Here is a 258,022-nt window from a genome sequence, read left to right on the forward strand (position 1 = left end):
TGCGTTAAATTTTATTGCTATTTTTGTGCCTTTATGAGCCCCCGTAGCGGCTGCTTCGAAAGTGACTTGCCAAAAGTATATTTTCGTATTTCATTTTTCTTTTTGGGTTTTGTTTTGGGCGCTTTCCTTGTGGTGGTGCGCCCCAAAAGAAGAATTAAAATTGATTTTATACGCTTGAATGGTTTTTGGTATTTGGAATTTTTCACTTTGCCAAAAAGTATGTGTTTGAAACTATCTTTTACTTGGCCTAAGGGTCGTCATCCATTCGGAATTTGAGCTGCTGTGAAACGATAGAGGCTGAGTGACTAGCAGCATGCGAATTACGTGCAAAAATCCACTATATAAAGGCAGTTCTTAAAGGGTTATACACCGATAGAAAAAAGCCCTGAAATTTTAATTTTTTCACTTAGATTTTAATATTTATGCCATTGATTTTCATCCAAGAGTGGTTGTATTAAAATTGAATATTTTTCACTTCAATTTTTATATTAATATGGAAATATTTAAATTTAACCAATTAGTTTAAAAATGAAATATTTAGTATATATAAATATATATTAATATGAAACATATAAGATTTAAATATTAAATATATTCAATTTAATGAGCATACAAAGAACAAAAAAAAAATAAATTTAAATATGAAACATATTAAACTACAAATTTAATATATTATATTTATTTTAAAGTGATTTGTATTAAGATTAAATATGACCGTATTAAAAAAGGCATTTTAATACAATTATATTTGAATCAAAGTGAATTATATTTAATTTTACTACGTTTGTATTCAATGCCTTTTTACTATGCCTTTTTTCTATCAGTGTACAAGGTTATATGTGTATAGAAAGCTGCATTTATTTTCGATATTTTTTGAGCCTTACTAACATAAATTATGTTTCTTCTTTCTGCGTTTAACTGCTCTTTAAATCCTTGAATTTTTCTTCAACTTTTAAAGCATAATTCTTGCATCTTTAAGGCACAAATTGCTTATCATTTTTGTGGGTACACAACTTTCCCCATTTCGCATCAGTTGTTTGGTTTCAGCATTTCGGCCATCAACTTTAAGCAGACACAAGTGCCACAAGATAAGCAAAAATCTGCAGTGCATACATTTGCCAAAAATAAAAAGGAGAGAGAAGAAATATATATGAGCGAGAGAGAATGGAAAATTGGGATGGCTGAATAATAAAGGAACAGAATGAAAAGGAACTTTTTTGGCAGGAGTTGCCACGCCGCAGACACACACAAGTCATGGAGCAGAAATTTCTATTTAATAACGGCCAAAAGAGAAATTACACTGCAGCATTTCCAGTGCCTGGCGAAAGAGCCATGTGAGTGCGAGTGGAGTGGAGTACTCGTATCTATGAGGCTCTTTCCCTTTGAGTGTTTGTGTGTGTGTGTCTCACTCTCTGTGAGTGTCTGTACGTGTATTGTATTACGACTGCATTAATTTATGTACGAAATGCCATGGCAATGGCAATGGCATCACACACAACGATGCACAGCACGTACCGCATAGAACGAAACGATCTCAGCGGAGCTCGGCTGCTGAATGCTTACCCCGTGGATCCTGTGGCCAAAAGTCAGACAGGCATAAAGCAGAACCGCCACCGAAACACACACACACGGAAAGATGCAAATCCAGTTGGAGCAGCTGACGATTGCAGGGCAAGGACATGGCAATTGTGGCCGGCTCCGAAATGCTGATTGCAGGCTCATTATCTGTGCAATCCCTCGCCATATATAGGGTTTTACTTATCCCTCTGTGGCTCTGTTACCGTATCTGCGAGTGGGTATCCTTAACATCCTTAAAGTTTCTAGCCTTGCCCCGTAATGTATGCAAAGTTTTATGCTGTTTTCTGCTGTGCTAATATGGGTTAAAGTGTCGCCGGCCATGTCCTGAACAAACAGTTGGACCGGACCCTAGGCAAACAGAGCAAGTCTTCTGCTCTCCCTCTGCCCATCTATATCTTTGTTTTGCTTGCTGCTTATTTCCTTTTATTTCCTGCTCTGTAGCTCTCGCGTTTTTCAAGTTTGTAATTTACATCCAAATGGCAGGGCTGGGCGTTGAAGCGGCTGCTCTTTAAGCACACATGACCATGGGCTAAAGGGCTGCAGCAGCAGCGGAGCAAAGCAGAATATCCACACTGATGACTTTCCTAATGTTCAGTTTCCTTTTTGTCTGTCTCTCAAAATTTATGCGAAAGGGAAAAGAAACTCTTGAAGATAATATATAACTTGTGAAGGATTTAAGACAGTTTTTAGCCACTTACTTACAGTGCGTTTCATTGCCATGAGGATGTCTAAGCAGTACAAATTTTGTTTTATATATATATAGCAAAGGAAATACTCTGCAATTGCCCGAAATTACTGAGTTCTTTAATTTTTATATCTGCATTCAGTTCGTTTCTTTTGAGTTGGATATCAGGCAAATTTAATCTGCTTTAACTGTGGCTTATCGGAGCATTTATTATGCTACCAGCTACCAATTTACTATTGACACTCCAATTATTGACCGAAATTATTGTTGTTAATTATTGCAGAGCACCCAAGTACCAAAGCCTCTTCGTCTTCATCTAATCTTGTGCAAGGGTCAGGCCATGTGCCTGCTGCTGCAGCTGACATTTCCATTTGTCCTTTGCTGGCATTACAATTCTGTGTGTCTGTGTGTGTGTGAAATTTGCATTTGAATGACTTGATTCCACCTGCAAACCCACAACCCCCACAAACCCACAGCCACAGGTTCATGCAAGTTATGCAACTCAATTTGAATGTGGCAAGAGAGTGAGGTGCGGGGGGTCACATACTGGCTTACAGTTAACTGTTTATAATGCACTGGCAGGCCCCAAAGTGTTGCAGGCTAATTACCTATGCGTAGGCAACAAACTGAACGAGAATACATAATTGAAAAATAAAATATGTTAATGGAAAGTGCAACATCAGCAGCAGCAGCAGCAGCAGCTTGACAACAAATTTAAATGACAATCCTCCCCCAAATGGGAGGGGGGAAGAGATTCATAAACTTTTTCAATTGTTTGGATGGAATTTATTTCCTTTTGTGGCACGAAATTGGATAACTTTGCCATAACAATTTGTTTATTTTGCCACAGAGACAGACACAAACAGATTGGTGCTATCTTCGCTTTCGGTTCGTTTTCAAACCGATTAAATCTCTCTCCCACACTCACACTATCTCTCTCGTTGAACAATGGAAACCAATTAAGTTTTGTCACATAATTTTAATGAAATTAAAATAAAATCAGTGCAAATAAATACGCGCATGATAAATGGTTAAACAACACAACCTCTGGCATGCCCCGTGGTGGTGGTGGGTGGGGGTGGTTCTGTATATGTAAGGGCTATCACACAACTGGCTTTGTCTCAAGGTTCATGAATGCTATTTGAAAATTCAGAGCATGCCTGACGGCGTCTGACACACTGACTGACGGACTACTGACTGACAGACGGTGTATATGAAGAAGGTGCTGGCTGTTTGCTGGCGGCTGCTGTGCAGCATGAATCCTTAAGTGACTACACCAGACCGACAACCACAACCAAAAAAACGAGAAGGAACGTGTGAGTCGCTTCTGTGGACGCGACTCTACTTTTATACCCGTACTCAGTCAGTATATAAATTTGTGAGCTTATCATTTATGTAGAACTGGCAGACCCGCACACTTCGCTGCTCACTTAATCCGTTTTATGTTTAGGAATTCATCAAAATTAAACAATGATAAGCAAAAGCAGCAAATATGCAATTGCAATTTGTTCAGAAAACAATATTTGATACAAAAAGGTATAAAAACAAAATGTATCATACAATTTTCTGTTCTACAGAATGACACAAAATTAAATGAAATAGGCGGACCTTCTCTGAGTTGCACATATCCACTTTTACCACAAATACAATATACCCCTTTACACCCCTTTATACGGATATAAATACACACAATACAAACGAATTCTGCTGATGGTACTGCGACTATGGGGATACCTCCACTGTACAGGGCTTTAAGTAGTACCTGAAACTCCAATGCAAAGCTTTGTAGTTACGATAACGCTGAAGCATAGAGAATATTTCTATCTAGAAGAATACCAAGGAACAATGAAAAAAAAAGTAGTTCAAGGACACTTTATAGTTGGCTTTTTGAACATATCGATATCGAAATATATAGAAAGCAATGTGGTTCCCTAGAGCATACCGCCATTCCTTACCGTGTTTACAGGGTATGCAAAAAGTGAACAATGGGTATAAGAAATGGCTAAAAGAAACGGAAACAGAGCAAAACTAGACAAAACGCTTAGACGACTACTCAGCAGAAGAGCAGCGGCATATACGAGAACTCGTATGTGAGGCGTGGAGTAGAGTGTAGATGGTGGCCAAAAAAAACGCCCCTTTCTTGCTTGCATTTTCCACTGACCCGTGTGTAGGTGTTGCTGTGTGTGTGTGAAGGTCGTGGGCGTGGCGCCAAAGTCGCGACGTGGGTCTAAAAATATTGCCAGCTAAGTGTTGAGCATAATAATGAGACCAACTCACAGATGGCATACATATATATGGATGGGTAAACACATACACACAAACACACACACACACAGATGCATATGGCACACCCCCCACTGGGCGTTTGCTGCGTGTGACTTTTGTTGGCTTTATCCTTGTGCAACTTTTACTTTTCTTTTGCCTATTTCTGTTTGCTTTAAATAAATTATGCTCGGCTACGGGTTTTGTTTTATTTCATAGCTGCAATTACACTATAGGTTTTTCACCGACACTTTTAGCGCATTCGAGCCAGTAAATTTACTTGGCTTGAAAAGGTTTCGTGTAAATTCTGCTTAAATGAACTACCAGTCAGCTCTCTCTTTTCTATCTCTATCTAGCTGCTGTCTAAGCCTATCTCTTGCACATGGCACACACTGAGAGCGGAGCGCACTGCATACTTAAGTGCGTTAACCAAAATGCAAATTCATTTGGCCTGGCCAAATCGCCCAAGCAATTAGTTGGCCACTTGCATGGCAATTGGCTGAATTACTAGGAGCTGGATTAAATGTTTACCAGTGTATCTATCTGTGTTTTGTGTGTGTGTGTGTGTGTGTGCATGTGGCACGTGCCTGTGGCAACGAAGTCTCGTTTACAGGAAGTCATTCTCATTGTCATTTTGTGGAGTTTTTTTTTTATTTGTGGTTGACTGCCGGCTGCATGGGAGTCAAGTGAATTAGCATAAATTATTGGCCCTTGCAGCTGGCGGGAATTGGCAATGCTGTGGCATAGGCAGCCGGCTAAAACAGTTGGCCCAATGGATCTTTAATCTTTAAGCGATGGAGATTTGTGAGCACTTTAAAATTAAATTCGGAGTTAAATAAATGAGGTTACATTATTAAATGCTTTTTTTCGAGCAGAGAACTCAACGTTCCTGCGCTCAGCTTCATTTTTTTGTATAGTTTAGCCATAAGAATATTTATAGAAAAATAAATAAATAATAATAACTGAAGGATTTTGTATGTAAAAATTAATATTAATATTTTTTTATAATATATTTGCTAATAGTTTAATTAATTAGCTAATTAAAAAAATGTTTGCTGTACACTGTTCCCATAAAATAAACCATTTTCCATTTTTAAACAGATACTATAATTTTGTAAGTACAATTTTCCCTTTAAACTGTCAACTACCCTCTGGGTAATGCCAATCAAGTTTCACTTTCAGTGTTTGTGCCATAAAACTTGCTCAATTTATTGTCTTCCCAGAGCTTCCGGGCTATCTATAGAGCTCTGTGATTATCTACGATCTGCGATAATTTCCCGGCAATAATCGCAGCAATTAAATTTACGACCTTCTTAGCAGCAGCTTCACAAAATGCTTGAGTGAGCTTCCACATTTTTATGACCGTCTTGGCTTTGAGGCAATAAAAACTGGGCGTGGCATAAGCATAAATCAAATCTTACACATAAACTATATACAAGGGGATAGATGGGTGCTTGGTGCGTGGCAAGGGTGTGGGGGGGGGGGACGACATCCGCACAGCTGCTATTAAATATTACACATACGCAATGTTAACACTTTATAAACGCATTAGGCTGCCAGCCCCAAACCCCAAGAGGAGACTAGAAAAGGGGCAAATACCCATATCAAAATACAATTTGCAAGCCAAAAACAAATATGCGAAAAAATATATATAGAAAATATGTATAAAAAAAATAAAAACAAATTTTGTGTAGATAAAATATTTATGAGCAAAGAGGAAAATGTGTTCCCTGACCAATGTCGCACATAAATCATGCGATTATTGGAGGGACAAAAAAAGCACGTGGCCATATACAGCCAAAGTACAGTGCGTTTCATAGCTCATACAGTTGAAATTATGTACTGTAGAATATATATCCTTTTTATTTCTAAAATTTAAACTTATTTAATGCCTTTATTTGATCAAATGTTATTTCAATTTATATTCCGCTAACCTTATAGTTTTATGACGCACTGTACGCACACACCAGTCCATAAAAGAAACAAATGAAGCTCCACAAATGGCTGGGGACACGCCCAGAAGGCACAGGACATTAAACTCAATGAGTTGAAATTATTTCCAGCCGAAGGTCAACTAAATGCGGACTGTAAGGATGTTGGGGTGTTAGGGTTTTCAGGGGGTGGGTGAAGTGCTTTGAGGCGTGGCTGCTGGGCGCGCACCATTAAAGACAGCTTCCGCAAACAATAAATTTTGCTTACCAAACAAGAAGCCAGAAGCTGCGCTCCCACAACGGAACCAAAACTCGTCAGGCTACCAAAGGAACTTAAGCGATGTTTTTCATATAAAAAAATATATAAAGGAAAAACTGTTTGTAGTTTGGAAGGAATACGAATAGCAAATACTTCAATTAAAAGAAATTTATTTTAAAAAAATAAAAAATTAATTAAAAAATAAAAGAAGAAGAAGAGGAAAAAGTTCTGGCACTTCCTCGTAAATCTACTCTTATTTACTCCTTGACGGATCCTGCTGATTTTCGCTAGACCAGGACCAGGACCAATAGCTATAAGCACGAATAATGTTAAGTCCAAGTCTCTTCTATGTACAAAATTGTAGATACCACAGATCCATCAATCTAAAGGGTATAATAAATGTTGTTTTGCACCTTTTTTGTTGTGCCTTATTTTGTGCTGCTTCTGGCATTTTAAGCGTTGGCTGTCGATTAAACTGCTATACGTTCTACGTGTTAAGAGGTTTCGCGGCTGTCGTGTTCGGGTTCAGTTTTTCGCTTGAGCTTCAGTTTTTCACTTGAGTTTTGCTGCTTTTGGTTGGCTGCGTTAATTTGTATGGATTATTTATGATCCCAAGTGTGCCGCTCTTCGAGAGGATGGTCGGTCCATGGCCGGATGAGCTGAAAGTTTTGCCCACAACAGTCTCTGCGGAGGCATCAGCACAAGTGCAAACTGAAATTTATGGCCACAGAATTCTTAGGTTGTTGCAGCTGCATACATTTTATTTCTTTTGGGGCGAAACAAATCAATTTCAGGGAAAACTGCAGCCATAGAACAGGCATTGAGCAGCCATCATCAACCTCATATCAGTTTTGCTTCAACTCTGGACCGATGATGTTGCTGTTTCTGCCACTGCTGGGACTGCTTGGCCTGGCCTCCAACCAGAGCTACAGCGAGAGTCAGAAAAGTTTCACCGAATGCGCCAGCAAGCTACACAAGACGGATGCAAATTACGCGGAAATTATTGAGTGCCTGGCGCACTCCACCAATCTGACGGCTCTCTGGGAGGAAACGCTGTGGCGCATGGAGCTGCTTGAACGTCTGCTGGATAAGCTGCATGCTGAACAGCCCCCCGATAAATACCATCATACGCCCTACGAGAACATCGACGATGTGATGGCCATCAAGGGCAACATGTCTGAGCTGGACTGCCAGCGGAAACGTCACGTGATGCAGGCGGTGCGCCGCAAGCTGTTCTGGCATAGCCAGATGAGTGGCACGCCAAGCACTCTCTTTGCCTGGCCCTGGCCAACCAAACATTTGAGACCAGCGAGGGACCCGATGGATCCGCCAGAGAATGACATTAGTCCGGAGTCACTGGATCCCGTGCGCTGTGCGCTCTTGGATGCCATTCAAAAGCCTCGACCACACGCATAGTTGCAGACACACCACACACCGCCACGAGTGTGTGTGTGTGTGTGTGCTACGGAATATCCCCAATTGTTTAAACATTTAACCTTTTGTTGGCCCAATTGATTGCCCCAATTAAAACGACACAAAGGCGGCGACAGGTGGACAGGTGGGAAGCTTGACTGTGGCCTGCTTCTGCATTTAAATTGTAAATAAATATGTGAGAGCATCTCTGGACAATGGCCCCCAATCAGGAGAGCAACTCCATCAACGCCGTCACAGAGGGGGGCCGTCGGGTCTGCCTGCCAGCCTGCCAGTTTGTGGCATGTCCTGCTGGCACAGAAAAGTTGTGGCACGGTGAGGGGTGCTCCCCTTTCATGTTTTTAAATTGAAATCTCAGCAACAAACGTGAAGCATTACCCAGAGGACCCATATATATAGAGAGGGAGAGAGAGTGAGAGAGGTAGTGTTTCTATCCCTTTCTCGCTCTCTCTCTTTCTCTCTGTGACTCTACGAGCGCTTTAAATAATTGCTTAGTGCCCGAGGCACACACTAATAACAATAATAACAACAGTGCTGAAGCAGCCAGGTCCAGCCATGATAATAATAGCAGATAGACGCTGCCACAGCAGAGTCCTGCCCACACTCGGTTGGCCTTTGACCCTGCACAGCAAATGCATTTCCACGTGAATATACAAGTATCTGTTGGTGTGTTTTTGTGTGTGTTTGTGTATGTGCTTTTAATGTGCCATATAAAATAATTTAATGACCAGCCAGGGAAAGTGCTTCTGTGGTTCAGCACTGCGTTGAGTGTGAGGGCTGAGGGCATCTCCGGGCAATGAGCAAAACGTTTGGGGGGCCATAAAGCGGGTGACTGTAAATGATAATAGTTGCACATATTACCGGGAGGGGCAGATAGCCAGCCCATGACAAAGTGTTGGCCCAGGTCCGGTCCTGCTTTAATTGGTAGTGGAAGGGCAAGGTATCAGGACGATAGAGCAATTAGACATATCTCATATGCACCCACATAATGAGACATATGAGAGATACACCCACATAATGAGAAAGCGAGAGAGAGTGCAGAGAGCACACAAATTAAAAGTCCAAGCCGCAGCTAAGGTATTGTAGGAGGTACTTAAAGTATATTCGGGAATATTAGTATAGACATAATGAATCTCTCTCACAGTTCCCGTGGCCCTGCAACGTAAACAGCAGAGAAATTTACACATTATAACGAGAACAAATATAGCATTCCGATATTAATACTCTTACCCCTAATGTGAACCAAACAGAACTGAATAGTAGATATTATAAAGTGAAAATAAATCGCACACCGCTTTCATCATCACCTCCTCCCACAATCAAAATTCATTCTCTTAGTTTTTACTTATCCCTCCACGAAAGACTGTTCCTACCTTGCGGCTGCATCCATTTACACAATTCGATATTGAAGGAAACTGCCCAATGTAAGTACGAGTATAATTAACCAAATTCCCCCATTAAAAAAAACCTGATTAAGCAGAGAGATCATTTGGGGGTAAAACTTGCAGCTTAAGCTGCTTAAATTCCCATTCGTATCCTCCCTCCATTTAGAGCTATTCCTGGTCCCCCACACATAAACAACCCCACGCCACAAGACCATTTGGAAAACCTCTTAAGAAAAGAAACCAAATTAAAATCCAGTATTCTCATTTCCCTGGGATTTTCTCAAGTTTTTGGTTTGTTTCGTTCATTTTTTCCCTCTCTTACTCCTTGCCAGCTTTTACTGGCCCATTCCAGTGTGCTGGCTGGCTGGCTGGCTGTCTGTCTTGGCCATTTCTGCAAAATAGTTGCGCGCTTTATTTTCAGGCAACTCTGCCATTCATCTCCCTCCCTCGATTCGGTCCCCTAGAAATGTCAATAAAAATTCAATTACGTTTTCCGCCAAAGAAAAGTTGTGTCTGAAATTATTTTCCTTATGGCGATGGCCATCTCCATTTAAAATGGCCCTGGGATTCTGGTTGTCAAGAGTGAAATTTGTTTATCATCTTCTTTGATTTGTTGTTGGGTGGTGGGGGAGGGCTGAATGGCTGAATGGATATCTAAGGCGTAGGCACTTTACTTGTACATTTAATGGCCTAATTATGTGACCATTTCACCCACACACACACACACCCACAAAACGAGCTGTGTGGCTTAATAATCATAATCATCATCGTTGTGAGCTATGAGGCGGCGCAGAGTATCCATAAAGTTCTGTGCTCCAATGACAGCTCCAATAAAAGGAAATTGGCGGAACTGATTTGCGGTTTTTCCTTCTTGGGCCATAACACATATGTTTTTGGTAGTTGGGCCAAGTTTATGCTGATGAAAGAAGGAGCATCAAGGTCGCAGCGCTGCCATCCATTAACGCAGTTTTATTTCGCCTATCGGCAGGTAATCTCGAACTCAACCCTCTACCTGCTCACATACCATCTCGCTCTCTCCCGTTCTCTCTTGTTCATTCTCTCACCGCACGCACTAAGCCAAGCGCTCTATGCCTTACGCTCTGTTATACACAGCCAAAGTGTTATATAGCCGAGCTTACAAGCCCGAAGCTCGCTCGGGCTGTTGCTGTTCTGCATTTTCCATCAACGCCTAAATGTATCTCACACAAATTTCGGACGCGGACAAGACAACAACAGAGTTAGTGTCGAATTTTGCGCCGAGTTCTGCCAACAGTGCTGTCGTCGCGTAAGGTTTTTTAGACCCCCACTCTAAACAGAAAAACCGCAAATTTATTTTGAGCCTTTCCATATTAATCAACTAACGGCTTGGTGCCTTCGTATCCTGCATTTGTATTTGTGTGCGGTGTGTGTGTTTAGGCTGGGAGCTTACCCTCCACCCGCCCCCACAGTTTGGTGTCGTTGTGCCGGCTTCATTAGCAGCTTCCGCTTCCGGTCTTTCTCACTCTCTATCTCTCTCTCTGTCTATCTCTTTCTGTAGATTAATGAGGCAAAAGTGTTTTATCGTGCCGTGCGTTAAATATTTAATACAATATCAAATAAATGTTGCATAAGCCGGCTGTCATTTAGCATCTTGCGTGTGGCTACCATTTGAGTGTCTGTGTTTTTACTCTGTGTGTTTACTCTGGAATATTCCTAAACAAGCCTAGACAAGGATTCTCCATAGAGCTTACACGCAACTCTACACAAGAACCGATCAGGTAAGTGACCAAGTAATTTTTTGAATTTTTATGCAGCGATCAAACAACATTAAACATTTCAAGCCATTTGAATATGTAAATGTTTCTGATTTCCGTGCTCATTCCTCAACGACGATATCTTGTCACATTTCAAACATTTTTTATGGTCCATTTCTGGCTGTCTTTATGGCATCTCCAAGGGTAAAGGTAGATCATTTTCTTTTTTGATTTGATTTGATATTTGGGCGTTTTTTTTAATGGCCTACTTTCGCTGTTATTGTATAAATTCTTGTGTATATTGTCTTACAGGGAATTTCCATTTAATTTTATCTTTAATTTTGCTCTGATCTGTACAGGGATGCAAAATAAAACCCCATTAACCCCCAACCCATTAGGGGGTGCCGGTACCGAGAGGTAACCACCCTCCACCCCCATCAGCATTTTCCTTACCCACTAATTCATTCATTCATAGCCATCCACAGAGTACACAATTAATTGGAAGCAAACGTTTTGCTGCCTGCCACAAAAACTTAGTTTCAAGCTAGCTCATTTGCCACGCCCCTAGTCCTAGCCCCATCCCTATTCCCCCATTAAAGCACACAGATACACACACACACACACACTGGCAGAGACACGTGCACACGTAGATGGGGGGCATGTGGCATGTGGCAGCATCCCAACGTAAGTAAATAATGCGTAAAACAAGTCAAGCGTTTTACGAACACTCCCATTTCTCATCAGCTTCGTTCCCCTCCTGAGCTCCCTCCTTCCACACCTTTGGGTGGGTATTTCTCTCTGCCGCCACCCCGCCCCGCCCCTTTGGGGCAGAAACAGTCAATTGTAAAATTGTAGCAGCCAACAAAGCGTGGCAGAGGAAGCTAAGCGGACGATGAGCCGCCGCCTCCTGATGATGAGGGAAAATGGAGCTGGGAGCCAGGATTGCAGCAGTTGGGAGCCAGGAGCCAGGCGCCATGTCCCTACACACCCCCCTCCCATCATTACGATGCTTGCTAACTAAGGGAGAGGGTGGAGCGGGGAGATGGTGGATGGTGGCACACATACAAAAAATATTTACACACATGTGGCTAAAGTTTCCATTGCTTTCGGCTCCGGCTTCTACCTCACTTTTGCTGTTATTCTTGTTAACGCAAAAATTGTCTGTCACTTTGAGACTTCCGTCATCATCCTCCTGCCCCCGAAAGATGGGATGGGATAAATGATGAGATGGGGCAATAGCAGTTGCAAGAAGCTGAGAGCGACGGTAGCAAGTAGGGGAATAAGTGTAGGGGTGGGCCAGTAAGGGGAGTGCAAGTCAGGCGACTAAGTGAGGATAGCAAGTGGGGCAGAAGGAACATGAGTCTGCTGGGTTGGTCCGCACTTGAGGCACTTCGTGGCATGGCAACATTTGTGTGTTGTTTGCCAACTCCTCGGGCTCATCAGCAACAAAAATATCCCTTAGAAATTATAGCACTTCAGCCCTGATCTACCCACTCGAACGTAACCGCTTTGCCTTTTCCCTTTGGCCCGCTTTGAGCACTTTTAATCAGTCAATCAACGGCTGGTTTATTTGCTAACTTTAAGCTGCAAATAAATATTTGCCAACAGCTGCAGATAAACTCTTTGCTTTGCAGGTATTTATATCCTTATATGGGTCGATAGGTTACACAGATTGATGCCCTGACGCAGTTAATTCCATTAAAACCGAATCGATTGTTGGATTACAGTTGGTTCCAAAACAATGGCATGGCATTAACTGTAATGATAATTCTCATTTACATTGATATTCCACCGATATTTCCACCCGCAAGAATACAGATACTCATATTTTCTTGCTCTTTCGGCACCAATGAGATTTTTGTTCTCTTTTCTCATTTCTAATACGAAACTTTGATACCTTCTACTTAAACATAATATTCTGATGGTATTTCTGTGAGTACGAGTATCAGGGTTAACTTGCGCTTTTGACCAGTGAATCTATAACATTAGTTCAGTTTTTGTAACGTATTTTCTGCACTCTTTTGGTCACTCCTCGGAGAAGAGCAAATACAACCGTGAATTGTCAACCAGCAAAAAGAAATGACAATTAAACAGCCAAGCGAATGCATTCACCTGCGTTATTCATGGCCCAAAATAAAACTGTCAAAGTAAAAGAAGAAAAATTGTGAAAATGTAAGGCAAAAAACTAGGGAAAAGCCATGGTAGCAGCCAATACAATCAACCACCTGAAACACCAGCCACCCACAACCGCCCCGGGAACCACTGAATCCCATACCCAAATGAGCAACAACAATAGGACAATGAACAAATGGCATTCCAAAGAAAAGTTTTGCTCGTTCTCTTTATTTTTGACCCTGCGAAAAGTTTGGTTTCGTTTTTTATTTTATTTTTTTTTTAGCATTTTCTTCTTTTTGACAACGAGCTTTTGAAAAATTGTGCGCCATAAATCAAGGCGGGCGTGGTGTACGTGATGCACACAATCGCACACAAAAGTATGTGTACTATATACCCACATAATCGCATGTATAGGATGTGAAAAACTTGCACAAATAATTTCACATAAACAGCAATTACTTAGAAAATTCCCCCGAATGTGGGGAAAATAGGCGAAAAACTTTATGGTAAACTATTTTTCAACAGCTCCACTTGCAGTTATTTACATACTCGGACTAGTACATTTCTGATGGTTTTTTTTTTTTTTTTGGTTTAAGAATATGCTTTGTCGCTTTCCCTGACTGCTTTTTGGGGGGTGCAGCATATTTTCGCACATGACTTGTAAAATATATTTCGGACAATACACTCGTACAACATGATGGGATGTGCTGTGATGTGTGCTGTGTGATTGCTCACAGAACCATTTGTACAAAAGTTGAATGGCAAAATTTCCATAAACAAGAAAACTGAATATTTTATGTGCACCAAAAAAGCAATGAAATGTTGCTGAGATTTTGTTGTAAACTCAAAAAAGGAGATGGGATGTTGAACATTAAATGGCTGTAATATTGTGAATTTATGTAGCATGCAAAATTGTTTCCTTGAGTATTTCTATTTTTATCTCAGATTTGTGAATATTTTTTAACTCCTTTTGGAAACATTTTCATTTTTAATTTGAACCATTAAAAAGAAACGAAAATCCCTCATTATATTAAATCATTTTTTCTCCTCCAAAAGATCATCAACCCAAAAAATGATGAACTGAAAGGACATCGAAAATGTTTATTTATTGTTATTTTTTTCGGGGCCAGCCACAAGCTGATGTTGAATTCATTAAAAATTCCTAGAATTTCGAAGTAGCCTTTGGAGAACCCTTTTCACAACATTTTTTTCTTTTTTGGATCCTTTCTGTGCCCGCTCATAATATTCCATGTTATGGCCCAGCCTCTTGGCATTTTTCTGCATCATCCATCTTAATCTCATTGACTTCTTTGACTGGCTGCCTACCCATTTTCGTTTGACTTCTAATAATGCTAATGGCATTTCCCTAAGCCCCAGGAATATACGTACATATATAATTTATTTCACATAAAGTTGATTAAATGCTTTTGTCGTTTTTTCATGGTGCAGAAGAACCGGGAATGGAGAAGCATTTTCTACTTAAATTCCTTGTGCCATGAACAATAAAAAAAAAGCAGCTCAATTTTTCCGCACACGCAGACCACATGGCAAAAACAAAACAAAACAAGAGGAAGTCCTTTGTTTCGGTTTGCTGGAAATCCGCTTAAATGTTTTTGTTTTTTCTCGGGGTATATACTCGTACGTACATATTTTCGCCGTGGCAACCTGCTGACAGCATTTCTACTGCTCCGGATGCTGCTCTTGCCACAGACAACAATCCATCAAACACTTCAGTGCCAGCGAATTCAATCAGACGAATCATCAATCATGTTCAGCATATTTCCAGTGCGGCCAAAACACATCGTAAATGTCGCATAAATGGCTTGCCACATGAACACACACACACAGAAGAATGCTGAAATTTGGAATCGATTGTATGCAAATGATTTGTGCACGAGTGGGAAATTTTATTTGAATGTGCTGGCTTATAGTCAGGGTCTGGCTGTGTACTCTCTCAACTGAAAGTAGTTTCCCTGTTAAGTTATTTCAATGAAGAATATGATAGTAGTGCCTGAATTTGGTTCCCTTTTAGCTGGATTTTTTGGATTACATTTTTCTATACTGCAAGATCTGCCCTTTTATTTGCCAAAGTAACCATATTCCCAGGATTCCCAGGGTTAACAAACTCATTAGACGTTTTACCACCCCATCTACTACCACACACACGCACACTCTACTAGCCAGCCATGCACGTGCACATTGAGTATACGCCGCGTGGGACCAACTTCCGCGTATCAATGCCGTCAATGACGTGGTGGCCGTGCCACGCTCGGCTGCTGCTGCTGCTGCGGCTTCTGCTGCTCCATTTAGCGTAAAAGCATTTAAGCCAAACAAAAGCTGAGGCCAACACACACACACACACACACAGGCAAATCATTTTTTTCCCAGCTGCTCTCGGGATAAAAAAAAAGGAAAAAGAGTGCCGCTGCGGTAATGGTGAAGGTCAGGCCGCTGTTACGTTTTTTGGCCTAAACTTTTGGTCTTTGTGCCCCTGCTGCTGCTGCTACTGCTGCTGTTGTCGCTTCAGGCTGCCAGTGCATCCGCCCTGTCCGACCTCTCTCTCTCTTAATCCCACCTCTGGCTTTCTCTTTGGTCATGCGCTCTGGCCCAAATGGTAGCACAGTTGCTGTGATGCTGTCTTGGATTTGCTGGCCTTATAACAGTTTAATAAATGCAGACTTTTGGGCGCTGCTGCTGCTACTGCTGCTGCCACGGCTCTGTATCTGTATCTGTGTGCGTGTCTGATATTTTCATAACTTTTGTGGCCACAAACAGTAGCAGGCAGTCAGGAAACAGCAGAAAATAAACCTTTGTTATACCTCAAGCACCCTTTCTTTTGCGAGTGGGTATTATAGATTTCTACAGAAGGTTGGCACAAAGTGAAGAAAGGAAGCTCCGACCCAATAACTCCGGCATGTGCCTCCGCCATTTTCTATTTCTACTACTATCATTTATTTACCCAAATACTAAGCTCTGAGATCCACCAGCAAAATAAACTAATTCTGTAAGGGCATCTCAACCTTCGGCGTCTTAAGGTACCCCCTACTCCTGACATTTTTGTTTATTTTAGTTATTTGCACATCAAATTGCCACTGGCGCCAAATGGTTAAACAACAAAAAAACACAAAAGAAGTATACATGTGAGTTATGTTAGCTGGTTCAACATGCAGCTGCATGGGATTAGCTGGCACTGGGGGGGGGCAAAAAAAAAAACAAAAGCAACATCTATGAATCTGTAAAAAAAATAGGGAATGAACCAACGGTAAGACCTACAACAAAAAAAATTACCTTATAAATAACGTGGAAAATTAATGCAAAAAAAAGATTTAAAGCCGAACAAGACTGGGAAAAGTTTAAGAATTCCATGATATGGTTATGGTACGAGGGCTGTTCATTTTCTTTTTCTGTGACTAGTGCATAAAAAATAGGCTTTACTTGTAGCACTAGGAAAAAAATCAAAATAAAAATACAAATAAAAAAAAATGGTCTTTCTTTAGCTCTATATACTTTTTTGAGCATTTCTCCAATTTATGTATAACTTCCAAAATATAGGATTCAACATTAGACTTAAATATCGGTCCGCCAAGCCATTTCTTCAGGTTTGAAAACAAGAAATGGTCACTAAGGATTAAGTCCAGGTCTCGTAGCTAAGAATTGGAATTCTTACTTTTAGCTATTTATTACCACTGAGATATTCAACTTAAAGCATAGTAAAATTATGCTTATACACTTTCCAGGGTATCAACTTGTTGATAATTAAAACTTTTCCTGCTAGAGTTGTTTCCAAATGAATTCACCACGTATGCATATCTATTTGCAGTTCAGGTTCAGCTGGAAGCCAGCAAAATAACTCAAATAATTGTATACTAATTGCAGAGTTTTTTCTAAAAAAAGTTTCGCATAGACACGTACAATTAATTCCAATAAAAAGTTTTAAGTGAGAGCATTTTTTGCAAGCAATGTGCAACATTTGTGTGCATTTGCATATTTAACTTTTGTACGCTTAAAATTTCACCCAAAACTCGCTTCTTTTTATTGGATAATTGGGGTACTAGTATTTTGCCCTGAGTTGCCTCGCCCATTTCTAGCTGCCCAATTATGAGCATTCTTTCGTTACAGTGAATGCTCCTTAACCAGCAAATCGCTTCAAGTTTCAGCCGCTTGCATATTTTTTGGACTCTCTTCAGTTAAGTGCTGAAGTAAAATACGTAAAATGATTGCCTTTTTTTGCTGGCACTTGAGACAGCGATAGATAGTGGGTTGGGGGAGTGGTGTGGAGTGCTGGTGGTGGGTGTTGCCAACTAAATCCTCAGTTAGATAGATGGGCATAAGCTTTAATAACTGACTGACAGGCGCTGAAGATGGTCTGGTCTGGTCTGGCTTGGTCTCTCTCACGTTGCCCCCACCATCCGTGATCCTGTGTCACTTTAATGTCATTTTCATAATATGCCCAGGCACCTTAACATTTTTATTATCTGCAGAGTGCCGAGCGGGTGGTGCGCCGGCTCAAGTAAGCCTCTCTAACCCCCAAGGACTGCTTGGCAAAAACTTTTATGGAGCGCTTTTCGTTTTGGTTTCAGGAACAAAGGCCCAAGATGGGGCTCTATGGCTGTAGCGGAAGCTAAAGTGGATGAGGATGTGCCAGTGGAGGCTAAAGTGAAAGCTGACAGAGCAAATGCGTATTTAATTCCACTTCTATAGCTTTGCCACGCCCCCTTCCTACTCCCCCTTTACGCGCTCGAAACGATTGTTGTTGATGCGTTAACATTAATAAACGTCAGGGTATACAATTGCAGTGCAGCCAGAGGGAGATGGGTATTGTTTCTCACTCACTCTCTCTCTGTCGCTCTGCTTCACTAAGTTTTACATATTGCACATACATTTTAGCAGTCACAAAGAGACTGAGCGAGAGAGTGAGAGCATTAAAGCTACAGTGAGAGACCAAACAGGACGCTGATTGTCAGGGCTTTTTTAATTAATTAGTCTCATTTTTTGTCTCTTTCAATCTCTGGTTTCTGTCTCCGTTTGATAAGTTGCTGACAAGCAGATTTTCGACATGGGCCATTTCTCTTTGGGCCCAAAAGCAGCACAAAGTCTGCAGGCCATGCTTATGCGGAGGCCTTTGCTTCGGTCTGTTCCATAATCGGCTTATGCCCAGGACGGTGCTAATTGATAAATTTTAATACGAACAGAGGGGAATCTTACACCGAAAGAAAGGCAGGGACAGAGATCCCATAGAGTAAATGGAAGCGTAAGGATCAGTTTCCTATATAATGGGAATTTAATATGAGAAGAATAAACTTCATCTGAAGATCCAGAAAGATGAAGTGTGACAGCGGTGCTGCGTTCCCTTTGCGGCATAAGACTTACCCCTTACTGCGCTAAGCTACTCTGTAAAAGAGCATTTTCTTGTTAAATTCTGTTATTCAGTGCACAGAGGAAATACATTCGTTTATTTTTGGCAGAGCAAAGTGAAATGCGCCCCGCCCCAGCTTTCAATCAATCAATCAACTAAATGATGATTTTCAATTAAGTTTGATGCTCAATTAGAAAACCTGGATGAATGCAGACTGTGGAGCTGCAGGGCTGCTGGGCTGACTTTCTGATTGCTCTTTCTAGAGCAGGAAAACATCATTCGAACGTTAAAGGAAATCAAACACATGCCAATGCATCCAATTCAGCCTCGGCACCACTCCCCACACCCCCCACCATTGCCCGGCAGCTAAGCTGCAGCTTACTTTGGCGAACACACACACACACATACAGTACTGTACAGAACACATGTATAGGTATGTGTTAGCCTGGTTTTTGCCTTGGCTTCTGCCAGCCAATTTCCTTCATTTTCCTATTTTCTTTTTTTTTTTTGTGTGGACCTTTTGCAAATTTGTTCGAGGGAGAAGAGCTTAAACTTTTCAATCTGAACTCGTTTCTCGTATCTGGAGCAAAATCGGATTCGTACACATATTTGCCTTCAATTTAAATGATGAGAACATTTCCGCTCTCCAGATAACTCAATTATTTATATATTTACATGGAATGCTCGTCCGAGCATCCAAGAAATGGCGGTGGGGGGGAAGGAAAACTGCAACTAAGCGGAAAAAATAATGGCGGAAAAGCTTAGCAAACTTTTGGCTAAACAGCTCAGCGAAAGGGAAGAAGCCTTTGGCCATACAGTTTTGTTTGGTTATTTTATTTGGCAATTAGTTTCAATTGCTGACGGATACTCTGAAGCTGGAAATATAAATTGGCATTAAAACCAAACCATTTTCCCATTTGCATAAATATACACATTTTCTGGTCAACTAATTGCATGGAAATTTATTTGAAATGCCATTAATTTACGTACATTTCTAATGAATGCTAAAAGTTAAATTAATATGCAGTTTATTTATTGATTTTGTATCGATAAACAAAGTGGAAAAGTTGCAAAAATACTGCACCAAATGTCAATTGCAGTTCACAAAATGGTCAAAATTCTATCAATTATGAAGTGCACAAAAAGTATGGCAGCCAAATGTCAGGGTAAATGTCGCATTCACATGCCAAGAACTGCAACCAAATTGGTAGATTCCACAACAAATAAATAAATAAAACCAAAATAAAATTCGGGTCAACCGAACCGTCAGAGCTCGCCACTTTTATTCGCACTACCCGTATCAATAATAAAAAAAAAATACCTTCACATCCAATAGAACACAAATCAATGCAAAGTTTGCAATACGTATCCGTTGTTCAGTATTCAAATGGCACTCTGGCAGGGCTTGTAGTTCTGTCCTTCAACGAATTTGAGGTCCTCTAGCGGATTCACTCTCATTGATATACGAATGCGTTGGCAAGGAAAAGTTGGAACTTAAAACACTCCAACTGTGTGTTATCCAGCCCAGGCACTAGAGAACGAGTCAGAGACTGCAGATGGAATACGAGTGTGGTGCGCGCTCGAAAGCGGATAAGCTCTGGCTATGCAAAAAAGAGTAAAAATAGAGAAAGCCCTCCGGGGGGCGCCCCTCGTTTGGGCTTCCCCGGGGGGGGGCCCCCCTGAAAAAAAGAATTAGAAATGAAACCAAGTTGAGGAAATCAATATTATGCAGACAGCGCAGACAACTAGCCATCATCCTGCCTCTCATTGTGATGAGTGGGACTGACTGCCAGCTCAACTGTTGCACAGTAGAGAACAAAACCCACCCAACCAAGGCTCGTCGACGACTGACTGAAATTGCCACTTGACAAATTTCCACAGGCAGCCGATCCCCCCCTCTCTCTCTCTCTCTCTGCTGTCTTTGGCCAAAAGTTTTCTGTGTGTGTGTGTGCCCCATCCATATGGGGCGTGGTGCTAGAAAAGTTTTTGCTTCGAAAGTCCAACAACTTGACCAAGAACCATTTCAAATGGCTAATCGTCAAATGTTCTGGCAATGGCTTACCAGGGACATGCCATCTCGATATCTCGACATGTCGCTTCTCATTAAAAAGTAAAATAAACAAGCAAGGGGGCGAAAAACTTTTGCCCACCCCCACCCTTCCCAAAAAGGAAAGCAGTACTGGAAAATCCACTTGAGAACGCAGCAAAAGTTTTTCATTTATAACGAGCTCAGGTTCCCTCAAGTGGTGCATAGAGACAGACAGAGCGAACGAGGGCTAGAGGGCACAGTGTATGACTGACTCTGCTGTACAAATAGCAATAGAATCCCCCTCAATGCCGTGGGTTATGTGTAGAGTATCTGTACGTATGTATGTACATATGTATGTTTGTGTGTATCTGCCAAAACTTTAAATGCGCGGTAATGAAATGGTTGGCAGCAACACAGCATCCACACATAGAGAGCGAGAGAGAGACACACTCAGAGACAGTCATCATCAACACCATTTTATGGCAGGGTTCCGTTCGTTCCGGCTGAGAGCGGCTTCCCGCAGCTTTTGCCGGTAAGCCAAAAAGTTGCCCCAAAAATGTTTTGCAGGGTGTGCAGGGAGGGGGTTAGGCCCCTATACCCGTATAGTCTCAAGGATAGCAACAGCCACTACTATAGCTGTAAAGTGTGCTAAGTTTTTGGGTGCTATGCACAGCGAGAAGGAGAGAAAGAGAGAGCATATTTCGTTTGAGCTTCTAGTTTGGTTTATGGCCATTTGAAGAGCTTAACATCTGAATGAATTACGAGTATATTCAATGAAGTCAAAAGTTTTTGGCTGGATTTCTTGGCTCCCACATTTAGGGTGCCTAATGTGCATGTTATTCGGATCAGGCAGTCCAACACTTTGTGGTAGATTTAAAAAAACATTTAAGCAGCCCTTGGATCGAACACACAATAATTTACAAGTGCTCTTAGGGGGCAAATAGACATTTGTGTCTATTTTTATTTCGATTATTTGAAAAGTTTTGGAGCACCAACTAAGCAGTTACATTTTTGTACTTTTAAGAAACTTTTCAAGTTAAAGAAACACATTCCAAAAGAACTTCAAAGATTAAGCCAAGGCATATTTTTGTATGGCCTGTTGTTCGGTTGAAAATCATTTAAATAAATTACAGAGAAAGTGCTTGGGTAATTTCGAGGAGTTAAAACATTAAAGATTACAGACAGAGGAAAGAGACGTTTTGTTTAGCTTGCAACTCCCAGCAAGGACTCAAATGTGCTTTGGGAATTACTCGTACTTAAAGTTAGCCAAGAATTCTGAGCTCACTTGTAGAAACTTTCTTTGAATCTGATCTCCCAACTATTCAGAATTCCTCCGAAAGTTGGCTCGTAATATGTACAATTTTCCCAACAAATATTTACCTTTAGGCAGCCGCTCTACAAAAGCTTTACTTTATTGTTTAACCCAATAAACTACCGATTGAATAATTCAATAAAATTAAAACACATACAAAAAACATTGCTGTGTGCGTGCGTATACTTTCGAAGCGCATTGATGTGTCCATCATTATTTGTGCATGTTAATTGCCCGTTTTATGGACTATTTGTTTGGACTAATTACGGCAATAGAGTGGAAAGTGTTACACTTCAACGATATAATGGCCATCGATTGCAATGGAACTCCTATTTAATCAGGTAGCCAGCTGGAATGATGATGCCAATCTGCTTGAACTTCAATCATTCAGTTAATTACCACTGCTGGGCATTCGCATAAATTAGGCAGCTGCAAATACTCTGATCGAGTCGAATCGAATTATTCCATAATTGTGTCATAATTTAGCAAGCAGCTGTCACCGTTTGGCTTATTGAAACAATTTTGAATGGTAGCTGGAGGGCCACACCAGGTGTTAGTGACCTGCAGAAAGTCCTTCTAGATTCCGATATATAGCTAATGGCATTTAAGTATGGTGTTTAGCCACTGAGCCTTCTTCAGTAGCGTAGTTTGCGAGGTTATTAAAGCGACGATGATGGTTAATTTAATATACATAAATTTATTGAAGCGTATTATAGATAACGTATAGCAGCAGAAAAATAGCGAAAGGTGTGCGGATGTCATAGCGAGAGTTCACGGTGAGTCGATTGATCGATTCCAGACGGAGTCGATTGAAGACACGAACTAGGTACAAGACTGTGCTAGAGAAATGAGTGCTAGATCAAGACTAAGTTCAAGGGCAGGCGGGCCGAATTGCCCGTGCCCCAATGCGAGCGAGACAGCGACAGATCAAAAGAGGAGAGTAATAGCGAAGGCTGCATAGGCTGCTGCCATACGGGAGCGCATCCAAATACATACGAGTATGTAGACTACAATGTGGGATTACAGTGGGCAGTGCCAATGGCAAGCAATGCTAGGGATTTACTAGGGATATACTCTACATACTCTACGTACTCCACTGCTAGTATCGGGGCTGCGTTGCCCAACGTGTGTATGGTTCCAGATGTAAATAAAATGGCCATCTGTTCTGTCACAAACTCAAAATAATTGTACCTTTTCCATGTGCAAACAAAGCAGGCGTTGCACATATATCAGTCAGTCATTTAACAGATATCGACTATAATGTTTCGTTAGTCTTGTTCTACTCCCTGCTCGTTTGTTACGTGTTTTGTTATTTTCAAAAAAATTTGTGGAAAAATTTCTAGTGTATTTTAAAATTGTTCGTAGTTTTTTATTGTTTTTGTCTTACGTTTAAGTGTAGAAAGTTCTTAGTTGGCTTGCGACCCTTTTGGCTTTGTCAGTTCGCAAACTCTTGCAACGATTCTCAGCGATGAACCGCTTGCGTAGGACGTTCCTGAAGTCGGTCATCCGGCTGCGCAGCCCGGTGGTGTCGATCATTCGGCAGGCGTGCGGCGAGCCGCCTGGCTTCAAGGGTCTCGTGGTGGGACTGTACCAGAAGGAGGGCGACAAGGACCCCAAGCTGACGCCCAGCGGCGAGAAGCTGGACGATCGCCTGCACGGCAAACTGTCGGAGCTAATCTGCCAGACGAAAATCGACGGACGGCTGGGCCGGGGCAAAGTGTTCAACAGCATCGATCCGGATTATCGGGCCATTGCCGTGGTCGGGCTGGGGCTCGAGGGCATCGGCTTCAACGAGCTGGAGATGATCGACGAGGGCATGGAGAATGTGCGCATGGCCGCCGGCATTGGTGCCCGCTCCCTGCAGGAGGTTGGCTGCCACGAGGTGTGGGTCGATGGCATGGACTATGCCGAGCAGGCGGCCGAGGGCGCTGGCCTGGCCACCTGGCGCTTCACCCAATGCCTGTCCAAGCGCAACACCCCGATGATACCCAAGCTGGAGCTATACGATTCCCCCGATACGGACAACTGGACGCGCGGCGTCTTCAAGGCGGATGCCCAGAACCTGGCGAGGCGGCTCAGCGATGCCTCGGCCAACTGCATGACCCCCACCACCTTCGCCCAGAACGCCGTGGATGCCCTCTGTCCGTGCGGCATCACCGTGGAGGTGCGCACCATGGACTGGATCGAGAACCAGAAGCTGCACTCCTTCCTAATGATCGCCAAGGGCAGCTGCGAGCCCCCCGTGCTGATGGAGCTGAGCTACTGCGGCACTTCGCCGGAGGACAAGCCCATCCTGTTCGTGGGCAAGGGCCTCACCTTCAATTCGGGCGGCATCAATCTGCGTCCGTGCAGGGGCATGGACGAGTACCGCGCCTCCATGTCCGGGGCCGCCGCCTGCGTGGCCATGCTGCGCTGCTGCGCCGCTCTCTCGCTGCCCATCAACATTGTGTGCATCCTGCCCCTGTGCGAGAACATGCCGTCGGGAATGTCGTGCAAGCCCGGAGATGTCGTCACCCTGCTCAATGCCAAGTCCATGGCTGTGCGGGATCTGGACAAGGCCGGTGTGGTGATGATGGCCGATCCGATGATCTACGGCCAGAATGCGTACAAGCCGCGCCTCGTCATCGATGTGGCAACTATGGGCATGGGCGTACAGAAGGCTATCGGTGGCGGCGCCACCGGCATCTTCTCCAATTCGCATTACATTTGGAAGCAGTTCCAAGCGGCCGGCGCCCTCACTGGCGATCGTGTGTGGCGGCTGCCCCTGTGGAATTACTACAGGAAGCAGGTCACCGACGAACTTGGCTACGATCTGAGCAACGATGGTCGTGGCCGTGCCTCCTCCTGCCTGGCGGCCGCTATTCTACACGAGCTGGTGCCCTGCTCCGATTGGGCACATCTCGATACGCGCGGCACCGGGATGCTCACCAAATACGGCATCATACCCTATCTGACGCAGGGCCGCATGACCGGGCGACCCGTGCGGACCATGGTGCAGTTGGTCTATCAATTGGCCTGCCCGGCTCAAAATTAATCGTCTAAACAACCCTGGATTTGATTTTTAACCAATAAATATCCGACCAAATGTCATTTTATTGCAACAAGAGTTTTGTACGAACTAGTTCCACTTATACTGAACTGGCTCTAAAAAAAAAGTCAAGAATTAAAAAGAATTTCGACCAAAGTTCTTTCACTTAATGCAATTTCCACTGATTATATTTTAATTTCAAATATTTCACCGACTTGACAAGGTTTTATTTCGAAACTAGATCATTTTACCTCGGAACTAGTTCACTTTGGTTCGTTTTGCAGCGCGAACTAGTTCTAGATTTTGGATTTTAACTGAGTAACCGTTTAAATTTTGCTCATTTTTATGTTTTCTGTCAACTTAAATCTGAAATTTAAAATTGATTACCTCCATGAACCACTTTCAGCTGTAGTTGCAGCTCTACCTATGAGCCAGAACATGAGCCAGTTGCTACCTTTTCGTTGGCCCCGTCCCTCTCCAATTAGGCAAACAAATTGTGGGCCATTTTCACACATTTGACACGTTTTAGCCATTTTCAGGCCCATCCACGAGGATGCCCCAATGGGCACGACCAAGTCCTTGCGCGGGTAAAAGGATATTTGCATTTACATACATATAAGCTAAACCGCCACCCACCCACCGTTATCTGGGGCCGCCTTGAGTCGTGTCGTTGCTGATGAAATTGCTGCAGGATATTACTTTGAATTATCATAAATAACAGAGCAATACAGGGATGTGTGTGGGGGGAAATAGGATCAGGTGCCCTTTATGTTCCACCCTTATGATGAGGCTATGCTTTGGGTGTGTGTGTTTGTGGTTCTCCAATATTGTTGTCTCAATATGTTAATCAGGCCATCCTGTTGGTATCCATTCATTTCGCCACAATACAAACTTCAATAAGCTGCCATGTAAAACCCTTTAAAATTCAGTCCCTGCCAGCTCAATGGATTTCTGGCGTTTGCTTAATGCTCGTAATGCCAAGTGAAGTGCAAATGGATTGCCACTTGAAAAAAAAAAAAACAAAAGAGAAATGCGGTAGTTCCGGCCGAGCCTTTTACTCAGATTTTCCACTGATTGGTATTTAAAATTTCATTAAAATTCTTTTCCGTTTTACACAATACAACGACAAGGACACTCTGCAGATGGAAACGAAAATGTTGCTTCGGTTTTTCTCTCACTCTTCGGTTCGGATATTAAACATTTTCATCATTATCCCCTGCTGCTGTACAGCACAGCTCCTGCTGTTGCTCTTACACGTGCCTGATGCCATTTATCTATAGGGGGGGATAAACCTATATATTAAGTACTATGTATATGTACGAGTATATGTAGAGGGAAACAGTTTCACAGTTGGTCTTTGGTCCCTGACACGTACTGACCGACCGTGCGACATTTTCAATTTACGATGTATTTCATTTTTCATTACATATATTGGACTGTAGGAATTAAATTATGCTTTTACCCCCAGACCAAAAGTGCTGCAAAAACATTGCAAAATGAACATAATTCTGTTGAAGCTTTCACTCAGCATCTTTAGTGTGGAGGGGCCGCCCGCCTGGTTAAGTCAACAATAATTTGTTTGTTAACAAAGCCAAAATTCAATTACAGTTGAGAGCACGGGGCCACAAAAGGCAGCAGGAAGGCAAGGCGGGCACAATGTACTTAGGATATACTCGTAGGGGGAGGGAAAGCCTTCAGCCTATACAATATTACAACAAAAGAAGGGTTATGCTGGGGCTAGACGTTGGGAGTATGTGGAGTGTGTGTGTGTGTGTGTGGGGAGACTTTTACTTCATAGAACTTTTTCAATTTGTTTTTCTTGCTCTTGTTGCAACACTTTTCCACAGGTTTTACGGAGGGAACAACCGTTCAATCTGTTACCAAAATAGAATAAAATAAAATATATACAAAGACTACTAAAAATTTATATATTCAATTGGCAAAAACAAAACTGCCATTACACAAAGCCGTGGCTGAAGCTGCGCTGATTATCCAATTACCAACTGGAATTAATATTTGTCTTACACGTTGAAAATATTCATTCAATTGAACTAAAATCTGCTTTTAAAAAAGTTATTGTTGATTTTGCTGCAAGACAAAAGTTATAAAAAGTTATAAATATGCTGCCAATCAATATATATCTTACATTTGCAGCGGCCTGGTGGTCATCGTTTGATTCTTCAGCTGCCTTGTGGTCATCCTTTGATTCCTCTGGGCCGACTTCTGGCCGGTACATCTTGAGGGTTTCGTGCGTGTTTCGGGTGGCATCTCCGCGAACCATCACCAGTTTGGTCGAGTTCCAAACTCGATTCACCACTATCGGCAGCATGGCCAGCACAATGCGATACATTCTCAAAATGTTATACTAGAACAGAAAATTTGACTAAAAACAAGAAAACCTAAAAAAAAAAAAGACTACAAAATTTTTGAAGCCTTAAAGTCAACGAGGGGGGAGGGTGCGATAAAATTTGAATGTGAAAATGTGAATGGAAATTGTTTGACATTTCAGTTTGAGTTCCGCTTTCCACAGCCCACTGTGTCCACACCCCGCCACACCCTGCACCGAGGGCACTATTCAAATGAATGATTCTCTGTGTGTGTGTGTGTGTGTGTGTCCAGTCCGGTTGACTGCCTCGGAAGCTGGCGCCCCAAACTAAGTTTGCTGCCAATAAATCAAATTCCCAATCACATCAGAGCATCAAACCAATTTTCAGTCCTCTTTCTCCACTTTGCCCATTAATCAATCAGAAAAGTGTGAGTGAGCTGGAGGGGGGGTATGTATACCGGGTCGAAACGAGAATGAGGCCAAACGGAAGTTGTCAGAGGGTCTTTGGGTTCGGTTCATCCATGCCATGCATATGACAGAGAGTTTTAAAGCTTTGGGTTAATATTTGACTCAATTAAAGTGGGGCTCTTAATTAAGCTGCCAACGGAGAGAGAGAGAGTCCAACTAGAGGATGGCAGGACAGCATCGCATCTGTCTCAAAAGCTGTCAGATCTTGCCCAGCATAGATGTGGAGACGACACTGACGACAGCAGCGAGGACGCGGAGGACACATTGCCAAAGGCAATAATCGCAATTTAATATTCATGGCGTTCTCACAGTCAATGTATTTTGAAAATGTTGCAGCTGCAGACGAGGCAAACTAAAGTACTCGCTCGATACGAGCAGTTTTTTTTTCCTTGCAATTTTCTCTTCATGTTTGACTGTCAGGCGGCGAGAGTTTTGTTCAGACTTGGGCATCGACTTGGAAATGCGATATTTCGCTGGTACATGCAAGTCAGATCTAGTTTAGTTTAGTTGGATCGAAGTGTGTTGGAGCTACTCCGCGAAGTGTGGAGTCTTGCAGTGTTTTGTCGCCTGTACAGCTGTTTTCCTTGGGGGTTTCCCCGCATCGTTGTCATACATTCAATAAGCCAGGAACCCCAGGCAGTCAGAGGCAAAGGCAAAGGCAGAGGCAGCCGCTCCGCAGACTACACACAGTGCCACACAAAGCTGGCGACACCATTTGCTCATCAGTTATTTATCATATTGTGAACTACCAACCCTCCACCACTCTCGATTCCCCTCCTTCCTCCTACTATGCTTCTCCATTTTTCTAGTTTCTTTAACTTCCTTTCAGTCCATTGTGTGTGTGTGTGTGTTTGTGTTTGTGCATTCCTTTAGGGCTCTACATATTTTTTTCCGAGCACTTCCGCTGGATTTCTTGGCTAGTTTTGCCTGACTCGGCGGCCAACTAGTTTTCCCAAAGCTGATTTACTTTCAGCGATAAGTGAGGGGAGGGCGCACTCTGTATGGGAAGGGAGGGGACAGAGTTTTTCCGCCTCTAAGCTTTTTTTGTGTGTGTGTTTTTTTTCTTTGCTTCTGCCCAAATTTATGACTACTGAATGGGCAGACGTCTGTGAATTAATTCTCCCTCTCCCACGCTCCTACGCTCCTATTTTGGTTTCTCTTCCATGGAGCATTATCATCACATCAGCTGCTTATGCTGATTGGGGGTATTAATAACAGGGCTGGCTGGCTGGCTGCAGGGCGCTGTCTGGCCCAAAACTGATTTCACAGCCATATGCCCCCAAGGAGAAATGTTCTGCAATGGATGGAATTGGCATGGCATGGAAAATAGTTGGGCACGTGCTCAATGGCCATTGTTGGTGGATAGAACGTTCGCTTATCAATTTGTTGGCCAACAATTTTTGTATCATTTTCTTATACCAAAAATCTCTTGCGGGTTTCCATTGTTTTTCCTACCCGTACATTTAAATGATTAATGATTGTTTAAAAAGCCTTGGGTGCCCGCTGTGTGTTCATTGCTGACTCCATTTGTGCCTCAATTTTTAGGCTTATAAACCATTTGGCTTATTGACATAATTGCCTCTGGAAATATATACGCCATAAACTAGTCAGTGGCTGTGTTCTATGCTATCCCCCCATAATGAGCAAACATCTGGCCTAGAATCAACATTTGACTTGCCCATGAATAATTGCATAATTTATAATGAAAATTAAATGTAAATTTGCCCAAGAAGATGCCACTCCCCAGCCCCCATCCAACCTAGTATCTGCTGTCGCTCTGGCAAATCTCTTTGCATAATTGAAAGACCCGGCCAGGATGTTCCGTTTTATGGATGTCGCATTCGCATCCGACCGGATGCAGAAATTCTTTTTGGTCAGGACACCAGCCAGGAGACAGTGGACAGTAGACAGTAGTCGGCAGACAGCAGACAGGAGACGGGAGTGGAAGCCAATGCAGAAGAAACTTTCAAGTCATCACCCAGACAGCATGCTAAATTTGACTGGAAAAAGTTACGCTCTCTCGGCGACCAAATTGAAGTTGAAGTTTAGTCATTTGAGTCGACTGCAGAGTGGGGGCCCGGCCCCGGGCCGAAGGATGCGATGTGCAGAAGGACTTTCCTGTCCAAATTTAAGCTCAATTTGCATGGCTTAAATTCTGGGCCTTAAATTTCTTAAATATTTAAAGCTCTTTAATAAATGATTCATGTGCGTAGATCTTGCAGAGAATTTCTAAATAATTTTCTTTCTTTCACTTCGTACATCGAAGTTTTCGCCACATTTTATTTCGCTTTTCTTAGAGCATTCCCACATCGTTTTCGTCCAACCATTTCTCTGCATCTTTCTTTGGTTTCATAGAAAATTGCAGCTTGACTCGCTTTTCTTGAGTTTTCCATTGGCTTTCCTTTTGGCGGGAGGTGCCACTGGTGACGCACACACCGAAAGCTTTTGTTCATCTTTTTCACAACATTTTTCCCGCCGCATTGCCGTGGTATTTTGTGTTGTGGAAATTAGCCGCATCTCTCGCTGTGTCTCTCTCTCTCTGTCTGTCTCTGTGAAAACAGAAAACGTGAATTGCCAGAGGGAGCTTTTGCTTGACGCAGTTTTTCCCCATTGCCGTTGGATGTTGCCGTTGCTTCTGTGCCATTTATGACACTTGAAAGTGTTTCCCTTCCCTTCCCTTCGCCATCGCAGAGTCATTGTTCGAAAAGTCGTTAGCCTGATGTTCTGCCTCATTATGGGGCTAGAGATAAAAAGCGCAGGAGACGACATACACCCTGTACACCGCGGCTCGTTGCCTTTTGTTCCCTTTGATCCAATTAAAATTTCAGCGCTTGCGGCGCGCCAACAACATTGTCCAAAAATTCTGTTACTAAATAATGTTGATTCTATCAAAACTCTTGTTTATATACCCGGTACATGTACAGCAGATTAGGGGTATGTCCTTTGCCAATTAACACCAAAAGATATCGCATACCAGAAGAGATATGTTACCCACTTCACGTCAATTATGATGCGTCTCAAAAATAAAGAAAAAGCTATTAGTATGAATATTTAAATAAATAAATATTAAAATATAAATAATTTTGTAAATTATAAGTTATACAAAATTATACAAAATGAGAAAAAGAAGTTTCTCCAGCGGTACTTTTTGCTCTCTGTGTTTATCTCTCTATCTCCACTCCCAGAGTGATTTTCGATACATCTTTTTCACCGCCTACAGAGCATCCTATTGCCGTAGCACTCAGAATGCCATTGGTCTCTCGTCCCTCTGTAGGTTTACTCTGTGAATTGTCAGAAATATGAAACCAAATCTCTGCCACACAAAACAATAATTTGAATTTGTCTTTCTGCTCCCTGCTGCCCTACTTATCCACTCCTTCAAGGGACGGGACGGGAGGGGATATGCAAATATTTGTTTAGAAACAAGAATGATATTGAAATAACGAAAAGTGGTTTTGGTTTCGTTTTTGTTTTTGGTTTACATTTCTAGGCAATTTTATTATCAACAAGAATTTGCATAAGATTCCTGGCCAAACAGTCCTTGGACGAAGAATGGAATTGTTCAACATTTGGGAGGGGGGGAGGTGCCAATTAATTAAGGTATTTCTAACAATTAAATACCATTTGATAGCAGTTTTATATTTATGGCTGTTAAAGTGTAATTACAAGTATTATTTACACATCGATTAAGAAATAGCTGTCTTAATAATGAATGCTTTGGCCTTTTGCTGACCACAGAATTTCTGGCACAAGCCCCTTTGTCATATTTCATCATTTATTATGCATCATTCTGGCATTAATTAATTCAATTAAATCTGAAAAGTCAGGAACCATCGACCATTTTCCGAGTCTCCTTTTAATTTCCGCTTGAGTTGGGTGCCAGAGTGCAGCAAAAAGTAAAAAGAAAGCGAAATATTTATGGCATATCCACTTAATCCAACTAAAAGCCGTTTTCGCCCTTAGAGTGTTCTTCTCTTTCTCCCTCTCTCTCTCTCTCTCTCTTTCTGTAGTCATCATTCGGTCTTTGTCGCTCTAATGATGGAATGCCGCAGCTGCAGGCTGCAGTTCAATTAAAATGGAAATTCGAGTGAATTTTCCATTAATTACGCGTTGCGGTTTCGCATTTCCCTCCATCGATCGATTACCGTTTTAGGTTTTAGAGTTTGTTGACTTTGCAAATTTTCCACGAATCGTAGGAAAATCTAAACAACAAAAGGAAAATAGCAGCAGCAGCAGCAAGGGGAAATGCAAATTTTAAATTCAAATACGTCCAGGCAGCATCAGATATGTATGTGTAGAGATCTATGTATGCATGTATGTACATATGTAAATATATAGTTATACGGGTGTATATGGGCTGTACATACATATGTGTGTATGTATTTTCAAAAGTTGCTTGTTATTCCCACTCATGTCTGGCAAATTGTCGTCACTTACTCGTATGTGCCCGCGCCTCCGCACCCGTTTTTGCTGGTTTATGTAAATGGATATTTGCATATTTTTAAGGCCAACACTATTGTCCTTGTGTATGCAAAATAAAAGCCTTGTATGACATCCTCCCATGTTTCCCATGCCCTTACTGGGCTCTACCTAAAATGTTGCCCAAAAAGCCGCTTGGACATTTTCAAGAAGTTTTTTACACAAAACTCTGACATGTGTTGGGTCCTCCTGGCACAGGGATGTCCTTGTTGTGTCTATGGTTAAAGATGTTTTTTTTTTATGTGTCTACCTTTTTGTGCCTTGTGGTGTTTTTCGTGTGCCTAGTGAAATATGACAATTTATGGTTTATTTTGGAAAGTTTCGTTTACATTAAATATAAATTTTATGACACATGTTTGAAATAGCTGAAAATTTAGACAGAATGTAATATTTATTTTATGCGATGAATGCTGGTATTTATTAGGGAATTTAATTATAAATAATTATGAATATTAATTATTAATAACTATAAATAATAATTCTAAATAATAATAATTAATTAATTAATTATAGAAAGTCTTAATTTCTGATTACACATAGCAAAAATAAAACTGTTTTGGATGGATAGCATCCAAAAATAAGTTGGAAAATCGAAACCCGTAAGAAATACCACACAAAAATCATAATTTTTGCATTTCAATGCTTTATATTTCCCAGATGGTAAGCTGAAATCGCAAAGTGTTTGGGCTTAACTTCTAGCTGTTTTAATTATCTTTTCCAAACAGCAAAGTTCTTTACAACTAGACGTAAGTTACTAGAGTTATGTGAAAAATAGAAGCGCTACTTCTGAAAAAAGCTTTACAAAAAAATACTAGGCTTCGAAAATTCTTCAAAAAAAAGTTCTGCTATAGAAAAAAACCAAAATTCTTTAAAAAAAATTTAAAGTCCCATATCTATCAGAAAAAGTTCGACTTTGTCGAGTAGTGTAATCAATGTTATCCGTATACGCTCAATACTATCGCAATGAGAACATTCCCTCAACCGAACCCCTCAAAGACGCACAAAAGTATGCAAGCAAAACAGTCCTTTGCAGACAGTCCTCCATTGTTCCGTAGTACATAAATCTCTATCCGAAGGGTGTCCAATGCAACAATCTCTGAAACAGAGACTAATTGCTTAAGCCCCAACCAGCTACCCTGCTGCCCACCAATGCAGAACGGAACTGCAGTCCTCAATCTCCATCAGAAAGCAAAAACTGCAGACAGTTGAATGGATTGCAAGGTGAATGGTGCGAGGAGGGGGGAGCAGAGTGTCCGCAGTTAATTGTTTCAATGTCAGGCAGCAGAGCTGAGCAATTAATTGAAGGTCAAGCAATTGCCACAGCAGCAATGGGGGAGCCAGGATCCAACGATTTATGCGCCAAGCGATAAAAAATTTCTGAAGCAGCAAAACAAAAACAAAAACAACACCAAAACACACAAGAAGAAGTGCAACAAATGAAACTGAGAAAACAAGTACAAGTAATCCGTACAGTTGCAGGGTATATTGGGTTCAATGAGATGGTAAAAGGCACTCGCAACCATAGAGACAATATCAAGCTGTAACTCTGTTATTATTTATTGTTCTTAATATATCTAGTTCCTGTAGTAGTAGAGGGTATCATCTAGCCCGTCACTCCACTGACTGTGGTCCCGTTTTATGTTTCAATCCTGCGCAGCAATTTGTAAATGTAAACAAACGGCCAACGGCAGAGAGAGCGCCAAGCCAAAGAGAGAGAGAGTGACAGCCAAAGAGAGTGGAGTGCTAGTGAGTACTAAGAGCGGCAGCTCCCTTCCTCTCTCCACTGCACGAGAGCGTCAAACTGTTATACGCGCTTAGCTTTAGACGCAGGCCTGCCTTGGGCTGGGGCTCAGAACGCCATCAAACGTTCACGGGTTTGTGTCCACGGTGTGAGTAGTAGAGGCCAGCTGCTGACCCCCCCCACTCTCAATTATACGTAAAAGACAAACCGGAAACCGGAAGCGAAACTCTTCGCCGCGGCCTGCCAGCGCGTTTAATTTGATGCGCAAACAAATGTTTTTTAATGGAAGGAAGGATTCTCCACGCGTTGTGCTACTCTCGAACTTGAGTAAATATTTGCTACTAAATTAGGATACGAAATATTGCCAGCCAGGTGCGAAGTTTTTTTTGCCTTAATTTAAATTGCTTTAGTTTGTTTTGTTTTCCATTTGCCAACCCGAAATTAAAATTTCCCTCAAGGATAATCTAAGTTAGTTTATTTTCTGTGCAATCGTTTGCTGTTCGATTTTCCCCGTTTGGGGGCCGGGCCCGGAACTATAAACAACAGAAAATCAGAAAAACAAACCTCGCACAGAACCAATCAGCCAGCGGATTCCCATGGGTAATTCCCAACCCCCCACCACCCTCTAATCAAGTCGGAAAATTCCAAGTCAAGCCAAGCCAAGCCACCACAATGAGCTCTGGCAAAAAGCACAGCGAGGCAATCCTGCAGCATCAGCTGCTGCGTTCAAATAAAAGATTCATTTCGTTTATAGCCAAAAGTGCGGATGGATATGTGAAGAGCACAGGGAAAAATTTGTCAACACTTTTAAATGGGAATCATTTTTGGGTTTTGGGGAGGAAACATTTATGGCATTTTACATATTGATTGAAATATGTAAAGGGGGGTGGGGGAAGGAAAACGAGAAACATGCGAAGAATGAATAGTTGGCACGGATATCGAAAAGACAATTCAAGCCGCTATTTCTCGAAATTGAAAGCAGAAAGTTGCAGAGCAGGAGAGTTGTGCAGAAACGGAGATCTATTCAGGTTTAAGGCAGACCAAAAAGACCTTTTTTGGAGTCCCCTCCCACCCACATAATTTCCCAATTTAAATGTTAATTTCCCAAGGCAACGTTTAGCAACTGCTTAAGCGGCCTTTGGTGTACCTTTTCTTCCTTCAAATCTCTTCAATATTGGTTCTCAAATCACACACAAAAGCCTCTGTGGCATTCCACAAAAAGCTGTCGAAAGTTATCATTTTTCGCTGCAATGTGAAGAGCTAAGCAAACTTTTTAAGCGATCGTAACAGCAGCAACAATAGCAAAGAGCAAACAATGTTCAACAATTTCGCAGCTTCAGTAGCCACGAGGCAAAATTGTCATAAAGTGTGGGCATAAAGTGTGGGCTGGGGAGGAAATCTCCCTTCAATTGCTTCATGGGGGGGTTGACTACGGTTAGCTGACAGCTGCACAGCGGGGTAAAGACATCCGACACCACCCCCCAAGGCCGCATGCTCCTTCTCCAGCTCTCCCACTTTCTTTTTGGTTTAGTCAATTTTGCTGTGTAATTTACGAGCACCGCAGTTGCCATATTAAAAGACATAAAACAAACCAAGCCGCAAAACAAAACAAAACAAAAACAAAATATAGCAAAAATGAAGAGAAAAATGAATACAAAACATGTGAGAGTGCTGGAAACGAGTAATAAACGACTGAAAGATATCATTGTTTGCACAGCTCATAATTAGAAAGGTGCAGGAGTCGTTTGCACGTCTGTCTCTACCTTTAGATAAGTTTTAAATGCCCCGAAATTACGGCTTAAGGCTATATCTACCCTTCTCTTGTTTCTGCAGCTAGAAACACATCCTTTTGCCACTCTACTGGAAGCTACACCCATCATATACACCCTTGTGCCCCAAAAGTCTAGGGTATAGCCACAAACTTGTTGCCAAAAAATGCCTTTGTTGATAGATAAACATGCCAGTATATGTATGAATATGTACAAGTTGATTTTCGTTTTTTAAGTCACGTTGCATGCAACGAGTGGATGGAGTAAAATTCGCAGAAAAAAAAAAACAAGCAGAAATTGTGAAAATATTTTACGCGTGACAGCGGAACGTTTTGTTGCCTCCGTTGATGCGTTGTCGTTGCCTTTGGGGGAATTTCCCGGCAAAACAAACAGCACAAAAACAGTTAGAGAGCAAAGAACAGAGCAGAGAAAACAAACAACAAACAACAAGCAAACAGAGAACAGAAAACATAAAACTTTTACGCTGCCAACAGCCAGACGACCAGAGGCAGGCAGTTCCCAGTCGAAAAGTTCATCATAAAGGCACAAAAATTGTACTTGCCACTTGGCCACCAAAGGCGAAATCCTTCAAAAAGTTTCCACATTTCATTTGCTGCTTGCAATTCAATGCAATTCGGTGCCATTTAAGGCTTCATCCAATCCACAAATGTCCTTTAAAGGAAGCCAGGAACTAAACGGATTTTAGCAAGGAAAATGGCTAAAAGAAGGTGCGTGACAATAACCACAGGGAAAACTTTTGGGGGTTAACTTCTTTCGCTGTAGATTTCTATCAAAATAATTATTTTAAAAAAAAAAGCACTCAATCTGTGAAAGTTCCTTCGAAGATATTCCTGCAAAGTTTTCCTATTAAATAATGGAATCTAAGATAAGCAGCGATAGGAATAGGATGGGAAGTAGCAATCAATGGAAGGCATCAAATATTTGAGCATAGAAAACTACAGCAAACAATGGCCAAGTATTCCTAATGGTGCCCAAGTAGCTAATAGTACACCTGTGTACATTCCCTGGGTAACAATTTCACTTGAAACTACTTTTTTCTGCGATCCCTGCACTTTTGACTGCAAGGCCCTCGAAGGCAAGCGATAAGCAAACCGTAACTGTAAAACACCATCCGCAACAACTTCAATTTGTTAAACCTATGCAAATCACATTCACTTTTCCGCACACCCACAGACATACGGGTGTATGCAGAGCCCTTGTTGAGCAGCAGAATGCATGGGGCTAGTAAGGCAACAAGGCAGGAGAGGAGCAGCAGCAGCAGCAGTAGCAGGAGCAGGAGCGCCAGCAGCAGCAGGAGCAGCAGCAGTAGCAGGAGGAGGAGCGCCAGCAGCAGCAGCAGTCAGTTGTGCATGCACTCAGAAAAAAAGAGGAGTCCAACGTACAATTTTTAGTAAGAAATTCACGTACAAAAAACAGATTGGCGGACACGCGTCTGAGTTGAATGAATGAAGGATTACACGAAAGAAGGAGGTAAACAATCTGGAGAAGCAAGGCAAACAAATCTTAAATAAAAGCGGATCTCACTATGACCATTTCTTACATTTAAGGCGCTTTTTGTTTCGTGAAGTGTACAAGTTGATGTGTATATGTGTGTATATGGGAGGCACAACATAACTTTGTCTGCTTCGAATGGCCATCAGAAGTGCATTTCTATGCAGGGAAAAAACGAAGTAGCAGCCATGTAGTGAGAGTGAGAGTAAGGAGGTAGGAGAGCTGCCACCCCACCCACCATTATGGCTATTGAAAGCGACTGATGGGAAACTTGTACTGTTGCATTGGCTTGCACCTTCTCTGCTGGCACTTGCACCTGCACACATCCTGTTAAGCAAATGCCCGGCACCCTTCCACTCACTCACTCTATGCATTCATTTATGTACGAGCGAAGCATGAGAGGGGGCAAGCGAGTGGCAACACAGTTAGCTGTATTTTACATTTGGCTAACAACATTTGTAGCTCATTCGTAGTCCTTACCGCTGCTTGCCTTGTGGAAAATGGCAAACGGAAATTGTCCATATTTCACTTAACATCAGCGCTGAAATGGCAGCACCAGGAGCACGGGTCGGGTCGGTTCGGCCAGAGTTGACACAGGAAACGAGATAGCAAACAGAAATGGAAGATCAGAAGCGAAGACCTAATACTCTGCAACTCAGCTTACACATTTTAATATACATTCAACGATTTAACGACTCTTCTCCTTTATTTTCGCCTCCAGCCTCCTTATAATTTTTAGCCACGAAATGAACCCCATATCAAATTGTAGTTGCAAAATCTTTGCCAGTTTCTGCATGCCCCAGCGTTGGGAATGGATGGAGAAGGCTACCTGCAAATATTTGTAAAATCAAATGGCGGGGACTGGGTCGATGTGTGTGCCCTTGTGTGCCCTGTGCTTATAAAATGTTAACTGTAAATAAATTATTAGCGAACACGGTCGTCCCTGGGATATACATATGGGGGTGATTTGCTTCCGTTTCTGGCTCTGCTACAGTAGAGCCTATGTGTGTGTGCTTTCGGCGGGTAACAAGACAATTACCACTGGGATGAGATCTGAGGTCTGGGGGTCCCTTGCACGTCTCTCTGCTTCCCTCCGGGGTCCAAGTCTGCGCCTGCTGCTGCTGGTCCAACATGCAACTTTGAATGGCTTTACACACACTCACACACAGATGGAGTGCTCGAATGTGTGCCAGCACACACACACACACACATGGCAAGGCAAAAACTATAGCATACATTTCAGGACTGCTTCTGTCTCCCTGGCCCATTCTTCCACAGAGTGGCGGCAGTGGCAGAGGCAGTGAGTTGTGCGCCACAAAGAGGCAATGCTGTGAGTAGTGAGTATAGGGAGTAGGACGTTGCTGGGGCGTGGCTGCGTAGACAACGTGTTAAGCTTCAGTGGTTTGCCATTGCAAATGGGACACATTAGCAATGTAGCATGTTCCGAGGATGGCGCAGGGCAAAGGGTATTTTGTGCGGGCCTCCGCCCTCAGAAAGCATCATTCACCAGCCCGGAATACAGCCCGGAATACAGCCCGGACAGCCACCCCACTAGCATGTGCCAAATGTGTCAGCAGCAGTTTGATGGGGCTTAGTTAGCCAAGGGGTGGAGTGGAGTGGGAGCACCGTTGGTGGGTGGCTGCAAGGTGCTTTTCGGTGATTGCGCCGTCTAATTGTACTTGGTTTAAGCCGGTTTCCGGCTCCCACGCGGCCCCCCACGGTACACAAAAAATGTATATATGTATGTTTAGAGATATTATATTTTTTCTATTTATTTTTCGGAATTTGGATTCTAGTAGATTTTTGCATATTTTTCCTGCATTTTTGCATAAACATTTTTATTAAAAGGGGAATTCCAACAGACAATGAGACGTGGAAAAAAACTTCAAATTGTTGCTGCAAGCGTAAACATAAATTAAAATAAATTATACAAAAGTAGCTGAAATAAGCCGAAACAAAGGAAAGAATTAAAAAAGTGTAAAAGTAAGATGCATATTTTAACATTCGTGGCATGCAGTTCTACAAGGAGAATAAAAAAATTAAAAACAAGAAAAGGAGAAAATAACGAGAAGGAACGTGTGAGTCGCTTCTGGGGACGCGACTCTACTTATACCCGTACTCAGTCAGTATATACATTTTTGAGCTTATAATTTTTTAGAATTTTGGAATTAAAAAAAAATTTACATTTTACAATTTTGTTCTACATCTGTTATCTACATATACATCTACTATGTATATTATACATCTAACATGTAGATTATAGATGTACCATTTAGATTTTACATCTCCTCCGCTAGAGGGCGCTCGCGCACTGAACGCGGCAGAATGTGCGAGCGAGAAAGAGAATGAGCAGCGGGTCTCTGGCTGGTGGAGGCAGGGGAAGCTACTAAAAATAAATTTCTTTATTCTGGCTATAATTATGATCCAATCTGATTCAGATTCGGCAATCTGGTAGATAAGATCATTCTCAACGATACTGCGTTTTTAGTTTTATCGTATCTTTAAAATTGTGCCTGCCACAGATATTCGTCCTTTGTGGTGGCGGGGCGAAATTTTGAAATACACTAGTAGCAGTGTGATATCACATGACTCTGAAAACCAAACTTGGTTGCCCTAGCTCTTATAGTCTCTGAGATCTCATCGATACAGACAGACAGACATGGCTATATCGACTCGGCTATGGATGCTGATCAAGAATATATATACTTTATGGGGTCGGAGTCGTTTCCTTCTCTGCGTTACACACATCCACTTTTACCACAAATGTAAACTGTTTTTTGAGTAGGGGTATAAAAACCACAAAGCAAAATTTCATGGAAATATCTCTCTCCGCTCTGTTAATTGAAACAATCTTGCGACATTACATAAGTAAGATTTGACTGAGATATCAAAATATTCGCTCTAGCAAATTAATGAATCGGAAATTCTTTCTCCACCCAAAACATTCCTTTAAACGAAATTGAATTGAATTTGATTTAAGGCCAAACATTTCTAATATATTTACTGATACATCAATTTTCTGTTGATATGTTTATACGATATGTTTATATGCTGGTGCATTGATTGGTATTCTGTTGCTGTTGCTGTTGCTCTGTTGAATTTGTTACCGAAAGACATTCATTCCACTGTGTGGCGTGTACCTCTGTCTGTGTTGTCTGCTAAAATATATAGAAACAATCGAAACAATAAAAACAAATATAGATCCGATCCAATCAACAGCTGAACCGAACAGCTACTCGCTGGGACATGCCAACTGATACAGAAATTGCACCAACGTTCGGGTGGGGCGTCCCGTCATTTGGCCCGCTCGCAGATACGGTATCAGGCCGTATGTGGACATCAGGCCAGTGCCAAAAGTATCGAGATGGGCCCAATCGGCGCAGGGCACCAGCTCGTGGAGCACGGCGGCCGCCAGGCAGGACGAGGCCAGGCCATCGCCGTCGTTGGTTAGATCGAAGCTTATGTGATTGGCCACTCGGCGCCTGTAGAAGTCCCACAGCGGGAAGCGCCACAAGCGATCCCCGGTGAGGGATCCAGCCTTCTGGAACTGCTTCCACACATAATGCGAGTTGGACCAGATGCCCGTGGCGCCTCCGCCCACAGCCTTCTTCACGCCCTTGCACATCGATCCAATGTCTACGACAAGACGGGGCTTGTACGTCTGCTGGCCATAGATCAGGGGATCCGCAATGACCACCACTCCAGTGCGATCGATATTCCGAATCGCCATGTTCTTGGAATTCAGGAGGGTGACCACATCCCCAGGCTTCACGGCCATGCCAGAGGGCAGGTTCTCGCAGAGCGGCAGGATGGCCGTTATGTTGATCGGCAGCGACAGGGCGGCAGCCGCTCGCATGGTTGCCAGGATGGAGGAGGCTCCGTTCAAGTCGCCACGGAACTCGTCCATGCCCTTGCACGGACGCAGATTGATGCCGCCCGAATTGAAGGTTATGCCCTGGCCCACCAGCAGCACCGGCTTGTCCTCGGGCGAGGTGCCGCAGTAGGCGAGCTCCAGGACGACGGGCGGCTCGCAGCTGCCCTTGGCAATCGTCAGGAAGGAGTGCAGCCGCTGCTGCTCGATCCACTCCATCGTGCGCACCTCCACGGTGATGCCGCACGGGCAGAGCTTGTCCACGGCAACTTGTGCGAAGGCCGTGGGCGTCATGCAGTTGGCCGGAGCCTCGCTGATGAGGCGCGAGATGTTCTGGGCCTCCGCCTTGAAGAGGCCTCGCAGCCAAGAGTCAGTGTCCGGCGACCCAAATAGCTCCAGTTTGGGCTGGATCGAGCGGTACTTCTTGGAGAGGTTGTCCTCGTAGCGAAAAGTGGCCAGCAATGCGCCCTCGGCCGCCTGCTCCGGGTAGTCCATGTTGTCCACGTGGATCTCAATACACTCGATTGACTGCAGGGAGCGGGCACCAATGCCGGCGGCCACGCGGACATTCTCCATGCCCTCGTCGATCATCTCCAGCTCGTTGAAGCCGATGCCCTCGAGCCCCACACCGACCACGCACACCGACCTGAACTCCTCGTCGATGTTGTTGAACACCTTGCCGCGTCCCAGGCGACCACTGATCCTGGTCTCGCATATCAGCTCGTTCAGCTTGCCGTGCAGACGGTCGTCGAACTTCTCGCCGGCTGGCGTCAGGCGTGGCCCCCTGCCCGCCTCCTTCTCGTACAGCCCCAGGACGAGGCCCTTGCCCCCCTTATGGGCGTCGGCACAGGCAATCGATGCCAGACGCCGCTGCTGCACCACCAGACGACAGCTCTTCGCCAGAGATCGGGCCATCGGCATCCGCGAATACATATTTGTATCTTGTGGATGTGTTCTGCCTGGAAATAAATACAGATTACTTACGGCAGAGTCAAGCAACTCAAAATGTGAATACGAACACGAACTGAGTTGATCGGCAGTTGAGTTGATCGATTTAAGGTTTGAAGGAATTTTCCAGCAACTGCAAAGATAAACATAAAGATCAGAAATATGGAATCAAAATGGGTGTGGTGGGAATGAGTATACACAGGGGATTATATGCATACCCTTTGGCGGAGTATTAGCTACGGATTTATTATTATTATAAACTTAAGCCCATCCGTAAGATAATTCTCCGATGGAAAAGGCTTTAATCAAAGCCAACTAAAGTTAGCTAAAGATATTGCAGATACCTTGATAATAATAATGCATGGAAGATACTTCACTAATCACAGAAGGGTTTATAGATGTACTTTTAGAGTGCACCCCCAATAAACTATCCAAAGAAGAGGTCCACCCATTTCTTTACTGCTCTTAGTGGTTTCTATCGAGCTCTAGAATATTGTGCATACGTAGCAAAGACAATTAAACTCACCATCAAGTTAAAACTAGAAGCCAATTTAAGGGAATTGGGAAACCCCACTGATCCTTTTGTTTGAGCTGTGAATGTTTTCTGTACTTTGATCCACCGAAACGCTGTGCAGTACTGAGCAAATTGAGGCCAAAAGGCAGGAAGTTTTCGTGAGTAAAAATAATATATAAAATATACAGAGTGCCAACATCAATAGAAATATATTGAAAGAGATTTGAAATCGCATCAAGGGCTTGCTGGGATTGTTATTATTGTATAAATTAATGTAGAAAATGGCATGTGATGGGAACACTTACACTTCACTTTTCAATCCGTATCAAACTCTAAACATTTCTTGCTGCTACTCTCAAATATCTGACCTTGCCACCAATCTTATTTTTTATGAAACGTACATATGTACATACATATGTATACCATACATATATAGTATCTACCATAACGTATGACATTTAGCAATCTCTCTGTATCTTTTATTCCCTTTTTCTCGCTTCCTACCAAAGAAGTACCATCTAGCCGCCCATGGCGGAACTGTCCAATCTGACTGTTATCATTTGCAATACATTTGCACATTTTATTTCCCGTTTTACTTCCTTAGTAAATAATACACTAGTGGGTGGGGGCTCCTCCACCCTCTTTCCATTTACTACAAAGCTTTTCTAAAAATACTTTCCCATAAATAATGCCATTTTCTCTCCTTCTGTCTACAGTCGTTTCAGCTAACGGGAACACAAACAAGAAGACAGAAAACAGAAATGAAGCCGCATCAGAATCCCTTAATAAACTGTTAGAGTCCACTCCCCAGTGGGATTCACCGTTAGGAGATCACGCGCGTGCACTAGCCGGTATTTGTGTATTGGTGACACGTACACGTACACGTACAAATAACTGTACCTCCTAGGACCCTAAAATCTCGACTCGAATTCAATTAGGTGCCAAAAAAGGAGGAATATGGAATGGAATGCCACGACACACGTGTATAATATACGAGTGTGTTGATTGTGTATAAGTATTACTGTATTTGGTGCGTGATAGAAAAGCCAAGAGCAACAACAGTTACAAAAAAATTAAAAAATATATTTGAGAGAAAACCCGCAAAAAAAAAAACGAAAAACATTACAACAAAATGTCTGCGCCGGCAGTTGAAGTAAATGGAAGTGTTCCGGTAGTGGAATTTCATCAAAGACAGGTAAGGAAGTCACTAAAACAGTAAAACTTGAATTTTTAATAACCAACAAGAAAATAATAGCGACGGAAAAAATTCACTTCACACACGCACACACTACAATGCACAGAATTTCTGACGACGCACTAAATGCCCTTGCAGATCGATCGTGCCCAAGCTTGCCGAAAATATTTAATCAAGAGATCTGATTTAGATTTCCTTTAGCTTAATTTCATACATATGTACATATGTATGTATGTTCAGAGTTATTATCTAATAGCAGCTCATAATAGGGTCTGTGCATGTTCCTTCTCCTTCGCTCTGCTAAAAAAATGCATCAAATCCGCACACTCACCCTCAACAAGTGTGAAGCAAAACAAGACTTCCAAACGTACGTGCATACATATGTACAGACACACATACGTGGATGGCTGGCAGCGCGGTTAGCAACAAGTAGGAAGTAGGATAAATTCCCATCAAAAATAAACACTAACCAACAAAATAACAGACTTTTTGGTACTTACTTCCATGGTAATTACCTTTCATGTTCGATTCATAAGAAATGTTCCTGCAAGTAAACAATTAATTTACGCATTCCATTTTAAAAAAGAAATCGATTGCAACTAAAAAGTGTAAATACATGCGTATTTATACATATGTATGTAAATACATAAATGAAAAAAATCGCTGCAACTGTAACCGCTTGAAATTGACTTATTTTCCGTCACTCTCACACACACAGACACGCAGCAGCAATGAGAACTGAAAATCGAAACAAAAAGAGAATTAGAATTATGCGTGGGTCGACGCATAACATACCCTTCGAGTTCAATGACACCACATATTGGGATGATTAGATTTTAATTTTACAGTACCGTAATTCGTTGACTCTTACAAAGGTTTGGACTTTGAACAATAATAAGTGAGACAACTTTTGCGCTATTTGTCCCTACGCTGTGGTGTCACAAAAAACTGCGTAAACAAGCCCACTCTTTGGCAGGGTATAGCAGTGAGTCTGAGCACGAGTTCTACTCCCTCTCTCGCGCTCGCAGTTATTTTCGCCGTTGCCTCCCACACTGTCATAGCCATCGTGGCGCGACAGCGCTGCTCACCAGAGTTTTCTTTGGGTTCGCTCCTCTGTCTCCTTTCTACATCTTCTTCTTGCATTTTTCTTGCGCGGCGCAAACGGTTCTGTGGCGGCGTGTGCGGCGCATCAGAGTAATTTTTTTTCTTATGTGGAATCAACGTTTTTTTGTTTTTGTCATTTAATTATACCCGAATCGAATATTGTTTTGTGTTCGTTGTGTTGTCGTGTTTATTTATTGCAAAAACTGTTTTAACAAATAACGTGCAATGGAAAGTGACTGGCCAGCGGAGTTTTTAGAGACGCCCGGCGTCGTGATCGCGGGAAATTGGAGAGGTTTCTACCGCCGCTGCGAGCTGAACAGCGAATTAAACGACGAGTGGAACCTTCTGGATGAGGATATTTGGGTGCGTCATAATTTCTTAATTTGTTTCGTTTTTTTTTATTTGCACTTGCTGCATTTACCGTATTTTTTGGGTTTTTTGTGTGTGTGTGTGTGTGTGTGTGTCTGTTTTGCAACCTGTTGCAATAGTTTGAGAGCTTTTAAGCTGTATCCTGTTGCGAGAAGTGGCCGCCAGATGGCGTTATTTGAGCCAGTTTGTGCTGTTTCCTAAAACCGCCAGATGGCGCTGCTTAAAGGACCAAAGCTGCTGTCCAGCTTTGCTTGCTGCGGTGAAAAGCTTTTGTGAGGATAAAAATACGGCGAATTGAATTTGAATTTTTGCGCCAACTTAAATAAGAAACAAGGAGGCTTCCAGTTATTCCTATATCCATAATTGTTTTTTTTAATGAAAGGAAAACATTGCTACTCATTAACCATATTTAGATACATAAATGTGTATGTACATATGTATATAATGCATGTAAATATGCTATAATTATGCCCCTGCATTCGGATCCTTTGCTAATTCCGCTGCTGCAGGGAGTTGTGGTAATCCACTCAAACACTCCCCCAGCGAAACGTTTCACGGACTAGGCCAACTTTTATTGACTTCCGCCGCAGTTCCCACACAACTCCACAGTTCCAGAAATTGGTTGCCAGGGGCAAAGTGCAAATCTCCACCGCGCTCTCTCTCTCTCTCTCTCTCCAAATCACAAACAGCGGTGAAGGAGGAGACATTACCAGACAGTGGCGCAAAACCAAAAACAAACATTGGAGTCGTCGTCCACCATCAAAAATCAACAGCAGCAGCCGCAGCTGCTTGTTGTTCGGTTGTTCCAACAACAACAATTACAGAAACAAAGACAGCGCACAACACACACACACAGGCGCCACACACACACGTCATGAACATGAACGAACATGCACTCCGCCGAAATGGGTTTTTGGCAAAAGTGAATTTTGTTGGCCATTAATGAGCGAACTTTTTGAGCTAATGCCAACAAAAACGCACACAAACAGAAAAACCGAAAATGCAGCAGCAAAAATCTCCTACAAAAGAACCAAAAAAATATGGTGTGGATAATTGGATAAGCAGGCCAGACCATCATCGACCAAGCGCGCGACTACAATGCATCCTTTTCCACTAAAAGCACAACAAGGGGTAGGGTGGGATGGGATGGGTTGGGGGAGCGAGAGTAGGAGGATACTTTTTTGGCTGCCGTACGAAATTCAATTAACGTTAGCCCAGAAATTTTCACACTTTTTTGTTGGAACCCTGTGTGTGTGTGTGTGTGGGTGTGGCAGTGCATTGATTATGCGCTTTGCGAATAAAATTGTAGCCTGTTACCTGGCTGTGATTTGGACATATGGTTTGGAGGAGCCTTTACAATAGGAAGCCGTCTTAATTAAGGTAAGGGATATAAAGCCGATGTGTGGGAGTAATGGAGTCATAGAAAATGAATGGAGAATTATGAAACAGAGCACAAATTAGCCATCGAAGTAGCAGCCAAACCAAATGAACTGCTTACCTCATCAGACCAAAGTACTCCCACCAAAGAAGTAAACCTTTTTGCTATACACCATCATGGTTATTGGCCATCCCCCCGCGCCCCTTATATAAACCCCGTGTCCTGTACTTAGTAGACTCCAACTCGGTCGTTGGCCGTAGGCCAAAATGTCAATTCCATTTCGCTCATCACCATCCTCTTCGGTTTTTTTGTTTCTGTTCCTGTTTCTGGTTTTTCTTTTTTTTTTTGTAAGTCTGAGACGAACTTGCAGTTGTTTCTACATATACCAGAAGCACAGCGAAACTGCGGAAATTATCATAGAAAAAAGAGCAATAGATAGATAGATAGATGGAAAGATGGATATGTTTGATGGTGGGTCAAGAGAATGAGTGAAAGAGCGAGAGAGAGAGAGAGAGAGATCCAATGGAAATCTCTTGGAAATGGCTGGGAAAACTTATAAATTTTCTTTGGCTTGCAGCAAAAGGCAATCAAGATTTTACTCTTACTTGAGTATGGGTAGGGGCACGGGGCAGGGGGAGGGTAAAAAGTGGTACGATATACAGCCTCTGAAATGGAGGCAGACATGCATGGCGGCATTTCCGGTTGCTTGGCACCATTAGTGCAGCTTTCCACGCCCCCTACTGGGTAGTCCTCCAGCGTCCACTTCTTGTGGTAGTGCTCCGGCGGCTCCCTTTTTCCATCTTTGGCTTTTTGTTGAGATAAGCAGTTTTGCCATTTGTCCGTGCAACTTTTTCGGAAAACCTCTAGAAGTAAAAACTTGTTTTTTTTCCCCCCCCTTCCTTCTGTGAAGGTGGTTGGGTACGGGTGGTGTAGTGCAGGGGGAGGGGGGGAAGAGCATTTGACATGTGTTTGCTGCAGGAAACTGCATCCTTCTCTCCCTCTCGCTCGCTCGTTCGCTCGTTCGCTCGCCCTTTCCCTTGGGGCTCTACTTGCCAAGTTTTTCGGCGTCTCTAAGCCCTGTCCGTGCCCCTGTCCGTGTCCCTGAGTGTCTTAGTGTGTGTTGGCCCAAAGTATATTCATTATTTTGTTTTCATTTTCTGCGGCAGAGCAGAGCAAAGTTTCCAATTGAATTTTATTGCATCTCTTTGGAATTTAGTCAAAAAAAATAATATGGTTTTTTGGTTTCTTCTAGAAATAGATTTTTATGGGGCCATTGCCAAGACAAATCCATTTTGTATCCTCTCTTAGTGGTTGCATTCATAGAGTGCCGCAGCATTTTGGTGGAGTGTCCATCGTATCATCCTTCGGCTCCTATGGTATCCAAAAATCATCGGAATTAAAGGAATATTTATCAATAAATACTATTGAATATGTACTTTTCCCCTCCCTCTCCTTTTCTTTTATTACCTGCCTCCCAATTCGATCATGTGCTATTAATTAAACTTAATCTAGAGGGTATCTCAGTGCTGAAACATTTATTCTTTATTTTTTTGTCGCGTACCTGAGATAGAAAGAGAGAGAAACAGATGCGCATTCCACAGCCCGCTTGCTCTTTTACCGTTATGCCCGTACCCGAACAAACTTTTACCACACCCCCTGCCCCATATTCATGTTTGTTCCTCTTTGTTCCTGCTTTGGCCTCATATTCATTCGTTCTCCTTTGTTGTTGCTTCGTTGGTCTTTGTCTGACTTACACAAATCAAGAAATATTTCATTACGCACATCAAGAAAGGTAGAGTGAGATAGAGAGAGGAAAAGTGGTAGAGGAAGAGGTGCAAAGCCAAATGGAGACCGCAGACACACACTGAGAGATGGCTGCAGCTAAAACAAAAACAAAACGCAACAAAATGTAACCAAATGAGTGAAAGGAAGTTTTGTGTCAAAGAGTGTATGATGAATGGATGGATACATAACCACCCCTGCCGGCAGGGCGGCAGGGAGAGTAAGCAGCGGAGTGCAGCTACAATCTGGAAAATCCTTTTACCTCACTATTCTGGGCCTCAACCTCAAGCCACACAAACTTTCCATCTCTCTTTCACTGTCACTCTTCGGAGCCCACCCACACTCACCCCCCCCGTTTCTTTCACTCTTTCTCTACTGCCGTTTCTGCTGCTCTTTCTCCACTCTGCTGCTTTCCCCCTGCCTGCTCCTAGCTCCTAGCTGTTTCGCTCCCAAGGTCTGCTCTACCTCTCGTCTGCTACCTTGCCCGCCCCAAACACACACACACACACACACACACATTTGTCTGGGTTGCTCTTTGCTAATGGCCTGATGACGCATCATCGCCGGCGTGTCCGTCCCCTGGGCGCCCCTGTCTGAGCGGCGCGCTCACAAATTATAATTGAGTGCATGGCGAGCGCATTGAACTCCAACAGCCGCTTACCGCCCTCCTCGCCTCCCTGCATCCCCAAAAAGGGAGGATAATAAATTTTAAAAAAATATGCAAAACGGGCCCTCTTGAATACCCTTTAAACTCACAATAATGCCATGGAAATGGAAGAGAGAGAGAGAGAGAAATATAGAAAAGAAAGAGTTAAAGCCAAAGTCGTGTAGTCGTTTTGGGTTAATTTTCAACTGTAAATGATTTCTTTTAAACTTAAGAAATTCCAGGCCTTATGCTTACCTTTTGTACACATGATACCCTCTCCTTTCCCTAGCCCATAACAGGATATGCCACATTTTACCCACCTTTGGGCGCTCTTCTGCTCATTTTTTTGTTTGTTTGTCCGTGTGGCAAGGGGGGCAGACGACTCCGCTTAAATATTTTTGAAGCTGTTGGGAAACTGAATAGAGGCAGGCAGGCGGCTGCAGTGGCCTCTGTTTATGCTGCCTCTGTTTCTGTTGCTTGTTGCCACTTGAGACGATGCCATGGCAAGGCACGGCACTGGGTACCCCCTCTCCGCCTTTTGGGGCCATAAAAATTGTACGCCACATTTTGCCATTTTAATGAATGGTTTTTTTAATGCAATGTTTTCGGCTCGTTAGGAGTGGAAAACCTGCAGCAACGGAAATATTCTCTGGCTCCGTTGCTAGACTTTAATTTATTGAGTAATTTAAAGGGGCGTGGAGGGGGGCTTGTGCGCGTAATAGATACTTTTAGGCCCCGGCTAAATGGGCAAACGCTGTGCCTTTTTAATTAGACTCTCTCCCAGTCTCTCTTAGTCTTTCTCTCTCTGCCTCCATCTCTCATTTCTCTTTGAGGGAAAATCTGCTTTTCGTAAAGGAATTTAATTAATGTAAATTTGATGGAAGCAGCACTCAAGGTCAATGGGTAGGGTGGAACGAGTTGGAAACGAGCGGCGTGCCATAAACTTCCGATTAATTGGGGGGTATGGAGAGGGAGCTTGGGATACAGCCCATTTGTGCGCCCCGAGGGTTAACAATTTGTGCTACAAATGAATGAACACATGTGTTGCAGGTTCCCGGAAACCTTTATCCTTCTATCCCAGAACCCACCCCCACCTCTGCACACACCCCTTGGAAATTTGGTTCCTTCCCTGGGGAATCCCAAAAAAGTATGCTACATAATTTTTTTTGCGTACATTTTTCGTGCACATTTTATTTGTTGCGTGCGAGATTTTATCTCCATTCCACGCCATTGCTTCTGCCACTTCTGCCCTTCTTACCCCGCCACCCAGCCACCCTGCCACCCTGCCACCTTTTGTCATCGTTCCGGCCCCCGTTTTGGGGGCGGGGGCCCTGGGCGCGATAACAAGTATCATAAATCCTTTGCTTCTTGTAAATGGCACCCGAACAGAGGATCCTTAGCAGCCGTGCCAACCAGAGGCACGCCTCTCCCACGCAGCCCAGCTCCACCCACTCGTAGTAGCGGTTTCTGTTTCGCTTTTGGCCATCGTTTGTTATTGTTTGCGGTTAGTTGGACGCTGCCAGGCTGCCACGCCGCCTTGCCACCTACTCCCCACACATACATACATATATCCATACATCAAGTCAGGGCCAGGTCAGCTCCTGAGGGAGGGGGTGGCGCGGCGTGGTGTGGAGTTGCACTCGCCTCCTTTAGTTCACCCAAGTCGCGGCTTCAAGGGAAACTTGAGGAAACTTTAGCAAGAATCACTAAACGCAGCAGCGTTTTCTCGTCATTTGAAGCAAGTCAAAACAAACAACACACAAAATCCATGAAATGTTTGGAAATGTATGTATCAGCATTTGGATTCATAGAAGCTTATAGAATTATATAGAAGTTGATATCAACATTTATAATTCATAATTCCATTAGCTGCACATCTGTCCGTTCTATTTAGTTTCTTCCATCTGAACCTGGAACCGCACGCGAATTATATTTATTTTCATTCTTACCCACCCCTACCCGCCCCCAGCAACCGTGCTGGATCTGTCACGTCTGCTCGACTAATGACTCAGTTTGTAGCCCCTCCTGCTGCGTTACTCTGTTACAATAATATAAAATAATAAATAATAATAATAAGATATCAACATTTATAATTCATAATTCCATTAGCTGCACAATGGCAATCGCCGCAGATCGACACTTTTTTATGCAGCAGCATTCGTGGCAAAGTGTACTCCCCTTCACTCCGCTCGATCCACGAACACTCCCAATTCTTTTCCATTCTTTTCCATTCCCTCCAAGGGCAAATGGTTTCCTTGCCGTCTGCTGCAATGCAAATGTATCCATTCGCTTAGGCGAAATTTGTACAGAACATCAACAGAAGTAATTGTTTTTAATTTTGTTGTTTGTTTGCCTTTTTCAGTTACTTGTTTTTGGGTAATTTCTAATCTCACCTTCCCCTACGCCTCATAAATACTATTTTCTCTCCTCACTCTCTCCTCGCCTCTATTTTTCTTATTCCATCAAATCCCCGATACTCCCTCCCCATTTCCCGCTCTATTTCTAACACTTTTCCAACTTATCGGCTGCTGTTCATTCCCTAGCACCGCCCCCAGCACCCCTCTAACAGCTAAGCTGCAAAAATTTTACTGCGACCATTTGGAAAATAGAAAAGCGGGTGGCAAAAACTCTCCCTCCCTGTCTCTTCCTCCCTGCTTGGCCACATTGCTCATTTTTCGGTTTTCGGCTTTCGGTTTTGCTGTGTTGGTGTTGGCGGCGACAATTTGCTGGCCAAAAAGGGATTAAAAAGTTGCCAGTGCGCTGGGATTTGCATTTATGCTGAGGCGTGTGTGGGTGTGGGGGGGCGTGGGGCAGGGAAAGGGGTCAGGTCTGGTGTCCAGTGGGTGGGGATGGTGGACAAAAACCCGAAAACATGCGAGAGGCGTGCTGGAGAGTGTTAGTGAATCGAGCGGAGTGCAGGGGAGTACATAATATGCCTTGGGGCGACTGGGTGGCAGTGTGAAAATTTCTCACTTTCCCTGGTGACTCTTTCCACGCGTACTACCTTTCTCCCTCGCCCTCTCCCTTTCACTCTTTCTCTTTCACACTTGTGGTTAAGCCATTTGCATTTCAAATCTCGCTTTTTCCAACGCCCACACGGCTCCACACGCCTACAGCAGCTTTTGCTCCTCGTCGGACGACTGCTGCCGCCTGCTGCAGGCCCTGGCCCAGGCCCCCCATCATGTTAATAAGCCCCCTCCAAAAAGCCACATTGGCCTTCTGCACACCGCCCCTCCCTTCTACTCGTGCTCCTCCTTCTGCAGGCTCCATTTCCGTTCCAGTGTCTGTGGTCCACGGTCTCGTCCTGGGCCTGGTACTGGGCCTGGTCGTGGTCCTGGCAACATGCGGCTAATGCAATCTTGACAAGCGTTGTCCTGCACAGCCGAAAATGAGGCTTGACACTTTTGATTTGGTTTTACGGGGACCGAAGCACACCCAGAACCACTCAAAGGAGACGGACCCCACACCACCGACACCAAAAAAGGATCACACTGGACGGGCGATGACGAATTTTTGATGCCTTTCGTCTGGCTGAGCCTACCAAGAGCGGTGCGATGGAGGGAATCTGGGGAATGGATGGGAGATAAAAGCTGACGGAAAGGAGCGACAGACAATGTCGTGAGGCGACTTTTTGATGGCCAAAATGTGGCGGGAATGCGGAAAAAGGGTAAAGAGAGAGGGATAGAGAGGGCGCAGAGCATGAAAGATGGGCAATAAAAACAGTGAGTGATAGTCCAGCACGAAATGCAGTGCAGAGATGGAAGGAAAGTCTCTCATTAAAGAGTGCCGTGCCCATAAATAAGGCGAATAGCTTAAACTGTTTGCAAATTTCCTAATTAAAACGAGTGGAGATGAAAATGATAAGTGATTTCAGCTCCATTTTTGATTCAACTAAACAACAGAAAAAAAACTAAAACTATTTACGAGTTTCCAATTCAATTTACAAAATTTCGATAGGTTTACCGCCAAAACAATTTGCAGTCCACTTTAACATATTGCGTTAACAGCACGCTGTTAAAATTCGAATCGCAAATCGCGTAATGTAGAGTGTTTATGGCCGCAAGGTATGTTAAGCAAAAGTGTGATCTGCACCTTGCTTGTATGTGCCGAGCAAAAGAATCAGTGAGATTATTTGAAACCAAACGCCTCACAGATTTTTCTGCCACGAACAACCGAAAAGCAAAGTAGAATCCAATCGGTCTCCTCTCCCAAATGAGTGACAAAACAATGAAAACACCAACAAACTTTGAATTTAACGCCTCACCTCACTCAACCAAACAGGCGCCTAACATAGGGCCCTAAATATTTTACAGAGCCAATTCAACGCAAAAATGAGCCACTCGCTCTCTTGTTTTCTCATACCAACCAAAATTCCAACTGGCTCTCTCTATGCTTGGGATGATTTGAGTGAGTTTTTTCGGTCTCTCAACTGCCCCAATGTATCTCACAAATGTATCTCACAAAATTTTCGACGCGGACAAGGAAACAACAACAGAGATAGTGTCGAGTTTTGGGCCGAGTTTTCCCACAAAAATATCGAATATTGTTGCAAAAAATATACAAAAATTCAACAACCACGGTCGGCTGTTTTTTTGTGATTCGAGCGCCGTTTCGTCAAGTAAATAAATCAGATAAATAATACAATTATCTCGCGCTTTGCAACAAGTCGTGGGTGCCGGAATCAGCGGGGATATTTCGGGTTTTTGCGGGCCACGCTTTGAAAGTGAAAACATACGCACACACACACACAAACAGAAGCACGCGTGCATGTAACTACGGTACTAAAACAACATCAAAACATACGCAAGAAAATCAGTTTCCCCCCCCACTCTCTCAAATACGCTCCGTACCATCGATGTGAGACTGTGAAAAAGTGCAGTGCGAAAATGGATTTAGAAACCGCCAAGAAAAAAAAGAGATAAACGAAATGAAAAGTTATAAATAAATATATATGCCATGAGGCGGCGGCAACGCCAACAACAACAACAACAACAACAACAACGAGAAAAGTAGAAGAAGAAGAGGCAGACAGTCGCAGGGGACGTGATTTCTCTTGTGTTCTGCCTGTTCTTCTTTCCCCCAGCATCATCCACCCCCTTGCTGTTTGTCTCCCTCCCCGACGCTCACACTCTCTTCGCAGCAACCATTCCATCCCATCCCATCCCGCATTTCATTCAGGCAACGAACGGCGCACATGTTTTTGTTGCCGCCTCTGTCTTTCTTCTTCACTGAATTGAATTTAGCGCTGCTACTGCTGCTTCTCCGCTGCTTTATCCTGTAATCCTTTTTGCTGGCTGCCTTCGTACTCAGTTGGGATTCGATTTTTCTCACTCTCGCTCTCACGTTTACTTCTGCCGCTGCCGCTGTCGTTCCGCAGCATCACAGCACCCACACTTCTCTCTCTCTCTCTCTCTCACCCACACACACCGACAGACAGCTGTGGCGGCGGCTATCTGCGTGTCTGCTTTGCTCTGCTCTTTCACACTGCTGGCTCCTTCTGCTGGCTGTTGTTTTGCGTGCTCTTCTTCCTCCTTGGAAATACAATAAAATCAAGGAGTATCAAATAAATGTGTGCGCCACATGATGCTGCAGTCTGTTGCCAAACAATAATTCGCCTTTGTGGTGCTCCTCTGAATATTCGAACGCGAATTCCAATACGAATCTAAAGAAAGAACTAATGAAAAGGGAAATGATAAAATACAATGAATAAAGAGCTGCTGCTCTCATCTCTTTTTTGTCTCGCGTTTGCGCCGTGTTTTCATTTTCGTTTTCCGTTCTCCGTTCTCTTTTTTTTTTTGCGCATTTCGCTTTGGCAATCAGATTCTGTTTTCCTTTAAACATCCTGCAGGCTGATGGTGAGGAGAGGGAGAGAGTAGTGCATGAGCAGAATAATCCCCAGAGCAACAACAACCAACAACCCCTAACAAAACAACAAAATTTTAAAACAGAATTTATCGTTATTTTTGTGTTGTGTTGTGTTGTGTGTCGTGTGTTGTCTGTCCCGCTTGCACGCACGTGTGCGACATTCAAAACTAGTGGCCAAAGTGGATATATGTAAAACAACAAAAGCAAAGTGCAAAATTGTGTTCAAGAAAAAGCTATCGCATCGCCAAAATATTTCCCCATAATTATGTTAATATTTTTCCCTTTCCCTTTCCCGCCCCCCCAAAAAGTAAATAGAAACTACAGAAATACGGCTTGAAAAAGAGCTACAAATTGTGCCAAAAAAAAATAAATATAAGGAAAAACCAATGAAATTGATGCAAATATCAAAAGAAAAAGTGAACAGCCAGTGAAGTAATCAAGGAAAAACCCAAAAAAAAAACACACGCCATTTGTTGAGCAGTGTAAAATCGCGTAAAACCGAAAATAGAAGGAGACGAGGCAACAACATAATTCGCGACGCCAGTGTTCACATAAAAAGCCGTCAAGCTGTGGGGCTCAGGGGCATTTTTTCTTCCTCCGCAAGGAATGTATTATCCGGTAAGACAACAGAAACAAACAACAAGAAACATTTCCAGTCGTAAATATCACTGACCACAAACAGAAAAGAAACATCATCAAAAAGCAGGACAAGACAAGCGAAGAGAAGAGAAGAGCAGCCTACAATGGCATTAAAAAGTAAACGCGGCTCAATTTGCTATTTGCTATTTGCGGTTGTTGTTTGTTGTACTCCACTGTGCAGAAGCGGGTAATGCTACCCTGTAATTGATCAGCTGGCGGGGAATCGTGTTGAGATTGATGTAGAAATGTACTTTGTAATGTGAAAATGGCAAACGTTGCCGTGGCCCAAATAAACATTCCCGGCGGCTGTGGCTGTAGGAAAAGAAATACTAGAATCGAAGCAAATGGAATATTCTGGAATAAACAATGTTTCCCCGTCATTTGAGTCTGTGTATGGGGGGGTATTATGCTAGTCGGAATAATCTAATATCTTCCACTGTTTACTTTTTCTTTCGTTTCGTTGTCCGCGGTATTGTCCAGCGTGTCTGTGTCGCTTGTGTTTGTTTTACTTTTCAATGGAAGTCAAATCTTGTCTCGCGCTAAAATCCTTATTAGACGAACATCTCTCACTCTCTACTACTCCCCTATGTCTATATGGCTGTCCCGCCAGCCGGACACTCGCTATGTACTATGTTTGCTCACCTATTTGCTCAGACAACAACAAATAATGTCAAATGTTGTATTCACACGTGCGAGAGAGTGAAGAAGGAAAAAAAACAAAACCACTTTCAAGCTCTCGCCTCAGACAATTGTTGACTTTGTCGTCGTCTGTCGTTTGACTTTACGAATTTATATGGGTTACAAAGTAAGAGTGAGGGAAGGGGGGCACAGACGACAGACAATCCCCAATTTCTGCTGCTGGTAATTTGATAGCGAAAAACCAAACAAAAAATGCGGGTTGTATTTGCGGCTTTTTGGATTTGAATTGTTATAAATATGCCCTTGAAAAGAAGAGGGTATTGGTAAATTTGATTAAATGTTTTTTAATGGAGAGGGGAATATATATGTACTTTATATTATATACTTTAAATGGCAATCGAACTGGAAAGAGTACATTCATTTCGGTGCTGTATTTTGGACTGGTATTCTGGTCTTTTCGCTTCGCTTCTCTTCTGTCAAGTCTTCTTCCACTTGACTCTGTCGCCGTCACAATGTATTATTCTCATTAAAATCGGATATATATAGAATTCCCCTACAACATTATATAATTATCGCTTGCCTTTGCTTTTTCTCGCTTTGGATAATGAGCCCCAATTTATTGCCTGATCATTTGATACTCACAAATGTGTGTTAACACAAGAACTGATTCATCTGATTCTCTGATTCGAATTCTTGGCATTTTATTCCCACGTCTCTAGCCTTTGAATTTGATTATTGTATTAATTTGTATCTTTCTTCTTTTCGTTGCAGGTACGTTTGTTTGATATGCTAATTTCTATGGGTATGATTGATAAGGAAGTTGGCCTAGGCCAATGGCTAAGGTTTTAATGAATGGCTGGCTGGTGGAAGCGAACCGAAGCGGCCATGAAACGAGACGTTGACGTTCAGGCCAGAACAAGGCTTTGTTTTTGGATGGGCCTCCTCCTAGCTGGTTCTGGAAACTAGGTCTACCAAAACGTTTGATTGAGCAACGACATCAAAGGGTTTTACTATGATTACGAAAGAGTCTTCAAATGCAACTATAATCGACAGCTTATGCGGTTGCATTTCATCATAATTCATCAGATATAACTCACAGCATACTGTTTATATATGTATATATTAAGTTTGGATTGAGATACAAAAATAGCCAAACCAACAAAATTTTGCGGTTAACTGCGCACGCACAATGGACTTCCTCTGATCTCTCCCTGTCTGTCTCTGTCCCTCCCCAACTGAGCAGCAAGTAGCAATTTATGCCAGCAAATGTCGACGTATAACAGTTTTATGCAATTTATGTGCAATTTTTCAATTTAGCCACCGGACTCGACCAGACGAAGGTTTCATTTAAGCTTCAAGCTTTGAGTTTCATTTTGTTTTATTTCATGTGAAATGTTTGAAAATTGAGTTGTTTTGCTTAGAGCTATGATGACAGCAGGTCAGGCCAGGGAACTTTTAATTGCAATTAATTTGAGTGACATTTGCGAAAGGCAATGCCGACACTGAACGATAATGATTGGAAAATTATAGGAAAACTTGTACGTAGAGTTCCAGGAAATGTAGCATGAGTGTGCAAAGAAGAGAAGGCAGGCAGGCAGGCGGGCAGGCAGATATTGAATATCTATTGATTCTTGTACGCATCCATCTCTCGCTTTATGGCTGCTTTTTGTGGCTATTAATTATGTTTATTTTATATTTTGATGAAGAAATCCCAACAATGTTCGTTTGAAGGTTGTTTGCCATCTCAAATGAATTTTATGAACGAAATTACTTTCACTCAATTAGGTCTTGTTTATGGGCTTACATTATCCGGCCCTGGCGCATGTGTCCGACTTTTACTTTTGGGTAGATTTTCCATTTTTCCATTACCTAAAAGTGGTCATCAATCCCTGGCCCCCGCCCCCTGGGGCTGGGCTTGATGATTGGATAGGTTCTAGTCATATTTCAATTTTCAATTTTTGTCTGCCTTGATTGATGATGCTTCTCGGAATGTAGGCTGGGCTGGAAGCAGCCTTAGAAAGTTCTGGTGGATGCTACAAAGTGGAGGAGAGTGCCAGAGTGTGTTCGAGGCCCGCATCTAATTGAGCCAGAGTCCGTTTTTTCCAGGGCAAACGATATGACAATTTATTTCAATTAAAGTTGATTTAAAAAATTGCCTCCCATTCCACACACAGTCCCTCCGTTCTCTATACCACTCTCTCTCTCTGTCGCTGCCAGAAAAGCCTTATTCAAATATCCGCCACTCTCCCTCTCCCTCCCTACTCTCGCTTTCCTAAGTTATGTAAAATGTGGAATTTCTCTCTCACTTACTTTCAAAGTCCATAAAGATTGCATTGGCTGATATTCGGGATTGAATAATTGAAAAAGTAAACCTGTAAAAGGCGAAAAGTTACATATTGGAATGCAATCCAATTCCCCCTACCATTAATTGGGGAATTTTGCACATATATTGTGAGGTGCCTGCCTGGGCTGGTGCTGCTTCTGCTGCTGCTGCTGAAAGGCAATTAACCCAAAGCCGTTAATCGTTAAAGCGATCTTCAAAATGCATGTTGGTACCAGTTTTGTACATTTTTAAACCGCAAAGCAGTTCAAATAAAATTAGCAAACGAGTTAATTGAATATATGAAGAATGAAAAAAACCAAACATGAAACCTGAAGGATATCCAGTAATTTCTTTAAGCAGAAACAATCGCAAGGAAATGGAAAATTTTCAAATATTTTTAGTTATAGAAACCACAACAAATTCAAGACTAACGAGGGAACATATTCGTTGCAATAAACTCTATTAAATGGGGGTACCCCAGCAGCCTTGATTCACCCATTCGATATACCCTTCCTCACGAAGTTTACAGGGTATGAATTGATGCTAAACTGCTGTAACCGACACAAGTTCACAGCTTGAGAGACAGAGAGAGAGAGAGAGAGAGATGAAAGAGCAAAAGATAAACAAAACAAACACCCGGACAACCTACGGCCATGTCGGATGTGAATGACCGAAACTTTATTGAGCGCCCCCCCCACCGCCCGCCCGCCCGCACAGCCCGCGCTTTGAAGTGGTTAACGTTTAGGCAGAGCCCCCATGCCTCATGCAAATTATTCGGTTCAACGACGACGGCGCGACGCTAATCGCAGGTGTCAGTCACACGAGTAGCCCCGTCTCCCTCTCTCTCTCTCTCTCTACCTCTTAGCTACGGCTGCTGGCAATTAGTTGGAGCGTCGCACGCCTGCGCCGTGAGTCAGCAGCAGCACAGCAGCCGCAGCAGCCGCAGCAGCGCCAGAGGTTGGTCAAACTGTAACAGGTTTGAGGCGCCCGCCGTCTATTTTTTTTTTGTCATTGTGGTTGCAGTGCGAAAGTAACGGTAGCTGTAGCACATCAAGCAGATCAATGCGACTCTCTAGGCTAGAGCGGTTTCATAATACTTTTAGATACCCTACAAGAGGGTATAATAGCGGAATGTACTACAGAACGCCATAGAAAAAATATAAATATAAACTGCATAGGAAAAAGTTACTGCTGTATGCTTAAATTGAATCAAAACAATTCTCAAGGGTGTCTACATATTCGTTACACCCACCGGTTAGCCTTTCTCTATTGAGCGGACAGCTCAAGTTCAACGAGAATTCTGCTCTACATAACGGTAACTGTAGCACTGCAAAAATATAAAAGAACTTAATTCTCATGCCGTTCCATTCCATTGACCGTTAAGGGCACAGTCACACAGAGCAGCTTTTCTTATGCCGCTATCTACAGCTTAATCTCTCGCTCTCTTTCTCTCTTGCAATTGCTTCATTAACAGTTGCAGTTCATTCTTTACGTTACGCCAGCTCTTTGGTTCCACTTAACTTCCATTTCGTTTTCATTCAACCGCTCAGTCGTACACAGTAACGGCAACTGTAGCAGCCAGCAGTAGCCGCATCTAAATTAGTTCCATTTCCATTCAGTTTTTGCTCTCCCTCTCCCACTCTCTCTCTCTCTATCTGACTATCTGCAACGCCCCCACGTGCTCTCGCACTGTGGTAGTCAGATCTGTAGACGGACGGACACCCGCGACAAATTTTTATTGTCGCCTCGATCGCGCTCCGTCTGCTTTTGTTTTGCTTCTTTATTTATTGCTCGCCGGCTTTTGTTTTTATTTATCCCAGTGGTGTTTGTGTGTTGTCGCTTTTCCCTCCGCTCGGCGCTAGTTTATACAAATTTTTCTTTTTTAGATACCGCCACCCCGCCATAGATGATATTATTGTTGCGGTGCTGCTGTTTGACTACTTAAATTTACATTTTATTTGGCCCGTCATAAACGGGATTTTATTGGAGGGGCATGTTGTGTTGTATATGTAAATTTGTGTTCTTTTGTCGTGTCTTTTTTATATGAAATATTTTGCGATTGAGTAATCGAAAAATAAGGTTGACAAAGTCAAAGCTAGTACTGCGCGGAACACAACTGTTAGATCAAATATATTTAAATTAATGAAAAGAAAAAACAAGAATGGGAAAATATTCTACAGGTCAAAATTGATTGAAAGATTGACTTTGTGTCTGGGTTTTGGCAATTAGGAGTGAGTGGAATTTTTGTCAAATCATTCCATATATTTTGTTACCCACTGTATTTCGATATGCATTTGATTTGCTGCTGTTCTGTTTTTTTTGGATTGAGTTTTTTGAGGGTTTGGTCAGCAAACAAAAAAGTGGCTAAACAACTTTTGAATGGTTTTTAATGCAAATAATTGCTGTAATACTAAAAGTTTATGCAAGTTTTATGTGAATAGATTTTCACTTATTTGTTCAGACATGGAACCTTTTCTTTATTATATATACGGATTTACACTCAGCTCTCCCACCCGCGAACATCTGTTCAATTACTATACCCATACCATATATGAATCATTGAACAACCGGAAATATTTACAGACATGCAGTCTATGTTTATTTATAGATTGCCGCATTCATTTGGATAATATCGCTGTAAATATCTTTCATAATTGAAAACTATGCATAATTTATGCAAATCCAATTAATCAACAATTAATGGGAGACCCCCTTCCCTTCCCCCTCGCAGCAACAATGTGTCTCTCATGCATATTTACACGATTTTTAGCCATAAATTCTGCTGCTACCAAAGGCGCTCGCAGTAAAACGCTTTTGTGACGCTGTTTCGGGAATGTTACTTTTTCATTTTTCTTTATTTTCTGTTTGTGGTGTTTTTATTTTTGCATTTCATTTAATGGCGCCTCGGGGCTTCGCCTTTTCGTTGTATTTAATTTATGGCCCGGTTAAAAATGTGCAAATGTTGCTACTTGTTGGGCTGTGGAAAACTATCGATTTTCCTCTGCCTTTATTGCTGGCAATTAGCATAAAGCGACACCCAGAGCCAACAGCCACCAGGTAACAGCAAGGTGAACAAGTCAGGTTGCATTCGAAGATGCGCTACACACGTAGATCAAATGGGAATGGGTATGGAAGGGGGGGGGGGACCTCCAACTAAGGCTCTCTGTGGCTCGTGTTTGGGTCAGGCAGAGGCAGCGGCGCCATTGTTTCGTCTGACTTGACCATAAACGAGTCTCTCTGACATCATCATCATCGTCAACAACGGAGCAACCTGACCAACTTCTGACCTTTACAGCTGTCCGTTGGCGACCTTGATGCTGCTGTAAAGATGCTTCTCCTCCTCCCTTTATCACCTTTTAATTATTCGCAATGCCAAATCGAAGTTGCATTTGTGCTGCCAACAGACCTTAAGTGGAAGCCGAAGCCTTGGGTGAATCATATGCAAAGAGGTTTTATTACGAGATTTTTAATGTTGCAATAAATTGCTGCACGGCACTACTTACAAAAATGAAGAGGAATTAAATTGGAAGTGTGGCTGGCTGGCTGGTGTTTCCTTGTAAAAATTCTAGAAGCTGTATTCTCTTTGGCAGTGCATTCAATCAATTAATTTCTCTATCATTCTTTTCCCAAATGAATGGCGATTCAGCTTTCCGTTCCCCTTCGTTAACCGTTTGGCCTGCGATCGCCTTTTGATAACCTTCGACCGCTGTAGTCGATCTCATGTCGATCATTGATGGCTACAGTAAACTATGCCACTAAATGGATAGGCTACTGGGAGGCTACTATGCATCCCAGGGAATTTTAAGAAATGTTCTTACGATTATAATTTATTCTTCGAAAAAAATCACCAAAATGATCCATGACTTAGTTTAAATTTGGGATTATTTGGTCAAACACTCCCCAATACACTCTCTATTACTCTCTCTCTCTCTCAAAAATAAATTCGGCTCTAGTGGTTAGGGTTCCTATTCGACTGGTGATCGTCTTTGACCTCCTGGAGTGCATCTGTGGCATTAACCCTTATATCTACCAACATGCCTTGCCGATCACCCCTTAAATTTTCATTAAAATGTTGATGTTAATTGCAATTTAATATGCACATGTGAGAATTTTTTTTTATTTAAAATATTTTTTTTTTGCCTCCAATTGAAATTGATGTCAAAATCGTGCTGCAGTTGAAGGCCAACCAGCAACAGGCCTCGCCAGAAGGCAAAAAAAAATATTGCTTTTAATAAACAAACAAATTAAAACTATATAAATAAAGTGAACGAAAAGGCAGATGGCCATAAAAATCAACAATTAACCAACAACGTCAGTGGCAATGAAAAAAAAAGTGAGAACAAATAAAATAAATTATGAAAACTTTAATGTAAATGGAAACTATGATTGTGCATATGACAGCATTGTTAAATAATATTTAATGCAATTAAAAAAAAATGGCAACAAAGAAGATGCAACTTTTAATAATGCATTTGGTGTTTCCATTCAAGTTAAGAATACTTTTAAATATTACAGAAAATGTTAATTTCGAATATATTTATTTTATGTTTTATATACAGACAAAGGAAATAGTATGATTCTTATTAAATTAAATAGTAATAATTCCCATAGAGAAGAGAAAGAAAAGAGAAGTTTGGGTCAATATAGCAGCATCTGCTGTGTAACCTTTGTACCGTTTATCCATTTTGGTTTTCTGAGTACTTCCTTCCTTTCTCTCTTCCACATTCTTGTTCATTAACACATTTCGAAACACAGTTGCAATTGGAAAATCCAATTCCACTATTCCTTATCCTTTCCAGCTAAAATTTACTTTTTTATTTTCGTGCCCTCTCAACTAATTCTCTTTGATTAGGAATTGAGCGTGCGAATGGTGGGGCAGGGGGTGGTAAACTGAAGTCCAATCGTAGAGTTTCCTGGCTGCCAAAATAGACAATTTCCTTTTCTTATTAAATGTTATTTGTATTACACTCACAGGCGAAAATGAACGACGTTGAAAATGCCTGCCGCCGCTTGACTATTTATTTGTTTTTAGCTGCTTTCCTCTCTGGCAGTGTCCCTTTTCCCTTCAATCTTCCCAACCTCTCTCTTTCTCTCTGTGCCGGGGTCTGTCCTTTGAACATCATCCAATTACACAGCGAACCGCACCCGAGACACGTGTGCAGCATCTGTTACCAAGTTGTGTGTGCCCGTTTCGTGCCGCACTTGGAATCGATTGATGGCGTCCGTCGTCGTCGTCGTGGAGAGCGGCAGACCAGGCGGATAGCGGAGAGTGAAGTGGAGGATAGAACGACGGATGAACGGACGGACAGAAAGAGCACACTAAATCGGTTTGGTTTGGTCCATTCCCATTCCAACCAGCGTTAAACGCAGTGAAGTTTGGCAACTTTGCCTCGCCACGAACTCTCTTTTTGCTACCCTACATTTGTAGAGGGTATTTGGACTTTTAGCAGTTATTTGCCATGCTTAAAAGGGAAGTCTACCCCTTGAAAACATTTTTTATTATTTCCTAAAACAAATCAAATTGCGAGTCATGTGATGAAAGGGACCCCAGAAAAATAACCAAAACGAAATGAAACTGAGGGGCAGTCATGGGTTAACTGCGTAACTGGGGGTCAGGGTCGTTCTACCAAGTGCAAAATAATGGCCAAGGAGGAACGACAGCACCAGCAGTAGGAGTAGCAGTAGCAGCACAGCAGTGAAAGAAAACTCATACATATTATATGTTGTACCTCTAGAAAAAATATGTACATATAAAGAGTGGCAGAGAGTGGGGGGAGGGGAATGGGAATGGGGTGGTGTGGCCGGATGCCCAAGTGGCAAACCCAAAGCCAACCCCAGCATTCACCATTGTGACATTTAAGAGGCTCACACACGAGTGGCAGCAACAGCAGCAACGCTCGGCAGAAGCTAAAAACAAAACCCACGCACACGCACACTCCCACAACGCCCCCAAAGCTCGCTGCCACACCATCCCCTCCCACCCCTGCACCTTTACCACCATAGAGAAACACCCACATTCGCAATTCCCAGAGCAACCCTCAGGGGCAGGCCGCGCACCATCGCCAGAAAGGTGTGAGGTTCAAGAGTCGCAAGCTCCCCCAGACGGAGAGTCCTCCTGCTGCTGCTGCTGCTGCTTCTGTGTGCTGGTGCTCAGTGTGTGGCCCCTCAGGACCCTTCTCGTTTATATGTATCCTTGTGGCACCAGAGGAGCATTGCATACTTTGTGGCATGGTGGTGTGTGGCAGGGGGTGGTGGTGCCGCTGTTGCTGCTTAAAATAATTAAAAATCAATATTTAAACTATGCCGCAGTGGGAGAGAGAGCAATGAGATAAGTAGAGGCTGGCGGGAGACACGACAGATGGTCAGTCAATCGGATGAACATTGAAGGAAGTTCCAATGGAAAAGATCTTCAAACTATTCGTAGAAGTTCATTAAAGTTCAACTGAATAGAAAATCGCTCAGACATAGACTCATGGAATGGTCAGAAGGCCGGAAAATGTACCCTCCGAAAGATGTTCAACTTTTGCCGTACTTTTATCGCACTTCAAAACAGCGCCCCCCTCCCCCCCCCATGGCATATCGTTATAATTTTATCTTTTGGGGACAATTTGCATAATTTCTCATACAAAAAAAGATGAATTTAATTATACCTGCTTTGCATTACATAAATTTCTTGTAATTTGCATACATTTTAGTCCTACAACGAGCCTCTGTCCTCTCCACCTTCAACCCGTGAGTTTTCCTTGGAAACGAAACGAGAATTCCTTGATTCTCTTCATTCTAAAATGATTTTATTTGTGTATGTGTGCGTGTGTGTGTGTCAAGGCTGAAATTATTATTACGGATTCAATTTCAATTAAAATGATTTTTCAGGCAATTTGCAAATCAATGAAATTGGCCAAAAAGAAATTGATGCCAAAACCAGTAAAAGTCTTGAATAAAATATCAATAAAATGCTTGAGGTTATCGATGCCACCACACACTCGGCGGGTGGTCCTGAACTGTGAGTGAATAAATCACAGAAATATATCACAAATTAAATACTTATAATTCACAGAGTGAACAAAAAAAAAACTGAACAACCAAAAATAAGCTGAAATATGCCCGATGACAGGTTCAATTGATTTATAAACTGAAGTGAAATTCTGAATTGCAATTTTATGGAAATTTCTCAGCTTGATTTGTGCGGGCAAAGAAAAAGGCTTTCATATATCATCCAGGGATCAATGTAGAGTTGAACAAGCGATGGAAAATATATTACAGAAGATTTTTCCATCATGAAATTGAACCACGAAAAATTGGCAAAAACTTTTAACGCACAAAAGTGTTTCACATGCGGTTTTTGCTATCTATTCGGAAACTTTTTCCCCGGGGGCCACATTAATTAACGCCATTTTTCTCTGAGCCAGCCTGCCAGCCCCGCATTAACATTGTCATTGGTCTGATAACCGAAAAATGTCCCACATCAGGTGGAAGTTAGTGAGGTTCATTAAATGCTCGTCACAGTGTGTGCGTGTGTGTGTGTATGTGTCCCATTAAATATAAAGCCCAATAAGCCAGCATATCAAGCAGATTAACACTGAGCAAAAACACTTGAGACACACAAGAACTTTCTAGATAAAGTGTAATAAAGTAGAGTACTTTAATCAAGAAAATAAAGTGGCGGTTTACAGTTTATTCTATAAGCTGCTAAAATCGATGAAAAATCTAAGTAACTTATGGAATATTGTTTTTCAATAAAGAATCAAATTTTCAAACCTATAACAGATTTTGAGAATCATAAATAACCTTCTAACATGACTAATCATCTATGAAGTAAAATAGATTGTGATTTTTGTAGATTTTTCCTTTAATATTTGAATATATATTTATATTCATTTTATATAGTTCATTGTTCATAGATTTTAAATAATTTTTTTTCAAATCAAAACTTTTCTATTTTTTTTTATTTTTGGATTTTTTTTGGAAAAATCATTTTTGTCACATGTTATTTAATTTAAATATTTAAAATATAACTATTATTGTTTTTATCGTTAAAAAAACCTTATCAATAAATTCGTTTTAATAATGGAATAGAGGTTACTCTATTTTCCGTAGTGTATAACTTTTATGTCAACTCTCAGCTGTTGTTGTTTCTGATGCTGCTGCTGCTGCCACATTGCTGTTGCTGTTTCGGGCCAATGACAATTAGGCTGGTGATAAGATAAGCCACCAGAAAGCTGCCTGCCTAAACCAATTTCGGTTCGTTGGTTGGTTGAATGTTGCGATGGTTGTTGTTTGGGGTTGGATGGAGGAGAACCCCTTTTTATCTCAAAATTAAATGGCGTCAGCTGTCACACACACACACACGCACAGAAAAGTTCGAACTTTGACTTTGCGTTTGCCATTTAGTTGGATGCTGCAGGGGGGGAGACTGCGCCTCAATCACAAAACTTTACCACACGCAAAATTAGTCTTTTTTTGTGTGTAGCTCCATCTGTTGTTGTTGTTTGCTATCTCTAGCACCGCCACCGCCACCGCCGCCGCCGCATACATGTTACTGTCATAGCACACTTCTATCTATCTATCTATCCCATACCGCGCAGATACAAAGATATATCTGTGTAGTTTATTGTAGATACATAAATGTATCTATTAGTTAGGCTGCCAATCACCGTTCGACTCTGAAAGGAATGTGCGAGAGAGGTGTGCCGCCATGCCACATGGATACAAAAACCCGTGACAAGGCACAAAAGCTAAACACAAAAGTATCTTTCGGATACATGCAGCAGCAGCAGCAGCAGCAACAGCAACAGAGAGCAGCAGCCTGACAACTTAATTTTGTGTGGCTTTTGCAATTGTCTCTCCTACATTTTTGGGTGCCACATGCGCCGCCCCTCTAATACCTGCCGCACTCGCCCCCTCTATAATTCCCTTCACCCTCTCTCCACACACACACACACACTGAAAGATGATTTCAATTTCCAGTCTTGTCAGAGAATTTTCAACATAAATTTACATTATCCCCCGAGTGGCGGCTCAGAGATCCCATCAGCCTGCCTCTGCCCCTGCCTCATGCGTCGCATGTCTCTTCATGCGTTGATTGCTTTAGGGCGTTCCCCCATGCGTCATATGTGCGCTGATGCGCCCTCTACATATATCCCCACCCCCCCCACCATTTCTGTGTAGAGCTCTTTCCTCTTTCTGCTTTCCCTCCATCTCCTGCTCCCGTTTTTTCCTTACCCGAAAATTGCTGTTAATTACATCGTTGCAATGTGGCCACACAGGCCAGGAAAAATGGGGCTTTTCCTACCATGAATAAAATATTAATTAAAGGCTTTTGCTTGGACATCCGCAAAAAACAGCAAACAAGCAAAAACAAAACAAAAAAGTTCAACAATTTTCGGGACTGTTGGATGAGGATGAGCCATCGAGATACTGACGGACGGATGGATGGGTGGATGGAGGCCACAACTTTTTCCATGAAAAGTGTCACGTGGGGGAAAGTGATAATGAAAAGACCATTCAAAAAAACGGGGAGTGCGTGTTTTCCTTTGTTTTTGTGAGGAAATTAATTTTAAATTGCCGGAATTTTCAATGTTTTATAAACGAGTATTTTTGTCTCGAATATATATAACTTTTTTGGATTCTTTTTGTAAGTTGAAAAATATATTCAATGAGGTACATTTATCGCTATTGAAATATCTTTGGCAAAGTTAAAGATTTGATGCAGAATAAAGCCAGAGAGTCTTTGGGCACAATCTGGAATGAAATTAGACTTACATTTCGACAGAGCTGGACAGCTGTTTCTGATGGATAGCTAATTGTATCTATGAGAAGGCACACATCCTTGTTCATCTCCAGATGCCGATGCTTCAGCTGCAACAGCATGTTGAAACACTTGAAACCAAAAGATTGAGAGAGAGAGGGAGATAATTTATATAGTATTTATACGAATGTATCTACTGTTTGTCGAGCTCTATGTCGTAATAAATTTTCAAATGTCTCTTGCCCCCCCTCCCAAGTAAACTTTTGTGCTGTTTGTGCATTTTGGAACCTTGGAAATTGTCTGCCGTTTTGTTGTCATGTTGAATGCAAATTCAAAATAACCCCCAAGTTGTGCCCATCTGCTGCACTGGGAGGTGTCGAGCATCATTGACTGAGAGAGAAGTTTGCACAAATATTGTTGGGTTTGCTTCTCTGGTTCTTCGAAAATTAATTAACTTCACAGCTATAGTTCTGTCATAGTCATAATAAATCAACAAAATACAACATTCGTACCATCATATCATCAAAGTTTGTGCCATGGCTACCCCTTACAATTTATCTCCATTCATTAGGTTAATTAAAAGTACAACAAATTCTACAAATTTTATCTCATTTCGTGGGTTTCCTGCTGTCATCGAAGCCCATCATTAAGCCAAAATCCCCAAAAGGCCAAAAGCAATTAAAGCCTATAGCAAAAAAATGTTGTTAAGTCTTTAAACTTTGAACAATTCAATCAACAAAAAAGCAAAACGCACAAAAAAAATATATATAGAGAAAAAAACATTTTTTATTTAAATTAAACAAATACTTATACTTTGCTTACATTTATTTTTAAATCAAAGTAAATTCTTTATTCTTATTAATAACTATTAATAAATAAAAAATTATAAATAATAATAGTTATTATTATTTTTTAAATTTTTATTTTGAATATAATTAAAAGTGCGCCCATTTTTCTCGGAGTGTATGTGTATAGAATAATTAATCAAGAAACAAATTTAAAAGAGAACTGCGAAACGCAGAGAACATTTTCTGGAACTCTTTTTTTGTTTTGTTTTGTTTTATTTTGCACGCTTCAAGCTTCGAAGCGATCTCTGTCCTTGAGTCGAGGCTGTCCAGTCATCCACTCGGCAAGCTCAAAGCCCTGTCTCTTGGATGGGCTTTTGGTGGTGGTGGTGGTTGAATGTCTGGTCTGGTTTGGTCTGATTATGACACTGCCTCTTGGAAGCCTTGCCGTCGTCACTCCATCCCACCATCCCCGCCGTACATACATATGTAGTTGTCGTCACAGACCGTCGCGCATTAGAAGAACCGGAATAACCAGTGGAAAATTGCGCCAACATCCACCATACATCCAGCAGCAGCAGCAGCAGCAGCAGGCAGGCAGAAAACGCGATTTTGCGAGTGCATTAAACTCCAGTTAGTGACAGTGAAAGTGGTTGGCCCGCAGTTGCTAACTGGGCCTGTCTGTCTGTCTGTCTGTCTGGCGACTGGGTCTACTGTTCGGGTCTGCTACAGTTACATGACCAATTTTCATTTTATGAAAAGGATTGCCTTACCTTACATTAGGGCGTAACCAACACAAAGGGGGCAGAAAATTTGCAATTTTTAAAAAGGTTTTTCCGCTGAAAATAAAAGGGAGAATGAATGAGTTTTAGAATGAATGATTGAGGGCCTGGATATGTGATTAAAGTAGACTTTATTATACTCAGTTTGCTGTATTTGTAGCAGAGGTTATTCTGATTATATATATTTTTGATTATATGTTATTTTCTTTTGTTTGCAATTTTTGCTGTTAATAAATCCTCTAAGCTTTTAGAATGATTACTTTATGTTTAAGAGTAAAAAGAGAATATGTAGTACTCCTTTGAAAACTAAAAAATGGTGCATTAAATGGGTAGAAAGACCCCTCATCAACATCTCTATAACGTTCCCTGAAAGTATTAATTTTTTTTATTTAAATGAGTAGAATTATTTCTGTATTTATGTGGTGTTCTGTTATTGCACCATGCCACCTGAATGGTTGTTGCAACACAAATATGGCAACGATGCGCGCATAATTGCCATTTCCGGTGACCAAAAAAAGAGAGAGGCCGTGTGTTTGGCTGGGCAGGCGTAGACTCAGGGGCCATGACGTGTTGAGGTGACAATAATTTTTCATATATTCATTTATATGCATATCTGTATATACATATATACATATTTTTTATTATTTTCTTTGAATATGCACGCGCGAGTGGTAATAATTTATTCAATCAACGGCGCGCCACACACAGCAAATGAGGTACTCTCCGTAGGTACTCGTTCTCGGATAAATTCTGTGGGGCACTCACACTCAGATACGATACTCTGGCACTCACACACACACAGCAGATACACTCTATAGAGTGTAGGCACACTGCAGTACAGCCACAGTGTAGCGGCACATTCGAAGGCACTTGGCATGCGAAGAGAGGAGCCGAAGAGCCGCCGCCGCCGCCTAAATTGTCTAATGATGCCATCATTTGAGACGGACACACAGCACAGCAGAGCAGGCGGCACACAGCACCGTTTACGATGGTCGTCCCCGGGCTTTGGGGCTAATAAAAATTTACGCATTGTTGCTTGGGCCATGAGGCAAGACGGCGCGGGGAGTCTCTGTCTCTCTGTGCCAGTGGTAGTGGCAGGGGGGCAGGAAACGCTGCTTCCAAACACAGGAAGCAACACTTGATGCGCAGTTATGAAATGGAAAAAGCAAAAAGCAAAAGAGATACAATATGGAATGAAAGAGCGCCGGCCAGGGGAGGATGGGAGGCCTCTGAGGAGGATTGATGGCCGCGTGTGGCAAACAATAGGGGAGGATAGGTATATCTATGGCCATCTAGGGGGCAGGTGCGGCACACGGGGGGCAAGCCAGCACTTCGGCGTGAGCAGCATTTAGCTGGAGATAAACATTGAAGTATCTGCAAAATAGCTCTCCTTTCCCAGCCCCCAGCCCCCTGCCTCCTGCCTCTTTCTCTTTATTTTACTTGAAGAGAAAGATACAATCTCTTTTTTTTGTGCAGCCATCAACAGATTTTTTTTGTTGTATTTGCTCAACGGCTAATTGCAAATTGTTGCGCCTCGCTTTTGGCACCTGATGGGCCATATTAAAACCGCCAAAAGCAAAACTGACAGAAAGTTATATAGTATCCCCTCAGTACGCTATATACATATACATATATCTGTATATCTGAAATTGAAACAAATTTGTAATGACAGATAGACAGACGCAAAGAGCACAAGGCACAGCGCACATGGCACATGGCACATGGCACATGGCACATGGGGCATGGGGCATGGTTGTTGCTTGCGTAAAACCATTTCAAAAGATTGTATAAATAGAACTTAAAGATCTTGTAGATTTTAAAGATCTTTGTGTGTTTGAGGAAAGATCATAAAACACCCAGGACAAATCCCCTTTTGGAGTTCGGCATCTTTTTTAGATGTAAAACATGCTTGTAGAAAAACACCCCTTTGTGATTTGTATCTGTGTGGCCATAAGCTATAAGAAAACCCTCTAACAAATTCCCGCTGGTATCAACGCTTAAAGCTCTGGGAAATCCACACCATCCGTGTGTGCTTATGTCCAGCTTCAATGAACTGACAAGCTCCCATCATTAGACACACAAAAAATGGGGGGGGCGGTGTGTGGAGAAAAAGCACTCGACTCGACTCGTCTTGCCACGATTCCACGTCCCCTTCGCTGTCAAAGAACTTATGTGCTCGCATTATTTTTTTTTTTTGGCGTGTAAAAGAACCGCATCGAAATCGATGAAGCTCCTGCAATGTTTTTATGCTCGCCGCATCGCTAATTCGAAATCATCCATCAAGTTGCCAGAAATGGAGAAAAAAAAAACAAAAAAAGGCAAACCCCAAACCTCTGGGAGCCAAGAGCCAGAGCCAAAGAGTCATTCAGTCACTCAGCCAAAAAGGGAGTTCATTGTCGTTCCACCCACAAAAACAAGTAAAGGGAAAATGATCAATGCCATCGACTGTAAAGATACCCCGTATAACGGTTTATTTATGGTTTTAGATGTTCATAAAATGTGGAAATTGTGGTTTAAAACTAGTTTTAATAATATTTAATTTATATAAGTAATATTAAAATATTTTTTTATAAAAATGTAAGCTATTGTAAGTACAAAATTAGCATGAGAGATTATTACTATGAAACTTATTCCTATGAAACTGTATTCCAAGATACAGCTTTTCGTAAGGATCCTTCGTAGCCATTGGCTATTTGCACAACTGTCTCGCGAACACTATTAATGCCAGAGGAATGTGCCAAAAATTCTCGCCTTTTATATACCCTAATCTATCCCAAATGAACTGGGTATAAAGCAAAGGGAGAAGCGAAGACAAATGCAATCTCCTTAGGGTGTCTCCTGGGCGTGTCCCTCTCCCTCTGGTGGCAACGCAGCGGAGGCAGCACCATCAGCAGCAGCAGCAGCAGTCCCCAAACTTTTCAACTCTTTTGTCTCCTGATGACAAAAGTTTGTTGTAGGCTCTGCTTGGCTGTTGCCGCCACAGACTCTGCCACCACTGCGCTGCGACTTTGACAATGAATTTCGCCTTAAGGCAAAGGCACAACAAAACAAGGCACAAAACAACAAAAAAAAACTGACAAAAATCCTGTTTTTTGTGTTAAGGAATGAGGGAGAACTGGTTTCGTGGCTGGTGGGGGGTGTCGGGAGTGGGTGTGAGAGTGGATAGTGGGTGTGGCAGAGACTGGGGCACAGTCTCAGTCGGCTACGTCATCAAGGCAACTGCCTTTTGTGGCAGCGACAGCAACAGCAACAACGATGAGGGGCAGTCAACTTGACTAAGGCGCTGACAAAAGTGACAAAGCGACGTGCTACCAACTAGGGCATGTCTTGGTCTGGTGCTCCTCCAGGAGGGGTCTTGATTATGTATATTGATGGGTTGCCTCCTATTTTAGGTGGAAAAGGTACAACAAAAATGGTTGGGAAATGCATGGAATACAAAGGAAGAATGAGAATCCAGAGGAATGTACAGATTTTCTTGGGGGAACGCTTTGGTTCTTTGAACACCTGGCTTAATTTTAAGAAATATTCAAAAAATTATAAACTATATAAAATAAACAATATAACTTAACTATAATAATAAATGAAGAGATAATAATAATAAATAAATACAAAAAATTAATAAATAATAATATGTTATAACATAAATATAAATAATAATAAATAAATAAAAATATTTTAATAATTTTACCCCAAACCGCATCCCAGGGGTTTAACCCGTTTGGGATGGATGCTAAACCTCATGTCAAGTGGAAATCTCAAGCTTATTTTCAAAATGTATCTTTTCTCATAACCTTGGCATAATGTTCTTCTTAGTTCTTAGTAATTTTTTCTCATCTAATTTGTTGCTAATTACTTATATTTTTCTCTCTTCTCTCTTGCTTTTTGGGCAACTTTTTCATCACAGGTAAGTTGAAGAACTCAAAAAATTGCACGAAGAACCTACCGAATTCACGGCGTAAGTTTAATTAGTACCCAAAAAAGACGAAGCAAACAAAAAAATAATATGAGAACTTTACTTCGCGCCTTTGGAGGAAACTTCAGAAACCGGAGATTTGGCCATAAATCTTTGCCGAAAACAGGTGCTCGAATGGCCGAAAATCCCCCCTCCAAAAGTAAATTGAATTAATGCTGCCTCCTGCCCCAGAGCTAAGATGAAAGTCGAGGCCTAGAAAGAGACGGAGAACGAGACAACTTTTTAATGTTTTTTGGCAATTTTATGCTTAATATTTTCGTTACCTGCTGCCGCCCTAAAAGTTCGCCAACAAAAGTCAAGATTCAGGGAACAGATGCCCACCAAAAAGATTTTCCTCAAAAGATAAACAAAAAGAGAAACAGAAAGACACTGCGATGGCGAAAAGAGGGTGAGACAGAGGCAGAGACAGACAGAGGTGAAAGACAGAGAGATGGACAGTTTTATGTTTAATAAGATCAAAATCTCTGCGGATTATTTGATACCAAAAAAATTAACTTTTTCTTACCTTTTTGCCCCCACTTGGTGGGATCCTCTGTGAAAGCCCCTGCCTCACACTCTTGTTCCCCTTGATTTCCAACGTTGGTTGCTTCTTCCTTTGTGGTTTTTGGTCAGAATGCACGAATTTTATATTTTTTCAATTTTATTTTGTGCATTTTTTTTTTTGTTTCTTTTCTTGTTTACTTTTCCTTATCCATTTTCCAGTTTCCTTTATTTTTGTTGTGCTTTCGCTTAAGTCAAAAGTTTGTTCTGTGTAAATTATTCGCAAAGCAAACAACTCCAAAAGGAGTGGGTGGGAAAATCCTCGCCCAGACAGTGGGTAGAAATCTCCCCAGAAAGAGGGTGGATGGGTGAATGGGTGGAAAACTGTTATGTGACATGTTTTGGCAGCTTTTTTGTGTTGTTTTTTGTTTTAGCAGAGAGATTAGAACCCGTCGTACAAGTTGTAACTTTTAAGCAGCACGAACAGAAAAACATTTGCTCGAAAACAGAAAATTTTACCATTTTCCACTTTTGCCACCGATTTCCACAGAAGAATGAATATTTAATGGGCACCCTAGGGAGGTGGTGGAGGAGGGGGACTGTGTCTGGTGCTCGCACTCGATGGAATGTAATAAAAGTAATGCAAATGACAAGTTTTTATGCATATCAAAAAGTAAGATACTTCTCGTATGATTATTATGATGATGATCATATGTACATACATACTCGTATCTATGGGCCCCCCGTACCCCCACCCATCCTGTCATGCAGCATGGAGAATCTGTGGCAGGAACTACCATTTGTACATACCCCTTGGAAACGTTTATCTTTTGGCTCTTTTGAAACCCCTCGAAGCGTGCCACACAGGAGGGAAGTGAAAGAAAAAACTGTCATTGTAACTGCATAAAAATGAAAATGCAATAAAAGTACTAGCAGAAAACATTGGAAAAACAAAACCAGAAGGCAACCGGCAACACATAAAAATAATTTCAAATGAGCAGCCAGCCAGAGAGATAGACAGAGAGGGAAAAAAAGAGAAAACAAGAGTGAGGGAGAGATAGGGAGTGATAGGGATAGGAGGGGCAACGGGAAGGAAGTGTGTACGATGGAAAATATAAATGAAAATTGTTCGCTTTTGGCCGATTTTTGTTGTTGTTGTTGTTTGGTTTTGCCACAGAAATGAAAACTATTGAATGTCAAACAAAACGTGCAATCGCTATCCATACAAACAGAAAAAGAGAGAGAGAGAAAGGAGAAAACAATACACACACACACACACACAAACACACGTGGCTTATACTTAACCAAAATATTTACTCGCTCAAAAATTGTGTTGTACGTATTGTTATGTACCCCGGTGTATATCGCAGTGTTAAAGGGTATCCTTTTGATGATTCTTTTTGTGGGGTATGTGCGACATAGTAGAGGTAGAGGAAAGAGTTTTCGGATACCAAAGATCCTGAAGCTTAATCTTACACCAAAGCGATCCAAAGAGAATTCTTCTGTCTTCTAGGGATTTTGAATCCCACGTCCACGCGTGAATGTCGATTTTTACGTACATTTTAGTGTATTATATCTTCTGGTTATAGCTTTTCCTAAAATATTGGGTAATTTTAGGATCAAAATTTAGGATAAATGAAAACGAATTTGTACTTTCGCTCAGGGGAAATTTATACAGAAAATTAGCGGCATTTAAGTTAGGCATGTGCTTTGCCCTATCGTTTAGTTTGCTATTAATTTTTTTCTATTAATTTGAAATCATTTCTAACGACATTTACTTGTCTAATTCAAACGAAATCCTTGACTATGAAAATTGTGGTATTCCCTAGTCGTAATACTGGCGAGAACACCATACCTTAATGCTTTTGTATGGTGCTGGCATGTGTGGCATACACCGTACACACCCACACATTGAAGATTAAATGGTTTTTTATGTTTATTGCACAAATATTTTTGTTGTTATTGAGGTTTTCCTTTTGGTTATCCTCTGTGGCAGTGAGTGTAGTGGGAAGGGGATGGGGATGGGTTGTGCGGTAGAGGGAAAAATGAGTTGAACAAATATCGCATTTATGGCAGATGAAATTTCGTTTTGTGCATTGAGCAAAGGATTTGGTGGCTGCCAATGGAATGGTTGAATAAGGCAGCATCAGAGAGGCATGGCATCTCGGGGCATGTGGCACTGGCATGTGGCAGAGTTTCATTTGTGTAATGGAATATTCAGATTGGGAGCTGGGAGCTCAATGAACAATTAATTTCAGAAAGGAATTGCGCTTTACGAAAAGTTAATTGTGGACAGAAATAATGGAATTACATTTGATTCGAATATTCAAGAAATAACATAATTTCCTTTTCAAGTTTGAACCCCCAGAGTTTAGTCTCTTTCTTCTATGTTATTACCAAAACTCATTTTGCGCTCAATTAAATTTCAATTTCGTGTCGGGGTTTCCCTGTAGATAAATCAGTTTCCAATTTATTTTTAGTCCAATGCGCCTTGCGATAGAAATTGCCAATCGATCAATGTGAAAATGGATTTCGCGGCTAAGGCCCGAAGGCACCACCCCCTGACCTTGGTGATGATTTTTTTTTTTTTGGCAAGACTTTTGGTTTGCAGTTGCAGTTTCCACAGACGGCAGACCAGAAACAGAAACAGTCTCCTAGTCCCAGACCCAGACTCATGCGACATTGAATATCTATCGATGTCTCTTTGTGTTTCTTTTGTTCTTTTTGGCAATGCCATTCCTTAATTAACAAAAGAAAAACTACATTTCTCTATGTGAGTATATGCTAAATATCTATGTATGTATGTCTTTTGCTGTATACAACTTTTGGCTTCTTGCTCTTTTTTTTTTTTTTTTCGTATTTCTTCTTTTTCCTAATTAATGACAGATTTCCCCTAGAAATTTTCCATTCCAGCAAAGTAAGAACTTTTCCACTTTGCTTCTCGCTTGAAAAGGAAGTGAAATTTCTCAGCCCTTGGCCACCAATGCTTCAAAATCCACTTTAGCATAATTTTCGACGAACAAAAAATTGGCTCTATTAAAAGCTTATCGTTCGCTTAGCTTATCCTCAGGGGCAGAAAGGACCTCATACCAACTTCACTCCCCACCCACCCCACACAACAAAAACTTATTGATTAAACGCGAAACCCTGCCAAGATGTTGGGTAGTAGGGTGCGCGGTGGAGGGGGGGGGCTTTTGGCTGAAGCGACACGCAAGCCAGCAATTTTCCAGTTTAGTTTTAACACCCAGCTCCAACGCTATTGCCAGCCCCCAAGGCAGCTGCTGCCTGGGTGCGTGAAGGGGTAGAGCAAGGGGGGGAATATGGCCACGCTAATAAGCCAGTAAGCCAATTGTTGTTGTTGTTTCTGTTGTTTCTCTGCTACACAACAAATTTTGTGCTGGCTAATGGCCCAATATAAACAATTTACAAATTTAACGCTGAATTTTTTTTTCGTATTGTTTACGTCTCTATTACAATAGTGGGAAAGGGAGAGCAGAGAGAGAAGAGCAAAAGGAAGGTGGCAAGGTGGAGCAGGGCAACGGTGGAAACGGTAGATCGGGGGGTGGGTGAGGTAACAAATCTACGTTTTATGATAAATAAAGTAATTAGTTTTAATTCAAACGAAATTCGCTTTGCTAATGGAACGACATTGTAACAGAAATTATTATTGTTTTATAAATTTAGATAACGAAAATGGAATAGAGTATAAATAAATATCTGCCTGAGTTCTTAAGTTATTCTGCCTATGTATGTTCTTCTTTTAAATTTGTATATTAAATGATAGATCGAACACCTTTAAGGTGCATTGACAGGTCGGTCTACTATCCCTTAATCAAACCTTTAAAATATTCGTACAGAACTCTCATTCTCCTGGGCTTTCATGTAAAACTTCCATATGATAGCTTTAACATGAGATGCATTTTAATTAATTTTTCGCACAGCCAAGCAAAGTATTCAAAAAAAAAAAGAAATGCAGACAACCCAAGAGAAACTTCCTTTGACTGAAATAAAGCCCACTAAAAACATTTTAAAATAATAAAAAACAACTGTAATCGGGCGCCGCTGCGTCTGGTGATGGGAGATTTTCCCCATAAGTTTGGGCCTCAAGCGATATGGGAAATCCCAACTGTGATTTATTTTCACGCTTTTTATTTTATTATTATTTTTATTACTGCTTGCAACTGCATAATAATTACAACAACTTCCATTCTTTTTGTTGTGGCAGTGGCAGGTGTAAAACTCGACCAACAGATAAAATTATGATCTAATTATTGCGCTTAATTGCCGTGTCGTAAATAGAAATTGGTATTGAGTTTTGTATTAAATTTAATTTTGTAGAAAATTTGCATAGGCCATCATAAACACAAGCACAACAAAAAAATAGAATAATAAAAAAACCCAACAAAATTAAATTTTCTGTCAAATTGCAATCGATGTTAACATGAATTTATTGTCCCCATACAGTTTTTCCCCCATCATTTAATTATAAATTGTTTTTATTGGTTCATTCTCGGTTTGGTTTTATTTGTTTGGTTGCTTTTGGATCATATTTATGTGTGTGTGTGTGTGTGTGTGTGTATGTACTCCTGCTCTTGCATTTTTGTTTTACTTCATTTTATTGCACTCTCTCAGCAAGAAAAATCAGTGCGACATACCATCCTGGCCCATGCCAGGACTGACCTCTCAGGTTTAGCGAAGCCCAACAGATCTCTTCTTTGTTCATTTATTTTAAACATCTTATGGCAAACATTACAAATACTCTTTTTTAAACAAATCTCCCACGTAGTAAGTTGAGAAAAAAATATATATGTAAATCAATTGCCCGTGTTTCCCCCAAATGATTTACTTTCCTTTTAGGCTCGAGTTTCCTTGGCCTATTTCCATTTTTAATAGGTTTTTCTTATTCTTATTGTTAAGTTTTAAATATATATGTACATATTTTTTTTGTGTTAACCCGCTGACAGTCACAAAGTATGTTTTGAAGATATATTGACAAAGCAATTTCCACATCCCTCAGAGGTGCTCTCAAATTTCTCTATCTATGCCACAGGCGAAGGTGCACACTCATTCACGATATAGTACATACCAATCTATAGGTATATATTCATATGTGTGTGTGTCTGTGTCTATCGATATGAGGCTGTCAATGATGTAGGCAGCCGGCAGCAGCAGCCGAGATGATGAGTTCCATTTTCATATATTTTTTTTCCGGCATTGTCGGCGAATGCTTAAACTCTTTGACAATTCCAACGATAAAAATGTGTCAGAAAATATTCCAATTTTCCCTCTCCGTGTCCATTTTCCACCGCACTTGTCCTTTCTCGAAGCTCTTACACTTTTCAATTTTCATAAATTCTTTCGTGTTCTTTTGGCCAAGTGCCAGGCAACTGATTTACGGCTGAGATGGTGGGCACGGGGCACGGGAGGGGAGCTGCTGCAGCACAGATGGAGATGTGTGACTCAATGGCGGGGACTGACGGAGAGGCGACGGCCCCTGGTACTGGGCACTGCTGCTGCTTTCCAATTGATGGATAGCTGATGGAAAACCCCCAACGCCAACGCCAACGACTGCTACGTAAGCGGAAGTTGTCAGTTTCCAATTATTTATTTAGAATTTTTTCTATCGTTCTTTTTCCTGTGATATTTATTTATTTTTTTTTGACTTGAAATTAGTTTGTAGAGAACTTTCTTCTATTGTTATTCTTTTGTTGGGGTGTGGGCTATGGGCAACATTTTTCTTTGCTGGACAATTGCAATTGTTGCGCCGACTTCCCCTTTGACCTCCAGAAGCAGCACCACCACAAACCCCACACACTGTGATCCTTTCGTTTTGGTCTATTGTTTGCATGTCAATCCCAATGCTTATAGAGAGGGCAGCAGGACGAGCCGAAGCCGGCCGGTCGGCCGGCCCCCGGACTTGTATGTTGTGTCATTTAAGTGCCTCATAAAAGTGTCAACTTGTTGTAGCATACACCATGCACCATGTGGGGCACATGGCACTTGGTCTGCGTTCACCCTCTCACCTTTCCACCGCCTTTTGCGCCCTTACCATTCAAGTTGTCCTTTGTCTGATTCGCTTACAACTATACATATGCACGTATGTTTGTATGTACATATATGTATATGTATATGATGGCGCCCCCTCCCCACCTATATGTCACATTTGATGGTCAGTGTGTGTGAAAGGATTTCATTTCATTTCTTTCAGGATTGCCTGGGTGTTTTTTTTTCTCTCTTTTTGCTGCTTTTTATTGTTGTTGTTGTTGTTGTTGTTGGGGTGCCTCTCGTATTTGTTCGCTTTTATACCTCTTGCTGGCCAAATGTGCCGTCCCTTCCCGTGCCTGCCTCTCTGTCCAGCCTGTCTGTCCCTGTTCTCTTGTTCGCTTGTGTCTCTTCATGCACTTAATACATATTTTTGTCACCCTTATCTGGTCATGGACGTCATGGACGTATGCTTCCCTCACTCTCTGCCCCCTCGATAACATTGTCTCTGACTTTGGGGCTCAGTGCGAAGTGGGATTCCATGATGACAGAGAGAGAGAAAGAGACTGCTACTGCCACTGGCAGTCTTCTTTTAGGGCGAAGCTCTGGTCTGGTCTGGTGTCCTGGAGGCCTGTTATGATTGTCATGTGAATGAGTTGACAGAGTTAGTTGTTGCCTGCGGGCTGTTCTGTCGCTTTAAAGGGGCTCCTGCTAAAGACGCAAGTCGAAATTAATACAGAGAGTGCTTTAGGGAAAGATTTAAGCAGGATTTTAATGAATTTAGTCCATTTAGTCGTTTTATTTAGTTGCGTTTGCCTCCCACTAATTTGTGTGAAACAACACACAAAGTTTGCCGAAGTTTGGAAAGTTTTCCGATCATACACGTAGCTTGAAATCTGCGCTGAGATCGTAAACAAAGCAAATTCGAATGTTGGCTTCGAGCATGTTTGATCGCGAGATCTTCCATTGCCGTGTGGCTCAATCGAACATTAAGCTGTTGAGTGCTGAATTTGAGTTGAAATTGCATTTGTTGCATTTGTGCTTGAGATTCTATGCTGAGCTTGGATCAGCAGTGCTTCGAATAAACTTATAAACAGCTTCTGATCTCACCATTAAATTGTTTAACTTCTTTTCAATGGAGTTCTTCAAGCGCACTATTTGCAGTTGCTTTGAAGTTTTGTATAATTTAATTTCCCCCTTGAATTTTGCATCTCGTTTCCCTAATGGCCTTTTCGCACCACACCGGACCCGTACCCTTTCCCCTTTTTTCTTGCCGCGGCGTGGCATTGAGTTTGGCAAACTTTTGCCTATTTCCGCTTAACCTGCTTTACCCCCTTTACCCCCCCCTATTTCTCTCTCTCTTTACTTCTCTCATTTCCAATTATAATTTACACATTCAGACCATTTGTCTTCTTCGTCCTTTTGGTTGGATTCCTGGAAAGAGAAAGAGAGCAAGAGAGAAGGCCTTACGCGACATTGCCATAATTTAGCCACTTGGCCATAATTTAAAGGGCGGGGAGAGCTATGTGACATTTCGTTTTTACGACTTTTTACCAAGTTAATAAAGTGTGTACCGCCCATGCCACCCATACCCACACATACACACATACATAACCACACACTCTCACATATGTATGTATGCATAAGTGGGAGCCTCCCCCACTACCCCTTCTGCAGACAGTACGTGACTTCCGGCCAAAACAAAACGGTTCTTTGCTGACTGTTTTCTTGTTTTTTTTGTTGGTCGCCAGACATTTTATGATAATTTATTTGATTATTTTCTTGTTAAAGTGCAAACTTTGTCATATTTTCTCCCTCTCTTCTCTGGCTTCGCTTTTCTCGATTTTTCTTCGCGCTCTAGTACTCGTATTTTCTTTGTTTGGGGAGAAAAGTTTTATGCTGCAATATGCGCGCGCGAGTGTGGTGACACAGGGGGGGTGTTTGGATATGAAAAATCGTCGCCGGAAACGGAAATGTTGCACAACATATGTGAGCCAGGGCAGAGTTTGTGTCCTTCCGCGCCCACGCCCCCGCCAACCCCCTCTCTCACTCCTTGCACTCCTTTTGGCTGCAAATAAATTTTATTGCATAGTTTTCGGCGCCACATGACGGGGCACCAAACGGACTGGCAAGTGCTCTGTTTATATGGTGTCGCCACGCCGCCATCCTATGCCGCACGGTGATTTTAAAAAATCAGTTTTTCATCATGCTCCTGTTTTTTGTTTGTTTTGTTTGTTGGCGGTTGCTCCTGCTCCTGCTCCTGCTTTTCCTGCTGCTGCTTCTACTCTGCCGCTTTTCAATCACCAGACAGCCAACAGTGCAACGCAAATGAAATGAAAACTCTGAGTCAAAGTTGTACACTTGTGTACCCTATTTGTGGTGCAGGGTTTCCAGCTGCATTGGCCTCACCAGTCGTACGTTTATATCTGTATTAATTCGAACTGCATCCATTAAGTTTTGATTTCTATCTATAACTGAGACTTCTCCTGCAGCGAGAACATATTTTACCAACAGAAATTTCATCTATTTTTTAAATCGAATAAAATATGATTTATTTTAAAGGGTATATAATGGTTCAGGGCATATAATGGTTTCTCGTGCTTTTTTTTTTTTTGTTCGTAGTCAAAACTTTTGTTTGGCATCGGCAATATCCTGGCGGCAGCTGGGCGCTGCCCTGCCCCTTTGCCCCTTTCTAACCTTTTTTTTTTTGTGTGGCACATGTAGGTGAGTGTAGAGCGGCGGAATGCAGGTGGAGAGTGGAGAGTGCAGAGTGGATTGCAGTGTAGGGGCGCCGCGCCACAATCAAAGTCAGCATTTTTGCTGCACTCTTAATTAATTTCGCTTTGGCTTTGGCCTTTTGTTAAATTATTTCTGTGCGCCAGCGCCAGCAAAAAGTTGCTCCTCCACTGGGAGTCTGAATCTCCACCCTACATTTCCCCCATTCGTTTCCCACTCCTGCAGTGTTGACTTCCTTTATTGGATACCCTACACCTCACCCTCGGCCATTTTTTTTTTTTTTTTTTTTTTTTGTTGAAAAGTATTTTTCATAATTGAAATGCATAAATTTTATTTGCTTTTCGCGTTTCATGGCATTTTTATTTACCATATTAAAATAATATTTTTGGTGTGCTGTTTGTGTCCGCATTTGCATTTCGTATTCTCCACGGATTTCAGTTGTTTCCCTCCCCCCAATCTCTTTGGTGTCTGGCTCTCCCGCCCCTTTCCATCCTTCCTTTCGCATGTTTCCTCTTAATTCTTTGCCTCTCTCTTTGCGCTCTTTTTAAAATTTTATTTTTCTTTTGCTCGATTTGCGTCAACGAATTAAATGCGCATTTTGCAGCTAAACAATAATTTTGGTTTTTTTTCTTCTTTTAATATTATTTTTATTAGGGAAGAAAGGGGGAGCATGCCCCGCCATCATTTGTTATAGTTCTGGTAACAAAAATGCAGACAGTTCCGCAGGGTTCTGCTGCGCCTGGGCTCTTGCCACCTTTTGCGGCATGCATAAAATACGCATTTGTGCTTGACAGCATTGCCGCAGCTTTTCGCCAACTTCCTGGCATTGTTTCCTGCTCCAAAAAAATGAAGGCATAAAAAGGCAATAAAACATAAAGAAATAAAAAACAAATAAAATGGGGAGCCAGCGAGGGAAGGAAGACAGAGGAAGACAAAGAGAATGAGAAGTGGGATCTTCTCCTTTGCATTATCTCCCTCTGCTGTCTTCTCTCCCGCTAATTACATGCGTTTGCATAATTGCCCATCTCTTTCGTTCAATTTCGTTTCCTTTCCTCACTCGATTGCCTCCCCATTTTTCCACTGGCATTTCCACATTTCCATTCTGCGGTTCTTTCCCCATCTTTTGCGGCCATTTCTGTGTAAATCTTTAAACTTTTTCTTACACTGGGATTCGGCTTCGGCTTTTTCTTTGGATCCTTTGGATTCCCTCATGCATATGCAAATGGCATGGAAATTTCTGATGCCCACACGCAGAGCCGCAAAAACTTTTCCTCTGGCTATGGAAAAAGATTTGTTTTGTTGCACAGGCAACACCGGAGAGAGAGTCTATTTAATTGAAATTTTTCAAACGCCCCCGTCCTGTGTGATATGATGGAAAAGTTTTTGAGGCGAACAATCAAAGAAAATGAATGCCTGAAAAAAGAGAGAGAAATTTTGTATACGCCTTGAATTAATTTGCATTTGAATTTTTTTTCTGTACAGTAATTAAGTCAGGGCGACTGTGTGTGCTGGCAAGAGGGTAGGGGAGGGTGTGTGGTGTTAAATCTGCTTTGAAAATGTCATTTCCCTAAGCTCTTGCCACTGTCGACGGTCCCGTTCAATGCCGCTGTAGCGTAAATCTCATTTTAATGCCAAGAGAGTTCTTAATTTAGTTTAATTACACCCAACACAGAGAGAAAGAGATGCAAAGAGAGAGAGACAGTGGAGAGAGTGAGAGAGAGATGGGGCAAGGGCAGACAGCGACAGCGATAGACAGAAAGGATATACAGGGGCGCGCACGTTAACAAGTTTTTGTTGCTGCTGCTGCTACTGCTGCCTCAAAGGCAAAAGTCTGGCTCTGGCTCTGTGCTCTGTGCTCTGCGCTCTCGTTCGTTGCATGCTTCAATGCGATTTTAATTACAAGAAATATATGCAGCCAAAGCCAGCAACTCGCGCGCGCGGAGTCACAGTCGCTTGTGTTCGTGCAACATGACGTATGCGTCATTTGGAAGGAGACACAAAGCCCCAGACAAGGATGTGCGGCATGGCATTGCCTGTTGGCAACACTTTGGTGGTGCGATGCTGCCAGTGCTGCTGCCACACTGCTGCTGCTTGCCACGTAATTATGCGCACACGAAAATTTGCAACAAATTTTTGCCACGTGGAAAAGGAAAAGCCATATAAGCAAGTCTGAGGATGGGAAACAATGGATTCGATGTGTGTGTGTGTGTGCGTGTGTGTGCCATGTTGATGATGATGATATGTCTTCTCTTTACCCCTTCCTCCATTCTGCATTTTCTGTTGTGTGTTGCCTCGCTGTGGCATGGTTGTTTTTGTTGTTGCACTTTTCAAAAATTGCAAGAAGATTCTCTGCTTGCCTTCTTCTTTTTCATTTTGCAATTAGCAAACGCCGAGGGCAAAGCTAAATTGTTTGTGAATTTTCCCAGAGAAAAATAAGGATAGTAAATGCTCCCTCCACCCAAAGGGTTGGCAATGTGGGTAGCTAAAGGAGACACATCGAATGATGTGGCAGAGGGGGTGGGGTGGGCGGCAAGTGTTTCAGCTCTCAAAGTTTATATTCATTTGATAGGAAACAAGTGGCCTGGTAAGGATGGTTGAATAAGTGCATTACCCTGGCTGAAAGCGAGGGAGGCTTCCCCTCCTCAACCCCATGAGGGGTGAGGGGTTGAAGGCGCGCTGAAACGTGACAATGCGGAGACAGTCTCGTGGGCCATGGCAGGGGGGACGGGTACGGCAACTACCGACACAGTGGTGCAACATTGCCAGTGGGGGGGGCAGGCAGTCAGGCAGTCAAGGCAACACTTTATCATGTCAGTTAGCAGAGTGGAAATGGAATAAAAACAGAGAAAGAAGCAGAGGCAGAAGCATTCCCCAAAAAGTTGAATATTCTGTTTTAATTTCATGTGACTTTGCCCTGCCCCCCAAAGGTGGTGAAAATCCAATGGAAACAAAAGTCTAAAGGGCTGGAAACTTACATATGAAAATTGTAAAAATACTTCATCTGCATTTAATTGTACAAAAAGTGGCGAAAAAGTACAAATAAAACCAAGAAAGAAATAATTTTTCAATGGAAAATGTATCCGTTTGGTTATGGGTAATTTATACAGCGGAATCAACGTCACTCGCAATCATTTGACGGAACAACAAACTGATCAACAAAGTGCATGTACTCCTCTCTTGGTTTTTTGACTCTTTTTTTTTTGGCCAAGAGTCGCCTCGCTTGGCCATACAAAGGTGTGTCGTCGTGTCAGGGCCTGTGCAAATGCTGGAAAACCAAACGAGAAGGACTCTGACAGATAGAGAGAGAGAGAGAGAGAGAGACAGTCAGAAAGAAGGTGGCACGGGGAAGTCCCTCTGAATATGCAAATTATACTGCAGCCAGCAGCAGCAGCAGCGGCGGCAGGACGCAAGACGAATGAGGTTAAGTTGAGCAGCGTCAATTGTAGCTCTGACGGAAATGAAAACAAGATGTGCGTGTGTGTGTGTGTGTGGGGGGGGATAGGGGTGATGAAGATGAGCTTTTTGGGGCAAAGGTTGTGGGCACCGGCAGCTGTGCTTTGGTGCTCCTCTTGGGCATAAAATTTGAAATGAAAATGTCGCGAAACCCCACCCCAGCTGCACGCAGAAATGCAACAATGCAAAAGGCCAAAGCGGGAGGAGGGAGGAAAATTCAAGACAATACCGCGAAAGAGACACACAAAGTGGACACAGATAGATGGACACACCAGGGGGAGAAAGACAAAGAGAGAGAGAGTGAGAGAGCGGGGAGGGGAAGACAATTTCGTGCGTGTGCTGTGTGGGTTTAACCGGGGGGTTAACTTGGGGTTAAGTTTAATTTGATTTTTAAAGCACAAACAACAGAAAAACAATCCACAAACAGAAATAGAGATGGAAATTTCCCCATTTTTTAATTAAAAACTGAAACAGATACACAGAAAGACAGCTGGGCAAAGGGGAGAGAGACAGAGAGAGAGAGAGAGTGCAAAAGGTAGCTGTGAAATACACAGAGATTGAGTGAGTGAATGAATGGGGCAGAATAAAGTCAAATGGTAGCCATCATTTCGGATAGAATTTCAAAGGGAAATCAATTTGAGATGCCTTCGCCTGTCGAATGGAACCCTTTCTGTCTCTCATTCTCCTGCTCTACGTATTGATTGCCATTTCGAAACGATATAAACAAAAGAGGAGAGTTCATGCGACTATAAAGTTACCTGAACCGCAGGTTTATTTATGGTTCATTAAGTGGAAAGTGATCTGAAAGCGCAACAATTACCTAGCAACGAGGTGGAATACATCCAAAGGATAGATTGGTTTGATACTTATTGCAGATAGATTAGCATTAAAGATTGACTTGATGCCGATTCTTACATGCTTAGGTTTTTCTTCCCAATTTTATCTCTCAAAATCTCTGCATATCCCATGAACTTTCTTTATGCTGTGACATGGCCAAATTCTTTCTTTTTCCATCTTCTATCACTAGCAGGTGTATTCCTGCCACTCTCTTCTTCCTCTGTGTCCATAGGCTCATTGGCCAAACGAGAGAATTGCGAAATGGAATGGTTTTTCTTTCTCTCTGTGTGTGTGTGTGTGTGTTGCAACTTTGTTTGTTTGTGTTTGGTGCGTGCCACAAATGAAAGATGGAAGGAAAAACTGTTGGGCAAAAAAAAAAACCAATATGAAAAACTCATTTTACCAACAGAAAATGAAGACTGGAAAATGTAGAGTTTTCTTTTCGGATCTTGTGGAATCTGTTTTGGGGGCAATCGAATGCGTGACCTAGAGATGATGATGATGATGCACCCAGCCAGCTTGCTCAATGGGGCACAGACGACTGCTCTGCTCTGCACTGCTCTTAAGCTTCCAGTCATTAGTCCAGTCGGTTGAAAATAGTTTTTTGTTTTGTTTTGTGTTTAGTTTCCGCACTCGTTTTTCATGAGAAAAAATACATTATCCATTCAGAGCAGCTTTTTCGTTTGTTCGTTTTTATTCTATTTTAATTATGACTAGGCCTGATCTGAGGCTAAGTCTGAGTCGGAGGTTGAGGTCTTTTTTTTTTTTCTTTCTTTCTTCAGAGTTTTAGTTAAGTTTTGTGCGTGGCCAAAGAGATCATAATGTTGTTGCTCAATGCCCCAGGTGGTGGTGGTGGCTCATTAAAAATATATGTATGTACATATGTATATATTTATGTATGTTATGAAAAACCAACAAAACTCTGGGGCTGGGGGCCAGTCAGTGCTTTCGAGAGGCTGTTTTTTGTAGGCCTCTAACGAGTTTCGAGCTGCGAGTGATTCTATTGTTGAGTGAGGGCCAAAAACATGAGCAACAAAAAAAAAAAAACTGCCCAGTAATGCCAAAATATTATGAACAGCAATTGATTAAACATTATAGATACATAGATACGTTGTTATATGTTTTGATAGATGATTAAATCGAAGCATTTATCACAATTTGTCTTCTCTTTTTCTTCGTTTTGCAGGTACGTCTCCACATACTACTACTACCACTCAGAGAAATGATTGATTCAGTGTTAAGTACAAGTTGTTTATAATCATAAGCAGAAGAGCGTGGGGTTAAGGGTGTGGTTTATGCAACTCTTGGGGCGTATTTCTAACAATTATTCATTAACTGATTTTAAGTGGATAGATTGCGGAATACACATATATTTAATATGCATAAAAAATGCGTATCATAACTCTGTAAAATTGTGTGTGTTTCCAGCATGATAAATTCCTCGGACAAACAGCCTTGTGAAACATGACTCTGAAAATACACTAAAATCTACATAAGAAATTCCTTTTCTTGCTTTTCGTTTCGTTCTGTTTTGTCTTTTTCGTTGTTTCTCGATTTTGTTATGTTCTGTTTATCTTTGGGTATGTTTTCCCTCACTTAATCTGTTGGATCTATCTATCTATCGGTTTTGCTGCTGCTGCTGCTGCACAAACACAAGTATTTCCTACTTTATCCCACAGAGCATCCTGTTCTGTTCTGTCCTGTCCTGTGCTGTCCGGGCGTTTTGTTGACACATAACAGCATTGCGTACTTTAGTCACCATCATCTTGGAGAGGCTTCGGCGGCGGCTCCTCTGGCCCTGAGCGAGAACTTTGCTACTTGCGCGGCGCTAAGTGAACTTTTCCGTCACTCTCTAAGTGAGCTTTCTGCTCCCCTTTAAACGGACTTTCACGCTAACCAAAAAGGCCCTCCCCTTCCGCCCTCCCTTGCAATCCATCCTTTATCCTTTATCCTTGCTGAAATCCTCACTTGGAAGCCCGCATTCGATATCGCGCCATTTCGCCTCAATCATTTCAATCAGCTTTGGGCTCACTTATAGCTTCACTTACATTGACTTGCCTTTTGGCTTTGCCCTCCTACAGTTGCCGGGCTCTCCCTCTTTTCCTTGATAGCTTCCTGGTGGGGAAAAAGTATTTATATATATCTTCCTCTCTCTCTCTCTCGCTCTTTCTCTCGGTGGGTGGGGGATGGGTGTATTGTGACTTTAGATCGAACTTTAATCAAAGTAAACTTTTATGCGCTTTGGCTATACACATATTTTCAAGGCAAAGGGCCAGACGTTCTTCTTATTCTTTTTCTTTTTTTTTTTTTGTGTGTTTTTCGTGGTTTGATGGATTTTGATACCCTGCCCTGCCCTGCCTTCTCGTTCCATCAACACATTGTGCGTTTCCATGAGAGTAACAAGTTGCCTTGGCATAAAAGGGATGTACATACATGCATACATAGTATCTGATGGCAAGTGGAGTTACCGGGAATGTGCGGTGCGTGGTGGGGCTATATGAGTATTCTGAGTATTGAATGTAGACAGAACACAGCTGCAGCACCGCCAAAGTCTCGGCAAAGAAGAAAGCTCTGCACACACATAACCAAAAAAAAAAAATAAAAATAAAAAACGAAGGAAAAAGTAAACGGAAAAATAAAGAGCGAAAAACTTTAAATTGAAAACTGTATTCAAGCGTTAAATTGGCTTTTTCTGTGTTACTCTCTCTCTCTCGCATTCGAGTGGTGGCCCTCCCCACTCTTTGTCTGACTCTCAAGCGCTCCTGTTCAGCCCCGTTGCTCCCTTTCACACTCTAGATCGGCTGTGTGCCGCCCTGCTCTTTCCCACACACTGGCGTACCACACAAACTGCGGCAGTGTAGCCCCCATCCCCACTCCCCTCCCTCTCACTCTTTTTTGGCCCAATGCACTTTCGCCTTTCTTTCTTTTTTTCGGTGTGTGCAGGTTTTTGGTACTATTTGTTGTACTCGTATAACCTTTCAGAGTATATTATTATTTTGCATAGAACATATTCCACTCCATCCTTATCTTTTCTGTTACTAATTGATCATTACTTTATCATTTACTTAGCCCCGTCTTGGGCCATACACTGGATAAGGAGCAAACAAAGAAAATATAATAGTAAGAGGCGTAACGCCAAAACATTTTAATGGTACAGGAGGCTTGCTCCAGGCTCTCTTTAAGTGTGTTGTGGAGAAGCCATAAGAAAGCGATCGACAGCTAGTTCAACCTCAGCTGAGAACGAATCAGTATATATTATATTTCAGTGCCTATTGAGAGAATCGCTGAGAGATGAAGATTTCATTGAATCGAGTCGATAAGAACTGTCCTCGATCATTGTCCTGCGTATTGCTAACTGTGCGAGAATGAGAGCAAGAAACGGAAGCTTCATCCATCGTATCGCTGACATTTCTTTCTCGGTTTTTTTTTTGGGCAAATTTAATTAGTATTCTGGTTTGTTCTCTCTGTGCAAGAATGCTTAAGTCATTGTCTCTGCTCCACACATGGTACCTATGGGTATCTGTCTCTCTCTCTCCCTCTCTCTGCCCATTCTCTATTCCATTTATCTCTTACACATAAATTCCAGTAATCGTTGTATGTTTTGCATGTTAATTATGCCTTTTGCTTTTGTCTCTTCTACGATTGCTCCTACGTTTCTCTTCGATTGTGATTCTGTCTTTGGGTTTTGTTTTGTGCTTCCTTCCATTGCTGCAGGGTGATTTTCATGTTTTGCGTATTCAATAAACGCAAATGGCAAATGCCAAACACACACATGTGCCCCTCCCGCTCTCCCAACCAACCACTTTAATGGACTGCTGCTCTATGCTCTCCCAGTCCCACTCACCTCCTTCCCACCCCCCACTAGCCAATCTCTTTATGGATTCTATGATTTTGACATTTGTTTTCAAGCCCCCCTCCTCCCCGTCTGCATGCAAATGACAACCAGGAGGAGCTTTTGGCACTATGTATAAACGATTGTGTGTGTGGAGAGCAGGCAGGGTGGGGACAGCAGGGGGTGAGTGGTTGGTTTATGTGAAGCACCAACACCTTTTCGTCCTTGTTATGTCATCAGCAGCACACAAGGATTTTTTTCCCATTTATGGGGGAAATTTTCCCAAGCAGATTCGAATCTCAGTTTCTGAGAGCTGCAAGGGATACACAGTAGCGCCAGGGGCACATCCTGCGGGGCAGACCAAACACTTATCAAATTATCTTTAGACGAGCAAAAAACAACGAACAAATTTTGCAGAGTTTGTTGCCTTTGGAGTTCTTTGAGTCCTCCGGTTCGGGTCGGGGTTGGGGTCGGGGTCGAGAGACGAGTAGAGTAGAGTAGAGTCTCGTTGCGTGCCAGATAACCATCAATATGCTTTGGCGATATTTATGAGGCGCGCCCGCAGGATACGGGCTTTAATGATAGCCCAAAACAGGGCACTTAATTCCCAGTCTCCCAGGGAGTTAGCCACACCGCTGAAACCACCAACAGAAGCAGCAACAGAAGCAGCAACAGCAACAGCAGCAGCAGCAGCAGCAGGCTCCACTACAACACAATCAATAACGATTTGACGAGGGCTCCCCCCATTGCTGCTTTAGCATGGAGCACGGAGTAGGAGAAGGGAGCAGGGAGCAGGAGCAGGATTCTTGTATCAGATATCCACCTAGGCCAGGGCCACTTAATTGCATGAGTGTGTGAGTGTGTAAGTTAGTGTGTGTGTGTGTGAAACGAAAGCGAAATAATAATGAGGGTAATATTAAGCGAGAGAAAAGGAGATGGAGAAAGGTTGTGGAAGAATGAGAGAATGGGAGAGTAAAACAAAGTAAGAAACTAAAGTAGAAACAAAAAACGAATGGGAATATACGAATCTTATGTCTTTGTTGCTTTTGATACCCTTTACAGTGGAGGCTAACAAGACTACTACGCAAAGATAAAAACAATTGAGGAACTAGAAAGTCGCCAAAAGACTTCACCAGATTTCCCCCTAATGGAAGACCCAAGAGAGCAGATATCTGCTTGGGTTTTCATATTCCATTAACTCACAGATTTGGATACCACAGTAAATGGGGTGGAAAGCAACCCCTGCAAAACAATGTGGATACCATAATCAATCAGAGCAAAAAATATATTTATAATCGAAATAAATGCGTGTGGAAGGTGCCCGCCGCCTTCTTAGGCACTCCCAAGAGTATCTGAGGCTTCGACCATCTTGAAAAGTTCTTGCTGGTTTTGGTTCACTTAATAAAAACTAAAAGTGCCCAGGGTCTATAGTAGCTGTGTCCCTTTTGCGCCTGGCTCCTGGCTAAGGAGCTATACCTTTAATGCGGACAAAACACGCAAACCCACCAATTCCGATGGCCGGAGACCAATTTGTTGTTTTTGCTGTTGTATTTACAGCCATGGAACACATTAATTTCTTCTTGCTTTATTGTAGCTTTGGCTGTTGTTGTGTGCAACTGGTAAGTAATTCCCCCACCCTGTTTAGTGTGTGTGAAAAAACTAATAAAGGGCAATTTAAGCAATTCACAATATGATCGGATGTGCGGGGAGGAAGGGGGTGCATGTTGGACTGGCAGTCGTGATATTCTGCGGGTCCTGTATATGGAATTTTTAATGCAATTATGACGAATTTATTGAAATAACCCCAGAGTTTTGGACCTTCCCACACCCATCCACCCACATCCACTTACATACGTGTGTTCTGATGTGTACTTACGCACACATGGGCACTTAATCAACGCCCACACCCACACATATGTACGTACATATGAGCACACACATGGCCATGCCATGCCATGCCATGTCGTCGTCGTAGATCTTTGTTAAGTTAACGCTTTCTGGAAATCAAAGTAATGCATAGCTTTTGGCCACGCCCCCACCCCCACGCACAACGGCCTGTGGTGAGGTGAGGGTAGAGCCTCGAGCCTGGAGCTAAGGCCAAAAATAAATTGGTAGCTGCTAGCCTGGTGATGGAAATGGTACCCTGTAAGGCGCAAGGTAATTGTGGCGTGGGTAGATGGCGTGGCAGCTTATTAATGATATTCTCTATAAATAAACACTGTGCAAGCATTAATAGAGCAGAAATATGAACGTGGATGCCATTAAATATATACATATAAAAATAATTAAATCAACCTTAACTTGACCACGAAAAAATCTCTTCGAATTCTTCTGCTTCGTAGGACAGTTCTCTCTTTACGTAAGGGTATACCACTGGTCTAGGCTCTTTTTGTAGCCTGACTTAATGGCTTTGGTTGCTATTGTTGCAAAAGCCATTACATTTATTTATGTCTTTGTATTTAGGTTTTTTTTTCGCCTTGACTGGATGCCTCTTCTCGGCATAGGTTACCAACGTCGACAGTAGCTATGCACCTCTCACTCCCTCCCCCCCATATCTCTCTCTCTCTCTCTCTCTCTCTCTCTGTTGCCATCTCTTTCTGCCCGCCTGTCATACTGTCTCTCGCCTCGTTTGACACTGAGCGCTAAAATATTTTTGCTTAATTCCAATGCCAGTCACGCATATCCTGCTGCTAAAGGCGCTCGCGCCCCCCACACACCACACCCCACCAGCTACTCCTCCACCGCCTCCGCCGCCGCAGCTGCCGCGGACGCCGCTCTGTCATTATTTTTGCTGGTATTTTTAAGGTTATCTATAAACATTTTGCCTTGTATCTAATTTTTATATATCACTTGAGTTCTATATCAGTCGTATTCCGGGGGAAAAGCAACAACTGCTTGGGGATAGGTAGGCATATTTTCATTTTGATTTTCCCTTGTTTACAAGTGTTGCGCGCAAATGGATGGAAATTGAGAATGGAAAGTGCCCTCGCCCTCGCCTCGCTAATGGAAAAGGCCTGCAGTTGCCCATTTACGTATCTTTGTTCGAAATTTATGATTTTAAAATTCCGTCGTTGCCTTGTTGTCATCATCGCAAAGGAGAGGCGACGCCCAGGCAGCACACAGCCAGACAGCAGGCAGCAGGCAACAGCAGCGTCGAAGCAAAAACAAAAAGGAATTTCTATCTTAATGAATTTGACCCCCAGTGTCAATTTAAACTGATTAAACGGCCCAGGCACTGAGAGCTCTTCTGAGAAGTAGTGCCCCTCCCACTCTCCGCCACTGTGATCTACTCGCGAGACAGAGAGAGAGAAATAGAACGAGAGCGATGGGCATAAAGAGTAGGAAGAGAGCAGTAAAGAGATAGAGAGAGAGTGAGCGAGAGTGTACCACTGCAAAGCGGAAATGCTATACTCATCTGCTTGTCGGTGTTATACACTTGCAGAGGGTATGATGAATACTATGAAGAATTTCTTTATATCTCTCTGCGCTGATTTGAACTGTTGATTGAAGCCTACCAAGCAGAGAACTCTATCATAGATAGTTTCCCCCTGGAACCACTTGATTTCCAAGTGTATCAACGCTTCGGCCTACCTAATTTCTGCTTTCTTAATTGCGGTTTCTGTTTCATTTGTGTTGTAATTCCTCTAATTTTCTGAACACCCACCCCACCTCTCTTTCTCTCTCTTGTCTCTTAATTTGTTTACAAATTCAAACAAATATTTTTTATTTGCGTTCTATCGCCCCAGACAAAGCCTGGGAATCCGCTTTTGGCTTTGAAATTCCAAACAATTTACGCACATTTTAATCGAAATTTATACACATACGAGTATTTATTTCGCTTTGGTTTTATATGCACATACATACATACACACATATGTATGTACGAATATGTTTGTATATTTCATTCTATTCCATTCGATTTTTTTATGCTTTGCATTTTTGTCACGCAGCGAATCAGCGCAAAAATGCAGATGTGGCTCAGAGGGGAAGAATTTTACAAACACAAAAATATGTACATATCTATGTACATACATATGCCTATGTATTTGTGTATGTGTTTGCATCTGACTTTTTGAACTCAATTCATGTGAAAATAAGCGGATTTATGTTCGCACAATATTTTATTTCGTTTCTCCTTAAAGCTTAAATTTTGTTTGAAATTTTTTCTTTTGGAAATATTTATTCAACTAAATATTAATAAATAATATTCGGTTGGCAGCAAATCGAAACAGGCAATCAGACAGTGATGATAATTATACGAACATAAAAAATTAGCAAATATTCCAAATATGTTTTTTTCGTAGAGCAAAAAACTTAATTTACGTCTGACTGCAGGGCAAATGAATTTAATCTAAAATTGAAGTGAAGAAGATAAAATAGTTTTAGTTTTGGAAATGTTAGAAATAACCTGCAGAGAACATGCATTTGAAATGTGAATTCCCATACAGTTGATACAAAAAAAAAAAAAAAAGAGAAGTGGCTGCACCACAGTTTAAACATGAGAAAAATCTGTGAAGAGGAGAGAGAGAGAAAATTCATGCTTTGCTGCTAAGCTACACTGTGGGAGAGAGGCAGCAAATTGGTGGATTTATTCTGCATATAATATTGAATCGATCATAGTCATAATATTCTACAGTGTGTACCCTTCACTCCTTGAGATTAAAATTACCATAATTTACCAATGCAATTTCCAACATTAATTTATATATTTCTTCTCTTTCTTTCAGGTAAGCACGCGAATACTACACTCATTGGGAAATCAAGTAAAATCTAGCCCCAATTCATTTACTTTAATAACCACAATGCCCACCACCATTTAAGTAGAGCTCACAAATGCCATTTTAATGCGCTATACGGAATCTTTCTTGGGGAATCTTTTGCGTTATTTACTTAAGCGCTTTATAATGCCGTACCTTATGTACATTTACTACGCCTTAATGCCGAAAATTAAAATGCTGTGCAGTATGCCGCATGCCCATCTGATGTTTGATGCCATTGCCATGGCCTCTTAATGAACGGACGGGCGGAAAGAGCTCCTACAAAATCGTCTGGAGTCTAATTTTAGCCGCCTTTGGCCTCAGGAATGGGAATGGGAATGGGGTTGGGGCCCTCACTCCCATAGGCATATCGACAACACTCAGACTGTAGCCGTTCAGTTAAAATACGCAGCATGGGGTGCCTTGCCTGCCGCTACTTCAGTAGGAAAGCAGCAGGAAAAACAAACAGAACGCGCACACAAAGAGGAGCAATACAGAGGCAGAGAAAGAAAAGTTTATTGAAGAGGAAGAAGAGATGTGGCTGCTGCTGTTGCTGCTGCTGCTGCTGCAGGCTGCCCTTAAGATGGAAGATGGACGTGAAACACTCCATACACAATTACGACAAATCCACAGCTCTCTATGCTGTGTACTCCGTGTACCGTCCGGGTGATAATGCGAACGAACCCCAGAGACAGAGGCAAACAGAGGGGGACTAAAAATAGAGACAGGCAGCACAAGGATATTGTAGCAAATGGCAGCAGCAGTGGCAAGAAGATGGCAAAAAAAAAAAAAAGCAAAAAGAGGAGAGGGCAGGGGAAAAAGAAAAACGAAGGAAAATCTCTACAGTTGTGCTGCTGCTGCTGCTGCTGATGCCATGTGTTGCATTTCAAAGTGTGTGACTTATGGGGCAGCCAGGCAGGCAGGCAGGCAGCCAGGCAAAGGGAGCAATGGAAAACCGCCGGAGGAGAAGAAAACACGGGGCCAGATGAGACGACAAATTACACGGGATGTCAGAATGAAGCCGTAACTGTACTCTGCATTCGCTACATCGGACCATGCACCCAGCACCTGCAGCTGCAGCTGCACATCAAATCAATCACAAATTCCATCCTTACACTAATTGAAGTCTATGGCATATCCGATCGATCGATGATTCCCATGCCCGAAATGTGGAGCCTGATTACGTGAGATGGAGCACAGGACGTCTCTCGTATGCAAATGGAATATTGTGTAATTAATATGAAGATTGGAAGTCAAGTCAGCTTGTGTGGTGGGGGGGACACTGGGGCAGGGTATGGGATAGAATATGGCCCCTGCATGCACTTGCATGTGCTGCAAATATTCGCTCATAAATACCCAAAATATTTGCCATTGCATAAATTACCGGAATATGAGGGCTAAAAGCCAAAGGGCACAAGTTAAAACACCCCAAGAATGTGCCTCAGAACTTAAATCAAAGGCCCGAATATGCATTACATTTTTAATTGCTTTCAAGGGGTGGGCTGAGCTGATAGTTCGTTGGTGGGGGGATGTTTTTAGTTTGAGAAGCTCCAGCTCTAGCTCCACATTCCCCCTGCAAACATATTGCATTCCAATCATATTGTGGGAGCAAAACAGCTGAAGCATGAGAAGCGCTTAATCATTTTTTAATTAAGTAAAAGTATTTTCAATATATTTTGAATAGCTTACCCCCCGAAGGAAACTTGATGGAAAATGGTTTAAACTTTAACTTTTGATTTGATCAGACAATTTGCGGCATTCTACAGAGGAATATATTAATGTTTATTAAGCAGCAGTTATATTTTTAAATCCTCTGTTTAAATTCTGTTGGAAATTTGATCTTCCAGAATTGAAGCGTCGCCCGCCCATCTCCTTCCACTGGATTTTCCACTCAATATCTCCATAGCTGCATCATTCCATCTCCATAGTTTCCACCTAAAAATATTCCCATCAGCAAATAAATTTCAGCATCTAGGCCCAAGCTAAAAAGCCATTTTCCCCAATAACATTTTTGGCATGCTAAAAATCTCTGCGAAAATCCTCTCCGAATCCCCTGCAGGACATTTATCAACCATGAGAACTGCTACTGGCAGTAGCTTATTATTCCCAGGACCACATTTCAATGGGAAAATTTTAATTAAGGCTGCGCTCTCGGATGGGCAGGGAGGGGGGGAGGACGGAGGGAGCATGGTTGGATGGTTGCACGAACCAGAGGAGTCGCCACTAAATCTCAAATGTCAATGAGTTGTGGTCACAAAATGTTTGGCTGCCGCTGGAACCATTTGTTATGGCAACGGGTGGGTGGGTGGTGTTTGGTTTTGGATGTGGCACTGTGGCACTGCCACTGCCAGAGGCAGGTGTCGTCCCCAAAAGAAATCCAAAACCAGTGCAAAGTTCCCCCCACCGGTTCGTCCTGTTTCCTGGTGTAAAAATGATAAATTATACGTACAATTTTGCAAACTCCTGAAAATTACGCATTAAATCATGCAGAAAAAAGATGGAGAAAAAAATACCAGGAAGGGTTCACCAATGGGTTAAGCAAATGCAAAGTCATTGTATAGTTTATGACTGAGATTGCACTCCCTCCCCAGCAGAGAAGCGACCGGGGTTAAGGACTCTCCTCTCCTCTGGTTTTATCGCTTCGCATGAGCTGCAATTTTTATTACAATTTTTATACTATATTTTCTGAAAATTTTTCATTTCTTTTATTTCGAAAAAAAAAATGTAATGTTTTGTTGTTTGTTGGTCACGTCTGCGCCCCACCCGCCCCCACCCCGTTTTCTTTTGTGATTGTTTTGGATCGTAAATTCAGGGGCAGAACCAACTGCAGGTTGCACAAGGTAGCAGCCAGTCCCAAAACGAACGAACGAACGAACGAACGGATAGATACTCAGATACATTCGTTCCAGCATACAATTTCTGAATGGCCCACCCACCCACTTGTGTGGCTTTTCATTATTATTACTAGGAGGGGAGGCTAGGAGGCTTGAGAGGGTTTAGCTTTTCTTTTTGGCTTTGGCACATCTTTCATGGCTATGATTTAGTTCATTGTTCAGGGCTGTTGGCCAACACAAACAACAATAACTGAGGCAGAACAAGTGCCCAGTTTTTGGCAACGCCTTCTCCTCCTACTCTCCACCTGCCACATCATCATCATCATCATGATCATCTTTTGAATGTTTGTTTGGGGCCCCGGACTTTGGGTCAAATAAACCTCTCCCCCGCCCTTATATAGTAGTTGAGACATGAACCTAATTTACTGCCCGACTGACTTTCATGGCTAGAAAATTTCCAAATATCTTTATTTAGTTGCCGCTTTGGTTTTTCTTGGAAAACTCACTCAACTCTACTCTACTAACTCCACTAAGCGCACGAAATATTTCAACAAAAGTATGGGTACATTTATGCAACGTTTTTCAAGGTTTTCGAAAGCGCAGATACTCTCTCCAGGACCAACGAATGCTCTTTACCCAAAGCGAAGCTGAAAATCTCTACGTTTTTATGGCTTACTTCATTAATTGTTTTCAGGTCTCTCCAGGGACAATTTTGTACGTTTAATTGCCGCAAAATAGAGCCCCCTGTTATTAATCAATGATTGGGCCTGTTGCCACAGCCACTGCAGCTTGCACTTGATGCAGCCAGGAAAGGATACTTGAGCATTGTACGAGCCCACTTGATATGCTGTTGTGTAACAGAGACACATGGGCCCAAAGGGGAGAGCACAGGGCTGTGTCACAGGTAGCAAGGTGGCACTCTCGGTGGCAGGCAGTTAGACAGACAGTTAGATAGACACGCTCTTAGTTTTTAATGAAAGGCAAAAGGACGACAGCAATGGACCATTCCCCACCAATTACGCTGTCATTGCGTTGGCCATTACGAGACAACAGCCAGTCCGTAGTCAGGATAATTGCCAGGACATAGTCACTCAAAAAGGTTTCTTCCGCAAAATCACCTCCAATATATGGGGACAAAACGCTCTTCTCTCGGACTCATGGCATCTTTCGATTGCTGAAAACTCAGCGAATGCTTTTCCACCGTCGGATCGTAGCAGATATTGTGACGCCAGAAGGCCGAAGTAAAGTCCATGTCCACCGAGTTAATGGGGGCCATCATGCAGACCAATATCACACGATCGAGGCCGCGTTTCGAGAGATCAGCCCCCTTGCTGAGGGCGATGCGGCATTCGGTTTGTTCGTTCGGTAACAGCACGCCCCAACGGGGTCGCAATTTGAACTTGCCCCAGACGGTACTTTGGAGCTGCAAAGTAAAATGGATGCCAATTATTCTACGAGAAGAGAAATACTCGTAATAGAAGGAGGTTTTGGTTTTTTACCTTATACAACACTGGAACTTTGGATATATTATTCACGGATATGTTTGTCGTATTGTTGTTTTCCTTGGAGAAGGTCAAAGGTCCCAAAGGTGTGACTCTCAATAATTTTGCGTTCATTTCGAAAAATGCATTACCCAAACAAAACGATCCTAAATATTTAATTAAAACAACGGCTACTTCTTTAAAATTGAATTTAGTGAATATTTTAAAAGGTTTTTTTTTTAGTACAAACTCTGAAACTACCAATTTTGAAATTAAAATGTGAGACTTCTGATCATTTTTGAGACATTTCGGGTGATTTTCCACAGGCCTTCTTGGATGGGCAACCGTAGGGATGATCAGAAAAATGTAGTGACTAAAGAGGATCTTGAGAGCTTTCCCAAAAGCTGCATACAATCCCCAATGCTGAGTATCTCCACAAGGAAAATCTCTTTCTGATGCCTTGACTCCCCTTGGGAAACTTCGAAGTTGACATCATATACTCATTTGTACACATACTCGTATATGTATGTTAAGCTCTATTAAGCAAAATTACACCTTAGCCACCGCATTGCGGACGCTTCTTTACCAGCAATTGACCCCAAAGTTGGGTGTGTGAGTCGGTGTGTGTGTGTTTGCTGTGCAGCAGCAGCAGCAGCAGTGGTGGCAAAGGTACCGACTACTATGAGTATTAATTACATTCACAAGCATTTCAACGGTCCGACTGCCGCTCAAGCAAATCGCAAAAGCCGGTTGGCCCAAACGGCCCAACATTTACAAGCCAACAATTTGCTTTCTAAACAACAAAAGTTCCCACACACAAGCACAAACACAGGCACAAACACAGGCAACACACACACATCGACGCACTCTCCCTCTCACATTACAGAGGGTTCCAGGGAGGACAACAATCCTTGGGCCAGTCGAGCCAGTCGAGCATTTGGAGCTTAGCTGGCGCTTAGGCTAAATGACCAGCACAGCAGGTGGTGGTGGCGGGGCATTCGGTTCTGAGTGGTTGGCAGTAGCTACAACACACAACAACAACAACAACAACAGGAAAGCTGTAAAATTAATTGATTTACAAGTGTGAAAATGCTCAGAAAGAGGTAGAAAGAGTGTTAAAGCGGAGGGTAAAGAGGGAGAGAGAGCCATAACAATAACGTTACACGAAATGAAAATTAGAAACAAAGAATAAGAGAGTGAAAATTGCGACTATGGGATATCCGCTACTACTATAGGTGGTAACTTACTACATATATTTACAAAAAAAAAAAAAAAGAATTAAGAGAAATTAGATTCCTTTGGACATTTTCATTGGCAGAACAACAGAACTACCCAAAGACACATTACATTTTTCATGATTTTTAGCTGCAAATATAAATAAATATAAAATAAACGTATATAATAAAATATAATAAAACATATATAAAATACATAAATATAAAATTTTGAACTTCAAATTAAATCTATTAAAATAGAGCGAAAATTATGTCTATATATAATGACACTTAATTAGGGCTTCATATATATTTATGTATAAAATTGTGACCAGAGCAACATGTGCAAGCGGCATGTCATACACTTCAACCGAATATACCCCATTCTCTCTCTACCAGTAGAGTAGAGGGTAGGCAGTACATGGGGAAAGACATAATGGAGGAATGTGCGCATTTAGTTCTAGATTACGAGTAGTATTTCTGTGTATGCCGCCATAGAGAGTGTAAACTACAATCCGCTTAACGGTAATTGCTGCTCAGACCCCTCATGTCCAACGCCCCATAGCGACACTACACCCCCTACCCGTAGACTCCCCTCTGGGCCCCGTAGACCTGTTTTTGTCGCGTGCTCTTTAAAGCTGAACATTAATGGCCATTGCCACGCCCACTTCCTACACCTGCTACATCCATAAATTGCGTGTAATTTTGGATTTCTTTTTGAAATGTTCATAAAGCTCATTTATATTTCATAAAGTCCCCCCTCCCCACGCTCCGCCCACACTCGATGTAGGGAACGACACGACGCAAAGACGGAACGACAGGAAGTGAGCTTTTGTTTTTCAGCCGTTAGTTCCTTCCGTTTCGGCATAGCCCCCCCATCCCGGCGCCCGTCTTTGTGTTTATTTGTTCCGTTCTGTTGGGTAGGATTTTCTTTGTTTGTTTTTGTGTAGGATTTAAGGAGGCAATTTAATAACCCGTCTTGGGGCGCCTTTGCGTGTTTAGGCTACGGCCATAAGCGAATTTGCCCCCACCCAAAGGTGTGTGCGTGGCGTGGCGTGGCGTGGCGGCTGCTCTGACTTGATTTATTGAGTGACTCGTGGGCGTGGCCAGGACAAATATTGTTACTTTGATTGCATTTAATGTCCGGGGCACAAATCAATCAAAAGGGCAGTCTCCATTTCGCTGTTGCAATCACCCGATATACGTATGTATGTACGTACGAGTCCCCCGCTTCGTTTATTTGTTGTCTTCTCCAATCCGCTGCTCAATTGATGTCTCGCTTTCACGATGCTTTTTACTTTTTTTTTTCCTTCGGGGTTGGGGCGGAGACAAGTGAACTCCCCGTCGTTGAACGATTACTTCTTGTTCTCTCCGTTTCTCTCAACCTTTTCGCAGTATTGCTTTCGGATTGCTATGTGTGTGTGTGTGTGGGTGACTGTAATGCGATATTTTTGGCTTGATTGCGTTCACTGCAGCAGCAGTGCCAAATCGTTTGGGGCAATTTGGTGATTTAAAGTTTTTGTACTTCATCATTCCGTAATCGATGTCTTTGATTGCCCCCCTCCAAACCCCAAGCGGAATTGCAGCTGCTCGATAATCTCCTGTCCAATTAAAAGGAAAAACTTTGAAAAACTAGCAAAATGCTTGCTTACATCGTGCCATACATCAAGCCAGAAACATGATGATATTTTTAAACCTGTAAAAAGGTGGAGGTGAAGGTGGATCTTTCCGTTTGCCCCTTGCTAGTTTTTTTTTCTATCTGTGTGGAGTCTGCCCCACTCGCCTCTTGCCACTGTCTCGCATCATTTCAAATGAGATTCACTTTCGTCAGCCCTTTCAGGCCATCATCCTCGGCCATCGTGTCTCTTGGACACGCTTTCGTGCTGCTTGTTAGCCCATGAAAAGAAGCCACATTAAAACAAATAAAAAATAGAAATAAAAGTAAATTTTGTGTACCCCCCCACCTCCCCACATCCACCATCTGTGTTTTTGATGTTGCGCCAATTGACAGGGCCTTTAATTTCTTTGGTTTTTCTTACCAGTCCCCCGCCATCCCACTACTATTCAAACCCCCACTCTTTTGATTTCATTTTATTTCTGGAATTTTTTTCTTTGTATTTTCTTTGGTCTTGTCAACGCATCTTTTGGCTGCTGCCATAATTCAAGTCTCCGCCCGCCTGTCGGGTGGCACGCCGTTTGCATAGCCAAACATTTGCTCTTAAATACAAATTTATTTCGTATTTGCACGAGTTTTTTATTTTTATTTTGTTGTATATTTGTTTGTTGTTTTTTCGAGTCACATTTTGCCTTGTTTTATTGACAAGTTGAAGCAGGAATGGAACGTGAAGATTTCTGTACATACCCTTTGCAGAAGTGGCGTATAATGATTTTGTGGAGAGGTTCGACTCACCTACAAGTATGTGGCCCTTCTTTTGTCTGTCCAGAGCATATCGCAAGCTAGCAGTTACGTGTGGTTCTCCATCGGTTCTTTCTGATAACCGAATGACCATGTACTTTACATAACTATGTATGAATGTGCATTAATACATACTCATGTATGCGTATACATACATATGTCAAGCTAGCCTGCATGGGCTGGCTGCCCTTCTTGCCTTTCGTCTGTTTAATTCCTTGGGCGCCGTGCAGTCGCAATTGTCTTATCGCTTGATCTTCATTTCATTCTATGAGAGATCTTCGCTACTCTCACTCAATGCCCGCTCTTGCCATTGATTGCTCTCTCAGCAACATCAACAACAATTAATGCCACAGACTTGGCTGAGATGAGTTTCGCTCTTAGAAAATATAGAACGGAACGGGACTCTCGCTTTGCTACGTAGGTTTTGTTTTTATTTTGATCCTCTCTTCTTGTTGCTATACTACATACATATTTACTACATATTTATAGTTTTTTCTTTTAGGTGTACCTGGCAAGGGTATCCCAAAGCTTTTAGAGCCTCGTAGTTGGATTTATTTGTTGTACTATTTTTTTGTGCGTTGCGCTAAGTTTTGTGTGCTTTGGATATTTGTCTTCATTTATTTATATTGATTTTTCTGCTGCTTCTACTGTTGGTGATTTAGTGGCTCCATAGCTCCGCTCTATGGGCGGTACGGGAGATGCTGCTGCCGGTGGTCAATGGCCAATTTCGGTTTCATTTGCTAAGCCAGTGAATAATCACAATGCATTTATCTATCGCCTCACCCAGAACGACCTTTCCCGTACACTTTCACGCGGCAGCAGCAGCAGTAGCAGCAGCAGTGGATTTTCAATTATTTAATTTTCCGCTCACGTTTTGTTAGTTTTTCACGTAGTTTTCCATTGGCTCTACCAGCTAAATGCGACAAAAAGTAAAAAATCAAAAAAGGCAGTGGGAAAATGAAATGGTGTGCGATAAAAATCGGCAAAGAAAAGAAAAGGAAAACCCAAAGTGCATCTTCAACGACGATGAAATTCTCACGTTTCCATTGGCATTAAGGTTTCCACAGATCGCCTCCTGCTCACAAAAAAAATGGGAGAGGCAATGGTATAGGGGAACTATGTGTAGGTGCCCCTTCGGTTTTGGGGCATGCGTCATTTGGCAGCGCCGCCAGGCAATTGATGACAGACACAGACCCCAGCCAAAAGCTCTGGAGTTCGACTCTTTGGTTGGTGTGTTGGGTACGGCAGCATAAATTCCACTTAAATGGCAAACCAGTCCGCCAGCAACAGTCCACCACCTACTCCTCTCCATATCATCATCATCATCATCATCATCATCAAAGTGCATCTTCAGCTTAAGGTTCGACTTGAGAGTCAGCCTCAGCCATTAACAACTATAGAAACTGCAATGTGGGCATCACACAGACCCAGTGACACACTGAAGTGCGAATACAGCCAAGAAACTATTTGTATACCCTTGCAAAAAGTCCAAGTCTCGGTTTACCGAGCAAAGAAGGAAGCATTCAGCCTTGAGTTGTGGATTATCCCAGATTTTAGTGTAAGTTTCCGACTGCCTCGTCTTTTTAGAAGACATTTTTACTAGAAGATTGCTTAAGGTCTTCCTTTTTGGTTAAATAATAAATAGAATGCTAGAGTATCTGTAATTTCAGTTCCCAAAAATGTGTTGACCTTTCTTTTCCTGTTTTTCATACAAAACAAAAAAACCCTGCACGAAGAGTAACAGAAACCGCATTTAAATGCTGGGCCTCTGTTCAAGTTTCGCTTTCGGTTCGCTGCTATTTTTTGTGCAGATGCGCAGCCTGAACCAGGCCCAAACCAAACCAAACCGAACCGAAGCGAAACGTTTCCTGTAGCTCTACCAACAACCAGTTTATGGCTTAGTGAAGCTACAGAGCCTAGGGCCATATATTCTTCTCTCTCTCTTTCCCTTTCTCTCTCCGCTTTTAGCCATTTCTTGTTGTAAAACGTTTTGCTGTTGCTGCTGTTATTGTGGATATTGCTGCTGTAGGCACCTGTATTTGACGTTTTTTGGGTTTACCGTTTTGCAGTGGCAGTTTTCCACTGTTTCCACTATTTTACACTGTTGTTTTTGTTGCTGCTGGCCTGGTCAGTAGTTCGTAGTTATTGCCAGCTGCATTCTCTGCCCTCCTGTACTGTAATTTCATTCATAAAGCGGTGGAATAGTTTCAGCGGGAAAGAGGAGCGTTGAATAACCTTTAAAGGTGCAGGAAAAGTGGTTGAACTTTTGAGCGTACTCGTAGTTTTAGGTATAGATTATCCTGCATAGGCAACCATTGAATTCTGGATATATTTATTGGTGGAAGTGGCCAGCAGCCACCAGCCTTTCCATGAAATTCTATAAAATTATGAGACTAACTGAAGGGAATAAATAAATAAAGGCATACTTGAGCCAAAAACTAAATTTATCTAGACATAAAGCATTAATTAACCTGAATGAATCGAATGAAATTACTTTTGATTTTCCTATGGAAGCGTCAATGGAAGCGGCAGACAAATTTGATTGCTCAAAATAATGTCTCTCCTTTGCTCGGAAAATTTTAGTAATTTTCGCCTGCAATCCATTCTAATTATTGGCTGAGCACAGTGGGCTTATTGCATTACATGACTTATTACGTATAGAGGGTTTGGGGCAGGTGACGCGCTGTTCATTAACTCTCTCCCTCCCCGCACTCCCTACGGATTCTCACACATCAAATTGCGTATTTGTATTTGTCTTATTAGAAGGATGTGCAGTGCTGCTGCTGCTGCTGGCTGCAGTGCAGTGCGGGGAGTCGTTAGCAGGCAAACATTGGATTTTGGTGTGTATTTTGAAATAAATTTCCGTTCTGTTGATTTGCAAAAACGAACACAGAAATACACAGACACTGGCTAAACACAGCTATACAGTTGGAGGTAGAAATAGATGGTTTGCACAGGTATTTGTATCTTGCAGCTCGTATCTGACACCCGCATGCTGCAGCATCAACATCCGCATCAGCATCACTGCCAGTGAGCGCCAGAGAGTGCCGGGGAGCCAGAGCCATAGCAATTTTCTGTAGTCATATTACATGTCAGTTTCTGCTGCTCCTCCTCATTCTGGCCTTCTTCCTGCCACACACACACACATGTACACTTGCCATTCTATTTGGGGGAACATCCTTTTACACTTCAACACGCTTTCGCTATAATTTCCTGTTGGCAAAAACAGAAAGCTGACAGGCAGCAACACAGAGCAGAGCGCACACATGCACACACATACACTCTCTTCGTATGTCCTAATTTGCCCAAGGACTGACCTGAACAGCCAACACCCCGCACACCTGATATATGTACCTGTATGTCCAAATAGTCTCGTGTGCATGCCATCCATGCCATATGTTTGATATCCTTGACTGGGCTTTCTGTCGCATTCAATTGCCATGTAAATTGATTTGACACGTTTTGCATTTTGCTATTTTTGGTTTTGTATTTTTTTGTGTGGCAATTATGGCTAGAGATGTAACTGGGATTTGGGCCTGACCTTTGAACTTCCTTAAACCAAAACCAAATATACATACATTGACATATTGGCAATGGAATCGGAATCGGAATCGTAATCGGTATTGAAATGACAGGTATCTGTTGATATAATACTTTCCCGCATGCTGCTGGGCTGTAATCTGCATGGAAGACGTGACCTGCATCGACCTACATTTAAATGCGACAACCTGTCCACCCATTACCCATTGAGAAATAGCAAAAATCAGAGTTACTTTAATTCAAACAATCAAAGCCGATGCGAGGGTGTCTCTCGTATTCGTATTCGTACTCGTATTTCGTATTCGTATTCGTACTCGTACTTGTACTTTAGGCGCGTGTTAAGCAAATTTTCCAATTCAGTTTCAATTGGCATTCGCCGCGTGGCCGCTGACCGACTTGGCCTGGCTTTTAACGAGCGTTGTCGTCGCCCCAAATTTTGCCATTGCATTGACCAAAATTGGGCGCTTCGTGGCGTTTGGATTGCGTCAGTGGCAGGCAGCGACAGCGGCAGCTATTGAGTAATTGGCCAAATGCCTTTAGACTATGTCAGGTTCAAAACTTAGGGGGTGGGTGAGGGAATGGAATCGGATGTTGCGACGTCTAGGAATTAATAATCGAAACGGACAACAAACGCAGCAGCAGCAGCACCAAGCAGCTGACGCACACGAGGCGGTCTTCGAGCGGTCTTCGAAAGTAAAAAAATTTCACCCGCTGCTCACGTCATTGTTTATTAATATTCTGTTGATGTAATGTCTTTGAGACCCTCCATATATACACATACCACAATACATAGTATATAGACATTGTTTATGCTATAATTTACTTTGACTTTTGACAGCTTTTTGGTTCGGTTTTTGTTGTCTAAATAAATGGTCAAAGATTTTCAAATTTTTTTTGCATTTATCTACTAGATTTCTGTCACATTTTTTCCTTCCAGTTTTGTAAACAGAAATGCATTTCAAAGTAAAAATTCTACAGACTTTCCCGTATTTTTCGGTTTTACCCCATCAATCACTAGAGAGGAAGAGAAGTGGAATGCTGCCGTGTGACACACTTAAAAATATACTATAACTTATGGCGCAGCGTGTGACGCGTTGCCAAAAACTTAATAGATTTAATGAACATGGAAAATGGAAAATCCTCTATGACTTCTCTCTCTCTCAAAAATTTTCATTTCATTTTCAATGATTCCATTCCGCTTGCCGAAATATTTGTTGCGCGTCAAAAGACACTTTGGAAAAGACAAAAACGCTTGAAAAATGCCACTTGAAAGCGCAGCAGCCAGCATCAACAGCACCAGGGAAAATTGTTGAAACTGCAAAATGAAAACGGAAAAGTGTTTTGTTGAAAATGTTCCAAAAACAACACCAAAACGGAACGCGGGCGGCTGCAGTGGCAGCAGTGGCAGCAGCGGTGAATGCCGTGGATGCTACCAGCACAAAATGTAAACAAAAAGCAACGACGACGACGTCGTCATCGTTGGGCCCCCAGTCAATAAAACAACGCCAGCTGCCGAACGTTTTTGTTGTTTCTTTAACCAGTACCCTGTAATTTTTCACTACAATAGTAGTACAATGGGTTTTGATTCGATGTGATATGTGACAGGCAGGAGAACGTTTTTTTCGGTTGCCAAGCATTTCCTTTTACTTTTCTTCCTCAGAAAAAAGATGATAAATTGTAGAGGTGTGATCTATATTGAAACTATTTTCCAAACCACTCTAAATGTTCCTAGAACGATCATTTTATCAGTCATGAAACCAAAACATTTTTTCTACTTTTTATTTTGTATGTATTTCAAATTCTTTTCATTGTTTTCCAATTTTTTTATCCAATCAAATGACATTGTTCAAAACACTGAATATCGAGGGTATCACATAGTCATAGTATCGAACCAATGCGAATACTTGTTCTTTTTTGAAGAGTAACTGCAAATGCAAATTGCCAGGGCGGCTCCCACTTCTGTCGTTGTCGTTGCCGCTGCTGCTGCTGTTGCTGCTGCCGCTACTGCAATGCCGAGCGAAATATTTGCCATGTAAATATGGCCCCAAAAAAATAGCCAAAAAGGGAGGAGCAAATTTGAACTGTACCCAGTTTTTGGTCTGTGCCCTCTGACCCTCTGTTCAAGTGCAATTAAATGAAAAATATTTGTGAATGCAGCAAAAGTACGATATTTTCTGAAGTACCAAAGTCTACGACAGTGATGGCGACTGGGACCAAACCCGCATTCCCATAGTTGACAGAAAAATTATGAAAGAGTTGTTAAAATAAAAAAAAGTAAAGGGAAAAAATTCCAGAATAGAACGAACCCCAGACACATACGGCAGACTCATTAAGAGAGAGAGACTCTCAAAGGAGTCGGGAAGCGGGAATAATCAAGTGTTTGGGGCACAAACATTTTCATTGACACATCATAAAATGTGTATTCCCCATAGCCATAGAATTTTTATGTAAATTTAACATGACAATTTTCGCTTGCTATTTGCTGTTTAGTTGTGCTTCAATCTAAACGAGAAATATATATATATATATATTATTTCGCATATACATACATATATCATGTGTGATGCTGTCTAACGCGGCGTATGAGCAACATGAGCGCCAATTTGCACAGCGGATTATGTCACCAGATGAGCGAGCGAGAGAGAGAGATAGAGAGGGAGGGAGAGAAGAAGGTGAAACGGGAGGAGTAGAATGTCTACATATAGATCTTCTCGTACTTGTGCACCTGCAACGAGCGCGCAGTGGAGGCGACATGTCATATGCAGCTTGAATTTAATTAACAAGCTAATTTTTCAAAGCACAAATCGTTGAGAAGCAAGCAGACGAAATAGCCAGGCAAAGAAGTGGAGTAGAATCACTATAGAAAATGGATATAGGTGCCATAGGGGATGGCCATAGAGGCCATGACGACTGCAATTTTGTGTGATGGGCTGATGCCAAAATAAACAGAAAACGGCGACACGTTTGCCGTTTGCTGTGCATTGATATACTATTTGTGGCGCTGTTGAAATGCTGGTTCTGGTTCTGGTTTATGCCCTGCTTGCCAAGATAGATGAACTGTATCCAACAGATACTCGTCCTGGTATTTATAGTCGTTTTTTGGTATTTTTAAAACCCACTAATTATAAAATATTTACATTTAACAAATGATTTTTGCGCAATGCACACACGAGAAAAATCTCAAATCGTTTTACAGTTTTACTCCCCTCAGCATCGTGTCAGATGCACAGGGGCATTAAGCATTCAAGACCCTTCACTTAGCTGCATTTTGTGTGACATTTTTGCATTAAGCCATAAAATTAATAACCATTTCATGTAGGAAGAAAGTTCTCTTCACTAGAGATGTGCCCAATGAGCAGTGATTTGTACCAACGATTTGTTTTTATTGCGTGTTTTAGTGCAGTAAAAAAGCCAATAAAAAGTGGGAAAAATATGTGATAATTCAAACTGACATATAATTTAAATATTTTAATGAAACTAAAGAAATTTGTAGCTATTTTATTTATAAAATTCGCCTTTCTTAGCTAAATTCTTACTCGTTTCGTGGCACATTGCTCATCTCTAGTGCTTATTACGTTGCCTCGGACTAGGACTGGGTGCAAGGTAACGATTTTCCATGGCTAAAAACCATATTAAAATGCCACTCACATGCTAATCCCGTTCTTGCCACCACCCCGAAAATCCACAGAAAAAGTTATGCTACTCTTTTGGGTGGGTGTTGGGTACATATACTCGTATATATATATATATGTATATACCATCTGTATTTAGGTACAACCAACAATAAGCTGCAAATTTTGCATATTTCATAGATGCTGACAGAGGTAGCGAGCGGTACGGTGCGGTGCGGTGGGTAAACCCATGGCGAGACAAGCCAAATAAGGGCCACATTTTATACAAATAAAACTGACAATTTAAAGCGCATTTTGTACGCATACTCCACTCTACTCCACTGATATCCTTAGCCTTATCCTGGCGCCTCTTCATCTCTCTCTCTCTATTTCTCTCGCTCTCTCTCTCTCTGTGTGTGTTTTTATGTGCATGTGTCCTTTGTTTAAACCAGAGCTTAAAACCCCAAAGCTCTGGGCACCCAATGGGTAATGGGGGGCTACCACCTGCAAAATAAACTACCTGGTTTTCATTTTGCACTTTTATGGGGCCACATAGAAGCGGCGGCAGTGGCAATGGCGTGTAATGTGGCATGAGGGAGTAGCGGAAGTGGAACCATAAGATGTATGAAATGTGTCACCAGGAAAACAGTAAAAGAAAAACGTTAGAGGTTAAAGACGAATGCATACATATCCTAAAATGATCTTGGGTAGAATAAAGGATCTCTAAAGAAAAAAAAAAACAGAGTAGGTTCCATTGCTCTATCCATTGTGGTCATGTGTAGATACTTCCTTCTTTATTGCCAAAAATCATGATACCCTACCTGTGAAAGGGGTCATAAAAACTAATACCCATAATGTTCATTTTTAGTTACTTTTTGTGGGTGCTGTGGGTGGGGACTTACATTTTTATGCGACCAATACTAATCCATAAAACCATCTTTCCCTCTCTCCCTCTTCCCACCGTGTTCTCTCTTTATCTCTCTCTATGCAGCACATGGTGCAGGCTGGCGTGGCGCCATTTCCGGGCGCTCCGGCCGGTTATGCCGCCGCTCCAGGGCCAGCAGCAGCGGCCGCGGCAGCAGCAGCCGCTGCCCAGCAAGCAGGAGCTGCTGCGGCCGCTGCCCAACAGGCTGGCGCTGCTGCCACAGCCGCCGACAGTTTGTCCCTGGCTGTGGCAGCTGCAGCAGCCAAACAGCAGGCTGAACCAGTGACCCAGTTAAAGGCGGCCGGCGAGCCAGGAGGAGCTGCCACCGGGAACACAGTTGCATCAGCAGCAGCAGGAGCGGCAGCGCCAGGAGCTGTCGGAGGAGTTGCAACAGAATATGCCACGGCCAATGGTGCTGCATCGGCATCAGTGGTGGTCACGAGTGTGTCCGAATGTGCACCGTTGTATATGCAACAGACAAAGGTGAGTGTAACCCCATCCAGCCACATTTCTATCTTTGTGTACCTATTCACCACCTCCCCCCCCCAACCCCTCACCTATCTGTGTTTGTTTTTGTATATGTGTGTGTGTGTGTATGCTTTTGGTATGCAATTGTAGATGTGTGTGTTTTGGTTTTGGCTCCACCTTTAGTTTGGTTTTGGTTCTCTTTGGTTTTTGCTGATGCTTTGATTTGGTTTTACACACACACACACCACATCCACACAAATTGATGCACACATACAGATACACATGTACATACATGACCAGTAGGCCGTGTTTGTTCTTATTGCAACAATCTATTTTTTTTTTGTTTTTTTTTTTTTATTGCTGTTGCCAGTGATGTTGTGGCCGTTCTGCTGCTTTTACATTTTTAATTGCATGCGTGTCCGAGCAACAGCAAAAGAGTAAAACGCTAACGGCAGTAAACACTCACACAGATGGCCGTAGCCACACACACACACGCATACAAAACTAGAGTATCCCCCCATCCATAGATAACAGTGCTGGCTCGGCAATTGGAAATGTCACAAATTATAGATTTGAAGAAATTACAGAACTAGCACTAGACCCACCCACTCCACTCTGAAATTAGAAGCAATTAAATGTGCCTGCTGTTGCAGCTTTTAGAACATTAACAGTAGTTGAAAACCTTTTGGTAGTGATTTTACTAGATCCTAGAAAACTAAATCTAAGTCCTTTATTCATTTAGGTACGAGTACCTACCAAAAATTAGAAAGGATTAATAATATATATATATACAGATATAAATGGTTTTGAAGTCGTTTCCAACAGCCTCAAAATGCAAAAAAACGGTCCCGGAATCCCCTGTGAACGGAAGAGCAGGTCGCTATAATATTCGAGCCATCACTGTTGTTAGTTTTCTTGTGTGTGTGTTTTTTTTTTGTAGCATACTTTTAGATGGCACTGCGATTGCTCTTATTTTTTTTTCATTTGGCCCGAGGACACGCATCTACTCCACTATTGTGTGTGTGAGTGTGTGTGTGCTGCTTTGTAGTTTATTGTTTCTTTCTGTTCTAATTAAAATTTTACCATCACACAAAATGCAACATGAAACATTTTCCTCCCCACCAAAATCAGTTGCATTCTCTAGAATTTCCGAATTTTTGCATCTCAAATATTTATATATTAAAATATTTTCACTATTGAAAATATTTGGCAAACATTTGTTTGCAGGTGCACTGTGCAGTTGGGAATGGGGTGGGTGTGCAGCACAATTTTTCCGAATAAACCGTACAAAACTCGCACAAAAATTTTGTTTGATTTTGTTGACCCCAGGGATATTTGTTTATGGAAATTGATTCGTGCATTTGAATTATTTAACAGATGAGAGAGCATTAGGTTTGCTTTCAGTTTTTTAACAATGCATACACATATACACATACAAACAGTAAGTACATACATACATATGTACGTATGTATCACTGAGGTTGTTTGCATTTAGTTTGTCAGAGAAATTTGTGTGCGTTGCTGGTGTAATAAATTAAGCAAATATTTAATTAATTGCAATAAATGCTCATGTTTGCCTTCTCTTTGTTGTAATTTTTTGCTGTTAAATTAATGTTGTACAATATGTAGTGTGCATTTAATTAAATATCATAAACATACATTTATAGTATAATGTATTTCTATACCTGGAACAATACGTACAACTTGGGGTCTGACATTTTGAATGGCTTCATTGTTGTTTGTTTGCCCCTGTGGGGAGTATTTACCGAACATTCCAATAAATACAATATTGTTGTTTAACAAGAATGGGAAAATTATACACACACGACAAAACAAAAGCCCAACGTTGGTTGGATGGAAAAAATTCTGCCTGCAAAAAGCTATGCCATTTGAGGGAGTTTTCTTTTTTTAATTCAATTAATAAATATGTTTATGATTTCCTGAAATGGGATTTATTCTTTTATTTAATTACAAAATAAATTTGAATCTATTAAAGAATGCCAATATTCAATGGGCGGACATTTTGAAGCAATGAAAAGAAATGGGAACCTTATTAGATGAAAGGAAGGGCGGGTTTTTGGGACGCAAATTACTTGATACCCTTGCAGCTATTGATGACGATATAGTAGATCGTATACTTCCGTATATTGTTACCTTAAATAATATGTCTCTGGGTGAACCTGGTGCTTGGGAATGTCTACTTAATATCTGAATGTTTTTTCTTTTTTAAATATGGTTTTGCCAAATTATTCCCTAAAATTATGTATAACCCTGAAATCACTGGAGAAACGTTATAAATAGTACTTCAAGATATACTTAATACTTGAATACTTAGTATAAGACTCACCGCCGACTTGGTTGTATATTCATTTTGCATTTTGTCATGATTCATTATACTTTTATATACAAAATATATAACTATAAATATAATCTCTATATGCAAACATATGTAATATGCTAAATGTAAACGTATTTTAGGCATGTTCCAAGCAATTAAGCAACTTGTAAATGCAGTTTGGGATGTAGCAAAATTAAGCTAGACATTTAAGCAAATTGTTGGTGTTGGTCGCCTGTCTGCCTGTCTGGTGTATTTTTTTATAGCCTTATTCCACACTGCATCTATCTTAATCCACACATACACATTCCTACATACACGAACACACACCCCTATATAGTGAGTGGGAGAAGAATCTCCAACTAAAACGCAAATCCTTGTTGTTATCTGAAAATTTATCACAGACAAATCTGTCAACACAAACACAGACACTGTACAATGGAACAGCCAGCAGTGTCGCATCCTCAACAGTCACAGTCGCTGGTCCTGGTCCGGGTCGGGTCGGGTCCTGGCCAAATCCCAGTTTCAGTGGTCACGCAGCCATCCCTGACAAATGGACATGCCATGGACCAACTGCAACTGCAGCAGCAGCACCATCACCACCAGCTACAACTTCAGCAGCACCACCAACACCCCAACAGCAGCAGCAACAACAACAACAACAACAGCAGCATCACCATCACCACCAGCAATCATCGCAGCCCCCACAAAATGTGCTCAGCATAGTGAGTTTTTTGTTTTGCCCAAAACCAACGGCAAAGCAGCCACCAACAAAAAATTATAATAAAATAAACAAGAGCACACTAAAAAAAAAAAAAAAAAAAAAAAAAGGAATAGAGACGAGAAAAGCACACAATTGAAATTTACGTGCCAGTTTCTTGAATTTTTTCCATGTTTTCTTGTACTCGTTTTTCCTGCTGGTTTTCCGTCCAGCACTTTTTATTTCATTTTTTTTTGTCTTTTTTTTTGTTTTGTTTATTGTGCTCATCTTCATTAGGCGACCAACAGACTGGCCGGGAAAAATCTTCTTTTCCGCCTCAACTTGAACTCTTTTGTAACTGCATTTTGTATGCATTGTCATCATCAGAGAGAAGAGCGAAACTTTGCGCAGAGATCCAGATGTAGCAGATGTTTAAGGGATATGCCAGGGTTTTTTTATGATTTTCATTGCGGCTTCTCTTGCTTGCTAAGTTTTTTATAATTAATTGTGAGTGGGAGGGAGGGGAATTGCAGTCTTCGAAGCATAGCTAGAGAAGGATCTGAGCTTATGAGATTAAGATTGCGATAAATATAATGTTGGCTATAAGATATGATTGCTTCAGCTAAGCTTAGTACAGTGGGTGCCAATTTAAGTGTCTTGAGAGTAGCTCCGTTGCTCAGAGTTAACCGATTCCTACTGCTTTTCGTACTTGTACATTTGTATGTATGTACATATGTACTAGTATGACACACTCGATGCTGTTCCTACATTTCTGTTGTATTTCACCTCGAGCGCAGCGCAATGCAATCGCAATTGTCTTATCTCTTGATCTCTTATCTCTGTCAACTACGAGCTTTGCCGCTCTCCCGCAATACCTGAGCTCGCAATTGCTTCAATCTCTTGCTCTGGCGCGGCAATAGCTTTAATTGATTCATCTCTCTCTCTCAGCAATTTCTTGTATCGCTCTCTCACAGCAACAGCAATTAATGCGACACAATGGGCTGTGATAAGTCGCGCTGTCAGCAAATACGCAAACAAAATATTAACAAACTGGACTGTGCATATTTCTTCGTACTTTATTTTGATCTCTTCTTATTGGTTAACTAATTGACTGGAGGACTACAGCTGCCTTTTGTGCTACTAATGTCCGACACAAATTTAATGTAAATTAAATTTAAACTTAAAAACCGATAACCTACATACAATACATACACATAAAACCATAAATTTCAAACCAATTAAATAAGTTAAAAGTAATTTAGCTACAAAAATAAAAATTTACCCATAAAACAAACAGAAAGAACTCAAAGTTCTAACCGACATATTGCCCCTATCAAATAGGGCCCCAACATTCAAATCAGAAACAATTTAGAGCAAATTTCTTTGAAAAAGTTTCACCCTAAAAATTTATGCAGAAATGCAGAAATGAAACCGAAGGCAAAACCAAATCAAAAGGCAGCGGCAGGCGACCTTTTTGCAGGCAGAATTTGTCGCGTGCCGCACAAAAGCATTTCGATAAACTAAAAAGCGTTAAATGTCATTTACGTGTAACCCGATACCCGAAACAATAACAGCCCCTCCGCCTTCCTGCCGCCATCGCCCATCAGCCGTTAGCCATTTATATGGCCAAAGTTTTTCACGCCATTTCACTTTGGCACCGAAATGTTCGGTAAACATGCAAACCGGCAAACCCGAAAAAATGCAGAGTGTATTTTATATACAGGAATTTTGTTTAGATTTATGTGTCAACAATGCGCAGCAAATTAAGTTAAGCGTTATTTCTATTGCCTACATTATGGGGCATGGCATGCCCCATTGTGGCATCGGTTTTTTTTCTCTTTATGTCCACATATTCCACCGCCCATGCTGTTCATTCTGTTCATTTTTATTGCATTGTCATCGAATTTGGTTGGGGCTTTGCTTGGGGCTTATTCTCCTTTTGATACCCTTTCAGTAAAGAGAATGAGGATTTTGCGTAGAAGCTGGCAAGGCAGAAAAGGAAACATTGATTCATGCTTTATCATGGGTTCTCTATCATTAATCCCTCATACAGGATTATCTGATTCTTTCGCATTTAAAGCTACATAACTGAGAGGACCACCTTCTGCCATGCACTACCATTACCAAGGGTATCTAAAGCTTCGTCTATTGAGGAAGGCTGGCTACATATGTCTATCTATTTATATGTTTTTATGTTCCTGCGTAAACAGAGAATTTTTTCATATTATTCAAAGCTTCGTTACGGGGGGAATGGCGTGGAATGGACTGGAATTGTTGTGTCGAAGCGGAGGCTTGTGGAACAACAATAGCCTGTCATGGCGGTGCATTTTCAGTTTTAATAATGCAAAAATACAAAATGCAAACATTTCCGCAGGGTCGATTGGGATTGCATTTGCTCCTGGGGCTGTGGGGCATGCGGCATGAGGCTGAATGCTACTTGCTTTGCTACTGCTGCTGTTGTGGTGGATTGGGGGTATATTGCAACAGTTTGCGCGACAGTTTTATTGCATAAGTCAACACAAGTTTGTGCCACAAAATGTGTACTCGCCCCCGTGTGTGTGTGTATGTGTGTGGGAGTATGTTTGTATTGGTTTCCTGCTCCTGCTCCTGTTCGGTGTTCCTGTCTGTGTTCCTGTGCGCTCGTTTTCCCCGCTTTTCCAACAGTAACTTTTTTATTGGGTCACACACAGATGCGTGGGCAGGGCGGGGCAGAGCATCCCTTTTCCCTCTGATGTAAACCACTTGAAAATGGTATTTTCATTTCAATTGTTTATTTATTGCGGCACTTGTTCGCATTCGATTTGCCATGGAGTACACTGAAACACACAACCATCCAAAAATGCCAACAACAGAAGTTGCCCCAAATATCGTATTCAATAATATTTCACCTCTTGAAAAACGATATTTGGGGGCATTAAAAGGGGGAAACTGCGCAGATATGTGCTGTACATACAGCCAGACTATTTCTAGGGTTAAGCGAACTAAACTAATTTATTATTTAACTAACGTGTGCTTCCTTTCCGTTTCCAGTCCACAGTATTGATTGCCAATGAGGCTGCTGATTCCCAACAGAGCTCAGCCCACTCGATTGTTGGCACAGGAGGCGGTGGTACAGGCGGCGGTGGTGGCGGTGGACCGCCTGGCTCCCCGCTCTGCAGCTCCCCGTCCAGCGTCACAGCATCGCAAGCCACAGTCGCCGCAGTAGCAGCCGCAACATTCAATGGAAGTGCCACAGATAGCAGCATGTCGGGCAACACATCGCCGATAGCCAGCGGCGAACCGCTGCTCCAGACGCCGCCCGCCATGCAACAGCAGCAACAACAGCAACAGCAGCAGCAGCAGCAGCAAATGCCGCTCCTGTGCAGCAGTCCCACATCGATGGCAGCGGCCACATCCGTCACGGCCAGTTCGATAGCCGCCGGCGCACTGGCTGCCACCAGCAGCAGTGGTGTGGGTGTCGGTCTCTTGCCCACCGCCGGCCTGGACAGCATGGCCAGCATTGCCAATGGTGGGGCGATGGTGGTGCCAGCGAGTACCTCGCAAGTGATTGCCCATCTGAATGCTGCAGCGGCAGCAGCCAGCGGCATCATGACCGCCTCCGTGCAGTCGCCGAATGTGGTCACAAGTCTGACCAGTGCTCTAGTCCCCGCACAGGCGCTGCCGACGGTCGCACAGGCCGTTGCCGCCTCCATGGATGCCAAAAGTCAGCCCAAGCGGCTGCATGTCTCCAACATACCGTTCCGCTTCCGGGATCCCGATCTGCGTGCCATGTTTGGGGTGAGTGCGGGAATCCTCAGGGATAACATGAAATTAAATTCTATTCATTTTGTTCGTTTCCCCCTGCAGCAATTTGGAACCATTCTCGATGTGGAAATCATATTCAATGAGCGCGGCAGCAAGGTAAGTCCTGTGGCACTTTTATATTTCCATAGGCGCCAAGGCTCCTCTTCTTCCGTCTTCCTTTGTAGCTGTGCTCTCTCTGTCTCTCTCTCTGCCTGCCGCCAATTGCGTGGGACATTTTGCATCTAATTGTCGCACAATTCATTTAAATTATGCACTCCAGGTATTCCCGGGAGATTTTTTGTCCGTCGTTGCCTTGGCAACCAGAACCGTGTTCCTGGCTCCTGGCTTCTTCCTGTGCCTCTTGTAGCTGTCCTTGTTTTTTTTTATTTAACATTATTATGGAGCCTGGCAAAAATAATTGCATAGTTACCATGGCACCAGGAATGGTGCATAATTTAAGGCGTGCCAACACCTTGAGGAGGTGAGAGCAGAGAGGCCAAAGCTGAGGCTAAGGCTAAGGCTAAGGGAAGATCTGAGCCATGGGAGCGAAGACAGAGCGCAAAGTGTAGGGCACGTGCATGTCGCAGTCGCAGTCTAAATTCCCCCCCCTCATCCATCCCCGAGAGACCCACTATCCATCCTTCAGATATATAAGAGAAATGTGCCAATGGCCCCGGTCCGAAGCATGTCCTTGGCCGCTCCAACCCCCACGACCCATGCCCCGCCCTGACCTGCCTTGTTGATGTATTTTTTGTAGCAATAGCTTTTTGAAAACGACTACATCTACAAAATAAATATATAAAAAAAACCTCCCCCCCAGAGAACCATGTTGTTTGGATTATTTATAAGAAAATGTTATATATATATTTTTTTTTAGTTTTTAGTTTTTGGAAATCGTAATCTATATACTCTATATGTTTCTTTAATTGCATGTTTGATTGCGAATGGCAGGGATTCGGTTTTGTAACATTCGCTAACAGCAACGAAGCAGAACGAGCACGCGAACGTCTACACGGCACCGTGGTTGAGGGACGCAAAATCGAGGTGGGTGCATGCCATATACCATATCCATATACCTTCACACACACACACACACACACACAGACACACACTCCTAAACACATCCCCCACAAAAAAGAAAGGAAAAAAAATCCACCACTAATTTCACAGAAACTATCGTATCACAAAAGTAGCAGAAAGAAATTGCTTTTCAACTTGTAATCCTTGCGTGTCCCTCCAATGAGATGGCTTTAAATTAAATGTGCGCGCCACCACCCATAATTGTTGTTCATTTAATTCAAGGATCGCCTCACGCATTGTCAGCACGATTTTGTGGGGTCTTGCCCGTGATTGATTTTTAAATTGTGTTCAGGATTGGGATTGGGTTTCTTATTTGCCTTTCATTAAAAATTAATTACAATTTCCACACGCCTCTTTGTGCTTGTTGTTCCCTCTTTTTATTTTTTATTCTGATTAATGTTAAATGGAGAGCCGCAAATAATTGGCATTTAAAATATGCTGAAAATGCACAAAGTGCACAGAGAAATGTACGTGTATTTGGCAGACTGTCCGTCTGTCTACGTCCCTCTTTGGGTTGCTGGTTGGTTAAACAAATTAACTGAGCCGCACAAAAGGCTATGCTGTGCTGTTATTTTCCATTTTCCACTTGGTTTTATGCTCGCCAAATGCCTGCGGCAATCGCACGAGTCTAATTAAGGCTCTGGGTCCACATTGCCATACAATGTCCAGCCGGAAACGGATGTCCGTTTCGCTAAAAGCCCACGAAAATTAATTCCAAAAAGTATATATTAATCAAGCATAAATGAAATCGAAATAATTATACAAATTGTATTGAATTTATAAACGTTTGAAAGCCATATACGATTTACTGGGGGAAACATGGCCAATCCGTTGTACTTTTTGTTTTTCTAATGGATGATTTCTAGCCCAAAAAGAAGGAACAACATTTAAAATTTAGGAAAATAAAGTAAATATGTAGATAAATAATCAGTATTTGAAACTTTAACTTTAATAAATTTTTAAGGCAAATCGAAAATGTTAAATATAGGTTTCTGAATTTTTTAGAATCTATAACCAAGAAATTTCTGACACACACACACACACACACACACATACACATTTCCCAACACCAAAAACACTTAAACACACAATTTGCAAAGATTTTTGTTGTAATTGTTAACTAACACATAATTTATTTCTACATTCTCTATATACATGCGATCTCTCTCTATATATATCGATATACATACCTTTTCGTGTGTATATGATATATAAAATTAAAAAAAAATATATTTATATTTAAACTCATCACCAAAACCAACAACTACAACAACAACAACCACCACCGCTCGCTGATCGCTCGTTAAAACCAAAAATAAAAAATAAATAAAAAACAAACAATACCAAAAATAACCAATTGTGAAGGTGAATAACGCCACTGCACGTGTACAAACCAAAAAAGTGACAGCAGTACCCAACGGTAAGTGATCCTAACACATGCACACACTCACAGATACACTCACACTCATAGATATCACACACACACACACACACACATTGAAACATGGAAGCTAGGTTTAAGCCACGTAACGAAACCAGTTTAAATGTTCAGCAAAGAAATGCAATTACGTTGAAATGCAACAGCCACAGAAAGAACAAGAACAAGAGCCCAAGGAGCTGCAGCAACATCAGCAGCAACGATAGCTATGCCCTAGAAAATGAAATCCATTTTAAGTACTGTCTAAACGTATTCCCGTATCTTTGCGATACATTCGTCCCATAGCCTTCTTTTTCGAAAGTTCAAAACTGGAATTCTTCTCCAGCTTTCACGATCAATAACCTGATGAAACTGTTGTACTTGTTTTATTTTGAATACTTTTCATGAAACCCGATGTTTCGTTTTCATTGGATTTTGAGTCCTCCCAGGAGGATACTCGATTGAGTGCACACTGAAACAGTGATGAAACTTTTCGTTTAACCAAAAGCTGAGGCTTCTACAGCAGGGTTTTCTCTTTGCTGCTAACACACGTACCACAAACATCCTTAAAAAAGTAGCTGCTGCCCCGTTTGGCCAGTACTTAAGGGTCCATTGTTGCTCCTGCTGGTGCTGGTGCTGGTGTTGCTTCTGCTTCGGCTGCTCCTACTACTCCCAACTATTACTGGCTGCTTTCTTAACATTCCCTTAGTTTTAGTTTTAGTTGTTTTTTCATATACTTTGTTGTTTGTTTGCCTTGGAACTTTTCACATCAACTTCTTTGGTGGCCAAAAACTGAAACTAACTGCAACTGAGAAATTGAGTTGCCAACGAGAATGTGTGTGTGTTCCTAATGAAAATGCAACGTTTCACCACCCGCCGCCTCCCCTATTTTGTTTTTTTTGTGGGGCAGCACACGCTAGAAAATTTCACACGTTTGTTTGTTAATCGAGTATGCCGGGGGCTGGAGGCAATCAAACAATAAAAACTTGTTAACACGAAATTGTGCCACTAACCTGTTGGAAACCATTCAATATTTGACTTTGACTGCTTCTTGTGCAATTTGTTTTCTTTATTTTGGGGTTGCGGCTGCTTAACCAAAACAAAAACAAAAAAAAAGCACACTCAAACACAATACAAATAATATTTAATAATAAATTAATTTAATGTGTACATATTTGTGGTTTCGATTAAGTTATGTTTAATGCGTCTGCTTTGACTACTTTGATAATGATCTGATGATGATGATGATAATGATGATTGACAAGAATTACTTATGTATATTTTATCATTTCGTTCTCTCTCAAACACCCCACACAGTTGTACTGACCAAAGATGGTGCCATGCCGGCCCCAGCTCTAGGTGAGCCAGACCCAAACAAACCCAAAAACTCACCCAAATAAAAAAAAAACAAAAACCAATATGAAGAATATGCAAACAAAATATCTTCGTGATGTTTTTGTTTTTTTAACGTGTGTGAGACTGCAAAAAAAAAATAAATAAACAATAGAAATACCAAAAAGTAAACTAAGTTGAAAATGCCTGTGCTGTACCGTTGCCTGCCCCCCCAAAATATGCATATATGTATTCCAACCCTCCCACATCCATTCTTAAAAGACACTCAAAATAACGATGAGCAAAACATCTTGGCATGTTGCACGTTAACTGTCGCCCACTCTTCCAACCCCACCCCAATCTATTGGCTGAATGAAATCAAAATTTAAATTCTATTCCCTGTCCACGTCCACCACAAAAATGATACATATAATCTACAATATACATAAATGCTTAAGCCCATCGTACCAGTCCCAGCATGTTCCAAAACCAAACTGTAATCTGTGTTCTGCAAATTAAATGGAGAAAGTAGGACAGAAAACAGGTCTTTAAGGTCTTGTATAGTTTTCTTTAGCTCATCATTGGCATTCAGCTGATGGATAATGGCAATATATAGTAGCTGATTAACACTTCGAATATCTTATCGATCCTCCAAGGTAGTTGGTACACCCTATCCTCCATCCACACCCTTCCGTCTCTTGCTATCTGTAGAAAACTTTAAATGAAACCAATTTTCTTTGAAGAAACTTGGAATATTTTGTAAAAATTATCTAAATTATCTTCCTATTGACTCATCTCTTTTTACATCGTTCTATTGGAATTCCTTTAAATCCCTTAGATTGTTTGGCCATTTCCCTTACTTGTTGTCCTCTTTCTGCATTGATTTCTTCCTTTTGCAAATGTATTACCAATTTCGCTCTTAAAGTTAATTCAGCTAGAAGTTCTTAGATATTTCATGTACCATTTTGCAGTTTAGCACTGAATTTCTGTGTAACTTGTGGCAGCACAAAAGTTTCTTCTTTCCTTTCTTAACAAATATCTACAAAAAAAGAGGGAAGAGACCAGTGAGCAGTGAGCAGAGGGAGTGGAGTGGTGGATGAGACCAAGAAAAGTTTTTCCATGCAATGTATAATAATAAATAATACTGCTGATTAAATCGTCTCCACTCTGTTTGCCATTAAAAAGTATTCACAGAGCACAATCTATACTTTCGTTCGGGTTCGGGTTCGCTCAATACGATAAGCCGCTTACAAACCAAACAAAACCAAGCAAAACCAAACCGAACCGAACCAAAACTGAACTGAACTGAGCTGAAACCGGGGCACAGGATTGGGATACGGATGTCGAAAGAGGGATCTCTCTCCCTTCTGGTAAAGCGGCTCAAAGCGTTGGCAGGACCAGCAGCAGCAGCAGCACCAGCAGCAGCATCAGACGTGGCTTCCCAGTGGTCGGTTATCCTTCTGCTGATGCAAAATGCTTTTGTATTGCCAACAAAACTTGGACTTGGAAGCAAAAAGGCCAATATGATTGAGGTTCGGAGACTGAGGCAGCAATGGCCACAGACTGTCTGCCCTTTTCAATGCCACATCCCCATCCCCATACTCCTGAGTACGGACAACAGCTTCTTTGCTTGGGATCTGTGTGCACGTGCACCTAATGCGCTTCATTTGCGTTGCACTAAATGCTGGAGGTCTCCCAGAGGAGCTTGCTGTGGTGGAGGGGAAGTATTCTATTTAGAGAAAAGCTCGGTAAAGGCCCTGCCCTGGCAGAATATTAGAGACGGAGCTGCATTTTCCCATGGCCTGGCAGTCACTTTATCACGTTTCGAACTTCTTTCGGCTTCTTTTGCATGGCAAATCGCTTGCAACATTATTACCCAGAGGCGGAGCCGGAGTCAGAGCCGGAGGAGTAGGAGGACTCACGTCGTTGTCCTGCTCGTTAGGGTGGCAGTCAGGCAGAAGAGGGATCAAACTGGCAGTCAGGCAGGAGCAGGATCCATCTGACAGACAGTCAGTCAGTCAGTCAGTCAGTCAGTCAGTCAGTCAAGCGGTAGTCAGGGATAATTACAAATAAACCACAAAGTTGCAAAACATGTTGCACACTCACACACACCACATTTCCTACTACAACAACAACAGCCACAAAAAAGATAACGAAAAACGAAATGTTTTGCTGGTTTGCCAGTTGCCAGTTGCCAGAGGCAGCAGCACCCTGGGGCATGCCGCAGAAACGTTTTATTTCGCTCGATGTGTTGTGTTATAGTATGTCTTATGCAAATGTGCCGCTGCCTTGCGGAAGAAAGTTTTCACTGTCTATGTATATGCTGATTTGCCACCCAACTGCTGACTCTTTCTTGTCTTTGTAACTTTCTTGGTGTCTGCGTATACGTCTGTCTATATCTATGTATGTATGTATGTGTTATTTTTTACGTTGATCCTTTGACATGTTAAACTTAATGCGCCTTTATGTCGCCCAAGACTTTTCCCCCTCCCCGTACTTTCTGCACCCATCCAGAAGCAAGTGTCTGTCTCTAGTACTACTGTCTGACGTACATGTCTTTTACTGCATTTTTGGGTATTTATTTTACCATTTTTCTCGGCAATGGCAGCACAAACTCCTGTCAGTTTGCATAGCCCCCCACCGCCCTGTGAGCAGACAGAAGCTCATTGTGTGCCCAGCGAGGCATTCGATTGCCAAAGGAAGGGAAAACGCATCCGTTTGCCATTTGCCATTTGCTGATTTTCTATTTTGTTGAATGTTTTGCAAAGCCCCATTGTGAGAGATGCTGCATGCCCCAGAAAATACCATCAGAATCATGAACCACAAATCAATTAGAAACGTATCTGTGTATTGTATGTACATATAATCAAGCTGTACCATAGAGCTGCCTGTTTTTGTTTTTTGTGTGTGCCATAAGACATGTATCCTAAATATGTATATTGTATAATTATTTAAAACAGAAACAAAACATTTAAAAAAGAAAACCAAATGAATGCAATAAAATCTCAATTTAAATACGCAAAACTAATGAAATTATTTTTGTCTTTTCCATGCCTTTTCCACCCCACACGAATAAAAAACATGTTTATCAAATAAATATAAACATTTTGTCCGGATGTGTGCGTGCAGTCTGCGTACAATGGCCAGAAGGTAAGAGATTTGTCAACGTTTTTCCATTCCATACATTTGATGTTTTATTACTACTACAATTACGTATTTATTGCCTGCCGTACTTTTGTTGTAAATTCTAAAATAATACACACAATTAAACACTGAGAACAATAAGTTATCATACGAGATTATATGTACAATAATTTATCAAGTTTTTGTTTCTACCCTAAAATATAAATATATACATATACATATATTTAAGAGATTTACCGAGACATTTTCTAGCTTGTAAGCCCAAAAACGGAATGGATGGTTAGGGCAGGACAAAAAATAATGATTATAATAATACTCATAATACGGTCGGTAGGAGGATCGAGGTTCAAAGACATTCGTTTTGCATACATACATGAGTCTGATTTATGTTCATTGAGCCGGGAGCGCAGCATTACTATATTTCTGTTACATTTTTCTATAGAGACATATGTACATTCGCTTTCGTTTTGTTTTTGGTCTCGTTTTGTTTTGTGGTAGGTCCCGACGGAAATGAAATTGCATTAATCTATAAACTACTATAAACGAATGCATACAATCCAATCCAATCCAATATATAAATATAATGCTGCAACGTACATACATACATATTTGATAACTGTTTTTTGGTAACTGTTATATACTGTATATTTTGGTTTTTCCTTTCCTTATCATTGTTTTGATTATATTTTTTCGTCTGCATACATATAACCAAACCACAAAAGTTCGCAACTGAAATGAAGCAGAAGAAGAAGAATTAAATTTCAATATAAAAATCGTATATACAGACACATTAACCCACCAACACCCCCCGCTCGACAACAAACAATCCCGTTATGAAAAGCAGTCGCCTCGGCCTCGCCATTTTCTTTCTAGTCTTGATAATGATAATTGATTAATTGATTGATGATAAATGATTAATGATTACTGATTGATGATTAATGATTACTGATTAATGATTGATTGATGACTGCGATGATCTTGCGATCATTCGAAATGATGGTTATGAGTTTAGCATACTATTTGCGGCTGTGTTGTCTTATGCATACTACTACTATATAAACCTTATATATCTATTATATACAACAACTACTTTTTGCCTATAAATATATATTCTTATATTTGTTTCGGTTCTGACACTCTCTCTCCTTTCTTAACAATCAGTTCCGTTGTATTGTATGTTCTTTATTATAGTTTATTTATTGTTGCCTATTGTTTGTTGTCCTGAGTTCGTTATTGGTATTACTTTCCTTTGGTCTGAACATGTCTGAAAATGCTCCTTAGCTACGTAACTACTCGTATTCATACTCGTACTCGTACTCGTAACTCGTAACTCGTTAACTCGTTCATGGTAACCTATCTGGTAACTCTCGTCGCGAGCCAAAGATCCAAATCAGACGACTAGCACTAGAACTAAGCCAAAAGCAAAAGCAACAACAACAGCAACAACAACAAAAATTGCAATATCATCTACAGAACCGCCTCGCCTCCCACTGCATCCACTTGAATATGTATATATATGTATACTCGTATATCTAAAAAAGAAAACACACACCAACAACACACGAATCACACACTCATCCATCCCCCCATCCATTTAAAATGGTGACAAAAATTGATCAATAAAAAAATGTATACATATGAAAACCCAGGATATCGACTTCCGGTGGCAGCCGCCTGGCCCTTCCTGGGTCCACCCGTCGGCGCTGGAGCGCCCACGTTGACCCCCATGCCACTGCCCGTGTCCATGTCCATGCCCGTGGCCCAAGCGGCACCAGCGGGCCCAGTGGCAACGCAGGCATCGGCAGCGGCCGCTGCTGCTGCAGCTGCCGCAGCAGCTGCCACACCCATTATGCTAACGACACGCCCACCGCATAGTGCCATGTCCAACGCAGCGGCGACAGCAACAGCGCCTCGGCGGAGGTACTACGAGCACAAGTATATGATCGAATCTGAGAAAAGTTATGGGTCTTTGGTGAAGGCGTGAAGCAGGCCAAAAAGCAGAATTCAAAAAAACATTAATGATTGACTGATTGAATCGAGATTGATAAAAGACTGCAACAACAATCAGAAACCGTAACCGTAATCGAAACCCAACAACAAGATCACCAACTCTTTAGCTATGAGAATCTCTGTACCATATGATACTGTACCGTAAATACCGTATAAATGTTTGTTGTCTTGTTAATTTGGTTTACGCATTTGGGTTTGACTACTGTTTGAACTATCTGATATATCTACTATATAAATATTGCATACCTTTTGGCGCCCTTGAGATTGCATTGTTCCAAACGTCTAGGCACACACAAAGACACACCAGTAAACCAGTATACCAGTATACCACTTAGTACACTTACACACACACACACTCGCAGATACATTGAGTAACACCACCGCGTATGAATCGATAATCCAACTAGTGGCAACCACATCCACTCCACCCGAAACTACTGTACTCGTAACCGTAACTCTAGCCGTTAAGTATGTGGAAGAAGGTCTTAGCTTTAACCATAGTCTACATACATACATATAATGTACTATACATATAAACGTAAATCGCATATTCGGTAGCGAATATTTTGCCGCGCAGCATTTTCCGTAAGGCCTTTTCTCTTAGAGCATCACTTTCTAGCAACCCATACTCTCTCTATCGCTCTCTCTCTCTCTCTTTGTACTTTTTCTAGCTATCTATCATCTACTACTGTGTCTGTTTTTATGTTATATTTGCAGTTTGCACGATTTTCAATTTGTTTTTGTGTGTTTAAACTTCGCTTTAGCCGGAACAAATTAAAAGAAAAACGAATTCAATTTGCCAAATAAAACCACCCCATTTGAAAGAAAATCGAATGAAAATTCAAATTTAAATTCTCTGCATGTTACACCCCACCCACCACCCACCACCTCTCAGAGATATCTGTTTATTCCTTTTAATTATTTCGTTTCCAATGCATTTCGTTTGCCACAGAAATTAACATAGAATGTTGGCAACATTTCTCACTTTCAATTTGATCCAAATTGTTGTCCCGAAATTGTGTGGCCCCCAGTCCTAGTGCGGGCACACACTATTTTCGCTTTTGGCTAATAATTTGCATACAAATATGGCAAATCGAATTTTTAATTGCACCCTGTCCAAACAAAAATTTTCAATTTGCGGCTAAATGCTGCACATAGTATACATCATGCCACAAAAAAAGGATTATATATTTCTCCGTTTTCATACAAATCTCAATTATGTTTTGTGCTGTGATTTGCAATCAAAACAGCACTTGCCCAGCATGGGCCCCAGCCCCACCCCATCCATACCTGTGGCTGAGAGTGACGACCATGGAGCCGCCAGCCCCAGCCCCAGCCACCCTTTATGGTTAGCGGTCAGAGCTCTTGTGGGGACTGTCGCATGGGAAATTATTAATTATGGGGCATAAATGCAATTATTACAAATTGAGTGAGAAAACCGCGTGGAATTATTTAATGCATAATATTAAAAAATGTGGCTTTTGTGGACGGATTTCCAATTTGAAAGAGGTTCATTTGTTATAGTTGGGAATAATGTACTTTCGTATTGATCCACAGAGTTTTTCCTAAAACGAAACTCCGTTTTAATTCCCCCTTCGTATGCTTCACCCTTTCTTTCTTACTCTCTCATCTGCCATAAACTGCTATAAATCGATTCCCAACTATCATCTTTATCTTTTCATCTTTTAGTAAATGTTTTTGCTAGCTTTAAACATATTTGAAAGGTACAAGGGTTAAATAAAATTGTATATTTTAGTTCTGTATATTCTATATGCTTTGTACGCTCGACCATTTCTAACCTCCCACCCCACACACATTGCAATCAGTTGTTGCCACAAAATATAAAGGTCTTGCTGCATATGAATGTACATACATACATACATATGTACATATGTATGCCTAATACCACTGTACTAAAGATCGGTCCAATGTTTTTTCGTACTGTTGATGATAATGTCTCTATATATATATATACATGCATATATTATTTATATCTGAATATGCAATTAAGATGCAACTGCGTAGCATTTCTTGGTAATTGAGTGTGTTCTAATGTTAAGTATTTTTCGAATAAAACCCATTTACATATGTATGAAAACTACACGTATGTATTGTCTTATGTATTGTTATATGTATATACCAATATCATCTCAGCGCTATCTATATATATATACATATATACTATATAAATAAAAACCGTTACTACATAATGCCTAGAAACTTGCAAAATATATACTACATATATATTCTATATAATATACCTATATATACATATTTACTTATATCAAAAAGAGAGAAAACTAACCGCATGCGTTTTATGTTCTTTTCTTTTCCTTTTTTCTACTTTTTGCACACGAACACAAACACACACACACACACAAATACACCCAACACATACATACGAACCACATATACACACAAAAACACACACACACACACGCCTACACTGGTCAAAAATGTTGTGTGAAATCGTTGCAAAAAAAAAACAAACAAACAAAAAAATAAACCAAAAACTATCGCAAAAAAAAAAACAAAAAAAAAATACCCCCATCCTCGTTACGCCTCACAGCCGCCGTAGCCGCTGCCATGCGTGGAGTGGCCATTCAACGTGGACATGTGGGCGTGGTCGGTGCCACACCCTACCATCATCCCCATCATCCGCACCACCATCAAGCGTTGCTGGCGGCCTCCGCCGCTGCCGCCCAACAGCACCAGCAGCAACGCCAGGTGGCCGCCGCCGCCGTGGCCGCAGCAGCTGCCCAACAGCAGCAGCAGGTCCACCAGCACCAGCAACAGCAGCAGCAACAACAGCAGCAGCAGGTCCACCACCAGCAGCAACAGCAGGCCGCGCACCACCAGCAACAGCAGCAGCAGCAGCAACAACAACAGCAGCAACAACAGCATGCCGCAGCCGCCGCCGCCGTAGCCGCCTCGCATCCGCATGCCCATGCCCATGCCCACGCCCACGCGCTCGCCGGACTGCAGCCGACACTCCAGGCAGTGGCCGTGCCCAATGCTGGAGCCAATGCCGCTGCCGTCGCCCAACAGCACTCGGCGCTGCAACAGTCACTGGCGGCTGCTGCGGCTGCGCAGAATCAGGGAGGAGTCGCCACCAATGCGAGTGCTGCTGCCGCGGCCGCCTATGCCGCCCGCCTGTCGGCGGCCACTGCTCAACAGACGCCGGCCGCTGCTGCTGCGGCTGCTGCTTCCATGGCAGCGTCGGCCAATGCGGCCAACAATGCTGCCGCTTTGCATGGATTTGCGCCGTAAGTAGAGTCCTCCGTGGTGGCGCCTCCGTCGGTGCAGCGACCACACACCGACCAAGTAGTTATTTTTGCTGTAGCTGTAACTTTTGTATTTTCTTTGATTTCGATACCTTTTTGCCAAATCTTTGAATGTAGTCCTAGCGCACTTGATCTATACATAAATAATATTATTATGTTTTTTTATGTTCTTCTTTTTATTGTTTAACCCTCGGGTTGATCATGCTACGAAAGTACCATATCCATTTGTTATAATTTACATCCGAGCTGCAATTGTTTATAGCTTAAAGATTGTTTTTGTGTCCGAGTCACTCTCTCTCTCTCTCTCTCTCTATCTATCTTTCTAAGTATTTCTCTCTCTCTAATCTCTGTTAATCATCTTGGTGACAAGTGTTATTTTTTTTTAGCTATCTTGTGTGTGTGTAAAGTTTTAATCTCGCATATAAAGAAATCTACCATATAGTTTGATTACTTGTACAATTAAAATCTCAGCAAGAACATACTAGATACCGAATCCAAACAGAATACAAAATTGCAAAAGCAGCAATCAATAATAAACGCACGCTACCCACCAAAAAAGAAAAACAAAAACATAAACCACAAACTAGCCATAACCCAACCCCCCTCTAAACATCTACTCGTATATATGTACATATATATACACACCTATATATCCACATACTCGTACTACTCTATATGCTCATATTTTGACTGAGGGCAGTGTGTTTTTGGCATCGTTTTATTATTTAATTTTTGGTTAAGGGACCTACTTGATTGTGTATATTGTGTACCACTAGGCGTATGATGAATTTCCATTTGAATTTGACTTGAAAGTGTGGCGCTCTGCCAGAGCCTTGCGTGCATGTTCCTTGCCCTCCCCTTACCTACCCCCCCCCCACACACACATAATAAACCAACAAAATATATCCCATATACCTATACATATACATATAGATATAGAACATTTACCTATTCTTTTGTGGCTGCGCTTTACACCTCACACCAAACACTGTCACACACCCCACCCACACATACACCCGAATACATACACACGATAGCGTATGAATGAATGCCCCATTAAGTACATATGTATGTATACAAACACACACATACACACACGCACATCTAATCCCCAAGCCCGAGCCCCACTTCCAACAAACAACATATGCGATCTAGCAAAATTAATTAGATAGGTGCATGACATGTCTGTTCTGTCTTAAAATCAAAAGCAAAATTAAAAGCAAGCAAGAAATTTTAAGTATGTAGTTTTGGGAAATGGAATGACCTATGTATGTGGTTGGTTGGTTATCTTTTGCTAGTACTCTCTCTATATATAAACCACTATACATATGTATGTACCTTATAATTTTCCTTTCGTTCTCTTCAATCTATCAAACAGAAAATACATTTCCTCCAATCAGTTTGTCATCAAGCGGGGACTCTCAGCATAGATATTTCAGATCAGATCGGATCGGATCGGTTGAGATCAGTTTAGGAGTGTCAGGTCTAGGCAGTAGTCAGTGTCAGTGAATAGGTTTTGGTTAGGCGGGGTATATGACTTACTCCTTTTTTATTTGAGTTACGCCTTAAGTTTCAGCCATTTACCCACAGCATCCGGTACCAACAACAAAAACAACAACAATTAATCAAAACAAAAACAAAAGACAAACCAAACAGAATGTGGATAAAGTTTTCATTGAATTTAAATTGAAAACTTTATCCCATCTGTTCTCTCATAGCGTCCAAAAAACATAAACCCACACAAGTGCGTTAAAAAAAAAAAAACAACACGAAAACAAACAATTGAACCAAACTAAAAAAAAATATATAAAAAACAAACAAATGAAGAAAATTTTTGAATTTTGCCTTTAAGTGCCTGAAAAAAAGAACGACTGAGAGGCGAGCCCAAGAGGATTGCCTCTCGTCGTTTGCACCCTCACCAAATGAACCCATCCAATGAACTTCTAGTGGCCGTCATACTCGTGTATTAATCCATGACTTTTCTCACCTTCTCTTATCCACCCAACCGCAGTGTATACTATGATCCCTTCCTAGCAGCCGCTGCATCCGCTGATCCGAATCTACGCTTCCAGGTGAGTCGACCCCAACTAACTGATAAGCAAAACAAACAAACAAACAAAAAGAAAACACCATTAGCAATTACAATTACAATTTAGGATATGTGTTAAGCTATGATTATTCTCTAGTCTAGGCTGAACTAAACCTAACTGAGCTAACTTGTTCTGAATATATATGAAAAACAAAAAATATCTATATATAAATTTTCCAGGCAGCCAAACCGGTCACTGAAGTTCCAGCCGCTCAGCCAGCCGCCATATTAAATGTAATAAAACTTTTTCAAACTAATATGCTAACCACAATCAAAGAAAACCAAAAGAGAAAAAAAAAACAACAAAAAAAATGAAAGAACAATCTGTATTATTTATATTTTGATGGTACTTAGCTTGTGAAAAAAAAAAAACAAAAAAAACACCGATTGAGTTTTGAAACATTTGACTTGGTTTTTGGAACAAAAGTTTATACATTTATACATACTACTATATCTTGTTTTACTGCGCTTTACTTTTATGTTTCCTTTGCATTTTCCATTCCTGATCCGAACTAACGCCACGACGCGTCCTGATTTGATTTCTTGCTGTGTAATAATGTTTTCGTTGAGAACTGGTCGTAAAGTGCTCTTTGATTTATCCTGAGTGAAGCCAGGAAGCTGCTTAACCTAACTTACAATACGATTGAACACACTTGTGTATAAGATCTACCATACATACTAAATAATTGCATCCTTTGTTTGGTTTTCCTTTATACAAAACTACATTTTCGAAGGCGTAGTTGACCACAAGATCGCTTTTACAAGCATTCGCTCTACGCTCTACGCTCTCTCTCTCTGTTTATCCATTGATTATCGCTATTTTTCTTCACAATTTCTTTGCTTTTGCTAAATACGAGTATACGAATAATAATAATTATATATTTAACTAATTTATTTATATTTATACATCAATGCTGTAACTACATTTTTGTGACTACATACTACGAATTCTTTTTGGTTATTCTTTCACGACCGTTACCAAAATATCGAAACTATTGAATACTACTCAACCGAACAACACAAATTGAAAACAAATCAATTATTGAAACCAAAAACCCATAAATTACAGCGCCGCACTGTGACTACGCTAAACAGTAACCCACATACGATCAACCGCATTCCGGTACCACAGAATGTTTTGGTAAAAATAATCATATCTAGTTTTAGATAATTGCACCGTTAAATACATCTCCCAAATATCCAATATCCCTATAAAAAAATTCCCACAATATTTCTGTTTGTTTGTTGCTCCCCGTTTTGGTTACTTGCCTTCTTTCTGTGTATGTTCTATACCCCCTGCACCGCCACCACTACCACATATAGTACAATATATACATATGTATCTGTATTTGTATATATTCTATAAGTCTTAAGTTAACCCTAGTTGTATAATCTTATGTATGCTAAGTTCTTTACTGGTTCGTGTCCCGTTTCTTTTGGGTTTCGTAGTCTGGCATCTTGGGTTCGTTCTCGGTAGTTGTCGATTTCAATGGTCCTCCCACACAACTACCACTGCTACAATCATCATACATATATATCAATGTGTGCATACAATATGTATAGCCTTGGCAAGCACAAAAACACACCACACCACCACACACCACACACCGCCGACTCCATTTGCTTGCACTCGTTTTTGGTTTTGGTTAATATTACAATCTATATATACTCGTACTCGTACATACAATATACTACCTTTATTTTGGCCTTTCCGGTTTAGGTTCCTAATTTTTCACAATATTTGCTCACTGTCTCTCCTCCGCTAGTCTTGCCGTTTGCCGTTGTCGTCCCCCAAATTTGTAACTGCGTCTGTTTCTTTAGCTTCTCCCTATTTCCGTTGTTGTTTAACGCCCGATCTGCTTGACATTATTCCAGGCCGCTGCTCCGCTGTTAAAGACACCCCTGTCTCAGGCCCAGCAGCAGGCGTATGCCACGGCTGCCACCACCTACACGGCGGTTGCTGCCCGAGCGGCCTATGGGGCCGCTGCTGCAGCAGCCGCCCAGCCGGCTCTTGCCGGATATGCCACCGTAGCGGGGTAAGTTCGCCCCACATCCAACAATTCCGATGAAGTCTCCCTGTCATTAACAAACCGGTCGCTCAAACCAATATCCATTAACCAAAATAATCAATAACCACAACTAATAATCCATGGGTTAAAAGCTTTTGGAAGTATTTGTTGGTATTATATAGACTGCAAAGCATCCGAAAACTTGTTCTGTACACACATATCTTTAATTTCTGTATGTTTCATAATCATTTTATGTTTAAGTTTATCCTCTTTTTATTATTATGCTGTTTTAAGTTCGCTTTGTATTTTATTGCATAGTTTATCTTTATTTATTTTGGTTAGTTTTAAGTATATTTCGTTAATCGATTATGATTTTATTTCTTTGAACTGTCATTTAACATGTTACTAATCATTTAACCATTTATTTCCATTCTTTTTGCTAAAATCTAACTGTGTAATTACTTAAAGTGTAGGAGCAGTCTAAAGCCCAACAAGGAAGCCCTAAAACTAACCTTTGAGGCCCTATGCACAATCATATCCAAACTAAACAACTTCCAATAAACAAAAAGAACAAACACTAAAAAAAAAACAAAAAATCAATTTAAGAGGAAGAAATTAACAGTATCAAAATTAACAACTAACAAACAAATCTAACTGGGATCATAACATCATCGAGCAAACATCAAAAATTAACCCCCAACTGAATCTCAATTGAATTTACTAATAAGATGAAAATCCACAACAATAATATTTCTAGCTATGCGCGCGAGTATGCAGATCCTTATCTAGGACATGGCATTGGACCCGTGCCCGGCTATGGGGTAAGTTCTCTACAGCTTACTAATTTCTACTCACTACTCACTTTCATCAGATAATTACACTATTTTTATAAACAAAACTAATCCGATATCCCATTTTTATTTTCTCCCTCGTTTATAGGCAACCATGTACCGCGGCGGCTTCAATCGATTCACGCCATATTAGGAACCATTAAGAACGCCAGTCAGCCAAAAAATGCACTTGAACTACTCTCGATGAAAATGCTCAATATATGAACAAAGAAAATGCGAATAAGCAAGTAGCTTAGAAGTAAATACTCCTCCTCTACGTGCAGTAAGTAGAAGTTACAACCAACCCGATAGATACAAGAAACTCAACACACAACAGCCGCCGCTCAAAGATCTTGGAGAGTTGAAAATCAAAGCTAAATGCAACCAATGCAAATGCAAAAGAAAAAGAGAACATAAACAAATCAATGTCGTCCAGTAAAAGCCACAAAACTAAAACCAAAAGAGAAAAAAAACAAAACAAAAAACGCTAAACACAGTTCTATGGAGTTTGTATAAGTAACAAAAAAAGAAAAGGAACAAAAGAAAATTACATAAATTAAAAGAAAAGAAAAGCTCAGATTGCAAAACAGTTTTGCAACAAGTGAAAGAAAAACATGTGCTTCATGCGTAGATTTTTACCAGAACAAAAGCTGAAACTTTGTGCGGCAAAGCAGAATTTATATATACATACACATACATACATACATATATATATGTATATATATATATATATATACAGATATATATATACCAACAAGATATATAGTTATGATATAGGCATTGTATTTGTATATCAGAAACCAAACAAACAAAATGAGCAATGTTTTTTAGATACTTTTCATGCGGTAACATCATCAGATATTAATATTAACATACGAGCATACCTTTTGGTTGTTGATTTTGGAACTTTGTTGAACTAAGTTTTGATCCCCCCGTATGCTTTAAATGATTTACAAATATTAAACATCCGTAGCATTGTGTAGTATGTAGTAAGCAAAGGCATCAGACAACGGAACAAATTAACCAATTAAATTATGCTATATTGTTTGAACAAACTTAAAACAGAGGGGACAATGTAATGCACAAAGAGTTTGTTTATTTGCATATATGTTAGATATATAATTTCATATTTGAAAATACCCAAAGAATACTCATTTCTGTACTGTATTGTCGACGAATTTATTTTAAATGCATTGCTTTGGTTGTTCCTAGTATTTTTATATATTTTGGCAGCTAACCCCAAACAGAACTCGACTCAATTCGAATTGCTCAAAAAAATCGTAGTGCATAGGTACATAAATGCAAAAGATCAACACGTAGACATATCCTTGGAATATACAATAATATTTACTTTAAATGCCGCCATAGCAGCAAAGCAAACAAAAAGAAAAAAAAAAAACAAAAGAAAAACACACAAAAAAAATCTAAAAACAAAAAGAAATTAGTTTTTAAAAGTCAAGCTTCCAGTGACAAAAAAAAGCCATTGATGAATGATGTGGAAATCGAATAATAAGCATTACAAATTAAACAACTTTTAGCTCCTACTCCGTAGCACTTTCCTTGTGTGTTGTGTAAGACAGAACAGAAACCCAAAACTATTAAGAAAAGCAAATGAAAATGAACCCTCTTTGACGTTGTTCACTTTCGGACTAGACCGAGGCGAAAACACTTCCTTCCCTAAGAAAACTAAGAATTTATTTTCTACACACACTCGAATCTAATGCACACACAGAAAACAAATGCTAAATGCAAAATGCAAAAATACCAAATGGAAACTTTTAACGTTGTGTATTTTTCAAAAAGTTAACGATCAAATGCTCAATGGAAACAACAACCAAAATGACGTACGTGTTCTCTATTTTGATTCTTAGGCAGCCACTGTCGTCGTCAAGTTTATACTAGTTGTTTATGAACCATACTATGCTAAAGAAATCAAAGCTACTAAATATTGTGCGTGTGTGTGTGTGTAATCGTGCAATTCTTAAGTGTTCTTCAAATTTCCTTGAAAGAAAACAAAAAACCAAAAAAAAAAAAACCTAAAGCAAAACTATGCAAAATTATATGGAAGGACAGGCAGGAAAATTTCATCAACTCCAAAGAGCTTCAACTTTGATGGGTTTTCTTTTTTTTTCAATCTAATCACTTGGAAACTGTCTCAGAATGTACATACATATTTATGAAGATATATAATATTTTACATTATTCCTCTCCAAAAACAACACACACACCAATACACGCACACAATGAAATATAGAGAGAGGAAGAGGGAGAAAGAGAAGAGAAAGAGAGAGCATAGCAACAGGATTAGGGTTGCCCACAAAAAACTCGAAGCAATTATGTCATACTCAGATTTATACGCACATAAATGTGTTACTTTTTTTGTTTGATTCTCTCTCATAATTATTATACTGATATACTATACATTACGTTGACATTTTTAAAGCCAAAGTTTATATTTTAAAACGATTTTTAGTTAGATATTAGTTAGTACGCCGATGACAGAGACAGAGAAAGGGGACAGAAAATGTGAGCGAAAAGGAAAAACAATAAAAAAAAGAAAATAATGATGAGAACAAATCGAACCCAACAATTGCCAAATTAAATGTAGCTTTCAAGTGAATTATCTATAATAAAGACGTAATTAAATAAAATACATTTTTCAAATAGTGCAGAAATAGTTTGGGTCCACCCGAAAAATCACCCTAAAACAGACACACACACACTGACGCAGACGCAGACACAGACACAGATTTGGGTTTTATGAGCAGACAAAAGATAAAAACAATCTAGTTATAAAGCAAAACTTAAACATAATACGGTACGATATATACATTTAAATTATAAAACTCAACTTCCACCGCAATTTTAAAAACAAAACAAAAGAAAACAAAACTAAGGGAAAACACAATTTTTGTCTTAAGCAAATGCGTTGAGGGAAGAGTCAGACCTCGGATAAATTATGCAATAAGTGCAAACGCAACTCAATCAAACACTGCAGCTATATGGTAGCCTACGATATATATATTATGTATATGATAAAGTTCTCATTTTGACCCGATTTACTTTGTGACCCCTCCCTCACGCCCACACTCCCAGAGTCGAATCTGTGTAGTCTAACCATAAGCCAGCGCCACTTTTGTTTAATTTCACATAGATCAAACGCGTAGGCGTCACATAAAGTATAAATACAAAAGTATATATATGTATACAAATATATATATATATTATATGAGAACTCTAATCTTTAATGATGTGCCAAATTGTAAGTTGTAACATTTGTTTTTTATGAGCAAATGCAAAACACAAATTGAAATAAAAATATGAATTAAAACATAAAACATTGAAAATAGCATTACACTTTCCACTCACTCCCTTCCCGAAAATAAGAAGGAGAGCAAGCCCCAATTGATTTTGAAACATTTAGATGGTAAAGATGGTAATGAATATATTTTAAATTTAGCATCGTGTATAGGGAACGAGAGGCGTCGGGGAACGGGAAGGCTCCCCATTCCAGGCCCATTCCCAGGCGCCACCTTACAAAACCGAAACCAAATTGATAATAGATTGCAGATATTACGATGGGAAAGTATTATATTTAAAACAGTCGCAGATCTGAGTCCAAACAAAATTAAAAGGTAAATCCAGCTCAAAACTTCTTCTATTCCGGATAGTACGAGTAGTATTGATGCGCAATTCCAATAGCACTCTCACACAAAAAAAAAACACACAAAACTTTATTGGTTTAATCAATTTTCAATTTGTAAGGTTGTGACAAATTGTAAACAAAACATAGAAAACAAAACGAGAAACAAACAAATGAAATCATGGCAAATCACTTGAAAACAAAAGCAGAAATGGAAAAATGTAATATTGTATGGTAATGGCATATAAAATAGCAAACAAATGAAATCATTTGAGATACATACAAACACACATTTGGAAAAGCGAGGAAGCGAGGGCAAGAAATGCAATAAAATAACTTTAAAAAAATGCAAAATAAAACCAAAATTGTTGTTTTTATTGAAGGAGTAAAGGGCCAGAACCTGCCGACAGACTACCCTAAAATCTGGTTTCTTTTTACAGATTTTTTAACGGCGCTAATGGAAGATTTAACAGCTGGCCATCAATCATAGGGCAAACAAAAACTTATCGCTGTTTATCCTACATACATCAGCAGGAAACCCTTTGATGGCTCACACCTCCGCCAGCCAACACTCACGCATACGAAAATTTTCATCAATCATAAATTTACCTTCCGGTTGAGGTCGGCAGTTTTTCTTCATTACTCGCGGCTCTGAGGCGCTTGTAATTAAACCTGATGGCCGGCCATTTGCATGCAAGTTTATTACAATGCAACCGCAAACATTTAACACCTCTAAGTCCCCCGCCACACACACACACACACACCATACGAGTAAATATTAAGGGAAGAGAGAGTGTGTGTGTGTGCGAGAGGTCCCTCGCGACATGCAAACGCTATTAACCTGATTAAATCAAATGGCTCCAACGCTGGATGCCTGCCGTCGTTCAGCCTGTAATTATACAAATTTTCACATTTGATTGAAGAGCCCCAACACTCGACATGACATTTCTGAGGTAGCGCAGACCGGGGCAGATTGGGGGGCTTTGGGCCCTGACCGTTTTTAAATGGCGCCCTGACAAACCGTCAACCGCAGGAAGTAAACGCCTATGCGGAAAGGCAGCTCTCACTCACCCACTCTCTGTCTCTTTCTCTGGTTTGGTTTTGTCTGGCAGCTTTGGGTTTGTGGCCAGTGCGGCTGCTGTGTGACATAATAAATTATGCTGCATTCCAATGATTAATTTTAGATGTATGCGACATGACAGCCGAGAATGGATGGGGGAACCAGGAGCTGGGGGACCGCGACCCGGACCGGGACCGGGACACCCAACGCACCCAATCGAATGCATACAAAATTAACAGTCGGAATTAGCCATTGGCTGGCTATGAACCATCCCCCTCCCAGTACAGCACAGCACCAGTGCCAGTTTATCCTCTGGCAGGCAAAGAGAGAAATCTGTGACTGGCTGCCCATGGGCTATTTGCTGTCTTCTCTCCATCTATCTCCATTTGAATGGCCCACTGGGCCCAATGAATTATTACGTGCAATTATTTTCTAATTAATTATTTGACAGGACAGCGAAGAGCGAAGGACCATGGCATGCCATGGTGCGATAATTTTTCGGGCACAATAATTGGGTGGCCATTGGATATGGGCGCATAATGGGCGCCATTAAATTGGTCGGCGCCCGGACTGCTCTCTGATTGCTCTCGCAATGGAATCTGGCCAAAAAATATTTTTGGCTGGGAACGGAACTTGATATAGGAGATACTTAACTATGTGGGCCACAAGTGGAGTGGGTCCTTTGGGTCCACGACGTAGATGTATTGAAGCGGAATAATGGAAAAATTGAGCGCTTTACAGAGCATTAACCAAGTCCGGCAGGAGCAGATGTTGGTTTATGAGTTATGGTGCGGATACAGCTTTAATTAGTTTGATTTGTTTGTCTTAGCAAATCTTTGCATTAATATACGAGTATATGTACAGTCTTACTCATGCCAATTAACTTTTAACAGATCTCTTATCTTTCTCAGATTCCAATCCAAACACACAGAACCCGAGCCCAACTTTTAGGGTAGTCTTTCGTTCACAAAACATACTGTTGGCGTTGGCCCCAAAACATCAAACAGGCAAACTTATCGGAGACTCGCCATGGTCATGGTCCCCATGATCCCCGCCTTGACCACATCGGCCATCCAATCCCCACTCCACCAAATTGCATCCTGCTCTCGACCGCGGCGCAAAAACTAATTACATTATTTCAACTTGACGCAATCAGAGAGTGCGTATGCGTGTGGACGCGGGGCGGACAGCCCGGAACAGAACAGAACGGCTTACCCCAGTGACCATACACGTTTCGGTTCAATTGAATGCCAGGCTGGGTCGAAAAAGAACTAAAAAACAACTTGTAAAAGTGAATGATGGAAGTCTCCAGGCTATGAGATGCCCGTTAGTACTCGTCTCTCTGGCTGTGTAATGTTGCGACTAAAATACAGGATAGCTCTGGAACTGTACGCTTGCCCCGAATTTCGGCGAAACAACGGAAAAAGCCCCGCAGCAGCCAAAATGGTCGAAAGCCTCGCAGAACATGCCGATGCACGCAAATCACTGCAGAAATTCACATTGTGCTGGGCTGAAACTGGAATGGAGCTTCCGGATCGCGGTATTGCTGGAGTGCTTTACGAGGCGCATCGGTTAGACGCTGGAGTATGTATTGGATTGGTGTCCGTGTCCGTGTCCGAGTCCTGGTGGCTACCGTGTTGGATTAATGCCAGCAGCTGCGCTTACGCAAAAACCGTGGAGAACAACCGCCAATAATTCAGGAGCATGAGTTGGGCATAAAAATCGCAGCATCTGCGTATCAAGCCCTGCTGCCAGTTGTTTGTTGTTATATTTTTCTGTTAATTGCCGATGCATCGCAATAAAAATGCACACTAGCACACATCAATGCACACACGGGCGGAGATTTATAATTAACAGTGTCGTTGTCGCCTCGTACGAGTGCTCGTATAAAGTGCGTGACTCGCCAGTCGCGAGCTGTTTTAATTGAAAAGTTTTTAAAGGCACCGCGCCGCGGCCCTGATGTCATCTGTGATTATGCAAAATGAGTTCCAGCTTTAGCTCTGCTCATTCCGGGTAGACAAAGGGAAGCCAAATGTCTAATTAATCGAACACTCAAGGATCATTTAGGAAGGAACCTTCAACCCTTTGACCTCATTTGAGCGTTTAATTAAAGATCCGCTTGCTTTGAGCTTGTGGCTTTGGCCTTTGATTTGGCACTACCAAAATCTGGGAGGGGCAACCGGATTGCAAACGAAATGCACATCACTGCAACCATTTCAGGCACCGCAAAGGAAGCAGCAATGTCCTGGCTACGACCATCCTACGAGGATATGTGTGAGCAAGCGTTTGTCTTGTCTATGGAATGGCATGTAGTTCCATTCGAATCGATTGGCAGCAAGCATCTTAACCACAAAATAACCACAAATCTTGTTTGATTGTCTAAATATTTAGATGGAAAAGGTAAGAACGAGGACACAGTAGATTTTCAATTGTTCTGTCCTGGCACATTCGAAATTCCTCTTAAATGGCTGCCAAACCACAAAAATATTTGCAGTTTAATTTTGAATAGCATTGCAGAAGAATTTCCATTGATGGGGCTTGTCACGCAATGTTTACGTAAACGTTGAAACATCTGAAAATATTTCTAAGAGTCTCCTACACATTCCACATTGTTGAATAGGTCAATGAAAAGGAACCCAATTCCTGCTCCACCCAATTTCACGAAGTTACTAAACGGGAGTTGGTCAACTTTATCTCGGGGAAATTGGGCCAGATCGGCAAAGAATCTACTCTCTCAGGAAAGGGATTGTTTCAACTTCCCATTTTTATCGCCAATTTGGACTGGCATTTATTTTCACATAATTATATGTACATACATAAACAGTTACATAATTATATTAGGTACATATTTATAAAGAACAAAATTATGACCTCTGTAAAATCAAGGATCGGCCCAAAAATAAAGAAGAAAACAAAAATCTCATGTTGTTGTCAATTATTGTGCAACATTAGTTGTGGTTTCTGTTTGAAAAACAGTTACTTAGGCGCCATTCTGTGGCTTCCCTATATCGGTGAGGATGTATTCTAATTTTTGCTGCATACTTTTGGGCTGGCTGCGCCATCTTTAATCGTTTTTAACCCAAAATAACAAAAAAAAATGCCACAGGTTTTTTTTTTGTTTTTATGGTGTACTTTTTTGCAGTATTTTTTTTCTGTTTTTCAAGTAAAATTTTTGTAATTTTCATATGGTATTTTTTCAACATTTAATAGGGGAAAAAACAACAAAAATTAAAAGCTCTTCTTAAATTTTTAACAGTTAAATATTTAATTAAAGCCAGCTAAATTTAAAAAAGAATCAAAACAATTTTAAAATGTAATTTTTACTGTAAAACTGTGGAAAAAAAGATTTGTTTAAGAAAAAAAAAAGAAAGTCCGTGAAAGCAACTTAAGCAATTTGCAAAATAGAATGTGTAGCATACTTTTATTTACTTTGCTATTTTAATAAATTGTGTAGCATGCTTTTAGTTACATTGCGATTTAAAAATTATGTAGCATACTTGTAGCTACCTTGCTGTTTTTAAAATGTGTAGCATACTTTTAGCTACTTTGCTATTTTATAAATGGTGTAGCATACTTTTAGTTACTTTTCTATTTAAAAATTATGTAGCATACTTTTAGTTGCAATTCAATTTAAAACCAGTTTCATAGCGGCCATCTTTTGACACAATGAAAAAACACAAAACCAGCAACCTTCTGCTGATTTCTGTTCGCCTGGTAGCCCAGATCTGAAAATCACATTTTCGCCCATTTGAGCGGTCGCAAGTTGAAAGCTGTTATTGTTGTTGCACAACGAAATGTTTCTTGTTTTACAACAATTGACAACAACAACAACTTTTTTTGTGCAACAAGACAACAACATCAAAACAGGACAACTCTTGCAAGGCAGTTCTGTTTTCTTATTTTCTCCTTTATTTGTGGGCCGATCAGGACGTGCCACACCTTTTCGATATCGGGACAGGGCCGCGGATCGCTTGCAATCACTTTGGATTCCAGGACATCAAGGGTACAGACACAATAACGTTCTTTGTAAATGAAATCTTTACAATGCTATAACTCTGCTGATCCTGTGTGAAAAGCTGGACTTAATAATCTGCCAAATAGTAGAGTCTTAATGTAGTCTTAAAGATACAACAGTATCTTTCGCTTGGGTATCTGTCAGCTACAAAAGTTATTTACAGATGCAAAAGTATCTCACAGATGTATTCACGAACCTTGGCCTGACATTTTCTTAGCTGGTCGATTCCTTGCAACCCAACATCAAATTCAATAATTTTCTTATTTACAATCAATGGCAACACTCTTGCCAGCATCTTATCTTCGATTTCCCCTGCCAAGCACTCACTCGCTCACACTTTCTTGGCCAACTATGAATACTCGTCGTTATTGCCGTCTCATTGCATTCGAGGGCATGGCCCAGGAAAATCCGCAAACACCTTGACTGTCACTTGCCATGCATAGGAACTGTCCCACCCCACACGGGGCCAGCCATCATGCAGAGCACAGCTGCTGCTGACCTTAGACGAGTGTCATAACTCAAAATGCTTCGTTCGGTCTGTGGGTCCTGTCTGGTTTCGGCATTATGCAATGGCTGCCATTGCAGCCATTTTTCAAAAATTCAATTGTATATACAATTCAATTTTTGTGATCAACAACGCCGACATTGACAGCCCGCGGGGAAATGGAGTGAGTGGCTGTGGGAGGGGGCGTCACAAAGCACTTTGATGTGACACGAAATTGAGGGATGTGCGTGATAGGAAGGACGAGAACAAATGAAGTCCGACACATCTGTATCGAAGCTTTCGGGCTGCAAACCACAAACATTGTGGCATTGTGCTGTAGCTTACCCTTGCACAACAAATGGCAGAGCAATAATCGCGTTAATTAAGCACGAGTTTAATAACACACTCGAATGAATAGGAAGACTGACAGCAGAACAGAGCATCGCATCCCCTGAGTTGGGCCTCGGGGCCATCAATCAAAGAGATGACAACGGAAATTTTGCTTGGCAAATAAATCATGAAAAAAAATATTATAACAAACGAGACAAGCGCTGGCCCCGTCCTGGCATTGTCCTGGCTGCGGTAGAGGCTGCGCCTAGTTTTGTGTCGGGTCTGTGTGGGCCTGTGGTGTGCGAGTATGTATTGGTGGTTTTTGTGGTTTTCTGATAGCCTCGAGAGCCTTACCTGTACAAACACACACCCACACACACACAACACCGGAAGTGGGTGTGGCAGTTTTGCGGGATGTTTGCTTTGCTGCTTGGACCATGGCTCTATCTCTCTCTCCGTGTCTCTCCCTGTCCAGGGTGTGTGTGTCTATGCGTGTATAATAGTTTATATACGTGTGCGCAGGTGTAGGTGGTTCTGTGTAGTTGTGGTGGTGTTTCATTATAGGCTCAACGCCACTTAGCACACATTTAAGCCGCTTTGGATTTTTCCCCCGGTTGTTCACGCCTTCGCCGACTTCTCTTCAGTCCTTTTTCCGAGACCTTTTTCTGTTGTTTGTCGTCCTTGAGATCTGCGACCCCCGACCCCCACATGCGTTTGCTGTCGCCGTCGCCCCTTAACTGAATTATGCACACAAGTTTCGGTCGGGGGCATGCCTCATCCGTTTTGGCCTTTTGCCCAGCCAGCATCCAGTTCCAGTTCCAATTTGGGGCGACTGCTCGACTGGAGGCCTCTCAGCGTTGGCACACGCTTTCATTATGCAATTATTGCATTTTTAATTTTTGTGTCGAGTCATTTAAAATAATTGTGCGAACACTTTGTGACAACAGTGCGACAGGGCTGGGGAAAAAGGGTGAAGGGTGGAGAAGGACTCCTTTTTTGGCTTACACAGCCTTTTGGCATGGAACAGTGACAGTCAACAAGTTGTTTTTCCTGCTTGGCGTCTGTATATACGTGTTTGTAAAGGGGGAATTAAGTAATTTATGCTATTAATTTAGGGGAAAACATAAGCGAGCCATTAATTTAACAGCATTTTGCATAAATACAGGCATTTAAGGACAATTAAAGTATCGTAAAAGTGCCATAGATGATAAAAGTGGGAAGTCGGAAGTGGGTTAGCGAGGAACTTTGTGCTTCTCTTTTCAGTTAGAATTCAACCTGCGATTGTGTCGATACAAAGTCAAAGAGGGGGGAGTCGGGGACAGCCTCCGACCCATTAACCTTTCGAGTTAATGGATTGACAGCATCCATTTGTCTGGTGACTTGCTGCATTTGATATGGCTGGACGCGTTATCTGTCTAATTGTATTAGTTGGCTGCCTCCGATTTCCCCCCACCCCCCTCGAACACGAAATAAGCGCATTATAACGCTTCACATAACGCCGACCCGTCAACCGCAAATTATGCATTGCAATTACAATAACACGAAAGCGAATGCAATGAGGCGATATCAATTCGCGCACACACACAGAGAGCCTATGGGCTGCAGCTCGGCAGACCCTGCTCAAGGAACCGCCCAAACAAAATGGCTTAATTGTCGTTCGTGCACACCCCCTGCCCCCCCACACACACACAGCAGAAGCAGAAGCAGACACAGCAAATGTACGCCTCAACAAGTTTGCAGAGGTAACAAAAAATCAATAGGCCTCAACAGAAAAAAAGAAGAAAGAAAGCAAAAGTGGAATGGAAGTGGATGTGGAAGTGGATGTGGAAGGGCACACCATATTAATTGGCCGTTTCAGCGTTACGCCAAAAATGCTGAAAATACTTTCACGCTCGTTTCAAGGCAAGGAACGTAGAGTAGAGCAGCATATGTATGTATGTGTGTGAGTATATTCGATGCCACGTGCCCGGGTATCGTGGTTCCCTTTCACGTTGTCCTCCTCTAATGGGTCTCGTGCACGCAAGCCCCAGAAGTTCGAGCCGGAGCCGTAGCCGGAGTTGGGGCCTGAGTTGCTGCCAAAAGACAAGCATCTTGAGGCCCTTACTCGTCGGATTAGCCAAACACAAGTGTACACACAAACAAGGATATATACACCTTGTGTATATTTAACTTTTCAACTTGGAATTGTCCTGGGAATGGGCTTGGGCATGGGGGCATGGGGCATAGGGGCCTGTGCTGGGGCCAGCTGCCGTCTGCCAGCTTTGTAGCTGAATTTATGCTTGTTACAGATTTCTTACAGGCTGTCGGTCAAGGCTGCCACAATAACGCACCTGGGCGCCCGCAGTCCTGGCTACTGTTTCCAGGGTCCGCCGGTAGCTGCTTGTAAATTTATGCCCATAAAAATGCACAAAAAGGAAGCGGAAAATGTGTTGTGTAAAAAGGACGACGCTGGAAATAAAATCAACAATAAATTTTGCATGCAGCCACATTACGAAACAATGGCCAACGGGAATCCATTCCCCCCCCCCCCCCTTGTGGGGCGTGGGCATGCGAGTGTGGGTGTGGGTGGCTGCAATTGGTATTTTTATTGCGTGTTCAACACGGCGTATGCGTAATATACGCGAATGCCTGGCATGGTCCCAGCCTTTCATAGCTCTTTTGACTTATGCCCCCATAAAATGCCATAAAATGAAATTAAATACGCGAAATGCAAGAGATACTCGTATTTTGATACACACACACATCACACAAATTCCATTCCGCTATGCTTCCACATTGATTGGCATTTCTATCAAATTTTTTGACATTTATGCCGAGTGGGCCTCTTGTTAGGCCTATGGCCGTACCCGCACACGCCCCGCGCCATTCAGCCAGTCGAGTCGATTGACAGACAACCGGACTCTACTCCAATCCCCAAATGATTCATTCGCTGCCCCCCAGGATTTATGGCGCAACCCTTTTTGGGTAATCGATTCAGAAACGAAACAATGACCATTTCCCTTTCAGTTTACTGGTACAATTTTTATTAGCAAAGCATTTGATGCTTGCCGGAGACATATTCATTCGGTTGCAGAAGACTCCACCCCCGCGAATTTAAAGCCTCTTTCAGGGGAATTTTTATGTTTATGGGTTGCTGGGGCTGGGGCTGGGGCTGGAGTCTGCTACGTGAGGCACATCAAAGTAACCAGTCGGACCGCCCACTTTTTATGCTCGAAACAACGTCAAACGTTGATGAGGTGAGGGTAAGGGGTGAGTGTGAGTGTGCAGCTGGAGCTGGAGCTGTATAATGGCTAAGAATTGGGGTTGACATGGGACGCTGACGGAACCACTGTCGCATCTGTTGATTAAGCTTTTGCCTAGGCCGAGCACGACCTGGAGAGTCCTGCACGGGTCCCACTTTTGTCATCATTAATCAACTGCCGACAAGGCGAATTGACAAAGCCAAAGGAATGTGAGCAAATTGTTGAGCAAGGCCAAGGGGACTGGCAATGGGAATGGCAATGGGAATGGAAATGGGAATGAGCGCCTGTTCATCATTCTCTCTTTCTGTCTCCAAACAGGATGGATACTCGGGCGGCTTGTCTCCTGAATTACAAATAACAAAGAGTCAACACATTGACACTTGATTTTGCACTGCACTGCACAGCTGAGCCTGATTAGAATCCACACTCGCATCACAGCTCTGAACTTGAAACGGAGCACACAGAATGGCAGACAGACAGACAGACAGACAGATGGCAGCCTGGGGACAAGTTATCTAACGATAACGCCTTCGTAAGCTGCCACAAGCCATTTCAAATCAAACGCCCTGAATGCAGCAACAATTACATAAACTTAATAACTTGATAGCCAAAGAGATAAACCGAGAAGGAGCTCGAACATCAGTAGCCGGAACTCAGCCAGTGCCAGAGTAAGGGCAAAAAGAGCTCACGAAATGCCCACTGGCCGATGGGGCGATGTCTGTTTGGGCTCATTCCAATTACGATTTCAGCCTGGGGTGGTGCCTTTTCGGACCTTTGGTTGCACACAATTTTATGGCCGCAAACAATTTGCCAACATTTCGTAAAGTTTCAATGCAAACGCCAGGTCGAAGCAGGGAAAAGTAACCAGGAGAATAACGAACGGCAGCAGAAGCTTTTAAGGATGTCGGTTGGCCGGCTGTCCGGCCTGGTCGTCCGCTGACTGGTTTGTTGCTGGGTAAATACACTCCACTTATTACAACACTTACAACTGTAAACGAGCGAACGGCCCAAGGCTCGATTTGACTTTGGGCTCCTTCTTTCTGCCCAGGCCACAGAGCTCGGGCCATGAATATTGTAAAAAGGCGAGCAACTTAATGGAAATTCAAAGGCTCAGCCCAAGGAGTGAATAGGAGAAGGGGAGTGAGTAGCCCTCAGAGGGAATTAACCCAAAGCAGCTAGCAAATGACAAGACTCTGCTCCACTTCACCTGGGGCAGGAGTGGAGCCTGCTGATCAATCATAGATACTCTTACTATATGCACATACTTTACAGCACAGCGGAAATAACTGGTACATACTCGTATGTACATACACATGTATGCCTGTATACTCTGGCATATCCGCATAAAAAATGTATATTTTTAAAATGTGTAAACTGACAGCGAAGGAGTGAAGAAACATACATACATATGTGGGTGTAGGTGAGAGTGTGCGCGCCGCGGAGTATCTATGCAAATGAGCTGCAAAGTATGCAATGAAAGCCTGATTAGCATATTGCGTATACGTCATGTGGTGTAGCGTGAAAAATGTGCAAATTGTACATGCTTAAAGGGGCAAAGGAAAGCCCAGGACAGCCGCCGATAAATACTTATAGATGGAGGCATGGAATATTACGATGGGAGATTCAAATCACCATTTGCCCACACTTTTCAACCTCTCAATGAGTTCAAGCGCACTCAGGAATGGGGGAAAGAACAAAAAGAAAATGAATATTACGCATACGCCACATGTTACTCGAAAGCGAAAGAATTCCAACAATCCCATACACCATAGACGAACGTCAAAAACATTTGCAAACTAATTTAGAAACTATTTGGAAACGTTCCTTTGCCATTGCCAAGCCACAAAATGTGGCACTTCAACGCAATGAGTCGGCAGGCGGACGACCCCAGGATAATCATTTACAGCAATCACAACAATGCCACCAGACACAGCCAGGACCAAGCACCAGGGCCAGGGCCAACAACCACATACATATGTGAGCCATTTCCCAGGGCAGTCAGAAGGGAAAAACGCACACACACACACACACACACACACACACCCACACACAGACAGCAGACAGCAGAGAGAACACAGAAAAAATAAATAAAAGAGGAGAAATCCCAAACAAAAAGCTGTGTTGCGTGTGTGTATGCCCTTTGTGGCCATAATTTATAGACTATCTGCCAAAATATTCCAGCTGAACCATAAAGATTCAATTTCACAAGCAATTTATATGGCTGAAACCCCTTAGCACCCCGGCACCCCAGCACCCCATTCAACCCTTACAGCCAAGCAACCGCCTCATTGTAGGGATAGCTAGGGAGCTGGCTCCTGCCCGGTCCGGCTGCACAAATGAGCAACATGCTCCGACCACAGACTGTTATTTATGCCCTGGAAATCACGTGGCCAAACCGAAAATCTCCCATGTCCAAATTAGTTTTGAATGGAAAATCCCTGCCAGTGAGGCAGTGAGGCAGTGAGGCACTGAGGATCCCTCGCCCGGTCTATGGTCTTTGGAATCCCTCGATGCCTCGCTGCCACGATGCCACGTTGCCACGCTGCCACACTCCCTCTATTAATGTGTACCAACTTGGTGTAAATTGAATTAAAATGATTATATTTCGAGGCAAACACAAACAAGTGTAGTTGCTGCATCCCAGGCACATGGCACATGGCACATGCAACATGCAACATACACATGCGAGCGGCCACGTGCAAAAGTTTAATTAAATAGAATTTTATTCCTTTCGCTGTCTCCCGCTTATACGCATAACTCGTGCATAAGTTCCGCCCGTTCTAGCCGTCACTTCCCTTCACCTCACCTCACCTCACTACACCTCATCCAACCCGACGCCAGCTCATTTTCCTTGGCTGGGAGTAGAAAAGTTTTAATTTGTTGACTTAACCGCAGTTACAGTTACAGGCCCCAGTACAGCGGCCCAGACCGGGCATAACTTTGCCTCACGCAACTTAACATGCATATCTCGTTGGGTTGCGAAGCGGATCCCATGGGGGCACGAACAGGAGCATCAGCAGGAACAGGGATAGCAGCATAGCTGGGCTAGGGCTGGGGCTGGGGCAGCAGGCTCAGCTCCACTTTCAACTTCCATTTGCAGCTGCCTCTGCTGCCTCTGCTGGCTCTCTGGCTCCTCTTCTCGCTTATCGCCTGCTGCACACGCAGCTGCAACGTTTTTGCATGTTTCTGACTTTTTGCTCCAGCAACAGCCACTGGGACCGGCTACAGCTCCATTCCGTGTCCGGCTCGCTTCAGCCTCAGCTCCAGCTTAAACTCCAACTCCAACTCCTGCTTAGCCATAAATATGCAGCTTAAAATGGCTTTCGACTGGCGGCTTTCGGCTTGCGGTTTACGTGGCGTATGATTGATGCCTCTTTGGCGATTCCCACCCGCTGCTCGGGATCGGGTCTCGGGCTCGGGCTGCTGTTCTGACTGCCTGCTGTTCCTGTTCCTGTTCCTGTTGCTATTGCTGTAGTTGTCCTCATGGTTGTCAGGCTGTTGGGCCATTAGGCAGCATTAAGTGGAGAGCGAGTAGGAATGCCAGAGTGGAGCATACTCGACTCCTTAATGACCTGCTGACTATTCCAGACTCAAGCTCATTCGCTGCCACTCTTTCAATTATATCCGCAATAATGCACGTTTATTGCGCATACGCCGTGTCGGCTGCAGAACTGTCATGGCATATCGCTGCATGCCATAAAGTTCTCCAATATAATCACCAAATAAAATCAAAGCGACAGAAATAAAAACTGTCGCCTGCATAAAGTACAATTGTGAAATATTTATTTATTTCGCATGCAGTATATATTTATTACGCTTATTTGCCAGTGGCAGTGGCAGTGGTAGTGCCAGTAAGTCTATCAATTATGCATTGCACTTTGCGAATTAAACTTTAATTAATTATGTACCATTGACAGGCATCAATTGTTGGCTCGACGGATACGGAAATAACGGAGTGACATAAAAAAAACGGAAAGCGGAAAACTCCGCGAAACGCCAACCATTTTCACGCTCTAATCAATCTTCGCGCTGTGGCCCAAAAGCATTTGCCAAAAGTCACTCACTCGTCACTTATGCTAAATTAACAAAAAGCGGAATGCAGCAGCAAGGTTTTGGGGAAGGCAACCAAAAACCAACATAACTGGAGGGATAGTTTTCCCTTTGCACATTTGTTTGAGCTTTCCGCTTCAGTTTTTCAGTGTTTCAGTTTATCCTCCGCGTTTTGCAGCTTCTTTCCTTTCCTTTCCTTTTCTGCGCTACTTAGCCATGTCTGAAATTTGAATTGGATTGGTTGGGATGGAAGTGGAATGACACAGAAGGGTGGTAGAGCAATCTAGCTGGCTGGCTGCCTGCCCTCTGGGCCATGTTAGATATTCATTTTTGTATTTCGTATTTAGTTCCCAAAAGAGTTCCGTTCCTCCTTTCATAGTCTCTCCACTGTCGATGTGCGTCCATGGCAAGTGCTTCCCCATTGTTTGAGCTGGAAACGACGACCAAATGTCAATTTAATTGAAAGAAATTGTCATTGCAAATGCCATTTGATGGAGTCAATGCTGGCTGGGTCTAAGGCTTTGATGGCCTTCAGTTCCCACCCCACTCTTCGGGTACCCCTTTATTTTTCGGGGGACTCAGATGTGAGTCAGTGGAGTCCCCCAAAAGCGATAAAAAGTCAGTTTGAGTTTCGTTTTGCTGTCGAAATGTCTGCCACATTCATTAGACGGCATCATTGTTGGTAGCCTCACAACAATGTTGCAGCAAATGAATGAGTGAGTGAGTGAGTGAGTAAATGAATGAGTGAGTGAGTGGGTGGTAGTGGCAGTGAGCACGGGAAATGAATGCAAAAGCACTGCGCATTGGGCGACGACAATGTTTTCAATTCGTTACAAAACGTGCACTTGCCAGGCAACGAGCTTCAGCATCAGCAACAGCATTAGGAACGATTCCCTCAGGCATTGCTGCTGCACTGTTTGTATACCCTTTCGGTGGGTGTTATGATATTTGACAGATGGCTGAAACTTGCTTAAGAAATTAAAAGACTAGCAAATATATACGAGTATTTTAATATCAATATCTCGCTAGTCAAGAAACGATCGAAAAGAGAGTAACGAAATCTTCGGCTTAGGCTTCGGCTTCATTCGTGTTACTCTTCCCTCTCCCACACATCTGCCTTACTCTTTCTGACAGGCACGTGCTCCATTTGGAGCAACGCCATTTCCAAACGGCTAATCAGTCAAATTCCTCCAGGCAGCGCTCTCTTTCCACTGTCTGTCTGTCTGTCTGTCTGGCTGTCTTTTTCCCTCTCACTCGATGCTGAAACAGAAATAGAAATACATAGAAACAAAAGCATCGCAGCGCAGCGCATCGCATCGCTAGAGTTTCAGCAGTTGCGAAGTTTTGCATTCATTTAATTGTTGGCCATGTAAATCCCCGCCAGCAAATTTATAGCGGCAGGTGTGATTACAATCGTGTACAACGAGCTTTTGAACAGTCGGGGGCTTTCCCACTCCCAATCCCAATCCCACACTCACACTGACTACTCGCATCCCCCAGAGGATGCCGACTCCGACTCCGTCACTAGCCTTAAGCTGGCTGGCAAGCAACATCATTTAATGAGTTTAGTTTCGAACTGAAATTCAGTTAATATGCGTCTCATTTATGCATGCTCTGGAGGAGCAGCAACAGCACAAGCGGGGAGGTAGAGGTAGCTAGAACTCGATACAAATTGTGCTTGGCACTGGCACTGCCACTTTACCCAAATGAGTTGAGTTTCGTTTCTTATCTACCAGCGACAATGGACTCGCCTCAGTCGTATCCAGAGTATCCCATCTCTGGCTGCTCCTCTCCATATCTACTTATACATCTGTCTCTGTCTCTGCAAGCAGGCACATGAGGGGCTTATCTTTTATTACCATGTTTTCATTAGGCTCTTCTCTTTGCTCCACGCTCCAAGCTCCTCGCTTTTGTCGTTGTCTTGACTTAAGCTGCACAGACTGTGTGTGTGTATGCATGTGTGTGTGTGTTTTGCTTGTGTTTTGGAGCGTTGAAAGCGACATCCACTAAAATAATGCAAAACAGACCCGAACCGGCTGTACCACTAATGAAATATAGTTATAGTACGCGCGCACACACGCCGCAGCCCACACGAACCCGACTAACTTGGCTCTAATTATGCCAATCAGCAGAGCCCGCCCCACCACGGCACGCCTTGGCTCAATGCCTCAATAAAAGACGCCATCAATGTGCAAATTAGTCGTCTGATGGCTAATCAAGCACGGAGGGATTTGACCAGGCCAGGCCCTCAACCCCAGCATTAACCAATGGCCAATGGCCAGTGCCAGTGCCAGTGCTTGGCTTCCTTTCAGCAGCATGTGTGTGCGCTGCCCATAATCTGATTAATAAAGCGATTTGTGCTGAGAGTGATTAGCAATATTTTCCATAATTAGAAGCCATTAAGTCGGACATCGAGCCACGTCTCAGCCGGAAAGCTAATCAAAAAGAGGGAGCAACCAGTGCAGTCCAATGGGATTCGACTGGCAGTGAATCAATGCTTCAGGCAGGTCGATAAAGTTTTGATTAAACTTTGCTAAAGAGCGAATATCCAGCGAATTTTCTCACTAACTATATTTTTGGGGGCATTAATTCACTGGCTGGCTATCCATCCTGAAGCCAGATACCGAAATACCTTTCTGCGAGTGCCCCAGACATATTCAAAGTTGTGTCGGTTTCCACGGTGGGAGCTCCAGCTGAAGGTGGAGCTGTAGGTGGAGGGAGTAACCGCAGCTTAGAAGACGCCCAGGCCATTGGCAGCTCCGCGGAGAGTTGTTCGCCTGTTTAATTTAAACTTGCAACGCAACTAACGACAGTTTTTTAATTAAAATACCAAAGACAAAAGCGTAAAAAACAAAAATGGAAACAATGGCGCTGGCTCTGAAACAGGGACTGGAGCTGTAGCTGTAGCTAGCGCTGGAGCTGGAGCTGGAGCTGCCGGAGAGACAGCGAAAAAGTTGGCAAGAAGTTTCGAAAAACTTAAGCACCTGCGAGGTGTGGGCAGGCAGGAGGAAGGGTAGCTGGAGTCGGGAAAGGGCCGGACAGCGTCGGAGACAAGCGTGTTAAAATATTATGAAGCACTTAGGTGAGCTACAAAATGGTACAGTTGTGCTGCCTGCGACTCAGCCTGTGCCCTGTTCCGGCTTATACAAACTCGTATTTATGGAGGGAGGCAGCTCTACTGCTCTACTGCAGAATACCAGTCTAGGTTTGCCTCTACAAATTCTGCTAAATGAAATAGAGTTAGCCAGGTGTGCGCCCTGACAGTGAAAGCGATTGTGGGAACGGACAGGGCCTAGCCTGCGTCTCTACCAGCCCCACAGTGAAATCCTGCAGACAGGATTTTGTAACTTTAGTTTATTCATGGCAGGACAGGACTAAGCGAGGGCCTGGGCCTGGGCATGGGCAGGGCCAGCAGCAGTGCAAACGAAATTGAGCTGTTTGCCCAGGGAACACACAGAACACAGCACAGCAGAAAGTACAATGGGAAACAAAGCAAACGAAAATCAATGAGAGAACTTAAACCCGTTCAATTGGCAAGGTCACGTAGACAAGAGAGAAGTGCCCGCCCATTCTGGCCATGGCCAATTTGTTCGCCCCAAAACTTGTTTGCATTGCCATTGCCGGCAAGTGGAACGAAAAGGCGGCCCACCCCCAGTCCCAGCCCCAGCCCCAGCCCACTCGATGAATATTTAAACAGGAAAAGGACCAGTCGCAGAATCGTGTAGAATGGGAATGAATGAGATGATGCTGCCCTGCAATGATAATGAAAGCAATTATTTTTTAAAAAATGTCCCCAAGTGCAATCTGCCATCGACCACTTGAAGCTGCTCTGGAATTGGCTCTGGAATATCTTTGGGAGGAAGTGACTTTTAATTGAACGCCAAATTGCTCAGAGCTCAGTGCTTAATTAGCTTCCTGTTCGCAAGCTTCCAGCTGCCCGTGGCGCAGCCAGACAATGTTGATTGTTTTAGGGCCAAAGTTGGCCCCCAAGACTGAGCAAGATAAAGTGCAAGAGTTTTCACAAAATTTCCACAGCATCAAAGTCATAGTGCAAATGGAACAACCTGGCCAAGGCAATCAGCGGGGATCCAGCCATCCATCCAAACTACGAGTATGTCAGGTGAATGAAACATTTGTAGCATTTTGTGTAGCATCTCGAAAGCAAAGCAAAGCAAACCAAATCAATTGATTATTGAAAACGATGACAAGACACAACATGGAATGAAAAATTAGCCGGGGGTCTGGGCTAAGCCTTGTGAAAAGCTGCTGAAATGCATCATCTGTTGGATGCTTCTCCTCGTGGGTCCCCGTCCCACCACCACATGACACTGCACACTCTCAGCTGCGGCTGCAGCTGCAGCTCCTGTATTCCTGTACTCCTTTCCCCTCCGCAAAAGGACATGCCATGCCATTCGTCTCCATGTGCATTTGCCAAAATGACAAATTGCACAAACGTCGTCGCAGTCGTCGTCGTAGGGCTGAGAAGGAAGCCAAAAGCCATTCCATTCCATTCCGGCAAGCAAGCCAAGTCAGCAGCGGAAGTCGACTTGAATGCGCTTCAAAATGCTGTTAAATTATTTTAAAATGTCCTCCCACTCCACTCCACCATAACAATAGGCGCTACTTGAGTGTCTGCAATTATTTGAGAGTGCAGCAAAAACGTTGACAATGCAATGGAAATTACTTTTTGGGCAAAGTGCGAGAGTGCTGCCCAGCAGCAGGAAAAAGGATAAAAATAGATTAAAAATGGTTAGGGTCGTTCGGGGCCAATAAAATCAAGAAGGAAAAAAAAAATACCATTTCCCCGCACGATTGGCATGTCATGTTATGTCAATCTTTCCGCCCGTTCTCGCCCTCCTCCAGGCCAGAGCTACGCGTTGGGCATCATAAATAAAGCACATGATTTTCATGTGAGCCCCCACTACGGATGGGGTAGGTTGGAGTGCTATTCTACTATATATATGGTCCTATGTGCATTGTTGTAGCTCTTTTTTTATATATTTTTTTTATTGGCAAATCCATACGCGCAACAGCAGCAGCCCCAGCCGCATCAGCATCAAACCGTCTGTGGTTCACTTAAATCCATCAAACATGAACAGCCACCTCCTCCATAGTACCCATACCCATGCCCATGCACATGCCGATGCCCATGCCCTTTTGGCCACGACAGCAATGTGAAAAATGTATATACTGAAGTATGTATGTATGTGTGTATGTAAATACTTTGTGTGTATTTTTTATATATGCTATTACAGGCTGCTGTGCAGTTTATTTGATTTTTTCGTGTGCCAGAAACCACATGGCGTATACGTAATTAGTCATATTTAACGTGCGGCCTAATCAAAGCCGTTTTAAAATTTATACGGCTATCGATATAAAACATATGTACATACTATGTATTTGCATACAAAATTGTTCTGAAAAAGACCTTTCTTAAACCGCTTTCCATTGGGCACAGAGGCAACAGAGGCACTTTTGCATATATTCTAGAAAATATTTATAGCAGCGCACATAACTCTTTTCATTATCATCAAAGAAAGCTTTAAAGGACAATGAAAATTTCATGCATGGCTTTAACTGAGAAATAGATCTCTGGAACACACACACATACATATTATACAGATAGGGTGCAATTGTTATACACAGATACAGAGACAATATCCAATTTAAATTATGGCTGCAATCGACTGATATGCGCTTAGAGTACATAAATACATAAATATGTACATATGTTTGTATATATGCATATATGTATGTATGTTTGAGTGGGGGAGATTCTCAGTATGCAAATTATGTTGGAATTTGCATAAAAAGAACAATCGAGAGCAGCTCCAAGTTTGGCTGGGATAATTGATGGCCTAAATTGTAATTGCTATCGCGGCAATGATTAAACGATAAAGCGAACGATAAAGAAATAAATACGCATGTGATATGTAAATGAAATGCTATTAACAGGTCTCATGTAAAGATATTTTTTACATCAAATATTTATGCTACATTTTTTTATTATGCGAATTTTAAGGCGATTAGCACGTGAATATGTAGACAACTTTTTTGTTTGTGCTCGAAATTAAATTGGTTTAAATATTACATACGCACAATTATGTATTTGTTTGTGGTTGGGGCAAAAACGCTACACAAAGTTAATCAATAAATGAAACTATTTTCGAATAAAAATAATAAACAAAATTAAATTAATTTGATCAAAATATAGCTAATATATAATTTCACAATCAAGTTAAAGTTAAAGGCATTTTAATTTCAGTTTCTATGGCATTTATTTGAATGATTTTTGACCCCCTCCCCCTCCTGGTAATCAAAAGTAATTAGGAACAAGGAACACTTCCTCCGCCCCAGCCCAATAAGTAATCAGGTAATACAGCCCCTTATGATCATTTTGTATAACAAATTGTTCAGTGAACTTTTTCAACCCTATTACGGCACAGATGCAAATTTTAATACATTTTTTATTCAATTGTCGCTGGTTTGATCTCCCAAAAAAATGTATTAAAAACAAATATAAAATGGCATTAATATCCACAGCAGTGTTTCCCATGTGTTGTGCATGCATCTATGCATATATATACTCGTACATTTGTGCTAAGTGTTAGGGGATAATTAAAAGTCCAGACACACTGGGGAACAAGAGCGGCCTGGGGGGGGTTTGTGTCCAGCGCTTTACGGACGAGTGACTGAAGCGCTTAAACCGATTGTCTCGGCAAAGGAGACACGACACCCTTACCGCTTAGATGGGATAACACGCTCGGATAAGAACGCACACACATACACACATATGCATGTATGTATGTATGTTAATACTCATGGCGCATCCACTCGAAGTGGCACGCCGTAACGTATGCAGCAGATTTGAGCAGGATGTCGCTGCTGTTGTTGTGGATAATGCTCTCCTTGTTCTCTTTGCTGTTGCTGTTGTTGCTGTTGTTGCTGTTGTTGTGTGGCTCCTTTTGAGTATGGTCAACGCTGGCTGCCATTGGCAACAGTTCCAATGCATTGCCAAAGATTATTGCATAATTTCCACAGAGGAGGTGCCCGAAGAGAGAGAGAGAGATAGAGAGAGAGTACTGTCGCCGACATGGACACGGACACGGGCAGACAAAATGAACATCATTTGCAAGTGCGGAATAGACCGGAGGCTGGCTGGTTAGCGGGTTGGCTGGCAGGCAGCTTGAGCTCAACTGGGCAGGCAGCTAATCTTTGCCAAACAACGATGATAAATCGCCCGGCCAGACAGCCATGCACATACAAACCGTGCCCCTGTCGCTGCCCCTGCCCTTGGCCCGTACCGACCAGAAAAGTGACCTGGCCAGGCCAGAGACCAGCCCTGTCCAGGACCTCGTCCTCATTAAATTTAATTTGTAGTCGCTTTTTAATTAAAAGCGAACAAAGCATCATTAAAAAATAGTTTGCGCCTGCTAATTTTTAGCATGTGATTTACATAATTCAATTAAAATTAAGTTATGAAACGGACGCATATTTCGCCCCCACCAAATTGTTGGCGGGTGAGTGTGGGCGGCGAGACGACAATCCGCTCTGACGTCTCCCGGACCTGGACTCTGCTTAGTTATGCAAATTATGAACGAATTGTGTAAGGGGCGTGGCGTGGAGACGTGGCGCAGTGGATTTTTGTTTGTTGAAGCGGCAAAAATAAATAGCGCAAAAGGAATAGACAACTGAAAACGGTTACAGAGGAAGCTGAAGACGAGAAAGGAAATAATGAAGAGCACGAAGAAAGCTCTTCTTAAATTTGGGAAATTAAAGAAAATATGTCAAACAAAAATGGTACACATAGCAAAGGAAATTTCATCTATAAATTAATCAAATTGGAATTGTTTTAGTTTTGTGCTTACCGAAATCAATCCAATAACAACCAAAAAAAAAATGACCAAATCTAAGCACTCGAATGGTGTGCTTTAACATCATCCGTACTACACCTGCGAAAACATTAATTCCATTTGCCACTCGAGTCCCTACAGATAATGAGAACTTTATTGCCGTACTTTCTGTCCAAGCGAATAGCCAGTGTAATCGCAATCTCCATTGTCCAGTCGGCAATTTGACAAGTCGGACAAGCCAGCAACAATACCAATCCAATGAGGGCACACGGTAATGGCTTGGGCCTATCTTCGGGCCAATCTGCAAACCCAAAGCCCCACTCGCACTCAATTTTCCCCCACTGTGCGAGTGTTGGCCAGCACTCACACACACACTCGCACATAGTCGTACACATTGGTGACACAATTTACACTACATTGACAAGCGCAAACAAGACGGAGGCAAAAACTCGGTGAAGAAAATGTAACGCACTCAATTACTTTTATTGTCTTACACATTGCTCGGCAAATTTTTTTGTTGGGCAACATTAGCCCAGGGGGGTTGGTGTGGTATGGCAGCTACTCCTGATGCCAATCAATCTGTGAAATGCTCTCAGGCAAAAACTTTTGCGAGGCGGCAGAGAATACGCTTTAATGGAATCCTCGCTTCTTATTTGGTCCATACAATTCAGAGAATTTCATTACATCAACGGCAGAAAGCAGCAAACAGCAGCAGCAGAAGCAGCAGCAGCAGCAGCAAAAGCAACGAAAAGGCACAACTTTTCCACAAATACACATACACTCGAAAAAAAGAAAAACATCAAACTTTTTACCAGCGCACATAATTCAAGTTAAAGTTGAAAACGAGGGACCACATGGCGAATGAGTGTTATCCACGTTATTTGACTATTTGCTGCTAATGCATGTCACAGTAGAAGGACAGACAAGGACGTGGACGATGACGGGGACAAGGACTATGACTATGACTATGCCAGGGCTGATGCTGGGGCTAGGATATAGAAAAGGATATGTTGCCGCAGCTGCAGGTGAAGTGAAAGTTGACAACGCGGCGTCAGCAGAAAATTTCACTTTGGCCTCACGTAACTAACACGCGACGCCCACTTACTCCCCGCCCTTTGGTGGTGCTGCCTGCTGCCTGACTGCTGCCTGCCTGCTGCTGTTGTTGCCACTAAAAGCAAATGCCAGGCAAAAAGCACACCAGGCAGGCAGACACTCACACACATACACACACACACATAGCCATAAATAAAATATTGAGCTACATAAATTTAAATTTTTTGCTTTTCGCTTTGCGCTCTCCTAGATTCTCCATCCCCAGGGAAAAGTTAGTCAGCAGAAATCATGACTAGGCAAAGTAGAGCAAGTATAGAGAGCCGAGCAATGGCTGGGCATAGCGTGGAATGCAGTTGGTCAGGCAACAGCTGGCCACTTTGGCAGGCAGCTCTGACAGGTTCCCTTAGACAATTTCCAACTCCAAAGTTTGCCGGCAAATAGTTGCGGACAAAATGATCGGACAATTGAGAGAAGCGCTCACACACACGCAACACACACATTACGAGTGGTAGGGTGAAAATTAATTAGAGCTGCCCCACGATTTCTTGCCAGCTGGTGGAGCAGGTGGTCGGGCCGCTAATTGCGAAATTAATGATCAGACTGCGTGAACTCAAACAATGGCTACAGGGCCAAGCAGAGGCCAGAAGCAGTGGCAGCAGCAATCGGTTCGCTGAATCAGCCAGGGACCAGCCAGAATTGGCAGCAACAATGGGAATGGCCGGAACAGTTGAAAAGTTTTAGTTAAGACCGGAAAAGTTGTAAATGGCAATTAGTCGGCGAGAAAGTTGATATGTCTTGGCATAGTCGAGCACACGTACGAACGGTACGAACTGCTGGCCAGGCCAAGAGGGTAACTGCTCTTTAATATTTATGGAAAGCCAGACCTTGAAGGTGGGGGGGCGTCCACTTGCTGGCTAATCTTAGCCAGGGCCTGGCCTTAATTAACGGAAATTCAATGGCTGGCAAATAAGAAATTTGTTAACATTAAAATTACAACAATGGCCAGATGTCAGAGCCAAGAAAGGGCAAGTCCCTGCTCCAGCACCAGCTCCAGTCCAATTCAAAGTAATTGTGAGTGCCTCTGTATCCCAGGACCAGGACCAAGACCAAGACCAAGACCAGGACGAGGCTAAATCCTTAGAACAAAACGTTGGCAGTACACAAACACACATTCATTTGCACTGAAAGTGATTACAAATGAGGAGCAGCGTGGAATGGTGCCAGGGAATGGGAATATGGGGTGGGGCGGGGGTAAATGGTATTGGTATGGAATGCAATGCAAACAACAACAGCAACAGGAGCTGCGACAGGACGGAGCAGGACAGGAGCAGGAGCAGGACAGGAGCAGCGCGTAAAAGGAAGTGCGCCCTATGCCATGGGCACTAATTACGCCCGGCGAACAAATGGCATCGGGAATGGCAACTGTGGCGACAACGGAAGCTGGAGCTGGAGCTGGCGCAGTCCTGACTTGGTTAACAAAGCGCACGCAACAATAATAGCAAAGAAATGGCAGAAGCTGCCAGAGCAACAGCAACAGCTACAGACCAGGCAACCCAGCTGTAGCAAACAGAAGAAAGATCTCGAATCAAGCTTTAAAAATAAATACATAGTAAAAAAAATATATACAAAACATGATTTAAGAATTTACCATACCACCGGCTGCTGCTTCTGCTGCCGCTGCTGCTGGCATCCGCCGACGTTCCTTGCCAATTTCTGTGCTGCCTCCATAAGCCGGAAACCATAAAAAAGCAATTCGTTATTAAAACTGTATAACAGAGAGGCGAAATCTCGAATGCGAGCAAAAAGCAACGATGGCCTATCGTTGCCCCAGCCAACACGAATTGGAAATGCACTTATCGAGCTGCCTTGCAATGTGTATTTACATACATGTACTTTACATATACACATCTCTAGCTTATCCTCTGTCTCTCTCTCTCTCTCTCTCTCTGTGTGCACTGAATTTACGACAAAGTCGCTCTCTCTGACTTAGCCTTTCGCTGCGCTTCTGCTGCGAGCTTAGCTCTCTCGCGATCAGAAGAAGTTTTGAGAGAGCCAAGACCAAAGCTCTCCGCTAAAAGCTCCGTGCACTGCAGAACGTACCGACATTCTCTCTCTCGGAAGCATGAACTCGACAAAGTCTTTGCAATGTCAATCGGGTGGTGACTGTATTTTTTGTAAATAATCCACTTGGCACTCACAGGCGAGTACGAACGAGTATCACAGCACACATTTGCAGGGGTTTCCATATTCTGCTATAGCCCACGCTACCCACTGCGGAGAAGAAGCAAAACGCTAGCAAAATATAAAGCGGCGAGAGGAGCGAGCGGAGCGGATCGGCGCTGTACAATGCATATTGATAATGCACATAACAGCCATAAGTAACTGGCGTCCTGGCAGACAAACGTGACCCAAGCAGCAGCACAAGAAAATGAAGCAGCCGCCCCGCCGAACAACACATGCGAGTGGGAAAGAGCGCATAGAGTGGGAGCGGGAGCGAGGAGAGTGAGAGGTAGACACAGATAGAGTGGGACAGCAACACAGATGCCGAGCACAGCAAATGACATGCAAATAAATGAGAACAAAGGGATAAACGAATGGCTGGGGCCAGTCGAAGTTGGCATTGCATTTGCCATCGTCCGTCGCATTTCATGGCATGGAATGGCAAACGAGCCGCATAATTTTTGCCGACTGCACTTTGCGGCCAAGGCGCCGGATGCGGGCCGCCCTGCGGAATAAGGACCCACTCCCGCGCCCTTTCCCGCTTGACGGTTGACGGAGGACGGCGCTGTGCTGGTACTCCTGCTTTAATGAAGTATAACGCGACCAAATGAATGGCGTATTAAGAGTACGTCGCCATGCCATTCCTTGGCTGGGCTGGACTGGGCTGGTCTGGGGATTGAAATGTGAGGATAAATCAAGGTGGGGCTTCTGCGGTAATTTGTAAGTCGCGTGGGGACCAACACGATAAGTAGCAGACAATATTTCTCCATTCAAGAATCCCAGCCGAATCCGACCCAATCCGCTGCGACTGCGACTGCGACCCGGATGGACTCCAGACAATAAGCATAAATAACATAAACATGGAATATGAAAGATGGAATGTTCCATGTGGCATGTGGACGGTGGACGGTGGAATGCCAGATGTAATAGACAGTGAGGGCGACTGTATGACAGGGAGGACATCTGTGTATCCCTGGGCTCTCGCTCTCACTGCCAATCTCGCAGTTCCTCTCAGTTTCTCTCCCTCGGCTGTTCTGCTGGTCTGCTGGTCTGCTCTCTGCTCTCTGCTGATTAATGCTTGTTTGTTTGCATGGCCGTGTATCACTAATGGAATTCACATGTTGGGACATGACTGATTATGTACACATTAGTCGACTGATTTGCAATTCCAAGTGTGCCCGTCTCCCGTATCCCGTATCCGTCTATGACTCTGTGTGTGTGTGTGTGTGTGTGTGCGTGTGTGTCAGTCATGATGTCCTGTCGGGGCGCAACTTTTCCACAATGGCTATGGCCTAGAAAACAATGTTGCAAGTTGTATTATGTATGTATGTATGTATGCATGTGCGGGTCTTCATTGGCAAATGTCAGATGGTGTGTGTATTTGGCACGTGTCCTGTCGCCCCACTGTTGAGCAACTGTACCGATGTACCGCTACTGTAAAAGCTGCTGTCATGACTAAGCACATTATAGAGGCTGTTTCCAGCGAGTTGCCGCGCTAATTGGCAGCCGCTTTTGTGCTCGCTGCCGTCTGCCAAAGCAATTTTGCGTGCTCGATAATTTGCTTAAGGCGATACAGATACAGAAACAGATACAAAAGCTCGTGGCAGTTGGTGGCAGGTGGCAGTTGCCACAGGAGCCAGGAGTGCCAGTGACGCACAGGAGCTGGGCTTGTGTTTGTGCATGCGGCACGGCCGTGGGGGTTCGAGGAGCCACTTGCCTCGTGGCAAGTGCAGCTCCTTTTTAAATTGCTTAATAAACATGCACAAAAGGAAAATGCACTAACTGCGGCATTTGTTTAGCTAATTGACTGCACTTAAGAGAGCTCTCCTGAATGCTCTGCAGGCGACGAATATTCAGAATATTCAAAGCACAAAAAACCTCTGCCCAAACAGTTGCCTTGTATTTTGTTGTTTTGTTCGAGGACTGTGTCAGGCCTTTTAAATTTGCAGTGTAATCTTTGCATACGTTAACTAAATTTTAAGTTCATCCCAGCCAGCATGATAGATCCAAGGACCAATACACGGCTTCCACGTAGATCAAGGAGGCTGTCGAGTCGAGTGCACAGTGGCTCAGTGGATGAGTTGCCAGTCGGCCCGACCGATGCCTGTCGCTGCGAACACTGTCCGGTCAAGAATCGCCATAGACGGACCGACGAGGACAATTTGCGATCCGCAGCGATGCTGCGAAAGGTTGAAGCTGCCATCGAGACGAATTTCCAGTATGCCTTGGCTGACCTGGAGGAATTTGTGCGCTTGAAATCTGTATCTGCTGACTTGGAGTGCATTGGCGACAGCCTGAAGGCCTTGTGCCTGTACCGAGACCGTCTCGAGCGGATGAGATTCAACATCTTTGAGTACAATATCAATGCGCCCCGTGCTGTCTGCGACACCTCACCCCATCCAAAGGTCGTGTTCGCCCACTACTTCTCCTCGCCCTCAAAGAACACAATTCTGGTCTACGCGTACCTGGATGTGACCCCGGCCAAGTTTGAGGATGGCTGGCTATCCGAGCCGTTTGAGTTCTACATGAACGACGACATGCTGTACGGGCGCGGAGTTTGCACCGGCAAGGGCATGGCCCTGTGCTGGCTGCAGGCCATCGAGGCCTGGATGGAACAGCACGGCGATCTGCCCATAAATATCAAATTCATTATAGAGATCATGCACACGGTGGGCAGTGTCGGCCTCCAGCACTATATACAGGTGAAAAGGGAGTTCTTTCAGGACGTCGATTGCATTGTGTTTGGCAACAATTCCTGGATAAATGAAATGAAGCCAATGATGAGCTGCAGCCTGACCGGCTGGGCTCACTTCGGCCTGGAGATGCGTGGCGGCACAAAGACCCTGGAAGGGGGCCTGGTGGGGGGGCTCGTGTACGAGCCAATGACGGAGGTGTGCGCGCTGATGAGCAGCCTCGTTGACGATCTGCATGTGCTCCAGATACCCGCGATCCATCACTTGGCTCAGACCCACGGCCGTCACGGAGTGGGACCTGATCGAGTCGGCGATATTCAGTGACTATGCCTACAAGGAGCAGTTCGGAATCAGACGCATCCGGTACGAGCTGACCAAGGCAGAGCTGCTGCACAATCGCTGGTGCCAGGGCACATTGAGCATGCACGGAATCGAGGGCAGTTTCAGCCGGAAGGGCTCCCTCACGCCGATACCCATGTCCGTGATGGCAAAGTTTTCCATGAAACTTCTGCCCGATCAAATGGTGAACCTGGTCCAGAACCATATCGAGGAGTTTCTGCGCACGAAGTACGACGAACTGAAGATGAGAACCAGCTTCAAGCTCCATCTGTTGGATTCGTGCGATCCGGCCCTGTGGGGCATCGATGCCAGATACAACAAGGCCCTCGTTCGATCCATCAGTCGTGTCTACCAGGTGCAGCCAGATCTATCGATGAACATTGTCACTAGCCTGCCGATTGCCAGCACGTTTAAGAAGATTACGGGCAAGCCGATCATTCTGATGCCCTATTCGCAGCGCATGGACTACTCCCACGTGGTCAACGAATCCATTCCCAAGCAGTGCTTCCTTCGCAACATCAAACTCTGCACGGGTCTGATGCACGAGCTGTCGCTGCTGCCCACACGCTGCAAGTGCGATGTCGCCTTCGACTACTGCAACCGGCGGGGCATAGCCGAGATGCTGAAACCGGCCACAGAGAAGTCGACGCATAAGCCCACTATATTTTCACGTCTCAGAAAGCACAGATCGGTGAAGCCGCGCGACCAGCCACCAGAACCTCAGCTGGAACCTCAGCGGAAAAGGTTAAGGGATTGGCTCTGTGCTCCTTTCAGGCGCTATCGGATGAACAAAAACAAATTCTCCCCAAAGTAAATTGTGTCTACTGGGGATTCTTGCTAAATTATTTCATATATAAACTGTCTGGAACCGATTTTTGATCACTATCCGTGATGTCCGTTTGCTGTGCAAAAAACAACTAAAAAGGTTTCGAAATTATAAATATTTTGCCTGCTGCCAATACAATCTGGTCTACTCGTTAAGATATTTTTTAGTCGCCTGGCTTAGATCCAGATTTTGGTGCAGCAAATGCCACTGCAAATGCAAAGCTATACAAAGCGTGACTTGAGCTTCCTGTGGCGTCGCTTCCGGTTTAATTGAGCATGTAACGAGCAGAGCTTTAGCATGCACACACACACACACACACACACACACAGCAGACAGACAGTCACACAGATATGCACCACATAACGGGTGAACGGGGGGAACAGGACACCGAAGCTGTGGCAAGGTGGCATCCCCACAATAATCTCCATTTTCCGAAAACATATCACTCTGCGTGTGTGTGTGTGGTGTGTGTTTGTGTGTGTGGGAGGGGGGGTGAAGAGTTATTGTATATGTTTTGTCTATGTTTATGTTTGCTGCCACAAGTATGTATGTTCATGCCGCCTGCCGGCCAGGACACGCACGCAGTTTGTGTTTGGCCAGGGCCAACATTGGGGCTGTGGGTGGCGCTGCTGCTGCAACTGCCACTGGCACAGTCAGCTAATTGCCAACCCACATTGCGAGTGCCACCCCAATTCTAATCCCCGCAAAGCAACAAAAAAAAAAAAGAAAGAGCCAAATGGCAACCGTGTGCCCCGTTTTACGTTTTCTCCTTTGCAAAGCGGAAATCAATCAATTTCCTGCGTAGACTCTGCCTTTTGATTGGGTTTTTTTTTTTGCTCTCACCGGGTGGCACCTTTTGTCCAGAACTGCCAAAAAGAAGTGTATTGAATAGTAGCCGAGCAGGTGAATGCGGGCATTGATTATGCTGCAAGCGGACGAGTGGGTGTGGGTGTGGGCGTTAAATTGTTATACATATAATTTAATTAAAAATCTCCACCGCATTGGGTGGAATGTAGAATGCGGCAGCGTCGTTTAGGGGCATTCGTTTTTCCACGAATATTCATTAGAGAGGTAGAATATTGCTGAGCACAGGCATATTTATGGCACAGAAGCCCGAAAGTTTTAACTCACTCACGTCCAACTGCAACATGATTTATTTTCTTGCTCTAATTAGGTTGTGCCTCGTAAAATACGGAAACGATAATGGGAAACCGTCGGGTGCACTGGTTCGTTATTAGTTCATTATTATTAATAACAAATAACAGCTGGAAAAAATACACAGGCTTATGTACGATACTCTTGGATCCCCGATCCTGGGCTTTATTAAGAACAAATAACAGCTGGAAGAAATACACAGGCTTATGTAGGATCCGCTTGGATCGCCGTTACTTCATGGTTGATTATAGTTTCGACTGCCGCCGGGCATTCCTGGGCTTCCATTGCCGCCTCCGCCTCCACCACCACCACCTCCTCCTCCACCTTTGCCGCCATGCCCGCCATTTCCAGCCCCTCCATAACCTCCTTTGCCACCATATCTGCTCCCCACAGTGCCACCACAGCAAGGACAACGAGATCGGAAAGGAGCAGCTGGCCTTCCATTTCTTCCAGTCACCGATACAGATCCAAATGCAGATTTCTGATCAGATCTTGTAGAACCACTGAAGACGCTTACTTCTGTGGCACTTCTCTGAGCAATCGTCGGGCCAAGAGCACCAGCACCTGCATCATCACTTCGCTTGGCCTGGCCTAAAGCACACAGAACTTGGCGTTAATGTTGAATATTCAAGGGATCGGGAGTCCCACTTTACCTCCATCCAGCCAGAGCAGACAGCAAACTAATGCAAAGAAGACGTACAGAGTCCGCATCTCGGGAGCACACTAATCCGTCCAGCGGCGTGACAATCGAATTATATCGTGGAGAATGAACTTCGCTTGGAGTCTCTCTCTCTCTCTCTCTCTGTCTGTCTGTCTCTCTTGTCACAATTGAGCGGCACCCCGAGCCGAAACCCACCACACCTGCGGGCATAACACTCACCTTATTCTGATAGAGCACCTCAACGGCCAGAAATCCGATCAGCCCCAATGTCAGTACAAGCAGCATGATATAGAGCTTGGACTGGACGCACAGCAGGCTGGAGTAGATGAAGCCGAGCACAAAGCCGATCGACTCGAACAGGCGATAGTTGGAGAAGGCGGCCTCCTTGTGACGTCGAAAGAGGAGGCCGTAGAAGGCCTGGATCTGGGTGACCCAAGCGGCATCGCTGATGCCCCAGAGACCGGCCAGGGCATAGAAGATAACGGGATGTTCCGGAACGGGGCGATAGTGCAGCTTGAATCCAATTACGACGACGTTCAAGGAGGCACCTATAAATATAATCATCGAACGGCCGATGTACTGCATTGATATGCCGAATATAAAGCAGAATAAGGAGTCCATGACGCCCCAAGTTATCATCACGTAGCCGATCATGTTGACGCCGAGGGCACAGGCCACAAAGCTCTGCGTGTACTCCGCCGCTATCCAGGCCTGCTCCAGCCCAATGAAGATGGTCAGTGGGATGAGCATCTGCTGATTGGTGCGCTTCAGTTGGCGGACTGTTGCCAGCAGATTTCTCATGACAGTGCTTTCCTTCGCATGGGAACCCTTGCGCCCCTCGCCATAGCGAGTGAGCGGATCCAAGAAGAAAACTACCATCAGGATGGCAATCACCACGCACGGCACATAGATCATGATCAGCATTAAGATGTCTTTGGCCAACGGCTGTGGAATATCCTGGGCATGGTAACTGCAGTAGTTGTGGCCGCAGCAGCTGTAGTCAATCTGGGAATTGTTCCCTATCGGTTCCTCCTCGGGCGCCTGCAGTGCTGTGGATGCAGGATGCAGGATGCAGGCTTTAGGTGGCGACGTATCCCAGCCCAGCCAAGACGCAGACAGATGACCAGATGACCAGCAAATGTTTCCGCCGACAGTCGTGAGAATATGTTTGTGTGTTTGTATTGTGTGGACCGAGTGAAGACCTTACCTTACCTAAACTTACCTTAACTTACCTTCACTTACCTGACTCACTTTCGACTGAAGGGTCCTAGACAGAGTATCCACTTGACTCATCTTAAGGGGCGGACTCCATCCAGGGATTTTTGGATTTCTATGGAAACTTCTACGGGGCTGCTTCCCCAGTATTCGACTTTCCCCCAGTTGATGTATTGACAGCGCAGCTATAAAATATTTGCTTACTCTCGTTTTGAAATATATTTCATGGCACTGCACATCACAGTCTTAATAATAAATACTAAAAAGCCATGATGAGCTGCCCAAGCACACACACAAAAGCCATCAAAGCCGCCGTTCCCATAGCCAAGGCTCACTCCTCTTCTCTCCTGAAGCTGAAGCTTGAGCTGACACTGGGAAGGGGACGGGGACGGGTCGGTCTCTGGAGCTGACGTTGACGAGCTGCTGTGCCGTGCATTCCCAATGGATTTGCTCGTGCGTGTCGACAAGAATTTCAATTTGCAAACAATAAATTTGAGCAGCCAGTCGCTCCTTGGAGGAAAGCGGCGAACAAAAATACAACAACAACAAAAAATAGAAGCAAGGAAAAAGGCGACTCCAAGCTATGTTTAATAAAGAAGAAATATTTTGCTTTTCACTTTGGCTTCGTGTTGCAAGTGACAGCTCCCCGCTGATGCTGACGCTGACGCTGATGCTGATGCTGACGCTGATGCTGACGGTGTTGCTGTTTCTGTTGACAATTCCCGCAGTCTGTTTCAAGCTTGACAAATAGAATTAGATGCCGAATTAGGAATAAACATCTTCAATTTGATTTCAAATGTGGCAGGTTGGCAGTCTGGCAGGCTGGCAGGCTGGCTGACTGCGAGCTTTAAGCGGCCATCGGCCATCGCACTTCTGGTCCAGGCAGACGACGCAAACGGAAACGCAAAACAAAAACGGAAATGAATCAATTTCCGTGTTGCAAGCCATTAAAAACTACAAAGGCAGTCGAAAGAGCAAGCTGAAATAAAGTAACACAACAAACGAATATGAAGATGGAGGCTGAAGGCTGAAGGCTGGAGAGTCTGCAGGCTGGAGGCTGGAGTCTGGAGCTGAAGCAGAGCTACAAAATTGTTCCATATAGCAAGGCTAATGGAAAGAAGAGTCTCTACAATTTAATGCATATTTTTATTTATATCAAAGAGGCATTCGCTTGGAATTGGAAAAGACTGTGGCTGTGGTATCCTTTTAATGGAGTCCCCTTCGTTGCGCTAAGGCAGAAATACACTTATCCAATGCCTCGGGTCCAGGGCACTTTTCACCATCGCAAATAAGTCAGAGTCCTTGTCAGTCTCATTAGATGACTCATTAGGTGAGTTCAACATGTTCATGTAGATTGTAAAAATCACATAAATGAAACCAAATTCAATTACTAAAAGGGAACATTCAATGAGGGAATATATCTTCAATATACACAGACAGATTACCCATGGTCAGCAGGGAGATAATGATGTTGGTCAGAGCCTCAATGGCATCGCCCGCACACAGCTCGAAGAGCCACCAAAGCACAAAGAAAAGATCCAAGAATAAGCCACCAACGCACCAAATCAGCCAGCATATCATCAATTCTGGCTTGTGCTGTGAATGGAGGAGTGATGGATGGATATGCCTAGTTGAAGATATGCAGGATTGCCCACCAATGAGATGCCTGCTATCATGAGCAATGTCACCACAATCCAGACATTCAATAGAACCAAATACGCCCAGAATATCCAAGTCTTTGTGGACTCCTTCAAGTATCTGTGCCCCAATAAACCTACAAGTGAGCAGCAGGGAATAGGCACATGGCTTACAGGGCTTAGTTGCCATTTACTTACCTGTCAGCTTCCGCCTGTGTGGCTTAGCGGCGGCTCCTTCAGCCGGTGGCGCCTCGGCATCGTTTGGAGCCTCTCGCGTGGAGCGGCGACGCAGCAAGTAGAAGATCATCAACTCGAAGAGCAGAACTCCCAGAATGTCCATCCAGCCAATGGCCAGCCCAAAGGCATTCAAGGCATTCACCATACTGCTATTATCTCTCTGTTCGTCTCCGTCTCCGACACCGACTCCTGTCTCTCTGTATTTCACTCTCTATGTTTCTACGGCTGCTGCCTGTTGACAAAAAACTGAAACTGGAAGTGAAATGTTTAAAAAGGTTTTTGTAGCACCCTGGGGGGGGTGCTGAGCTCTGGCGGCTGGCACGTGTGGCGGCGGCCCCATCACTTCCTTAAACCGAGTTGCAAATGAGCGCGAAAAAAGTAAATTATATTTGTCAACGGGGATTCTCTCGCACTCAGCAAGAGTAATGGATGTGTGTGCGTGCGTGTGTGTGTAGCCGACGCACGTATTTCATCAGCATGGCATTATGTATATATGTATATATATACGTACATATAATGTATATGGTGTGTCTCAGTTTTTTGCCTTGCATAAATAGATGGGACAACCTCGACAGCCAAGTCAGGCCCCGAGCAAGACCGAGACTTGGCTGCTGTTTCCGTTTCCGTTTTGATACCCTAGCGCAGAGGGTATGTGTAGCTGGGCGATCAAACCTACTTTCCATGGATTGTCAAAATGTTCGATTCTGCTGTTGCTCTTGCTGTTGCTTTCTCCAAGTATGCTCAAGCCTGAGAGAACATTACTGCTTTGGGCCTATGTGATTGCCATATTCGACCTGCTCTGCGCCACTCTGTTTGCCGGACTCTGTCTTGGCACGATCTTTGAGCATGTAAGACCTTTGTCGCCACACATGGGCCGTGCCTACATATATACGAGTATTCTAAGCGGAAACCCTTCTCACAGCTAAGTTGGCTTACCATATTTGCAGTTATATTTGGCATCTTCTGGATCTCAATGATATTCGTGCTCTTCATTGGCATTTATGCGGTACGCTAGTACGCCCAGTGGGATAATACATTAATCCCAATTAGGTGGCCGTCTTTCCTCCATACTCGTTTAATTACAGCGCAATCCCAGATGCCTACGTGCCTGGATCCTCTTCTCCATGGGTGGCATCCTGCTGGAAATGTGTCTGCTCCTGTACGCCGTTTTCAGCCAGAGCAAATTCCAAATTGGGCTGGTCAAAAATAGCCTGTTTCTCGTATCGGGATTGAGTGAGTATTAGGTACATATTTCTAATCATTTCTGCATGTTTTTCCCTCCACCCTTAACCCCCTGGGCAGTTGTGGAACTTATTTTCCTGTACACCATCTGTCAGTTCTACAAGGCTCTGGCGCGCTGTAAAGTATGCCATCGACCCCTGGAAACCAGAAGCAATCCGCGATAATCGAATTCCCCTTGGTTTAATTACAGTTGATTTAATGCTTAAGTTATTGTTTATTTGTATATTGGTTGCACCTTCTTAGGGTGTCTGAAGCTTCGATTCTGTACAAGTGAATGTCTTTTTCTTGATTTTTGCTTCCTTGCTGCTGCGCAAATTATTTTAAAAGGATTTTGTGTTCAACATTGGCGCACGCACACACGTAGGTCTGTAGGTGTATCTGGCTGGTATACCCAGTGTGAGTGGGTCCTTAATATTTAAACTTAAAGAGCTTTTATCTAGACAAAATTCTGCCAAGATGCAAAGTTTATTTTGAAATATATATGTGGGAATTATCAGCTTAATTTCTAAGAAATGCTAAGAAGCTGATCCTAGCCCAATCCATGACGCAGCCTCTTTTCCATATCCTTGAGTATAGCTTTGTCCCGCAGCCTGCGCTCTTTGGCAAGCCTTTTGTGACGCCTGTACTCGTACTGCGCCTCCTTTTCTCTAAGCTGTCTGTCGTTATACATGACCGGCTGCACATCAGCTCCTCCTTTGGCCCTTGGCTCCTCGGGCTGTGAATTGCGAGTTCCAGTCATTTCCAGATACAAGAGATGTATGATATAGACAAATGTCATTTCCACAGCTGCAAAGAGACATAAAGAATGGTCATAAGATGCAGAAGCAGAAGAACTCACCCAAGCCCACAAAGGGCAGAACTGTGACTTTCACGCCCTCCCAGTTCACGGCAATGGCTAAGGTCAGGCCATAAATCAGAATAATGCCATCCAGAAAAATGCCCAGACAGGTGAACGCCAACCAGCAACGAATCAAAGTCAACTGGCGCTTGTAGATGCCCAGCACCAGCACGATAATTATGAGGATCCAAAATATAGTAAATATCAATGCAACCAGAGAGGTCCAATGGCTCTGCAGATATCAAAAGTTCACCGCAAATTCAAAGAGGCTGTAGGCAAAATCCTCTTACGTTCTTTGCATAGAGCATCCCAGATACAACGGCGAAGAGCACGGCGGAGACCAAATCAAGCAGTGCAATGGCATAGGCGCACAGCACTAAATATCCATCAGAATTCGACGACGACGACCCCATCTCGCCCAGCCAAAGTTCATCAGAGCACTGCCAATGTTGTCTACTAAATCAAAGCTATAATGATGATAAGCACGTACTTTCCAAGGGTCGGATCGGGCGGGCAGGCAACACAACAGAACCAGTCAGAAGGCAACCAGAACCAGAGCCGCCTTGCCCTGACTGTTAATCAATGCCGTTTGATTGCCAGAAGTCCTCGGCCTGGCCGCCTGGCACAGTGGTCTCAAAGTGTTGGACTGGTAGCCAAAGTCCCCCCCTTACCGCTCATAACGCACTCATTTTCCTTCTTGTAATTATCTTTATGGTTCCCCATCTCATAAAGAATAATCTTCTTTGCCCCACGTATGATTACACAGCTGTACAAAAAATAATGCTGGGATTCTAGGAATCCCAAAACAATCAATACCAATGTGATTTGACTCCGCCCATCGCCCCCACAGACTATGTGACAAGTTTGTGTGAACATCTGTCCGTCCTCCGTCCGTCCTTCATTTATGGCATTTGTTTTGTCAGCAAGCCTTGGAGATTGGATTCCTGCCCCCATTGGGATTGGTATTAGAGAGAGGGGGCGGAAGGGAGAGGGCAACGTGACTAGCAGCTTGAAGACAGGCGAACAGGCCAAAAAAAAAAATACATACATATGTATGTATGTATGTATAGAAAACTACACAAGTCAATTATTATTATTATTATTATTATTATTGTTTTGTGGGAGCCGAAGAAGAGAATTGATTTCACCCTCCTCCCACTTGTCCAGTAAATGGAAACCCAACCAATTATATTTTTCACCTGGTATTCCTGTTTTATATATAAAAGATATACATATATGTTTATTCGTCCCTATATGCCTGCTCTTCTACTTGGTTGCTACTTCCTTCCAGTAGTTTTCGTATCTGTAGCTGGATATGGTGACGTTTCGCTGCACAAATCCGGAGTAGCGCTTCTAGCAGCGCCTCTACGACTTTTGGGGTCGCAGAGCACTTGGAGGCTGTTCAATCTTCGATAATAACTGTAAACCAAATACAGACAAGTGCACTCGACAACTGCAATGGATACGGGGATACTCCATAATTACTCTTTATTGGCATTATTTGTATACCTATTCCAAAATACAGGATGGTCCACCGAACGAAATGCAGCCAGTCAAAGGTAAGGGACGATGTCACACTCCAGACCAGATACACAATGTCCGTGAGAGTGCCGATGCCCGAGAAGAAAAGCCAAAATATACAAAGCATCGGTCGGCCCTTGAGTGGGTTGGGTTGGTGAGTGATCAAATCGGAACAGCAAGGAATCTTGTGCAACATTTACCTGCCATAGACCCACAGTGAGGGCGACAACAGTCAGAAACCAAACGATGGTGCCCAGGAAAGCCATTTGGGTGTATAGATTCGTCTGGATATGGGAGCCAGATTAGAAGGGTAGGATCAGGGGGGCAGAGTTCACATTGTGACTGACACTTACATACGCTATCAATAGAGTAGTGGTATCCACCAGAAAGTACAGCGAATGGAACAATTCAAATGCGTCAATCGCGTAGCAAACTATCAGTAGATAATCTGTGCTCTGCTCCGGCGACTTTTCTCTGCGCTTTTCTTTCATTTTTTGTCTTTCAGTGCGAAATGTTGTATACAAAATAGAAATATATTTTATTTGGCATTGAAACACAAGGCCAACCAGCCAACCAACCAGGCAAGTACAGTGGGAAATAATGACAAAATAAAATCAAGCAACGAATCATTTCTTCCCTTTCTTTTTTGCTGCTGCCTTCTTCTTGTCCTCCGCTGTCTTCTTGTCCTGCGCCTTCTTCTTTTCCTTTGCTTTCTTCTCCTGTGCCTTCTTCTTGTCATCCGGTTTCTTCTTTTCACTTCCACTCTTCTTCCTGTCGGTGCTTTTGTTACTTTTGTTACTGCCCCCCGACTTACAACCTGTTCATGTGATTGAGATAATGAAACTTATTACAGAAGAAGTTATTTGCATTTCTTACATCCCGTTTCAGCTCCCTTCGACACCGCACTACCCTCCATTTGCAAGTAATATCGATATATAAAATATATGCATGTAAATTCCACAACTGAAAATGGATTCAACGTTAGCCACAGATCACAGAAAGTGCTCGAAAATCCACTTACGTATGCCAATAAATATGATTGTGAACTCCTGCAGGTGATCCCAGTCCACGGTTATGGAACTGGTTATGCCCCATATCAGAAATAAGATGTCCATAACGAAACCCACTGCAGAAAACAGTATCCACGCCCGGACAAACGGTGGACGACGCTGTGGAACATATGAATTGAAATTATCCAATCCCAGAAATGGTCCTAAAAATTATACAAACCTTCCACAGGCCCACAAGCAGAATGATGACAACCAGAACCCAGAATATAGTGCCGGTCAGGGCCAAGCTTGAAATGAGGTGAAACTATGGAATGGGAGAATCTTTAAGAACGAATAAGGGCTACCAAATGGATGCCAAACACTCACGCGCACCACCAGCAGAATTGTGGCCTGCACTGCAAAGTACAGGGCATGTATCAGATCGCTTATGGCTATGAAATAGCATATTTTCAGCAGATTCTTTTCAATAGCCGCTATGAGCGGACTGCTGGGCAGTTTCTTTTTGTTTTTCTTACTGCTGCTTTCTTTTTTCTTTGGTTCTTTTTTCGGGGGTGGCTTCTTGGGTTTCTTTTTGTCTGTGGCCATGATTTACGTAAAAAACAAAATCGTTTTTACGTCTGACGATCATTTTAACAAAGCACCTGAGATTCTAAAGCTAACATTAAAATTAGTTTCAAAACAGCGCAACGGTCTTGAAAATTTGAATCTTTAGCGGCTTTTAAACTGTAATCAGCTGTGCTCCCATTAGGTGGCAGCTCCTTCACGTGAAATATGTATATCGAACCTAGAGCTCATATTTTAAACGCAAAAATGAGTCCGGAGAGCGTAAATTGCACTCATTCAACTCGACAATTATGAGAGGCTCTACCAGGACTGGCTGTACCACAACAGCCGGCCAATTCAAACTCAAATTATTACTCAGACATATGTATGTGAAACACATATAGACAGTTCCCGTGAGTATGAGCATGCGGAGGCATGGATGTTTTCAGGGAACGATTGATAGTTGAGCCATCGATAGTTTTAAAAGTTTTGAAAAAAAAACAATCGATACTATCGTAATAGTGTCGGGCTCAAAATTTTCCGCAGATGCTCTTCTTCTTCCTTTTTGCGGAAAATATTTTTGTCTTCTCCTTCCTATTTGCGGAAAATTTATCTTCTTCTATTTTGCCTACTTTTGTTTTTAGGGCTGCCAGATCGGTTCAAAGCGAATCGGTAATGAAACGGGTAGCAAAATATCATGGTGGCAGCCCGCAACTACGAATTGTACGAGTCTGGCAACGTCACATTCGTTTAATGTTGTTTTCGTTTGAACCCTTTTATGTACACAATGCAATAAAAAGGACTTCTGAAAACTTGCCAATCTTGTAGAAAATTTATGTATCTATCGGATAAAATTATTTGTTTAGGGCTGAGACTCCCAGCTAGCTAGTAATGCTAAACGGAATATCAAAATCGAGGAATATCAACGTTGAATGTTTTTGGAAAAAAATTAGGAATATGATTTTCCTCGGTATATTTACGGTATATTATGACAACGAGTAGGTATATTTCGGTATATTTTTGAGGGCCATCACATGTTGATATTATTTACTAAAAATTCCCCATTTATTTAGTTTTTTACTTAATTAAACAATCTAACGTCAACATGCCCATCTTGGTAAAAACGTGAGTACCCTAGAACTAGTCTTTCCTAAGTATATACAGTTAAGATTAAGAAAATGCGTATGAAAAAAGAGCAGACACAACAAAGAAGCGGCACAGCACACAATGCCGCAGAGTTGTCACCCTTCTTCATTGTCAGCCCAGTTTGGCAGTCGCAGTGTCGGCTTCTTGTGAAATTATTCAATTTTTTTTAAATGGGTCCGCCAAAAAAGTCCAAGAAGGATCGCAGTGGTGCCGACAAGTCAAGTGAGTACGAGACACAACGAAGATTGTACAATTTCGGTATATTTATGCGAAATTCACAGGCAAGAAGCGCCGCGCTGAGGATGAAGCCTTCACTCAGCTGGTGGAGGACAACGATAGCCAGGATGCCACTGAGTCGGACGGTATACCGGGTGCAGCATCCAAGAATGCCGAGACCAATGATGAACAGGTCAACACGGATGAGTACGGCGCCAAGGACTATCGGGGACAGATGCAGCTGCGTCCGGATCACAACAATCGCCCGCTGTGGGTGGCTCCCAATGGCCATGTGTTCCTGGAGTCCTTCTCGCCGGTGTACAAGCATGCCCATGACTTTCTCATTGCCATCTCTGAACCAGTTTGCCGGCCCGAGCACATTCACGAGTACAAATTGACTGCGTACAGTTTATATGCCGCTGTGTCGGTGGGCCTGCAAACGCATGACATTGTGGAGTATCTGAAACGCCTGAGCAAGACAAGTATTCCTGAGGGCATCCTCGAGTTTATTCGTCTATGTACGCTTTCCTACGGCAAGGTGAAGCTGGTGCTGAAGCACAACAAGTATTTCATTGAGTCGCCGCACCCGGAGGTGCTACAGAAGCTGCTCAAGGATCCGGTTATACAAAAGTGTCGGCTTATACGCAGCGAAGGCGAGGGCTTTATTCAGGGCACAGTGGATAGCAAGGCGATCACTCAGTTCGGAACAAAACTACCACCTGGAGCGGACGATAAACCAACAGAGGATCCGGCAAGCTCAGCGGCTGCTGCTGCTAGCGGGGCACCACCGGCTGAAGGTGCACCAGTTGTGCCCGACGACATTACCGACTTCTACGAGAAGATCGACAAGGAGGAGGAGGACGAGGATGAGGCGAATCTGAAAACAGTCTCGTTCGAGGTGGCCCAGGAGAAAATTGAAGTTATCCAGAAGCGCTGCATTGAGATAGAGCATCCCCTGCTGGCTGAATATGATTTCCGCAATGATACCAACAATCCAGACATAAACATTGACTTGAAGCCCGCTGCCGTCCTGCGTCCCTACCAGGAAAAGAGTCTGCGCAAGATGTTTGGCAACGGACGAGCCCGTTCGGGAGTTATCGTCTTGCCTTGTGGTGCCGGAAAATCGCTGGTGGGTGTCACAGCCTGCTGCACAGTTCGCAAGCGAGCCCTGATACTGTGCAACAGTGGCGTATCAGTGGAGCAGTGGAAGCAACAGTTTAAGATGTGGTCCACAGCAGATGACAGCATGATTTGTCGCTTCACCTCAGAGGCAAAGGACAAGCCCATGGGATGTGGCATTTTGGTGACCACATATTCCATGATCACACACACACAGAAGCGCTCCTGGGAGGCAGAGCAGACAATGCGCTGGCTGCAGGAACAGGAATGGGGCATTATGGTGCTGGATGAGGTGCACACCATTCCAGCCAAGATGTTCCGTCGTGTGCTGACCATTGTCCAGTCCCATTGCAAGCTGGGCTTGACTGCCACCCTGCTTCGCGAGGATGACAAGATTGCCGATCTGAACTTCCTCATTGGGCCCAAGCTGTACGAGGCCAACTGGTTGGAGCTACAGAAAAAGGGCTATATTGCTCGTGTCCAGTGCGCCGAGGTCTGGTGCCCCATGTCGCCGGAGTTCTATCGCGAGTATCTGACCACAAAAACCTCCAAGAAGATGCTGCTGTATGTGATGAATCCATCCAAGTTCCGCAGCTGTCAGTTCCTCATAAAATACCACGAGCAAAGAGGCGACAAGACCATTGTCTTCTCTGACAATGTATTTGCTCTCAAGCACTATGCCATCAAGATGAACAAGCCCTTCATCTATGGACCGACCTCGCAGAACGAGCGCATCCAGATTCTGCAGAACTTTAAATTCAATTCCAAGGTCTGTTATATTGTGGGATTCCGAGAATTGTTAAATCTGAGTTAAATGTCTTCCGGCAGGTCAACACAATCTTCGTGTCGAAGGTGGCCGACACCAGTTTTGATTTGCCCGAGGCCAATGTACTTGTCCAAATCTCCTCGCATGGTGGTTCCCGCCGTCAGGAGGCTCAGCGTTTGGGTCGTATTCTTCGTGCCAAAAAGGGCGCCATTGCCGAGGAATACAACGCCTTCTTTTACACACTCGTCTCGCAGGACACCATGGAGATGAGCTACTCCCGGAAGCGTCAACGTTTCCTTGTCAATCAGGGCTACAGCTATAAGGTTATTACACATCTCAAGGGCATGGACACGGACACGAACTTGATGTACGGCCTGCAAGAGGAGCAGGCGCAGCTTTTGCAGTTGGTCCTCTCGGCCTCCGACTTGGACTGCGAGGATGAGAGGCTGCCGGGCGAGCCGGGCTACCGTCCGGGCGGCACCACCAAACGGGCCGGTGGCCTAAGCTCCATGTCAGGCGGCGACGATGCCATTTACTACGAGCATCGTCGCAAGAATGTCGGCAGTGTTCATCCTTTGTTCAAGAAGTTCCGAGGATAGAATAGGATAGAATATTTTCAACTGCTTTGTAAAGCCTAAATACAATTCTAAGCAACCACAAACGTTGTTTCCTTTGATATCTTTCGGGTTATTTAACATAACTTATGTAACGTATCGCATTAACCATTGAAATGTTGTTTCTTTTTAGACAAAGTTCTGGCACTGGCGATTGGGCGATCATTGAGCTGCAGGGCGATCTGGAAGTAAGAAGTAATCAGGATATGCATGACCAGTTCATTGGCGATCTCTACTATAACAAGTATGGTCAACCGGTGCGTACCGTAGCAGACTTTACGAGGCTTCCAAATGATTGCCTCATACTCAAATAAAATTGCAGATTCTCATCATAGGCCACCACATACTGCAAGGACGCGAACAGAAGCTGGAGAAGCCATTCGCAGTGCTGGAAAAATCGAAATCCAACGAGGGACAGCGCCTCCTGGACACCAGCATGGCCACGCAAGATGTCAGCCTATTAAATGCCACTACTGGGGCAGAGCGAACCGTCCTGGATGACACCATTGCCCAGGAGCACAAGAGTCGCCAGCGTACAGAGTATACAGTGCGGGCCGTGTGCACCAAAAAGCTGATCTTCAAGTCACGACCCAAGCCCATTATAGCCAATGTGGCCAAGACTGTTTGAGTGCCTAATAGATACATTTATTTGTCCTTTATGATTATAAGATTTCATAGTTATGCTAAGTCTCTCTCTATTAAACGATTTCCATTTCACGTTCGATGCCAACAAATTTCAATTGCTCTGTGGGTCCGTATCTGTAGTCAAAGAAGAGCTCCTCGCCAGGCTGAATGGCACGCTTGGCAAAGATGCCAATGCGATGATCGCCGGTGACCATCATTACCTTGGCATAGCAATTGGGATTGATGGAATGATTGGCGAAGCGTATTTTGTTGCCCTTGCGCGTGGCGTCCACAACAAAGTCGTTGTTCAGATTGAAGAGGAACGAGCACATATACTTGTCATAGACCTTGCCACGACGATCCGCCTCGTCTTGGGAGATGATTTCGCCGCAATACTCGGAAATGAATTCATTTTTCTGTGCGCCCTCTTTGAGAAAGATGCCCCAACCAGCAATGTCCGAGGGGGCCATCAGCAAGTGTTTGTCTAAAGGAAGGAGAAAGTGTACCATGTTGGAGATGCCAGAAAAGACTTTAAAATAAATACACTTACGCAGGCCGCGCTGCACGCACACATTTTTGCACGTGATCTTCTGCAGCTTGAATTCGTTGGCGCCGCATGCATTACACAGATCCGGATCACACTCGCGGACAGCCAGATAGCAGGGGCACTGCTTGGTGTTGCACTGAGCCTTGCAGCGGCAGCCAGGGAAACGATTCTGGCATTCGGTGGTGCAGTTGCAGAACTTCTCACAAAAGTTCTGCGTCTGTATGCACGAGCAGTTTACGTCGCAGGGACCTGCGTGGTCGCAGGGCGTATAGTTGTATACGTGATTCGACGAGGAGTCCTTCTTCAGTTGAATCTTTCGACAATGCAGGGACCACAGACGTTGCTTCTTCTTCTTCTTGCGAGGCGGTGTATAGTCCAGCAGCAAATCGTCAATGCTGAACTCCGCGTCGTCCTTCTGGGCAAACTCATACACCTGACGACAGGTCTTGGTGAGCATATTGTGGGCAATGGCGCAATAGTTCCTCAAATACACTTTATGCAGCACACGAAATAGGGCTTGATCGGCCCCCGTCCAGACGTCCTTCGTGCTGCCAATGTCCAGCATATCAGCTGCGCGAGCGAGGAGATGGTCGTCAATTGATTTGGGGGGACACACAATGTATATAACTGAGTGAAAACCTACCCATAATGGTATTTATCTCTTCGACGGCAGCGCCGTTAACAGTAAGGGCATTATCCTTGGTATTCTCATTGCTGAAATCCTTGCTGCTGAACTGGCTGTTGCTGTCATTGCTGTCCTCAGAGCTGGCCTCATTGCACGAGTCAATCGGAGGCGTTTTGCTGTCCGCCGCCAGTTTCTCCTTCATGCCATCCTGAGAGGAGTCAATCGTCAGTCAATAATATTACTATAATTATATGTATGGCAAATATCGAAGGAAACTTACGATCAGCATATAGCAGGAGTTGCTGCACGGATCGGCAAATGTTTTCATCTCTTCAAAGACGCGCTTCTGCAGATTGGGACCCGCATGGTTTTGCAAACCTGTCGAAAGAGATCCATAACGATTAGTACGACCTTCATCAAATCCCCGCACTCATTACAACATGTCCATGAAACGCTTTTTGGAGTTAGCATGAGGGTAATCGTTATTTTTGGTTCGAAAGAGAGACAGAGAGAGAGATAGAAAAATGTTCAAGGCAAAGCCACACAGGTATGAGGTGAGAAGACACCAAGAAATCAATTTTGATACAAGACATATTTGGCCAATTGTTCCACAGAAACATATACACATACATTCATATACATATGTATGCAGATATATATATATATATATATATATAGACAGATAGATGATGATGTGGAGGCGTGGACGAGCTAACGGCATGAGTGTGTGTGCGTGTGGTTATCGAAACAACAACTACAACAACGACTCACCCTGGACATGGTGACCTAAATTGCAATTTTGTTTTCAGTACAATTTTACAAAAATGTAGTATATATATAAATTTTTTTTTTTGTGTTTTGGGAATAGAATGTTTTTTGGTTTTTTTTTTTGCAAAAACATTGTTGTTGTTTTTTGCAAAAAGGAAAAGAAATAGCAAAAACAAAACGTAAAGTCATTAAGTAACCCAGTTGAAAGCCGGTTTCCAGGGTTTAACTTACGATGGAGGAAACAATCGTATTTGAAGCAACGCCGACAGAAGAGCGTGTGGAACGAGTGCATGGTGCGCTCCCGGGAAACACTCTCCGCCTTCATGCCATCAATGTTCGGTGTGCACTCCTGTGGACGCTCTGGATCCTGGTGCTCGGTGAGCTCAATGTACCTGTTAAAGATTTTTAATTGTAGTCGTGTCATATTCAGACTCAGACCAGTCGCACTCACTTCTCCTTCAGTTCCTGTGCCGTACCCTTGTCTGGAAAATTGGCGCTGATTGCCTGAAATATAATTGGAGCTGGAAAGGGAAGCTTTTCCTTCACCTCCTCCACGGCGGGCTTAACGTCCCCAGCAGGCTCAGCTCCCTGTGGCTCTTCCTTCTTTTCGTTGGCCGGTGCCTCTTCTTTCCCATCGCCTTCAACCTCCACTTTCATCTCCGCACCGTCCCCCACGTCTGCTTCCTTGGGCTTTACCGCTGTCTCGGCTTTTACCGAAGTGCTTGGAGCGGGCTCCTCCAACTCCTTGCTGTGGGAGCGCATCAGCGCATGCACCAGCTCGACAAAGATGGCATCGTCCATGAAGGAGGGATCTTTGTCGCCATGCACTTTGCCGTCGTAGTTCTTTATAAGCTCCTCTATGAACTTGCCATCCTTGTCCAGCACTTCATCGCCCATATAGGGTATGTTGTGGAGCACCGTCTCGTCCTCGACCATGAAGTTCTGCTGTGTGGGCGCCCATGTATACATGGTGGGTATGGGAGTCACGGCATTGATCACACAAATGGGCACTCGCTGTGGTCCGCTGGGGTTGCCGCTGTAGCTAGTGATTTCTGCTCGCTTCACGCATCCCACATGCGGGGGATCGTACGGCTTGGCCTGCCACACCTTCGACTCGCAGTACAGATCCTGCACATTGTGGTTGTGCTCGTCCCTAATGGATTGAAAATGTTAGCATTCCCAGACAGACAACTCGCATCTCTTTACCGCCGCGCCGCCACCTTCCCGCGCTTACCAGTTCTTTATCCACGCCTCTTTTATTTCGTCTGCTCGCTTGTGCCGCTTTTGCTGACGTATTTTAAAGTACTCCGACTTGACGCGACGCTTCCACTCTGCCGGCACCTTGGTGCTGCTCATTATGCTAGTAAATAGATAGCAAATCAAACAGAACTAGCGCAAATTTTATGGTTTAATTCGCGGCGGACCGCCTTTTTCTTCTCTGGCTTCGAGTGTGACCAGTTGTTCGGCAAAAAGTGGTGCAACGGCGTGCCAGTGACAGTGCTGGTAAACGTAAAAGGTCATCAAAAACATAAAATAAAATTAAAAAAAGGGAAAATACTATGTAAATCCTGTCGAAATCTACACACAACTACACAAAATTACACCAAAATTAAGCTGGACAAATTTAAACTCATCAAATCGGCCACGAGCATCGAGGAAATTGCTGCAATGGAACCCTCCGCTTGCGAAGGCGAGTTGGAGTCTGCCCACAAAAAAGGCACGCCGCACTGACTATGTTTACTAACTATTAGCTGTTTTGTTGCTATTTTTAAATGTCCTTTGCAGATCTGAAGGCTTTCGAGAGGCGCCTCACCGAAGTGGTTCTATCGTACAGACCGCCGACGTTCCGATGGCGCAGTAAGTTAACATTCGTCTGGACGAGAGCAGTACAGTCCACCGGTAATAACATCAGCATCTTTCTTAGTTATCCTCTCTGCCATGTCGATGTGCACGGCCATCGGCGCCTGGTACTGGCTGAGAGATCCACGCACCACGGTGGTGCCCCTAACGGAATCCCTCTGGATACATCCAATTTTCACAGCGGCCACAGTAACCTTAAGTAAGAGCGATTATCATGTGTCCCCCCGCACCGATTAACAGTCCTGGTCCCCCCACCCAGTTGTACTCTTTATTTTAGGCATACAGAAGTTGGTGATAGCGCCGCAGATCATCACATCGCGGACACGTAATGTCCTGGGAGACTTCAACATGAGCTGCGATGATACGGGGAAACTGATATTGAAACCCCGCCAAAGCAATAACAACAGCACATGAGCCCCCGGCCGCTATGCAGACAATCAATTAGTTAATTCATCCAAAAACTATCTAACTACCTTTTCCCCCCCTGCTTTTTAGCTATATGTTCCGGACACTCTTGTTTTATCCACTAAATTGTAACGTATCCCCCCCCACCCCTACACGACTTCCATTTGCGTTTAGTTATAGAAAATTCATTGTAAACTAAAAAAAAAAGATTATTGTTAAGCTTAATGTATTTCGTTATGGCGTTGCCTTCGCTGCCAAATACAACCAACAAAAAGTCAAGCTGCATACAAAACCAATTACAATTACCTTTATATTGAGCAGCCGCTGATTGTGCAATGTCAAGTGTTTTTGGCCATTTAGAATCGGAGCCGGCCAGAGTATAAATAGTGGAGGCCAGCTCACTGCAGGGCATCAGAAGCAATCGTCTGTACAGCAAGCCACCATGAAATTCATTCTCTTGTGCACTCTCCTCCTGAGCATTGCCTTGATTATGGCTGCAGGCAAGGATGACAGTGGGTAATATTTGGAAGCACTTGCAACTAACAGGTTTTGCTCTCCCATGCTTACAGCTCAAGAGGATAGTGACAGGGAGCTGTATCCCCAGCACAATGACCATTACAGGGGTCGTTCGGTCCGCAGCTTGACAGCTGAAGAGCTGGAAGCGTACAGGAAAGCGAAACTGGAGGAATCCAAGACGAATGATAAAGTCGGCTGCTGCGGCTAAGTCGATGGCAGATGAGGGCCTGACAGACAGAGTCTGTAATGGGAGCCCCTTTAAAATCAAATAAAGAGCAATATTGAAAAATGTACATAGTTCCGAGTCTGGAATGTTAGAGGGGGACTAAGAGGAAAAACAATCATTGGTGTGGTTGATCTTGCGTGATATTTTTATTTTGATTCAGCATTCTCTATAGTTCTTTTCACTTCCATCCTATCCAGCTCTTATCGCATACATCCATATATATATAAATCTTTTATCTTTATTTAGTTTTTAGTTTTGTTTTTGTGATTTGCTCATCTCATATTCTTTTTTTTTGGTACAAATTGTATGCGTTAAGTTTTGCCATTTCATTATTAATTTTTGTTTATGTCTATTTTGTAAATCTTAAAAAGTATTATTATTGCGCAGCTTTTTGAGAATTTAATTTTTAGATTTGTTTTGGTTTTTGTTGTTTTTAATAGTACGTTTATCAAAGTTGACGGCGTGGTAATACTCGTATGTATGTATATAAATGCATCTGCTTTCTGCTTGTGTGGTTCCGTTTTGGTAGGCATTCATTATATGGTAGCATGTATAGTAATCAATTAATTTATGAATTATTTGTATCTTTACACTTTGTTCTACACTCGTATTCTTTTTTTTTGTTATCTCTCTGGCTCCGTTCATGTACAAAAAAATACTCTAGATTTGATTTAAAAGTTTTCCTCGTTAACTTTTTATATTTATAATCTCTCTTCTCTGGTTTCTTTTGCAGTGAAATTTAGGATTTATCTCATACCATTTATTGGGGTTTAAACTTTGCGCTAATTTGTCGTTTAGGTTAATGGGGGTCGCGGTTCTTTATTACTTAACATTAGTGCTAGATTATTAACTAAATATTGTTGTTGCTGTTGTTGTTGCTGCAGCTGCAGCTGCTGATATTTACGCGAAAGTCCGTCCGTTGTCGTCACGTTGCGGGAGGCGCGCTAAAGCAGTACGAAACTCAGAATACACGTGCTGGAAATGCATACATTATTACAAACAAAATAAAACTAGAGGCTGCCTCCTGGTGGTTGGTTGCACAACACTCGCCCACACACAATCTTTACAAATAATACAGAAGCCTAGTAATTACATAAATAAAACCATTTAAATCAAATACAAATACAAATACAAATAGAAATACAAATTAACGTTAATGAACTCTCTGCTTTTGGCCATCTATCCTATCCCCCTCCCCGCCGATATTATGCAGCCAGCATATTCCGTATGTTCTTCGGCGTATTCTCCTCATTCAGATGCTTCGTCGTGTAGCGCAGGGCATTGAGCAGTGGCTCCGCCTTGATGGCTGGCTGCGCCTGCAGCAGTCGCACACAGCCCTTTACATCCACGTGGGCGCCGCGCACAAATGCCCCAACTGGATGCACATGGTCGTAGAGTATGACCAGTCCGACCATCACACGCAGCACCAGCATTTTCGTATCTTCCCGCTCGATCTGTTGCAGCAGTTTCCTACAAAATATACAGATTTAGCATTAGTTTGCCTCAACTTGATTCGTGATTGGTGTTTGGGATACTCACGGATTCTCCAGCATTCTGAGGCACACCTTGGCCATGGTGCCGAGCGTTTCCGTTGTGTTTTGCACATCGTCGGCATTGTCGTTGACAAACTTCGATGTCGCCTCGCTCAGCACCTTGAGCATGGGCGTGGCATGGGCATAGAACAGTGACATGCGATTTGCAAGTTCCGTGCTGACCATCATGTTCTCCGTGGAGTCCACCCGCTGGCGACTGACGATGCGTCTGTAGTAACTGAAGTCATTCTGTATGGCGGGCGTTTTCATCTGTCAACGGGAAAACGGAAAGCAAAAACAAAACAAACAAAAAACATTGTTATATTTCAACTCAGTTCAGTGTGTAACTGTTGTCAAGATGAACCGGTCTCCGGGCGGAGGTTTTGTAAAATGTATATGCAGGAAAGTGGGTAAAGACTTCGCGAATAGGTAAATGCCAAAAGTTCCCACCATATCCTTTCGGCCTGCCTCATTCCCCAATCACTCCCCAATAGAGATGAAAACTCGAGCCGGAATCGCAGAGGTTTGTCTACAGGCCAGGACCATGATGGACGGCAACGCATCAACGAAATGGATGTACTGGAACGGGACTTTGAGCGGAATATAGTACGGCTGGAGAGCACTCTGGGATACCTGGATACTCGCGAGAAGACGATGGCCACCGAATGGATACAAAAATTGTGGGCCTTCCAGCCCAATGTAACGGAAGCCAAGGCCAGGAACGCCATTCTGTCCTACTTGATCATGAGCATTGACGACAACGTCTTCAACCGGGAGCCGTTCAACAAGTCCCCACCGTTCGGCACTCTGTCCGGCATTCAAGCCGTAATGGTGGGTACCAGATAAACACTTTTGTATTAGCTTGTTCTATAATCCGGAATCTTTCTGTAGCCCATAACCCAGAACACCATGTGCCTGGAGCCACCCAGTGAGGACGCCAAACGACGATACATTGCCGATTTATTCAAAAATTGTTACGATTCCGGTAATTTTCTGGCCCAGCTGCCAGTGCCACGCGATGGGGCTTTCGTTATATTCCACATGCGCCCAAATGTATAAAAACATTCACTCAATTTCGCGAGGAATTCAACCACCAACAAATTCCAAGTTGAAATTTAAATAAATGGCTTTAAACCAGCACCAACCAGCAACCACAGCAGTGAGCTTTTTGTCTGCGACTGGCAGCAGCTGCAACGTTTTGCAACACTGGCTCTTGTTTACCTCTAATTACGGTTGAGACTTTAAAATCTAATTGCTGTACGTGACAACTCAATTTGGCGACTTGGCGACTCTCCGTAGTTTTCCCCAATTCCACAGCCAGGCCCAGAAACACTTAAGTTGTCAGGGCTGCATATTGGAGCCGTGCGTGAGAAAACAAACTTCAGAGAGCCGCCGCCATGCCTTGCCACGAATTTCTGAGTCAAGTCGCCGTTGCGACTCATCCGTCCACTCACCTTGACAGAGGCGCTCGTCTCGAAGCATGCATTAGTTTTGTATACTATATAGAAACGACTCTACGTACTCTAAGCTATGGCGAAACTTTATATAAATACGTTATTAGCATAAATCGTTCTGAACAGTCAGAGATGATGCCGCGACCAGGACAGACCCGCAACAGCAGCAGCAGCAGCAGCAGAGGCATCCGCTGGGTGAGTGTTTGCATTCCACACACAATTCATATATATTATTCAGGGAGGAATATGATTAATCGTATAATGATTCTCACAGCACCTATCTGCATCGCTTCTACTGATGATGATGATGATGATGATAAATGCACTCTGTGTAACAAGTCAATATGCATCACCTTATGGCGGCAGCAGTCAGGCTTATGGCTACAATCTGCCCCAACAACAAATACAACAACAACAGCAGCAGCAGGAAAATGCTTATGCAAGCCCCCAGCAGCTGAACTACGCCCAACAATATCCCTCTGTCGCAGCAGAAGTGCAATCTCTATGGACGGGAGCTCCCATTGTAGTCAACGACAATCTATACAGCGCGAACAACAATCTGGGACAGGAACAACAGGAGCAGCAGCAGCAGCAGCAACAACAGCAGCGCTATGTGCCCATCAACGGCTATTATCGAGAGGATTACCCCGGGCGACAGTCGACACCATTTTCCGATTGGCGCTACAACAATCCCGAGAGGCAGAGGAAGGAACTAGAGGTGCCGCCTCTGCCGACACGTGCAGCGAATCACAACTACAACAATGTGCCCGGTTATGTCTACTACCAACAACAGGCGCCTACAGTTCAGCCACGGATCCAGCCTACAGCTCAGCCACGCGTCCTGCCGGAGTATAGGCCTCAATTGGGCCCCGAGTTGGACTCCAGCGAAGCACGCCGCGAGGAGGAGCAAGTGATCCACATCGGTGGCAGTCGCTCTTTGGCCAGAAACAACTATAACAACAACTACAACGATAATCAGAACTACTTTGCGCCCGCACAGCCCTGGCGGCGACGTAATTTCGAGGATAAATATGCGGAGCACTTTTCCAATTACCTCCGCAAATATCCCCAGCGCCTGCAGCCGATCTACGACACTCGCGAAGACTTTGTTGACAAATGAGTGCAAGGGAGTCGCCTAGTTTTAGATCATATGAAAACTGAAAGTGAATAAATCCAATAATTCCCCAGCTGCCATGTGGCGACCTGCTGCGCGTTGTCTTGCCGATTGGCTTGGGTTTGCCTAGCGACCCGCCACCTCTATCGGCAGTCGAGTAATCGATCTGGTTCCAGTTGAGCTCCAGACGGGACAACTTCTTGAGAGTTATCAGGTCCGAACGACGGGACACAGAAGTTCCCGCCAGGAAGCCCAAACTGTGACTCGCCATCGGAGCAACTTTCCAGTCAAAGGCCAGGGGGGGGTTCGTTTCTATGACTACACGTTTCTTACTAAGCCCCAACGGCTTCCCTTCCCCTGTTTGGTTGGTCGAATAATGCCAATAAAGCATGTCGTTAAAATGAAGCTAGTTGCAAGTGAAGTCAATAAATTTTGCAGCATACTTTGTCGCTGCAGGGTAGACAACGAACAGCAGAGGAACAGAGAACAGAGGCACCAGAGAGACAGCCGCCAAAGACAATGGGTTTGTCTATAGAGAAACGGAAGTAGCTGTTAGTTGGAAGGCACGTTTGAGCTATATACCACTGCATACATAGACACTTTTCCACTAGAGCAAGAGTGTGTATGTGTTCAAGTGCATCTGACACTTTGGCCACACAATGAACGTGCAGCATTTACAGCATTTAACATCATCGCCAGCAGCATCATCATCATCAGCAACATCATCGCTTCCCATCAAGAGGAGAGCCAGGAAAAGTTGTAGACATCAGAGGGAACAAGCCGACAACTACGACAAGGAGAATGACTTTGCGACTTTGCGGGCACCTCCCTAACCCAGAGCTGTCGCACCGCCCCCCACCCCACCCCATTCCACATCCAAATCGATTTGAGGAAAAGTTTTGCACAAGCGGAAACGAGCCATGGGAAATGCGGCAAACTCACAGAGATTTTCCATTAAATGAATCGATTTTATTTGGCACCCCAGACCCCAGACCAGACACAATAAGAGCCACACAGAAAGCTAGCTACAAGCTCTACAAGCTTCGATTTAACCCAGTCTCTGGTCTGGTCTGGACTGCGACTAGTTTGCATATCGACATAGTTGCTCACTTTTACAATTCCATCCGGCCATTGGCCATTGGCTGTTGGCTTTTGGCCACTTCGTTTGCGTGCGTGTCAATGTTGATGATGTTTCACTGTAGCAACACACACACACACATACACCACACCAGACCAGAACAGACGCCTGCCTGCATGTGGCCAAAAGATTTTTCATCAATGAGCCGCAGCACGCGCTGCTCCATGCCAAAGCAGCACAAAATACGAGTAAGTTTGAGCGCTATATAGTGGAGTATTGCGACTTACAGATACCCTTAATATATAGGGTTTAAAATGGCGCTAACAGACACATGCAAAAATATAAAAATCGATGGGTATTTGGATGTTGCCAATAGACTCTAGAAAGGATATCATTATCTAGAATTCGTGCCTTTCCTTTCACATCCTGAGCAACGAATCCCATTTACCCTGTACACTCTACCAGTACCGGGTATACATACTCGCATCAGTCAGTCAATTAAAAATGCAACCACGCGCACCCTGAGCTGGCGGGTACTTGGTTTGGCTTCGTTTGTCTTTGACTGTCGACAGCAGCCCCCACAAAAGGTGGCCAAGACGCAGACAGAGACAGCGACAGAGTCAGTGACTGAGAGACGTTTGGGCCCCAGCAAACAAACAGACGTTAAAGAAGACAACATTTAATGCTGGTTCTGACCCACGCGCCCCGTGTCTTGAATGTCTTGAGTCCCGTGGGCGTTCCGGCTCTTCCAAATATGAGCCACAGACATGTAACACCCAAACCCTCGACCCACACCGCAGCAGCAGCAGCAGCACTCACTCACTCACTCACCTTGTACTCATCGAATTTCAATACAAATTCTAAAATCTCGGCCAGCTGCTTGACCAGTGCCTGCTGTGTCTCCAAATGCTGCGTTGGATTCAACTTGCCGCCGACCAGTTGGCCCAGCAGCTTCGGCACAATCTTGTCCAGCTCCATGGAGTGCTCGTAGCAGCGTTTCAGCTTGGTCACCAGCGGCAGTACGGCGGACCAGGCTTTGCCCGTCACCTCGGGCGAGGGATCGGCTATGGCTTCGCGTATTTCCTTGCCGGCGCCCTGCAAAAGAAAACAGCAGAAAAGCTCAGTCAATACTTTAGTTATTCCAATGAAGAAAATGTGTGTTTGGCATGCGAACAATAAATGGGGTTTTGCTACGGGGGCACTGGTTTTTCTTGGTTCATTTTCCGTGCCCGTGCTCTCCAGAGCTGACCACATTTCATGCATTTGTTTTATTACAACCAGCGAAGCGAACTGTGCGCGAGAGAGGAGGCCTCTGCTTTTATTTCTATGCCGATGCCACATGCAACAATAACGATGTGGTAGCCGCTCGCTCGTCCATTGACCGCCTGCGATTTTTATCGATGCTTTATGATCTACTAAAATAAAGGAAAAGCACACACACAAGGCACAAACAAAAGCTAACGAACGACGGTCATTGCATGCCACTTCGGTTGAAAGGAGAGGGGAGTGGAGAGTGGAGAGTGGAGTGGACGGAGGAGTTCACTTTTCGTGTGCACTGCAATCAGCAGAGCAGCGCAGCGCAGCGCAGCGAAATGGCGTTGATTATTTCAATTGCTGCCTGTATACGTTTTTCCAAATACATTTTAAGTGGCAATAATAACTGTAAAGAATTCATTTGGAGATTGTAATCCCAATTGCCGGCCAGGCAGTGTCGAAGAACCACACAAAAAGAAATTGTTTAAACAAACCAAATGTCGTGCAAAAAGTAATCAGAGTCAACATGGTGATTATTTCTTTATAGATTTGGATTATTTGGCACTCTTCTAATATACTAAGAAGGCTTTTCAAATTAGTTTGCAGGCCGAGATGAGTAGATCACATCCTCATACTCAGCATTGGCAGTATAGCCCCAAAATCTTTTTTAAAAATTAAAAAACCCCGATTGATCGACTGCGTGCGCTTTCATAATTTTTACTCAGAATCTGCAGCGCAGATATCCATAAAAATTAATGGGTTGAAAAGAAAATTGTGCTACCATTCACATGATTTATGATTCGTGGTGATAGAGTGGTTATAGCTGAAGATATAGCGACTCAAGGGGATGGGATGAATAATAATAATTATAAAATTTAAATGTTAGTTTTTTTAGAGCTTGCTTTTCGGTGTAACCTTCCTGGTTTTAAGCCCATTCCAAGTTCCATTTAATTAAGGTGTCTCTGGTTATTTTTGCTACCTCCCCCCTGTTTGAGGTTGCGTGTCCAACCGATTGATGCCTCCCCATATTGGCATATACTAAAGGGAATTATATATAGAAAGAACCAACAACTTCGTCATTAAAAAATGCGAATTACGCACAGCTCAGTGGGCTGTGGCAAGTTCAAGCTCTAAGCTCTGAGCTCTGTGGGAGAGATACCGAAAGAGCTATAGAAAAAGACGCTGCCAAAGAGCCATAGAAAGAGGCGTTGGGCGTGTGTTTATTTTCAGTTTGCACACAGCCCCATTCCAGCTCTAATGTAATGGGGCAGCACGTGTTGTGTGTTTATAATTAAATCGCTGCGCATATCAACAAATACACCTCAGACATCAGATACAGGGCCAGGGGCCCTGGGCCACACACACACACACACACACACACACCTGCATTTCCTTTACATAGTAATCATAATAACAAAAAATATGCAACTGTCTGTAGCTGGAAAGCACAGGCACACAAACATTGGCATTGCAATGCATTTCTGATGTGTGCTGGCATCTCTTTTCACTCTACATAATTTACACCTGTCTGTAAGTCAAGTCATGTCCTTGGTCTCTGGCTGCTGTTGGCTGCCTTGGCTGCTGGATGCACTTGAGGCAGTCGTCCAGAATGTTTAACGCCCACAAACAAGTAAACAAAGCGACGGCAAACAGAAGTTGATGGTGGGATGCGAGCGGTGTGAGGTGTTGTTGCTGTCGTTGACTTGGCCTTCCCTTTCCCCATTTACTGGCATTGTCTCGTTTACGCCAGCGACTCTCTAAGGACCCTTGAGGGAGCATGGTGCATGGTGCATGGAGCATGGAGCATGGAGCACGGAGCTCACTCACGGTCATGCAACGGAAACTGCGATGTTAGCTCTGGGGTCTCTGGCATGTCCGTGTGGGCGCTCTGTTGCTGTTTACCAGCATGCCATACCACAGAGCACAGAGCACAAAGATTTCAGGCAGAGATTTCTCAAAGAGAGGAGGAAGCGAGATGCTTACAAATATCTTCACTACATATGGCCGAGTGTTCGAGGGAGTGCGCAGCCCTTTAAAGTGTTTAACTTCTTGTCCGCAGATTCTACACAAACAATTCTCTCATTTGGAAGAGTATTCACGGCTTCGGTTGCACCGTAAAGCTTCCTTTGTTACTTGCCATTTGTTGTGTGCATTTTAACGTGCATTGCGACAACATTTCAGAGCTAAAAACAAAGGGCAGGCACAGGAAACCCATCCTCCGTGCTGCTCCGTCCTTCTCCCTTCTTTGTTGTCAGCAATTGTTTGTTGATTCGTCAACGCTGCATCTGCAAGCATCTCGCATACAACTTCGGATGTGCTCCATTTGTGCCGCGCACACACGTGCCCAGTCTGCTGTCTGTTTGAGCATTTACCAAGAAAAGATTCACCCACAAGAGCACCCGCTCTGAAGCAGCGGAAAGGCAGCAGTGAAAAACCACAACAAACTTGAACTTGCATGACTCTGTTTCTCTTTCATGGTTGCATGAGAAACGACGAACCGTATTTCGTTTTGTAACTGTTTCTAGTTTTGGTTTTAATTAACAGAAACTTTAACATCAGGTCTCCCCCCCGCTCATTTCTCCAGCGATTGCTCATCATCATCATCATCGTCAGTGGCAAACGTTTCAGCATAAAAGCGCAATCAGTCAGCGTTTCATTTATACCAAAAAGAGGGAACCATGAAGCCACAGAGCCCCACAGCCCACAGCAGCCACAGCAGCAGTCAAGCGCTTACATCTAGTTGAATAGTTAATTAACTTCTGGCAGTGAGTGTGTGTTGCATCTGCAGCAGAATGGAAGTGTTTTTAATTGAAAATGAAATTAGAGGCAGCAATGCGGAAATGTGCAGAAATGGAGACAGCGCAAAGATAGAGAGAGAAAGAGCGAACAAGAAATTTGCACACAAAGCGATAGTTTGTTAGTTTGCTCTAGATAATTATCAATGACACTTGGCCGCAGTGTTTTGCAGCCTCTTAAGCCTGTATAACATCCATTTGCTTAACGATAACAAGTGCAACTAATTATATACTGGTATTAATAGGGCTACTAACATCAATGGTGATGTTAACTGTCAAGGATGGTTGCTCTCCAGTGCTGACAATGGCGAAATACAAATTTAAAGGAAGTTCCCTCTGATTGCACTTAAATCTGGAACTACTGCAGGCGCCGGCCAATTTATCGCCTCGTAGAGACCAAGAGAGAGAGGGGGGAGGGGGAGAGGGGGAATAGCTGCTTATCCAAACAGTCGCCTGTTGCTGCTGCCTGCCTCCGGATCGGACTTTCGCCCACAATGGAAACGCGTGACGCTAGTAAATAGTTTCTGTCATGTGTTTTGCTTTTACAGAAGGGAGGGACAGGAAGGGAGTCTGTGTGTGTGTGTGTGTGTGGGTGAAGTGTTTAATGGGATGCCACTAAAGTTTGTTGGATTCTCGCTGCAAACAGCGCCATTTCATTTCCATTTCAATTGTCTCACAGCAAATAAAAATAAAAAATCCTCAGCAAACTTTATTGCAACATTTGTGCCAATTCATCAACGAACTTTATCGATTTATTCAACTGCATCGATATCCAGAGTACATTTATCTAATTTCCCTTGGCTTGCATCATCAACATCCTCATCCTCATCAATGGCTGTGATTGCAATTCCCAGCACGTTGAAATGAATCAATGAATGAATGGCTGAATCGCAAACATAAAAAAACGAAAATGACACAAAATATGCCAGCGAAACAGAGACAGAGACCTGGGCGAGGGCACACAAATCAATGCAAATTTATTCCACGAAAAGAAAAAAAACAAAAATGTATTTAAAAAAAATGTCTCATTCAAAAAGTTCAAACTAAAGAAAGAGTAAGAGAGCAAAATGGATGGACTCTTTGATGACTGCTGTTAATTTTCCATAATTTATTTTTAATAAGAAAAGGCCACAGGAAAAACAAGTAACGGAATGGCAAATGAAAACAACACAGAACAAAGGAGGAGCAGACCCCAAAAAGGCGACAGCGCACGAGTGCCTGATCGAGTGACAGCTCCCACAGACGCCCGGACGCCTTGGATGACAACAACAAGCGACACGACAACAACGACAATGTGGATGATGATGATGATGGCGATGATGACTACAGCCGGGGTGCAGCTTACAATTTTCACATAGCGCCAGCGCAGGGTTGAGTACATAATCATAAATATTTCATAATTCGCATACCCTGTAGCCATGCCATTGAGTGCGGGGGTTATTAGGGTATTCGTATGCCACAGGCAGTCGGAAGCAATGCTGTGAGGTGTTTTAGGTTTTCACAACCCACATTAAAGCTATAAATATATACCCACAATCTGTCATCGTCTCGCCTTCATCTGCTTTTGTGTTCCAAGAATCTCAATACCAGGGGTATTTCCCTAGCGCAGCATGCTCCAACTATAGCCCTATTACTCAATTATGTATGCATGTAAACTTCTGTTTATGTTTTGATATCTTTCTGCCCCTTCCGCTGACGGGAACTTCTTAATTATTCAATGGACAAGGGACCCCCCCGCGCGCCCTTATCCACCCTGAATGTTCTTTGTACTCCAGTTTCAAAGTTTGCTATCAATGCCAGCCACATGTGTGAGTATTGCAAAAGCCTCTGCCTCTGTTCTCTCTGTGGAAACCGCTGACTCCGCCGAGTCTGAACAACTACGACAACCATGGCTTTAGTGAGTCATCACTACAAGCGCCGATCGTTGACCAATCGAAAGATACAGAAATTAACTACAGCGAGAGAGAGAGAGAGAGAGAGAGAGTGAGTAAGAGAGAATGAGGTGATTTTTCTTAGCTAAACTATGGATGATTAGCCAATTTGAACATTAATTACACTTGATGCAATGCAATATAAATAGACACATTGATTCAGATTTATTATGGTTTCACAATTGTTGCAACAGCATTTGGTCACTCAATGAGCCCTGCCCGCGGGGCCTACGCATTAACTATATATTAATCTACAGCCAACAAAGGGCGAACAAAGGACTTCCACACAATCACTGGAATATGTACTAACAAAATGGGTTTATGCATACATATATGTACATAGTGTATGTAAATCAACAGCAAATGGTGCGTGAGTTGGAAATTCAATTAACATTTATTTACACTCGAAAATGAGCCATAACAATGTGAGAGAATGGCTTAATTTTCTCAAGGGCCATGGCCACGTTATGAGGCGGCTTTTCGATGTCACGAGCGCCAGTCGTATGTAATTTATCAAGATAATCAGCAAACGGGAAACCAAAAACAAGGAATAAAAGTCCACAATTCGTTGGCCGCACCGCAGATACTCTTGTGCGTGCTCGTAGTCCGGATATTTAATAAATTTGTTACTAAAATGGCTAGAGTTGATTTGGAATTAGCTTTTTAAACTAAAAATCCATGGAGTGTAAACACCAAGCTCTTGTGAAACATTATGGTAGCCTCTCTGGAAGGGTATGACAGCCATAAAAACACCAGCGAGTGTCATAAAGATTAGATAAACATGTGAAATTATCAATGTCGCCAGCAATCCTGCGGGAGAACGAGAAGGACAGTGATAGGGAGAGTGCGAGAGGAAGGGAGTGAAACGAAACATTCGATATGGCGAATGATTGCACTCCAATTATCGACAGCCGCTTATCGAAAGCAACAGCAGTGTGTTTGTGTGTGTGTGTGTGTGCCCTGAAGCCCCGGGATTGACGCATTCCGCGTGGGGCCAAACAAATGTCAATGTCCCCCCCACTGCAGCTGAGAGAGAGAGAGAGAGGGGGGGCAGGACAGCTGTCACATTCCCATATTACACATGTCACTCTCTCTCACTGTCTCTCTTGTTTTCTCAATTAAGGCGGCCTATAAATCACATTGGACATTCTGCTGGAGATGTTTGTGGTGGGAGGAGGGAGGAAATCCATCTGCATATCGATTGCAATCGGCACCTAGGAAGTGTTGTAAAATGCACAAACAGCTTTTGGGAATTGGGTTAACAATGGGGAGGGGGGGAGACATAAAACATTTCTGGACTATTTATTTTGTGCCAATTACACATAAAAAAATATATATTAAAAAACATGTCCGTGCGTGCACATAAACAGTTGGCTCGTAAAAGAATAACAAAAATAAATTTCTGCACACAGACGCCGGCAGTAAAAGCAGCTGCAATTTGGCTTTTTGCTGTTGTTGCACTTTCCATGCAGCTTCTAAGCTGCTTAGAGATCCAGACCAGACCCCAGACAGACCCCGACAAGAACAGACACCGGGGGCAAAGAACAAGAAACCAGCTCCACAGATGTCGTAAATTGTACATTTGACAATTTTAAAGATGTTTTTACGAAGCGAAAAAGAAATGGCGGAACATTTTGAATGACATTAAATTTAGACGCAGGTAAAAGACGACACTGGACCCCAAAGTGTATTTGTTCCGATGCCAAGTTGTTATTTTCCACAGACAATGGCTCTTTAAATTGTTTAACCCTTGTGGCATTATGGGGAGTGCAACAAAGAAATGCTCAGCGATTTATTCAATTGAATTAAATTTGGTTAACAAATTCAACACTCCGCTCAGTGTCATTTCAATAAATCACATAAATAAATAAATGTGTCACCGCATACAGTGCGTTGCAGTATTTTAAGACATCAAAAAACAGCCTTTGGATCTCATAATTACTCAAGAACTAAGAAATAAGAGACTAAAACTGCACTAAGCACGTGTTTTTTTTTAAAGAAATTTTAGTATAAAATTCCGGCTTTCTATTCGCGCATTCTGTTTCCATTCTTTTAAAGTCTTGCGCCCCACTGTAGTTGTCACATCTGTGTATTTGTCGCCTCAATTTCCACCCACCTTGGGGCACCTAGTGTGGGGGCATCCACACACATAAAGTGTGAGTATTTTCAACAGTACTCAAAATGAGAGCAAAAGAAACTTGCACACACACTTGCACATTTGTGAAAACAATGAAATGTACCATAAAATGTTTTAAGCATTCCATTTGTATTTACTTGGAAATGTTTACGTTGTTTTGGTTTCTCTATTTTTGGCGTAATTAATTTTCAGTTGGATGACGTCGGAAATACGAAAATAAATCAATAAACAATCAAAAGAGCGACCGACAGGAAAGTGAAACTGCATTAAATCAACTAAATATGATATTCAATATGGTCTCTAAAGGGGAACGAGGTGGTTTTCTATAAGGTTAACTATGCGAGTACAAAAAAAAAAGTTAAAAAAACTTTAAATGTTAAAATGGTATATAAAAAATATACCTAGCGGAAATTGTTGAAACGTTTAGATTTCTGTTAGACACTTTCATAGGATCGCCTTATAAATATGTACATATGTATGAATATACCTCGTAGTAGCATTATGCTATAATATTCAAATGCTGATCGCTGGCACGCACATTATAAATAATTATATTGACTGGCCAACCGAGTGACCACACGCCGGAAGTTCTCCCTCTCCCACTGGCGGCTCGGTCTCCGCTTCTGATTTTAGTATTCGCGCACATCATTTAAGTGGTTCGTGGAAAGGGAAACTGGTAAGGGAATGAAAACTGGAAGAGAGGTACGAGAATATATATCTAATGACTGCTCATTCCGTTGCTGTGATTATTGTGATTGCTGCTGCTGCTGCTGCTGTCTGCTGTCTGCTGCTGCAGTCTGCTGCTGTCTGCTTCCATTGTAAAACTGACATTAAATATGTATTTAAATGTATTTATGCATACTCGTTCGTACATATGTGCATACATATATGATGACGATAAATCGCTTATTGTATCTGGAGCAGCAGAACGCAGTCTTTTATATGGGTCGCTCGCACATCAATTTTGGGGCTAAGGGCTCCCCTTTTTGTGTTGGAGTGGAAGCAGCTGTGGAACCAAGTCGGAATGAGCGAACATAAATTGGGAATATAAACTGTGAGAATTTGACTAATCGGGGGGGCTTAAAAAGGGGATCAAACTTTTCAATTGGGTTACGTTTTGCATAAAGGAAGTTAACAGATTCCGCAAAGTGGTTTAAAAGTTTCACAATTCAATTATCTCTCATTCATCGTAAACTTTCAAAATTCAGCAACAGTTGAATAGTTTTTTGGGTATTTAATGTAAGTAAATGATTTCATGACACATTACGCAAATCTACTACAGAACTCAGCCGTTATGTATTTTAAGTATTTGCAGTTAGTTTTTGGTGTGCGTTTGTTTTGCTGTATAATGCAGTTCAAGGTTTCGTATTGGTGTTGGATTACTCGCATGTGTTTGACATATGGTCTGATAGATATCCCATATGTAGGTGCTATCGCCTGCCTTGCTGTCAATGGCATGGAAAACCGCAATCATATAATTGAATAATATATACTACTTTACCACATTTCCACATACTCGTAGCTCGTCAAATTTCAATGGCATTTGGCCCACATTTCTGATAAACTTTTATATCTCTCTTTTTCCACCCACCCACACATGATGAGTGTGTGTTTTTATTGTTGTTGTTGTTGTTGTTTTGTCATTGTTGTTCAGGTGCGTGTGTCTGTTGAATGGTTTTGCTTTCTGTTACTAATATTTAGGGCCCTTTGTTGACCCTCTTGTTGTTTGTTTAGTGCACACAAAAGAGGCGCCTTTTATTCGATATCTGGTATCTGGTCTGGTCTGGGCCAATATTTGACAAAAGAGCAACTAACAAGTACTGGTAAATCACCTAGAAAAGCAAGCCCATTGCTGCTGGAGGAAAGTACCATGGAATTCTTTATTCTCTGTCATATTTTTCATGTTGATGGGAGAGCAAGCTTAAGCTCAGTGCTCCAATCAAAAAACCATTAGAATATAATCAGAATAGCTCCAGAATGTGGCCAATATTTATAATGTTATAACATAACAAGGCCCCACGGCTTTATAAGGAAATAAATGCCACATTTGGCTGATTTTACGATCGTTTTATTTTTGCAAAAGCAACGAAACAAAAGTCGTCTGATTTTTTTCTCGTCGCATTTTTCACTCTATTTGTAGCAAGAGAAGAGAGGCAAAGGCAGAGGCCAGAAGCAGCAAAAAGGAGAACACCAAGTTTTTTTCCATTTTTCCAGCTTTTGGCGCATTGCCAAAGTTTTTTTTTTGTACTGTTTGTATCAGGGGGTAAGTAGGGGGTCACCTACTCCATAACCAGTTTGTTTGCCTTGGCAACCAGTTCCACCCCATGCCCACAGCCACCCACTCAGGAGGTTGGGCGGCGCATAAAGAGGGGGATCAAAAATTGCAATGAAACTAAAATTCAGGCCACAAATTAAGCGCATTTTAAGTAGTTTTGGTTTGGATGGACTCTGGAAAAGAGGAATAGCAGGTAAAGGTGCGCTGCGGTGCATCACAAGGGTTAAATGACCACCGAGGTCGTCTTTGTTGTTGCTTTGTGGGTCACACAAGGGAAATGAGCTCATTGGCACACATTTTCCAGTTCATTTGCGTTGATTAAAGCTTTTTTGGGCCTGACATTTGTTTGTCGTCTCTCAACCCTCTCTCTCACGGCGCCCTCTCTATCTGTGAACGGTGGTATCCCTGTCTCGTTCTGTCTGAAAGCCAATTAATAATTTCGCACACAAGCAACTGTAGAATTTTCGAACTCGAATCTAGGCGCCCAGGCAAAAGGTCAAGCAGCAAAAACGCGTTGAGAGTCCCGCCTTGGAGCTGTGACTAATTCTCCCAAAAAAAAAACAGTGAGAGCCAGATAAAATGAAGAAAGAGTGTGTTAAAAGCAACGGCAAAAGTTTGCTAGTGACGTCAGTGGAGCGATAATGAAAGAAGTTCTCCACGGGCGCACCACTGGATCATGCGGGCACGTGTGTGAGTCAGAGCGAAAGAACCGAACTGAAGAGGGGCGCATGGGAAGACACCACGTTTACACGGTAGCATTTCGAATACTACTCGTTATGTGTGTTTGCATGTCAAATTCGTGTACAGCAGTGGGTTCAGTTCACATTCTTATCTGTTCAAGCGATAAGCATTTCATTTCAATAGCTAGACATTTTCCCGTTTGAATGCATCGTGTAACCGATCCACAAAGGCAGGGGGTGAGATGGAGTGAGATCAAGAGAGAGGCAATCGAAAGATAATAGTACGGTAAATATGCAGAACCCATATCAAATGGTAAATGTTTTATAGCAGCAGGCCAATTCCCGTTCTTCATGTTCGTTTTCGCAAGACGAATGCAACGTGTAAACGATAATCGTAGCACAAGCAGCGCAGCCAGCAGAAGAGAAGAGAAGAGAGCGAGTAAGTGAAAGATAACTGTTGAGTGTTTCGTGTCGCTCTTTCTCTACCTATCTCTCCTCTGTCACCCTGACAAAGGTTAAATGCTCAATTTGTTGCTCGTTTATTTACTCATTTGATTGTGCGCCATTTGTTGTTATTTTTAACAAGTTGTTGTAATTATCAGCCTGTACGGGACAGGTCTGGTCTCCTAAGGCGCCTCTAAACCCAATATATAATCGAAGAACTACACAGAAAATATTACTGTCACTAACCGGTTGGTGGTTTCGTCTAGAGGGTGGGGAAGCCCCCGAGCCCAACCAGATGACGCAAACAGCCAGATATCACCACTCACCCGATAGATCTGTATTTCCTCCAGCACCACCTCCGACTCCTTGAGCACACGTTCCACCTCATCGTACACCTCGCGCTCCGTCTCTGTGGGCGCGGCATTCTCAAAGTCCAGGAAGACATCGTAGGATTTGGCGGCGCAACAATTGGAGTCATCGCGTGACAGCAGGCTCAGCAGTTTGCCCATTATTTATGCGGATGTGTGTGATGATGTGTGTTGATTAAACTTATTAAGTTATGGATTTTGTGGATTTTGTGGTATTTTTTGTATTATTTTTGGGTTATTAATTAGCACTCGAGGCAACTGCAAATGGGGAGAAGGATGGGGGAGAACACATTAGCAGCTGTTGCACCTGTTGTCGCAAAGGGCTTTCATCTCTGATCCCAGCAGCTGCAAAGGGCAGAACGCGGATCCAAGAACTTGTTTCATCTTGGCCGAGGACAAAGGAAACAGTCGGGGAAACACACACACAAAAAACACAAATGCCTGACAATTTTTGTCCCGCCCCGCCCCCTTCGGAATGGAATGGATTCTCTTTTGACTCCAGCACAGCAGCGGAAAATTCTCTGCGGGAGGTGCAGAGCGCTGAGCATCCCAGGGTGTGTTTATATAAGGTTCAGCATTTCTTTTATCTCGAGAGTTGACTATTTTCTTGTTTTCCACTATAGTTTTTGGCATATATGTATATAACTGCAGCAAAATGAGCTACTTGAGAGCCTTCTCCGGCAACCTTTATATAAATACACCTTGAGCGTGGCCATGTGTTTGCCATATCGCTCTGTCTCTCGCTCTTCGCAGGAAACGAAGAACAGGCAACACTTTTCACATATAATGCTGAGTAGGAAAAGGCCATTTTCCTTCACAGCAGCACAAGTAAACATTTTCTACACACACCCCGCTTCACACTTTAATTGCGAAAATAAAACAACAACAAAAGAGCAAGTTTCTTGTTATTAAACTGTTCGTGTGTTTTGTGTGTGTGTGTGTGTGTGTGTATGCATGTGTGCACTGCTTTTGTTTATCTGCAGGCCTTATCTGGTAAACGGTCAGGGGAGGGGAAGGGCAGGGTGTGTGATCTGGCTGCCTGTCATTTCTCTTTTCATTTTCTGCTATTTTGCGCGCTTATCTGTACTCTTTTTATTTATACTTCCCAATGCCGAGAGGGTTTCTTTCTGCATTGGAATTTTTTGGCTTATCACCTTTTTGCACCACCTTTTCGCGTAATCTGTGTTGGATAGACTTGAGCGCAGCGGCGCCTATAGCATGGTTGGGTTTTCAATGTTTTCACAAAATTTATGTTTATTTAAAAAATATATATAAAAACACGCACACGATACACAGGACGGCGCCAAAGACGCGACACGACAATCAAACAATTATTCAACAATTTTAACTTCCTATTCTGTGTTATCCTACGAACATTTATTGCACTTATTTATTAATCCTTGGACGAACGCGTGCAGCAAACAATTCAACGGATTTTTCTGATTCAGAAAAAAATTCAGCACTTCTTCGCGGCGACCAAAACATTTGTGAGCAGTGGGACCGCGGCTTTATCGATCGAATATACCCGCCTGACCCTCAGAAATATACGCAATATACATTCTCATTTTCGAAATATACCGATGCTGAAGCAGTGCTGCAAGACGCTCAACTATCGTTCCGCCGACATCCCATCGCTATTCCTACCGCACGCTGCAAACCGTGAATTTTTCTTCAATTTTATCATTTTCCTGACTTAAATCCTTGCAAATAGGAAATATAACCCACTTGATATGGCGGCGGACAGCAAGAGCTCCCAACTGGACGACATACAGCAACTGTTGCTGGAGCGTATAGCCAAGAATGACACGAGTGGATTTGCACAGCTGCTCGGACAGCTGAAGGGTGGCGGCGTTAACTTTGTGGATGACACGGGCATGTCGCTTCTGGCGCATGCGAGCTTCAAAGGCAACAAAGAGGCGGTGCAAATACTGCTGGACATGGTGAGTGGGCGCCACAACGCTGTAGCGGAATGACAACCTTCTTTCCCCAACAGGGCGCCGACATCAACTTGAATCAGCACGGGGCCGACTATACACCTCTGCACTTTGCCGCCCTGTCCGGCAGCACTCACGTGTGCCGCCAGCTGCTGGATGCCGGCATCAATCCCGGCAGCATCAACAGCGTCTCGCGCACCGCCTCACAGATGGCCGCCTTCGTGGGAAACCATGCCTGCGTAGAGACAATCAACAACTATGTGACTCGATCTGGACTGGAGTACTACACACAAGCGCACGGCCAGCAAACGGAGCCGTTGATACCGCCCGCGCTGCTCTCGGCCTTCCACACCTTTGTCATCGAGATCAATCTGCATCCCGTGAGAATCGCCCTGAACGCCCAGTCCCTGGGACTGCTCAGGATACTGAGTAACCTGCGCAAGACCCTGGCACTGATGTGCGAGAAGGAGATGCAGAAGACACACGACATGAACGAGCTTCTGGCCTTCAAGTTCCACTACCAGGGCTGGATCGTGGCCGAGCTGATCCGCTGTGAGGAGCAGTTTAAGGCGCAGCACAAGGAGAAGAGTGGCGGCGACGAACCGGAGGCCAACAAAAACGACTTTATCGAGCTGTTCGTGAAGAGGGTGCTCAAGGAGAACAAACAGGGCCAGCTGGACTACGTGGAGTACACGTTACGGGAGTGTGCGCGGGAGTTTCCCGTGCGGGAGTGCACCATCTTCAGGCAGATAGCCACGCAATTTGGAGGCAAGGATGCCCCGCCGGCCCTGGTTATCCTGCGCAATGCCATCAACGGAATGCGCGGCTTTGTGGTGGGTCTCGTCTGAAGTTCTCGTGGAAAAGCATACCAATCTATCAACATTTTCCGCTTTTGCAGGACGAAACGAGCTACTGCAGCACCTGCGGACAGGAGAAGCCTGACAAGAAGTGCTCCAAATGCAAGGCGGTGCAGTATTGCGATCGGGAGTGCCAGCGTCTGCACTGGTTCATGCACAAGAAGAGCTGTGCCCGGCTCTTGGCCGCCTCCCTGGCTGGAGCCATGGCCCAGGTGCAGTCGAAGGGTCCTATTGATACCTCAGAACTGCAGGAGGAGCTCTCCAAGCTGTCGGCGTAATCGCCATGCCAAGTGTTTCTTTTATATGGAAATATATTTACTATACACAAATCTCGTGTCACGGCCTTTGTTTACTCCTCCCAAACAGCTATCGCGCAGAGTGTCACAACACTTAACGGATTTCTCCGCTTGCCAGCACTGCTCATAGACAGAATCATAGAAATAAATATTTATTATTAAATCATGATGAAGGTGTGGTTTATGGACAACGAGCAGGAGACCGATCAGCGGTTGAAGCTTCATCGCAGTCCCCCGGTCCATCTGGAGCTGCCTGAACTGTACCAGAAGACGGGCGTCGAGTATTTCAAGGCATGAGTGGACCTTCAAGCAAAAGCTTATCTTAAACGATCGTATCGTTGCTTTCCGGCTGAAACACGCTGACGATTATTATTATTTTATGATTATAACTATACTATGGTTATTAATCATTGATTGATGAGGAGCCTCTGGCCCTCTCGATTGAGACTCATGACACATCGAAGTTTACTGGATCTCCCTCCTCCGAGCCATTAACTATAGTTATTTTATTTTAATATTATTTTTAAATTCTGGATAGTCCCGTCATCCGCTATATAATTTTATTAAAGCCGTCGCTATTTTGTTGGAGAACACATCTGGTCGACGCATAATCCTCCCGCAGATGATTTAGATTGCCGCAAGTCCTACCTAAAGCATCAAGCCGAGAACTTTGTGCAATTAAACCAGGTCTAGAGATCAGCATTTTGTATATGTTGTATGTTTATTTTCAAATTTGTATATATATTAAACCGTCAGAAGTACTTGGTCAGGTTATCCGTTTTTTTTGGTTTTGTTCTCTGAAAAGTAAACACACAACTCAAACAGGGTGTCTAATTTGTTTTTTAGTCATGCCAGCAGCATGGAATACCCTTGGTGGAAAAATCTATTATAGACTTCAAAAAATGTTTATCCTCCCAGTCATAATTAAATGAAATAGGGCATACAAATGCCCATACCACATCTGTTGGATGCCCACTTATTTTGTATGATTCTACTTAATTTTTATCTTTTTTGCTTGAACCTTATTTTATAAATAATCCAATACAAAAGAAGTACTTAAAATTAACTAATCTTGTAGAAAATGAATTCATCAATCGGATAAAATTATATGTTTAGTAACATTAGACCGAATATTAATAAGTAAAGTAAAGAGGAAGTGGCAGAAGTCACGAACAAAATTACATTCCGCGGTTCAAAACAGGATTATTTAGATGGTGTTAAGTGGGTTAAGTTCGTTTCTTTTTCATCGGTATATTTCGGTTTATTTCTGAGGGTCAGACAGTATATTTTATCAAACAATCCGCGGTCCCACTGATAGGCAGAAATATGGTCTCACAATTTTTTCGCCGCGGAACATGAAACAACAAGAATTTTCCGAGATTTTCCAAACGCGCGTGGAATAACTGTCTATTTCCTCCCACTCTGGGCATGCCGCGAAAACAATAAATCAAACAAAGTATAATCAAATTTGTTGTCTTGTTTGTCAACAAAATGAGTTCTACAAGTGTATGTTTGTCGGTCTCTCTCGCTCTCTGAAATCGTAAACAAATTGTGAAACAAAGTCAAGTATATAAATATACAACATAAATATTTAAATAAAACGCGTTCGTTGCCGATAAAATATTTGTGTTTGGAGGGAGCCGCAACAACAGCAGCGACGTCAGCAGTGCGTGGTGCAAGTGTATTGGTGTTTAACACGGCCGTACCGTCCGATATACATATATACACACGTATATGCCAGAATAAGCGCGCCGCCCCTCTTGGCTGTGTGAGTGCATCTGACGTACATACGTATGTACATACACACCCGCAAGTAAATAAGAAGAAATTAGCGCAACACAAAAAAGTGAAAATTTTCTTCCATAAAAGTCGAGGAAAATATCGGTTCTTTGCATAAGGTGATTGTTTTGTGTGTGCAAGTGGAAAATTAATATCAAATCCCAGGCTGGACGCAGAGGTAGCAGCAGCAGCATCAGCATCGCCAGCGGTAGCACCCACAGCAGTAACGGATTTTTGCTCTCCACGCGGGTAAGATTCACTTCACCCCCTCCCCATTGTCTTTTGCTAAAATTTTCATTACGCCGAAAGGAAAAAAATTCAAAATGTATGCGAGAGCAACCAGCGCGCCCCACACTCCACTCCATCTCCACTCTCTTGCTTGCTCTCTCTATCTCTCTCTCTCTCTCTCTCCCCTTGGCTTCAACTATCCAATTTAACCTCAACCGGTCTGCTGCTGCGGCCGGCGTCGGCGTCTCCCCGTATGCATGCATATGTGTGTATGTGTGTGTGTGCTCGTTAAAAATGCTCTGCCGCAGTCGGCGTTCTTCTTTAACTCTCGCGCATTATTTCGCCAAAGCTCCAACTTTTTCCACCTCCACCTCCTCCTCTATATTGACAATTTTTACAGCTTTTGGCGTTCGTCTGTCTGCCGCTGTCGGTGCCAGCGTCGTCGCCGTGACGCCATGGCTTAGGCGATTTTGTGTGTGTTTTTTTGTTGTTTTCTATTGTATCTGCCGCTGCGCTGCTTGACTGGAAGCGAGGGGGTAGTATAGCAGTCTTGTCGTTCCGTTATCTACACACATTTGCGGTGCCCTGAAATGTATCTGCAGCTGCCATGAATGAGCGGGCCTCTGCTCTTGCATATTAAGTGTGTTAATGAACTTTTCTTGGGTACGGTGCGGTACGATTGCAAACTTGGCAAATTACCCGCACCACTTGAACGTTTTCGAGAATGACCCCACGCACACACACACACACGCACACACACATATACGTACCCCAGCCTGCACTTGTTCGGCAACATGGCTCTCTCTCTCAATGCCTACCTACCTCTCTCTTTCTCTCGGTCTCCCTCTTTCTGTTTTCCCCTGCTCTCACTGGCTCCCTCTTCGTGGCTATGTTTCGGGAATGCGTGCCGTGCCGCCAGGCCGTAGCCGTAGCCGGGTAACGAACGCATTTTGGCAAACAGCACGAAAAGTTGCATGCTCCAAAATACACACACACATACACATGCAGACATAACCACCTTGCTCTCGCTCTCTCCTCCACTATCTCTCTCTCTCTCTCTGTCAGCAGCACTTGTTATGCTGCTCCCACTCACACGCAGCACGTCGTTAGTTTTAAACTTATTTTGGCATTCTTTATGTGCTACTGCATTCACTACGTCCCTCCTCTCGTCTCGTCTCGTATCGTCCCGTGCCGTCTCGATGGCGACCCAGACCCGCATTTCCAGCTGGCGACATCGCAGCACCGTTGTGGTAGGAGTCTGAGAACTATTCAAGTCGGGGAACTAGTTCGCAGTGGAGCAGGTCGTCGGCATTACTTAAATCAGATAATCTTCGCCGCATGCCCCCACAGATGGCTAAGAGTTTCTGGATGAAGACGGGCAACATTTTATGGGTTTGAACTTGAGGGAAATGATTAATAGGTTAATCCCCAAGGAAACTGACAGAGATCCAGAAAAGGAGACTCCTGAAAGAAGCCAAGGCCAGGAAGAATATCTGGAAATCGGTTAGCAGATGTTATGTTATGGTAAAGCTCACCAAAGGTGATTGGCTGCTTGCTAATAGCAGTAATATAGCTTAGAAGTTATAAATCCTGTACTCCATCGAAATATTCTGTAGTGTAATCAGCTCTGCATTGGGTATACACACATACATACATACAACATCCATACCCATACATATACCTGTGCTTGTACCTGCGCATGCATAGGTGTGAGAGAACACCGATATCCGAAATTCTCGTCTTTTCCAGCATGGTGGTGTTGGTGTTGTTGGTGCAAGTGGAGCAAAACTCGACATCGACGCTCTGCGGCGACGACTGCATGCGTAAGCAGCGCCCAGCCAATGCGCTGTTTCCCCTCCCACTCGGGTGCAGATACCAAGATTTCTTTTAATTTAGGTTAGGGTTTGGTTTCTTTTCCAGTTGCAAGCTAATGGCAGTCGGCCAGGGTCAATGCAAAGTGCATAAAAGATTGTATATGGGAGTCTTATTGATGGTGTGTGGGGGGTGGGCTCTGAATGGGAGTTGGTGTATTGCATACTCGATCCATTCCGTTCCATCATCATATATTGCAGTTGTTTTCTATTTCGTTTGCTGCAACAGAAATGCGAATTGTTGGAACACCACACACACAGACACACACTCCCATGTAGTCCCCACCTTACCCCGCCCCGTACCACCCCCCTCCTGCTCTTGTACACACGACACTCTCTCGTGCCATGCTCCTCTATGTACAGAGCTTACAACAACAAAACAGCAAGCCGAAATGCAGTTTAAAGCGCAACTAAAACTAAACAGAGCTCTCCAAGTGGGTGTCTCTCTAAAGGGGGATGTGATGGGGGCTTGGGGGGTGGGGTGATTTCTCTATATGTATCCCCCCCCTGCCCGGTACGTGTGTGTGAGTGTGTGTATGTTTGGATTTCTATGTGTGGAATGGAGAGTGGATTTTATATCAAAAGTACAGTCGCCTATAGCTGTTGTTGCTGTATTTCATAGTTGGCTGTACATATGTTTGTATGTATGTTAGTGTTTGTACATAAATTGCATGTTCATGCTTCAATAGTTGCATGCAGCAGCGTCCATGCCAGCAGCATTGTTGAAAGATAGAGTGCGAGAGAGAGAATAGTGATTGAGAGACGGGGCGCTAGGGTGGTGTCAGGGCTATACCTAAGCCTAAGCTTTTGCATTCAATGCGGATGCGGATGCACCGAAACTCTGGTAGGTCTCTGTGGACAACTGAAACAGAAGGGCCAAAGCCAGAAGCCAGCGTTAACAAGGAATCAACATATGCAAGTGGCTTGGCAGCACTACGATTGCGATTACGATTACGAAGATCATGTCAGTCATCGATATGTGATCGAATTATTAGTGTTGTGAAAGCGTAAAATGGGGAAAAGACACTGTAATTCGTTTACCCTCCAGCTTCGTTCTAGCCCCCTCAATTTTGTTCTATATAAGTTTGGCTTCTCCTCGCCCCCTTCCTTTGACTTCTCTCCGCTTGCTTCGGCTTCTCTTCTGTCCTCCCCACACTTACCACTCTTTACCATTGGCTTCTTCTTCCCACCCCCCTTCTTCCATGTCTACTTGTTTTTTTTTGCTATAGCTGTTTTTTTTTTTTTGCTTTTGTTTTATACATATACATATATATTTTTTATGATTCCCTTTTGTGCTTTGCTCTGCTTGGGAGTGTGCGAAAGGGAGAGGGACACTTTCTTACTTCTGGGTGAGGGGGAGGCAGGGCGGTTGGGAGGTTGGGGAAGAGCTTTAGCTTTGCGTGTGCTGAAAAAATCGATTATGAGCCAGGGGGGATCAGAGTGCTGGGGTAACTTAAATTTAAAGCAGATGACAAACCAAACTGAAAACCCACCGTTTCGTTTATTGATTAAATATGGCCAAAAAGAGTGGGGAAAAACTGTCATGAAATTTAGGGAAATGTAATGAAAAACGAAAATTGACTTATTGATTTTGTAATGAGCTACTACCTCTCTCTCTCTCTCGCTCTTGCTCTGTGGCCAGCCCTGGTTTTGCTGTTAAGCAGGAGTAAGTGGTGGGTGGTGGTGGGGGTGTTGTGGCTGTGGGTGTGGGGAGGTGTGGAATGGAATGGTAGGGCTTCCGCTTATGTATAAAAGTTTTTCGGTAGCAAGAAAGCAACAACAATATGAGATGGCGGCTGCTGCATTTGGAGTGGGAGTGGGAGTGGTAGTGGGAGTAGCAGAGGGAGTGCTAGGGAGGCGGCTGCTGCTGCCTAGCGAGAGAGCGAATGGGATGAGAGAAAGGGCTGGCTGGCTGCCTTGCTGCTTTTGTTGTTTGTGTATTGGGTGCCGTTAGTTGAAATGCAGACGTTTTGCATTGTTGTTTGTGGGTGGAAGAGGAAATGGCGGAGCTGGAGAAGCAGAAAGGTTCGGAAAGCAGAAAGGATGGGGGGTGGTAGGGCGTGCTGTGGCAGCGGCGGCTCTGTGGCTGTAAAATGCCCCGAAACCCGGTACAGCTGTGTATGCATGTGTACATAAACACACACACACACACACACAGAGAAAGACAGAGAGAGACAGACCATAAGAGAGAGAGAGGAGTAGAGTGGAGTGAAGTGAAGTGAAGAGCAGAGCATGCAAAAACAGATACATATACAAAACAGGCAATGGGTGGAAGTAGGCAGGGGGGAGGAGAGGGAGACCCCCCTCCCAGTATCCAGTATGGTCTCGGTCAGGTCCGGGTCGGGTCGGGTCTGGTCGGAAGGCAGCTCAGAGCACCCCTACACCCCGCATAGCTCAAGTATGCATATAATATCCGGGCAGCTCCTCGCATTCCCCAACTCTCGCACCCACCAAGGCCTATAGAAGTGGGGCTAAGGTCCCACACTGTGTGAATTTCCTACCTATTTTGGGTTGTCCCTCTCCTCTCTCTCTGTCTGCCTATCTGCGTGTGGGTGGGTGGGTGGATAGTTAGTTGCGTAATCTATGCGTTGATTTGGCTCTGAACCCCATTGTATATCACTAAACAGACGACTTCCTGCTGGTCAAAACGAATGTGGTTTCGGGTGGTGTGGTCTGGTGGGGTTCGACACTCCAAATGCAAATTTCCCCAAATAGTAAATCCGAAAATTCGAATTTGTTGATGGCCAGGACACATGTAGGACGTCTGGGGAGCCAACATATGTGTGTTGATGATGATGATGATATAGTAGCAGTAGCTGCTGGTGGGTAACCTTTAGCAGGAAATTAGTTTTAGCCGCAACACCTAGCCAACAACGCTTCAACCGCTGCCTCTGCCTCTGCCTGCCCGTAGCTCAATCAACCATTAATATTACGCAATTTTAATGAAAATGGCAATTAGCGTGTTGCAAAGGGTTGGGGGTGGGGGGAAAGCCTACGGCCCACGGCCCATGGCCCATGGCTATTATTTATGAAAGAGCATAGCCTCAGACTCAGGTTCTGTGCATGTCCAAACTATAAATTGCAGGCGCAACTGTACCTGAAATGCAAAATGGTGAGTAATCCTAAGCTGAGCGCCATGTTTGGTTGAATTTGAATGGTGGCAGTGGGGGAGTTGGGTGTTTTGGGATGGTATAGTGGCGGTGGCGGTGGGGTGATGTTGGACTGATGTTGGGGTCGGGGAGGTCGCCAACTTCGATTTTGCGCGTTTGGCAATTATGTGGACATGTGTCTTGATGCCTCCCGGACACACACATACACACACACACACACACCCACCCACATACATACATACATACATACGCATATGTAGTCTATATATGTTTTTAGATGTGTGTTAGAGGTAGAATCTCCACGAGCCCAAGCCCCCACCCATCCTCAAAGGCCATAGTTTAGCTTGGGAACCACCCAGTACACGCCCCAAAGCCCCCCAAACAGTGGGAAAACAGGAGCAACAACAACCGCAGTAGTAGCAGCTGCGACTCCACCTCCACCCACCCCTCTAAAAAGCAACGTTGCTCTCCCTCCCTCCACCCCTTGCACGATTCTACGACACCCCCACACCCCCACACCACCCCACAGCCCGCTGAAGAGTTGCCTGCATAAAATATTTCTAGATACACATTTTTGTTAGGGCAAAAGCAAAAGAAAGAAGCAGAGAAAAGGAAAAAAAAAAACAGTTACCCAACACACAGACAGGGAAGGGACGTTTGAGGGGGTGAGGTGAGGCGGTTGGGTTGGGTTTGGGCTGCTATGTCGGCAGCCCTGTGGGCCCTGGGGGTGGTGAGGCTGAATGAGACCAGACGAAAAGACTGCGGTATCCACAGCCGCTCTTTTCTCCCCTCCCTTTCTTACAGTCATTCCTTTGGGAGGTGCAAACCCCAGCAACCCCACTGCCACCCACTTTAAAGGGCAACTTTAAAGCTTCGACTAAGTTTTCGCCCACTGCCTCTGCGTGTGTATGTACCTAACCCCCCCCCTTTTCACCCGCACTAAGTGAAGTAACTTGTCGAATCCCTCTGTCATATTGTTGTTCTTGTTGTGTCTCGCCTTGTTTTTCGGTGGTGGAAAAGTTTTTGGAGAAAAGTGCGTGGGCCATGCCGGCGGAGGGGGTGTTGCTATAGAGAGGGAGGAATACCATCAGAATTACCGCCTGCTTATGACAAGCCCGCAAATTGGTAAAAACAGATTTACTTCCGATCCGAAGTGGAATTTTCCCAATGCAGAGCTTAAGAACCCTTCGAGCCCTTCAGGAAAGTTTTCGAAATTTCTGTTGTTGTTTTTTGTTATTTAATTAATAGTTATTATTGCAAATATAAGCATAAAGAAATAGAAAAGTTTAAGACATAGTCTATTGCATAATCATTGCAAAACTTTCAGTTTATACTCTTGCCATTTATTTACTTTGTTTATTGAAAACACTTTGTTTGTTGTTTGCCAAAACTGTTTCTATTTTATGGCAGCACACTCTTTGATTTTTAGATTCTTTTGCATTCTGCCATTTCTCTTTGTAGTCGGAGTGAGTATACCCTTGCAGAGAGCATTATGATTTTAATCAGATGTTTGTAGCTCAAAGAATGAATCAACTAATTGATGCATCTGCAAGGGTATCAAAAGTTTTGACATTCTGTTTTATCCTTCCTTCCATAAAGTATATGTATATATTTAGCAGATCAGCATCAATAGCCGAGTCAAGGTAGCCATGTCCGACTGTACGTCTTGATGAGCGCCTAGATCTCAGATACTATATGAGCTAGAGCAACCGCTACTCATTCTCCTTCTCGCTCGCACACACTCTGCCCTGTGCAATGCGCGACCTTTCGCAGAGAAGATGTAAAATCTACAATCCAGATGTAGAATAAACATGTAGATGACAGATAAAATGTAAAATATTTTAAAATTCTACGTAAAGCATAAGCTCACAAATTTAGATACTGACTGAGTGTGGGTATAAAAGTAGAGTCGCGTCCAAAGAAGCGACTCACAAGTTCCTTTCCGTTGCGTTTATTATTGCTTCGGTTTTTTTTTTCTATTTTTTGGTTCTTTAATTGCCTGATTAGCTGACCGAAGACCGCACAAACACACACGTACATCCAAAAGTAGAACCCACACACAGACAGGCAGCCATGCCCATCTAAATAGAGAGAGAGAACTGTGTGTGCTGTTCGCTCTCTTGCCGTCTCTCTGTGTCTGCCTGTTTCTCCTCCATTCCGCCTTCTACTTAGCTTCTTCTCTGGGGCTGGCTGCTGCGCTTGGCTAATTTATGCACATTGAAGGTGCTCCAACATTTTTTTATAGCCAACTCTTTAAAACACAATTCAATAATTTATGTGTACACGCTCTGTATGTGTACGCACACATGTGTATTTATGGTTATAGCAACATTTCTTTTTTAGGTGAGAAATGAAATATGAAAAACATTTGCTTAATTTTTTTTCGGCATTTGGCCTGCACTTTTCAGCTGTCAGCTGTTGTTGTCCCTCTCCCTCTCTACCGTTTGCAGTGCCTCTCTCCATTTCGTTTAGTTTGTTTTTTTTGTTGTTGTTTTTATGGCTGTTGTAGCGTTGTAGCTCTCTCTCTTATTCGGACATTTGCTTTTGAGCCTGAGGCAATTGACCGTTTAAATGACTCGCTGCCACCGTCGCTGCTGCTGCGCTGCCCCTCGCCGTGTCGCTCTTTTCGATTGTTGTTCGAAATTTTGTCTTATGCCAGTCGCTGATCCTCGAATTCGAACAGGGGTTGTTGCTTAGAAGAAAAGAAGGAGTTGAGTGCCAGAAAGTTGCTTCCTTGTTGTCCATACCCTCATCTCCCCTCCTTAACACTCATCTCACTGTGGCCAATAGGGATATGTACAGCTAAATGTTGTCTCCACAAGGATCTGTAGGTAGGATCTGTATAAATAAGTTCTCTAAATAAGTTCATAATTTACTCGTACATATTGTATGTAACATGCACCTTCTGCGCCTTATGTACTAAAAAAAAAAGTAAGCTAAAACGCTGCTGTTAACACTTTTCCTTACATTGATTTTCCACTTCTTTGTTTCTGCTGATTTTCATGGTCAGCTCTTGCTGACTAATTATTTATGTATGCTTGATAATTATTGACCAACAACAACAAAAACAGAAACAGAAACTGCCCAGCCACTTGGGCTGTTTGCTGACGATCATTTCACTCAAATAATACAGAAAAAGCTGCCAACCCCCTCCCCCTGTGACTAAAAGACGGGCAGAGCAGCACCAGCAAAAAAAAAATTAAAGATATAAATGCTAGCCGACGCACAAATACTCTTGCATGCCGATTTGTTCAATGTCAGATATGGGTAACAGTTGTTTGGCTACGTTTATACCTTGATTGATAAGGAAGTACTTTAAATATCTTCACAACTGGGTGAATATTGAGGGACTGATGGACACACTTCCTTTTCGCCGTTTCAAACTTCTGTGCAGAATCATTGAACCCTATTCTGCAGGAGAAGGGTATCAAAAGTGGCAAAGCTGCTTTTTTTGTTGGTGTTGTTTTCTTTTGGCTTACCTTTTTACCTGTTTATTTTCAAAGTGTGGCATCTCGCTCGCACGCGCATAGTCCGCCAATCGCTAGTACATATGTACATATATGTATGTATGTATGCTGCTGGCACACCAAAGAAAGATAGGGAGGGGTAAAGAGAAAGAGGGGGATCAACAGAGAGAGAGAGAGAGAGAGGAGAAAAAGAGCGCGCATACAAAGACAACTGCAAAAACACGCGCGCGGGCTCGTTACACGTCATTAAGTGCAAAAAAAAAAATAAGAACAAGCGCATAAAAAATTGTACCGTACATAGAGATAGGGGGAATAAAAGTATTAGTTGTTGTATGACTCGTTGTTGCAGCATCAGTTGCTGTGGTACCGTTAGTGCATCCATCCATCCATCGTCCAGATTTCTCCTCTTGTGCAAGTTCAGAGACCTAATTCCAAATTTCAGCTAGAAGAAGGTTCAAAGTCTGCTCCAGTAGAGAGCCTTTTGCCAATAGAAAACTCTGTTGTTAAATATGGTGGGAAACCTTTAAATGTGGAATTTAATCTCGCGATTTAGGTTTTTTAGCTAAACGCTCTAGCACACAATTTACCATTTACATCTAAATACATATGTACGCATGTATGTTTGTTTTTGTATGTGTATGTATTTCACTAATAGGCTTTGGAAGATTAACAGTTATCGCTGATCTTCTCGAGAAAAGTTGTGATTCAGCCTTAACAACAGTAAACTGAAAGCAGTACTCAATGCCCCGTCCGTATATACATGACCAGAGCATTGCTGCTTATATACTACTCTCTAGCTGAGACTGTGTGCATGGGATGATGTACATATGCATGTGTGTCTGTATTGTAAGTGTCGCCCCGCTTATCAGCAAAAGAGAGCTAGAAAAAATGTTTTCTCTTTTTTTTTGATTTTTGCGCGACATTTATTTTTATACACTATGCATATGCACAGGCAAATGTACAATACCTTAAGTATATAAATAAGTGTATATGCGTGCACATTGTACATATATAGATTGGTATTTATATGTACATATGTAGATACATATGTCCACACATTCTAATCCAAGTGTTCGATATGTGAAATATCCAATATTGAAAGTTGGGGGAAATGTACTTATCAGGGACTTGTCAAACCAAACAAATATTCCTCTGCATACAGGAAATGTGTATATGTATGTATGACATAATTACATATACATATATTTCTGTGCAGCGATCGCTAATAAAAAAAAGACATCCAAAAGTTGAACCGTTGGCTAGAGTTGGCTACACTAATACATACATATATACTAGTTTATGTACGCTACTGTGTGCAGGCAACAGATCATTTCTGGAAGTTTCTGTTTGAAAATATGAAATATTACATTAAATTTCTAGAAGATTCTAAATTGTATTGAACGATCACCTATCACATAAAGATACATACATAGTTTATATGTACATATATGCATACATACATACTTACGTACATATATGTATACATATACCACATTACTACCCCAACTATGTATTCTTTTGTGAAAGTCTGAGCGTGCGAAGATACAATTAAATTACATGGTGGCCTGTGTGTAAATATGTACATATTATATAATATGTGCATATTTATGTATATATTTGCATATTTACAGACTATAAACATTGGTTTATCTACATATTATATACTGATCCGTGTACATACTTGCTCGTGGCTAGTTCAAGGCCCAAGTACATGCATACAAACATACATATGTACATATATGAATATATGGGACTGCGGTGAGGCAATGCTTGGACTAACTATAGTGATTATAGTTTGTATACAAATCTTTAAATGACTCCATATGTTTTTCTGTTAAACGATTTGCATAAACAACAATTAAATTATTGTACAATGCGCTCGAATGTAATATTTATACATAGGTGTAAGAGACCTGAAGTACATAGACCCCCTGTCTAGCATTATTAATAACCGATATCGACTGTACCCTCAGTTATGATAAGAAGGAGGGGGCTTTCATAGTTCGATATTCATTTAATTATACTAATGGAAAACGAAACTGAAATCTCTCGCTGAAAAGAATTGAATGAAATGGTTGTCGAGTATTTTTTGCACTTATCGTATCGTAATATGAATGTCAAATGCGTGTGACTGTGTGTGCGGTTCTGTATTCGCGTTTGTGTGTGTGTGTGTGTGTGTAAAGTATCGGCTAACTGGTTTTCTGTTATTTCTTTCGGGCGCCGCTGTCGGGCAGAACAGGGGCAGCGACAGCGCTGCCGGCATACCATTTACGTGTTTCTTTTTGGGGTTATTCTTAACGCGTGCGAGCTTCTCATTTTTGATACCCTCTTATCAGAGAAAGGTATTCGGATTCTGGACGAATGTAAGGAAAGGTCTGAGGTCTGTCTGAGCGTGTGAATTCCGGAAGTACAGCAACTTTCAAGGATGCAGCCGTTCGTATTTCTGCATGCAATTACATTAATAAGTTTTTATCAAAATCGCCTATCCAGGGTACGAATAGCTTCGTCATCCGAATCTGGCCTTTCTCCTTGTTGTTATTACAAAACTTTTTATTCTCTCGCGATAAGAGGCATTGCAGTGGCTGGCCGGGCTGCCTTGCCTTCCCATGGGGGAGTTGCCAGATAGGGGAAACTGAGAATGTGAATGGTGAGAGTTACAGTTACAGTTATAGTTAATGTTGTAACCTAACGGGGAGGCTCTTAATTTGTGTATTTCTGGACCAAAAACTTTAACAATTTCACATATTGTCAATGGACAAGTTCACACATTTGCGCAGGTTGTTCTTACATATATGTACATATATAAGTGTGTGTGTGTCAGCTATTTATATACTGTTTACATACATACATACATATGTACATGGGCAGAATTGCATTCTCCACCTCCTGCTCTCTCCCCCTTCCACCATCAACTGGCTCCCCGTCTTTGCTTTTGTTGTTTCTCTTGCTTTTTGTACATGCTGATGCCTGACTCTGTGTCTGTGGCTCTCACTCACACTCGGGCACGGTACATACATACAAACATGCATACATAGGCAATGGGTTCAAGTTGTACATAAACCAAACGACCGACCGAAAGCTGCCTCTGTCTCTGCCAGTGCTCTGCTGCCTCGTCGTCGTCTCTGCTTTTGTCTATCCAACCGTACGCCTCTCTACCTCCGCTTGTGTGTGTGTGTGTGAGTGCGTGTGAGTGTTTTATGGCCAGCGCGCAAAAAGGCAACAAATCTATTTATTGCAATTTACTCAATATTTGGCACATTTAAAAGAGAAGTACATTTTACTTTATTTCCTGCACTTCGTTGCTGTGGAAAAATTCCACTTAATCAGACAAATTACCAGACGCGTCGGCTTCCCCCCTTCCCTTAATGGTTTCCCCTAACTAAAACAAAGATTAAGAAAGGCGGCCGAAGCTTTTGATACTCTTCCCGCTTTATAAAACGAGTAGTCAGTAATACGAGTTGGTGAGTTATCTAATGACACACGGAACTACATACATATACTCGTAAATATGTATGTATGCTACGAGCCTAATGGTTGAGGAATAATTTTCTCTCTGCGTTTCAAACATCTGTCACTGAATCATATACCATATACCCCTCTCTGCAAGTGTATCAAAATGTTCTTCAAGCGTAGCATTAAATGATGCTTTGGCAGCAACATCATCTCTGCTTCTTAGTTTTCTGCTGCCTCTAGCAACAACAACAACAACAACTTGGACAAACAAAACCAGTTTTGAAAGTCATTAATTTTTAGCTTGTCTTTGCATTGTTGCTATTGCGGCTTATGTATTTTTACTGTTTATTTAGCTGGCAACGCTGGTCAAGAGCACGCAAAAAGAAAAGAGAGGACACAAAACAGCTGTGCACTAGCATGTGGGAAGGAACGGAACGGAGTGGAACCCTGCCACCCCCCCTAGTCCACATTTCCACTTGCCAAGCCAATTACTCAGCAGAGCCATAAAAGACAATACACTAGTATTTGTTTGTGCATTTACTTTGATGTGATAAGGCAAACAAATCCACAATATAATAAATATTTGAAATGCCCAACAACCAATTCCATAACTTGTCGTGTAGTTACGCTACAAATTATTTTTCAATTTAAAAATACAACATTCCTTTTGAACAAATATAAACGATAAAAATCAAAAGTTTTTATATTTATTTGGGGCTTAAAAATAATTTATAGAACGAATTGTGATGAAATTTCTGTCTTTGTATGGCAAAAAAAAAAAATTAACCATTAACTTTTTTACGTACAGAAATAATTTGTACACTTTGTTATTTGGTTTTGGATTGATTGCATTTTAATGGAAATTTTGTTTTCAATGGATACTTTATTCTGCTCTAATTTTTTTGTATTGCGGCAAATCGGTATGTATTGCTTGTTGGTCGGTCTTTCTTACAGCGTGCGTCATTAATTTGCTGTTAATGTTGTGTGTAGTTAACCCATTTAGAACTTTTTGGTTCATTTTGTTTGTTTGCGTTTTCCCCCCCAACCAATGCTTATCGCCTGGCTATAAATAAACGCAACAAGAAAAAAAGCAATACACCACAGTGGGCTGCATAATTATAGTGACACTCACAAGATAAGGCCAGAGGGGCAGAGCGTATATGCAGATATGTATATCCCTATCACATATGTACAAATGTATGTGTGTATGCATGTACATAAATATATAGAGAATGACTTTTGGGTTCTGTGATGTCACATTTCCATGTAAATTAAAGATAGTTTTCCATTGAGCTGCAGCTAGGAGCTGGAACTGGACAATCGTAGGTTAGGTTCGAGTCGGTTTCTAGTTGCACCCATTGCATCATCATCATCATCATCCCGGCGCTCCCTGCCACTGCCACCACCCCGAGCCTGCCAAAACCGAACCTCCCAAATCCCAGGCATGGATGAGTAAATATGTATGTACGACGAGGAAGGTCGGTTGGTTGGTCTCCCCCCTCCCCCTGCCCCTACCCTTCCATCATATACAACAAGTCGTGCGCTCTCACTCGCTCGCCTGCTAGCTTGCTCTCTCACGAAGCAGCAGCAGCCCACCTCTCCCGCTACCACTCCACTTCAATCTTCTCCCCGACTTGCTTATGTACAATGGGACAGGCAGGCCAGCCATAAGATATGCGCATTTCTTATAATGCCGAACCGAGAAGTACTATTCATGTTTGTTTTTTTATTTTTTTTTGTCTTTTTGCTAAGCTGCCACTTGTTTTGACAACATTTCTTTAACTTATTGAATGCAGTATTGTAATATTGTAATCGAGGTATTCTTGAGACACTGTTGATGAGAGGGATAGCCCCCAAATAATATGCAAATCGATTTTAGGTTAGGTTCGGGTTCGTGTTAGCGGCAGAGGTAGTGGGAGTGGGAGTTGGTGAGTTTGAGAGGGGGGTTTGTGGGTGCCATTGTGGGTGGCCAGACAGACAGTGTCGACCCCAAACTTGGGTATCCCAATAGCCACCGTCTGACAACCACAGCCACCGCCGCGCTCTCCTCATCGTTGTCGTCGCGTGTGTGCGACGTGCGCTCTCTTCTTCCATCTTGCTCTCGCTCTCTCTCATGCCCGCTCTTCCGTTCTCCCGCTCTCATCCGTACACCGCACACTCAAACACATTTTGCTGTTGCTGCGGCTACTCTTTGCTTTTGTTGTTGGTGCTGCCTTCTGCTGCTTCTGCTGCTGCTGCTGCTCGCCGCGCTATGTACACAACTGTACTTTTGATTTAACCTTATTTCTTTGCTTTTTTTTTTTGCGCTGTCGTTGTCGTCATCGGCTTCTAAGTTGCGCTCGCCTGGGATGACTGTGAAGTCAATCCCCCCCCTGCTGGTTGCCTGGCTGGCTGTCCTTATCTTCTGGTCAGTTATCGGGCTCTAGTCTAATGCGTCGCCTTTCCCCCTTCTTGGACAGGTGCCAATGACCGTTAGACGCGGGGGGATAAACTTGAACTTGCATGCCTGCATGCATATCCCACAGTGTGCCCTGTGTCATCATTGACCCACTGTAAACCCAAAGCTCTGGGGCGCTAATTGAAGCCCATTTAGCGCTCTATTAAACACAATTATGGTCAGGCAAATAATACTGCCCAATCGTAATGGAAATGTCGCACAAATCGATAAAGTTTTTTGTTTCACTAAATCTCTTCCATATTCCGGCAGAGGGTGATACAAGGCACCCACCATATAGTCTCGCCTCGTTATACAAATGTACATATATTTGTTAATGTGTGTGTGTGTGTACATTAAAAAGCATCTATAAAAATTTAAAACTGTATTAATTTAATAAAAAGAGAAAAAAAAAAGCTGACAATCATCAAAGCATACAAAAGCACACGCACACATTTACACAAGGCACGGTGGGACAGAGTCCATTAGAATTAGAAATTAAATGAACGGCTATTGGGTGCCAAAAAGCGATCAAAGACAAATTTAGTCTACGGAAAGTTGAAACTTGAAAAAATTAAAAATATTTAAAACTTTTACCTCGGGGTCTCTGAAATTAAGGGCAATTATGTTGTAAATTAAGAAATATTCATTTATGTATATTTAAAACAATATTAACAATGTTAATTTTGCATTCAAATCAAAATTGAAGATTAAAAAGAATTGCTGGAAAGATAAAACAAAACAAATATAGAAAAAAGATTTAGAAAAATTAGTAAATGTCGAACTGAATAGAAAGTGGTTTAAGTATTGAATAATAAATTTAATTTGGAAGAAACAATTTCCAAAATGTATATTCTTACATATAACTACATGTATTACCATAGGTTTCGACCACTGTAGAAGTCAAAGCGAGCAACTATTTAATTGTATATCAAAACAATCGCACATTTGCCTACTGCACTCCACCGTGCAGAGCTGTTAGTAATCGCGAACGCGGGCGACGACGGCTACGCTGTGTTGTTCGAGTGGCGCACAATCTGATGACGACACAAGTGTGGAAAGTAACGAGACTACGTAGACTGCCGCTTGCGGGGGGACAAGAAAGAGCGCAAAAGAAAGAGGGAAAAAAGAAACGAACGAGTAATCGTGCTCATACGTAGACATGTAGGTGTTTGTGATTGTGTTTTTGTGCTTGCCTCTGTATGAGTGCCAACTTTCAAAGCGAGTTAATTTATGGCACGTTGGGGACAGCAGCCATGGGAAATGGGGATGTTGTTGCTGCTGCTGCTGTCGATATAATTATGCCATTCGATTCGCTTTTCTTTTGCCAACATTTTCTTGAGGCCGTTGGCAGAACTAGGCTCTGCTGAAGCTCTGCTCTATCATTCAGTTCGAAATTCAGCCAGTCCAGAGTTTCCAGCAGTTGAAATGTTTCGAATTTATGCTGTTTTCATTAAATTACAAACAAAAATTATTATACTCGGATTCAGTTTGTTATCAAAATTCCAATGAAAACTCTACCCGACAAGTTTTAGGTGTTTTGGTGTTGTTGTTGTTGCTGTTGGGGTGGTGGGTAGTAGCGCGCGGGTCCTGTACTAGATCTCTATGGACAATTTATTTTATAATTTAAGTTCCAAAATAAAGAAAACAAATATATTCTATGATTTCTTTAAAAGTTTTCTTTTTATGCCTAAACTTGTACAAATTTCATTAAATGCAATTAGTGTACATAATGACTGTCAACTGTTTCTGATTTGTATTTAAATAAACCAAAATTAAAACACTATTGTTTGTGCAATGTTTTGTTTTTGTTGCCTGGGGTTTTTGAATATTTGTCGATTAGTTTTGCTTGTTATTTTTTGCAGCTTGTAAATCAGTATTAGCAGGTGAATTGTTGCTTTTGTTGCCTCCCGTTTTGAGTTGTTTGAAAAGTTTATTCACCTTTCACTCTCACGTGTCGCTACGCTATACGTCTTTGTGTGTGTGTGTGTGTGTGTGTGTGTTTGCCAGGTGGTTTGTGTCTCTGCTAGTTCTGGAACTACTACTACTACCACTACTTCCCCTATTTACCCCCCATTGTGCTCCTTCCCCCCCTCATTCCTCACTTCATTTTCATGTAAATGTTTCTTGCTACTCAGCAGCCCCAGAGCGGCCTTTGTATGCGAAAATTTGTTAAATCGAAAACGTGACTGGCTTGCGGAAGATATCCAAAGTCCGAATGGAAATGGAAGAAATGTTTTGCCTCCTCGAACATGCATACCTGCAGACAGACAGACAGACGGACTATTTATGTACATCTCCATACATTTGTGCAATCGAATCAGAGAGTTGATTTGCGATTTGGCGCAGCTTTCCTTTTTTTTTTTTTTTTTTTTCTTGCACAAGCTCTTTCTCTTGAGATCGCGAGAGGGGGGCGCCTTGGCCGTGCGGGCTATCAGTTGCCTCAACAAGGTCGTCGTCGTCGTCATCGTCATCGTCTCAATTGAAAATCAGGATATCTTTATTATGTATGTCCCAATGCGGAAAAGGGAGCAGCCAAGCAGTAAATGAGACCTTCACAGTGTGACAACAAAAAAAAAAGAAAACACACAATAAACCGTTAGGGGTTAGTGGCTGACATCCGCCTTGAAAGTGGTATGACAGCAAAAGCAGCAGACAAAAACACGAGAGCAAAGGAAGCCCGAATTCAACCCTTAATGAAAACCAAACGACCTCCGACCCCATCCATCCATGCTATGCTTTGCTTTGCTTTGCTTTTCCATAGGATGCCTAGTAATCTGAATATCTCTCCCTCTTTCAGTTGCCCAAGATACAGAATCACGACGACGCGACGTGCGAAAATGGCCAAAATGGAGGTCGACGATGTGGTCGACTTGAGTCTGAGCTCTGGCCGGGATCCGGCGTTAACCATAACGCCGGCGCCCCCATCAACAGCGCTCAGCAATCGGGATCTGCGGGCACTGACGGCCAATAATTCGGGTTTGACCATAACGCCGTCTACAACGCCAGCGCCCACAGCAGGCGCTGCCACCATTCCCGCCAGTAGCAACACAAGCACCAGCAACAGCAACAACAACAACAGTAGCACTGGAAATGGCATTGCCGGCAGCAGTCCCACCAACAGCAGCACCACGAATAGCGGCAGCAATGCCGCCACTCCCAGCATCAACAACACAACAAACAACAGCTCCAGCGGCAATGCAGACGGGGGAGTACTCTCTGCTGGCGGCGGTGGTGGCGGCGGTGTGGATGAGAACAAGGTCCAGAGGCGGGTGCTACGGCCCCGCACAGAGCCCAAGTCATACGCCGAGGCCCCCGACATTGTGCTGCTGCCCGCGCGCACCAATGGACGGCAGCAGAACGGAAACATTGACTCGGAGACGGACGACGAGGAGATGCCGCCGTATGTGCCCATCAAGGAGTTGTCCCACGCCGAGCTGAAGGAGCGCGAGAAGAGCCTTCGCAGGCTGCGGCAGGATCTGCGCAACGAGGAGACCAAGCTGATGCTGCTCAAGAAGCTGAAGCAGTCGCAGCAGGTGATGAAGGAGAATCTGGTGGTCACGCCGACCAGCGTGTCGCCCAATAATCCGCTGTCCGCCATACCAGCCGCTCTCACCTCCAAGGGATCGCTGAGTGTGACGCCCACGTCGGCGGTGCCGCAGCCGGCGCACAGCAAAGGACGCAGCAGTCTGGGCGGCAGTGCAGCTGCCGTTAGTATCAGGTGAGTGCCTTGAATTTTGGATCCAAGATCCTTATTAATGTGTGTGTTTCCCTCCCCCCCATCGTAGCGCCACCAACAGCCGGACGGGCAGCTCCAGCTCTGCGGCAGTGGCTGCCTCGGCCATTGCAGCAGCAGCGGCAGCCCTGAGCGGATCGCAGCGCGGCAGCCTCAGCAGCAACTCGATCCTCCCGCCACCCAGAGCCTCATTACCGCCAGGCGCCACATTGGCCGCCGGCACAACCATCACGCCTGCCACCTCCTCTTCGCACCGGTCGAGCGCACTGCCGCCGCGCACCAATCTGCCGAATCTCACCATCACGCCCTCGGTGACCATCACGCCGACGTCAGCGCCGCCTTCCAGTCTGAAAGCACGCAATGTGAGTTATTGTAATGTCATCGTTGCCGTAAGCGCCGAGTTTTTTCCACTCCCCCACTCGCATTTTTGTTCAGAAAGCACCAAACACAAAAAAACAGAAACAACAATCAACAACAAAACACACACAAAAATCAACAAGAAAACTCACGCTTACCAACACTGCACAGTGCACTATGCGCATTACTAATAAAAACACTAACAAAAATAACAGCAAGAACTATTGCAAAAGGTGAAATTGGGAAAGTTACGCAAAGAATTTGAGCCTCTCCTGGGCTCTTTTGTTGCACCAAAAAGGTTTCGTACTACAGAGCAGCCAGAGCGGTCTTTAATTAAAGTTAAACTAAATCATTAGGCTAAAAATAAGAAGAAGAATCTATCCATAAATGAAAGTGGTGTAAGTTACGATTAGCACAGATTTGCATGATACATCGGAACGTGACCGTGGCTCGGATAATCGACATTTTAGATATTTTATGTGAATATGTTTTGAAAGTAGGCCATTCCAGGCAGGGCTGTAAATGACAATAGATAGTTGAATATCATCTCCTGTATTCCACTAGAAGTGTTTCTGGTGCATTTACTATTAAAAATGCGAAGCAGAAAATCGGATATTTCCAGAAAAAGCCGTGCTTCAATGCGGGTTCAGAAATATAGGAATCAATCCACCGAAGAGGAACGAGCAATCCGACGAGAAACTGAACGAGTTAAAGCGGCCAGTCGTCGTGCAGCGGCTCGGTTGGCGAGCAGAAATTATCAACTACGACTTAGAGCTAAAAAACAAGCTCAAGCTAAAAAAAATGCATCAATAATAGCTCAACGTAGAGCTGAAGAAGAAGCTCAAGAACAAGCAAATAAGCAAGCTAAAGCAGAAAAAGACGCATCTATTAAAATATGGGCTCAACAAAGAGCTAAAGAAGAAGCTCAAGCGAGAAGAAATGAGTCAATCCAACCAATAGTAGCTCAACATAGAGCTCAAGAAGAAGCTCAAGCAAGAATTGAAGCGCTGCAACTAATGGCTCAACGTAGAGCTCAAGAAAAAGCTCAAGAAAGAAAAAACGCATCAATCCAACAAATGGTAATTGAATATAACATTTCATTTTTAATGAAACAAAGATGGACAAATAGGATTTTGAATATTACATACGAAATAGGAACAAAAGATAGGTTTATTCTAACATCCCTTTCGATTTTCATCATTGCATATTTCTTGCTGTACAACACTAGTTTCCACTTTTCCAACACTACTAATACTACTACTACTAATACGTCACATCCATCAGCCCGAAGTCGTTCACTTCTCACATATAGGCTCGTTGCAAAAGTGACTCGAAAAATTTAACTTAACTTTCTACGTATTTATTTGATCTCGACTAACGCTCAACTATTAAACGCTCTAAATTGCTCTACATTCATATATATTTAAACAAAACAAAATCGTTGAAAACATGCAGCCTAATATTTCGGATAATTCGAAGGTACCTGGAACCATAAGCAATTCTGTTTCCATCACTCCGGCGCCGCCGCTATCGCAAACGCATCAGAATCAACTGAACGATCTAAAGGTGAGTAGGAAAATGAGAATATTCGACTTGGTGGTTGGATGTATAATGATTTATTGCAGAATGATCGCTCCGCGCCACGCGAGGATGCACAGACGCCTGCCCAGCGTCAGGCGGCGGCTAAAATGGCACTGCGCAAGCAGCTGGAAAAGACTTTGCTACAGGTGAGAAAAAGGGCTAGCTACACCAACAAAAAGAGAATTGTGCAATAATTTGTTACTATCCAACCCATAGATTCCCCCACCAAAGCCACCACCACCAGAGATGCACTTCATACCCAATCCCAGCAACACGGACTTTGTCTATCTGCTTGGACTGGAGACGGTCGTTGACTTTTTGACTGTCAACAAGAAGGCCAATGCTGTGGCAGCACCCTTCCGCTGTGCCCAGTGCAAGATTGACTTTACACCCGTCTGGAAGTGGGAGAAACAGAGTAAGCTTATCGAAATGGAACCCCTAAATGAAAGTAAAACTAACCAGAGGATTCTGCTATAGCCAACAAGGATCCTAAGGTGATTTGCGAGCAGTGCGTCACCTCGAACGTGAAGAAGGCTTTGAAGGCGGAGCACACCAATCGACTGAAACAGGCGTTTGTCAAGGCACTGCAGCAGGAGCAGGAGATCGAGCAGCGTTTGGCCAGCCAGAGCAGTCCATCGCCCGTGGACACGCATGCCCTGAACAATGTCAGCGCGTCGCTATCCGTGTCCGCCGCCAACAACTCCTCGTCGCATTCGCATCAACACCAGCAGGCCCTGCAGCGCGAGCGAGAGCGTGAGCAGCTTCAGGCGTCGCATGCCTCGGCAGCGGCGGCACTGGTCAATCTGCCACCGTCTGTCACGGTTATACCGACCAAGTGTCAGACACCAACGCCAGCACCTAGACCAACGCCGCCACCACCACAAAACCAGCCCACACCACCGCCCAGTACACCACGTTCGTCACGTGCAGCTGCCACAGCAGCAGCGGCGGCCATAGCTGCCCAGCAAGCGGGTATCCTTAGTCCAGGACCCACGGCAGCGCACCACCACGAGCCGACGTCCTCGTCGCGCTCATCACGCAATGATCGCCACGACCATCACCACCACCAGCAGCAACAACAACAACAGCAACAGCAACAACAACAGCAGCAGCAACAACAGCAGCGCGATCAGCAACGCGAGCAGCAGCAACAGCAGGCCCAGAGCTATGACAAGTACTCGGCAGCAACGCTGGCGGCGGCCGCTCATCTCAGTGCCATGGGTGGCCTGAACATCAACAGCCTGGCCAGCCTGGGCAACCTAAGCAATCTGGGTAATCTCAGCCAGCTGGGCAATCTGGCGGCTCTGGGCGGACTGGGCAACTTTGGCGCATCATCGTCAGCCTCCAGCAATCAAGCGGCGGCAATGGGCAACTCCTCGCCTGCGGCCACAGCGGCCGCCATGCAGGCTTTCCAACAGCAGCTCTTCAGAGGTAGGTTACTAGCCTTATTGCCTGATTCAACAATATCATAAATGAATTTCTTCTGCAGCATTGGGTCAGGGTCTGGGTGGCAATCCACAGCATATGATGCAGTTTGCACCGCTTTTGTACTCCTATCAGGTGGCCATGGCGCAAGCGGCCCAAGTGGCAGGTGAGTCCCAAAACCTTACCATGCTGAATGACCCTTGCTAACTTATTCTCATTCTCGGGTAGCTTTCAACAACAACAACAAAAAGAGCAGCTCGTCATCGGGCTCGTCCAAGAACTCGAGTAATGCCAACAGCATGGCGGACGTACAGCGGGCGGCGGAGCTGCAGCGTCAGTATCTGTTGGAGATGATACCGCCACAGCAGCAGAGTGGAGCCAGCGGCAGTCGCCAGAACAACTGGAAGGCCTAAGGCCTGCGAAAAAAAAACACCCAGCAAACAACAACAACAAACAACAAAAACAACTATTCTTATGGTTTTCTTGATTAGGAAATTTTATAATTTAAACAGAAAGAAGGAGAAACGAAAGCAGATGCAGAAACAACAAAAACTAATAAGAAAACATTAAATATACACGTAACTATTAATTATGCTATTTGTAAACAATAATTATCTATAATTATAAACAATTATACAAAGCAGAACAAGCAACAAAACCGATCTAAGCCCAATTGTTAGTAGTTTCCTTCATTTGTTAGCACTTTTTGTCATTGATTTACAATACAGAGCAGAGCGCAAAGCAAACGATAAGCCACGAGTAAATGTAGCAAACGATAAATGAATGATGAATGCAAAACACAACCTTTAAGCTCCTAGTAATTGAATATATATATTAAATATGAATAATAATGAATGCTAGCCGTAAGACGATTGCCCCGTTTTCTAGGGGCACACCAACCACAACCATGCCCGATCCCAACCCCCCCTTTCCCACAACAAAAGATTTTGTAATTGTTAACCTCTTTTGGTATTGTAAAACACGCAAAAGGGCATAAGAAGTCCCAGAAACCGAATTGGTAGATAGAGAGACAGATGATCAACCATTTTGCCGTACAACATTTTTAGTTTTTACCATCGTGACTAAATCTATAAATATATAAATTATATTTTTTAATCAATTTTAAGCGTATGACTAGTAATTAGTTGTAAACAAATTTTTTAGGGTATAATAAATTACAGAAAACAAATTACACCAATTCTTGCATTGCCAGTCTACCAGCATCTACATCAATCAATCATATATCATAAACAGTTCCGACTAAGTCCTTATACCATGCCTTATCCATGTTACAGCTCCAGTTTGAATTTAGTACTGTTATTTAATTGAAGCAGAACCCGAACCCGAACCGCCCCATGATTAATTCAGAACACTCTTAGGAAAGCTCTTTCTACTTCAAAATACATCGAAAACTAAAAGCTAATCCTTATAATATTGTAAATATATCAACACATGAAATATCTTCGGTAAGCCGAAATTTATATACTCTTCCCATTAGACAAGAACAAGAACAAAACAGAACAGAACGATTTCATAAGAACACCTCTTCCCCTCTCCAATGGGAAGGGAAAGTAAACATGATTATAATACCGACTGAATATTAGCATATATACACTGTACTGTAGGAATCTAGACAGAAGCAGAGGCAGAAGCAGAGGCTTGCGCATACATAAATCTCTATAGATACGATATACATACATACATACATATATATATATAGGTATATATATTTTTGATTTGTCGAACAGAAGAACTGGGAACGGATCAGTTTGTAGAGGAGGTTTTCATTCAGGCGAACCATTCGGAAAAACAAACCAAACTCACTTTGGGCATGCGAAATCAAAATGTGATCAAAAAAATATAAAATTACAACAGAAACAAAAAAAAAACAAAAAGCAAAGCAACAACAAAAAGAAAATTAACCAATTAAAATTCGTAATTATTTTAAGCAAAACTAAGAACTAAACAAGGCATTGTCATTCAGTCGATTCAGTGTGTATGTGTGTTTGAAATTCTATGCTAAAAATGTAAAACAGTATAAGAAAATATAACAGTTTTTAAACCAACAACGGTTTGTACGTTTTTTGTACTATTTTATTCGCTATTTTACATGGAGAAAGCTGAATCCCGCTTCTCGCTATTTCATTGAAAAAATCAATTTCTGACGGGAAAAAGCTAATTTGTCAACACTGGTACGCAGAACTTACCGTGTAGTTACCATGTAAAAAATAAAGATTTTTGTTGAGCTTTTTGGATTAAAACTTATTTTATAGATAATCCAACAAATGGGAGTCCTTAAAATAAGACAGATTGTAGAAAATTGATTCATCTATCTGATAAAATTATTTATCTAGAGCTGAGAGGGCTAACTAGCTTGTAGAATTAAATGGAATATCAAATTTGGGGAATGTGCCAGTTTTCACTGGCATTTAGCGAAAAAAATACCGAAATTGTTCGGTAATGTAATGTATTTATAAAACACAAAAAATATGCATTAATAGGAAACAAACATCTCAATCTAAGAAAGGTGCATTATTAATGTTTCAAAGGAGCTTGGAACAACAAATTTAACAGTAATTAAAGGAAATAGGGTATGCAAATGTACATACGTATAGCTGAAACCTGGTTGACCAGCAACAATGACGTCACATTTAGTCAACATTTACGTCTTATGCTTTAGCCCTTTTTGTTTGAACCTTTTTATATAAACAATCTAATAAAAAAGAGTTCTGAAAACTAGCCAATCTTGTAGAAAATTGATGTAGCTATCGGATAAAATTATTTTTTTACGGCTAAGAGGTTAGCCCTCTTAGCTAGCTAGTAATATTAGCCTGAATATCAAAATCATGGAATACGATTTCAATCAATAAAATAGAACGTTATCCCATTGTCGACCATGGGGGTATTTATTATATTTCTACGAAATTTATGTAACTTTAACATATTTTACACATTACAGGTGAAAGATACTGGTAGTCATTTATGTTTTGTAAGTAAAGAGGAGGATGAGGCAACAAGGAGCCTTCACAAACAGTATTATTTTCCGCGGCTTAACAAAGGGTGTTCAACATTTTAAATATAGGGGTGTTAAGTGGGTTAAGTCTCGTTTGATCGCCGGATTGCCCTGGTTTTTCTGCCCTGGCTCGCGTTTCTTGTTAATTTTAGCCAAAAAAACAGCTTTTTTGGGCCTATTTCGTTTTGCTGCCAATAAAAGACGACAACATGATTAGCTTTCTGTTCATTCTAAATCGCGCACTTAGCAGCAGCAGCCGCAAAATGTCGCAAGGCCCACGCCCGCTTGTACTTTGTGGCCCCTCCGGTTCCGGCAAGAGCACGCTGCTGAAACTTTTATTTGCCGAGTTCCCCAACACATTTGGCTTCAGCGTCTCCCACACCACGCGCAGGCCGCGTGAGGGCGAGGAGGATGGTGTGCACTATTATTTCGTGGAGAGAGCCGACATGGAGCAGGCCATCGCCAGTGATGAGTTCATTGAGACGGCCGAGTTCACTGGGAATCTGTATGGGACCAGCAAGGCGGCCGTACGCGAGATCCAGAAGCAGGGACGCGTCTGCATACTGGACATTGAGCAGAAGGGAGTGGAGCAGATTCGGAAAACCGATCTCAATCCCATACTGATCTTCAACAATCCCCCAACGATCCAAGAGCTGGAGCGTCGACTGCGTCTACGTGGCTCCGAAACTGAGGAGACGTTGCGCAAGCGAGTCAACGCCGCCGAGGTGGAGATCAGCTACGGCCTGACGCCAGGAAACTTCCACAAGATCATCAACAATGTGGACATTGAAGTGGCCTACAGGGAGTTTCGCGATTTCGTTGTCCAGGAGCTGAAGCAGCAGGAGGAAGATGGCATCAGCATTAGCCTCAATTAATTGACTTTACTTGACTTATCCCTCGGGTGCAACGATATTACTGGACATTTACTCATGGCATTTCTACTTAAGCGTCCAATCTTATTTATTATCCTCGTGTACCCCACACACACACACACTGCTTTGTTGTGCAATTAGTTGTTGTATTTTTTAAGCTGAAAGTTGTTGCGGTGCTTCACGCTCTGGCACTTGGAGCCAATTAAAACGGAATCAATAAAGCAAACAGCTTTTGGTTTTGTATTCACACGAACGTTCTATTTACAAGTCTACGCGTACAACAGAGCCAAAGCGGAGCCGGGGTAGCATTGTGGAAGGTCAAAGAGTTATCAGCAGTCTTCCACGAACAGTTCAGTTGATGGTCCATTGAACGGAGGGAGAGCACGCCAACTGGTCATTCCATAAGGTGGCTTGCGCCGTCTGGGCAGCCTAAGTGAAGACGACACGCACACCCAAACGCCAATCTTGCTCCGAACCTTGGCACAGGACACAGACATGTACATGGATTACGAGGGATACGCATTGGTTTTATAGTCATGATGCAGATGGACGCGTGCCGTGTAGCTCGTTTTACCCGTACCAGATTGCATTGCATTGTGACGATGTACAACCCGTGCGGATCCATCGACCTTGGTGCGGCTGTCGGCACTGCTCCAGAGTCCGGCTATCGCCTCCAAGGCCAGCTCCGTCTCGGCATCCTTGTCGTCATGATCCGCCGACAACGTCAAGTCGATCTGACGCCTCTGGCGCGGAGCGGGAGCCGCCGCCACGAGCCCTGTGAACACGATGAGCAGCAGCAAAAGGTAGTGAAGTGCACGCATGCTGAAAGCAAACTGAGAGCCGAGACCCGCTGATTGGGATGTATTCTCAATCAAAGCTCAAAGATGTTCTGGTTGAAATATGTCACTGGATGGCTGGCTTATCAGACAGATCCACAATCAACATATTTATTGCGGTTTACAATTCAATTGGCTTCGAACGATGTCATTGCTAGCGGCACTCCAAACTAGAATAATTATTACTATATAATGGGATAGAGGCAGCCTAAACTTTGGGCTCCAGGATCTGGGCTGGTGGCCAGTCCCACTGTTTGGCGGGCACAGCCTGGGTCAGCTTCTCCCAGGGCTTCCAGCCGAGCATTTTGCGTGCCAGCACCAGTTCGTTCTCGGCCTGCACAATCAACTCCTCCACCTGACCGCATCCGACAGCCTTCTCCAGAGCGGCAATGTCTTTGTTCTGTAATAACCAATGGTCAGTGGAACTACGGCAGAACATTGTTAATCACAAATGAAACTTACATTGGCCACAGCATCGGCGCGCTGCTTGACCAGCTGTTCCGTGTACTTGCGGTAGCTGGCTTCCTGTGGCATCTTGCCCACTGCACGCAGAATCTTGCTATAGAGCGCGCACAGCGTGTGGTGTGGATTGGTGGACACGGCCAGGCCGGTCAGACCTGTGGACTGTAGGAAGCGATGACATAACTGGCACACAACAGCAGGATTTCATGAACCAGCTGACTTTACAGCAGTTTCCGTATGTCTAACTGGTTCCAGTTGACGGCGGCTCAAACTACTTACCGCTTTAATAATTCTGGCCATGTTTATTGAGCTAAAAAGCGACAAATTTTGTTAAATTTCTGCACAATTGGTACGAACAACAACAGCTGACGGGGCGCTGCCAACCGAATTTTAGCAGTGCTGTAAAATGTACAGAAACGATAACAATAGTTATCGCTTCGCTTTGCGATACTTTTCGCAAATAGAGCGCGACTTTTAAGAAATTCAAAACGTGTGTTGCGTTCGGGATTGGGATTCCATTTATTTATCACAATTTTGTTTATAGTATATATATCAAAATGAGGCGATTGGTGTATTTTAGCAAAGATTGTTCGTCGTGTCGGTGAGTTTTCAGCTAATAATTTTTGGGTGCTTAACCTATTATATATTCTACTTCTCTTATAGATATTATACAAAGATCTGGAGCCAAACTATGTGGTGTTCACAGCAACTGGTGCACGATCGACGATGCCAAAGGCTGATATTAATACATTGACAACCGTAACAATGAATATTCCGATGACTGTGTAATTATTGATTTTGTTTGCACGGCAAATATCTCGCTCATCCTTTATGTTGTATCTGCCATTCCAAATAAGGCCAACGCCGACGGCGATCTGCAATGTGAGACAGTCCAAAAAGAGAATTTTGTCTCAAAAATATACGCGAAAAATATGCAAATGATGTGCAATAAATACCTGGAATAAAATGCTCACTGAGATGAACACAAGACTGGGATAAAAGTATGGATGCTGCTGGTTCATTTCCAGCACGTAACGCAGCTGATTGGCATTCGCCGAGAGCAGTGCCAAATCCATCATGCCCTGTGCCAGGGTCTTCTTGTGCTGGTAGGCATTTACATCGGGTATGGGCGTCTCCACGCCATTGATGTTCACAAATTCGGGTCCACTGTAACCAGGAAACATGTAGCTCGGACGTCGTCCTCTGTTACCGCCATTGGGCACGAGCACAGTGACCCCACCGCCGCCGCCACCGCCACCGCCTGCACCTCCATTTCCCAGAAGGCCATCATCTACGCCGGGATTGCCTTTGCCATCTTTAACAAAGGGACGATCGTCGTCATCATCATCCGTTTCGGGTACTGTGCCAAGAGGTAAGCGGAAAGAAATCTTTAATGTGGATCTGGTTTCAAATTTTTAAATTCTACTTACACATTAAACGATTTAAAGTTATTTTATAGATTGCGGTTTAAAGGCGGCATTAGTCAGAAGACATTGGCAAGCAGAAAACATATATATTTTGTACATAGACATTTACATTTACATTTACAGATTAAGGCGAGTGATGGAGGTGGAAATACAAACCTGCTCGGGGTATGCGATTGTTGCGTCCATCGTTCTGGCTGCTGTGATTGTTTATGCTTTCCTATAAATACAGACAGTTTAGAGTGTTTCCTGAATACGAGTATTAAAATTTCCCATTCTATATGCCCATTGTTTACAAATGCAAAGCAGTTTTATTATGCAGTAAAGCTTCTGTTCTCCGACTGATGAATCTACAAATCAGTTATATAAATACATGTTAATGCATATGCATATGCTTATAACACTATAAATCGGGGTGGGGGACGGAGATAAGCCCGAAGGACAAACTGTACGTGTTTATTTTGTCTGTTTTTATGTAAAGAAAGAAAAAGATAACGAAAAGGGAGATAAACTTTTGGAAGAACAAACAAATGTGGTGGGTGTCTTGTGGGTGTGGCAGGAGCCATTAACCATATATTAAATTTTAATGTAATAATTTAATTAAAATTCAAATTTATGTGATGTGCAAAATCTTTCTTTATGCATCATATTTAATATGCCAGCTCCAATGATCTCACGTACATTCTGCTCCTAAATAGCAAAGAATCTCAGTTTTGGATTGCTCAGTTTCATACCAAATATTCCTTAAATATTCCATCCACACATGCCCCATATTTTTCACTTTTTTTATTGCATATAGAAATCCAAGTTCCCCAAATTCGAATCAGTTTAAGAGCACCGTGATGCAGGGGATCTATTAGAATGACTAAGCCCGGGGGCTTTTTTTCCGCTTCGCCAGTCACTTTCACAAACTTTAAAGCCTAGAGCTCCCAGGGAAGCTCCTCCTCTCCTCTGTTTGCATGCCAATTATCAGCCTTTGCTGATCATCTACCTATGCCATATTCGATTTTCAAAAGGTCTGAGGTCTGGGCAACAGAGCAAACACAATTTATATACGCTTTTTGCGGTCTAGATATTTGTTTAGCTTCCCCGAGATTAATGGCTGTCTAACTCACTTGATTTCTGCCCATCGTTGTATCATCGGACAGCGGCAGCTTATCCATTTGCAGTGTAACTTGCTCTAGGTCACTCATTCTTGGGCTTTAATTAAACGATTTTACTCAACAGCAAAGTGCACACACTCGAGAATTCCAATGCGAGCGTCTAAATGAATTTCTTTGTCTGTTTTATCCGTTAAAAGTATGCTGCGGCGATATATCTTTCGAAGATGAATCGGAATCTCCACTCTAGTATTCTTCTCTTTTCTCAGCAGTTGTTGAAAAATTCGTGCGCGTTTTCGACCGCTCAGCACGCTATTTGTGGCAGAACTGACCAACCGACCGAACGACTACGAGTATATTGAAATAAAAATTGCGCGGCCAGACTTGCTCTCGGGTCTGGGGCATGGGGGTCCACTTGTTTGGCCGGCCAGCGCCACAACTCATCGTCGGCGTTTTCCCAAACAATCAGCCCTGGGTATTTCACGTTCTCAGTCGACTCTAAAGTTACAACAAGTTTCTGTTGCTGTAAGGGGCTATCCATGTGTGGAGCTGGTAAATGGAGTAAAAAAAACTTCTCTCGGATGCATGACAAAGCTGTTTGGAGCGCGTTCTCTCTGTCTCTCTGTCTCCTTTCTCTGAAGGCTTTCTCTCTCTATGGCTCGCTCTCTTTTGATTACATGTTTCCGTACTATGGCACGCCATTTCCTCGTTCGCATTAAAAATGCATTCAAAACTCGTACATACATACATACATACATATGTCCGTCCATACGTCAGTGCATTCAGCTCGATAACCTAGAACTAGTATAGATTAATTTTTTTCCCACTGTTTGAAATGTACGTGGGTTCTTGGAAAACGCCCAATTAAGCTAGAAGGAAAATGTCACAGGGAATATTTTCAGTTCTTTCGCACCCCCGTTGACAAATTAGTCATATGGCGGGGGACAAGTAGAAAGTTTATTGCCAAGTTTGAGGACTTTCGCAGCGAAACAGGCCTCAAACTGAGGCTGGCTGTTGTTCGTGTGCTGTTCTTGAAAACCGGTTGCGATCAAGATCAAGAATGGTAGAAGAATACAAACACACCTCTCCTCTCTTCATGTTTATACACCCAGCATATTTATAGCATGTGAAGCTGTGGATCAATAACCTACTACTTACCTTAATAGAATTTCTGAATATCTTTTTGTGTTATTTTTTCTGTTTCAGATATATGCTAAAATTGCCCATTTGGTTTTAATTTAAATTTAAAAGTGTAACAGTTTCTTCGATTGCAACAACTGATGTAACGATACATCAGTAATCGATACCTTGCGTTTTTTGCAACACTGACAATAACTGTTGACAATTTCGAATGATATGATATTTTTTTTTAAGCAAGGAACTAAAATGATAATTAAAATTATAATGAAACAGTATTATTTTACGCGGCTTAACTTCAGTTGTTCAACTGTTTAAACAAGGTGGGGGGTTAAGTAAGCTATACTGTTTACGGAATATTATATACTGCGGTGCGGTGGGTTGAAGCGGTTCGGTGGGGCATCTGAACAAGAACTGCAACGGCGGTGTGAATAGATCGAGGACGATCTGGAGAATTAATTAAAGGAAATAGGGTATACAAAGTGCCATGCTCCACAAATAAGTCGTTGCTATGTAACAAACGTGTAGTTACCGTGTAGCTACCGTGTAGTTGCCACGTAAGAAAAAGACATAATTGTTGACCTTCCTTGTTTAAACCTTATTATATAGGTAATCCAACAAATAGAAGTCCTTAAAATAAGATAGATTCTAGAAAATTGATTCATCTATCTGGTAAAATGAGTTTTTTAGTAGTTAAAGTCCTAAATAGCAAGTAATATTAAATCGAATATCAGAATTGATGAAAATGATTTTCCTCGGTGTATTTGCGGTATATTTTGAAAAATTATAAGGTATATCTAGGTATATTTATGAGGGTCAGACGGTATATTTTGTTGATAAATCCGCAGTCACACTAAGAACCGCCGAACAACACACATGCAGACTGTGCCGATTTTTTAAACAAACCAAACAATGTTTATTGTTAACAAAATCTGTTGCAGCGCTGAATAAAAAACCAGAGAGAGTGCAAACCCAATCGAGTAATTTTTAAAAAGGAGCGAAACGTATTCGAAAAAGAAGTACGAACCGCGACGAGTAAAAAACCGTAAAAGAAAACCAGTTATGTATTCGCCCCAAGTTCGCGCAGTGTTTCCTTTTTGTGGAGCCAAAGCGTTGAAAAATGTATGAAAAATGTTAATGAAAGTGTCGTGAAATGCGCCCCAAAGTTGAGTTTTGAGCGCTAATTGTTGATTTGGTGGTAGCCACAAGAGCAGCCATCTCCAGCTTGGCCGGACCAGGCCCCGTTTTTAGCTAAAGTTAAAGCCGATTTTCCTGCGAATCTCTTGCCAACTTAAATGTAAGTACAAGACAAGTATACACACGGGCTAATATAATACATATATGTGTATACGAAAGTGCAGTTTTTGTGTGGGTTTTGGCATCTTCTTCGCACGAAAGGCAGGTAAAAAAGAAATAGTAAATACGACTCAAGGGCAGCTAGAAATTATGCGCAAAGGAAAATAAGAAGACACAGACAGCGACCCACATCGGAAATACAGTGTGTGGACGGACGTGCCGTGCCCACAGTCTGCCCAGGGGGTGGGTGACATTTATCTTGCTATTTTTGGCCTGTGCTAATTTTATTCGTCCGATTGTCCATTTTATAGCGCAGTTTTTTTTATGTAATTGCCGAAAATCTCAGCGTTGACCAAAAGGATTTTCGTGAGCGAAAAATCAATAAATCAGCGCCGCTGCAGCTGGAATTCCCTTCGTGCATGTGGCCTGTGTGTATGCGTGGGTTGTTTGTGGAGCCACCGCCGCCACAAGCCACCAGCCAGGCGGAATTGGGGTAGGAAGCATGCTCTCTCTTTCTCACTCTCTCCGCGTGTGTGTTTGTGTGTGCGAGCCGCATACTACAACTAAGCCGCTCACAATAAAACGTATTTTTTTTGGCGGACAACCCCCTGAGAGCTTTCCAGCGCACTGCTGCATTTTCCCCCGAAATGCAAATAAGAAAAATCAATATAAAGCTGGGAAAATAACATGCGGCGAAAGCAAGAGTCATCCAAACGCCAACAGCAAACATGGAAATATGTTATTAACCTAATTTGCATGTGTGAGAGCATCTCTCCAGCGAGCGAGCGAGGAAGAGAGAGCGTCATGGCATGACTGGATTCTAGCTAATCAATCAAATCCCACCAAATTCGACGAAAAAACTGGTACTAATGCAATAAGCCGACTGTAAGATACCCGCTAGTCAGTATAAATTAAATAATTGAACGAAAAGGCAAGCACAAACTGGTAGGTGGTGTAGTGGAAATATGTTTCTAGAACTCTACCAAATATGAGGAGAATACGATGCTAGATCCAATGCGGATTGCTCTAGCCTCTTAAAATATATCTTCAAGAACTCAGAGTTATACAGATTATTTATATACATTTTATTAAGACCTCTGCTTAAATCCAATATCCTCTGCTTGTGCCGTGCCGCGTAAAATCATCCAATATGAGTCAGAGCCACTTTGCCAAATACGAAACGCATTAATCCCAACGCTGGGCAGCTGTGTGATTCAAAATGTTTATATTTAAATGATTTGCTATACTTTGAACACTCTGGCACTCGCCGTAGTGGGAATCTCTCTTGGACTCAGTCACCCAAGCCCCTTTAAGCATTCCGTTCTGGCCAAAAGTCAAGTGGAGGGGCCGGGCATGCGTCATAATTCCATTGCAACTAAAGTCTTATCCTTATCTTGGCAGCTGCTTTGGCCAGCAGCAGCAGCAGCAGCAACAACTAGATCAGGCCATGCTCGAAGAGAGATTTACTCCCACGAACACTCTCAAGATAACAAGAGCAGTAAAATTATCGGAATTTTCATTCGACCGACCATATGATATCATAGTTGATTCGTTGATTGTTTCAGTAGAATTCTTGCTGCCCAATCTTACGCCCACTTCCGTAGTTTTTGCCATTTATTTCGGGGAAATTGTGTGTGAAAAATGTGTCTATTTTTATCATTTGGCTGATTGGATGTTTCTGCCAATCGATCAAAGGGATTTTGTCGCATGCGATATTTGTTTTTGAGGCGCTTATCAAGGCGCCACAAAACGATAGATAAAACCTGTCATGCAACGGGAGATTGAATGATTAAACAGATATGTATATATGGGAAAAATACAAATGGGACCAACTTTCCACAAGCTATGGGTTACAGAAAACACACACTACTTTACACTATATATGTATGTAGTTGGGGCTGCTGTTCAACAGAGCATTAACAGTGTGATGTTAATTGGAACTGGAGCAAGTTTTTGTGGAGGTGCTGTCAAGTGGGAAACTACTACCCAGTGGGAAAGCTACTAATATTAGTAATATTTATTACACATGAGCTCATCCCTACTTATTACTGACCTAGAAATGTGCGCTTCCCGCACTCTTCTTACACACACAAACATTTATGAAATTGCCAGTTGTCAAGTCACTAAAAGCCTGTATGACATTTACTTACAAGTCTAGGTAGGAAATACATTTAAAGAGTGAAACCAAAAGACGTATTTTAGCACCTCAATCTATAATCCCTATTGTGATAAACAGCTGATTTCCAAGTAATACTGATGTAGAGAATTTCTCTTCCATTAAATGCCTCTGGCACCATTAAACCCGCAGCAGATTTTCTGGCACCACTTGCAACTTTTTCGGTCACTAGAATTCTCAGTGAATGTCATACAGATATATGTACATACTAGAGTTTACTTATTTTAATTGTGGCATACATTTTGACCATTTCGGTGTTCACACAGATATGTGGCTATAGATGCCAAAGACATGACGCCATACATATTGCGTGTCAGTGGTCGAAAGAGCAAGAGCAGAAATAAAGAGTGAGAGAGAGCAAGAGCGAGAACAGCTGACACTTGACACTGCCCGGCAGCCGCAAAAGCAAATTGCATTTACACATGTTTTACCGTTAGGGTGGCGGACCCCTCCGTGCATACATACATTCATACATATGTAAGTGTACATATGTTAATGTAAATGTGTACTGCTTCTGTGGCAGTAAGTTTTTTTTCCAATTTCAATTAGGAAAGAAAACTTTGTGCAGTCGGAGGCACAGCAGCAGCAGCAGCAACAAAAAACAAATGCAAAACATATTTTCAATTAGTTTAATCACTGGAATACTGGAAGACACTTCCAGCTGTGTGCGTGCGTGTGGGTGTGATTGTGGGTCTGTTCTGGGACTCTGTCGTATCAGCATTTCTGAAATACCCAGCTCAAAAGATATCGGAAAAGGGCGGCCCTTATAATCTGTTTGGCTACAGTCGAATTTCTTGGAATGGAATTTTCCCAATTCGATAATATTGCGTTTCTTGAAGGCCCCAGCCATGCCATACACAAATAAAGTTATCTGGTGCAACCTATGGATTGGTCTGTCACAGCGAGGTGTTACTGTACGGTTTTACTGTCCCCCCGCTCTACCCCCCACATGACACAAATATGTTTGTTGAATTTCCACCGTTCCCTTGAACGATCCCGTGTGTGTTTTGTTTGCTTTTGTTTGTTGCCTTTTCGTTTGTTTGTGTGAAAGTGAGTCTCGTGGAATATATATGTATATGCTTTCATACAAGTCCCTCGCCCTTCCTTTCCACAACCGTCCATTAGTTTTAATGTTTTTTGTTGTAGTGCCTTCTGTCTTATCAGCAGCAGAGACAGCTCCCAGTGCCAGTGCCAGTTCCAGTCCCCAGTCCCCAGTCTTGTGTGTCTGCTGTGTTTTGTGGCGTACTTTTCCATTCAACAATTAAATGCGGAGCTGCAGCCGATTTAATTATTGAATTTATTGCTGCTTCACTCTGCAACGAATTTGTTGCTCCATGCCACCGAATCTATTGGGGGTTTATTTTTAAAATTCATTCGCGGGGCAAACCTAATTACCCGAATGGCACACATGTGGCAAATTAATTTGAAATATTGTATGGCATTGCAGTCCCATTCCATCCACCTCCGCCTTAATTGTTTACAGATTAGTTTCAACACGAGAGAGAGAGAGCGAGAGGAAGGAGCCGCAGCTGGGTGTGGCACCCGAGTGTTGGGTGTGAACAATTAGCCAGGGAACGAATGCGTCGTCGATACCAGCCGCTTGGCAAAAGTGTCACGCAACCTGGGCACAGCTTTTAGTGGGGGAGACGGGGAGACTCATCACGTTCCACTGGCCAGCGGACGGGACACCATCCAAAACTGAACTGTGATGCTAATCGCCAGCGGGCTGTCGGATGAGCTATTTTTGGGCACGCTTTGTTTACGTTTGGCCTATGGCATTCCGAGTGGGCGTAGGCTCATCATAGACCCCATTCTATAGATATACAATATTTGGCACATTTCTCCAAATCGAGCAAGTTGTTAGGCGTTAAAATGCTGCGTGGTGGGAGGGAGCTAAGGTCAAGCTAATGGCATGGGAACATTCTCTCAAGCTCTCTCTCTCTCTATTTCTATCCTCGGCCTGTCCTCAATTGGAAGCCACACAACATTATGCAACGGTGGCGGCCATTCATCAAACAGTTCATAAATCAATCAAGCCCAAAGACACAGCCAATTAAGCCAATCAAAATGAGATTCTCAATGTGCCTAAATTCAATAAATTCAACCATGTTACCATGTTTATGGCCATAAAATATGATTTATGAAGCAATCAGGCAAACCGAAAACTAAAAATGCAATTCCCCATCAAGCAAAACTAAAAACACCCCACCCCCCTCAAGCAATAACCTTCGACACCTCTGATATTTTTTTTGCGCAATAAAAAGCACGAAAATCAATTTTCAATTTGCATGCAAAACCAAAAAAATACAATATAATTTTCGAGTGTTTTTCGCGTGCAAAAATTATGCAAATTAGACAAATCAACAGCGGGAAGAGCTGCTTTGCTTTTTGCAGTGCTAAAAACAATGGGGGAAAAAAAGGCAAATTGGCAACCAAATACCACTTAATACATTATGCAAAGAAGAGACCCCCAAGAACGAGCACCCTTCAGATGCGCTTACCAGGGAGCGCCATTTCAAAAGGCAAATGACGTAGCGCTTATTGATTATTTCCATTGAAAATGTGCTATGAAAGATTCTGCAGCGAGCAGTTTACTATACATTTAAGTAGGGGTAAATGCCAGAGGCATTAAGAGTGAAACCGTTTCTCATGACCAAGCTTTATTGTGTTGCAATATAATCAGGGCTTCCTTTTTGCATAGCTTTTATACTTTCGTGCTGATGTTAGTTCTTTATGTTGGCAGTTTTATAACTTAAGAAATTTAATTTCTTTTCAATATGAAACTTTGGTTTCATATTTTAGCTCTTTTGAGCTGGCTTGCAACGAAAATTTGTACGAAGAGCATCCGTTGCTCGTTTTCTAACGATAATTGAGCTAGGAAATTATTGTGGATTAAGAAAAAATTTTTCAACTCTACTACCCTTTTTAAATAAAAAATAGTCCATAAATCATAGCAAAAACTAATTGATTTAAGTTCTTTTAGTTAATCTCTCATGTTAAATCACTTCTTCCAACGTAAGCCAAGAACATTACTAAATATAATCCCATGTAAAGATCACATAAAAGTCAGTTTTAACATGGCAATGTCCTCCAAATGATGTTTTGATCATCAATAGAAATAAAAATAATACTAGAAAAAAACTCCCTCGATTAATACATTTTCGCTCTGCCTCACTTCTTTCTGGCTGTCTGGGCTGGCGGCACGACAAAACTGATTGTTAAGTCTGTTCGATGGCTTTTGGTCATTTACCTTTCGGCGCTGCGTGAGACCCGCCCCTAAAAACTACCTAAACCCTGGCCCCCTGCACCACAACGAATCAAGATAAATTGTTTTATGGCAAAAGTTTTTTCTAGGTGCTGGGGGGATTGCTGGGGGATTGAGAGGCGTGTTTTGGCATTGGCCTGGGCCACATAATAAACGTGTCGAGCGTCAAGTTTTCTGTGTCACTTTGCATATGATTCATGCGACTTTTCTTTTGCGTGTCGCCTGACTCTGGTGTCTTAACTGTTGTGGCTTCCTCAGCAAACGCCTCCTCCTCCCCACTTTCACTCTCACTTTCTTGCTTCTCATTCTTACGGTGGCATTCTAGTTTTCCACAGAAAATAAAAGAAGCACTTGCGAGTGTTCAAAGTATGTAATATATTCTTGACTTCTCAGTTACAACATTTTCAATTGAAAAGCTACATATCTTGGACGCAACTTGATCCCTCTTGATGCCTGATTTTCTATAGGCAGTGTGTACATATATTTTGGTTTGTTTTTTAATAGATTTAATATATATAAGCTACCGATCTACAAGGGTATCTTAAGCTTCGGCTCAAAGAGCTGGCATTTCTCTCTTTCTTTGGTTGTATTTTCTGTTTTATTTATTTTTTGGTCATCTGTGGCATTGGATATCTCTGTTTTGGGTGTCGCCGCTGGCGTGACTTTCTTTCAGTCTCGCTCGCTCATGGAATATCATTTGGGCATGGAAATTTGTCAACTTTGTGCCGCTGATTGCGCTATATTTGTGATCTGGTGTGCCTGTCTCTCTGTCTGTGTGGTGTGTCGCCCCGAGGCGATACTTTATTGTACAATTGTGGGACTTACAACATAATTTGCCAAATGTGATTAGCAAATTATGGACATGGACTGGGGACTGCTGACTGCGGAGTGTGGACTGTGGACTGCGACTGCTGCTCGCTTTCAATTCAACGCTTCGTTTAACTGAAGTAAATTGAAAGCTTGCTAGCGGCAACAACAATAGCAACAATAACAACAACAATGGCATGAACTAGCAACAATTACAGAAAATTGAAAAGTATATACAGTATCCAGTTTTGTAGCAATAAAAAAATTGGCCATTCGCGAGGAGAGTTCATTGACTTTTCCTCTTTTTGTTTTTAACTGTGGCATATTGCTTATGGGGTCTTTTGCTGCCTCCGGGGCAAATGCTGTGTTCTCTCCACACTCTCTCCGGTTGGGTTTATTTCTGGCATTAGAATCATTTGAAACTATAAAAGCCCCAAGTCCATGTCCCCCCATTGTCAGTTGTCACAGCTCGTAAAGTGATCTCTGTCGATGTCGTCACTGCGTGGGCTACGGCGCTTTGCTTTGTGGCGGCCTTTTGTGTGTTTGTGTATGTTATTTACGTGTTTTACTTAATTGGAGTGTGTAATTATTCATTATTTGTAATTTATTCTTAAGCATTCAGGGTAATTTTCAGCGTGTGGGTGGCATGGCTGAGTGGCTGGCTGCCCTTTGGAAATTGTAGATAACTGGGGAAGCGCAGAAAATCGTCAGGTAACGACAGATGCAGCTGTGCAATGGCGCAATTATCGATTGTTTTATGGCCCCAGACTGACAGAACAGCCAGCTGAAAGCCATTTAGATTATGGATTTAGTATGGTTAATATTATAACTAACTGATTAACTTATGTATATTTTTATAGGTACTACTCTACTCTACTCATTGATTGCTTTTGCTGTCTGATCTGTTATTTTGTAAAATATTGATTAAATACAAAGAGCAGAGATAAGTAGAGAACTCTTTGTATTTCCTCGATTCATCGTCATCGATTCGTTATCGTTTTTAGTCCATTTGGAGAATTTAAATCAATACAGAATATCTGCATGAATGGGAGCTGTGTTTCTGTCCAAATATTTCAATATACTATATGCATTTTATATTCTTGAGTTCTTGACTCACTCTAGAGTCACCTTTTGGGACCCAGCGTGAACTCATCCTCAGTTTTTTTTTGTGCTGTCTTTGGGTTATCGAAAGATGCGCTGCCTTGCCTCCCTACAATATATGTAGATGATTCAGCACAGTGGTTCTCCTCCATAAGAAACATCAGTCATAATTATAATTATGGCGAATTTCGTTTGATGAAAAACTCCGTTTAAGCCGAGTATGGCAATTGTCTGCAGGTACAGCCGGCACAGGCACTGGCACACGCATACAATACACTCTCGTCTATCAAAGAGCGTTTTGCGCAATTATCATAAATGTAGTGGCAGTTTTTTGTTCGCTTCTTTTTTTCCTTTTATGATTTCTTACCTTTGCGCAATAAAAGTTTATTAACATTTTGCACATTTGCCTAGCAACAAAAACAACAATTTGAGGCAGCAGCAAACGGTAGACACGCCGACGACGACGACCGCAAGAGTTGGGGCTGGCTGGGCCGGCTGTACAGCGTAACGGTACTTGAGCATTCAGTGTTGAATAATGAAGGCGCACAAAGAAAAAGTGGGCAAAGATTAACAAATGAGCAGCCGCGGCGGAGATGCCGGGTTCGGTTCGGTTTGCTTTGGCAACATTTTTTTTTTACTGTATGCAAATGCCCGCTGGGCCACGCCCACTGTCAGTTGCAATTTGGCCAAAAGAAAATTATGTACGTTTCCTGGTACGTTTTTAGGCGGCTGCCATACGGACGGATTCTCTGTGTGCAAAGTGCAAAAACATCAATTAAAGAAAACGAAAAGTAAAATGAAACAGAAATTCCTAATGAGGCATGGCTTATCTGCGCATTTGCATCTAAGTACATGGCTTCAGTTTTGGGTTTAGTCTAATCACAAACAATGGAAAACTTACAATATGGAAAGTTGGAGCAGAAAGGGAGAGAGAGAGTACGATGGCCTATCTATCAATGTGCTAAAAGCGTTCAGGCTTATGCTCTCGCGCAGCAGAAAAAGCAACAAGAAAGAATGGAATTAACGGTATGCGAAGCTGTTGATACCCTTAGAGATCCATTGTTCCTATGACAGCTACCCACATGATTTAAACAACAGTAGTATTGTCTGATCGTTCCTATAGCAGCTAATCAGATGTGTGTTGCAAAAAGGTGGGTCTGTGGAACGTTTCAATCGGTGAGCAAAAAGACTCGGATATGTAGACAGACATGTGACATGCATAAATAATAATACTCCTCTCTGCAAGGGTATAAAAACAGCAGCAGCAGAGCAGCAGCAGCAGCAACGAACAGAACTGTTTGTTTGTGTATAACAATATAACACTACAACAATAGCTTATTCAGCGTCTGTGTATAACTGCCACTGCGCTCTAATAATTATTTATAATAATTACTTTTTTCGTGGCCCGCTGTTTTGGACATTATGAGACGCGCGCTGCCGCGGTCTGTATCTGGTTTAATTAATCTTTTTTGCTTTGGCTCTCCTCTCTCGTTTTCGCCTGCCTGCCAAAAGTGTTTCTAGCAATGATCGAAATCGTTAGCTGACCTTGAAGATAGTAGCTGCTACGAGTACATGTGTATGTGTATGAATGCTATAAAGGCAATATACATTTCGGTAGACCGCCATTTAAAAATGCACTCACTTGCTTTTCGTGTAAATTATACGCTCTGTGGCACGCACTTTCCTCGTACCCCAAATAATATTTTGTTTTGGCACGCACACAGCTTGCGGCAGACAAAGTCTGCAGAGCAGAGCCATTACACTTGCACTACACACCCATAAAACTTCTCATTTGTCGTCGATCCTGACATTAACAATTTTGTTGCAGCCAAACAATGTCAGAAAAAGATGGCAGGCAGAGCACGAAAGTGAACGAAAAAATGCAAAAGAGCGAAAATAGAGTTGAAGTACTAAAGAAATTTAAATACTCTGCACTGGTCAGTGCACTGAAAGAGAGAATCAAACGGAGAGAAAAATAAAAGTTGTACTCCAAAGAAGTAAAACCAGTGGAATTTCGATTTTTTATATACAAATAATATTTTATTTAATAATTAATTAGATTGCAATGGCAAACCTCTGAACAAAGTCGTCATAACCGAACCCCCAAAAAGTGTGTACTCCACACACACACACACACACACAGAGACGACAGCCCAGTGCCTGGCTGCACTTCTGTGCAACGCTTTTGCTTTTGTTGCTGGTGTTTTTTTTTTTTGGAAGGGGGGATGCCCGACTGCGACTTGGCTTTGTCGCCTCTTCGAGGTCATAAATATTTCGTTTTCATTTTAAAATAAAAATTTACTTTTGCGAAAAATACAAAGTTTTTGTCTGTCTGTCGTCTGCTGCTGGCCTGGCCTTTGCCTTTGGTTTGTGCGGGTTTTGTTTTCTTTTCGTTGGCTGGGGCTAAAATTTGCATATCAAAAAAATGTGTTTAATTTTATTTTTTTTTTTAATGGCAACGCGAATTTCTTCTTCTCTGACACTGACATGACACTGCGCGACATGTGTGTAAGCGTGTAGAGAGGAAGGAGACTGCTGCCCCTCCAGCAGCAGCGGATGACATCAGATGCTAAGGGAGTTGTCTATTTGGCTGCCCACACCCCTCTTTCTTGCGCTCTGTGTGTTTGCATGCACTGAAATGATACATATGCAACCATCCTGGAAGCAGCACTCTATGTGAATGCCTCACCAGAGGTTGCTCCAGCCGCGCAACTTGCGTAACTTTATTTTGGCCTCATTTGATATTTTAACGGGTAATTGCGGCCAGAATGAAAAGCACGTTCCACCACAAACGCGGAGCTATAACGTGAAAATGCTATAAAAGTGTGATTTATGCTTATAACAAACCAACCAAAAAGTAGAACCCGCTGCCGCTTCCGCTGCTGTTCCCCTGCTATTGCTGCTGCTGGCCTGCTCTTTCCTCCAATCAACGTGCATTGAACTTTTTCACATCTCATTGTGGCTCACCCCTGGCTCTCCACCCGTTCATGCAGGCCTCCCAAATTGAGGCAGGTTCAAATTTGCCTTTCATATCAGGGTCTCCGGCGTATCAGCGGCCTTTTGTTTGTCATTTGTCCCGAGAGACTCGCTGGGGCTCTGGCAGGCAGCTAATTTAACTTTTTGTTTTTCCGCAATTGTAAAAAAATACAAATTTGCATAAAGTTTCACACGCCGGCCCCCACACACAGACAAAAACGGCTCACACACGCACGTCACTGCTCTGCCATTGCATGCACTCCCTCTCCCACACTCATTATCATTGTTTTGCTCTCTGCATGTACATTTGCATGGCACTTGCTGTTGCCCGCTCACTCTCCCAAGGTGCATTTATAAAAGGTGAGCATTCCCTCTTGCACACCTCGTGCTTTGTGGCTACGACGTACTCTCTCTCCCGCAGTCATTATCGTTGCATAGACTGGCGCTCGCTCTTTCTCACTATCTTTGGCCTCGCTCTCGTCTGCCCATACTATTTCCATTGCATTGCAATTGCTGCTACACCTTTTTTTCTAGCTTACACTCTCTCTCTCTCTCTCTCTCTCTCGCTCTCTCAAGCACTTGTTCACTATCATTGATGGGGGGCCCTGCTTCTCCCACTCTTTATCGCCCGCGGGGCGCTATCTCTTTCCGCCTGGGGTGCTGCTGGCTGGCCCAGTCTGGGAGCTTGGGGGCTGAGCGCCACAGTCTGCTTTTTGATTCGGTTGCGCGCGGTCAACGTTGGCGCGCGTTCACGTCATCGCCTGTCGGGTTTGCCGAGTATAAAATAAACCGTAAATAAAGTGTTAAGACCTTTCCGTTGATGATTTCTGTGCCACGCTTTGGGGCTCCCTCTATCTCTATCTCTGTGTCTATCTTTTTGTTAGTATCTATAAAAATATACACATGTGTCTGTCTACCCCATACAAACATACTTATAAATCTCTTAATTTCACCAAAATTTCGTCTGAAAGCAGAGACAGCAAAATTTCAAAACAAGGGCGACAGCAAATTTGATTAGCAGCTATCAATATTGTATATTTTTTTGGTGGTTTGGACGTGCTGGCATTTAATCAGCAATACAGTTCGGTGTTCCCAATAATTGGGCAAAAAATTCAAGGCCCTCAAACACGTACATATAAAAAATAAAACTTCCGCTTACTCCCTTTTACGGCAGCATCTAAACAACAACAGCAACAAAAAAAAAAAAAAACAATAATAAAATAATCAATAAATCTGTAATAAAACGAGACACACACAGACACAGGCATGATTGTAAGTTGGTGGAGAAGCGTGGGCAGAGAGCGTATAAGATATACAAAATCGTGTGAAAAAATTCCAGTTGTATCTATAAAGACCGTATGACATTCGCTTTTAATTTTATATATAAAAGGTGCGAGTGATTCCACTCTGTGTGTGTTTTATAAAAAGATAACCAAAGACTGTGCCCAAATTACTGGAAATTTAAACTGTCAGGTAGACATAGAAGGTGTTTTGGATAAACAATCATAAACAAAAAGGGTTTGCACCATTTAAACATGATCTTTATACAATAATCTGGGATGTGTCAACTTTGCCTGTTGTTGAGGCTTTAATTGTATCCATTTTATACAGAACGTATACTTTTTCTTAGCTAGAAACTGAGCTCTGAAGCCACAGAAATGGATACAAAATTGTTGAAGAAACTCTGAGACTCATTAGTGTTAATAATAATAATAATTTAGAATGAAGTTTTATATTTTACCGAACTACATTGCGATAATCCATAATCCTTCCAAAGGTTGCTCCGTTTAATAGTGTAATTAAGTGTCATATAGGCTTAAAACATCAGCATACACACACACACACACAGAACACCTATACGAACAGCTGTGCTGCTTGCTGTTTTCACAGTTGGATTGTTTTTGCTTTGGCTTGCCTCTTGAAACGGCACGGCCAGGCCCGAGCTTTGGCTTGGGTTTTGCTTTGGCTTTGGCTTGGTTTCTGGCGAGACCTGAAAACTGGTCTCGATTTTGGTCTTGGTCTCGTCTCATTTGATTTCAAGGGCCTCCGCGTTTTGACGCCTGATTGAGTTACAAAAGGCAACGCAACGCAACCCCCCCACCCATCCCATCCCATCCTAGTAGTAGTCATAAATCAACGTTTTTTTTCAGACCCTTTCAGCGGGCTGTCTCAGCCGTACTCGAAGTACATGCAAATTAGCTACGGAAATTATTGGGAATACTTGTCGATCGACCCTCTCCTCACTGGGATTACAAACTTCGCTCGGCGGCCTCTTTGCACTCTGCGTGATCTTTAATTATGAATCAAGCGCAGTTTGTGTCCACAATTCTCTCACAATTATTAATCATACGTACCGAGTAACGTACATATGTATGAAAACATTTGCATGTCGTTGATTTCCATTTACTTGGTTCGTTGGGGGGAAAGGTCAACCTAAAGTCAATGCCTGGCCAAGTCTGTAAGAGAGTATTACATATGCATATGTACATACATACGTGTATAGTATAGTATGTACACTGCGACTAATTAACGCGGAGGCGCCACTAAATGCACATTTTAATTGAATTTTATTTTAATTTTAATTACCATTCCCTCTCCATCACGTCTTTTGTACCAGTTTTATCGACATTGTGATTGTATCAATCAGAACCCGCTGTCTCAGACCCTCCTCAGATGTGATAATTTTGATCTCTGTACTTTTGGTTTTGCAGTTGGCGCTTTAAATTTATTCAAAATATTTATTTAATATATATAAACTTATTTTCTTATTTGGAAGGAGTACATCTTGTATGTAAGTACAATCTGTCCTTCTTTTGGGATTCTGACAAGGGATTAATTGCACTTCCTAGTCCAAACATTTTTCATTGGCATATAAATCCATAAATTGGCTTTAATTTTCGGATGCTAAAATGTATATGTATTTTTCTTGTTGTATGAGCTTTACTTTTATGGGTTCTTTCTATTTGTATTTGTTTTTTTAAATTGCCATTCAGACTGCATTCTTGTTCCGGCTGTCGGACAACGAAACATCATCAACGGCAACCTCCTACCCTCCTCATCGCTGAAACTTAAGCTGCCTGCTAATTTAAATTTTGATTTATTATCACGATTCGGCTTCTGGCTGCAGTCTTTTTTTTTGTATTGCTGCCAGGGTCATGTGTGCTGTGCTGCTCCTCTACCACCTCTAATGAGTTTTGGTTTTCTGTTTGGTCTAGAAGAAAACTACTTGCATGTTGTGTGTGTGTAGTGGCGGCGCCTGATCTCTATCTGCAAATGCAATGCAATGGCGGGGCAAGGTCCTTGAGACCGCCCATAAAAACAGTGGTGGGGGGTGGTGGCCGAAGTCGACTAGCACGTTTCAAATCACAGCCTGCCTGCCGTTACTGACCTCGCAACCGCTTTTGCAGTATGCGCTAAGTGCAGTAAGTCGTTAAATGAAGACCCACATTGCCACAAGCAACACCACACATTGCACGGCACGGCACGAGGCGCCGCCAGCGTTTGTAGTCGTTTCCAGTTGCTGTGCCACCCACTTGGTGGGGGGGCGTTTGGGTGTCGTCCACTGGTCGGCTCGGACAACGCGTTCGTCCATTTGGTTGTGTCGGTTTGTTGGTTTCTGGGCCACAGACAGAAAGTGAATTCTATGTAGTTTCCTCTTGGCTGAAATTTGTTTTTTGTTTTTTATTTGATTTTTGTAGTCGCGGGTGCTTGGAGGTGCAGCTCGTCAAGCGCTACTCATCCTCATTCGACTTCGCCATTCCCATCCGCCTTGTTGTCTCTATATATCGCATACCACAGCACATAATTTCCTCTCCAGCCAACACCGAATCGACCGAACACACACTTTATTGGCTGAAATATTGTAGCTAGTGATGGTAGCGTGACTGCTGGTAATCCTGTCAAGGTTTCTCCTTAAGCTTAATGGGCATTTTAAGTCAAGGTTTATGAGGGGTTAATTAAGGGATTAAGGGCTTCAAGGGAGGCATACATTATTGATTGTGTGATATTTGATGTTTATTTAAATTGAATATTTTAACTAAGAAACTAAAGAAAAGGCTTTAATGTCTCGTTTTGGAGGTGTTAGATTCGTTCTAATCAAATTTTTAGCTTTCAAATTAGTTCTACTGAGTAACACCTCGAAATTTATGAACTGAAGGTAGGTAGGTGAACGACTAATGTTTGCTTTTAAGGTTTTTATTTTCAGCCCAACAATTATTCTCATACGAATTCCTTATTGAGGAATATTTCACTTTGATTTGTATCGATAAGAAACGATTATTGTTCGACCATCTCTAGATGGATCTCTCATGCCTGCAGGCAGCGGCATCATCGTCATTTAAGCCAACAATTTGTTCAGCAATTTGTGTCTGTGTTTGCCTTGTGTTTAGGGAATTCAAGATGTTGGATAGATGGATGGATGGAGAGCTAGCTCCAACCAATTTGCAACCTCATGGCGAGATCGTCGAACCCCTCTCTGTCCGCCACGCCCCCGCCCCACCCCACAGAAGAGATCCGCCCAACAAAGCGATATTTTTGCTGGCTTTAAATACAGGCCATTATGATTATTTTTTATTATTTTGTTGTTGTTTTTGTTTTGTTTTTTATTCATATAATATTTTTTCTATCAAAAAGTTTTTGTTGGCAACAATGTAGTCATTTGTCACTTCCTCTCTCTCTCTCTCTCTCTATCTGTCTATTGGTATCTATTATCTGCTCTGCCTCCTCTCCACTGCACTCCTCACTCCACTCCACTCCCAACCATCCATCCATCCACTTGACTGGCGATTGGCGACTGGCGACTGGTTTCGGGGAGCCATTGACATTCATAGCACAATTTCCGAGTTCTGTTCCAACAAAATAAAAAAAGTATTATAAAGGAATTACTTAATCTGTGATGGCATAAATTCATTTGTTTATGGATAACTCTTAGATCTGTTATCCGATCAACAAACAAATTCCTTTGCTCTTTCTCACCTTTCCCCGGGGCATACTGATTGTGTGTGTGTGTGTGTGTGTGTGTCCCTGCCTGCAAGAACTTTTATCGGTATGTCATCTGACAGCAATTTTTTTGTGGCGTGTGCTTTGATTTTAAACTTGAAAAAGTGTTCTGCCCACACTTCCTTATGCCCGGAGGCATACAATTTCCATCGACTTGTCTTATACTCGTGGAGACCATAAATTTACATGCTTTGCCTACGAGTTATGTGTTTCCAAATGCTTCTTGGCTCGTCATCCACGTTAACCACGTCATCGTAATCGTAATCGTCAACTTGTTGCGCCCATATTTGGCAACAGATTCAAATGACCGAACAAACGGCCGTGCCGTCTATCTATTTGTCTGTCTGACTGTCTCTTGATCATTTTATCGACAATCAGTATTTATATCTTGTTTGGACCTGGTCTTGCCGTCCAAGCCGTCTGTCTGTGTGTCTATCTAGTGGCTGGTGCCGTTGTTCTATCTAGAGGCATTAAGCATTAGACATTAGGCAAGGCGGTGGCATTACTCATGCGCCCGATGGCACGACCTTTGTTTGGCAATCAGCTTTTATTTGCTTACGATACACGGGGAGGTTTTTATAGGAAAATCATATATAGAAATATGAGTATTTTACGTGTTAAATAATGTCGACTAAATTGAGCGTGATGTGGGCGGGTTCTCATTGATTTACAATTTGCGATTGCATAAATAATAAATAAATAATAAGGTTTGGACTTGCCCATCAATTAATGCTGTTTGTTTTTATACCCGTACTCAAAAAAGAGTTAAGGGGTATATTAGATTTGTGGTAAAAGTGGATGTGTGTAACGCAGAGAAGGAAAATTTTCCGACCCCATAAAGTATATATATTCTTGATCAGCATCAATAGCCGAGTCGATAGAGCCATGTCTGTCTGTCCGTCTGTCCGTCTGTCCGTCTGTCCGTCTTGTTTGACGCCTGGATCTCAGAGACTATAAAAGCTAGAGGAACCAAATTTTGTTTTCAGACTCATGTGATATCACACTGCTACAAGTGTATTTCAAAATTTCGCCCCGCCCCCTTCCCCTCCCACAAAGGACGAAAATCTGTGGCAGGCACATTTTAAAGTAAAGATACGATAAAACTAAAAACGCAGTATCGTAGAGAATGGC

General features: G+C 42.9%; 26 protein-coding genes and 1 long non-coding RNA gene across 70 annotated transcripts; 14 read left to right on the plus strand and 13 right to left on the minus strand.

Moving 5' to 3' along the window:
* Positions 1-7,578: 7,578 nt before the first annotated feature.
* On the plus strand, positions 7,579-8,167 carry LOC121404044. The gene has a single exon (XM_041592618.1). It carries the CDS (start codon positions 7,586-7,588, stop codon positions 8,129-8,131), a length of 546 nt encoding a protein of 181 aa, XP_041448552.1. The 5' UTR covers positions 7,579-7,585; the 3' UTR covers positions 8,132-8,167.
* A 2,591-nt stretch (positions 8,168-10,758) lies between these two features.
* Positions 10,759-139,336, plus strand: LOC111071467 (ecdysone-induced protein 74EF). 34 transcript variants are annotated; one of them, XM_041592588.1, is made up of 17 exons: positions 11,065-11,288; positions 43,449-43,927; positions 112,125-112,541; positions 115,266-115,586; positions 118,592-119,338; positions 119,408-119,461; positions 120,296-120,388; positions 121,790-121,844; positions 123,159-123,200; positions 126,303-126,323; positions 130,906-131,593; positions 133,623-133,683; positions 133,881-133,934; positions 134,770-134,841; positions 135,576-135,736; positions 136,467-136,530; positions 136,649-139,336. In XM_041592588.1, the coding sequence occupies exons 2-17, from the start codon at positions 43,865-43,867 to the stop codon at positions 136,691-136,693; spliced, it is 2,958 nt and encodes a 985-aa protein (XP_041448522.1). In that variant the 5' UTR covers positions 11,065-11,288; positions 43,449-43,864; the 3' UTR covers positions 136,694-139,336. The 34 variants fall into 34 exon arrangements, with proteins under 34 accessions (XP_022218539.2, XP_022218538.2, XP_022218536.2 ...); XM_022362824.2 differs by lacking the exon at positions 130,906-131,593 and adding an exon at positions 127,967-128,252 and having other exon boundaries at positions 11,066-11,288; XM_022362825.2 differs by lacking the exon at positions 130,906-131,593 and adding an exon at positions 127,967-128,237 and having other exon boundaries at positions 11,066-11,288.
* Positions 23,330-25,166, plus strand: LOC111071471 (cytosol aminopeptidase-like). The gene has a single exon (XM_041592596.1). The coding sequence runs from the start codon at positions 23,545-23,547 to the stop codon at positions 25,108-25,110; it is 1,566 nt and encodes a 521-aa protein (XP_041448530.1). The 5' UTR covers positions 23,330-23,544; the 3' UTR covers positions 25,111-25,166.
* On the minus strand, positions 40,375-42,932 carry LOC111071470 (cytosol aminopeptidase-like). 2 transcript variants are annotated; one of them, XM_041592595.1, is made up of 3 exons: positions 42,745-42,932; positions 42,290-42,351; positions 40,375-42,225 (listed from the first exon to the last, which is right to left on the minus strand). In XM_041592595.1, exon 3 carries the CDS (start codon positions 42,201-42,203, stop codon positions 40,632-40,634), a length of 1,572 nt encoding a protein of 523 aa, XP_041448529.1. In that variant the 5' UTR covers positions 42,204-42,225; positions 42,290-42,351; positions 42,745-42,932; the 3' UTR covers positions 40,375-40,631. The 2 variants fall into 2 exon arrangements, with proteins under 2 accessions (XP_041448529.1, XP_041448528.1); XM_041592594.1 differs by having other exon boundaries at positions 40,376-42,229.
* Positions 99,819-100,614, minus strand: LOC111071473. Its single transcript, XM_022362849.2, has 2 exons — positions 100,371-100,614; positions 99,819-100,294 (listed from the first exon to the last, which is right to left on the minus strand). The coding sequence occupies exons 1-2, from the start codon at positions 100,485-100,487 to the stop codon at positions 99,986-99,988; spliced, it is 426 nt and encodes a 141-aa protein (XP_022218541.1). The 5' UTR covers positions 100,488-100,614; the 3' UTR covers positions 99,819-99,985.
* LOC121404041 lies at positions 126,488-142,534 on the minus strand. The gene is made up of 3 exons (XR_005967656.1): positions 142,458-142,534; positions 126,915-127,046; positions 126,488-126,853 (listed from the first exon to the last, which is right to left on the minus strand). It is a non-coding gene; the product is annotated as an uncharacterized LOC121404041 (long non-coding RNA).
* A 23,952-nt stretch (positions 142,535-166,486) lies between these two features.
* On the plus strand, positions 166,487-168,335 carry LOC111071502 (cytosolic non-specific dipeptidase-like). Its single transcript, XM_041592622.1, has 2 exons — positions 166,487-167,382; positions 167,456-168,335. Exons 1-2 carry the CDS (start codon positions 166,487-166,489, stop codon positions 168,333-168,335), a joined length of 1,776 nt encoding a protein of 591 aa, XP_041448556.1.
* Positions 168,336-169,636: 1,301 nt separating this feature from the next.
* LOC111071478 (UNC93-like protein) lies at positions 169,637-171,535 on the minus strand. Its single transcript, XM_022362856.2, has 2 exons — positions 170,156-171,535; positions 169,637-170,093 (listed from the first exon to the last, which is right to left on the minus strand). Exons 1-2 carry the CDS (start codon positions 171,085-171,087, stop codon positions 170,075-170,077), a joined length of 951 nt encoding a protein of 316 aa, XP_022218548.1. The 5' UTR covers positions 171,088-171,535; the 3' UTR covers positions 169,637-170,074.
* Positions 171,536-172,520: 985 nt separating this feature from the next.
* Positions 172,521-173,479, minus strand: LOC111071500. The gene is made up of 4 exons (XM_022362888.2): positions 173,214-173,479; positions 173,034-173,152; positions 172,824-172,974; positions 172,521-172,768 (listed from the first exon to the last, which is right to left on the minus strand). Exons 1-4 carry the CDS (start codon positions 173,395-173,397, stop codon positions 172,608-172,610), a joined length of 615 nt encoding a protein of 204 aa, XP_022218580.1. The 5' UTR covers positions 173,398-173,479; the 3' UTR covers positions 172,521-172,607.
* Positions 173,480-173,924: 445 nt separating this feature from the next.
* Positions 173,925-174,704, plus strand: LOC111071507. Its single transcript, XM_022362895.2, has 4 exons — positions 173,925-174,100; positions 174,175-174,258; positions 174,338-174,485; positions 174,555-174,704. The coding sequence occupies exons 1-4, from the start codon at positions 173,990-173,992 to the stop codon at positions 174,656-174,658; spliced, it is 447 nt and encodes a 148-aa protein (XP_022218587.1). The 5' UTR covers positions 173,925-173,989; the 3' UTR covers positions 174,659-174,704.
* A 244-nt stretch (positions 174,705-174,948) lies between these two features.
* On the minus strand, positions 174,949-175,800 carry LOC111071505. The gene is made up of 3 exons (XM_022362893.2): positions 175,623-175,800; positions 175,333-175,564; positions 174,949-175,280 (listed from the first exon to the last, which is right to left on the minus strand). Exons 1-3 carry the CDS (start codon positions 175,743-175,745, stop codon positions 175,024-175,026), a joined length of 612 nt encoding a protein of 203 aa, XP_022218585.1. The 5' UTR covers positions 175,746-175,800; the 3' UTR covers positions 174,949-175,023.
* Positions 175,801-176,530: 730 nt separating this feature from the next.
* Positions 176,531-177,440, minus strand: LOC111071487. Of its 2 annotated transcripts, none has more exons than XM_022362867.2 (4): positions 177,211-177,303; positions 177,054-177,137; positions 176,842-176,989; positions 176,531-176,785 (listed from the first exon to the last, which is right to left on the minus strand). In XM_022362867.2, exons 2-4 carry the CDS (start codon positions 177,117-177,119, stop codon positions 176,610-176,612), a joined length of 390 nt encoding a protein of 129 aa, XP_022218559.2. In that variant the 5' UTR covers positions 177,120-177,137; positions 177,211-177,303; the 3' UTR covers positions 176,531-176,609. The 2 variants fall into 2 exon arrangements, with proteins under 2 accessions (XP_022218559.2, XP_022218558.2); XM_022362866.2 differs by having other exon boundaries at positions 176,533-176,785; positions 177,207-177,440.
* Positions 177,392-178,520, minus strand: LOC111071485. The gene is made up of 5 exons (XM_022362865.2): positions 178,230-178,520; positions 178,084-178,167; positions 177,875-178,022; positions 177,730-177,816; positions 177,392-177,670 (listed from the first exon to the last, which is right to left on the minus strand). Exons 1-5 carry the CDS (start codon positions 178,446-178,448, stop codon positions 177,480-177,482), a joined length of 729 nt encoding a protein of 242 aa, XP_022218557.2. The 5' UTR covers positions 178,449-178,520; the 3' UTR covers positions 177,392-177,479.
* Positions 178,521-179,419: 899 nt separating this feature from the next.
* LOC111071496 (chromosome transmission fidelity protein 8 homolog) lies at positions 179,420-182,991 on the plus strand. Of its 2 annotated transcripts, none has more exons than XM_022362879.2 (3): positions 179,420-179,531; positions 182,401-182,524; positions 182,590-182,991. In XM_022362879.2, the coding sequence occupies exons 1-3, from the start codon at positions 179,512-179,514 to the stop codon at positions 182,893-182,895; spliced, it is 450 nt and encodes a 149-aa protein (XP_022218571.2). In that variant the 5' UTR covers positions 179,420-179,511; the 3' UTR covers positions 182,896-182,991. The 2 variants fall into 2 exon arrangements, with proteins under 2 accessions (XP_022218571.2, XP_022218572.2); XM_022362880.2 differs by having other exon boundaries at positions 179,425-179,531; positions 182,401-182,511; positions 182,603-182,991.
* LOC111071489 (general transcription and DNA repair factor IIH helicase subunit XPB) lies at positions 179,593-182,312 on the plus strand. Its single transcript, XM_022362869.2, has 3 exons — positions 179,593-179,774; positions 179,834-181,656; positions 181,716-182,312. The coding sequence occupies exons 1-3, from the start codon at positions 179,723-179,725 to the stop codon at positions 182,250-182,252; spliced, it is 2,412 nt and encodes an 803-aa protein (XP_022218561.2). The 5' UTR covers positions 179,593-179,722; the 3' UTR covers positions 182,253-182,312.
* On the minus strand, positions 182,896-186,311 carry LOC111071490 (histone-lysine N-methyltransferase E(z)). Of its 2 annotated transcripts, XM_022362871.2 has the most exons (8): positions 186,066-186,311; positions 185,283-185,984; positions 185,063-185,223; positions 184,835-184,849; positions 184,344-184,441; positions 184,082-184,271; positions 183,442-184,008; positions 182,896-183,375 (listed from the first exon to the last, which is right to left on the minus strand). In XM_022362871.2, the coding sequence occupies exons 1-8, from the start codon at positions 186,185-186,187 to the stop codon at positions 182,966-182,968; spliced, it is 2,265 nt and encodes a 754-aa protein (XP_022218563.2). In that variant the 5' UTR covers positions 186,188-186,311; the 3' UTR covers positions 182,896-182,965. The 2 variants fall into 2 exon arrangements, with proteins under 2 accessions (XP_022218563.2, XP_022218564.2); XM_022362872.2 differs by lacking the exon at positions 184,835-184,849 and having other exon boundaries at positions 186,066-186,310.
* A 16-nt stretch (positions 186,312-186,327) lies between these two features.
* Positions 186,328-187,392, plus strand: LOC111071497 (nuclear envelope phosphatase-regulatory subunit 1 homolog). Of its 4 annotated transcripts, none has more exons than XM_022362881.2 (4): positions 186,328-186,548; positions 186,617-186,688; positions 186,744-186,890; positions 186,951-187,392. In XM_022362881.2, the coding sequence occupies exons 1-4, from the start codon at positions 186,500-186,502 to the stop codon at positions 187,103-187,105; spliced, it is 423 nt and encodes a 140-aa protein (XP_022218573.1). In that variant the 5' UTR covers positions 186,328-186,499; the 3' UTR covers positions 187,106-187,392. The 4 variants fall into 4 exon arrangements, with proteins under 4 accessions (XP_022218573.1, XP_022218576.1, XP_022218575.1 ...); XM_022362884.2 differs by having other exon boundaries at positions 186,330-186,521; XM_022362883.2 differs by having other exon boundaries at positions 186,334-186,548; positions 186,756-186,890.
* Positions 187,393-188,576: 1,184 nt separating this feature from the next.
* Positions 188,577-205,178, minus strand: LOC111071493 (CYFIP-related Rac1 interactor B). Its single transcript, XM_041592620.1, has 4 exons — positions 204,859-205,178; positions 193,848-194,111; positions 189,378-189,640; positions 188,577-189,308 (listed from the first exon to the last, which is right to left on the minus strand). The coding sequence occupies exons 1-4, from the start codon at positions 205,039-205,041 to the stop codon at positions 189,044-189,046; spliced, it is 975 nt and encodes a 324-aa protein (XP_041448554.1). The 5' UTR covers positions 205,042-205,178; the 3' UTR covers positions 188,577-189,043.
* On the plus strand, positions 189,689-190,508 carry LOC111071494. Its single transcript, XM_022362878.2, has 3 exons — positions 189,689-189,799; positions 189,865-190,201; positions 190,262-190,508. Exons 1-3 carry the CDS (start codon positions 189,729-189,731, stop codon positions 190,427-190,429), a joined length of 576 nt encoding a protein of 191 aa, XP_022218570.2. The 5' UTR covers positions 189,689-189,728; the 3' UTR covers positions 190,430-190,508.
* LOC111071492 (nuclear transcription factor Y subunit beta) lies at positions 190,918-191,997 on the plus strand. Its single transcript, XM_022362874.2, has 2 exons — positions 190,918-191,019; positions 191,099-191,997. The coding sequence occupies exons 1-2, from the start codon at positions 190,957-190,959 to the stop codon at positions 191,942-191,944; spliced, it is 909 nt and encodes a 302-aa protein (XP_022218566.2). The 5' UTR covers positions 190,918-190,956; the 3' UTR covers positions 191,945-191,997.
* Positions 205,179-206,507: 1,329 nt separating the features above from the next.
* Positions 206,508-208,020, plus strand: LOC111071491 (ankyrin repeat and MYND domain-containing protein 2). The gene is made up of 3 exons (XM_022362873.2): positions 206,508-206,840; positions 206,894-207,667; positions 207,733-208,020. The coding sequence occupies exons 1-3, from the start codon at positions 206,631-206,633 to the stop codon at positions 207,967-207,969; spliced, it is 1,221 nt and encodes a 406-aa protein (XP_022218565.2). The 5' UTR covers positions 206,508-206,630; the 3' UTR covers positions 207,970-208,020.
* A 132-nt stretch (positions 208,021-208,152) lies between these two features.
* Positions 208,153-208,752, plus strand: LOC111071457 (1,2-dihydroxy-3-keto-5-methylthiopentene dioxygenase). The gene is given in 2 exon segments (XM_041592623.1): positions 208,153-208,319; positions 208,557-208,752. Coding segments are annotated over 2 exon segments (291 nt in total). The 3' UTR covers positions 208,681-208,752.
* A 565-nt stretch (positions 208,753-209,317) lies between these two features.
* Positions 209,318-232,086, plus strand: LOC111071488 (polyglutamine-repeat protein pqn-41). Of its 3 annotated transcripts, none has more exons than XM_041592563.1 (9): positions 209,318-210,015; positions 227,130-228,050; positions 228,118-228,427; positions 229,878-229,988; positions 230,048-230,149; positions 230,220-230,418; positions 230,481-231,434; positions 231,493-231,594; positions 231,657-232,086. In XM_041592563.1, exons 2-9 carry the CDS (start codon positions 227,170-227,172, stop codon positions 231,839-231,841), a joined length of 2,844 nt encoding a protein of 947 aa, XP_041448497.1. In that variant the 5' UTR covers positions 209,318-210,015; positions 227,130-227,169; the 3' UTR covers positions 231,842-232,086. The 3 variants fall into 3 exon arrangements, with proteins under 3 accessions (XP_041448497.1, XP_041448498.1, XP_041448499.1); XM_041592564.1 differs by having other exon boundaries at positions 229,902-229,988; XM_041592565.1 differs by lacking the exons at positions 209,318-210,015; positions 227,130-228,050; positions 228,118-228,427 and adding an exon at positions 228,992-229,501 and having other exon boundaries at positions 229,902-229,988.
* A 2,450-nt stretch (positions 232,087-234,536) lies between these two features.
* Positions 234,537-235,560, plus strand: LOC111071481 (guanylate kinase). Its single transcript, XM_022362861.2, has one exon. The coding sequence runs from the start codon at positions 234,651-234,653 to the stop codon at positions 235,314-235,316; it is 666 nt and encodes a 221-aa protein (XP_022218553.1). The 5' UTR covers positions 234,537-234,650; the 3' UTR covers positions 235,317-235,560.
* Positions 235,531-236,161, minus strand: LOC111071484. Its single transcript, XM_022362864.2, has 2 exons — positions 235,894-236,161; positions 235,531-235,789 (listed from the first exon to the last, which is right to left on the minus strand). The coding sequence occupies exons 1-2, from the start codon at positions 236,132-236,134 to the stop codon at positions 235,743-235,745; spliced, it is 288 nt and encodes a 95-aa protein (XP_022218556.2). The 5' UTR covers positions 236,135-236,161; the 3' UTR covers positions 235,531-235,742.
* Positions 236,162-236,203: 42 nt separating this feature from the next.
* LOC111071482 (NADH dehydrogenase [ubiquinone] 1 alpha subcomplex subunit 5) lies at positions 236,204-237,002 on the minus strand. Its single transcript, XM_022362862.2, has 3 exons — positions 236,891-237,002; positions 236,612-236,773; positions 236,204-236,549 (listed from the first exon to the last, which is right to left on the minus strand). Exons 1-3 carry the CDS (start codon positions 236,909-236,911, stop codon positions 236,358-236,360), a joined length of 375 nt encoding a protein of 124 aa, XP_022218554.1. The 5' UTR covers positions 236,912-237,002; the 3' UTR covers positions 236,204-236,357.
* A 122-nt stretch (positions 237,003-237,124) lies between these two features.
* LOC111071480 (ninjurin-2) lies at positions 237,125-239,488 on the minus strand. Of its 2 annotated transcripts, none has more exons than XM_022362860.2 (4): positions 239,151-239,488; positions 238,195-238,255; positions 237,568-237,926; positions 237,125-237,486 (listed from the first exon to the last, which is right to left on the minus strand). In XM_022362860.2, exons 1-4 carry the CDS (start codon positions 239,226-239,228, stop codon positions 237,301-237,303), a joined length of 684 nt encoding a protein of 227 aa, XP_022218552.2. In that variant the 5' UTR covers positions 239,229-239,488; the 3' UTR covers positions 237,125-237,300. The 2 variants fall into 2 exon arrangements, with proteins under 2 accessions (XP_022218552.2, XP_022218551.2); XM_022362859.2 differs by having other exon boundaries at positions 237,568-237,971; positions 239,151-239,487.
* Positions 239,489-258,022: the final 18,534 nt, after the last annotated feature.

This window comes from Drosophila obscura, unplaced genomic scaffold (assembly GCF_018151105.1).
Source record: "Drosophila obscura isolate BZ-5 IFL unplaced genomic scaffold, ASM1815110v1 contig_181, whole genome shotgun sequence".
Lineage (NCBI taxonomy): Eukaryota > Metazoa > Arthropoda > Insecta > Diptera > Drosophilidae > Drosophila > Drosophila obscura.

Excerpts from the sequence above, each read along its gene's own strand:
- LOC111071491 (XM_022362873.2), top strand. The coding sequence starts at position 206,631 with ATGGCGGCGGACAGCAAGAGCTCCCAACTGGACGACATACAGCAACTG. Across the intron at positions 206,841-206,893 it reads TGCAAATACTGCTGGACATG|GGCGCCGACATCAACTTGAA; the intron begins GTGAGTGGGCGC and ends TTTCCCCAACAG. Across the intron at positions 207,668-207,732 it reads ACGGAATGCGCGGCTTTGTG|GACGAAACGAGCTACTGCAG; the intron begins GTGGGTCTCGTC and ends CCGCTTTTGCAG.
- LOC111071480 (XM_022362859.2), bottom strand. The coding sequence starts at position 239,228 with ATGAGTGACCTAGAGCAAGTTACACTGCAAATGGATAAGCTGCCGCTG. Across the intron at positions 237,972-238,194 it reads CAATCGCATACCCCGAGCAG|TACCCGAAACGGATGATGAT; the intron begins GTTTGTATTTCC and ends CTCTTGGCACAG. Across the intron at positions 237,487-237,567 it reads CAGTGAGCATTTTATTCCAG|ATCGCCGTCGGCGTTGGCCT; the intron begins GTATTTATTGCA and ends CTCACATTGCAG.
- LOC111071482 (XM_022362862.2), bottom strand. The coding sequence starts at position 236,911 with ATGGCCAGAATTATTAAAGCG. Across the intron at positions 236,774-236,890 it reads TGGCCAGAATTATTAAAGCG|TCCACAGGTCTGACCGGCCT; the intron begins GTAAGTAGTTTG and ends CGCTTCCTACAG. Across the intron at positions 236,550-236,611 it reads GCGCCGATGCTGTGGCCAAT|AACAAAGACATTGCCGCTCT; the intron begins GTAAGTTTCATT and ends TGGTTATTACAG.
- LOC111071505 (XM_022362893.2), bottom strand. The coding sequence starts at position 175,745 with ATGGGGTCGTCGTCGTCGAATTCTGATGGATATTTAGTGCTGTGCGCC. Across the intron at positions 175,565-175,622 it reads GGATGCTCTATGCAAAGAAC|AGCCATTGGACCTCTCTGGT; the intron begins GTAAGAGGATTT and ends TGATATCTGCAG. Across the intron at positions 175,281-175,332 it reads TCTGCCCTTTGTGGGCTTGG|CTGTGGAAATGACATTTGTC; the intron begins GTGAGTTCTTCT and ends GTCTCTTTGCAG.
- LOC111071481 (XM_022362861.2), top strand. The coding sequence starts at position 234,651 with ATGATTAGCTTTCTGTTCATTCTAAATCGCGCACTTAGCAGCAGCAGC.
- LOC111071507 (XM_022362895.2), top strand. The coding sequence starts at position 173,990 with ATGCTCAAGCCTGAGAGAACATTACTGCTTTGGGCCTATGTGATTGCC. Across the intron at positions 174,101-174,174 it reads TTGGCACGATCTTTGAGCAT|CTAAGTTGGCTTACCATATT; the intron begins GTAAGACCTTTG and ends CCCTTCTCACAG. Across the intron at positions 174,259-174,337 it reads TCTTCATTGGCATTTATGCG|CGCAATCCCAGATGCCTACG; the intron begins GTACGCTAGTAC and ends GTTTAATTACAG.
- LOC111071485 (XM_022362865.2), bottom strand. The coding sequence starts at position 178,448 with ATGGCCACAGACAAAAAGAAACCCAAGAAGCCACCCCCGAAAAAAGAA. Across the intron at positions 177,817-177,874 it reads AATCATATTTATTGGCATAC|TTGTGGAATTTACATGCATA; the intron begins GTAAGTGGATTT and ends ATCCATTTTCAG. Across the intron at positions 177,671-177,729 it reads GAAGGGAGCTGAAACGGGAT|GTTGTAAGTCGGGGGGCAGT; the intron begins GTAAGAAATGCA and ends TCACATGAACAG.
- LOC111071492 (XM_022362874.2), top strand. The coding sequence starts at position 190,957 with ATGATGCCGCGACCAGGACAGACCCGCAACAGCAGCAGCAGCAGCAGC. Across the intron at positions 191,020-191,098 it reads GCAGCAGAGGCATCCGCTGG|CACCTATCTGCATCGCTTCT; the intron begins GTGAGTGTTTGC and ends TGATTCTCACAG.
- LOC111071487 (XM_022362866.2), bottom strand. The coding sequence starts at position 177,344 with ATGAAAGAAAAGCGCAGAGAAAAGTCGCCGGAGCAGAGCACAGATTAT. Across the intron at positions 177,138-177,206 it reads CTACTCTATTGATAGCGTAT|ACGAATCTATACACCCAAAT; the intron begins GTAAGTGTCAGT and ends TCCCATATCCAG. Across the intron at positions 176,786-176,841 it reads CATCCTGTATTTTGGAATAG|TTGTCGAGTGCACTTGTCTG; the intron begins GTATACAAATAA and ends TATCCATTGCAG.
- LOC111071488 (XM_041592563.1), top strand. The coding sequence starts at position 227,170 with ATGGCCAAAATGGAGGTCGACGATGTGGTCGACTTGAGTCTGAGCTCT. Across the intron at positions 228,428-229,877 it reads CCAGTCTGAAAGCACGCAAT|CCTAATATTTCGGATAATTC; the intron begins GTGAGTTATTGT and ends GAAAACATGCAG. Across the intron at positions 231,435-231,492 it reads CCAACAGCAGCTCTTCAGAG|CATTGGGTCAGGGTCTGGGT; the intron begins GTAGGTTACTAG and ends TTTCTTCTGCAG.
- LOC111071470 (XM_041592595.1), bottom strand. The coding sequence starts at position 42,203 with ATGTATTCGCGGATGCCGATGGCCCGATCTCTGGCGAAGAGCTGTCGT.
- LOC111071490 (XM_022362871.2), bottom strand. The coding sequence starts at position 186,187 with ATGAGCAGCACCAAGGTGCCGGCAGAGTGGAAGCGTCGCGTCAAGTCG. Across the intron at positions 185,985-186,065 it reads GAGGCGTGGATAAAGAACTG|GGACGAGCACAACCACAATG; the intron begins GTAAGCGCGGGA and ends TCAATCCATTAG. Across the intron at positions 183,376-183,441 it reads GTGCGTGCAGCGCGGCCTGC|ACAAACACTTGCTGATGGCC; the intron begins GTAAGTGTATTT and ends TCCTTCCTTTAG.
- LOC111071500 (XM_022362888.2), bottom strand. The coding sequence starts at position 173,397 with ATGGTGAATGCCTTGAATGCCTTTGGGCTGGCCATTGGCTGGATGGAC. Across the intron at positions 172,975-173,033 it reads TGATAGCAGGCATCTCATTG|CACAAGCCAGAATTGATGAT; the intron begins GTGGGCAATCCT and ends CTCCATTCACAG. Across the intron at positions 172,769-172,823 it reads TATCTCCCTGCTGACCATGG|TAATTGAATTTGGTTTCATT; the intron begins GTAATCTGTCTG and ends GTTCCCTTTTAG.
- LOC111071473 (XM_022362849.2), bottom strand. The coding sequence starts at position 100,487 with ATGAACGCAAAATTATTGAGAGTCACACCTTTGGGACCTTTGACCTTC. Across the intron at positions 100,295-100,370 it reads AAGTTCCAGTGTTGTATAAG|CTCCAAAGTACCGTCTGGGG; the intron begins GTAAAAAACCAA and ends TTTACTTTGCAG.
- LOC111071478 (XM_022362856.2), bottom strand. The coding sequence starts at position 171,087 with ATGCTGATCATGATCTATGTGCCGTGCGTGGTGATTGCCATCCTGATG.
- LOC111071493 (XM_041592620.1), bottom strand. The coding sequence starts at position 205,041 with ATGGGCAAACTGCTGAGCCTGCTGTCACGCGATGACTCCAATTGTTGC. Across the intron at positions 194,112-204,858 it reads AGGAAATACAGATCTATCGG|GGCGCCGGCAAGGAAATACG; the intron begins GTGAGTGGTGAT and ends TTTCTTTTGCAG. Across the intron at positions 189,309-189,377 it reads CTCAGAATGCTGGAGAATCC|GAAACTGCTGCAACAGATCG; the intron begins GTGAGTATCCCA and ends TATATTTTGTAG.
- LOC121404044 (XM_041592618.1), top strand. The coding sequence starts at position 7,586 with ATGATGTTGCTGTTTCTGCCACTGCTGGGACTGCTTGGCCTGGCCTCC.
- LOC111071484 (XM_022362864.2), bottom strand. The coding sequence starts at position 236,134 with ATGCGTGCACTTCACTACCTTTTGCTGCTGCTCATCGTGTTCACAGGG. Across the intron at positions 235,790-235,893 it reads TCACAATGCAATGCAATCTG|GTTCGGAGCAAGATTGGCGT; the intron begins GTACGGGTAAAA and ends TCCTGTGCCAAG.
- LOC111071497 (XM_022362881.2), top strand. The coding sequence starts at position 186,500 with ATGGAACCCTCCGCTTGCGAAGGCGAGTTGGAGTCTGCCCACAAAAAA. Across the intron at positions 186,549-186,616 it reads GGAGTCTGCCCACAAAAAAG|ATCTGAAGGCTTTCGAGAGG; the intron begins GCACGCCGCACT and ends TGTCCTTTGCAG. Across the intron at positions 186,891-186,950 it reads AGCGGCCACAGTAACCTTAA|TTGTACTCTTTATTTTAGGC; the intron begins GTAAGAGCGATT and ends CCCCCCACCCAG.
- LOC111071494 (XM_022362878.2), top strand. The coding sequence starts at position 189,729 with ATGAACCGGTCTCCGGGCGGAGGTTTTGTAAAATGTATATGCAGGAAA. Across the intron at positions 189,800-189,864 it reads GGTAAAGACTTCGCGAATAG|AGATGAAAACTCGAGCCGGA; the intron begins GTAAATGCCAAA and ends ACTCCCCAATAG. Across the intron at positions 190,202-190,261 it reads CCGGCATTCAAGCCGTAATG|CCCATAACCCAGAACACCAT; the intron begins GTGGGTACCAGA and ends ATCTTTCTGTAG.
- LOC111071502 (XM_041592622.1), top strand. The coding sequence starts at position 166,487 with ATGATAGATCCAAGGACCAATACACGGCTTCCACGTAGATCAAGGAGG. Across the intron at positions 167,383-167,455 it reads TACGAGCCAATGACGGAGGT|ACCCACGGCCGTCACGGAGT; the intron begins GTGCGCGCTGAT and ends CACTTGGCTCAG.
- LOC111071489 (XM_022362869.2), top strand. The coding sequence starts at position 179,723 with ATGGGTCCGCCAAAAAAGTCCAAGAAGGATCGCAGTGGTGCCGACAAG. Across the intron at positions 179,775-179,833 it reads CAGTGGTGCCGACAAGTCAA|GCAAGAAGCGCCGCGCTGAG; the intron begins GTGAGTACGAGA and ends CGAAATTCACAG. Across the intron at positions 181,657-181,715 it reads ACTTTAAATTCAATTCCAAG|GTCAACACAATCTTCGTGTC; the intron begins GTCTGTTATATT and ends GTCTTCCGGCAG.
- LOC111071471 (XM_041592596.1), top strand. The coding sequence starts at position 23,545 with ATGAACCGCTTGCGTAGGACGTTCCTGAAGTCGGTCATCCGGCTGCGC.
- LOC111071467 (XM_022362816.2), top strand. The coding sequence starts at position 43,865 with ATGTCTGCGCCGGCAGTTGAAGTAAATGGAAGTGTTCCGGTAGTGGAA. Across the intron at positions 43,928-112,124 it reads TGGAATTTCATCAAAGACAG|CACATGGTGCAGGCTGGCGT; the intron begins GTAAGGAAGTCA and ends CTCTCTATGCAG. Across the intron at positions 121,845-123,158 it reads AGTGACAGCAGTACCCAACG|TTGTACTGACCAAAGATGGT; the intron begins GTAAGTGATCCT and ends CACCCCACACAG.
- LOC111071496 (XM_022362879.2), top strand. The coding sequence starts at position 179,512 with ATGCCCATCTTGGTAAAAAC. Across the intron at positions 179,532-182,400 it reads ATGCCCATCTTGGTAAAAAC|ACAAAGTTCTGGCACTGGCG; the intron begins GTGAGTACCCTA and ends GTTTCTTTTTAG. Across the intron at positions 182,525-182,589 it reads ATAACAAGTATGGTCAACCG|ATTCTCATCATAGGCCACCA; the intron begins GTGCGTACCGTA and ends ATAAAATTGCAG.